General features: G+C 38.3%; 25 protein-coding genes and 1 non-coding gene across 53 annotated transcripts in view; 13 read left to right on the top strand and 13 right to left on the bottom strand.

The window, feature by feature from the left end:
- Nucleotides 1-3,846, top strand: part of klf5l (Kruppel like factor 5 like) — an 11,269-nt gene extending 7,423 nt beyond the window's left edge. The window contains 1 exon segment of the mRNA XM_056731840.1: nt 2,563-3,846. Coding sequence (XP_056587818.1) covers nt 2,563-2,741 — 179 coding nt within the window. The 3' untranslated portion in view covers nt 2,742-3,846.
- Nucleotides 3,847-6,525: 2,679 nt separating this feature from the next.
- klf8 (Kruppel like factor 8) lies at nt 6,526-38,978 on the bottom strand. Its single transcript, XM_056730778.1, has 6 exons — nt 38,840-38,978; nt 23,208-23,312; nt 16,158-16,617; nt 10,687-10,798; nt 9,359-9,501; nt 6,526-9,199 (listed from the first exon to the last, which is right to left on the bottom strand). The coding sequence occupies exons 1-6, from the start codon at nt 38,864-38,866 to the stop codon at nt 9,018-9,020; spliced, it is 1,029 nt and encodes a 342-aa protein (XP_056586756.1). The 5' UTR covers nt 38,867-38,978; the 3' UTR covers nt 6,526-9,017.
- Nucleotides 38,453-44,004, top strand: rbm41 (RNA binding motif protein 41). Of its 3 annotated transcripts, none has more exons than XM_056730777.1 (8): nt 38,453-38,530; nt 41,134-41,164; nt 41,518-41,634; nt 42,143-42,344; nt 42,505-42,709; nt 42,788-43,245; nt 43,399-43,546; nt 43,629-44,004. In XM_056730777.1, the coding sequence occupies exons 2-8, from the start codon at nt 41,157-41,159 to the stop codon at nt 43,814-43,816; spliced, it is 1,326 nt and encodes a 441-aa protein (XP_056586755.1). In that variant the 5' UTR covers nt 38,453-38,530; nt 41,134-41,156; the 3' UTR covers nt 43,817-44,004. The 3 variants fall into 3 exon arrangements, with proteins under 3 accessions (XP_056586755.1, XP_056586754.1, XP_056586753.1); XM_056730776.1 differs by lacking the exon at nt 38,453-38,530 and adding an exon at nt 38,930-39,067; XM_056730775.1 differs by lacking the exon at nt 38,453-38,530 and adding an exon at nt 40,398-40,775.
- Nucleotides 44,005-45,208: 1,204 nt separating this feature from the next.
- cldn2 (claudin 2) lies at nt 45,209-47,666 on the bottom strand. The gene is made up of 2 exons (XM_056731216.1): nt 47,528-47,666; nt 45,209-47,426 (listed from the first exon to the last, which is right to left on the bottom strand). The coding sequence occupies exon 2, from the start codon at nt 47,341-47,343 to the stop codon at nt 46,519-46,521; it is 825 nt and encodes a 274-aa protein (XP_056587194.1). The 5' UTR covers nt 47,344-47,426; nt 47,528-47,666; the 3' UTR covers nt 45,209-46,518.
- An 11,258-nt stretch (nt 47,667-58,924) lies between these two features.
- Nucleotides 58,925-61,739, top strand: ripply1 (ripply transcriptional repressor 1). Its single transcript, XM_056730997.1, has 4 exons — nt 58,925-59,763; nt 60,060-60,138; nt 60,844-60,917; nt 61,126-61,739. Exons 1-4 carry the CDS (start codon nt 59,699-59,701, stop codon nt 61,325-61,327), a joined length of 420 nt encoding a protein of 139 aa, XP_056586975.1. The 5' UTR covers nt 58,925-59,698; the 3' UTR covers nt 61,328-61,739.
- Nucleotides 61,740-63,093: 1,354 nt separating this feature from the next.
- On the top strand, nt 63,094-69,321 carry LOC130407775 (transmembrane gamma-carboxyglutamic acid protein 3). The gene is made up of 4 exons (XM_056730996.1): nt 63,094-63,174; nt 64,066-64,111; nt 65,601-65,761; nt 65,868-69,321. Exons 2-4 carry the CDS (start codon nt 64,102-64,104, stop codon nt 66,417-66,419), a joined length of 723 nt encoding a protein of 240 aa, XP_056586974.1. The 5' UTR covers nt 63,094-63,174; nt 64,066-64,101; the 3' UTR covers nt 66,420-69,321.
- A 490-nt stretch (nt 69,322-69,811) lies between these two features.
- Nucleotides 69,812-75,224, top strand: LOC130407774 (mitochondrial fission factor). Of its 6 annotated transcripts, none has more exons than XM_056730992.1 (8): nt 69,812-69,903; nt 70,491-70,712; nt 71,658-71,767; nt 71,888-71,982; nt 73,376-73,555; nt 73,885-73,950; nt 74,395-74,470; nt 74,604-75,224. In XM_056730992.1, exons 2-8 carry the CDS (start codon nt 70,508-70,510, stop codon nt 74,733-74,735), a joined length of 864 nt encoding a protein of 287 aa, XP_056586970.1. In that variant the 5' UTR covers nt 69,812-69,903; nt 70,491-70,507; the 3' UTR covers nt 74,736-75,224. The 6 variants fall into 6 exon arrangements, with proteins under 6 accessions (XP_056586970.1, XP_056586968.1, XP_056586972.1 ...); XM_056730990.1 differs by lacking the exon at nt 69,812-69,903 and adding an exon at nt 70,104-70,122; XM_056730993.1 differs by lacking the exon at nt 69,812-69,903 and adding an exon at nt 70,133-70,341.
- A 552-nt stretch (nt 75,225-75,776) lies between these two features.
- amot (angiomotin) lies at nt 75,777-100,574 on the bottom strand. Of its 4 annotated transcripts, none has more exons than XM_056730889.1 (13): nt 100,265-100,574; nt 89,743-89,882; nt 89,085-89,148; nt 87,296-88,286; nt 86,116-86,629; nt 85,818-85,962; nt 83,794-83,886; nt 83,502-83,647; nt 81,540-81,689; nt 80,006-80,196; nt 79,261-79,640; nt 78,692-78,943; nt 75,777-77,929 (listed from the first exon to the last, which is right to left on the bottom strand). In XM_056730889.1, the coding sequence occupies exons 3-13, from the start codon at nt 89,146-89,148 to the stop codon at nt 77,802-77,804; spliced, it is 3,054 nt and encodes a 1,017-aa protein (XP_056586867.1). In that variant the 5' UTR covers nt 89,743-89,882; nt 100,265-100,574; the 3' UTR covers nt 75,777-77,801. The 4 variants fall into 4 exon arrangements, with proteins under 4 accessions (XP_056586867.1, XP_056586868.1, XP_056586869.1 ...); XM_056730890.1 differs by lacking the exon at nt 100,265-100,574 and adding an exon at nt 91,202-91,765; XM_056730891.1 differs by lacking the exon at nt 89,085-89,148 and having other exon boundaries at nt 100,265-100,573.
- Nucleotides 100,575-102,724: 2,150 nt separating this feature from the next.
- pgk1 (phosphoglycerate kinase 1) lies at nt 102,725-109,526 on the bottom strand. Its single transcript, XM_056731857.1, has 10 exons — nt 109,368-109,526; nt 107,842-107,892; nt 107,550-107,705; nt 107,066-107,210; nt 105,354-105,457; nt 105,113-105,232; nt 104,220-104,334; nt 103,850-104,029; nt 103,528-103,705; nt 102,725-103,438 (listed from the first exon to the last, which is right to left on the bottom strand). Exons 1-10 carry the CDS (start codon nt 109,430-109,432, stop codon nt 103,299-103,301), a joined length of 1,254 nt encoding a protein of 417 aa, XP_056587835.1. The 5' UTR covers nt 109,433-109,526; the 3' UTR covers nt 102,725-103,298.
- Nucleotides 109,527-110,566: 1,040 nt separating this feature from the next.
- LOC130408118 (cytochrome c oxidase subunit 7B, mitochondrial) lies at nt 110,567-111,652 on the bottom strand. Its single transcript, XM_056731581.1, has 3 exons — nt 111,515-111,652; nt 110,849-110,970; nt 110,567-110,775 (listed from the first exon to the last, which is right to left on the bottom strand). Exons 1-3 carry the CDS (start codon nt 111,549-111,551, stop codon nt 110,701-110,703), a joined length of 234 nt encoding a protein of 77 aa, XP_056587559.1. The 5' UTR covers nt 111,552-111,652; the 3' UTR covers nt 110,567-110,700.
- Nucleotides 111,653-111,973: 321 nt separating this feature from the next.
- Nucleotides 111,974-112,084, top strand: trnal-caa (transfer RNA leucine (anticodon CAA)). The gene is made up of 2 exons: nt 111,974-112,011; nt 112,039-112,084. It is a non-coding gene; the product is annotated as a tRNA-Leu (tRNA).
- Nucleotides 112,085-113,668: 1,584 nt separating this feature from the next.
- On the bottom strand, nt 113,669-115,610 carry pgrmc1 (progesterone receptor membrane component 1). The gene is made up of 3 exons (XM_056731222.1): nt 115,276-115,610; nt 114,594-114,746; nt 113,669-114,426 (listed from the first exon to the last, which is right to left on the bottom strand). Exons 1-3 carry the CDS (start codon nt 115,562-115,564, stop codon nt 114,332-114,334), a joined length of 537 nt encoding a protein of 178 aa, XP_056587200.1. The 5' UTR covers nt 115,565-115,610; the 3' UTR covers nt 113,669-114,331.
- A 784-nt stretch (nt 115,611-116,394) lies between these two features.
- fam114a2 (family with sequence similarity 114 member A2) lies at nt 116,395-121,684 on the top strand. The gene is made up of 14 exons (XM_056732042.1): nt 116,395-116,481; nt 116,774-117,011; nt 117,254-117,353; nt 118,119-118,223; nt 118,309-118,430; nt 119,107-119,241; nt 119,470-119,628; nt 119,735-119,858; nt 119,998-120,083; nt 120,177-120,275; nt 120,368-120,507; nt 120,604-120,676; nt 120,783-120,836; nt 120,948-121,684. The coding sequence occupies exons 2-14, from the start codon at nt 116,793-116,795 to the stop codon at nt 121,047-121,049; spliced, it is 1,518 nt and encodes a 505-aa protein (XP_056588020.1). The 5' UTR covers nt 116,395-116,481; nt 116,774-116,792; the 3' UTR covers nt 121,050-121,684.
- A 119-nt stretch (nt 121,685-121,803) lies between these two features.
- mrps17 (mitochondrial ribosomal protein S17) lies at nt 121,804-122,813 on the bottom strand. The gene is made up of 3 exons (XM_056732043.1): nt 122,697-122,813; nt 122,373-122,496; nt 121,804-122,157 (listed from the first exon to the last, which is right to left on the bottom strand). Exons 2-3 carry the CDS (start codon nt 122,493-122,495, stop codon nt 121,864-121,866), a joined length of 417 nt encoding a protein of 138 aa, XP_056588021.1. The 5' UTR covers nt 122,496; nt 122,697-122,813; the 3' UTR covers nt 121,804-121,863.
- Nucleotides 122,814-142,143: 19,330 nt separating this feature from the next.
- elnb (elastin b) lies at nt 142,144-162,178 on the top strand. 6 transcript variants are annotated; one of them, XM_056731585.1, is made up of 54 exons: nt 142,144-142,260; nt 143,807-143,926; nt 144,202-144,330; nt 144,473-144,499; nt 144,665-144,808; nt 144,934-144,960; nt 145,447-145,542; nt 145,663-145,764; nt 145,882-145,908; nt 146,012-146,233; nt 146,345-146,371; nt 146,614-146,760; nt 146,871-146,933; nt 147,025-147,072; nt 147,160-147,210; nt 147,292-147,324; nt 148,475-148,549; nt 148,722-148,763; nt 148,864-149,106; nt 149,239-149,265; nt 149,384-149,596; nt 149,699-149,728; nt 150,169-150,423; nt 150,500-150,532; nt 150,624-150,803; nt 151,712-151,741; nt 151,836-152,060; nt 152,162-152,194; nt 152,276-152,452; nt 152,558-152,590; nt 152,828-152,905; nt 153,575-153,622; nt 153,722-153,751; nt 153,836-153,925; nt 154,000-154,038; nt 154,113-154,196; nt 154,277-154,321; nt 154,926-154,949; nt 155,887-155,913; nt 156,294-156,359; nt 156,914-156,934; nt 157,531-157,581; nt 157,675-157,821; nt 157,903-158,079; nt 158,243-158,293; nt 158,380-158,427; nt 158,554-158,670; nt 159,050-159,145; nt 159,246-159,293; nt 159,446-159,487; nt 159,605-159,670; nt 159,805-159,861; nt 160,000-160,056; nt 161,092-162,178. In XM_056731585.1, exons 1-54 carry the CDS (start codon nt 142,185-142,187, stop codon nt 161,136-161,138), a joined length of 4,491 nt encoding a protein of 1,496 aa, XP_056587563.1. In that variant the 5' UTR covers nt 142,144-142,184; the 3' UTR covers nt 161,139-162,178. The 6 variants fall into 6 exon arrangements, with proteins under 6 accessions (XP_056587563.1, XP_056587561.1, XP_056587560.1 ...); XM_056731583.1 differs by having other exon boundaries at nt 146,841-146,933; nt 148,864-149,094; XM_056731582.1 differs by having other exon boundaries at nt 146,841-146,933.
- Nucleotides 162,179-162,919: 741 nt separating this feature from the next.
- On the top strand, nt 162,920-174,722 carry limk1b (LIM domain kinase 1b). The gene is made up of 15 exons (XM_056731474.1): nt 162,920-163,189; nt 165,967-166,105; nt 167,131-167,240; nt 167,746-167,922; nt 168,002-168,107; nt 168,186-168,370; nt 169,776-169,965; nt 170,128-170,214; nt 170,290-170,421; nt 170,711-170,770; nt 171,995-172,060; nt 172,139-172,298; nt 172,382-172,437; nt 173,093-173,250; nt 173,517-174,722. Exons 1-15 carry the CDS (start codon nt 163,140-163,142, stop codon nt 173,698-173,700), a joined length of 1,860 nt encoding a protein of 619 aa, XP_056587452.1. The 5' UTR covers nt 162,920-163,139; the 3' UTR covers nt 173,701-174,722.
- Nucleotides 174,723-175,500: 778 nt separating this feature from the next.
- On the top strand, nt 175,501-178,461 carry LOC130408062 (septin-5-like). Its single transcript, XM_056731479.1, has 10 exons — nt 175,501-175,743; nt 175,827-175,965; nt 176,105-176,191; nt 176,301-176,424; nt 176,564-176,698; nt 176,958-177,075; nt 177,165-177,260; nt 177,342-177,438; nt 177,638-177,777; nt 177,877-178,461. The coding sequence occupies exons 1-10, from the start codon at nt 175,510-175,512 to the stop codon at nt 177,886-177,888; spliced, it is 1,182 nt and encodes a 393-aa protein (XP_056587457.1). The 5' UTR covers nt 175,501-175,509; the 3' UTR covers nt 177,889-178,461.
- A 151-nt stretch (nt 178,462-178,612) lies between these two features.
- On the top strand, nt 178,613-184,405 carry septin4a (septin 4a). The gene is made up of 12 exons (XM_056731478.1): nt 178,613-179,005; nt 179,327-179,641; nt 179,732-179,828; nt 180,361-180,447; nt 180,560-180,683; nt 180,760-180,894; nt 181,006-181,123; nt 182,017-182,118; nt 182,198-182,294; nt 182,477-182,639; nt 183,588-183,687; nt 184,100-184,405. Exons 1-12 carry the CDS (start codon nt 178,973-178,975, stop codon nt 184,157-184,159), a joined length of 1,431 nt encoding a protein of 476 aa, XP_056587456.1. The 5' UTR covers nt 178,613-178,972; the 3' UTR covers nt 184,160-184,405.
- Nucleotides 184,406-184,436: 31 nt separating this feature from the next.
- mntb (MAX network transcriptional repressor b) lies at nt 184,437-200,998 on the bottom strand. Of its 2 annotated transcripts, none has more exons than XM_056731475.1 (6): nt 200,401-200,998; nt 196,594-197,209; nt 196,200-196,241; nt 195,728-195,839; nt 187,944-188,142; nt 184,437-187,072 (listed from the first exon to the last, which is right to left on the bottom strand). In XM_056731475.1, exons 1-6 carry the CDS (start codon nt 200,471-200,473, stop codon nt 186,405-186,407), a joined length of 1,710 nt encoding a protein of 569 aa, XP_056587453.1. In that variant the 5' UTR covers nt 200,474-200,998; the 3' UTR covers nt 184,437-186,404. The 2 variants fall into 2 exon arrangements, with proteins under 2 accessions (XP_056587453.1, XP_056587454.1); XM_056731476.1 differs by having other exon boundaries at nt 187,950-188,142; nt 200,401-200,994.
- Nucleotides 200,999-204,098: 3,100 nt separating this feature from the next.
- Nucleotides 204,099-218,138, bottom strand: pafah1b1b (platelet-activating factor acetylhydrolase 1b, regulatory subunit 1b). Its single transcript, XM_056731391.1, has 11 exons — nt 217,923-218,138; nt 213,485-213,733; nt 210,457-210,541; nt 210,163-210,237; nt 209,849-210,055; nt 209,167-209,335; nt 208,485-208,587; nt 207,968-208,196; nt 207,020-207,121; nt 206,265-206,421; nt 204,099-206,078 (listed from the first exon to the last, which is right to left on the bottom strand). Exons 2-11 carry the CDS (start codon nt 213,514-213,516, stop codon nt 206,005-206,007), a joined length of 1,233 nt encoding a protein of 410 aa, XP_056587369.1. The 5' UTR covers nt 213,517-213,733; nt 217,923-218,138; the 3' UTR covers nt 204,099-206,004.
- Nucleotides 218,139-219,057: 919 nt separating this feature from the next.
- LOC130407396 (clustered mitochondria protein homolog) lies at nt 219,058-233,921 on the bottom strand. Of its 2 annotated transcripts, XM_056730192.1 has the most exons (27): nt 233,338-233,921; nt 233,012-233,196; nt 231,549-231,720; nt 230,768-230,911; nt 230,511-230,638; nt 230,258-230,412; nt 230,050-230,175; nt 229,712-229,859; nt 229,539-229,631; nt 228,763-229,157; nt 228,564-228,682; nt 228,383-228,485; nt 226,941-227,212; nt 225,655-225,755; nt 225,407-225,559; nt 225,236-225,298; nt 224,892-225,145; nt 224,737-224,821; nt 224,445-224,601; nt 222,995-223,134; nt 222,821-222,901; nt 222,543-222,668; nt 222,334-222,455; nt 222,155-222,248; nt 220,988-221,122; nt 220,817-220,890; nt 219,058-219,889 (listed from the first exon to the last, which is right to left on the bottom strand). In XM_056730192.1, exons 1-27 carry the CDS (start codon nt 233,780-233,782, stop codon nt 219,742-219,744), a joined length of 4,218 nt encoding a protein of 1,405 aa, XP_056586170.1. In that variant the 5' UTR covers nt 233,783-233,921; the 3' UTR covers nt 219,058-219,741. The 2 variants fall into 2 exon arrangements, with proteins under 2 accessions (XP_056586170.1, XP_056586169.1); XM_056730191.1 differs by having other exon boundaries at nt 224,892-225,130; nt 228,383-228,682.
- Nucleotides 233,922-236,079: 2,158 nt separating this feature from the next.
- On the bottom strand, nt 236,080-239,196 carry ccdc92bb (coiled-coil domain containing 92Bb). 6 transcript variants are annotated; one of them, XM_056731542.1, is made up of 6 exons: nt 238,938-239,196; nt 237,789-238,035; nt 237,221-237,268; nt 236,800-237,146; nt 236,645-236,733; nt 236,080-236,545 (listed from the first exon to the last, which is right to left on the bottom strand). In XM_056731542.1, exons 2-6 carry the CDS (start codon nt 237,955-237,957, stop codon nt 236,413-236,415), a joined length of 786 nt encoding a protein of 261 aa, XP_056587520.1. In that variant the 5' UTR covers nt 237,958-238,035; nt 238,938-239,196; the 3' UTR covers nt 236,080-236,412. The 6 variants fall into 6 exon arrangements, with proteins under 6 accessions (XP_056587520.1, XP_056587521.1, XP_056587516.1 ...); XM_056731543.1 differs by having other exon boundaries at nt 236,806-237,146; XM_056731538.1 differs by having other exon boundaries at nt 236,080-236,733.
- Nucleotides 239,197-242,637: 3,441 nt separating this feature from the next.
- aifm5 (apoptosis inducing factor mitochondria associated 5) lies at nt 242,638-249,622 on the top strand. Its single transcript, XM_056731746.1, has 19 exons — nt 242,638-242,656; nt 243,353-243,428; nt 243,527-243,636; nt 244,518-244,627; nt 244,759-244,803; nt 244,916-244,997; nt 246,365-246,477; nt 246,586-246,672; nt 246,753-246,844; nt 247,283-247,413; nt 247,520-247,635; nt 247,732-247,803; nt 247,940-248,003; nt 248,417-248,493; nt 248,571-248,688; nt 248,869-248,967; nt 249,059-249,134; nt 249,213-249,317; nt 249,583-249,622. Exons 1-19 carry the CDS (start codon nt 242,638-242,640, stop codon nt 249,620-249,622), a joined length of 1,632 nt encoding a protein of 543 aa, XP_056587724.1.
- A 1,619-nt stretch (nt 249,623-251,241) lies between these two features.
- Nucleotides 251,242-253,802, bottom strand: liat1 (ligand of ATE1). Of its 5 annotated transcripts, XM_056731521.1 has the most exons (4): nt 253,344-253,802; nt 253,200-253,251; nt 252,873-253,102; nt 251,242-252,342 (listed from the first exon to the last, which is right to left on the bottom strand). In XM_056731521.1, the coding sequence occupies exons 3-4, from the start codon at nt 253,051-253,053 to the stop codon at nt 251,951-251,953; spliced, it is 573 nt and encodes a 190-aa protein (XP_056587499.1). In that variant the 5' UTR covers nt 253,054-253,102; nt 253,200-253,251; nt 253,344-253,802; the 3' UTR covers nt 251,242-251,950. The 5 variants fall into 5 exon arrangements, with proteins under 5 accessions (XP_056587499.1, XP_056587496.1, XP_056587498.1 ...); XM_056731518.1 differs by having other exon boundaries at nt 253,200-253,802; XM_056731520.1 differs by having other exon boundaries at nt 253,209-253,802.
- An 8,354-nt stretch (nt 253,803-262,156) lies between these two features.
- On the top strand, nt 262,157-263,268 carry trarg1b (trafficking regulator of GLUT4 (SLC2A4) 1b). The gene is made up of 3 exons (XM_056731443.1): nt 262,157-262,748; nt 262,916-263,039; nt 263,189-263,268. Exons 1-3 carry the CDS (start codon nt 262,404-262,406, stop codon nt 263,194-263,196), a joined length of 477 nt encoding a protein of 158 aa, XP_056587421.1. The 5' UTR covers nt 262,157-262,403; the 3' UTR covers nt 263,197-263,268.
- Nucleotides 263,269-272,279: 9,011 nt separating this feature from the next.
- On the bottom strand, nt 272,280-283,936 carry cpdb (carboxypeptidase D, b). 2 transcript variants are annotated; one of them, XM_056730934.1, is made up of 21 exons: nt 283,036-283,936; nt 282,035-282,282; nt 281,809-281,951; nt 281,562-281,728; nt 281,141-281,478; nt 280,720-280,911; nt 280,462-280,647; nt 280,300-280,379; nt 280,041-280,131; nt 278,126-278,271; nt 276,114-276,283; nt 275,749-276,024; nt 274,574-274,769; nt 274,362-274,500; nt 274,151-274,282; nt 273,974-274,069; nt 273,824-273,888; nt 273,593-273,724; nt 273,313-273,498; nt 272,733-272,829; nt 272,280-272,641 (listed from the first exon to the last, which is right to left on the bottom strand). In XM_056730934.1, the coding sequence occupies exons 1-21, from the start codon at nt 283,623-283,625 to the stop codon at nt 272,430-272,432; spliced, it is 3,882 nt and encodes a 1,293-aa protein (XP_056586912.1). In that variant the 5' UTR covers nt 283,626-283,936; the 3' UTR covers nt 272,280-272,429. The 2 variants fall into 2 exon arrangements, with proteins under 2 accessions (XP_056586912.1, XP_056586913.1); XM_056730935.1 differs by having other exon boundaries at nt 273,824-273,885.
- Nucleotides 283,937-285,275: the final 1,339 nt, after the last annotated feature.

The raw sequence follows: 285,275 nt of genomic DNA, 5'->3' as shown, positions 1-285,275 counted from the left end.
TAATATGTGTGTGTGTAAGAGAGCAGTAAAAAGTTTTAGCGATAACAGATTAGCCATTGCACAACCGCCAGCTAACCAAATAATATCTCTCAGTTGTTTGAGCTTGTTGGCCCTTAAACACGGATTCCACGAGCTCAATTGTTTGATGGGGAGCTTTACCTCATTCAAGACACTTTTGTCGGCTTGCTAGAAGAGCATTTGTTTGTCTCCCTTCAATTCCGTTTTCATGTATTGAAAAGGCTGGAGTGTAGGAGCCGGTGTAGAGTTAAATCAAATATTGCTTTCAGCACCTACCCAACAACCACTCTGCTGCTGAATTTCTGCTCTTGTCGGTTACTTCCTGTCGAAGCGCTCATCACCTCAAGCAACACAAGAGCTGCACTGTTTTACTGCGGTAAAGTTGGGATGATCTGATCTGAAAAGCATCCATTATTATTGTTTGATGTTACATATTAAAATTCCTTTTGTGGAAAGAACCGCAGGATAATTTGTGGATTAAGTTGAATTGTTAGAGTAATAGTTGCTGTGAGTAATTCGATTTACAAACCTTACAAACCCTCTTCTTAAGAAAACATCAGTTGAGATCAACCACTTTAGTGGAGAACATATACTTCACTATATTAAATAATACATTTTCAATATAATGGATGCTTATATTTTTCAACAAATGATATTCTGCAATTCCCTACGTATTATTCAATATATTGTTATACATTTACATTTTGAATACGGGTCAAACTAGCAGTGTAGTTTATCAAAAAAAGAATGCAGGAAAATATTCTCATTGACATCAAATAAATTCAAGGCAACTTTTTTAAAGCAACATTTTGTACCATTTCAACCTTAAGATAATGTCCCAAAAAATAATTGTATTGGTAGAGCTACTCGTGACCGGACAAATTTACTGCCGCTGCTATCTGAGCAGCCTCCCAGCGGCTACATCCACACTCTGTAAATTCTGTGTTCGGGTCGGTACGCAAAGCTCCGCCCATCCCCTGCCTGCGGACGAGTGCGATATGGTTTTTAAATGATGTTTCTGTATTCACTGGATCCATCAGCTTATCCATCAGAATTCATGTGTATTGCTCTGCCCACGGGGAAGCTTATACAGCGACATTATTTACGACACTGGTAACAGACAATTGCGCTTATCAACCACATGGGGAACCTGTGAGCAAACGTTCCATAGTGCTGCTTTAAATATAAAAGAATCCAAAATACAGTTTTTGCTGTTCAAATAATATTAGTAACAGGTTGCATTTGTTACGGAAATAAATGCATTAACATGACCCATAGAAAAATTCTGCATTTATAATTCATAATGTTTCACGATTAATCACATCCAGACTAATTAGTTTGTGTTTACATAAAATATGTCTTCGTTCCGTGCATATTAATTTTGTATTTATAACAACATACACATACCTGTACATGCATATATTTAAGAAAAGTATCAAATAGAAACATTCATTTATAATTTAAATTAGTGGTGAATATAAATAAATACATGTAGATATTTCCTAAATATGTATACATACATGTATGCGTTTATAATTAAAAAATGAACATGCACAGTAAACAGACATTTATTCTGTTTATTCTGTATGCGATTTATCACAGCTTATCGTTTGACAGCCCTAGTTAATGCAAATGATATTATTCATGTTAGTTGACTGTGCATTAACTAATGCTAACAGTTACAACACTGATTGCAAAAACGCTGAAATTGACGTGAAGTAAGATTAATAACAGACGTAAACGTATTGTTTAGTGTATTACTAATGTTAATGAATGCAGTCTTACTGTAAAGTGTTACAATAGTATTATAAATATAAATTCTCACTATTCATTCTCCATCTGAAGGTGATGTTAAAGTTAATTCAGTTAACGTTCATTCAGGGCGCCTGTTTAAAATATAGCCTGTTAGCTACCAATCCAATTTGAAATAGCGAGTTAACCAAAGGAAAGTTAGAGACTTAAGTTCACACGTTTAAATCTATTACACACCCCTCACTTTCTCTCTTTTCTTATCATGCACACACATAAATCATGACATGGTTTGATTTGATTCTGTGGTTGTATTTTCAAACATTTGTTTGACTGTGTCCCGCGACCCGGTCCCATTATTCTAACACTGAGCTATTGAGGGTTCAGCGCTGTGGCAAACCTCACAATGTGTGATCTTATCATGTTGTGTTAAGCACTATGTAAATGACTTCCGTGTTTACACATGGGAGTTGTATTACTATCTAAACCACAAGCACATACTCGTCTAATTCCTTCATAACTGCCATTTAGAAATGCTCTGACACACACACACACAGTCTTGCAAGTTCAAGCTGGACTTTGTGTGCGTCTGACATTTGCGGACGATGAAAGATTACTGTGGATTAAAATAAGTGCTGGTAGTTTTTGTGGCTGGCTCCTTCAACAACAGAGATCTCATTCATTAACGTCAAGTCTTATTCTTTCATGTGGTCATTTTGAAGATGAGCTGCAGGTGAAATATAGAAAGGTTTCATCTTGTATCATCTGAAACGAAATGTGTTTTTGTTTTTGTAGGTGAGAAGCCGTACCGATGCAGCTGGGAGGGATGCGACTGGCGTTTCGCCCGATCAGATGAACTGACGCGGCATTACCGAAAACACACGGGAGCGAAGCCATTCAAATGCATCGCGTGCAGTCGCTGCTTCTCTCGCTCGGACCATCTGGCGCTGCACATGAAGCGCCACCAAAACTAATGGACTTTTGTACTTTTAAGCATTTTATCGATTGATATTTTACCCGAAGATCAAATATACAATATGCTAGTACAAGCTCTGCCAATTACACTCCAGGATTCATCACAAATGTTCTTCAGGAGGACTGGACATCACGAGACCGTCACAGAAAGAGCGTAAATAGGATGTATAGTACTGTACATATGTTTTGTATGTGTGTGTATGTAGATGAATGTGAAAACATGTTATGAATTCATGAATACTTGACCTCCACCATGTTTTTCTAAATTTCAAAGCGCATTCCTTTTGGTCCTTGTCTTCCAAATAACTTGAAACGTACGATGAATCTAAGATAACATTTCATTCATTTGGAGAGCGCGATCTCCATTATGTAGTAAAAAATAGTCTCATAGTTAGTATGGAATTCCCCCACCCCATTGAAAATCTCAAATTGTTTGCTTTTGGGTTATACCATACAAAACTGAGTAACCTGGTGTTTGCTTTTCTCACAGTTGTGTATCCATGGATACAGTTCTTTATGGGATTGTGTAAAAGTATGGCTCAGATCAGTTGACTGTTTGATAGATTTGCAAGAAAAAATGGATGATGGATAAACCAGAGGCTTAATTTGAGTATGTGTGCCAAAGGAATACAAGCTGTTGCTTCACTTCTAATTGACATTAAGACCATGAAAATAATGTAAACAAAGAATGCAACATTGTCATATCAACCTTTAAAAAAACAATGACTTTTCTATAGTACAAGACTTTGAAACCTCACAATTGTCCCTCGCCTTTCTAAAGAACAATCGTATTCGCTGTGGACAGTTGCATTGATGTCATGTGGGGCTGTTAGCCGGTTTGTAAATACTGTTTTAAAAGTTCTCAAGTTCCCTTTATCATTGTATGTCAGTGATGAAGGCAACTCTTGGATAATGTATATACATGTAAATACATTTCTCTTGCTGATTTTTACTTTTTATTATGAACAAATGGGATTTTGTCAGGTTGGTTTTGAATGTGGGTGAATAAAGTCTGTAGATCTGTCATAATACGTGATGATCGGTTTAACGTTTTGTATTTTCTTGTTTGAAGACAGAATTTTGAGAATAAAAAGAACAATCACATTGCGTGCTGTTGAGTGTTTTATTGCGTGGTTATGTTGTCGTACTGTATTTGACAATCTTGTGGTCCAAGAAATTAAGTATAGGAATGACGTTCCTTTATTGGAATCTGATTTTAATATATTGAACATGCCTTTGTTAATAAGTAAAATATGTGATGGTGAGATTTGTGTTACCAAACAATTACGTGGACCGGTTTATACTTCTGCATCATATAATCAGAGACAATATAGTTTTCAATAACTTGGTAGACTGGAGTAGCCTATTAAAAATAGATTTATTGCTTTTAGACATCTTAGAGTTAATTATTGCTTTAACCTTGGCTTAACAAACCCTCTCAGGGATTGTAAAACGTATCAGGAGGCGGAAAAAAACTTTTTGTAATGTTTTATTATTGTTTATATATGACGCCTGTGAGTAATGTTAAACTTTCTACAGTTCACTTTCGGAACCACGCCTGTCTTATTAAGGCATTAACGTGTGATTTTGTTAAAACAGTGAGTCAACTGGTAAATGATCTGAAAAATAGCTGCAAGTTGCAAAGGCATAAAAGTGGGTGGGGATCAGCGATTAGCTTAGATGGAAACAAATAATTACACTGTCTGACAAGATAATTTACTGAATGAAATCCAGCACACAATAAGATGATTACTTGTGGGCCAACACCCTTGTTTTCACTACGGTACAGTATGTGTTCTGTAATGTGAGAAAAGAATAGAATAGAATAAAAGAAACACGGTGACAGTTCAGAAGAAAAAGAAAAAAAATGTTTTTGGAGAATACAATGATGTTATAAAAGCCTTTCTCATGCTTGTGGTGTAAGTGCAGCAATGAGAATCCGGTTATAACCTGTCCCAGTTTACTCAACAGAAATAACTGTGACTCGCAGAGATTGATAGTTTTCTTATTTCATACATCAACACCATTTGATGTTAACAAACAATCCTTGCAACAAATATCAAAGCAAACAGAATTAAAATGTCAACGATAGGCTTAGTAAATGGAATGGTATCTAAAATATGATTGTGATGTAGGCGATTAAATAATAATATTAAAATGATTCCAAAATAACTTCTATTTTAAGATTATTTATGACTGAACATCACACAAAAGCAAGAGGAAACTCCTTGTGTTTGTCAGTATGTCTCTGGGTGAATGTTAATGATTATCACATTGAGAAGTGAGGGCCATAAAGTTTCAGCCAATGTGGTAGCATAACTCCAGGAACAAACAAACAGTATCTCTCCAAATGAGCTAAAGTCCTGAGTGGGTATAATGGATAATAGGTTATTGATCTGTAACAGTTAAAGAGCGATGACAGTGACAGGCAACTCTTTGTTTGACAAAATTAGAAAATATTTCAAAGCCACATACTTGATATTACTGGAATGATCTAACTTTAAAAGATGACATTTTACAGCAGTATGAAATATAATATAATATGATTGGATAGGAAAACACCACAAGCTGTTACAAACATGCGCCACTAGAGGGCACCATTGCACCTCGGGCCCATAACAGAAGCCAGGGTTGCCAGATCCGCGATGTTGTGCAATTCAACAGTGACCTCGGGTTATTTTATTCTGCGGGTTAAATGTGGAAAGAATTGTATTAACCACCTCTCATTCTTTAGATAAGATATGGAATGATTTACAAAAGCAGAGATTGCATATTATTACTACTATAGTAGTCATTTCAAATTTCAAAAGTTTTTAGAGTTATTTCCAATAAAATTGAAATTTTAAAGGGATAGTTCACCCAAAAATGAAAATTCTGTCATCATTTTTTCTCCATCAGATTGTTCCAATTGTGTATTAATTTCTTTGTTTTGCTAAAGACAAAGGAATATATTTTGAAGAATGTAAGTAGCTAAGCAGCTAAAAAGTTACTGACTTTCTTCAAAATATCTTCCTAATTTACACTAGTTTGGACCAATCTGTTGGTGAACTATCCATTTAACAGTGATAGTAAAGTGTGTTTTAGGTATCCTAGATTGCAAATTAAATGAAATTAATATTGCTTCTGGGGAGTGACATTTTGAGTTTTGGTGTTTTGGCATGTGTACTGCAGTTTGGGCATGTGTACTGCAGCTGGATACTGACCTGGCAACCCTGACAACAGAGTGGGTAAGCACATTTAACACAGCTCAAGTACGAAAGAAACTGAATATTAAAATGATTAATGATCTAATTTTAATTTAATATCACAAACAATATAATGCATAATACAAATTTATATCTAGGTAGTATTTTGAGCATAACGTTTTAAAAACAATTCATGTCACATGTTGATGAACTCATGTATATAACTGTCCCTTTAAAGGTACACGAGGGGGGGCATAGGAGTAGCTTGGCCTTTAGTTAGCTCTGGTTTTTTTATGGTAAAAGTGCAGTAACCTTTTTTTAATCAATCCCAAAATAGCAACGGTAGTGCTATTTGAATTAATGCTCAATTGGTGTCGAATAAATAATGTTGGAATAATGTTCAATAAGTCATTTTAAACATGGATTAAATGATTGGGGGTATTCATTTGTATTGCCATAGTTTTACAACAAATATTATGGTAAAGCTGGTGTTATTGTGAAAATAGAAAATTTGCGGTTACTATAATCTTACCACAAAAAACTATTAAATCAAGTTAAAGTATGGGGATAGGTTCTAAAACAACGCACAATATTTAAACATTTTGCACCAAAAACATTTTATTCTATAAAAGGAGTGGGCAATCACAACTGTACAGGGGAAACTGACTTTTAACACCATTTCTCACAGTATCAAAAAGCTTGCGTTTTCCTCGCTGATCTTTACACATTTGTTCTGTACAAATACAAAAGAAATAACATTAATTACTTGTCTTGTTATAATGATAACTGCATTGCACTGAGTAATATAGTACTGGCCCATAAGTTACTGCATTCAATATAAAATACCTATGATTCTGAAAGTTTAAAGAAGAATTCCATAATAACCACACTTGCACACATACAATCACACAAAACCCAAAGCCTTTCATGAGCAAAGATCACACTTTTTTTTAAATCAACGATGTAAGCAAACATGCTCAGGTAGACGCGTATGTCTCTCAAATATCGGTTGTGGGCACTTGAATACGGGTAAGAGGTTGAGTTTACGTTATTGGTTACAGTAATCTTGAAGTGATACCAATTGAAGAGATTTCTGAGATTGAATGATGCATTTCTCCCCAAGTGTATGTGAGACACGATATCAAACATCATGAATTTCATGTGGATTATCAGTGCTTATAGGCCACGTCTGTCAGGGCACCAACGCTTTGACATGCTCACCGACTTCACAAAATAAAAGCGACTCTCCATGCAACACACTGGGGGGTGTACAACACATCGGGTACTTATTTTAAGGGTTGAAAGAAAAACACATTTCAAAAAGAGGAGTATTTCACATTATCTAGTCAGTGTTAAAAATAGAAATCCACCCGTTACATTATTCAGAACTTTGTAGATTATATACATTATGTACATTAATTCTTTAATTATTCATTAATTGTCTGTATGTCTATGAACAGTTAAAAAAAGAAAGGATCGCAATCAAATGCATATACTCTTCTAGAAAGATGTGCTTAGTAACATTTTAGAGTTGAAGCGAGAGAATGATAGAAAATCTGAAGATTAAATTGCTCTCTGGACAAAAGAGCGTGCAGTTTTTGCACACATGCACTTAATTCTCAAAGGCTGGACTCCAACAAGCGTTGCTTCTCCAAAAAAGCTTAATGCGCACTGGTTTTCAGCTGGGAGTGTTTGCAATCATGACCATGGCTATGAGCGCTTGCTTAAGGGGAGGTATAATGCATCCCTTCGCCTCACAGATCAGTCTGTACATCAACATCCTCGACAACATTTGGGGTGGGGTGTTTTTGCATACTCAAGTGAATCCAGGGCAGAAGATAATGTTAAGACATGTTTCTTCACTGTGATCTAGGTGCAAATAAGGGTTTTCAGGGCGCCTCATAAAACCATGGGGGATCCCAGTATCGAACCCAGAGGAACCTCGAAAACCTGTTGTGCAAATCAGATCTGCACATTTACTTCAATTAAGGCTCTGATGGGCTAGAAGTAACGACATGCGGCTACGACACACCTCCTCCATTAGAACTCTGATTATGTCCTTTTTAGAAGTAGGCAAGTGTGCTTGTACACACACACACACGCACACGTTCGTACACATACACACCAGTTTAGTAAGCTCCCCGTTTCCCTGCGAGTTGTTTCTTAAATAAAAAACTAAATGCTCACAGCCTCATTAAACTATATCTGAAGGTTAGATCTTAGAAGAAGAGAAGGAACGTCTTCCGACGGGTGTTAATCCTGTTGCCATTATGGACGAACACAAATACTGCTTTTGCACTGAGTTTTGGGGGAAGATGCTCAGACAACAGATACTATCAAGAAATAAAATGTACAAAAATTCACAGTCGCATCAGCCCTCTGCCTCTACATCTTGTCTCGGTTAGGGTAGATATAAGAAAAGACAGAACACACCAAAGCTGATTTGTTAAAAACAATAATAGTAAAATGCTAAAACAGGCCATCTTCGGCTGTCTTCACAAAACGCTCTACACCAACTTCCATCCTCACACAAACACTCTAAAATGCATGTAGAGCTCGTGTATACCAATTTAGGTCAAAATGGTCAAATTTTAGATAAAAGAATCTGATAAAACGTAAGAACTCAACAAGGCAGCTTGCGATGCATCTTTAACCTACACGTCGTGATAAAACTATGCAACGATAGAAAAGCTTTATCATCGTATTCAATCTCCTATTTTTTTGCTCCAACCATATTCCTTTTAAGAAACCATAAGAGGTTCCTTCCCCAGTCATCACATTTTGCTGTGAACAGTACTGCTTGCAGTTTGCCTTTTATAAAGTTCCTTCAAGTAACTGCTAATGAGCAGGAATTAAGATGGTGGCGGAGGTCAACAGTGGACGGGTGGGTTTGTGGCTTCTGGAAGCATGGCAGAAAACTGTGGCCATGATCTGACCGGGAGGAGTGACCGATATGATTGTGCCACCCCATGTGGTGTTTGTAGACAGGCGGCGGGCATTAACAGCGCCCGGGACCCCTGGATGGGCATGCATTTCTCCTGAGGAGCAGGCGTAGAGGTGAGGGCTGGGGAGGGTGGTCGGGAGCGAGTTTCACATCATGACGTGACGCCGTCGGTGAAGCGCCAGGTGGTCGGAGCGGGAAAAGCTTCGGTCGCAGTCAGTGCAGCGGAAGGGTTTGATGCCGGTGTGCTTGCGGAAGTGCCGCGTAAGCTCGTCCGAACGGGCGAAGCGCCATGTGCAGCCTTCCCAGGTACACTGGTATGGCTTTTCACCTGTAGAAGGATCGTAACATCAGTTATTGTGACACAGAACATAGAAACTAGTTAAATGACTATTATGACTAATAATAACGTCATCACGTATTCACTCCCATGTGGTTTAAAACCTGTATATGACAACGGAAGTCAATGGGATTCAACCAAAAGGTATACCTGTGTGTATCCGACGATGGGCTTTCAGATGCGAGCTCTTGGTGTAGACTTTGTTGCAGCCGTCGTAATCGCACATGTGCACGCGCCTTCTTTTCATGTCTGGAGAGTCCGGGTCAGCTTGGAGGTCCACATCTGTATTTGCACTGGGAACAAGATGAGACACGTTGATGTTTAAAGGTGTGGTAACCAGTTCTGTCACATCAAAATCCGCATGACAATCGAAAGATTAAAGAAGCACTCAGACATGTGGAGGCAGGTGCATTGATTCGGAACCGTCTCCATGAATAAAGCAGATTAATCCATCCAATGTTTCGGGATTATAGTGATCAAATCAAGTAGGTGACGCAATATGGACATCATTGAAACACTCTTTTCTTAAAGGAGAAACATGTCTTTTCTTCGCCACTAGTGGCTACGAACAAATTTTGTAGGAGAAAATTGTTTGCTAAAACTCACACCTTCTAACATTGTTTGGACAAACAGGTGTACCGGCCTAAAAATCATTATTTGCTACATCAGACTAGTCAAGATCAAACAGATGAAAACAACTATAGCAACTAAAACATTTGGTTCACAAAATCTCATATTTTAACAATTGGATATTTGTTGTTCTCTAAATCTGTAGAACAAAATCTGGACAAAACTTTGTAACCAGTTGCAATACTTTAAAATAACCACCAGGGAGCGCTAAAGAGAAATCCTGAATGCGTGTCTAAATTTCATACAGCTGGACAGCTTCCAGTCCAATGCGATCTTACCCCCTCCCCCTGTGATGTGTTTTTCTGCCCTTGTCTCTCTCCCTTCCTTTCCTTCCTGTGTGTCTCTCTCTCTTAGCCTCTTCCTCTCCCTCCCCGGCTGAAAACCAGTTCACTCCCTTTCCCCTCTTTCTTCTAACTCATTTCCATCTAATTCTTTCTCTCCCTGCAATCATTTGACCACATGTCTAAGCAATTATACACACCAGCAAAAGACCCCCTTGTTCTCCATCCTGCCCTTTTTCTCCGCCACTTCAGTCTCTACTTTGCATTTTACTCTTGCTTTCAAAACGTTTATAAGGTGTGACGGCATCACAAATTATGTAACATTGTTTACACCCAGTTTGGAGAGAACCCTGCCCAGCAACACTCACCCCCATCAGAAGAGGACGCAAGCTTATAATCAACGCAAAGAAGAGCCATGGGCCTCCAGTGTGTTGGGGTTACATAAGAGTAAAGAGTGGTGCAGTGGTATCAATAGACCAGGATGGTATTCATTAGGAATATAAACAAGACAAATACTTGTATTTGCCAATATATTTATTAACAGATTTACAGAGACCCTACTCTTACCTGTTTTCCATCCCTTGCGCGCCAAGAGAGGCAGAGCCGGATTCTGTGCCACTCTCTGCATCACTGTCAGTCTGATACTCGACTGGAGAGGTTGAACCTGGCTTTATACGCACTGAAAATACACAGATGGAAGTTAAAAAATAAGTTAAGTTTATGAAAAACGCCTAGGCAAGGCAAGGCAAGTTTATTTATATAGCACATTTCATACACAAGCTGGACGTACTTTTATGGCCTACATAAAAGTATACAAGTCCAAATGTCTGTGATCACTGGGAAAATTGAACTAAATTTCTATGAAAAAATAAGATTTATTCATTTAAGACTGGTTTCCAATTTAATGACCTGGTGTGAACCCCACAAATTGTGCAAAACTTCATGATTCATGTTTTAGCAGAATGATTTGAGAATGTACTGAAAATCTTCTTATATCTTCATATCTTAGACATTTGCCAGGCAAATTTCCCCAAATTTCTAGTGTGGCGTCACAATTGTGGACCTAACTCTATACACTGTATACGTCAGTTAACATTCTGAGATTGTTTCAAATGCGTCCAGAGCTCTGGCCCCATACAAGCGGTTTGCTGACTCCCTGCTTAACTTTAATTCAAAGAACATTACATCCAGAAACAAGTATACATTAGACTATTTTAAATGAGAAATCGTCTTTTTCTTTTTTATAATAGAAAGAAAAAAGCTACATGATAAAATTAGTGATATACTGCAAGTTAAACTTCAGCTTGATATTGACATAGGGTGTGGCTGGTAGGAAATTGATGATTTCTCTGTTGATGTGACCTTTAAACCCCCACAGAGGAGATGAATGGGACAACCTCCATAGTATACAAAGATTATCTTGTAAATGAAAGGGGGAAGGGTGGTTCATTCATTAATTGTCTCCTCCCCCCAACCCCAATATCCCTACAAGAAACCCATCTAGAGAAATTCTCTGGTGTTTGGGACAGTATTGTTTAAAATGGGACTGTTCAACTGGCCTCAACCTCTGAACCACCCAAATACTGAGTCCAAAAGAAACGGATCCATTTCACAATCTCTTTGAAGACGTTCTCCACCCAAATAAAATAATTCACTGATTCTTGTGTTCTGTCTGTGGCTTTTGACTAGGTCGAGGAACAAATACTTTTAAACCCGAAAGAGAGCCAAACAGATCACATCCCTGAGGTTGGGTGTTAGATATTGTGAGCATACATCTTTAATCTTTGGGTGGAGTTTTCCCATTTAAACATTAATTTTTTGTTCTTACTGTCCTAGACATGCACGGTGTCTGTCAGGAAGGTTGAAAGCGGAGAGATTAAAAGGGAAACCTGGGGCGGACCAAACCGTTATTCTCTACAGGGATGGGTGTGGAACATACATTTGGAAAATGCTCATAAAAAAATCATGACACATCTCTGAAACAAATTTTAACAGGTTCCTTTAACCCAACATTGGGTCAAAAAGGGATGAACCCAACGGTTGTGTTATAAATGAACCAATAATGGTGTTGGTTCAACACAAAATGTTGGTTTGTTTTAACCCATTGTTGGGTCAAATATAAAACATGTCTGGGTTCATTTAACACATTTGTTGGGCTTTTCCCATTTTGATCCAACACTGGGTTAAAATTCCCTCAGCATTGTGTATAGCCAAACCATGGTAACCACAAATGAACCATAATTTTGCTACAGTAACCATAGCTCAACCAGGATATTTGCAGTAAAATTGTGGTTATACAAATTATAATCCATCCACCATAAAATAATGGTTAATACATTGTTCCTTTAATAAAAACAATTTCTTAACGGCTATAATGATATGTTGCATAGATATTCCTCAAGTCTCTCCATCAGTGCACATCTGTGTTATCCCCCCCCCCCCTCATTTGATCAATTACTACGTAAAAAGCAACAGGATCCTTTAGAAATAGCAGCACAGGTCTTTTCGACCAAACTGCACTATTTTTGGGTCATTTATACAGCTACATGTAAAAGTTTAATATTTAAGAATGTTAAAAGAGTGAGGGGTGTGTTGAAATCTTAAACCCTGAAACCCTGAGCTGTACGAGAGTAAATCCTAAAAGTATGAGTAGTAGAAACTATGGCATTTGTGGGACATTCTGCCTGCCACAGTAAAGTATTGTATCCTTCCTAAAAATGACATCCGATTAGCCGATTAAGTCATCATCTGACCTTGACTTGTTTCTGAAACCTTTTACCTAGGGTGTAAATGTTAGGCAGGGCACCGTACTTACTGCGGTAAACAATTTCCCACAAATACGATAGTTTCAGATGTAATTAGTGGCTTTGCTCCCACAAAAACAGCTTTGATCAAAAACCAAAGCTTGGCTTTGAAAGGCCTACACGAGTGAGCCTATTTAATAAAAACTCTCTCTGATAAAGCGATGTAAGATTTGCTTTATTATCTTTTTTAATTAAAAGTTTTTAGGGTAGTTTCAGCCTCGCCCTCCGATCGTCTTTTGTCTTGAGCGTGTCCGCATATGTGTGGGAAAATGTGTCCATACACTGATAACCAAACAGCGCTGGTACAGAACGGTAGGAGGGCGAGACCAAGGGTGTGACCGTCGAAGGGAAACGAACGACAGAAATAAAGGTCAGATGATCAGCAGTTCCATATGAAGAGATTTAAATAAAAGACACAATGTGTCATATTTGTATTCTTGCTGAACAATGCCGCTCTTCATTTGTGACTACAGGAACAGTTGTAGTTGTGCTCTGTGCGGGTCGCTCGACTAAACAGGGACGACAATGGAAAGAATGTGACAATTCGGATATCAAAAGATTTCAACTTCATGTCATTTCAAACCTGAATGACTCAAATTGTCAATGGGCCCTATTTTCACAATCTAAGTGCAGGGCGCAGGTGCACTCAGGGCTCCGAATCCACTTTTGCTAGTTTAACGACAGGAAAACGGTCGGCGCGCCCGGGCGCATGGTCTAAACGGGTTGTCCCGATTCTCTTTATGAGTAAAGGGTGTTTTTTGGGCGTACATTGTGGTAAACCAATCATCTCTCATTCCCTTTAAGAGCCAGTTGCACTCGCGAAAAGACGGATTCGTTATTTTCACGGCAGAATTTGCAAGAGCAAAGACTGGACGCTTCTCCAGAGAGGAAACGCATCTGCTTGTGCGTGAGGTTAAAAAGCGCAAGCAGACCTTCAACAGTACCGGTATTTTTATCTTTATGTACACAGTAATAATCTTTAACATTGTAATCCATATTTTTTTTATATGTGGCATGTTTGTGTGCTCATGCCCTTCCTTCTGTGTAATAAGTAAACTGAAAGTTGCATGTGGACCCGCTCAGACGTGCAATTTTGTACTAATGCGCTCTTTAAAAATTATACATATAATTGCGTCATTGACTTTAGACCAGGTTTGAGTTGGTCTATGGCGCAGTCTATTTTCAGTTCCTCAAAAATAGCGACGCACCAACAATGTGCCTGATAACAAATCTTTTATAGACAAGCACGACCGCGGCGTGCAAATGCATTTGCTATTTAAACAACGCAGCACGGGACGGGAAAATTTGAACTGCATCGGGCTGAAACTAGCAAAAACACTTGCGCTGCGCCTTGCACCTCATTGCGCTGAGTGTAAGATTTTGAGTGTGTTTGAAGACACATCTTATTGCATTAGCAGCTTATCTATGCTTATATTACATACCTAATGATGAGATGGCTTCAAATTTAAACACATGCACAACAACATGTCAGCGAAAACAAGTTATTACCCGCTCACATTTATTACAAACATTTGCTCTCTGACATTGATTGTCATTGAGGCATCTCCAGCCACACCTGTACAGGGGCATATATGGCACATTACAAAGAGTTTAACTCAAAACTAGAACAGGTTCAGTGGTGGACAGTAAGACTTTTTTTTCAAGTAGCCATACTTTGTTAGAGTACTTTTATTTTGTAAAACTTGGTATTTCACCACATTGTAAAGCACAGTATCAAACTTTTCATTCCACTACGTTTCATAAAAATACGTCGTTCCTCGTGCTTTAAAATTTGATGTCAGATTCTTTTCTTGAACCTGTAGTATCGTTGAAAAAAAAAATACACTACCGTCGCTTGATTCAACGGCTCACTTACTCAATGATGCGGAGCAAGTCATTAGTAAACAAATCACTGATGTGTTCATATCTGACTCGACATGGTCCTAAAGATCCTTGTGTGTGCATGTGACTGATGGCGTGAGTTAATAACGCAAAATGTCATTTTTGAATCATAGAATGATTATTCTAAACAACAGTCATTGTTAGTTATCTATGCTGTATATATCTTGCTGTAAAAGTGTTTAGGTTCACTACATGAAGTGCTTGAAAGTGGACATTCCTGTATTCGTGTATCACCATCTGTACAGGTAGACTAAAACTTTCAAAAAGGTTCAAATAATGCAAGTGAATGTGTTTCCCCCACTGTACTGTCAATAAATGTTAACACATTTGGCAAAAGGGAGATTTAATTGTTAGATAAAATACACTTTATATATGACGTATAGGTTTGTGTGGATTTATATTGTTATATGTTGTATGTTTATGTTCTTCTTCACCACACAGTTTGTTTTTTCTTTATATCGTCAATACTATTTTGTTATTTTCACTTGTCGCACACTTGCATTAAGAGAAACTTAGACTGACAGTTCACCCAAAAGTAAAATTCTGTCATCGTTTACACCCCCTCTTGTTGTTTCCAACCTGAATGACTACAAGAACAAGAAATGAAGATAATTTGAAGATTGCTGTTAACCGGAATGCCGGAGCGGTTCGGTGACCAGTTTCCTTTAATATATCTTCTTTTTTGTTCCGTTGAAGTCATACAGGTTTGAAATAACAAGAGGGCGAATAAATGATGACAGAATTTTCAGTTTTGGGTGAACTTTCCCCTTTAAATTTACATTTTTGTGTATTGAAGTTGAATGTTTGGATAGCGTGACATGTTTTGTTAATAAAAAAGGCTTATTAATCTTTCTCAGTGGCAACATAAGAATTCATAATAATGTCAGACCTAACCTAAGTGTCCCAGCTTAAAATGACTTACTAAAAGTGCAAATCAAATCAAATCTTTTTACTTTTAATACTTAAGTACACACAAATCAAGTACTGTCCAAACTTTTAACCTTAAAAGGGAATACTTTTACTTCTTCTAGAGCACTTTACTACTAGGTTATCTGTACTTTTACTAAAGGATTTGTCTACTTCGTCCACCACTGACTGGTTCGCGACTCCTTACCCAACTACTAATATATTAACGTGAAGCTGTTATGTAGATTTATGTGGTTGTGAAGCACAGAGCTCAACCCAGAAGCTTCAGCTGGACGGTCAGACGACACGTGGCAGCAACTCGACACCGGCCCCGCTGTACTAAATTAAAGAACAGCACGAGAAAGCGAGACAGACAGACCAGTAGTGCTGCAATCGTGCATGTGCAACAGGACACGGGCGTCTCACCTGATCCCTCTGACCGCCCGTCGCTCCCTATGAGAGGCACGGTGATGGCTGCGGTGGCCACTCCGTCCGTCGGTAAAGTCGTGTAGACCACCGGTAAGGACTGGACGACAACTGGGATGGTCTGCAGCTGTCCCACTTTACTGGGCATGTTCACGGAGGGTATGGTGTGGATGACGTGCAAGATCTGCTGACCCCCGACACCTTGCGTGGAGGCCAGGATGGAGCCCTGCGTCAGCACCGTGGGGAGGGTAGCGCTGGTGATGGTTTGGCCCAGCAGGGTTGTGGGGGTCGAGGTTGTCGTGGCGACAGGAAGGGAGGGGCGGGGCTTGTTGAGAGACAGGTCCACAGGTTCCGTCTGGTCGTCATTTGCGAGTTGAGTGCTGATGGCGAACAGCGGAGGTGGCGAAGATTTGATTTTGAGATCTGTGGGCTCAGGACAATCGTCTAAGGGCTCCTCTTTCTGCAGAAGATGGAAAAACAGAGGACAAGTGAGAAGAAAATGAGGGTAGGGATGAGCGAGCGAACGAGGCGAGGAGAAGATTAGGAGAGGGAGGGAGAGAAGGTGATCCGCAGATGATTATGCAGCTCTGCTGTGCAGCAGCTTCACAAACACAGAAACAATGGCTGGCCAGATTGGGCCTCCGAGCTGCAGAGAAGAAGGCCTGAACCTGGCACCCTTCCAACCCAGCCAAGCCCAGAAACACGCTTTTATAAACACGCATGCACAAATCAGACTCCTAATCTGTCTTTGCAATTGTGTTTGCGTACAAGCTATTCCCCTCAGCAGCAAGACTGATAAATCAAATGGGTTTATATGCTTTATTACATGAAACCCATCATCAAAATATGGCTAATTGTAACCATCATTGATACCATAACCCATCGGTTATCGCATTTTTTTTAACCAGCGTTTATTTTTGGCCAAATTGCTCCTGTGCCTGGCAAAACCATCAGCGACTAGGGATTATAGATGTCTCTGTTCTGTTGAACACAAAAGAAGATATTTTGAAGAATGGAGGAAAGCAAACAGTTCAGGGGCATTTTCGACTTCAAATCTGTGGTCAATGGTGGCTGAGAACTGTTTGGTTACAGATTTGGAGTAATGATGACCAAATTTTTATTTTAGGGTGAACTGTCCCTTTAACCGACTAAATCGATCTGATTCTGAATCTAAACTAAGTATAATGCTATTGATGCTGTAAAGGTTACCTTAGTTAACTGAAGATATCACCACACCAATGAGTGACGGTTCACTGGACGTTTTCCAGTTCTCTTGTATTTTCGCGAACGTTTCGAAGAATGTCAGGTGCATATGATAAATTGTTTGCCATAAAACTAGCACGCTAACTATGCGCTTACATAGTAAATAGAGTCAGTTTCATTTCATTTGGACTTTGGATATAAGGATTAAAGGATAGTTTACCCAGAAACGAAACGTTGTTCAGCTGAACACCGAGAAAGATGTTCTGAAGAATGTTAGCAACTGACAGTTCTGGGGCACCATTGTCTAGCATAGTAGGGAAAATGTTGAACACCAAAGAAGATTTTTTGAAGAATGGAGGAAAGCAAACAGTTCTGGGGCACTATGGACTTCAAGTCTGTAGTCAATGGTGGCCGAGAACTATTCAGTTATAAGCATTCTTCCAAATATCTTTCTCCGTGTTGATCAAAACAAAGAAATTTATACAGATTTGGAGAAACTCGAGTATGAGTAAATGATGACAGAATTGACAATAAAGGGTGAGTAAAGGATGACAGACCACACCAATGAGTGACGGTTCACTGGAAGTTTTCCAGCTCTCTTATATTTTCGCGAAAGTTTCTAAGAATGTCAGGTGCATCTGATCAATTGTTTGCCATAAAACTAGCATGCTAACTATGCGATAACATAGTAAATAGAGTCAGTTTTTATTTTTTAATTTGGACTTTAGATATAAGCATTAAAGGGATATTTTACCCAGAAACGAAACGTTGTCCATCTGAACACAGAAAGATATTTTGAAGAATGCTAGCAACTGACAGTTCTGGGGCACCATTGTCTAGCATAGTAGGGAAAATGTCGAACACCAAAGAAGATATTTTGAAGAATTTAAGAAAGCAAACCGACCAGGAGCACCTTTGACTACCATTACATCTTTCCTACTATGGTAGTCAATGATGCCCCAGTACTGTCAGTTGCTTATATTCTTCCAAATATCCTTCTTTGTGGTTGACCATACAAAGAAATGTATGCAGGTTTGGAACAACTCGGGGGTGAGAACATCATGACAGAATTGTTATTTTTGGGTGAACTGTCACTTCAATATTAATTAGTAACGTTTGCTAAAGCAAGCATAACAAGAAGAAGTGATTTTTGTTTATCTACTTTATGACAGTTAGCATAAACGGCCTAGTTGTGTTTTATGTGGAAGCTCATTAGTTAAACAACACTAATAAAAAAGTCAAAAAAAGGTAGAGACAGAGGTTATATAGCAGAGTTGTGTAACTGGAGGTGTGTTAGGAAGAAAAGAGCGACCGAGTGGACTAGGGTGGGAGCCAAAGAGAGAAAAAGGGGAGAGTGGGTGGGCAAGGCCTCCGGTTGCCATGGAAACTGGGAGGTATATCAGCTGACTCATTTTACCCTCTCTCACTTCATCCCGCCCACCTATCTCTTTCTCTCTCGTTCTCTTTACAGTTCTCCACCCTGCCACCTCACTCTGTCTGCATCCCCACCCTACATCCACTCCAACTATGAGTTGTTTTCCGATCGCTCTTACCAAAAGATGCCACGCAAAGATGTGGCACTACAGTCTAGAGGACGACATCAATAAGTGACCCAATTATCACTAGCGTGCTGTGTGGGCTGTTAATTGAGTGTGTTCAATATCTATTAGCGGTGGTAGGAAACGCTCTCGGCATGCGGTGGCGAGTGAATGTTGTGATAAGGACGAGGCTCGTGGCTGTCGTTGTGACAACCAGTTCTATAGATTTTGTGTTGAGGCTGCGTGATCCTTCACGACTACTTTCACATCGACTACTTGTTAATGATCAACATCAAATGTCAAAGATTGGCGATGTTTATAACAATTAAAGCTCATTATTAGCTCAAGCTAATTGTTCCTTTTGTCTACAACAACCCTAGAAAATGAACACCCAATCAGAACATTTCTGACGTTTAAGATGTTGGATGTTTTGAGATTTTACTGTGGGTTTGGCTACCAATTGTTGCGCAACAGATGTAGAAGCCAAAATGTCTTGACTGATGCTTGTTGTGGCTAGTCAGGACAAAAACTCAGATTGACAGAGAAAGAGATTCAAGATCTCAGGAGACAGGAGGAAAAGCTCATGGTAAGGGACAGTAGGGGAGAGAGACAGAGAGAAAGAGAGAGAGAGCTGGGGTAACATTGCAACGGGATATATAGCAACGGTTAGGAAAAATAAAAACAACTGGTGTAACAGTATCTCTACAATAACCTTTACAATGGATATAATCAGGGAAAATCACCATTAGTTATATTCAAAATGAGGTTCCAAGATCACGTTTCATTACAACCCACAAGGGTTAAAAAGAAAAATATACCTCATTTTATTAGAAAGACAAACAACAGAGGCTAATACAAAATATTTCTTCTCTGTTTACAGTCTCGGTTTTGCATAGCGACAGAATTAGTCCATTTGTTTAAATGTTTATAAAAGAGCAGGAAAACAAAACTGACAAAAAAGATCAAGGTTCAAATAATGACAATAATGCAGAATGCTAAGCTAACGCTATGTTTCTTTGGAAGCATAAAAACGCTGTACTCCCAACTAAGTGACGGTACCAAAATTTCAGAATTGGGTACGAAAGCAAAACATGCTGACAAACACTATTGAACAAACACTAAAAGGGATAAATATTATCAAATTAAAACAATTTAATGTGGTTATTAAGTAGTTTAAGTAAACGTTTTTAAAGTCAAGTCAGTAAATAAGAAACCAAAGAACAATGAAACGCATTAATAAAGCAAATAAAAACCTTTCTGCTTCTTCTACATTAAACTTTTCCTGTACATTATCACATTTTTCTTAAAGGTGCTGTGTGTACTTTTTGGGCGGATCTATTGACAGAAATGCAATCATAATATACATTAACAAATATGTTTTCAGAGGTGTATAGGGACCTAACATGATGAAGGTTATGTTTTATTACCTTAGAAAGACCTATTTCTATCTACATACTACGCAGGTCCCCTTATGTGGAATTCGTTATCGTTATGAAACCATAAACGGACAAACTGCTCTTCAGAGCGTGTTTCGTAAATACGCTAACTCCTTCAGCAAAAAAGCGAAAATGTGACAACATCTTAGTTTTGTGTCAACCACCGTAGTATTTCGAAAGGGAGGGGGAAGTGAGCCGTTGGTTGCAATTTAAGAACTCACCACTAGATGCCGCTAAATTTCATACACTGTACCTTTAAAAGGTCGACACCAGATTCGGTTACTAAATTAGTTACGATTTTGTCCATTAACTTCTGTCATCCTTACCACCAAATATTCCTCACTGATCTTGTCTACCTGCTCAATCGAATCATGTTGTAAACATAAAAAAAAATTGCAATATAACACCGAGAAACTGAGACCAGGCACTTCTCTTATTCATTGGTTTTGTTTCTCTACAGTCCAACATTAAACTGTCATCATTCTAAAACACTTCTTCAATCATTTATCTCACACTAAGCTTTCTGGATTCATGCTTGAGACAGAAAAAAGCACAGATCCGCCCTTCGCGTAGTTTGTGAATGTCAGGTTTGTTTTTGTCCTGCTGCAGGTCTGGGCTATGTTGTGGCAGTTGTTTAGTCAGAACTGTTGTTTGCGAGACTGAAGGGTGTGGCGTGACGCAACTGATACAGATGATAAAATATAGGAGTGGAGGAAACAGCAGAAACTCAGGGTGATTTTAACATCTTGTGATTGCAGCCATGCCCATCGCTCAAAAGGGAGTGTCACGTAACCGCTCCTATAAACAAATTGCCAACCTGGAGCCTCCATAACTGGGTAAAGGGGCACATACTGTATTTTGCAGCCATGTGTTATTAAATGCGTGTCCACATTAAACTTCATACAAATGAGCTGTTCCATAAGGGGGTGTATCAAATTTTCTCAATAAACAAATGCCCTTGTGTTTCAGCGCAGTTACGGAATACTTGGCAACAGACAGCGACCCCCTAACTTCCTTTTCACAACCGCCCGGCGTATCAGATTGCGCAGGTGAAATCAACCAAACGGCAGATCCTAACGGCCACTTCGGTACTTTTTCCAAAAATGAAAGCGGAAAAGACAAAACAGTCGATCTTCCTAGATGTTCACCCCATGGAACAGATTCTCCCGATCAATGGCAAAGCTCTTCTACAATAAATAGCGATTGTGTGCGAGTTTTTATGAAGGGCTGGCTGGACGAAAGCACATTAGACACAGAGAAGGATGTGTGTGAGTAGAGGATGTAAGGGTGTGGAGCCCATCTTTGTGCACGGATGCTGCTTTTAGATCCAAAGTGGGTGCTGTTGTGGTTTATGTACAGTGTTTGTGAGTCTGTGTGTGTATAAATGTGTATGTGCCCTGCAGGTATGTGGTGAGGAGTCTTTTCTGAGAGAGTGGGATTGTTGCGAGGGGGTGGGGGATAGTGTGTCGGTGTGTGTACGAGTGTGTGTTTAGGCAGAGGGGTGTGGGGAGGCTACATCACAGCCGTTCCAACTCCCGCCAGAGCCTCGTTGCCATGACTACAGCAGAACGGAAGCCTCCCTCGATATATCCTATTAGGCCTTGGCGCGACTTGGAATGAAAGATAGAAGGACAGAAACGGAAATGTACAAAAGAGTGGAACACACGGTAGCAGGGTACAAACATTTTGTTTTTGGGAAGAACTTTAGTTTGTAAGATGACAAGATAGTTTGTGTTAGTTACTGACAGTTGTGGAAATGCCCAATGAACCACATCTTTAATCTTGATATCATCTAAATCTGTCCTTAACATTTCCACTTGTTTTATCCTGCAAAACTCTCTCATCTTCTGTCCAAATTTTTATACCCAGGGGAAAACAAACATACAACCGTGTACATGAACTTACACATAAATAAACAACGTTACAAGGTAAGCCATCTCCAAAACATGGACCTTTTCTAGTTCACAAAGAATGTCACTGGACAAGTCATGGACCCTCCATTGAGCTTTTAATTATTAAAATGATATTTAGACCAAATATTACAAATATTATGATCCTAATGATTTTCTCTGAATCAGCTTTGAACGGATATGCAGCATGAAAACTGCAAATCAAATAAATGTGTATTGAATTTATAAGTCAGATATAGACAGATTTTTATTAGTCCACTGAAAAGCTGTCTGTGATTGGTCAGCTCCAATTAAAAAAAATGAACATTGAACTGATTCATGTTTATAAGGATAATAAATTAACCAAATGTCATAAAATAAACAGAACACTGCGGTTGATCATCTTTTTTTGTCATCCAGATGCCATAGCTGCGGATATTAGCCAACCACACTTATGGTAACAGTCAAAGGCATGGCAAAAGTGTGCTTCATGATGCCATTGAAAAAAATTTGGCTGTATGGTTCTATAAAGAACCTTTAACATCTTAAAAAAAATCCACAAAGGTTCTTTCTTATAAAAGACTAAAAAAGTATCAATCCATTGATTTAATGGTTCTTTGAAGAACCAAAAATAGTTGTTCCAGAAGAACTTTTGTGGCACTTTTTTAAGTGCGTCTGGGACTAGCCGTTTTTGAAACATTGAATCTTAACCACTAAATTGTATCAGGTCAACCATTGCAAATCTTATTTGTAGAAAACAGGTTAAGGTTAGCTTAAACATTAAGGAAACCCCCCAGACTTATCTAGCAAGAGTCGATCCAACTTACCCCGAGTCTAAAGCAACTGTGAGGACCATTGACTTCATTCCCATGACACTGTCACAGTCTTCACAGCCTCCTCTCCACAAATCTCCATCCCATACTACCAAGTTCAACACAACCCCCTCCCAAACACACATAATACACAGTACAAAAGCCCACTCACCACCGTACACGCCACCTCCTCGGGCTCTGGCTTGATCTGTATGGATGGCATCTCTTCAGCGGGCTCAGAGGTGGCTGCGGTGGATTTCTTCGGACTTGTCTGACACTGCAAAGAAGAAGAGAACGCATATGAAGAACGCATCACATCAAGGTGTAGTCTTACAGATGGCGAGAAGAGATAGCAGAACGTCAACCTCCCAACAATTCCCTTGAACGAAGCGACAAAGTATTCAAAAAAACAAAAGTTAGTATACGGCAAGAGTGATGAGTGTGGGGGGAGTTAATGAACCTCAGAAGACTGATGTGATAAGATGGTCAAACTTTCTAAAGCTCGCGTTAGTTGGGGGAGGATGAGGCGATGATATCAGGGAACAAAAGAGCAATAATGATTAGCCATAGAGTGAAAATCTTTGGGATTTGGGAAAAACCAAATGGAGAATTTAGGACAAGTGAAGATAAGAGGAAGAAAGATATCAGACAGTTTTAAACTTACAAAAGATGGTTTCTATTTAAAGAATAAAATGTACAAAGAGCAAGTAAGCCAGAAGAAGGGAGGAGTATTCAGCAATCCTGCGTCAGCTAGGCAGAGTCACACCCAGTTCTTTACAATCGAGTAAAGAGAGAGAGAGAGAGAGATAGGTCCTGTCTCACACAGTAGACCGGCGTATTAGCGAAGAGAGAGAGGTTGAAATGTGGCAATGCTTAGGCATGGGGGTGGGAGGCGGAGATCATGTGACCCAGCTGCAGTAGATTCCACTAAGAGGTGTGGCCCCTATAAGCTGGGGTGTGGCCGCACTCAACGTGCCCCTCCCCCAGTCTGGCACAGACACACCGCAAACATATGCATAATGAAACAAACACATTTTGACAGGAAATAAATGTGTGTTAGTGGCCGGATGACCTTTAATTAATAGAAACTGATGATAAGAATGATAGTGTGATACCCTGACCCTTGATGATGAACAGTAGCAGACAAATTCTGTCATCATTTGTACGCCCTCTTATCATTTCAAAACTGTAAAACTTTCTTATCTAGAACAAAAAAGAAGATATTTTGAAAAATGTTGGTAACAGAACACCCCCAGTACTCATTGACTTCTATTGCAAAGACATAAAACCAATGCAAGAGAATGAGTGCCACCATTGTTCGGATACCACCATTTTTCCTTTTTTTAGTTCATGTTTGCTTTATTAGTGAGCTTTTGTTTTTTCAATGGATTTTGGTATATTTGAATAAAACCAATATTCCCGGATATGCTTTAGTTTGCCTTCTTGGCGAATTGTTTCTTCAAGGTTTAATGTTTTCTCAATGTCTACAAATACCACATATTTTGATGATCCAATTTCACTTGAGGGGGCATTAAAAGCTAATCTTGCAAATATAAACACAATTTTGGCCACTAGTGTAAATGAGACAAACAATTCAAATCTCTTTTAGCATCTAAAGCTAAATGAAAAATTTATATCAAAATTGATTCTAGGATACATAAAGGTTCACTTTTGGTAATATCTTCTATGCATAAACCTATGTAAACAAAAAAGTACAAGAAATATTTCTTTACGTTTTCACTGAAGGATTGAGACTGACATCTCAAGAGTCACAATGGCATGCAATGTTTGTCAAAAACATGCAGGAAATAAACATCTATATAATCCTTCATTCACTCTTTAAAAAAGGTGCTACGAAAGGTTCTAATGTGCAATAGAAGAACCTTTTGGAACTATAAAGAACCTTTAACATCTGAAGAACCTTTCTTATTCAAAAAAGGTTCTTTAGATTATAAAAAGTAAGAAGGAGATGGTGCTAAAGAACCTTTGAATGAATTGTTCTTTGTGGAACCAAAAATGGTTCTTCAATGGCATCGCTATGAAGAACCTTTTAAGCACCATTATTTATTTATTATTTCACCTGTAACAAAATATCTATAGCTGTTAAATTTGTATCAATGCATTTATCGTCTTCAGCAGAACTTTCATTTTGCAGATCTGTGACTTCTTCAATCTTAAACAACTGAAGTACAATTTGTCCATCGGCACATCTTTCCCAGAGATGATGATGATGTATATCGGTAAGGAAGCATTATCAGAGCTTGCATGTGTGTGCAAAAGCTCCCTTGGGAGTTTGTGAAGTGGGTAGTTCCAGGAATAAAAGAGGGTGGGGTGGGTGTGACCCCAAGCCCCTCTATGCCCCAGCAGGAAGTTATGAAGAGGAGGGGGTTCTCATTACTGAGAGAAGGAATTTCAGGGATTAGAGAGAGTAAAGTCGAACGTATAGATGAGAGCAAAGAGAGTAGAAAAAAGAAAGGAAAAGAGGTGAAGAAGAGAGGGAATGAATGGGGGTGGGGGCTGAGAGAACCATCACTATCTGGGTCATGACGTTCTCTCTCACTCAGTTGCTCTCAAGCCCCCGTGGCAACGAGTCCCCGCCCCAGTGCAGCGTGGGTAGAGTGGCCGTCTGGGACTGCATAGCACACCACACACGCCCTTCTGTCCAACCCTCCTCCCCAAAGAGATTCATACTCACTGGTACTAATGTTTAGGGAGTATTGGCGCCAATGGGGAACTTTAACAATCTATCAATCTTGACGAACAATCCTAGTCTTTTGAAAGAGGTGCAGAAAGTTCCTATACACCATATACATGAAAAGTTTGGGGTCACGTATTGCAATTATTCATCTTTATGTCATATCAAACCTCTTTGGCTTTCTTCTGCAGAACTCAAAATAATATATTTTGAAGAACGTTGGTAACCAAACAACATTGGCCCCCATTGACTTCCATCTTATTGACATAACACTGCAGAGGCATTTCTCAAAATAACTTCTTTTGTGTTTCACAGGAGAAAGAGTCATATACAGGTTTTCAACAACATGAGGATGAACATGAGGATACAAATTAGGAGTACAATACCTTGAACAACAAACTTTTGCTTTGAGGAATTGGAAAGCAAAACTAATTCTCTTAACATCATTTTTATTCACAAACTGGCTTTTAAATGCACATTTATGCAAAAACAACATCAAATTGGTCTTACCGGCAAAGCAAAGGTAAGAAAGGCATTAACACATCATTTAATTTGCCAACAAGGAAAAACCCAACCATACCACCATGACACACTATCTCTTGTGTACATCCAGAAAACTATCAGGGGCTTCCCAGTCATTTTAGATCATTCTCAGTTCTCCAAACTTGACCCTCAACTAGGACACGTCAAATTGGACCTCAGGTTAAAAAACTCCCTCTTTGAAGCCGAGACTGTTTGGTGGTTTTATGGGAGAACACCATAAGGCTTACGGGAACCAGAATGGGATAAACTTATAATACACGAGGCCCTAATGGGGAAATTTAAAGGACGTCGGTTCTTAAAGGGTAAAAGCATGTTCAAAGACGCACGTTGCACAATCGTGTAACCCGAGATTGGACGTTGGCTCATGCTCCATACCACAGCTAGGCTGGACTGGACCCCCCTTGGAGGACTGTTTGAGAGGGTGCAGAAGGGATACATATGGTAGCTGGGGGCTGGGGTGGTGCGGGTCAATTTCTGAGCAGTGTGGGACAGTTTACCTAGCAGCAGGGCCTCTCCACCTCCCCTGCTGTTGTGTCGCTAGTTTGTCTGACCGGTGTAAGTACACAAGTTAAACCTTTGCTCGAATTCCGAAGTGCGATAACTGCCCCGCTCTCAAACCTGCTTTCTGTAGGTGATGGAGGTGGAAGGGAAGTGTTCGCCAATAAGAATGTAGGAAAGTTTAATTGACAGGATGCTTGACTTATGATATGATGTGTTGTTGAAATGAAAGTGGAAATTCAGCACAACAAACAGTTGCACTCATTTCAAAGAAGGCAAAACTTTCCACTCCCGACATTGCAACCAAAGGTTATATCACAGTTCCTTCTAATGTTATGAAGATGCTCATCCAACCCGACCTTGCGCAATGAAGATCCAAAAAGAAAACCCTCAATCATGACATTATCTTATCTATCGAACTCCTGCTTCAGACATAAAATGAGAGGTAGTGGGTTGTTTTTGTCTAGCCAACGCTTGGCACATAAATGAGCAGTCAGACGTCGGCCTGCAGTTGAGCACGCTGCTCCATGAGCCAAGAGAGGAAAAACATCATGTGAGATCAGCTATCTCTTCCAGAGTAAACATGACAGAAGAAAACTGCATTCGCAAGCTCTGCTACACAACAACCTAATGTGTGATTCTGTCTCCTAGAATCCTGGAATATTAAACATTTACTGCTCAGCGTGAATGATGAGCTGGTAACCCAACGTTGTATCCGTTCAGGAGGTAACGTTGGAACAAAATGTTGTGTGACATAAATGACGTTTTTTGAGATCTGCCCACACTCATCCTCCCTCTACATTGTAAACAAACCGGTGTCCGTTCACTTTTGAGATCGGTCATTTATGCGACAGGAGGTACGATGAGGACACTTTTGGTGGAAGCTGCAGAAAATATAGAATAATTGTATGAATGACGTTCAGTTTATTAAAAAATACGATCGATTCGCCACCCAAGACAATAATAATTGTCATCAGGAGCTGCGTGATTGTTTTGGTTATATTGAAAATCCTCACATTTCTAAAAGATTTCGTCATCTTATTAACATTTAAAGATGTTAAGTGCATCAATCATATACTATAACATTATACATTTATACTAACATTATAAGTGGTTAAGTGACCATTTACAAAACATGAAATTAAATAGGCCCAATGATTTATGACAATTATTTAGTCACTAAAGCACACAGAAATGCATAATGCATTATTAATCAGCATTATAAATTCATCTAAATTAATCGTTCAGCAAAGTTCATTATTGTGACAGCCCTAAATCCAAAATGACAAACAGAGATGGCGATACAGAGCCTAAAGTCATGGATTATAGCTTTAAACGCCCTTTATTCATCGCTGTGTTCCATTAAATGCAATTTTCAAGCTTATTCCAATATACTGGGAATATACTGAAAATATTAATGTAATATTTAAAAATATAGAATAATAAATATATTTCCATAATAGAACCAAGTGCTTATATTTTTCTATTTATGAAAAGCGGTAATTCCTTGGGTATTTTTCAATATATTGTAATAATATATGAATAATGTACTATTATGCACAATTTAAAATATATATAAAATAATTGAATATATTGACAGTTAATATATATGGAATATATTTTCTGTGCATAAGTGATTCTGAAGTGGTCATCTTTAACATCTGATTACCGCATATTTTTCATAGCCCTACTTGCTTTGTTGTGATCGTTGAATGCAATACGTTGTGGCATTGGGGTTAACTGGCTGACAAGTAAACTATGCTATTGCTTTTCTCACAGCCGCTCGGCTTACTCCATGCATTTCCAAATAAGGCACTCAAGGACCATCTAGAAAAACAAAGGAGATGTTCCTTTAGTCTTTACAGAGGCTGCCTTCGCAACACTTGGGGGGAAACGGCTCTCTTTTGTCATGAAAACAAGGTCCCGGTTGTGTGAGTACGGACGGATTTGTGTGTATGTGGACATGTTTGCCACTGCTGTTTAAATATGTCAGAACAGTGTAATTTTAATGCAGTCTGTTGGGGCCTGGGGCACATCTTGTTCTGTGTACCAGCCAGTGCTGTCACTGCGTCCCTCCATGTAATCAACTCATCGGTCCAAGAGCTAACGAGAAAGAGGGAGAGAGAGAGAATACATGTGTGAGGTCACAGCTGTGTAGGGTGTGTGAGAGGGCTGAAGATTTGGTAACACGCCGAGGAGAAGCTATAGTGCGTCTTTTGCACTCTACAATCCCATACAACATCAAAAATGTCCCCAAATAAAAACTGCAATCCAGTCAGAGACGATAGCCTCCTGGGTAACTTCTCCGGCATGCGGCACAGTTGTGCTTCAGCAACCATATTTGAATCCCGTGGTCCTGATCCCACCCCCTTCTCTCTTCCACATGGCTTCCAGTCCTGTCTCCAAATGTATCATCTAAATAAAAGTCAAAAAATGCAATGCAGTCAGAGCCGATGGGCAAGTGGTCCAAGATGCAGCGCAGTTGCACTTCGGGCGACCCAAGCTCGAATCCCATCTCATGGTCCCTTCTCGTTCCCACCCCCCTTCTATCTCCCACTTCACTTCCTGTTCTCTCTCCCACTGTACTATCTACATATAAAAAGGCAAGAAATGCCGTGGGTTGAATCAAATGGCGTCAAGATGACAATTCCTCCAAAATCCAACCCAAATCCTCAAACTGTAAATCACAATAATAAGCTTACTGTTGCATCCTGAGGTAATGTCCAATAAAGTTTTCAATGTTTATGTACTACCTCGGATAACTGATTTCATTTTTTCGTAACAAAACAAATGTATTGCAGCTTTAAGTACCATGCTAAAAACATAATCACATTCCATCTGCTGGTCACGATTACAAACACAGGAAGTCTTCAGGTTCACCACAAGATCTCGCTAAGTCGACATCAGCACACAAGCAGCGTCAGTGCAGGCTGGCCTTGAGTGAAGTCACTTCTGTCTAGAACTCCACCCTTCCGCTTCTGCGAGATGTGTGTCTGAAAGTGACACTGCTCTGTCTCACACATGTCACGCTGGAACAAAAGGACTGTGTGCGACATGCAGGGCAGCCAGCTCTGCATCAGCGGAGTCTGCGGGAGATGAAATGAGAAGCAAGCAGTCTGAGAAAAACTCTCAGAGTAAAGAGAAACTAAGGGGGTTTTCACATTACGATAGAACCAATACAGGAACCACTTGAAAAGGTCAAGGCCAAGTGAGGGACCAGCGGGTCACAGAGTTAAATAAGAGATATTCGGTGAGAGACGAAAGGTCTGAAATTATATAAGTTGAAACGATTCATTTCTGATGATGAACTTTTTATGCATTTTGGCTGTTTTTTACACAACGTCAACGTTTTGGGAAACTGGAATCTGTAAGGGTATTGTGTGTTTTGGTCATGCCTTTTATTGTGAAGTTGTTTTAGTAGTCCTGGTTTCTGTAGTCTTTCGTGTTTCCCTGCCCTGATTGTGTCCAGGTGTGACTTGTTATCTCTGTGTATATATACCCCTGTGTTTGCTATAGTCGTTGTCGTTTATTGAATGTATTTAGTTGTGTTTTGTTGTGTTCATGGTTCTCGTTTATGGATTTATTAAATTACTTTGATGCTGCACATAGAATGAATTTAGATGCTAGAGATGCACCCATACTAAATTTCTCCACCAATACTGATTACCAGTTTTACGATAAACCGTGATAAAAACGTCCAACGGTTAGTAATATCTGGTCATATTTTAATTATCATTAAACCGTACCAACACATCGTTACTAATGGTAAATACTGTCCAGCATTAGGCAAAGTAAGCAACAGTGAGAGTCGCATTGTGATTTATTGATACATATCCATCCTCATCTGTTCCCGTTTATTTGTGATCACAGGGCTTTTGGTCCAAAAATTTGCATATTGGAGTAAATATAAGTGTATAGTGAAACAGGTTTACTTCATATTTCTTTAGACAGACTGATGATTTTAAAGCTCCATTCAACGTTGTTTGTTTCTTTGGCGAACGCTCCTATGACTGCAGTTGTCTCCTGGGTCCTAAAGTACATCCCATAACTCACGACACATGCAGAGAGAAGATTTTCGGATTTGTGTTGCGTTTAAATATATATCTGATTTACTTAAGGTTGTGATCAACGAGAACGAAAGAAATCTTTAGCTAATGGCCCCATTGTGCCAGGATTAATTTGATGTGTATAACAACACACATATAACAAAAGTGCTTTTTACCAGTAAAATCAATAAAAAAAACTTGGTATCGGTACTTTTTGGACATTTCCAGCACACAACACACTTTGGTAATACAGATAATCAATATTTTTTTTTTCACTATAAACGTGATGTTAATTTTTCCTACCGTTACATCTCTACTGGGTTGTTATATTATTTTGCATTAACTAAATTTCTTAACTTTCTGAATGTTATTTGTTCGTATAACGATTAGCTTTAACGATGAACTTTTTGAATGTTATTTATTTGTATAATTGTTAGCCTGTTATTATCAAACATCAAATTGGTGAAGTTTCTAAACATTTTATATACCCAAATTCATTGCATTTTCCATTTCCTTTTGATTTACGGAAAATATTGGCCCTGATCATCCGATATTGTGAAAAAAAAATCGCATTAATCAACCAATACCGATTATTGGCCGATATATTGCTGCGTCACAAGTTTTGGCAATAATAAATTTAATTTTTACTCTCAATAACTTAAATCTACATTAAGAGGTTTACACAACCAAGTTTTTACCCTAAATACCGATAACTTTTTATGCGTTTTGGCTGTTTTTTATTCAACGTTTTGGATCATGTAATTTATTGTGAAGTTGTTTGTGTAGTCCTGGTTTTTGGACTTTTGAGGCTGTGTGCTTTGAAAAACAAGTCCTTGTTTTCAAGTCTCCGACCTAAGACGGTTGTAGCCCCCGAATTGGGACACAGCTTATACATACACGCCTGTGTTTGCCATTGTGCTGGTCTGGTATTTTATCTATATAAGTTGTGTTTTGTTCTGTTCGTGGTTCTCGTTTGTGTGTTTTGCCTTTTATGGATTTATTAAAATACTTTGATGCTGCACATGGATCCACCCTCTCTGATTCTTTGAATCATCAACTCATTACAGAATAACAAACCTACAATGTGGATCTAGCAGCTTATATGTCGCATCTACGCCAAGGCCACAGCACCATTAAGGACTATATAAGGGACTTTGTGAAACTGAAGACATTTTTTATTTTGAACTGTCTTGGTTAATGCCACACTGGTCTCTGGAGCAGTATATAAACTTTGCTTTGAGGTTGAGTGGCTCCGCATTCCCTTTGGGAGTCATCGAGGAGAAACACACCACCATGGCAGCTAAAGTAGAGTCTGCCACGTCTCTTGCCCATGTAAAACCTCAGATCTCCACTGGAGATTTTTTTGGCCAGTCCAGAGCCCGCTCGCAAGATGGCCACCAGCCCAGAGCCTCCAGTTATTGTGGGCGCCACACCGGTGGTTCCTTGTCCGGTGGTCCTGGAGGTGTCTGTTCCCGAGGTCCTGTCCCTGGAGTCAGCTCTGCCGGTTGTTGTTGGAGCCTTGTGGTGTGTCTGGGCTGTGTATTGCTCTCCTGATCCAGAGGCTGCTGACAAGATGAAAGACCTGGACTCTACCGTGCCAAGTGCCTCAGTTAATATGGCAGCTCTGACTTCTCCTGCCACACCCATGCTTCCAGCACTGCCTGCCACGCCCAGGCCTCCAGCACTGCCTACCATGCCCAGGCTTCCAGCACTGCCTGCAACGCCCAGGCTTCCTTTGCACCATGACCCTATCCTCTCTGATTCTTGGAATCATCAACTCATTACAAAAACACAACATTTGCGCAAGTATCGCCAAAACAATAATGGCGTCCTACAGGAGTGTTGATTTGTGCTACACAAGTTCATTAACAGAATAGAGGTAGATTTACTGCACCACTACAACCAGCGAAGACATTTTACTTACATTTGCCAGAACCTAAACACACTTATACACCTACAAATGCTATTAAAAAGCAATCTCGGGTTAAACCTGGATAACCTGCATAGTCATCAAAGTACGTTAATGGAAGTCGTGCCACCCGTCGGCCATGTTTGCCATTCATTTACGTCATAGCAAGTTAACAGTACTATCTCTTTGAATGGTGGAAAGCAGATATTTCTAAAATCACAATTACATAGCATATTTCCAATCAAAGAATAAACCTGTACCATAACTTTGGTTTACTAAGTTTTAATTGCGTTATAAATCACCTTTTTTGAGGTCGCTTCAGCTACTGTGCATGAAAATAGGCTGGCAAGTGCCTCACATAAGCCCCGCCTCAGAGAATCGTCTTTATCGATTGATGATTGGATCGTTCTACTGCAAGGCGGGGCTTTCTTCGCTAGAGCGGCCATATTGAACATTGCATTCCACTCCATTCAGTAGCTGTGACTGAATTCACTCATTCACAAGCGAATGCTAAATAGTCCACAATATGAGGAAGAAGTGAATGAAAATGAGTGAACAATTTCGAACACTGACGTGATATATCCTGTGTCTGACAGTTCTGTCACGGAAATTCGTCATAAGAATTAGATTACACCTGTGTGGCATAATGGATTGTTTTGTGAAATGGTGAAGTTCATTGTATAATTATTTGTCACGTTTATTATATTAGTTTTTAATAAAGAGAACCAAACAAATGTTTGCCACGTTTAGTTACAATTACATTTCATTACGTTAATTACTTAATATATTTGAAATAAAACACTCCTTTAATCTGTTTATTATCAAATAGTAGAAAATAACTGTCAACAAGAACAAGCACAATTGTATAAATGTACACTTGTGGAATTAACGGTCACTCTCCTCCAGCTGATTCTAATCAGACGCATTGTATCATGGGGAATATAAGTGAGCGAGTGTACATCTCAAAATCAAAATGCATTGTAGGTAGTGAACAAATGTAGGAAATAAGTTGTTTACTCCCGATATATTTATATTTCAATATATTTTTGATATATTTAAGAGATAGGGGGGTCGAATTCACGCACAGCTATTGTAATGGCAGTGGCGCATCTTCTTTTTTATCCTTCAAGGACATGTCCTTCAAAGTGTTTAAAAAGTGACATCGCCACTACTGGCCTGGTATGTGTATTACAGCGCTTTATACTCTTTATCGCATAACAAAAAATGTTTTAATCGTTAAAAAACGCGAACGACAAACTTTTCCGTGTTTTCAGGACGCTACTAATGAATGACATGGAACTACAGAGAAATGTCAAATGTAATTATATACATATAATCCACAACCCCAATATCCACCAACGTGTGTCTTACTTCAAAAAGCAAAGCACACACTCTGGAATTTCTCTATATGGTTGGCATAGTCGCCACAGCAGTGAACTTGCTGTTATCTCACCACACCCTTCTGACGCAAACTCTGCTGCCACTTCCCATAGCCCTCCCCACCCTAAAACACACACACGCGCACACACACTAAAGTACTAACAGGCTCATTCCTTCACCTCCATTTACTCAACAAGATGTCCTGCATATAAAATGTAACAAAGCGTCTTCATATGACTTGCAGACTTGCTATTGTGATGCAAACCTCAACGTTCCACCTCATGTCAAGCCATTCACTTGTCCAGGAGGCAGATTAGCATCCAAGACAGGAAGGATGAAGTTTTTTCTCTCGTAAAGGCAGCTCATCTTTGCTGCAGAGCTGCATAGAGATTACAAAAAAAACTAGAAAGTGAGCCAATGATGTCAACTATGGAAGCGCAGGGGCAGGCTTCTATTCCCAAAGCAAATACCTGAGCGGATAGCCTAAGCCTACACTTCCATATCCCGGGAAGAATGTGTTCGCTTGCGCACATTAGACGCCTCGCTCCTCACAATTAAGCTACAGTATAAGGCTAATGCAAATGTCCGCCATGCAGTTTTCCAAATCACGTAATTTCACATGCTGTTTCCAACATCAATAGTCACACATTCAGACACACCCTCCCCACCCTGAGCACCCCACCCCCTTCAACTCCTCTCCCTCTTTTTCATTGCAGACAGTTTGGCAGAACTGCAGGGGTTGCTATGGGGACGGGATTCTTTCCCTGGTTAATGATTGTGGCGCAATGGTAGGGGGTCATTCTGTCACATCGCCTCTAATCTGGGGAGACACGGACAATATCCTTGAAGCCCTGTGCCACAAACAAACACGCTCGATCCAGAACACTGATCCCATCAAAAACTCAAATCTCACTCCAACTCAACAAGGGGAATGGACTTTAGTTCCTTTAGGTCTGGGAGCTAAAGCACATAACGCTGCGAGTCACCTTTAACCCCTCTCTTCCAAGTCTCATTTTTAGATAGTACACTGGTGCCTCACATCCTCCTCTCTCTGGACACCGCGTTCCCATAGGCAGCTCCCGCTAAGTTAATTAAAAAAAATTTCATCTGCAACTTTTATCCATATTAACATCCTAACTCTTTCAAACGTTGTTTGGTTTACGGACAGTAAACTTCGATTTGATTGTATTCAATTATACGTTCCCGGTGTACCGCTAGGGACTCATCGGATCACATTCTTCAACATAAAAAAATCTATTAAAAGATCATTTTTAGCTCCACCCAAATGACTTTCATTCATTTCATCGGACATCAACAAGCCACCAATAGACACTTTGTCAATTTCTGATGGACCAAATTGATTTGCTAATCCACTGAAGTCATGTTATTGTTAAATGACAGAAATGTCACATGAATACACATAATATGGGTTGCACATGCCATGACTGTAACCATGAGGGTAACCCTGCTAAATTAACACATATATATATATATATACAAACCCAATAGCATTATGAACCATTGGCCATTTCCATTAAAACCATTACAAAATTCCTGTTAATAGGGTGTTTTGGGCATTATTTCAATGGGATTAATCTGCCAGATAACACCCCTCCAGAAGAATCCATTACATACCAGTAGACACCATTATAGTTTCTATTAAAATCAATAGAATTCCCATTATAAACATTAAATCCATTACATAGATTGTTTTGGGCAGGGTTCTGTTGTTGTTTTTTAATCAGGGAGATTTTTACTCCATACAGAGGTTTTTGGAAAGAATAGGATACTGCGACTTCAGCCAATGGGCTAAAAATGATGGATATTTGTATAAAATAAACGCTTATTCAAGACACTACTGAGAAAGTACGATGACAGGAAACAGAACGGAATGAAGGGGCAGATGGTAATACTGGATTCGAGGGTGCTAAAATGGACATTTTTGGATCGTGAACTTTGTCTGGGTTATTACTTTTATTGAGCTGTTATTTCAACAAATGTCATACAAGACTGATTCATTTCTGATTTCCCTTCTTCTTTTTACACTGAAATAAAGCCCTGCCTGCATGGCTTCGCTCGAAAACAAGCAAAATGCTAATGCTAACACAGATAAACATATGCTAGTTAGTGAAATGTTTACATTTATTGTTTTCACCCTTTGAATAATGTTTTGGGGCATTTTGTCAGTGGCAGAAATATTTGCAAGGCTATAGAAAAAAATGCAGATTTACACTGACTGTCATTATATTCACAATGGCCTTTAATAGCAAACCAATTCACAACAGACCCGCAGGTGTAACGACCAAAGACTTTAAGAATATGCAACATTCTGCCACCTGACTGACTGTGAGTCTTATGTCATTGTATGAATAAGTGAATCATAAAGACAAACTGTTACACCTCCATCCCACTGTATTCAGAATATGACAAACATGTCAGATGTCAATGTCCATTTAACTTCATGAGGATAGCAGTCTTCAGGATGCAGCAGAGACAATAGGCTTGTGGGGGTAATGGTCAACAAAGCATGTGATGTTCAGGAATTACACCATATTGTTGACTTAACTGACTGTCAAAGGAGGAAGTCCCCTACTTCATACGATACAATCACATACAATCACATACAAACCATACAATGGTTTGTATGGCTCTTTAACAGCTAAGCTTCATGACAGGTTGAGGGTGTGGCGAAGACACTCGAGTGCAGCCCGACAACGCGAAGGGCGATTTAAAATTGGGAGTGAAAGAGAGAGAAGAACTGTTAGGCATGAAGGCTGCCGCCTTGCAAAAACACAACCTCAGTCACACCCAGGGCCGACTGCACCCTCCTCCTAAAAATAACTGTGCTCTCGGACACCCTGACTGTCTCAACACCTAAAAACAGATGCACTCCACATCACCCCCTGGCTAGCTCCATCGGGCTGCCAAAGGATACCTAGATTTACAAAGTGCACCCGTGGCGATGTCATCGTGACAAAACCCAAAATCTGAGCCATGGAGAGGGTGGCTGCAATGTTTAACCAGTTTGACCAAAGTTTGTCCACAGCTGTCAATGATTACCAGCTGTCTGGCACACCCAGGGCAGAGCACTCGGTGTGGTTCTCCAATGATAATGTCTCGCTCATCTTCCCGACTCCACCAATATCAACCCCGGCAAAAGACAATCCTCCGGAGAATGGAAACCACAAAAAATTCAACAGACATATCCATAGCCAAAAGGTGCTGTACTCTGAACAAGTACACTAATGGATCAGCTACATTAACTGCTCAATGGAGTCTTGAATAGGGTAAGCCTTAAAGGGATAGTTCCCCCAAAAATTATAATGATTTCATTATTTATTCATCCATTGCATGCCTTTAGTTTTTCTGCAAAATAAGACGTTGAAGAATGTTGGTGCCTCGACAACATTGGGGCTCCATTTACTTCCATTGTATGGACACTGATACATTTCTCAAAATATCTTCTTTTGAGTTTCACCCAAGAAAGTCATGAACAGGTTTAGAATGACACGAGGGTGACGAAATATGACAAAATTTCATTTTGGGGTGAACTGCCCCTTTAAAGATGCAATAACTAAGCAATGCTTCTCTGCAGTCGGCAACTGACATATCGACCCGGTCAGTACAACAGTCAATATTTGGTCGTTTTGAGACGTTTCCATAGCTTAGTTGGTGGATCAGCGCAAAGGTCATGGGTTCGAACCCCAGTGAACACTGATAAATGTATACCTTGAATGCACTGTAGGTCGCACGAACGTAATACAAATATAATCGCAAGACAACAATTTAGCAGCAGTGATTCGACCCAGTATCACTTCCAAAATCTCCCAACAACCCTTTCAATAAATGTGGCACATTTTCTATTTTAAATGTAATTCATCTTGCACTTGCTATTAGTAAATTACATCAAGACATCGAGCATCCCAAAGCCTGCTCTCAAGATATTTGCCTTCTCTGCAACATACATGAATCAAACGCAGTTGCAAAAGGCAAACCACAAAAAACAAAGTCCTACTAAAATGGCATCATGGGACGTCAGTTTATTATGGCCTAAAAAAGCCATGGTTCTGAGTGTCACCGGCTATGGGCTTAAATCAGGAAATGCAATGCAATGCAATTTCACCCGCTGACATTAACCTCTTCAAGAGCCAAGAAATGATGTAACAGCACTGGAGAGAAAAGCACAACGATGACAAACGAGAGTGCAACAACATAACAGTTCACAGCATACTTCAATTTCCTCATGGCATGCAAATGCGAGGCTGCTGTCACTTTAAGAACGCAGCTAAGATGGTGTCTCGAGCGAGCTGCATTCGGCGCGCTTCCTTCCTGCCGTTGCCGCTTTAAAAACAGCATTGCAGATACGAGACGAGTCCGAATGACACAGATGTGATATATTCCGACTTTGCTCATAAGCTGCATACGTATGTACAATGCACCAGCTTTATGGTTAGGCGGCTTTCGGATAAGCGTGGGCTCAGAGACGCATGCACAGGAGGCTGTAGTGCAGAAGGGAAGTGAGAAGCGCGCTAATCGTTCAGCAGCTCTTGCGTTGTATGCTCATTTAAGGTTAACGGCGAGCAAACCGAAACCGGCTAACTGGACATTAATGAGGAATTGACGTCTTGCAGAATGGAAACCGGACAGCGACAGTCGTACCAAGTCGTGTCGTTAAAAATGCACATGCCGGTTAGGTTAGAAGCGAACAGATAGCGAACGAAAAACGGACTTACTTTTTTGTTCCGAGTCTCCGTGTGCATCTCGGTAGCTAAGCGGCAGTAAAGGGGTGGAGGGGGGTCGGTCGGGCGGGGTGATATTTGAATAACAGTGATCTCGATGTCAGTTTTTCCACCTCAGTTGGAGAGGAGAAAGGTGCGCTCGTTGCCTCTGTGGTTCACAGAAATCATATCCCCGGCATCGAGAAATAAACCCTGTTTCCGTCGCACCGGCCGTCTTTCAGTGTGAGTGTGTGTGTTTGTTGCCGTGTTTCAGGGTTGGGCTCGAGCTGCGAGTCTCTCCTCCGCCTCTCCCTGCTGCTGACCCCACCCTGCGTCCCCACCCCTTCACTGTGTCAATCAGAGCTGCTGTGTGTGTTTGTGTGCGTGTGTGTGTAGCCAGAAACGCAACAGCGGCGCCCAACTCGCGATAGTAGTATTTCAGTATCATCGTGATGATCATAATGCGCGGGTTACATTTAGTTGTGAACATGTCACCTCACATAATGACGTCAGGCTGCACCGGATGGTCTGAGCTGTGACCCCCATTGTGGTCGTTTGAATAAATACTTGATGTTGTATTACACTAGTAAAAGTTACATTTTTTGGAAATAGTTCTTACAAATATTGTTAAACATGTTATAAATGACTTTTCTGTGGAGATTAAGTCGATGTGTGCTTTATGATAATATCAACATGTTTCTGTGAGGTTTAGTTGAAGGGAAGAGAAAATAAACCATAAGTATGAAAACCATTTTGTCTACAAGATGACATCAGTGATGTGGGTCATATTAAAAACGTGTTTACTTACCTACACACAATATAAAAATCTTCCTTTTGGGGAGTAAAACACTAGAAATTAACATAAAGGAAATGTGTTTGAAGAGTTGATTGTTGTTGTGCTTGTATTGGGCGTCAATGTTTATGATTATTAACAATAATTAGAGATGTCTGCATTAATTGCTTAAACGTTTAGTGGCACAGCATCGTGATGCCTGAGTTTCAACTACATTTCCCAGCATTCCTTCGACATATAGCGTTACTTTCTGTTATAACGGGAAACATGAAGCGGTCAGTGACAACAAGTGGCACTAAAAGTTATAAGACACTTTTTGAAGAGTCTCTTTGTGAAGCCTGCATTTTATGCTACGGTCAATTCACCTCAGATTTGGGATATTTCCCACAACAAGCAAGGAAGTAACGTCTGGATTTAAAGACATTTAACTATTAGGCTAATGTTACTAATTATGAGTAACATTCAAACGTTATGAGTATTGTTAACTATTTCTAAACTATCCAGAAATGATTTCCTAGTTTAAGTGGGAAATATTGGCAAAACTGTGAGCGATTGTAGTGATTACATTGTATAAATGTAGTTTTAATCCTGTTTTTTTCCTTAGTTCTTTTCAATCTGATTTATTTAGTTGTTTTAAAACTTTTAACATAGCTTTTTATATCGGGAATTCTTGTTGCTTACGAAGTTTATATAATCATCGTCCGTCATCGGGGTAAATATTATTATAACGTTCAGTCCTCTTGGTTGAACTACACTTCCCACAATTCTATTAACCATTATTACTTCCTGTTGAAACAGGAAGTTTTGGTACAGCGTGGAAACAGAAAGCGATACGCAGCAAAGACACTAGTTTTAAGGGCAGTATAGGGTTTTACGTGTCATGTTATGGTTAGCCAACCTTGTTTTATTTGAAAGGAATAACACATACTTACGGATTGTGGATTAAAAGTTGGGTCAAATATAGTGGGCACTCTCCCTCCTTCTATAAGAGTTTGCGTGCGAAGCCTATGTTAAACTGTGACAGGTTCGCAGGAACCTTCGAAAAGAGAAACTGCAGCTACTGGTTTCTTAAATTGGGATTTTTGGAAGCTATGCAGAGATAAAGGTTCAATCATACAGCCAGAGCAGTTTGATGGTTTCCCCAACATCTAGTTACACGTAATAATAAAAGGATTTTCTTCTTCTGGCGTTTACATTTTTTTGTATGACTGGGCTGGTCATGCATATAGGCGATCATATGTTAACGTGATCATGGATGTGACGTCATTACCTTGATGATTTTCCGTGATTTTGTCTCCATATTAACATTAGTGTGGAAATTTGAATTATAAAAGTTAAATTGTTTATTTATTTTTAAAAAATGATTGGTTTTGATAGTGTGTTTTTTAGATTTAGTTAAATTAAATTGATCATTCGATTCAACAGTACATTTTCGCAAAGACGCTCAATTTGTCTGTCGAACTAAACTACATTTCCCATAATTGTTTAAACTTTTGCATACTTCCGGTTTCAACAGGATGTCTGGATAAAGTGGGAAACATGAAGCGGTAAGGGACCGATTTGTAGTGGTATCATGTGTATAATGTTATCATTTATTTGTTTTGGACTTTATGCGTTGATATATTTCGTTTACTTAGTTTGAATATGGATTTATTTATTTTAACGTGATTAAGCCGAGATGTATTTTTATAGAGCTGAATGTGTTACATTAGTCTCTTCGTCAAAAATATTTGAAATATTTTGTTATTCTTGTAAAATGGTTCTTTGCAGTTTAAACAAACGATTTGTTGAATGATGTTCATGGATGCGTTGTTTGCTTGGTGCAGTGACTCTTTTTGGGTTGAAATATCGCCCTGACGTGTTTTATTATATTCCCTTTGGTGTATTGTGATTTGTGTAGGGTTAATCGTCGTGTCTGTGAGGATGAGCCCACACCTGAAGAACAGGAAACAGAGGGCCAGAGACAACTACGCAATCTTCTACTAAAGCAGCTGGACACAGATGTAGATTTTGATCGGCAAGTTCCTGATAAAGAATCTAAAAAAATGCATTTTACCACCTCTTATCTTATCTCTATTTATTATTGACAACATTTCTCCCAAATTCCAATCATCTGCAGAAAATTGCAAGAGGACAAACTGGTCAAAATGAAACTAGGAAATGCATCGCTTGCAGATCTACTTGAAAAAGCATATTCATGTTTAAACAACATAACACTGGTTTTATTTGTGTTTATAAAAACAGCTCAACAATTAATATATGGTGGAATAAGCCTAATGTTTTTCACAACTTTCATGCGTCTTTGCATTCTTTCAGTCTTTAACATTGGTGTTGGGTGACTTTATGTCATCCCTGAGGTTTGATTTCGTTGGAATCCACGCAAAATACATGCTGCAATTTGTTATATACACTTACATTACAATTTATAATTCTGCATTTACACAAGGAAACTACAATGATTTAATATAGCTACAGAAACACTTATGGGCATATATAATATGCTGTTATTTATATGTATGTTGTAGGTGTGTGGCTAAGAAGAAATGCTTTGCTCCAGCGGCAGTATACAAGCCCTTTGGGCAGCAGGCAGCTGGTGTGAGGAGTCTGTCACAGTTCCAAACCCTGCAGGAGGGGGACCAGGAGCTGGCCGCTCTGAGAGATCTGGGCCTTACTGATGCTGAAATAGTGCTGTGGAGATCCAGAGACCTGCCAGAGAGCTTGTGGAAGGTCTGAATTACACACAACGTTTAGCGTAATCAACTGTTGAACTTGTTTTTTTATAATGGATTTTAGTAAAAACTTACCTCACATTATGGAGGATAGTAAGACATTTACAGCAGTGACGTCTTGTCAGGTTTACTAAACGTAATGTTTACCGTTATTTCAGGATAGAGGGGTTTGTGCGGCACCGGAGGCGAGGAATCAGCGTCTGCAGGCCATCCGGGATAAAATGGCAGCACACGCAGAGCTGCTATCCCAACCTCAGCGTTTCTCGAGTAGCCGGCCGCTGTCCCGCAGAGAGATGGAGATAGAGAACGCTATCTTCCATGGCAGTGACAGTTCCAGCTTCCTCACTGCCCTTTACCATCAAGGTTAAGAGAATTTTACTTACCACAATTACCTGCAAGCATTGTTGTTCATGTTAAAATCTTTTCCATTTTAATTCCCAGAGGAAGAATCACAGGTCACCCAGCAGGTGGCGACATCTACAAATGCAATGGACGTTTTCTGCAAAGACTTTCTTAACGATTATAACAAAAACTCAGAGAGACCAAAACCGTGCACAGAACAAACAGATCAGCCGTGCCCTGACAATGAACACTCACAAGCTCATACAGTCAGTGATTCAAGCCCATGCAAAGATGAACACAAATGCTCAGAATCGGGACCCGTGTTGGACACCGATAACCAGCCACAGTCACCAAGCATGACAGTTAAAAAAATGACTGTCAGCCAGTCCATTGGGACGTTAAATTCTACTTTTGTACAAGGGCATCATGGGCCGGTTACCATTAGTGGAAGAATAGAAGACATTTCAGAGGAAGAGATCAAGAACAACCGGGAAACGGAAGAGGGTATACGGAATATTCCACGTTTCAAGAACTACCAGAAGGGGGCGCCGTCCAATGTATGGGCTGATAATTAAAGCTTAACTGCTTTTGAAATGTTTATAAAAGAGATATACCAAATTTCGTTAAAGCTAAGTTAAAGAAATTTTGGCCGCTCAATTTATTTTGGCGCAAATACACAATTCATTTCCATTTTACATTTGTGCATGTAGGTGCTGTGTGTGAAGAACATGAGTCCACGGGCATCTTTGGCTCAGCTGGTTTCTCTCTTCTCAAGGTTTCAGAAAGATGACACACGGCCTATTCTATACCGCCTACTGACTGGCCGACTCAAGGGACAAGCGTTCGTTACATTCTCTGGTAAGAGAAACTGGTTGTAAGAAATGTTCTATTGTTGCAGAATAGCATGTTGTGTAATTGCTTCTATTTTGTTTTTTTGCAGATGCAGAAAGTGCCCAAGCAGCTATTGAGCTGTTAAATGGATACAGGATGCTAGATAAACCACTGATCATCGAGTTTGGAAGGAAGAAAAGTGGAAAGGCCGATGCAAAGATTGATGGATCTTCTGTAGATGCCAATAACACTTTGGGACCAAAGGAAATACAATCTTTAAATGAGGAAACCATATGAAATACTTATAAAACTATTTATTTGTAAATAATAGCATTGTGAATGCATGTTTGCATAAAAGAAACCATTCAAAAGACAGTTGTAATTCTTCTCTGGACCACAAGGGGACACCCATTCCCCATTATTCTATATATTTGTAGGCTCATTACAAAGACCCCTGAAATAAAAAAATAGTTTTAAAGCTTTAACTCTGTGTCTTCCAGTTTTGGGGTCTTGTAAATAGCAGCAAAATAGGGCATGTGACTTGTCCAGCACTGTGCTATGGACACAAATGCTACTTTAAATTGTGTGGCTGGTTTGAAGGTTATTTTAGTTTACTAAAGTTAAAACTTTGAAAACGTCTCTGTTCATTAAAATCAAATTCAAATTCTGACCTAAAAAAATTAAATGTTGCCTCAAAAATAAATTGATATGGCCTATGTTGAAAGCCCTAAAATTATAATAATCTAATAAATTATAAAATGATTAAAGGATATACCAAAATTGCTTCAACATTACCTAAAAATTAACACAAAATCTAAAGATCTAAAAATAAAAGATCAATTAAAATATTAATAAAACTAAGATCAAAGCTCTGGCTTGTTGAATAGAAATGTGCTATTTTTGTAATATGTGGACAGTAAAACACAATAAAAATCAGAGAAGTGCACTACAACACCCACCACACAACAGAGGCAAATTGACATTGACAAATGGCATTTATTTTCTTTAAAAAACGTAAGAAAGTCATTATTAACTGCAGTAGGACATTAGATCTGTGTATAAGCTTATGCATTGCTAAAATAAACAGAAATTCATGCTGTCAGTCAGTGAACCTAAGGACAGGTACATATTGATGCAGAAACTATTACATTACACTGCCCTATACCATCCCATAAAGTTACTCATTAAAATCGAGATAAAATCATTAAAGTCGAGTTTTACCTGTCCCATTACTGTTACTCATTTCTTTAAATGATAAGATCAGTGTTAAACCATGAGTTAAGCATTTACACACACTTAAATAGTATTTTATAATCTTAATGGTGACTATTTGGACAGAGCTGTCTTTATTATATGGGTATATATGAATAATGTTGGGTATGGTTTGAATTTTAAAGATCCTGATTCTGCTTATCGATTCCCAGTTTCAATTCCAGTTGAAGTAAAACATTTGATATTAACCTGTATGGTCAACTAGCCTGCTTATTGATTGCAAAAATTATACATTTCTGAGCACCGTTTTGTACATAGCAAGCATGTTTTGTCTGATTTATTACAATTCGTATTACCATAGTTTAGGCTATCATTGTTGTTCCTATGAAACTTTGGTAAATTTGTAGTTCATGTGCTTTATGGCATATGCTATAGACCTATAATTAAACTATTCTTACTGTAGTGAAAATAGCCAGGTTATTTTTCAAAAGGGTTTTTATTGAGATATCAGAAGTTCACAAGTTAACACATCCACATTTCTGAAATGCACACTAGGTATTGATAAGAGGAATTGAAATTTCATTTTTAAGTATCCTATTCAATTCCGATCCAATATCAAATCTAACCTTTTAATTCCCAAGTCTATATATAAATGAAACTAATGCTGCTGGTGTGCTTGTTTCAAGGTATAACATCACAACAGTTGTCATTAAAAATGTATAAAATAGTTCAGCATTGCATTGCATATCTCAGAACAATTCTAAGCCAGTTCACCCAAAATTAAATGTATCATTTGTTCGTTCTGACGTGCAAAACGATGTCGGTGTTTTGTGTCCATACAATGGAAGTCAATGGGGTTCTGTGTTGTCTGGTTACCAACTTTCAAATATCTTCTTTTATTCTTTAGAAAAAAGAAAGTCATACAGGTTTGAACTGACACTAAGGTGCATAAATGGTGAAAGAATTTTGGGTGAAATATCCATTTACGTGCCTTTATGACATTTCACCTTCACTATTGCAATTTTATCCTATTTGATTTAATTCTAAAATTAGATTCCAATGTTTACTTGTTATATTCTATTGCAAGAGTGCTTTCACAATCCAAACGGTATGTGCTTTTGAGCAAGGAACATTACATGTGCTTTTGTGCTTGTTCCCCTCTGACGTACCCCAACCAAAATTGTCTCTGATAGGTACAGAGCGTTCTTTGTGGCTAATATGAAGACAGTAATATTAAAAGCATTTTGCAATAATAATACAAGTATTCCAAAGACTTCACATGAGGAAAGATTATGCGTATGCCTCACACTGACAAACAGCCCAAACGTTAATTTACAAAATTTTCTAAATTGTAACAATATCTGACAAAATAAACATTTGCACGATACGATGATGATAAAAACAATGTTTCTCTATACGTGTGAATACAAGAGTTCAAGTGCACTTTTAGCTCACTGTTCAAGATCAGCCGGCTGAAAGGTCGTTGTGAAATATTAGCTCTGCGTGTTTGCAAAGAGGACCAAATAGGCCAAACATATCTATCTGGGTCATCATTGTTTTGAATTTTGAACCTCCAAAAATGACTAACTTTTAGTCCGTTTGGAGAAAGACATATTTTTGTGTGCCCCATCTCAGTTAAAATGGAGGCATTTGCTCTTTCAGCTGTGTTCAGTATTCTGCTTGTGCCAAATCCATCTTACTTGTTTGACGAGTCTTTATTGGTTCAAGTTATAATCACTTGAAATGGTACAAACCAAAAGCACAGATTTGCAGTATCACACAAATCCTCACACGTAACCCGTGGCGTCGTACCCAGCCGCTGCGTTATGCTGAGTCGATTTTCTGGAATCCAGGGCTGGCACAGTTGAATGGGTACTGGTGCTGTTGTGACTGTTCAATGTCTGGTTCTTGTTGGCAGGTCCAGAGTTCGCCGCTTTTTGTAGAGTGACTGGATGGAAGGGCATGGAATGGGGTGTCCCCGCTGGCATGCGCCACATCCCCGTGTGGTCAGGGTAGGGGTAAGGGTGCCTGGTGCCGCCGCTACGATCCGAGTCGTCGCAAAAAGACGCACTCAACAGTCCTCCACCTAACATGGACATGAGAGACGATGCCATTCCTACATACAGACAATCGCCGATTTCAAACTTGAGACTGGCTGGCAAGGTGCTGTAGAAGTTCTGCACCACCTCATGGGTCTTCCAAGATACAGGAATCAAAGACATCAGCCCTGCCAGGAGAAACAGGGAGCCACCCACCCCGGCCACTTTGGATTTTGCTGAAGAACCGTTCATACATGTAGTGCACTGCATGCCCATGGTGGACACTACACAAGCTAGAACTGAAAATATTGAGGAGATGACCATCATAGCTCGGGCTGCCTGTAGATCGATGGTGAGCCCCAGGATCGTGTTGTACGTCTCACACTGAAAGGCGCCAGTGCTCTGGTACACACATTCCATCCAAAGACCTTTCATGTTGACCACCGCTGTCACGATGTTGGGACCGATGAAGGCTGAAGTCGCCCAGTAAGGTAGAAGAGTGGCCACCAGGGTCCCGAGCATGCCAAAGATGCCCAAAAAGAACCCCATCAACTCCAGACCTGCTAACGCCATGTCAGCCGCTAAATCAACGTGTTCTCCAAAGTGGTTTCAAAGTCAACAAAAAGTCAAACAAAATGTAGCGTCTCTGTTGTTTACTGTAAAAGATAACAGCTTGATTTTAGCTCATGACATGCATCAGAAACACACAGGTCTCAATTTCAATAATTGATTTTAAAGGTCTGGAAAATGTACTTACACTAGATATGTTGAGGAAATCAGATGTTAAGTAGTTGGTAATTCACTGTGATTCATGTGTGTTCCTTTAGTTCCTCCCAAATTTGTGATCTGCCATTTCTTCTGCTCTTTAGATATTGAGGAGCCCCGGTCCATGTACACACAGATGCCTTTGGAAAATGTAAGTTAAAGATTTACCCGTAACTCAGCTCAAAACTGACCTCTTCTGTATCCATCCCAAAAGCAAGGCCATTGTGGAAAAGGCCAACATTTATCACAAAGTGGGTTTTTAAGAAGAGTAACTGATGAAACTTGAGATTTTTTGTTTCATTTTTGTTACTGTAAAGACGTTACATCATGAGGCGTTATGTTTTTATTACCTTAGTATGATCTATTTCTATCTACATGCACCGCTGGTCCCCTTACAAGGAATTTACCATGTTGTTTCTACAGAAGTCCTTAACAGACAAACTGCTCTACAGAGCGCGTTTCGGAAATATTTTATCTCCTTCAGCAAAAAGTCAAAAATGTGACAACATCTTAGTTCTGTGAGAGCCACCTTAGTGCTTCAGAGGGAGGGGTTAGCGATGGACTGAACTATTGGTTGTAATCAGAAACCTCACCGCTCAATTTTATACACCAGACTTAAGATGTTTATTAAACAAATTGTCTTTAAGTCACTTGAATTTAAAGGAGGATTGAACTGAGCTATAAAAGATGTTGAAATTGGTTGAACAAGATTTTTTAGACTAAACTGTTATTGATCCCTGTCCAGGAAAACGCCCCTTTAAGTTATACAAATACAACAGGATTTTGTAATTTAAATTCAAGTGACTTGTAAATACTAAAAGTTTTTAATTGAAATTATTTTTTACAGTGTACACAAATTAATAAGACGTATATCCTCAAATAGATTTAAACACTTTTGTAAATGTAAGTCACACTTAAGAACTGAAGAACCACTTCAAGTGCTATATAGCACCATTTATGACTTTCTTCCGAAAAACACAAAAGAAGATATTTTGAAGAATGTGGTTAGCTGGCACCAATTCACTTGCTTTTGTTTCTGTCCATGCAATAGAAGGGAATAGGGGCCAGTGCTGTTCAGTTACCACCTACATTATGTTCTTTTGTGTTCTGCAGAAGAAAGAAAGTCATAAAGGTTTGAAATGACAAGAGGGTGAGTATTTTTTGAGTGATCAGTCACTTTAAATGTAATTGGATAAGACACAAAATATTCAAGATTTTCACTTTGAGTCATTGAACACATGGTGTTTCTTTGGATGAATGAAGTCAGTTCCTATCAAGTACACAGAGCTCTTGGCACATGAAACAAAATATGTTCCACAATTTTTTTGCATAGTAAAATCATGCCTTGATTTTGGAACAATATATTACATTACATACAAAAATATGTAAAATTATAAAAACTTATTTGGGATATCTTTTCATGTTATAAATGCCTTTTGGTTTAATGATTGTTACAATTGAAATTGAAAATTGTGAAATCAGTTTTATTTCGTAAACAATCTAAAAGAAATAACAAAGAAACAGTCAACCTAAACTCACCTGGTTATTTAGTTATATCTTCAGAACGACAAACCCTGCAAGTTCACCTTCACCTTGATGCTGTCTAATCTTTCTTTATAGAAAAGTGCGTGTGTGTTTTAACTGGATTCGGCTGAACGCTCAGTTTAAATCACATGTCACTTCTCACGGTAATAAGATTATACTAATAATCCAGCCTCTTACTGAATGTGTTGTACCGAAAGGGTCAACAAAGAATAAACTAAAACGGTACATACAAGACAGTTTAAATTTACTTATTCCACAAAATGTGTTTTTCCCCACATCATTTTGGCCTACTTTTATCAAATAAAATGTGATCATTAGGGCTGTCACTATTAGCATGGCCGAAATACTTCTCATTAATGATTATTAAATTATCACAATAGGTTTTTATGAACAAATAATACTATCATTTTCTTTTTTTTGCAGTCGATAATCATGTTTTTTAATATTATGGTTATTGTGACACCCAGAGTGGTCATTATATAAGACACATATATTCAACTGACATTATCATGACTAACTATACTGATCTGATATTATCTTCTTAGAGTCAGACTGATAAATGGTGAAAAATATTACTTGTGGTAGTTTTAAATCCGAAACAATGGAATTATTTTTTGTGGCTTAGGTGACCAAATACTTTTTGGGTTGGGTTTAGTTTAAGCTTTCACGGATCTTGTTCAAGACTGAAACTTCAGGTTCCTAATCCACTATTTTTATACTATTGAATGTTTATTGTAATGATGAAATACAGTTGTAACGTTCATCTGGTCGCAGTAAGGTCTTTCGGTTAGGGGTGAGATGTGTAAAGGTGCGGCAGTGGGAACATTGCTCTTGTATGTGGACCCAGTGAATGAGAGCAGAGGAGGTGAGAGGAGTGTGTCTACAGAAGTGTGAGGACTGGTGCCATTATCACACAACCTCAAATGAGCTCAGAGGTGTTGAGATGCACACAATGAAGTAAAGTCTGAGCCCGAATGTTTATTCCCGAATCAACGCCGGTCAACTTTGACCTGTATGACCCGGACGCAGTGGTAAACACTCTGATATATTAAGTTATGAGTGCTGATAAATGAAATTTTATGAATCACAGCTATAATAAAATATCTGTCAAGTATATCAGAAAATGGTGTCTTGAAAATGTTTCTTGAGCCTTTATCGTATTGTATTGTACTGTAAAACTGTTACTAGCAAATATCAAGAAATATCATGCACTTCATATACTGAGGCATCGGTTATACAGTCCTATCAGGCATGTGTCATTACCCTGGCTTGTTGTTCTCACCTCGTCTCTCCAGACCTCGCTTTTGTGGAGGTGTGTGTGGATGACACCCTCCCTCACGCCTCCACGGACACACTTCTCCCACCATCTCTGCTCCTCTGTTCTCTCCACACGTGAACCAGGTTCCCACAACGGCACTTGCACACTCCGTCTCCGAACTAGACATGCAACGACCCCACTGCGACCTTTGATGATAAGCACTTATAGTTTCCCACTATTATTATTGCTCATACTTCTTATTATACAAGTTCCAAATGCACAACATTTGGAGAAGAGGTGAAAATTTGTTGAAAATGCTTCATAACTACAGGACCCATTCAACAAATTGTTTATTCAATAAAACGAACATACAACAAAACTCATCAAATCGTTTATTTAATACAATTATTATACAGTAAAACGATACAACAAATTAATATCAACATAAATTAGATAAAATATAATAATTATATTATTAGACGCGAGCCAAACACAAACCGGAAGTTAACTGGGGTCAAGCGTGCGCGCGTCAGATGAACCGGTCTATACAACTACAATTATAATACATTTGCAACTTTTTAAAATTGAAATATTTTTAAGATAATGCAAACTTCTTCAGGAAATGTAAATGTCTGGTTTTACTCTGTAACCAAAACAACAATTTGGCAGAAACTAACTGACCCAAATACGAATGAGATATTCGAGTGGGAGGTGATGGTGTGTCCAGAGTCACACATCTATTAGATGACCCTGTAACACAAAGGTCTGTTGCTAGGCACTAAAGAATCATCATTCATTCTTTGCTTATCTATGCATTTCTGACCACTTGGTCGTGGTACCACGAAGCACTGAAAAGACAAAATTCATGTATCTAAATTCTCAATTTGACCTCAAATTCTTGGCACAATTTAACACTTTTTTTTTAACAAAAGCTGCTGGAATTCGGGTCAAACAGTCAAAACAGTTCTGAGAAAACTGCACTCATGTTCAGCGATTGCCTGCACAGTCTTCAGTAAAACTCTTTTGCATGTATCATTTAATGCTTATGCGTGAGGTCATCGTCCAGGTCAAAGATTGAGTATGTAGGTGCTGATGTGGGAATAGTGTTTCTGCCTGTAGGTCTTGACCTGGGCATGTGTGTCCGAGCAGAAAGTGAGGAGAATAGTGATGGTCTGCAGTGTGAGGCCTGGTGTCATCTCAACACCTCCTCAGATAAGAGACGAAGTGTGAGGAGCACATTAGTGAACAGGGTCACTAGACGGTCGTAGCTTAATGCAATTCTGCTCGATTAACCTTTTACACTGTGATAGAAAACATAAATATGAATGCAATTATAACATCACACTTAAGATGTAAATAATTTACCGGAAGAACAAAACTCGAGGTTTACTTTGCCTGCTTAGTGCTCGCCTTGCTTCACCATATGTTGTGTTTCAGATGAGCAGAGGTGTGGTTAATTCAATCTCTATGTAGTAAATACACAGACAATTTCAAACATGGCAGTCAAAGATATCTAATGGTGAGAAGTCATAAATCAAACTAGGATTACATCTACTCACCCTGTATTTAAACCTGTATACATTTCTTTGTTCCAATGAACACAGAGAAAGATATTTAGAAGAATGTTAGCAATTTTAGTACTGGGACATCATCCACTACCATAGTAGGTAAAAAAAATCAGTTGAACACATCATTTTGAAGAATTTAGGAAAAACAAAGAGTTCTAGGGCACCTTTTACTACCATTTAATTATTCCTACTATGTTAGTCAATGATGTCCCGGACCATGAAAATTACAAACATTCTTGCAAATATCTTTCTCTGTGTTCATCTGCGCAAAGTCATTTATACAGGTATGAAATAACAAAAGCGTGATTCAATGATGATAGAATTTTCATTTTTGAGTGAACTGTTCCGTTAAATCACTGATAAAAAAAGATGTTTCAGATCTATGCATTGTTGCACAAACAGAGAACCAACAACAGTGACATATTGGATAAAATACTTTTAAAAATACATGGGTCATTTCTTTAGAATACTGAAAATGTATTTTTTTCTGATCCTTTGATTATTGAAATAAATAATTGTTTTTATATCTCCATCATTAATTTGGATGTATAGACATACAAACAATAACATAAAGCACTTATTTTTTTGACCAATATTCCTGCCCGAAGAATTGATAGATGGGATTTTTAGAATCTCACATTAGTTCCAAAGGAGTTGAAATATAGTGACAACTTTGAGCCTCTTTTCTTTTGAATCTTTTCACTTTGAATCCATTTTAACCGCTGAAATTAGGCCTATATCACTGTAAAAAGTACAGCTTTGATCCATTTTTTTTTAATTCTGTTAACTACAAACAATTTTTCTCCAAGATTTGAAATCAAAATTTATTATGCATTTATTTGCAGACAATGAAAACTGGAGAAACAGGTCAAAATAACAGAAACAAATCTCTGTATTTTTTCAGACCTCAAATTCTGCCACGGAAACAATTTCATTTTTTCTTTTAAGCAACACAACAGTAATATTTGTACATGTATTTAAAGACTTTTAATTTGATATCCATTTTTATCACAATCATACTGTCAGTCTTTCGCATTCGTATTGGATGACTTTGTCACTCCAGAGGTTTGATTTTGTCGAAATTGAACAGACACAGGACTGGATTGGACACAATATATCCAGAGATGTTAATTAATTTAAAAATTTGAAATGGTCTCTTCATTTTGGCTATATTATGGACCGTTTCATCGGACGCGCGCTCTGACCCCAGTTAACTTCCGGTTTGTGTTTGGCTAGTGTCTAATAATATAATTATTTAATTTATGTTAATATTAATTTATATGATAATTTTACGGTATGGTAATTGTATTAAGTAAGAGAATTGTTGAATTTTCTTTTTAATCACTAAACAATTGTTGAATGGGTCCTGAAGTTTTGACGCATTTAAACAAACCCTATAGTACATTGACATCTAGCGGTTGAGCATGGTATCGCAGTCTTAATTCAAAATGTTGGAGAGACAAGTTTAGCCAAGAAACGGTTCATTACATTTTACATTACATTTAGTCATTGAGCAGACGCTGTTATCCAAAGCGACTTACACATGGGGTAAACAATGGAGGCAATTGGGACATCGTAAGGACATTAGATAAACACCGTGCAGTGTGCTGTGTTTTACCTTTTCTGTTTTTCCTGTTTGCCCCTGTAAAGCTGCTTTGGAACAATGCACATTGTGAAAAGCGCCATATAAATAAACTTGCATTTAACTTGAATTGAATATTGAAAATAAACACATTTATTTTTAATGTTATCTGAAATAATGTACAGGCACTGAATGTGTTGGTGAATGTGTACTGAAAGTTAAGCTGGAGGTCACAAAAGTGCGCATCTGCAGGAAAAAATTTTTTATGTTAAGCTGTAACCTTCCATTAACACATTATAGGCATTATATACTTTATTATAGAGTATACTCAACACATGGTATGCTTGCAAGTCTTGCAAATAATTAACTCTAGATACATTCAGATACATGATTAACAAATTGAAAGAAGAATGTACAATAACAAGATGTATTGCACATTGCGGGGTCAGGCTATATCTGTGTTTAGGTGCTGGTACGGGAACAGGGATGCAGGTCGTGGTGCGTGTCTAGTGTAACTGGGTGCCAGCAAACAGAGTTGAGGAAGGTGATAGAAGTGTGTCCGTGCAGGTGTGAGGGCTGGTGTCTCCATACACACCTCCTCAAATGAGATGAGGTGTGATGCTTATGTGAGAAATACTGTGTCACTGAAACGAGCACACTGACCATGAACATAGGTCATCCTCATAATGGAAGAATTTTCCTATGTGGATACCAAAGTCTGTCTGGATAAGATAATATTTTATCATCTTCAGACTAGTTTCTGCATAAAATATGCTGTATCCTTTGGCCCACTGTGACTTATGAGACACAAGAGAATCAAGGATTCAGAGGAAACTTTTATTGCTCAGAGGTTGCTCTTTCATAGCTTAGAGTTTTCTGGATGCTTCATTTAAATATCAACTTCAGTCTCGGATATTTCTCATAAAATTGCAGAAATAACAACAGAAACAATAGAGACAATTGAGTAGAATACAATGAGAATATGGAGCTGCAAAAAGAATGTAGATTGTAGAGGTAAAATATTCTGGAAGATTTGACATTAAGTTTGTGACATTGTCAAGTTCTCTTTTAAAATTATATTACATTACAAATATGAAATAGATCTTATCTGTGATTTGTCTTGTCTATGTGTGGTTCTGACTCTTCAAGTCATCATTGTCTACATATTTTGCTATTTTCAAATGCCTGAGATTCTTTAAAACTAAAGATAACAAAACACAAACACTTTTTAACTGATTTGAAAGAAGAAAAATCAATCGTTTGGATCCCGATACAAGCTTTAGGTAATCTTTCTAGCCTCATTCCTGTGAATGAAGGACCAGACATTTTAAGCAACATGACCTGCATCTGTAATTCTTACTTAATTTAAATATTACTTATTACTTATGGTGTGCATAAGATTTAAAGGGATCTTAGTAAGGTTTCAAACAAAAGGAGTGCCCCCTGCTGGATGTTTTTATATTGCTTCACATGTGCACTAAGTAAGACTAAATGATGTATGTACATCTGGGTGGATCAGATTTCAATAAGAATATAGATGCTGATGTGGGAATACAGATGTCGGTTCTGGGACATGGAAAGAGGAGAAGAGAGGGGGGGGGAGAAATGGATCCGTGGAGGTGTTAGGACTGGTGCCTCCAGGCACACCTCCTCAAATGAGCCGTGGAGTGATGCTTATGTAGACGTGAGAATGACTGGCTCACAGGAATAGAACAGAACTGGACACTCTGACCCTGAGCTGAGGTCATAATGTAAAAATTGTCATTTTAACCCAACTTAATAGAAACCAAATAAAGAGAAAATAAAGCATTCAAGAAAAATGATTATCAGACATTATGTTGCCTTTCACGTGTGAAAGTCGATCAGACATTATGTTGCCTTACACGTTACACAAAAGTATCATTCATTAACATTAGTAAATGCATTACCAACATAAACTAACAATAAGCAAAATAGTTCTTGCAGCATTGACTTTTGAAATCAATAAATACAATTATTCATTGTAATTGATTATAATAATTTGTGTGTTAACCAATGCTAACAGACTTTTGATGTAAAACATGTATTTGCTAATTTAACATTAAGTAGGCTTTAGAACAGCTGTTGAAGAAGTTCAGTGTTGATTCATGTAGTTAACTCATGCAAGTGTTACTGACATTTCCACTCAAATCTTGTTAGAAGTGTGAAAGGACAGAAAAGGGGACAGTCTCTGTCTTCTTTTTTTGGCAACATGTATGTAGGTACTATTTGTGTTTTATTCTAACTTTAATTCTATATTAAACATTTACACTTCAGCTCCAGGAGACACACACCAGCAGGTTAGGAAATAAGTAATTTGCCAGGGGTAAATCACAGGGCTATAAAGGCAATTATGCCTGTGATAAACAGTTAAGCTATAAATGCAACTATAGACATTTTCACGAAAATGCATCTTTATGCAATCAGGGGCACTGTGGAAGGCCGTCCACTCACAAAAATAAAGTTTTTACATATTTAACGTAGGAAATTTACAAACAAATCTTCATGTGACAAACTTTATAATGTGTGTCAATTAGTTCTCAATTTTTTTTATAATTATCTTTAAAATAAATGTGCTCAAATTCATATTTTCTTGTTTCTTTTACTATATTAATAAAATAAATTAAAATATATACATACATAAAAAGGCAGGTTATGTCTTTTCAATAAAAAAATGAGGTTAAAAACAAAACATGATCAACAAAACCCTAATCTGATTAAAAAGTATACAGTTGTATGTTTCTTCGTTGTTTCTTTCTCTTTTAACAGCAGTGTGCTTCTTTCAACAGTTAATCCAGAGCAAGAGTTGGTGAATCTAAAAAAAGTTATGGAATTTCCTCTTAAATTCTTCACTGCATTCAAAACATTCAATGATTAAGTCAATCTTGGCTTGAGGGAAGGGTTATGGGCTGGTCACCTCATTGTTAAAATATTTCAAAAACATATAACTTCATCATCATTCAAAACCAGTGGGACAAACTTTGTTGCTTAAATGTAAATTATGTCCACAGTCAATTTTGGTCGTCAGCTAACATTTTGTGACATAGGCCTACTTACGTTTTAATATGCCATTTAAATGTGTAGCATTTTATTCTGCATTAGAAGAAAAACATCACATAATGATTGCAAATTTCGAGATTTGATAGATATGGAGTACTCAGACTAATCATGATAGTGTTGTTTTAAATTAAAGATTTGTGTTGACTAGCTTTAAAGAAAAACACATTTGTCAGACATGGGGAACAGAGGGCTGGTGATTACTGACATTCCTGACCATGGGGGAGAAGATTTTTTAAGAGCTCTTAGTGGCAGGGGGTTTCCATGACTCTGAGATCAGCAAATGTTAAAACAGACTGGGACTAGACAGACCCCCATGAGCCAGAAGACTCCCAAATGAACAGAATAAACAACATACCTCTTATTGCCTATCTATCTATCTATCTATCTATCTATCTATCTATCATCTATCTATCCATCTATCTATCTATCTATCTATCTATCTATCTATCTATCTATCTATCTATCTGACAGACAATCTATCTATCTATCTATCTATCTATCTATCTATCTGACAATCTATCTATCTGACAGACAATCTATCTATCTATCTGTCTATCTATCTATCTATCTATCTATCTATCTATCTATCTATCTATCTATCTATCTATCTCTGTCTAGCTGTCTATCTACCTGTTTTATATCTGTCGGTATGTCTGTCTGTCTGTCTGTCTGTTTTATATCTATCTATCTATCTATCTATCTATCTATCTATCTATCTATCTATCTATCTATCTATCTATCTATCTATCTATCTATCTATCTATCTATCTATCTATCTATCTATCTCTGTCTGTCTGTCTGTCTGTCTGTCTGTCTGTCTATCTATCTGTTTTATATCTGTCGGTATGTCTGTCTGTCTGTCTGTCTGTTTTATATCTATCTATTTATCTATCTATCTATCTATCTATCTATCTATCTATCTATCTATCTATCTATATATCTCTCTGTCTATCTATCTATCTATCTATCTATCTATCTATCTATCTATCTATCTATCTATCTATCTATCTATCTATCTATCTATCTATCTCTGTCTGTCTGTCTATCTATCTGTTTTATATCTGTCGGTATGTCTGTCTGTCTGTCTGTCTGTTTTATATCTATCTATCTATCTATCTATCTATCTATCTATCTATCTATCTATCTATCTATCTATCTATCTATCTATCTATCTATCTAATCTATCTATCTCTGTCTGTCTGTCTATCTATCTGTTTTATATCTGTCTGTCTATCTATCTATCTATCTATCTATCTATCTATCTATCTATCTATCTATCTATCTATCTATCTATCTAATCTATCTATCTCTGTCTGTCTATCTATCTGTTTTATATCTATCTATCTATCTATCTATCTATCTATCTATCTATCTATCTATCTATCTATCTATCTATCTATCTATCTATCTATCTATCTATCTATCTATCTATCTATCTATCTATCTATCTATCTATCTAATCTATCTATCTCTGTCTGTCTATCTATCTGTTTTATATCTGTCTGTCTATCTATCTGTTTTATATCTGTTTTGCTCTACATCTCCTCCGTAATTAGATTAGTAACGTAAACACTTCAGTTTCATTGACGTTATTTGATGATCTCATTACATTATCTCTAATGTTGAAGTAGTAGCACGTCGCTATCTCGCGCTTTCCATTTGTGCCTTTTGCCTAAACGCGGGTCAGTTTGCTGGACCTGCAGGAGGTCCGCGTGACGCCTTCTCGCAAATTTGCTTCTCCAAATGGAGCAATGGAGTCCATCAAGCCCCCATTAGGACCTCATTAAATCCGTTTAGTGAGATTTTTTGCACCTTTCTTAACGGGCTGAGGTGCGAACGCGTGCTTTAGCACAAACAGTGCCCGAGGCGCTCTGACTGACCGGAGATCGGTGATAATTATGGGGATCTGGTGATTCTGGTATATGTGTGAGTTAATATCTGTGTTCAGATCGGTGGATGATGTCGGTTGGAAATGATAGACAGTAGAAATGGAGATGATATCAAGTTGACGCAGTCTAATGGGTTTTTATTTTATCTGTGTCCTTTTGCACAGTATTACATTGTAAAGTAAAAAAGTAACCGGAAGTTAAACCTAATCTGTGAAAAAAAATACAACCATGCAAAACACAAGAAAATCTGACAGGCTTGTTTTAATGGAAAAAGTCATTTTTTCTGGTAGCCTATGTGCGGGTTTCTTTTGGTGGTATTATCTTGAACATGGGAACCAATACAACATCATTATATCATTTTGAATAACACCCAAAACATGTACAAAAAATAATTTTGTAATGGTTTTATTGAAAAAGCTAATGCTTCATAATGGTATTTTAATGGAAACTAATATAATTTATGCGATAGTTTCTATTAGACACTGTCCTTTTAAATAAATGATTACAGTGTATTATGACATATCCTTACTGCAACCATCAAAAACATCAATCAAAGGTTTAATAGTTATAATGGCTCATAATGGGAATTGCGGCAATTGTTTTAATAGAAATGTCGATGGTCTCTATACATATCAATAGCCTAAATAGAATTGTTGGTTTTAATGACATTTAAATGCAACATTTAAAATCTGTATTTTTTGTTATTTTTAGCATAGAAATCCAATGTTAATTTTCAAACTGCTGTCAATGTTTAATCGTTTCCAGTCTTAATTTCACGTAGCCTCAAAACCTAATAGTTAACTAACTATATTATATATGGTCCCTCTCCTGTGTCTCCCCCCCGTCGTCTTTCTCGCAGATGGTGTGCAAGTTTGCCCCTCCGTGTTGTTGCAATAACCTCGGGGTACCAGATTTCTCACCCTCACGCTGCGGCGCACTGTTTACACAACTGGAGAAGCCTTCACACCAAAATGTCTATAGCACCCTCTATCCCGATCATTTGGCAAACAGCACCACAGCCTCCCCAAACCCCCTCCTAAAAAAGGCTGAAGTCATTTGGCATTGGCACCAGAGTTCTATCTCCGCCCCTGCGGCTCCAGCTTAATATAAACCCGGAGAGCGACTCCGCTTCATTCATTCACTTCCCTGCGGAGGACAGCGACTCATCTTCCACCAACAGGACCATCGCTCGAAGATCTTCCAAACCAGGACTATTTGGGACTATCAGCCCACGAAAACAGACATGAATTCTGTGTGTTTTGCCGCTCCTCTTTCTAACACACTGAAGATGCAGCATCCAAACAGCAGGTGAGCATTACCTACTCCATCTTTACTATTTGTATATAATTTTATCAATGAGCTTTGGTAAATTACAAGTTAAAAGCACACATGTAGCCCACAATAAAATGTAACATGCACCTGAATGAGCAAATTAAAATAAACTGGTTTATACGATCTCATTTGTGTGATCGTAAATTGATGTAGGATATAACATTTTTGTGTGGAAATAGTCTCTTTGACAACGATATTCTTACATTTATTCGCAAGTTTTTTACGTGATCGTTTGATTGACACTGACCATGTTGCTCGTGTCTGTTTCACAGCCCAGCTTCCCTGTGGAGACCGTGGCTCGTGACCAGAAAGGATTCACGAACTGAATGCCGGAGAATGAAGCTGGCCTGTGTAAGTTTTTTTCCCACCTTTGCGGTTTTAAATGGAATCTCATCGTTATTGTAATGTTATTGAAGTAAAAAAACACACAGTCCCACAATAAACTGGACTTCTGGTGTAATTGATCAGTCCACAGCTAATAACAGCACCTGTTAAAGAAAGCAGACGTGCAATTTACACTATTTAAATTTTAATCTCAACAATATTATGTGGTGACTCATAGAGATCATTAAAGCCAGCAGCAGGTAACTTGAAAGCGTCAGACAGGCATGTGGTGAGCATTAGGCCCGCTACGCCCGAGCAGAAGGTGTGACCGTCAAGCTGTTTCGTTGACACCGAGCCACGCATTGACGCAAAGTGAGGTTGAGAGCAACTGCAGCACCAGAGACACTGTGCCATATGGCACCACTGTCCGAGTGTGAAGGCTGAGCCTGTGCCCAGAGACGAGGTGTAGGGAAAAACAGCTCCCAGAGAGCAAGTGCGCGCTTGCCAAGATTTAAGTAGACACCTCTAGGTTTGGGGAGGCAGTTGAAATCAGTTTCCCACAAACACTTTAGCCTGACACTCTCCTTGTCACAGCTTTCGCATCCTGGCCTGGGTGTTATGCACCCACGAAGCTGGCAGGGATATCACCTCATAAACAGCGGACAGGAAGCGTTGTTTGACGGTTTGCGTTTTGTACATGTGGTCTGACACGTCTTTTCTCACTCTTTACAGCCTTACGCCAGGCCAGAAGTACACGGCAACACAGCAACAGATGGCAAAACGCAGTCTTTCCAGCACCCTGTCAGGTCAGTACTTTTATTTTGGTTGTGCAATGGTTTTGTTTTGCAATGTGATTTAATCCAAACCATTAAAGACAAGTTATTTTAAAATAAGGCTTATTTTAATGGTGAAAACCTCATTTGTACCCAAGCGATTGTGTGTTTTATGATTTTAAAATTGCTTGTTTATGTTACATGAAACATTATAATAACAGTGTTTTTTTTTGTGTTTTAGGCTTTATTGGCCCAGATCAAAGTCTTTTGACTACCTCTTCAGCGATGGCGAAGCTCTGCTCAGAAATTTCCCCGTTCAGGCCACCATCAACTTTTATGACGAGTCAGACAGCGAGGATGAGGAAGACAGCTGTGAGGACGACGAAGACAGCGACAATGAAGAGTGTCTTAAACTTAAAGGACACTTCACCAGCTACAACTGAGTCTTCAAATCTATCCTTGTTTGTAACTCTACGGTTCTGTGATTTAAAGGATGCTGAGAAGTTCACAAACTCAATACAGTCACTGGATAAGACCACCTTATTACATGCTCCATCAGAGAAGTCAATGCATTAATAATTCAGTGTTTGGACATCTTATTTTCTCTCAGAACAGAACAGAAAAGATAAGTCTTGCATATAAGTAATTCTTGTTGGAACAGCAAAGTGCATTCCCACATTGGGAAGTGATGTTTCAGATATATCTCAGGGTTCTTGCCTTTTCTTTTTTGTACATAAAAGTCTATTTGTATTCTATTATTCACATGCTTAACTTATAACGTTTGTGTATAAATGTATTTATGCCAGATTTTCTACTTTTGTACTTTTGGGTTAAAATTAAATCTATTTAAATGAGTGCAAAGCTTGTTTTTAGTTGTTTTTTGGGCTCAGATAAATTTCTTTTTTTAACTGATTCATGTTTCTTTGATGTTGTCAGACCATATCTTTTGGCCTGAAGGGGGTCTGCAGTTTGTCCAGGTTTCAAAGAAAAAAGGTTTGATAAAGGACAGTGACAATGTCCTCTTAGGAGAGTCTGAAGATTTGGAAAGTCACAATCAACAAGTAGCCAATTGGTCGGTTTTGTTAGCTTAATGAATAACCAATTAAAAAAGTTTATATATTCCAAAACAAAATTTAAAAACACTTTATATGCTCTGTTCTCTATCTTTTACTCTGTTTATGTGTGGAAACATAGCTTTTTATAATTTCTCATTTGTAGACTCGAAATGTTCAATGTTTAAAATTTATAAATATAAATGAAAATTCACAGTTCGCTATAGAAAAAAACTTTAAAAAGGTACAGGCCAGGTTTCGCAGACAAAGATTATCTTAAACCGGGACTATGCCTTTAGGATGTTTAAGTCGCTTTTCTTAAAATACCTTAGATAAAATATTACAAGTGTGCATCTTCAGATAAAACAATGGAAATAATTTTATGATATCAGTGCCATTCATTTTCGGTTAAAACAGCTCAAACTTTTATTTTTGTCTGGGATGAAGTCTTGTGCTGCCTTCACGTGCTCTCGGAGATTCGAAAAGACCGACTTCAACCCGGAAATAATTTACTCTTTTATTGTAAGCAGATAATTCTTATATTTTACTCTCATAGTAATAAACATTAATATTTTAATTTTACTCAATCCAGACTTTACTTGAAGTGGGAATTACCGAGCACGTGAGGACAGCCATACATTTGAGCAAATATTTTAATTTGAGAAGATGAATATGTAATAAAATTTGATATTTGTTTTATTTATTTATTTTAATTGCAACGGTCGGACATGTTCACTAATAAATAATCTTAATAAATAAATAAACAATGTTTTAAAGATCCCAGCGAGGAAAGCGTGAAAATGAGCGTTCAGACTTATGGGTAATGTTGTCTTTTAACACAAGGCGTGGCATCACGAGGGACCCCTGACTCTATTTTTATATCATAGTCTTTCTCTTATAAAATGTCATTTGATGTTTTTGCGCCACGTCCATGCCGATAAGAATAAAACATTATAGACTAGGAATACATGGGCAAATGCTTCTTAAAATAACCTCGGAGAGCTGTGGACGTGTGCACACACAAACTACAGTACCCAGTTTATTTTCCCTCATTCCCCAAAGAAACTGATTTTGCGTGTACGTAATCGTCACTGGATTTCATTGGACGATTGGGGGAAATCCGTGGCTCCCATTGGTCCATCCACTTGTCAATAAAAAATACATTTGTGACTCATGTGGGTGCTCCCTTGTTGGAAACAGGGATGGAAATGGACTAGCAAATTACAACAGCCTGGAAGGTAGGCTTTGCTATTTATTTGTATCTTCCCCGAGTGAGAAACATACACGTTGTTTTGTTTTAGTTCTACGACAACTATAAATATCAAGCGCGTGTTACACGAGCATCGTCGCGTTTTCCAAATGTGCAATTTTAATAACACAAGAAAGCCCTCTGAGGACTACAGTCAGCTGCTCAGAATGAGAGTATCTGATTAATATTTGATGTACTTTTAAGGAAGCTAGCGGGCTTTAGAAACTGTAATTACAGTACATTATTTTTTCATTATTTCTCCTCACACTTTTTTCAAAGCCAGCGTAAATCCAGTCACACTTAAAAGTCTACAGGATTTATCTTCGCTTAATGTTTTCCATTTGTTTCTCTAAGTCACGGTTCCATCGTGTGTTTTTAAAAATATGTAGTTTTATTGTTAATAAACGTAGAGGTATTGTGGTTTTATATTCTGTCCTGTTCGTTTTAAACGACACTAACTAGTGAATTAAATCAATTGGTTAAGAAGGGCGCTCAAGTGATATAAATTTAGCTCGTGCATGTCTCTATCTACCCGCTCCGTTACTATGGGAACCTCCTCCCCCGCCCCTCCTCCATCCCTATCAGCGGATCTTTTACGTGCAGTAGCTTACATAGAAATGTAACGCTAGATATCAGCTAACAGATGGCAACATTCAATCTTCTGTGGTTTGAGGGTGAGGAAAAAAGCCTGTTACTCTCATAAAAGTGTTTGAACTAATGTTTAAGCCACTGAAGTTATTTTGTTGGACCGTTTTAATTTGTTGTTTTGTTAAACCACAGTTCAATTTATTATACAAAGTTACCACAAACATTTAGAGACATGAACATTAGACATGATATATGCTTAAGAAAAGACAATTGTGTTTTCTCATCTTTCCAGGTCAAAATACCTCAGATTAAGTTCTCTTGTGGTAGCATGGCTGGAGGTAAGGACCATATCATCCATACTGTATACTATCTCTCATTTACTTCTATTGTCCTGGAACAGCTCTCCTCAAAAAGTATAGGGGATATTATCATTTATTAACATATGGTTTAGGGTCATTAAGATATGAATCTTAAAGTCTTTAAAGGGGTCATATAGCGCAAACACGTGTTTTTCTGTGTCTTTAATGTGTTATAAGATGCCCATGCATGTATTAGACATGTATAATTGCAAAAATGAATGTGTCAAAGTAAAAGAAGCACTCCATCTAAAAGCGAATGCTCACCCAGACCTGCCTGAAACGCCTCGTGTAACCAAATATTTGTGGTATGAGTTGAATAATACCGCCCAAATGTATACGCAAGTAAGGTGGGTGTACCTGTCAGTACAATTGCTTTGGAACCTGATGTTCCAAATATGGTAAGAGGCGTTACATTTCCGTCACACGCTTGGAGTATTCGACCAATCACTACTCACTGGTTAACTGGCCAATCACAGCACGCCTCGCTTTTCAGAGCGATGAGCTTTATTAAATATCTGCACGTTTCAGAGAAGCGGGGCAAAGAGGAGATACAAACATGCATGGTATGTGGAAAATACAGCGTTTTTGAACCTTAAAACGTGTATACACATTACATCGAAAACAAACAATAATATTTGTTTCAGCTGTGTCATTTCACCCCTTTAAAGATTTCTGACTGAAATAAAAATACCCTTGTTAAATGTCATAAACCTTGATGTGATAGATGATGTGTCACTGCTTTTTGGGTTCCTGCAGACCCTGAGGCCTTCAACTGTGCTGCACTTATTTTAACTTTGAAAGACCCTTATGAAATTAGAATATATTAATCCAATAGAATATTAATATGTTTTTATGTGAATGATGAATGGATGGAGAATTATTCTCAGAATAATGATGAAAAATATATAATTGGGCAATTCCAGTCTTATGGATGTGACATCCATATATGAGGAATCTGGACCATTATGGATGTGACAGTTTATTTACTTTACACCGTGTCTACACCGAACACGACAGGCGAGACGCAACATGGACTACATTTTTTATTATAATGGGTTCAAATTTTTTTATCGTTTCGCATCGCACATCCAGTGTGGAAACGGTGTTATGGTGGAAAACTAGGCTTTACACAAAAAAACTTTAGGAGAGACTTCACATGGGTATTTAAACCAGCAAATATTGACATCTGACCTATCACAGTATGATGCAAACCTTTGGTAAAAACTAGATTTTTTCATTTTAAGGTTATCATTTACATGGAATTGCCCATTGTTAAAAGGCATGGCATGTATCTTGATTGTAGAGTTTTCATTTTAAAATACTCTGACAAGTTGGCAACAGTATACTACACAAACACTAACAGAAACAAACACAGAGAATCTCTTCAAGAACTTGTTCAGATTGTATGTGGTTTGCTGTGATAACACCTTTTTCTTCAGTAAATCCCAAAGATGTCTTTCTATCTCAGCGTTCCTGGGTGGAAAGGATGCAAACTCTCTCCTCAAACGTTTTCCACGTGCAAACGGCTTCTTGGAGGAGTTTCGGCAGGGCAACATTGAAAGGGAGTGTGTTCAGGAGAGCTGCAGCTTTGAGGAGGCCAATGAAGTGTTTGAAAACAAGGAGCGAACGGTAATTTTTTGCAATACTTGTTAGTCTCAGCCACGGACGGCACAACCTTAGCCAATTTAAAGTTTTTATGATTTCAATCTTGGCTAAACTTGACCTTCTTTCTAAGATGGAGTTCTGGAAGAAACGCAGCATCTACACAGTGAACAGCAGCGCTGATTCACGCTCAGATCGTCCGGACACTGTATACATGGTGGTGCCACTCCTCGGCGTGGCTCTTCTCATCATCATCGGGCTCTTCCTTATCTGGCGCTGTCAGCTGCAGAAAGCCACGCGGCGGCGTCCAGCTTACACCCAGAATCGCTATTTGGCTAACCGCAACACCAGGAGCCTTCCACGCATCCTGGTGCATCGCGACCCACCCTCGCATTCAGAGAACTCTCATGCCAACGAGAGGCCCAGTGTGGTGGTCAGCGGTGTTGAGAGGGGTGGAGCTTCTGTCTCAAATCAGGATGCCCATCATCACAGTAACCGCACCCAGAACAATCGCTCCCTGTACGTTCAAGATTCATCTTTGTCTGTTGCATCCCACTTATCTGGGGCCACCCCACCACCCTCCTATGAAGAAGTTACCGGCCACTTAGAGAGCAGCAGCGATGAGACTACCGCCCCCTACAGCGATCCGCCGCCTAAATATGAGGAGATTGTTTTAGAAAAGTGAGTGAAAAGTGACACAACGGTCTGTCTCGCCACTAAACGTTAGGGAACATTTGATGTGATGCACTAGTTCCCGAGCACTTATCCTAATGTGGGTCTCACTCAGAAGGGAGTGTGCGAGTTTTGACCTCCCGAGTTATAAGCGGTTGCCTTGTGTTGTCGGTCAACACGTGGACTGCACTGGTAACATGGTTGTGTTTTATAAATTTGAATCCTAGAGTTGCTGTATGCAAGGTGTCTTCTAGACTCCTGCCTTCACGTTTCTTCGCACAACAAATATCTTCATTCCGCGCACCTTTTTACTTCGCTTGAGCTTTCACGCCACAATGCATGACTAAGCTGCTACCCTTAAGAAAGACGCTGTATAAAAGTAAGCGCGAAATAGATCCATCCCTCAATGGGAGATGCCAAGTTCCTGGGCGGAATCATAATCGCATTGTCGGGTATCAAGCTTCAGAGTCTGCTAGCCAAAAAAAAAGAGCATTTGTGTGGGGAAAAACAGGCTGATGTGCCAAATCGAATTGGTATGTCATAGGAATGACCAGACAGTCTGTGACTACACGATGTAAGAAAAACATAAATTGGATGATCATCAGATTACAATCAATGTGTGAAGTCAATTGTTTAAGGCCGAGTTGATTTCCATCATTTTCAAGAAACGTAAACGCTGTGAATTCTTATACCAGCAGTATGTCTAAAAACATGGCAACAGAAAAGTCCTTAGAATTAGTAATAAACTATCACATGATGTAGATTGTAAGTACAACAAGCTAAATCGCATATATGTGAAATCACCTGTTTTGTCAAAGATGCACTCTTACACGTATGCACACAATCTGCTTGTTTATAGACGCAAACACAGAAATTTAAACAGAATGTAACACGATTCTATGTTTTTTACCTCTGAATACAAAAACTCAGTATTTAGGCCTTAGATACATGTACAAATAGTCAATCGAATAGTCTGCTTAGCAGTTCCAAGCTGCCTACGGTTATTGAGAGATTTTACCTCAAATACTGTGCTCACACAATCACTCTCTCCCAAAACACAAATGCACAAACACCCTTCCCAATCGTGGATAATACAACATTCCGGGCATTTGAATTCCCGTTTTCTTCTCCCCTCGACTGTTTACAATGTCTTTTCTCTTTGTTTTTTACTAACTGCTTAAGAAAATGTGTGAATCTGTATAGTTTTGTGTAGTTTTAGACATCACCGGGTGCTATACTGTACTATAATGCTGCTTGTTTTCACTTTGTGTTAACCCCCACTGTCTCTCTGCGTGTGATGTTTAGCTTGTGCTCAAACTTGTCAACCAAACTGCCTGTTTGTAACGTGCGGCTATATCGAGTATCTCCAGCTCAGGTTAAAACCAACGAACTGCTGACGTTGCAGTAAACGTGTAAATAATCTCTCACACTGCCAACCTTTGAGTGACCGGGATGTGTCGAAAGAGAGCGGTATTGTCACTAAACAATATGGCTGTATTACATGCAAGACTGATATTGTAAATGTGTTGGGCGAAGCACTAAAACTGACAGAGCCTTAATGTAATTGTGCTGTATTACAAAATGCTAATTGTACAAAAAAGTAACCAAACACTATCATCCAAACAATCAGAATGGATTGAATATAAAAACAAGCACAGTAGGGTCGGATGACCTTGCGTATACTCAAAGATCTTGGATGATGGGAAAATGTAGCTGTGTAGACAAACTGCTGACTTGGATTGTGTCTCTGCTCATGTCCCAATGATCAATCCCACAATGCCCTGACGGGCTGTCTTTTGCATTGATGGAGCATCCAGCTTGGAGATTGCATTGACAGAGGCTGGTATAAACTGCGGATCAGGTTCAGGGTTGGTTGTTGTTAAAGATTTAAAGCAGAGACAACTCAGACCAACAGATCTTCAGCGGATGATGAGTGTTGAGAGGTGGGCTGGACCAGAGGCCTGAGTGTGACTGTGTCTAATGTTTAATGTCACACTATTTCAGAGTTAGCAAGACCTGGATGTAGGTGGTTTATCTATATTCAAGACATAAAAATTGAAAGAAAATTGTACGTGTTGGAGAATATGTGTGTGTATATGTGATGTGTTCACATGCCTGTTGCCAGCACCTATGAAGAATGTGCCACAGAAGCCACATGCTTTATGGTTTATATGCTAAATGTGTTATATACAATACCAAAACCATTGTTCTTCTTCAAAGCCAAACTGCATGATTTTACATTATATGCATTTTTACATTGTTTTTCATTTCAATATATTTTTCACTGTGGCTCTGTTTATGTCAAATCTCTATTACTGCTTAGACCACCTTTTATCAACATAAGCAGTTCTGTTATTGTAATTCATAATAACACAATTGTACTTTTGTATATGCGCTGTATCAAATGTCCCTCGTCATAGGCATCATGGCAATCCTCTACCAAATTGATATGATATACTCCAATATTCATTTAGTTTGAATAAATAATACATATAATTAGATCTGTGACACGCACCAGTCAATAGTAAACTGACGCATGGTATTTCATCATATTATTTTTTCACGTTCTGTTAAATAATTGCTCATGTAAAGATTGAATACAGAACACGGCTAACTTTCAATCATGTTTAGTGCATTTTGTCAAACACCTGTTAAAGCATTAGTGAAATATATGCTTTTATAGTTTATATTTATAAAGATCGTTGACTTTAAAAACATTAAAATCGTTTTTGGAGTCTTCCATCACAAATCTGTCTTTCTACATAATCGTATGGATCCTAACCATGATCCTAACAGAGCTTCCAATGAGTCAGACATTATTTTTTGCTTTTATGCTTATTCTGACGTTTTATGTAATCTACAATAACCATCATCTCTGGATAAATGCATTAAATACAGTGTTGTGATTGTTTATATTTTGCTCAGAAATATGAATTTATCTTGACTTGGCCAAAAAATCCCTATTATTGATAATTTAAGAGGTTAAACAATCTTTTAATTTGATTCAATTCAAGCATATATTACTTCTAAACTGTTTTTCATCCCATTCCCATGTTTACGCTTTTAATTTAACATTTCAAGTGCCAATTTCCTTTTGTGAGAGCGCTGATGTTAGTGGAAGGCTAATAAAAAATACATTCCAGTAAACATGTGTCCTGTTTGTTTGAATTAACAATATTAATCTTATTAATTACTTGAATTTTGCGAACATGTTTGTCTAACAAAAGGTTAGTTCCGCCTCTAACTCACGCCATTGGCTGGGATTTGCATAGAGCCTCCTCTAATTGGTTTAAGGATATTCTATGTTTCCTGTCAGGTTCTTTTTAACATTAGCTATTAAAAAGATAAGTGCTATTTTTAGTACATTTGACTCATGTTCAAATAAATAAATAATCCTCGCGACCCCTTTCAAATAAAATGCAGGCCCCGCCCACCTCGCGTCTTTTCTCCGGTGTCATATGACGTCCCTTACGTCAGTCGACGTAAGCTGACAGGAGGTGAGTTGAGCAGTTTTGTTGAAGCTCAAGTTTGATAAGTGTTTTGTGACCGCGGACAGCAATTGTAACGGACTTTTAAACAATAGGATTATATAACAATAGAGCTTTATAAATACGCGTAGAAGATTCAAAACTGAACTGTTGAAACACAGTCGTGCGTTTTATAACCATGTGTTATGCGTGAGTTGATAAATGTAGCCGATGAACGTTTATCAACAGGTTCTGTTTGTTCTCGTTTATGTACAGCTTTATAGAAACGTGTAATGTGTTTCACAACTAACGTTATAAAGCGACTTTAGATCAGAACTGGATGATCTTGAGTCGATCTTGTCTTGTGTACACAAACTGGTCACTCACTCTCTTTTATAGCAAGCAAGTTATAAACATAATACGTGTTACTTTATAGTCCATTTATCTCGTCAAATTACAACAATTAATGTACGGTAAATGTGTATATCCATTTCTTCGTTGTGTTGCTTTGCTTACGTAAAACTGTGTTAAACGGTGATGTCCAATCTTTAACTTTAGCAAAAAGACCTATAAAACTTTATATTTACCAGTAAAACGTCATATTTATTCCTCCTCAGGTAGTGCAGGGAAAGTTATGGCATCTCCGGGGTATTTTGGTGACGGTCCGGCGTTGCGTGAACGCGACCCGTACTTCACCGGGGTCATCAGCCAGAAGATGCGCGTGCCCGAGAGGCTGCGGTTCGGACCGGCGGTTCACAGGCACGAGTCTGCAGACCAGACATCTGAAAGTGTGTCTGCATCATACAGCATGCACATACCGGACAGACTGGCCTTAACAGGTGAATATTAATTCTTTCATCGGCAACCACATAAACAACCGTTATGTGGCCTAAACTTAACTTCCGGTAGACTCCGCAAAGAACCAGCCTATGCGGAGTAGTTTTAATTCAGTTGAATACAATTCGTATACAATCCAATACTCAAGGAATGCGAGCATAAATTAAATATAAAATACAAGATGTTAAAACCAAACACATAGACCAGAAGTAAAATACATTTTCATGATCATTTACTCACCCCTATGTCATCTAAGATGTTTATGTGTTTGTGTCTTTAGTTGAAAAGAAATGAAGGTTTTTGATGAAAACATTCCAGGATTTTTCTCCATATAGTGGACTTCAGTGGACTCCAAACGGTTGAAGGTCAGAATTACAGTTTCAGTGCAGCTTCAAAAGGCTTTAAAAGATACCAGATGATGAATAAGGGAAGCGATCAGTCATTTTCTAAAAGAATAAAAAATGATATGCTTTATAAACACAAATGCTCACCTTGCTCTGTTCTGCGATGCAGTTCATGACTTCACGTAATGGGTAAATACGTTGAAAACTTGCACATTCAACTTGTAAACACTGACTCGGTACTTCGTGACCTTTTAAACGTAATAACGTATTACGTGAAGTCATAAACGCGCATCGCAGAACAGTGCAAGGCGAGCATTTGTGTTTATAAAGCATATACATTTTTGTATTTTTTAGAAAATGACCGATCGTTTCGTTAGATTAGACCGTATTCAGCGTCTGGTGTCATGTTAAGCCCTTTAAAGCTGCCCTGAAACTGCACTTCAACCGTTTGAAGTCCACTATATGGAGAAAAAAAAATGTAATGTTCAACTAATTAAATGAATACATAACATCTTGGATGACATGGGGGGTGAGTAAATGATCATGAATGTTTATTTTGAAAGTGAACTACTCCTTTAAATGCCCTGATGATCTTTTCCACAGATGTTCCTGATCTGAGTCCACGGCCGCTCTTCTCTAAACACACCTCATCCATGTGGGACCTGCAGCATGGCTCATGGGACAGAGAGTCGTACCTGAGAGAGCCTGTTCAGGTAGTGAAACGTGAACTGAAGTACATGTGTCAAGCAATGTGTTGTCAGTTGCTTGCCATTCTTTGATATTTTATGTAGTTGATTATGTAGGCTGAACGGTTTATTACATCTTTGGGACAGAGTCCACTCCGTAGGTCTTATAGTGACCAGGCCTTCGGTCGGACCCCGCCTGGAACCCCCACAAACCCTAAACAGGCACTTCTCTCACCGTCTCCGTAAGTCCAACATCTACTGTCTATTTAAAGTGTTGAGATGTATACAATGATTCCAACATCTTCATTTTGTGTATCTGGGTGATTTTCCCCATGCCACAGTACAAGATACTTCAAAAATGTACCGGTGCCAAGTTATAGTGTTGGAACACATTTAGCAAATATATTATCTTGTGTACTATCAAAGTTGCTTTTTCACAAGCTTCTGAATGCATTAATGTAAATTTGGGTGACTATGATTTAAGATTTTTTCATTTACAATATGAATACAGAATATAATTCCTTTTGTTGTCATAGTACAACTAATTTTTCAAGCTCTCTTTTGTGCACATTGTAATAGTAATACACATAACACATTTAGGCACATATACACATTGTAAATATATAGACATATTCACATAAACAAATGTATACAATCCTAGACACTATACATAAATAAAAGTACTACACAAATTCGATATTTTGTCCGGAGTATAAAGGAATGACAGATCAGCTGCTTTCTTCTATGTATAGATACATGTGTTTGATGCACTTGCATGGTCTATAATCTTAAACTGTCGCTGTTATATTTGACCTCTGGCTCCATGCTAAATGCTAAGCCTCCACTAGGTGGCAGAAGAGGAAAATTTGTGGTCTCGAAACCAACATCAATTGAGATTTTATTTGGAAGCACCAGAGTATTGACATAATCACAAGGTTGTTACAAAATCTCAAGAAGCATGTTGCTTGTAGTCAAAGTCTCTGACACAATCATATAGAGCAGAGCTTCTCAAAGATCAAACGGGTCATATATATATTTCTTCTTGGTAGTAAAATATACACAATAGTCTCTTGATAGAAATCAAAGATTTATAGTTTGTAAGGATTTCAGGTGAATTATGTGCAACCTCACATAAAAAAGTACTGTAGTATACTGCAGGCACATTTCTTTATAATACTTAAATATTTCTGAACATTATTATAGTATAGTAAGTATACTACAGTTCGATTTACTATGATACTGTCACTACATAATAATATAAAGTACTTTGATACTATATACTATAGTGTACTACATAATTTTTTTATTTTCTTAATTTGCTAAACCTATTTTGGTAAGAGCAAGATAATAATTATATTGTTATATTGTATTTGTAATTTCTAACACTCCATACAATTGACAAATTACATGAATGTGTGCTACAGGAGCTACACATTTCGATAGCAAAAATGCAATGGATATTTGACCATTTTACTGTAGCCTAAAACAAGCCCCCCTGCAATACCACATTAACCCACCAGGGGTAATGCTTTACACAGCACTAATATAGAGATTGCATTGTACTTTGGTTTGGATTTTTTAAATAACAGTGATGGTGCTATATGTTCGTACCTTCCTTCGATCTGTCCATAATAGCCGCCGTGTTGGACGTCCACCTGCTGTAGACTCAGACCCGTCCCCACCAAACCCCCAGGGAATCCCGTCCATCCCACCCAACCTGCTCTCCCCACAGAGCGTCCTGCAGGCCGCCAAGGAGCTGGGCCAGCAGGCTTCTCAGAAAATCCTCCAGACTGTTACCAGTAAATACTCCTCCAGGTGACCCAGAAGATCCTCAGCACCCCTCCCTCCCCGTCCTCTTCCTGCTGCTGCGGGCTGTAGATATTTAACCAGCTTGAGCTGAAACCCACCCTATCCCTATGTGTGTCACTCGAATTAACCTGAAATTATGCTTTAAAACCTTATGGGGCTTTTAAAGGTGACTCTCTTGGCTGAAAATTCTGTTTAGCCGGTGAATTGTTTTAAACAGAGTTGTCATGCTTATTTGGGCTTTTAGTCCTCGCTTCTTACTAACTTTGAGTGGATTTGTAAAAGAAACCACGTTCAATGCCGCCCACTGGGGCTTCTGGTGTCTCTTGTGTTTTAAGGTTCGGTTACTCAGAAAACCGCCCCTCACAGACTGTGGAGGTTCAACCTGACCAGAGCAGGACAAGGTGAACGTGGCTCATGTGTGCTGTTTGATATTCAGTAACACGTTTAGCAGAACACTTCTGTTCAGAGCCCTGAGAGTGAAGCAGTAGTTGTGTTTTATAGTAAAGGGCACATGAATGGTTGTCGTGCCCTTTAAAGCAGGTAAACCAGTGATGTTAGGTTAGGACATTAAAGGGATAGTTCACCCCCAAATAAAAATTTGATTATTTATTCAATCTCATGTCAGTCAAAACCTCTATATGACCCTTTCTTCGGTAGTACGCAAAAGAAGATATTTTGAGATATGTCTTCGTGGTTTTTGTCCATATAATGGAAGTCAGCGGGGGAGAGTTTGTTCGTTTATTACATTCTTCAAAATATCTTCTTAAGTGTTCATACAGGTTTAAAATGAGACAGGAGTGTGAATAAATGATAAACGTCATGCTAATATTGGTCTTTCTTTACAGTGCATCACAGGAGTACTGGCTCAGCCCAGAGGACGACACAGGAACTGCTGTTGAATTTATGGTGCTCCGCAGACAGGTCAGTGCTTTTAGAATATCATCCCGCTGAGGTCCGCCTCCAAATGAAAATCCACTCAACAGTTACTTTGCATCATTTTAAACCTGTAGGACTTTTGATTTCTTAGCTTGTTGGTCTGATTTGGTTGGTTCAGGTGGTGAAGATGAGCAGACGGATAGCATGTCTAGACAGACAAAATGCAGAGCGCAGACAGACGGAACTGGTGCTTTTCTCTCTGTTGGCGTCTGCCTGCCTGATCAACGGCTGGCTGTGGATGCGTAGATGACAGCTCACACTGCAGACGTCCTCCATAACAATAAAAACACAGCTCGTATTTTATACAGCAGCGCTTTTTCTGTCCTGGAAAGTAGGAAGCGGGAGATATTTGTGTCTTTGCTGTGAGCTGACCCAGTTATAGTACATGGAGGCCTAGAAACCCCTCATGTAGAGCACTGTGAAATTCACTTAAAGAGGCTGAAAATTTTTGTATTGTCATATAATCACAGTTGTGATGTGAAGCACTGATGGAAATGTGGTGTAAAAGTGGCATATCAGGCATGTTCGGTATTGAATTCTCTGGCCATTTTCATCGATCTTTGTAGTAGCGGGTGATCATGTGCCAAGTGTGTTAAATTGCTGCAAATGTTGGATTTTCAGTATGTGTTTTTAAGAGTCGCAAGTTACGTTAGAAATATCATGTTTAATTGTCTGCACCTAATAAGGTGTTAACCTGATGTGTGATGTATATTTAAAATAAAACTTGTAATAAATTGTTGTTGTTTGTTTCATTTCTGTGAAATATTAAGATTAAAAGGCGTCACATCACATTGGGTTTTACTTCTACAGTGTGATGGATTTTAGAAGTGCAGTGATTGAAAGCGGCATTATCAAAGCTAGACCAAACAAATGCCAGATTAGCTGTGTGGCTGTTGTTTAACATTATTTTCAGCCTAGGTGACAGGCTAAACAAGTTACGTATAATGAAACGTATCAATGACAAATATTGTCATGGAAGAATACAAAGACAACCCTTGTATTTTGTGGAATACATGACAATAATAATAGCAGGAATGTCTGGGTTAGTTTTGACTTGATGTTGACTTTAAAATCTCTGGATGGTGAAGTCAGAACATGGTACACTGATACATGATTACATTTATGCATTTGGCAGATGCTTTTATCCAAAGCGACTAACATTGCATTATACTATACATTTGTTTCGGAGTATGTGCACTCCTTGGTATCGAACCCATGACCTTGCCGTTGCTATAGATGCTGAGATATAGGAAAGCTCACTGATATTCAATGGCAAAACGTGAGGAAACACTGCAATTGGATCAGTTTATTATAAAATTAAATTAACCAAGAAAAAGTTTTTTGTTTTGACTATAAACCAAAGGAAAATGTCAAGCCTTATACAAAATGTGCAGGAGATACACCGGAAGAACTGATTAACAGGAATACAAATTGAATTAAAAATGAATCATGATTGTACAGTAATAACATTGTCAAGCAGCAACTAGAGTGACATTTTGTAATAAAACACATACTAGTGAAATGAACGAAACTATTCCTCGTGAGGAAAATAATACGTAAAGACTGATGACAGAAGGGCAGACGCTATAAAAAAACTGTAACAAAAACACATTCTCATAATCCGTCCCGAGATGGACTATAACACATTCTTCTATGGAAATTCAGACTTTAGGTATCAAATATAGCAGGACTAAACTTGAGGGTTAGGTGGAACAAACTGATAAAGGAGATCTCATGACATTGTGTGAAGGAAACTTTGATATAATATGGACTATGGTACAATATTTGCATGTATTTTGATAATTTTCATTCAATAAGCTACATTAAAATAAAACTTTGAATGTTTATCAGTGTTTTGTTCCACCTCAGACTCAATGAGTGCTTTGGTCCATTGTCTTAAGTTTGTGCCCAAATTATACGAGTGATCTTCAAACTTGCCACGTTTTTAGCGTCTAAATGAAGTGGTCCTACAAACACAGTTGTTGAGTGTTACGACAATGGGTTGTCTTACAATGCCCGAAATGTTTCAGATTGTATGTAACAAAGACGGAAGGCAAATAAAGATGACTTTCTTTTCCTGTCTCAGACTGAGATCAAAGATTGATTGTTTACAAAATGTCAAGTACCATGCCAAGGCAAACAGTGTGCTGAATCAGTTGTGCTGAACAAATATTGAGTGACTTACAAATGAATAAGTTTTGGTCCATTTATCGTGAAAAATCATGGAACAATGTTGAAATGCCTATTTGTGAACAATACAATTACATACTTATGCATATGTTTTGTTTCTGAAACATTATGAAACTTTAAACAGGTAATTTCAGTGAATAGCTGCAATACATTTTGTGTCCTACAGAGGGCAGTACAACTTTTTTTTCAAGGGCAAATTCACAAACACAATCTGCTGAATGTTCCAACATCTGTCAGGGAGCCTTGTAGAAACATTACTGATGTGCAAACACTTAAAGCGTTATCTTCCAAATGAAAACGCACATAATTACGGTACGAGTGCTTTCAGGGATTCACATCTGTGTAATCATTACAACCTAATGATAGCTTTCAGATAACTTTGGTCAAAAGGCTAAACGTATGACACTGGACATAAAGCTATTCTGTCTTCTTCAACTGTGGTTCCTAAAAGTGACCATTGCAAATGAACAAGAGTGTTAAATCTTGGACCACATGATGAACATTGTACCACTCATGAAAGGCACATAGTGGCGGCTGTAGATCAGCTGGAATGATGGACAACGACAAACCCAATGCCAGTTGGGTTATTCACACTTTCACATACGATTAAAAGAGCTTTTGGACCAGAGGTGAATGCGTGTTGGTCCAGCGCTCTTCAACAGTGCACAGTGAACCATACAAGCCCGTCCTGTACAGTCAATACAAAACTAAAACAACATTCAGTTCTTCTCTCCTGCGCTGTGTTTACAGTATCCTGATGCAGTATGTACCAACTGTTCCCATACTGCTAAATACTCAAGTGCCACGTTTGAAATATTTGTACATATACACAACAAAATAACATAACCCCCCAAAATAACTAAGAAACAAAACACGAAGTAGTGCAATAAAAAAATTCAGATACATTTGGTCCAACGGTCTGGAGAGGAAATGATAACCAGACAATACTGTACAAAAAAAACGTATTGTAAATAACGTGTACTTTTGCTCGCAGATCTGTACAAAGTCTTTTGAAAAATACCAAGATGATGCGTTTCCTGTTAGTTTTCGTTTTTCGTTTCCAAACGTGTAACGGAGAGAAACGTACAGAATCCTTCAGCTGTTTCAAGAATGTTTATGAATGAGATCAGATGAGAATTTCGACCATCTCATTGTCCACATCCTGTTGAGAGAGGTTTTGCTGCGGGAGGGGTGAGGGGAGGTTCTGTACCGGAGCTCTCCTCTCCAACGTACTGCTGTGGAACACTGGCACATCTGTAGAGACAGACATTTACATTTATGCATTTGGCAAACGCTCCTATCCGGCTAGCAGTGAAAATCGTTCTACATAATGTAAAGACAATTCTGTTGATATATGTCATAGATTAAAATGAATGTCAAGGAATTTGGCTTTTCTTTGCAAAATAATAAACTACAGCGTCAATAAAAACTTTAATTTAAGTATTTGCAATAGTGCTGTAAAATCGTGATTTATCGATTCTTAAAGAAATATTTGTGTTTATATAACATATGTGCATGTGTTGTGCACTACATTTGTATCAATAAATATACATCAATGCACACACATATAAAAAACAAACATTAGGTGTAAATGAATACAAATATACACATTTATTGAATTTACATTATGTAAAAATAAATATATGTCACTCGCAATTCTTAAATATAAACATGTGTTTTTTATCTACATATAAATATACACACCACACATACTATATAGAAACCAAAACATTTATTTTGAAATAGATTAATTACGATTAATCGATTTAACAGCAGTCATTTAAAATAATTGATTTCAGTATTATAAATAAAAATTTGAATAGTGTATCATATAATCTATAGTTTACAACAGTGAACACACATTACATATGTTTTTTCTCACATTTTTGTATCTATGACCTCTTTGATGCTCTTAACTAGCCTGGATTTTTCTCAGACAGAGCGACAAATAAAGATGTTGTTTATGTGTTTATGTTAGGGTTATGAAAACCCAGTGTGTGTGGATTAAAGTGTTACCTGCGATGCGGTCGGGTATATAGACGGGGCTCGGGCTGCTGAATCGGCTGGGTCCGGATACGCTCTGGAGGGCGGGCGTGCTCGGCTTGCTGGTCTCCTGACCCTTGTCTGTCTGAGTGCAGCTGTCCCTGCTGCCGGTCTTTGAGTGTGTGGTGGCCGGCAAGGGGGTGGACGGAAACACTGGAGATGGAGATGAGGAGATGGACTCTGTCCTCAGAGAGTCTCCTCTGAACTCTGGACCCAGCAGAACACCTGAATGTTCATAGAGGAGAAAAAATGAAGAATAAATGCCAACAAAAACAATTTGTCTACAAACCTAACATCATCATCATTTATTCACCCTCATGTCATTTCAAACCTGTCTGGCATTCCTTCTTCTGCGGAACATAAAAGAGGATATTTTGAAGAAAGTTGCTAACCAAACAACATTGACCCTCGTTCATACCATTCAATGGAAGTTTCTCAAAATATCTTTTTTTATATACAGGATTTAAACAACACAAGAGTAAATAAATGATTTTGGGTTAACTATCCTTTTATTTATTCATCATCACACATGACCCACTCACCCAGGCTGCCCTTCCAGCTGCGGTCCTCCCTGCGTTCCTCTGTGATCGGGCTGCTCCCGCTGAGACCCAGAGAGTGTGACAGCAGACTGGAGCTGCCCGAGCTGCCGGTTCCCATTGCGATGGACATCAAAGACTTGGAGGGTCTCATGGCTGGGCCATCTAACTTGCTGGCGGGTTCTTTGCGTGAACGCTGGTGCAGGACTTTTATCATGGCGTCCTTCTCTATAATCTGAGCGTGCAGGTTCTTAATCCTGCTCTCCATGTCCAGACAGCGGCGGTTGGCCATGAGGATCTCCTCCTCTTCTTTCTGTATACGGGCTTCCACCGATGTGTCGTAGCTGCTGCTGGGGGAGTGGCTGATGATGCTGGAGAAGGTGTCTCTAGATAGACATCAGACAATAAACACAAACATTATACTTGAAAATTTTGCATTTTGAATCTCAATTTCAGTTTTAGTTTGTGCATATTGTGCATAAACACTTTTTATTTATTTTATCATATGACGACTTTAATCACTACTTTTAGTTTCAGTTTTATTTATGGTTTCATTCTTGATTTGAAGTTTCAGTATTAGCATGCTTTTTGATTTTCTTTTGTATTCTATTCGTTTATTTTTCTGTAGCAATTTAGTTTCCTTCATTTAGTTGTATTTTATAATGTATTTGTGATATTCTTTGATGACACATTAGTGACCCCCTGCAATACTACAGTTTAAGCTTTAATGAACAGCAGTGAGGTGGAGTACCTCTGTGTGGCCACAGAAGCCGCAGCATCTAGTGCGAATTGTCTCATGACGCTCTCCTCCAAATATTTCTGCTCCCATTTGGTCATGTCGGCCTCCAGGGCCAAAATCCTCTCTTCCTTTTCTCTCAGATGTTCCATCAAAGATGCTGTGCTGAACTCAGGACCAACAGTGTTCTGAGAACCACCCTGCCTCTGTGAGAGAGAGAGAGAGAGAGAGAGAGAGAGATTATGAGTTCACACCCAAACCTGACCTTATGAATGGTTTCATTGGCAACAACATAAACAGAAGTTATGTGGTCCAAACTTAACTTCCGGTAGACATCAGAAAAGCAATGTTTAATAGCATTAAATATTTAATTATTAGTTATATCATGATCAAACACAGATCAGAAGTTAACTTCGGCCAGGTGTATGTGTCCAATGAAACCGTCTATACTAGAAATGAAGACACATGTTCATGAAAACCCAGAAAACATGTTTGTATAACATGTATAAATATTTGTATTAGTGCTGGGAAACGATTAATCGTGATTAATAGCATACAGAATAAAAGTTTGTGTTTATTACTTTATTAATTTTGTATTTATAAACTCATACATGCATACAGTATATGTAAGAAAATATTAAAAAGAATAAACGCTTATACAAAATTTCAAATATTGGTCAATATAAATAAATACGTCTAAATATTTTCTTAATATATATACATGTATCTGTATACTGTCTACATCAACATTTATTATTTAAACTCTTTCCTGTAGTTCAGAGGCAAGAGCATTGCGTTAACAATAAGTTGTGTGTTCGATCCCAGGGTATGCACATACCTATGTATAAATGTATAGGATAATGCAATGTTAGCCGCTTTGGATAAAAGCGTCTGCCAAATGCGTAAATGTAATGTAAATGTAAACAAAGACTTTTATTCTGCATGCGATTATTCATTTGACAGCCCTAATTTGTTTACATTTAACTCAATACCAAAAATTCATTATAAACATCTTATTAAATATTTGATTTGAATCCAATAATCGTGCACTGTATTTTTATATTTCTTAGAGTAATGTGTTGTTAGCATAGCAGCAAACTCTTCGGTAACCTTTTATCGACTTGCAGTGTTTTCAAGTTACACGTTTTGCCGCATGTCACAATACTCTACTAACTGAACTACAAGAATGCTTCATAAGCTACAAAAAGTTAACTTTATATAGACTAGAAAACTATGCAAAACTGTGAGTAGCTTCAATGTAATAACATTCGGACAACAATAGCTTGACCACAAGTCTAAATGATTTCCATCTCATGTGATGGTTTCTTTCAGGTGGCATAAACAAAACACAGAGGAAACACGTGCAGTATTTGTGGCCCCTAATGAAGAAAAGTAAAAGTCCAATACATCACTTCATGTGCATTGTTGTGACTGAATCCTGTTTACAAATGTCAGCTGGTGTGTCTGAATCTCTCAAACTTAAAAGTGTGGTCAAATGTACTTGCGTGTAAATCAGATATGTACGTGTATCTGCACATGTTGCTTTTACCTGTTGCATGCGAAGAGATTCCAGCTCTCTCTCCAGTCGGGTGCGCAGGCGATGCTCCAGCTGCTCTCGCTTCTCACAGGCCGCCTGAAGCTGCGCTAGGGCCTGCTGCATCCGCTCCACCTTCTCCACATATACCTGCTTCTTCTTCAGCTACACACACACAAAATACAGGTCAGACACCGGTGCTCCCCCCACACAATGCCCCGTTGTATCCTCCCCCACACTCTTCCCTCCTCTACATTTCAGAAAACCACCGACGGCCATAATTGAATGCGAAATGAATGCCCCAATTTAGCTCGGGGGGACACAGAGAGCGCTGAAATATTTGGCTCGTGTTTGGAAGGGTGGGTGGAGAGGCCAAGAATTCAACCATCTTCAAGTCCTTTCATGGCAGGCAACTCAAGGGGCTTTGTTAGGGGAACAAGCGGGTGTTTGTGACAGGACAGAACAAAAGCGAAACAGCCCGGTGCATTTTGGGACGGCAGGGTACGGGTCCCGTTCTGCATGGGCCAAAAGGCCATCTGGGAGCGGGCCAGAAGAGATCGACCAAAGACTCCAACTGTCGCAAAGCTCAAGAGTTCAGAACAGTCAACACTGTTTTGGTTTGAAGGTTTTTTTCTTGCTTTCTTCTCCTATTGAAGCTTTTTTTGGCCTGAATAAAGGCCGTGTGGTTTTTAAAGAAGGTTGTGCTCAACGGTTTACTGGTGCCTAAAGATCTTAACTACGCCGATGAGGAGTCGTTGGGAACGACTTCAAAAAACTTCTGAAGGTTGAGATTAAACATTGTGATGTAGTACAACAGAGACCCTTGTGACTCAATGAAATGTCCATGAATCATTGTTTTTACACTGATTCATGTACACACAACCTTTCATTTCAACGATAAGAACAGTATTTACAGACGTTCATTTTAAACCAGTTGTTTTTCATGAAGCAGTCTTTTCTATTGTATTGAATATTAAAGGGTCAGTTTACCCAAAAAATTTAATTCTGTCAAGTTGCTCTGAATCTGTATGAATTTCTTAGTTCTGATGAACACAGAGAAAGATATTTAAACAATGCTTGTAAACAAAAAGTTTTTGGCGTCAGTTGACTACCATAGTAGGAAAAATTGCTTTATTAATGTATTTGTTTGGTCGAACACAGTGAAAGATATTTGGACCAATGCTTGTAACCAAACAGTTCTTGGCCGCCATTGACAACCCTAGTTGGAGAAATGACAATGGTTGTGCCCCAAACTTTCTTACAATATCTTTCTCAGTGTTCATCAGAACAAACACACTTATACAGATTTGGAACAACTCGAGGGTGAGTAAATGAAGACAGAATTTAAATTTTTGAGTGAACTGTTCCTTTAAGTGTGTAGTGTGTCTGTGTGTATATGGAATAGATCAATCCCTCTCTGAAAACTCTCCAGCAAAATGGTGCCAAACAGGCAAAGAGCCCTGCATCAATATGATTCAGCATCTCCTCAGCCAGGAGACAAAAATAAAAAAACTAAAGATTGCCTTATCATTAACAGTATTTTAACGCTTTGATAGATATATTGTTCATATCTAAATGTGAAAATAAAAGATTATTAAATAGAGAGAATCCTTTACATCACTGATTGCTAAAACTTTAAATTAAGACATTTGTTGACAATAAAGTTATTTTTAATGTTAGTTAATGTGAATAATGTGAATAGTTGTTATACTATTATATATTATATATACTAATGTTAACAGTTGCAACATTTAATTGTAAAAAGTATTACAACATGAACATGAATTAGGATGAATAAATGCTGTAGAACTAATGCTGAAACTACTGGTAATAAATACAACCTTATTTTAAGTGTATCAACTTAGTGGTGTTGATGTAGTGTTCACAGAACAAAAAAATCACAATTACAAGATGATAGAAAAAGTGGAGTGAATTATTCACAATCAGGTAATGGTAACAAACGATGAAGATCTTTACCTCTTCCTCAAACTTGACCACTTTGGCCTGCGCGTTATTTAAAGCCTGATCACGGATCTCGATGTGCCTGCGCTGGTCCTCATTTGTGGAGCGAAGCGAATTAAACTCGATCTCCAACTTCTCCTTTTCTCTCTGGGTCTCCTTGTCTAATATGTGACATGAAAAGAAGTTATTTTTGTCCCTCGCCCAATGTTCGTTCATACATACAGTACAAATCAATAGTATTTCGAAACAACATTTCATTGGCTTCGGGGAGGTTGTAGATTTCCTCCAGATGTAGAGGTCCACTCACTCTGAGCCAGAAGCTGTGAGATGGTTTTACGATTGTCCTCGGTGCCCTCGCACTCTTTAGCGGCTAACTGCTTGTTGGCTGTCTCCATTCGATCTGTTAAAAGAAAGAAAATACAATAATACTTTCCCCTCTTTTATGGTAGAAAGTCTGACACTGCTTTGTAAAGTTTATCCATGTGTGGAAAGATTAGAAACTTGGATACCAAAACCACAGTGTGTCAAACAGCTTTTGTATGTAGATGAACGCTTTCATGCAACTATTAATACTGCATTTTATTAGCAAACATGGTTATTATTCTTTGACCATTATTTGATCCAAATAAAAAGTGTTACGCTACTCTGACTCAGAATAAATATTTACTTCATACATACAATAAACGCAGCAAACAGCTATAATTATTTTCACAGATGCTTCGTGCAGAAATCTCAGCCTCTCCAGGAACAATACGGCTCATATTCCAAGCCTCTTCTCACAAATAAAATGCCTTTTGGGACCGGTTGCTCGGCAAGTTGGAAAACAAAAATCGAACAAACATTTTGCAAAAGCCCAATTCCCAGCGAGTGTTCTTGACATAATTCACAACGTGCTGTCAAGTCAAAAACTGACCCAGATAAAGGGCCATTATATAGCAGCGGGTTGCTGTTTTTTTTAAATGGCAAACCATTCATCAAGGAAGTGGGCCAAACGTTAAAACAATATTTCCCTCTGCGTTAAGTCAACCAGACTGTGAGATGAGCATTCCAGAATCAAATGCCTTCCCTGTTTGCACCTTTGTAGCTCTTAAAGGAATTGTTACCAGAACATGAAAATTCTCAAATAATGTAATCACCATCATGGCATCCCAAATGTGCACGACTTCCTTTTTCATTTCACACAAACAAATCGATTTATATTAAAATGCCATCATGTAACCTTCTTATATGGAACTCAAATTCTAGCACATCTCACGACTACTTGTCATACACGCGTCTCATCACAAAACACGCAACAACCAATGAGATTTGAAGTGATGGATGCGCCGCCACATCTTTTTGTTTTTAATAAATAAACCAAAAATAATTTTTAACCAGCTGGAGTCATTCAACTTTCATGATGGATGTTTGGGCTCTTGGACATTTCACAATTTTGAGTGCCGAAAACATAAATATGACTGCGTCATGAATATATTTTCAGCTGATAAACGACGTCATTTACATCTGGGATGGAATGAAGATGATAACATTATGAGAGAGTTTAACTTTTCTTTTTAACAGCGTTTTGTGGGTGGTTGCTAAGGTCCTCCGAGTGCTGTTCTGGTCCCAGTCAAATGCAAGCTCGTAAGATTTCATTGCCTGTTTTGTCACCCACCAGCCAAAAATAGTAAATTTAACCCCTAAGAACAGTGACAGCACACATCCCCACTTTTGGGTCCATTTCACAAGTGACACGAGAGCGAAAGTCATGCTCATTTTGCAAATACCATTAAATACTGATTATAAATAAGCAGAAACTACTTTATCAATAGATTTTGTCTTTTGTGCTACATAGAGTATGAAAGAAATAAAAGGGCAGGAGAGAGAAAAAACTGCTGTAAAACTCTGGAAGCTCCCTGTGGATCTGAAGTCCGGGCACGCTGCCATAGATCAGGATTTCTCCGTTCTCTGCTGGACTTAAAAACACAGAGGCATGATCGTAGAGGTGGCCACCCTCAAGCAAAGCGAGTCTGCTGACAGCGGTGGAGAAATGAGACCGAGATCGTTGATTTGGTTTGAACTCAAAGAGATGCTGCACAGGCCCGTAACACATCACACAAAAGAAAGCAAACTGAATCAAAATTCAAAAGCTCTTGAAATGAATGCTGGAACTGGTGGGACCTCCTTGATGTCTTCGTTTATGTAGTATGACTTTTTCATTCAAAAGTTTAAAAAGATTTTGAGGCTATATTGTTCATAGACAATAGCACTCGGAACCCTTCGCATAATCAACCATAAACACATATAGGATAATATTATGTACTTCCGATTCTCTCTTAATATCGTTCTTACCTCTCAGGTCTCTGTTGAAGTCGTGCAACCTGCGCACCTCCAACTCCAATTTATTTCTCATTGTCTTCTCCAAAGCCTCTCTCTTAGAGGACGATTTAGCCAAGTTCTCATAAGCTTCGGACACCATCTGAATCTCAGTCTCCAGCTGTGGAACACAAAAATGCCATTAGGGTTGATGCATTGTTGAAATATGAGGATGTCTTGACATTTAAAAATCAAAAAGGTCTCCACAGAAGCAAAGAGACTTGTTCTGGTATTAAGCACGAATACTAGGCTATTTAAAATGAAAGTTCCATGCCTTCTGCAGTTTTGACACCTTCTCCCCACACACTTCCAGCTCCTGCTTGAGCAATCGGTTCTCTTCGGACAGCATCTCCACCATCTGCTGGGCCCGGGCTAACATGGCGTAGGGATCACCCTGCATGGAGTGTGGGTGCTGGTAGTGTTGTCCTTGATTCTGTTGCAGCTGTTGGGGATGACCTTGCTGGTGGTACTGATGCTGGTGCATGTGGAGCCCCCTAGGAGCCGACCCGTAATGATCATGAGGAAATCCGTGGCTCCGCTGATGGGGTGGGTGTCCCAGGCCGTATGGATCGCCTTGGTGCGAGCCGGGGCCATGTGGGCTTCGTGCACCCATGGGATAGGGTGGTTCACCTTGAGGGCCCATGGATGGAGGAGGGTGGGAAGAAGCCAAGATGCTGCTGAGAGCCAAAGACTGTGCGCGGGATAGAGATCCTCCTGATGTGACAGAAGATGAGGGGCTGTGGTGATGGACAGACCTTTGGGAGTGACTCGAACTCTCCTTACTTGACCTAATAAGGACAGATGAATAAAACATGATAATTCAACCTAAAAGTTATGAGGAATTGTAATTCAACTATCAATTTTCTATATAGATTAGAGTCAAGGGGAATGCTGGAGCCTTAGACTTTCAAGGGATGAAGGACACCCTGGATAGGGTTGGCCGGGACCTTGGAAGAGTGTCAGACTTGTGGATCAATAATCCCACAGTCCAACTCCACAGAGAATTCTCAGTGACCAACAGGTGCATCACCTGCATCACCACAAATTTGCATAATCAACGACTTTTTGCAGATTCAAAAATTTTTAGGAAACCGTGACTCGCCCAACTATGTGAGGCATTCCAACCGTTCATAAAAAATATTTTTAAGGTTCAACATTCCTGGTTCTCCACAACATAATAAAGAAACTGTCGTGTTGTGACATGTCGTAGATGATTACTAGAATCCAATATGCATTCTTTTACTATATGCCACACACCGGCAGGATAAACCAAACAGGCAAAACTGGATTGTCCCATAACGCCTGACAACATGTCTCAGCACCGTAGGGAAGGGCTGTTTGAGACTCATTACTTGAATGTTTTCAACATTTGAAGAGTCAGGGAATTATTTCACCTGCATCACGATGTATCATTCCAGTTCCCACACAAATCCAGAAACTTATGGTTAACTCACCGGAAAGAGCCGTACTCGGGCGGTGGCTGGTAACGAACATGAGGAATTTCGGTCCTGGCTGGTTGGTTGGTCCCACGGTGGTCCGTGTAGAAGTGTCCGGGCTCCTGGTGTGGAGGCTGATGGTGCTGTTGGTGATGTTGTTGTTTGGGTGGAGAGGGCATTGCTTTGAACGGGTAGTCTGGGGGTGGTCCCCTATGTTGGGGTCCAGAGGGTTTATAGTAGTCTCCTGGCAGACCAGGTGGGGGCAGTTGGGGGGAAAGAGGAGAACTGGTAACAGGCGCATGAGCCTTGACCCCACTGGTGGCCAATGAAAGCTGCATCAGTCTTTCGCTAAGAGAACGCACGTGGCCTTGCTTTAAATCTTTTAGTCCATCGTCCTGGTGCACTTTACTCCCGCTCACCCTCTGCACCGTGGCCCTGCCCTCCGGGGGTCGCACCTTAGGGTTGCTTACACCAGTCACGTAAAATGCAGCACCGACTGATTGGGGTAGCTGTGGCTGAGGCTGCTGAGGCTGGTGGCCACGGAAATACTGCGACTGCACCTTGGCCTCCTCGTAGGTAGGTAGGTCCTCAGGATTCGGTCCTTGTCCACAGCTCCCACCACCTGACCCTGCCCCCACACTGCCGCCACCTCCCGCGTTACGTGCATTTAGCTTTTCCATGCCACTGTCGGCCTGCAGCTCCTGGCCCTGAGGCTCTTGCCTGGCAATGTGGGAGACCATTGAGTGCTCGTCCCCTGGACTGCCAGGGCCTGGGTAACCACTTACTGGACCTTGTTGCTGTTGGTGCTGCTGCTGTTGTTGTTGCATGGCAAGGTAATTGCGTCCATCGCCATACCGCATTTGCTCTTGTATGAGGCGCTGTAAAACAGTGTGGCTGCTTCCGCTGCTAGCCGACGTGTCCTCGGACACCGAGGCTGCTGCCCTCATTTCCAGCTCTTTTGACCTGCCCACCTCATGGAAGGAGGAGCTTCGGGTGCGGTCCACACTCCCTGCACAAAACACCAAAGAGCGATGAATGGTAAGTTCAAACATTAGCTATTACTACAGGCTGCACCGCCACGAAACGCCAGGATGGGGTCAAGAATTAAGCGTAAAAAGCTGAACATTAAATGAAGATGAATGAAATGACAAGTCTTTTGAATGAGCTTAGAAAAATGCCTGGAATCTCACACAGCAACCGTCCCACACTCTTCGCACGTTGACACCTGGGCAGCCATCACTTTTAAACCGAAATAAGCAACTTTCACAATAAACCTTTATGGTCATATTTAATTGCATTTAGTAAATTGGCACTTTAATAAAGTCAAATTGCACTGTACTGCAAACAAATTGGAAGAGCCCGGAGGTCAAGGTGCCGAGATCCACCCGTGATGCAGATCGTACCCTACATATACCACTGTATCATTGTTCAACAGCTTCATTTCTTTAACATGCATTATGGTTGAGTCGTATGATTATCCAAAGCTTTAAACTTGCCCCATCTCCCTAACGTAGGCTTGAGCTGTAGACACTTACAAATCACACAGAATAATATCAAACAACATTAAGCTATTAAAGCATACAAAGCCATTAGGTGGAAACCATTCCAATACTGCCAATCTGAGGCATAATGTTTAGTACTTCTACATCACTACAAAAATTTAAGGGTTACGGTCACATACATGCTATATTTAGATATCCTCTACATGTTGTTTTATTGGGAATGGTTGCCACTAATTGCCTTGAACAGAGTTTTTAGTTTAGTGGTTATTGCACCGTCTAAAAAGTAATGAAGGGGAACTTATTACGTTTACTATTGTTTTCTGATATTCTCCGCATTCTCAACGAAGATGAGGCTTTTTTCCGAAACATCTGTAGTGAATAAATAAATGATAAAACAAATGAAAAGAAAGTCAGGAACAGGAGCAGTGATGTACAGCTTTCAACTCAGAGAGCCAAAGTCAAGGAGAAGAAATGAAGAAACATAAAAAATGCATTCATTAACAATTGCCCACACATCAACCCTCCTTCCCCCCCAACTCCTCAATACAGTAACTTCCACTTCCGGTCATTCTTCACTATTTAGCCAATGAAATAGGTGGCAACAAACAAAACAGGATAAGAATGTGAAACGCAGGTCAAAAAAGAACTTGTGGTAGATATGTGGTAAGGCATGTATGGGGAAACAAATGCATGGATCCTTGCCAAATACATAAAAAAAATCCCAAAGAGGATATTTGTCAGCAACTTTGTGATGTTAGCGTACAAATCATACTGTGACCGTCATATGATGTGGAATGGACCAAACCTTGTAACTAGACGCAAGTTCTTTAGATAGGCCATTACTCAACTAACCATAACTTCCATTTATCCCACTGATGTTCATCCCACCCAGCTAGCCTTCTAGTGTTACAGTGTAATCTTTAGTCTCCATAACTCTACTCTATAGTCGTTTAGGTCACCTACCTGTGTGGTGGCTTTAGCTGCTGTGGTGCGTAACTATTGGCTCATGGTTTTCACATTCACCAGGATCACTGCTCTGACGAAGCTCTTCAAGTCGATCCAAAACACACAGCCGGCCCGTGAGGTCCCAAACACCAGGCAATCTAGAACAGGAAGGCACTCTGGTGTGTTAGAACAATGGGGGTGGGGTCCAAATACAACCAGAGGGGTTTGTTTAGGTTAAAGAGAGTTTTATGTGATAGATAGGGGATGTAATGCACATTAGTTTCCTGATTGAGACGACCAAAAATGAAATGCCCCTGGTTTTTATAGGCCCCTATAGCCATTTGGGTTGCTGCAGCTGTGTGTGGGTAGGTGGGTAGAATTATGCCGTTAAAAAAAAGTGCTGATTTCAGATCAGCTGGTATGAATGGAAAGGGACAGAGGTATAACTCAAAAAGTGTTTGAGAGAAAGGGTAGCATAAGTAAGATAATGGCATTATATTTTGGGGAATCAAAAATTCTGTCATCATTTACTCATCCTCAAGTTGTTTCAAATCCGTATACATTTAGCTGTTCTGGTGAACACAAAGAAATATATTTGAAAGAATGCTTGTTACCAAACACTCCTTGGGCACTATTGACTACCATGGTAGAAACAAAATTACTCTAGTAGTCAATGGTGACCTCGGAACGGTTTGATTAGTTACATTCTTCAAAATATGTGTTTCATCTTTTCTTTATTTTTCCCTTTAACTCTGTATGACCACTATACATTTTACATTGTTTCAAATTACTTCAAAAAGTTTAGGCAAAGTGCCCACATGCATTTCCTCAAGTTATATTGCAGTCATTTGATTTTGGAGTTAAGACTTTGTTCCCAGGTTTTGTGAAACTCACTCAGGACTGTTTTGAAAAAAGTTTAACACACTTCTGTAACAGCTTGACAATTTCTAACACATGAAACAATCTGAATCGCACAATAAACCAGGCTCCTCTTCAACAGCCCTCCAACCTCTGCAAACACAAATAGGCAACAGATGCCTCCTCCACTCTCGCCCGCTGACGCCTGAACTTGAAGTTCCTTGACTGTTTCAGATAAACAGTTTATTCCACAGCCAGAGTGTCCAGAAGTGAATTCCGGGAATCTGACATGCCTAAAAGTCCACAGATAGGTCTCTCAAAACCATTTGCAAAGGCTCTGATCTCGGAGTCTTGCCATGGTTGTGTCAATGACACTATGTGTTTACAGTTAAAGTACCGACGACCGAGGTATGTAGTATGTCAAGCGTGCTGTTAATCATTATAAAACCGGGAGACATTACTATATCCTTCTGGCCTCAGAACAGCCCACATTGGTGACAGTTTCTATTGTGTCCAAATTGAGGACAATTTTAGCAATTACTTAAAATAAAAGTGTTGATCGCCTCTTTAAAAAGGAATCAAGAAAATTAAAGGAAAGGTACTGAAAAATTCAACTCACAGGTTTGGCTTGCAGTCCAACTACCAGCACAGGTCCTCAGTGTATTAAAACTTCAATGAACACTGCTATGCTTTGACCGGTTCTCTGAGCCGAACTTCTTTGTTCACACGCTCAACGACAATGCTTCAGCATGCACGCTACTCTGAACAACCTAATGCATTCCATCAGGTGTGGCCGTGAGGATAGGTGATCCTGGATCAGAGCCAGTTATCAACACACCTTCAAACCTGCCTCCTGCTGTTAGCTCTCAAACTTACATTAAAATGAGTACAGATAATTATCTGAGATTGGGTGTGCAATACATATTTGAAATCTGACTAACAATACAGTTGGAAAAATTGAGGCAAAACGGAAAAAAATAAACGATGGTTTATGCAATTTAACTAAATATCTAGCTTTCCCGAGACCTTAAATGTGAGGGACTTCACGGATCACCGGTGTTGGAAACATTTATTTCGAAAGGGTCAGAACTTTGATTTCTGTGCAATAGCATCTCAAGGACTAGGATTTTTTCCAGAAAGGTGCTTTTTTCCCAACAACTTAAAGGAATAGTTCAAACAATTATAAAAATTCTTTGATAATTGACTCCCCTTTACATCTTCATGCCATGATGTACCTGACTTCCTTTCTTCAGCCGGCAACTTTGATTCTCATTGACTCTGAATAGTCATGATATGTGTGGTTTGTCACGATCCAGTCAGGAGAATGCAAGACCCAATGAGGTCAGAAGTTATCGACGTGGAGCCGGCATGCTGCCAATATTTGATGTTGTTCTCATATCTATGCATGTTCATTTTAATGCAACCTATTTTGGCTAATTAGACCCCAATATGGATTTCATAGTATATTAGAAGACATTTTTTAACACCCTTAAATCTGGATTACTTACCGGAATAAACGTTTGTGTTTACACAATATATGTGACCCTAATGTGTCTGATTTGTCAATTTTTCGATATTGCTGAAAAATGTAGGTTTCTGTTGATGTACGAGTTGTTAGGATAGGACAATAGCGGAGAGATAACAGTGTACAACTCAGGGTGCTAAAAAATAAAAAAAAAGTAACGTTTTTATATATTTAGGGAAGCAAATGTAAAAAATATATTCGTGGAACATGCTCTTTCTTTAATATCCAATGATTTTTGGCATAAAAGAAAAATTGATAATTTTGACCATACAATGTATTTTTGACTTTTGCTACTTTAGACTGGTTTTGTGATCCAGTGTCACATATGTCTGTGCACTTCGCGTATTTATTAACACGTACACATACACACATGTATATATTAAAGAAAAATATAAAAATGAATAAATGTTTATATTTGATGTTTTAATATAACATTTAAATTGCATATAAATATATAGCCTAAATGCAAATATTTCCTAAATATATAAATTAATGTATACGTGTGTGTTTATAAATACAAAATATGCACGGTGGACACAGACATATACTATGTTAACACAAACTTTTATTCCGAATTCGATTATTCCCAATTAATCGTTGAACAGCCCTTATAAATTAATTGTGTTTTTGAAGCTTCAAAAATGGGACACGATTCAATAGCATTACAAAGTTATTTAGAGCTAGGATATCATCATTTACAAAGGAAGTCATATACACTAGGGCTGGGTATTGATTCTGATGTTCTGATTCGATTCTGATTGACAAGCCATCGATACGATTCTCGATTCGAGTCAATCTTTATAGATTTTATTCAAATCCTGTAGATACTTCTAAAAAAGAATCAGTACATATCAGATTACAAAAAAAAATGAAATGAAGAGCCAGAAATCTGTATATCAAACTTTAAACACACTCAAGTATTTTGAAACAGAACAGTCGCATACCTTGATCAAAAAGGATCAGGTTATTTAACGTTCAAAATACAGTAGAACAAAGAAATTTCACAAACTTAGCTGTAAAGAGAGGCTGCAATCATATGAACCACTGCCTTGTATGTGACGGTGATGTTAAATTCGACAACACAGGTATCAGCCATGTTAATTAAGCATTGAATGAACAATATGCCCCCTGAGCGCCTTTTGTAACATCCACCTGCTGTAAAAGGAAAAGTGACATCTACTGGATAGACATAGCAATAACATTGACATTAATGAATGTTCAGTGCTTGCGGAAATATGAACAGAAAAAAAACGATACACTGCTTTTGAGAATCGGTATCGAGTCGACTGCATTAAACGATTTTTCGGGACACAAATTGCCCAGCCCTAATATACACCCAGGAAAGCATGAGGGTGATTAAATTACTGGGTAAATTTGGGTGAACTATTCCTTTAACAGCAGGTACACAGCAGTACAAACCATTGCTTTGATGATAGACGATTTGACATATGATTCAAATCTATGAAAGATATGTGTACAGCAGCACACTGACATCTTGTCTACATAGGACCACCTGATCATCAGGCAAATAACTTGAGCAAAGGTCTCACCTGCTGAGAGCAGTTGAGTAATGTAGAAACAGGTGGCAGAACGCAAGTTCTCAGATAAGCAGTAAAACACCTGGCTTGCCGTAAACCACCCACCAGTTATTCCTTCCTCATATTCATCTTAACTGCTGCCAGCATCCTCTTCAGAAGTAGATAAAAGCAAAGCCAAGATAAACATGGGTACTGGGCACTGGCATATAAAAAATAATCCAAGAGTCATACAGACAAAAGTCAACAATGCCAGAAAAAAAGAACCATGCCATGTTTGTACACATGTAGAACATATCCACTCTGGTGCGCTGGACTGTCCCCCATTCACATTCATTATGATTTAGGATTCTTGACAGTTAGTTATTTGGTTATGCAACAAGAATAAACCGTGACCGGACATTATTAGGTTCCTGCATTACAAAGTTTGCAAACTTGAGATTTTACATTACAGGGTTAGTTGTACTACACCAGACCAGATGATTTAAAATGGATGGGTGGATCTCTTTAACTCTAACCTGCATTCAGAGATGATCCGGATCGTTCTGAATGGACCCTGACGTTGTCTAAATATTTACGTTTCATGCGCAAGTTTCCCAGGGCCCCCACGCAGCCAGTGTTTACTCTGGTAATACATCAGGAATGCGGCTCGGGGTACGAGTCTGGCGCTGGCACTCAGTCAAACAGATTCTGACAGGAAAGCCATGTTTTTTCTCTCATAACTGTGAGATGCTCCAGGTTGATGGTACAGTGTTGACAGATGTGCAGGTTCATTGCTGACCTATGGTTATGATCAAAGGATACGCATTTTTGGTACACTGATTGAACGTCTCCTCAAGTTTGGATAGCGATCAATAATAAAGTTCTAAATATTAAAATAAATTGTGGATGCCTCAAGATCATAAAATGTTCAATCCCTGTATTCGACCTGAACGTCCAACATAAACAACAAGCTTAACAAAACGCTACGAGCTCAAGCAATAACCATAAATAAGTTGTTTACATTAAGACATAAGACAATTGATATGAGGCGGTGTGGTTATGGAACATAACATTTGTTAATGTTGCTGCTGAAACCAATATATGAATAACATTCCTTGGCCTTTACATTAGGACGCTTGCTAAACGATTTCCCAAAATACTTAGGTTTACAGAATGACTAATAACCTCACATCTCATCTTTCGCAACTTCTGATGCACTCACAAGGTTTCCAGTCTTTTAGTCATACGACAAGAAACTGACAAAATTGTGTTAATCACAAGACCGATTTTATGTGGCCCTACAGTAAAGGAGAACAATATGCACTGGTTCTTGTGGTTATTCCTAACTTGCTCAATAACAAATGCCATACGCATATATTACCGTAAGCCTATTCAAATGCGTGTAACTCAATAACTTCAACCTCTGTTCCACTTTTCAGAAAATACTGCCACAAGTCGGGCAGGATTTTCCATTGCGTTTTCTTGCCTTTCTTCCCAACCTCCAGTGCGCGAAACGCTGAATAGCGCCGCTGGCAACAACGGTAAAACGTCCAATGTTGACGAGTGGTAGAGCTGCATTCCACAAGGGCTAGAGTTTCACCACCACAACCTCATGACTTCAAAACATAAAAGCGGGAAAGATCAGGAGGGTGACCTCAGAAAACTTCTACTAAGGTAGCCCGAGCAACTTTGTGATAGCTAAAAACGCTACCCCCACTTTTCACAGGCACTGTTTACATAACAAGAGAACATTAGTGGAGGGTTTCCAAGAGCTTAATGAACTCCAGAGAGCTTGTCCATGTTAAGGGCTCTTTTATGCTTTAAAGGAACATGATAACACTGACAATATTGTTATGGGCAGGCAGAAGCTAATAGAGAAGAAAGTATGTGTGTAGTGTGTGTGTGTGTGTGTGATGGTGTTTGTGAGAGTGTGTGTGTGTGTGCGTGTGTGTGCGTATGTGTGTGTGAGAGATGAGAGATGATAAAGCAATACAGAGAATTCAAATAATTGTTTTTATTTAGTTTTTATTTACAATAACAGCTGCTTGACTGAATTTGATATGAAATGATTTCGGATTCGCTAAATGTCAATTCACTTGAAGTAACTTGAATGGCCAATTCCATGCTTATGTCAACCATACCATGAACAAAAAAGTATTTTTACCGTACAGGTAGCATTGATGTAAACAATTGGTGCATTAAATGCCCGTCTTAAAGCATTTTTAAAGCATAATTTTCAAAAGTCAGGTAAGAGAATTGTGACATCATTAAGGGAACCGTCACATTCATAACGGTCCAAATTCCTCATAAATGGGCACATTAAAATAAAAATATAGTAACTATCAGAAATCCTCTATACCCTTAATATAAAACTTGACACTGTGAATGAGAAATGTATTTTAGTATAATAACGGGGTAGTTTTAGTGCCCGCTTTGTGTACAAAGGATAAAAAAAAATTATGCCAGTTTTGATTTGCAGTAGGCTTGATGTGACGTTGGTTTAATTGATGTATAAAACAGCAATAAAGTAATTTAGGAAAACACTTGCTTGTAACCTACTGTACTGAACAAAGGCATGCCCAACACCATTAGATTAACCATCTTAAATAATAATCACAATTAACCCTAAGACTTCATGTCAAAACCGTGCAGACCTACACCAAACTACTCTCACATGAAGTTTTTCTTACATGAAATTAATCTTAAACACAAGCGGATAAGACAGTGACAAAGGAACAGTCGGAGAACAAAGACACATGCAGACAGAGAGATTAGGGCAGAGGGGGGATTGAGAAACACATGGCAGGAACCGAGCAGGAAACGCAACATTCCATTCTGAAAAGGTCTGGCGCTTCGACCATGGAGAAAGCATAAAGCTCAGCCTCCCCCTGTGTCCATGACTCCCAGCTCGGAGATATTCCCATACTGCGGTACTGGAAAAGAACTAGGCCAAGAAACTCTGACACATCTGCTCCTTCTCTCTACCTCCGTTTCCATGTTCGTCGCAATATGTCTTCGGCGCATTAATCCACCTCCTCCCTCGATTGTGCTGCGTTCTTGGAACTCACCCGTGATTCATTTCAAGGGATTGCGTTCTTTTAAACATGTGAGGGGCCTGATGCGAAGTCAGCTCTGAGAAAAACCAGAAGACAGCACTTGAAGCTGTAACTTTTCGGCTCAGATGTGGATTTAAGTTTTGGTTATATTTTAGGGTGAACTACGCAAATTTGTTGAACATGTTTGTAGTACGCAACACAATGTCTTATTTGAAGTTAATTTTGTGGAAGATTTCATAAAAGACTAACATAAGATAACTTCTTACAACTTTCTACAAGACTTAACTAGAATTTGACTTTTTACGTTTTGAAAAAATGCACATTTTGTTCAATTACAAAAGAGAAAAGATGCAGAAGAGGTCTTGCAAACCTGTATGCCATTATGGCAAAAAAGTAATCCAACATGAGTCACCAAATAACTCACTCTATTTCTTCTTTTCCTTCATTCTCCAACTGCAACAAGCTCTTTATAATGTGGTTTCCCCCCACAAGTCCCTGATACAGGCCCAAGTATTTTGAAACACAGCGCTGCTCCCCTCGACTCCCTCTTAACCCCCCACCCACCCACCCACTTCTCCATCCAAACCCTTAATGAAAAGCATGTGGTGGAGGGAAGAGATCCCTGCTTCATCTTTCCCACTGAAGCTCTGCACCAGTTTCTTTGGTCTACAGAAGAAAGATAAATTCAAGCACCACCACCCCCCCCCTGTAGACATTCCCATTTTGTTAGAGATTACAGCTATAAAGTCAAATTTATGACCTAAGTGACAATGAACTAAGTTATGGTCATGTACGACAGATGTGAGGGTTAGGAGCGGCAAGATCTTGGTCAAATGCAGAGAGTGTTTAATATATTACATATTACAATCTTTGTACCATGATTTTGTTAATAAACATTAGGTGCAAGACTATTACTAGGAAGTAAATACGAGTTGTTGTCAGCTTGTTGTTATGCAGTTGATTGTGCATTTTGTGCTACTAGGCCGTTCTTTGCCGGTCCATGTTAAAAGACTCATTGACACATAAGATATAGGGTTTTATACTTGGGTTTTATCATCTGCTCGAAGAAAACAGAAGTAGATGTAAATAGACCAAATACCACAATATCCCACAACCTTTGCTTTGCTAACAGGAACACAATTTTGATCAAGGTAACCTGTTAAGCACAAAGCTTGACCTCAAAAACCTGACCTTCCATTCACCATTCACTTTGAGTTAGGTCAAAACAGAAAGCCAAGAGACAGTTGCATATCTTACTAGACCATCTAAACCCAATTCCCTTGGTGGTGGTTTCCCACTCATTTTGAGTGACACATCCTGCTTGAGCATTTAACGGCCTGAAGATGAGTGCATAGCGAGACGCTAAACCTCACCCATGGTGTGTGAAATATGGTGACACATTCCACCACAGTGTGTCTTTTCCACTACAGCGTGTATGAGTTCACTGCCCTGAGGTAAACAGGTACATCAAACAGCATGCTTCCATTGAAAGCTTTGGGTTACGACAAGACAGGAGATTTAGGTAATGACAGAGACTTTGATAATTGATGAATGATTTTACATCCAACATAGGGTTCAATTTGAAGCAGTTGCTGACTAGGATTACTGCTTTAATCTAATTTTAATCCATAATTTACTCACCCTCACGCCTTCGTGGGTATAGAAGACTTTCTTCAGCCGAGATAGTTAGACCCGGCTGGCTCCACTCATCTCAACGTCGTATCTCATTGGTTCTCTCGTGTCTCATAACCAATGAATGGTCGTATGCATTACCAATGCGTATCCATGCTGCCATTGCCGTTTTTTGGAGTTGGCACTATAAAATGCCATTACAAAGATAAGAATAGCCACAATATTTTTGTGTGAGTCTGATGAAACACCTAGGATGGCACGAGGGTGGGTGAATTATGAATTCAAATTTATTTGGGGTGAATCGTTCCTTGAAAGCTGCGATTTGTAACTTTTTGCTAAGAAAATAAACAGAAGTCAGTTGTTGAGCAATTCCATTTAAAAATCTGCGTCTCCTTATCACGATTTGTAAAGGTATGCGTATAATAATGATTTGTTGGATAAGATTTCGCAGGAAATGTCAGTTGGTCGTCATTTGACTTCAATCCAAGTAAAGATAAGCACATAAAGTAACCTGCAATTTAGGTTTCAAACAAACACGGTGATATGGAGGTTAAAAGGTATGGACTGTAGCTGATTGTTGGAAGGTTAAACACTGACCCAACTAATAAAAATATTACAATCGTTACCAACTTTTTTAGTTTTTAATTTCGTTTAATAGCTCCGTGTGATTTTGATAAACTGACATGACAGATTCCCTTTGCCTGTGGCACAATCTGAATGTTAAACTTCAGTAACCAGTGCAGACTTTTGAGTCCTAAAAGCTCACTGGAAAAAGGCAGTTGGGTGATTTGGAGGCTGAGTCAGCAAGCAGAACTTTGGCCCCTTTCGAGAAAGAGGAGGGAGGCTGGGGGCAGAGGAAGTGAGAGATGGAAAGAGATGGAGCGAGGAGGGAAAAGCGAAAGAGAGCTGACATTCCTGCAACGTGAGTCAATGTCGCTAGGCATTTTGCTGGCAGTCATTTGCTACCTTTACAACTAAAAACCCTGGCTCATCCATGATTCCTGTTGAGTTGACAGGAAGGGAGAGGAGTGCATCCGAATGCCTTAAGTCCATTAATAATGTCGTGTGTTCGTTCTGTACGTTTCTCAGAAAGGCGTCCACTGCTACCCCAGTAACCCTTTTTTTGGAAATCTGAACAAACGACATTGAGAAAGGGGCGCACACCAGAGCACTTCAATGAAACGCACTCAATGAAAGCATTATGAGGCGGGACCTGTGCTTCTGCTAGCAACCGTTAAGTGGTAAAGGGCAATTAGTTTCACCTAATAAAGACGGGTCTGAAACCCTGAGCGTTCCTCATAACTTAGACTCCAGCTTTGATTTCCAAAACACATGACTGCATTCCTGCCCTATGTAATGGGCATATCTGCTCCCCATCGCCCTGGGCAACATTCCTCAGAGGAGTGGGGTGACATCCGTCAGCAGGGCCTCTACTGATCCCCTGTGCACTTTAATTCATTACTTAGGTCAAAGTGAAAACTTACAGATGGAAAAAAGTGTATGATTGACAGTTATCATGATGCATCACAAACATTTAGGAACAAAACTATTTAAACAAGGAGGCATGCATGGAATTAAATAAGTCTTAAATTACGTGAACAAATGGGTATGCATCTTGAATATGCAAAGAAAATATGTATTTTATTAGGAATTCATGTAATATAAATAGCAAAAGATGTAAGTTGTGCCATAAGGAGCAGGTTGGTAGCAAATATGTCAAGTATTACAGTGCATCTAAACAAAAAATGACTAGCATGGATGCTAGCATGCAAACCTTGCATTTCTTAAAGCTAGCTGATAAATTAAATATCAACATATAATAAAAGTCCTGTTTCCAAATGATACAATTTCTCGCATACTTGCACATGTTTCCTCACAATTGAGATGAGACTTTTGCAACTCATATAAAACATAATGTAACACATTGTAAAACACGTGTAAAAGTTATTTACCTTCATAAAACTTAGAGAAGATCCGCTTTATTTCGCCCCGCCGCCGGTTTAACGGTTAAAGTTTTAACGTCCGTTAAAAGTAGACTGACGTTGTTCCCAAGGGGTCTCGCGCACTTCACAAATGTTTAAAAGCGTCAACGCGAGGGGACTTTCCGACATTGTTTGCACTTTTCTTCACACAAAACGAGTTTCCCTGCTCCATGACATATTGAAGAGTCGGCGAAATGTGTTTTCCACTAGAAATGTGCCGTGAGGGGAAGGACCGCCTTCTTCTCCATACCAACCGTAACGTCGACGCTGCCGCGAGAGACCCACTGAGAGAAAAAGCACAACCCCCCTTCGCTTAGAAAGTTTAAGGGAATCCAGAGGGGTTTTGTGAAGAGAGGAGAGCCCTCCTCCGGAGAGTTTGTCAATTGTCTCTGCCCTTCTTCTGGCTTTAAAAAAGAAACCTCGGCCAAGCAGGAAAATGACAAAAAGCTTTTGTGCGTGTTTGGATCAAGAGCCTGTCAGAGTCTTAAGAAGTGTATAACCCGCAGAATCATCCTAGCAAAATGATTTTAAATAAGTATTTATTTAATACAGAAAGTGCCAAGTCTGGTTTTGTAATATCAACATGTGATTATAAAACATTAATAAACTTTATATTTGGATATGCACTGAATAGTTGTCCCATGTGAGACCCATAAGTGCATTTTAAAATGACTTGTGCACCTGTGACACAAAAAGAGTCGCTCGCCTTGAAGACTACTATGAGAACAGCTGCACAACAAAAGCACGTTGCGTTTGTAAAAGCTTAATGATAGTGGAATGACATCAACTATGTGCATGAAAGATGCCTTTTCATTAAACAAACAATACCACGCCCGACATGCCTGTATCCTTTCTAATGTTCTAAGATGAATAGAAAGTGGAGCTCTGCTTTTGTTTGATGAGGTAACGGTAGACTGATCGTTCAATAGAAATATTTGTCCTGGGATGTAGAATAAACGCATTTTGCTACTGGGACCAAACCTATAGCTTTACAATCCAGAGTTGGGTGTAACTTGTTAGTAAGTAATAAGTTGCTTTAAATGAATTACTTTCCCCTTGAAAAAGTAAAGTAAGGGATTACACACATTTTCCTGTTATTTAATTACAGGTATTTCTGATGTAATTAAACTGAATGCCTTGTGTAGCCTAATATTTGTGTGTGTGCAATAGTGGAACTGACTTCTAAATTCAAAGTCTAACTTTTAAATCTGTGCTTTAATGTATAATTCCCACATTTGTGATACTTTATGTATAGTTTTATAGTATTTTAATGAATTAAAAGAAGCGTCTATTCTTCATCAAGGTTGATAGATATAGAAAGTACTTAGTAATTAAATACTTTTTGCAGAGACTCATTTGTAATTGAATTACACTATTGAAAATGTAATTAGTAACTAGTAATTCATTACTTTTTTAGAGTAACTTGCCCAACACTGCTTCAATCCCACTCTTTATGTACACATTCTGAGGTGTGGGTTTAAATAATAACTCTTAAATGCATAAGGAGAAAAACAGATTCAGTGACCTTAAAAATACTTTATACAGAGCGGTTTAAAATGTGCATTTAAAATGATTTATTAATGAACTTTTTGTTGCTTTGTTTTTCTACGTTTTAAAACGTGAATTGAATAAACCGTTTTAAATGTATCTATTTATTTATAGTATTAAATAATGTATCTATTTTTAAGTAAGTTTGATTTGTTGAATTAAACTCCGTTTTTAAAACAAATTAAATAAACCATTTTAAATAGGTTAAAAAATATGAATTAACAATGAAGAGTTTGGTTCCAGAATGAGATAAACTGTTCAAAAATCATGTTTTTGTTGAACATTCGAATTAATATCAAACTGCAGTTGGTTTGTTATGATTCAAGCCATAATAACTCAAAAAATACAACTAACACATGACTACATAGGCTGCTTTTTTCTATTAACTATAATTGAGCGCCCCCGTGTGATGATTTTCTTTTTAAATGGTCATAATCTACAAAAACGACACGAATAAACTTGATTTAATAATATACATTTACACACACCCCAAGTCAAATTAAAATAAAAATCTGTAGCATGTGTGATTTTAAATCATTTACTTTATTGTAGAACTCTAATGCAATATGTATGCTTCTTTTTAAATAATTTATAAAGCACTTGGAATGTTGGAAATGTGCTATATAAATAAACTTGCCTTGGCTTGCATATGACAGTGAGGTTATAGACAAATGTTAGATTTTTTTAAGTAAAATGGTTTTACTATAGTAACCATAGTTCATTTATAGTAAAATAATAGTAACCACAATTTAATATTTGTAGTAAAACTATGGTAATCAATCTATCCATCCACCCAAAACCTTGTTACTATAATAATACAATGGCAAATTTTCCTAAGGGATTAAGACTAACAGATACTTTAACAATAAATCAACACAAACAATGACTCAAATTATTTTTATTATTTTTGTTCTTATTCCGCAACAGACCACTTGGGGCTAACATAAGCCTGTCATAATAATTCCAGTGAGGAACATCTATCTCATAAGCCGCAGGTCTAGAATGACAAGTGCATTATGGGGAAGAAAGTGCCTACAGCTCTACATATACTCAACATCTGTGGGGGGACAACAAGTGTTAAATATAAACTCTACAATTACAACACTCAAAGGTTACACCGAATACACATTCAAACTGTGATGGGATGACACATTAACACTTAAGCAGGAAAATTATCCATCTCTCAAAAAAAACAACAACAGGACATCTCTTCTCTCTTAAAAACATAACAGATAGAAACATCTGACAAGGAAAGATGTAACCTCTGTTAGGCAATTTAATAGAAGAAAAGCAAGTATGAATGTGACTGTATGTGTACAAGTCAGGATCCCTAGCACAGCATACTGTCCTCAGAGAGAATAGGTGCCATCATTTGCATCCCAAACAGGTCACAGCACTGAACAAAGGCTGAATGAGCATAGATGACAGCTTTTTGGGAAGAAGAGGCTCGGTCTGCTTATACGTTGCTGAGGGCATCGACACCAGGCAACACTTTTCCCTCCAGCAGCTCCAGACTGGCTCCGCCTCCTGTGCTTACGTGACTAACCTTGTCCTCTGTGTCCCACTTAGCACAGCATGTCGCCGTGTCTCCCCCACCTAAAAGAAACAGAGACATGATTTATAAATTGAGCTGAGTGGAAATGTCCTTTTGGAGCCTGAGATCTTGTGATGCATGAAATTCTCACCAATGATGGTGATGCAGCCATTTTTGGTCGCTTTAACAACTTCGTCCATCAAGTTTTTGGTTCCACGAGAGAAGTTGTCCCACTCGAACACACCGACAGGTCCGTTCCACACAATCTGCTTGGCTCTGGCTACAGCCTCTGCGTAGAGCTTAGAGCTCTCAGGACCACAATCCAAACCCTTGACAGAAAGGTGACCAGAAAGAAAACATTGTCTTTTAAGAACATCCGTTTTGCAGTTTTCACATAACTACTAAAGGCAGAATTAGTCTAAATGAATTGCTCTTTTAGAGCTAACGTTAGCGTCTAAATGTGAATGTCTTACCATCCAGCCAGCTGGAATACCATCTGCAACTTTGGAAGTCCCTGTCGCCGCCTTCTCATCAAACTTGTCCGCAGTGACGAAGTCGACAGGGAGTGCGATCTTCACTCCGTTCTTCTCGGCCTTAGCCATTAGGTCTTTCACAATTTTGGCACCCTCTTCATCATACAGGGAAGTGCCAATCTGAGCACAAGAGAATATTTGGAATGACAAGATACAAGGTATTACAATACAGCCTTTTGATACACTTGAGTAGAATTGGATGGCCCAGCAATAAAAGGGGAACAACACGCCCCCTTGTGGATGATACTGAGTTTTTATACGGAGCATTTAATACTCTGGAATTGCGTTTTTGTATCCTAAATCCACTCACCTCCATGTTGTTAAGAACCTTGAGGAAGGTAAATGCCATTCCTCCACCAATGATCATCTCGTCCACCTTATCCAACATGTTATTAATCAGTTGAATCTTATCTTTGACCTTAGCCCTGTAAACATCAAAATATTGATAAAACAAAGTAAAGGCGCTAAAATGTCAATATTAAATCACGTTACGTTCTAATACAAAAATTCAAAAGTATTAATCTTCTTTCCACAACAAAGGAATACAACGTTAATGAAAAGGTTTCATTAAAAGATAAAACCTTAAGACTTTATTGACATTTAGGAATGGCTTATCAGTGAACTTTGTTTTTGGGACGAACCACAGATGTTAATGCTGGGGTGCTCATTGCAACCGACGAAAGTTATAACATGTGGAAGTTGAGCAACAGCGCAAAATGTGCAACAGCACAAATCCTTTACACTGGAGACGTTGTGCCAATATCCTTTCAAAGTACTTTAAATGTTAAATGTAGTACTGTTTCAAGCAGGTAGGTAAAGGGACACGGTCAGAGGCTAATCCATTTAAAGTGTGTAGCATCATATTAGATCCCACACAGGTGTGTGGAAAGTCTCTTTGGAAAGTTTTAACCTAAACATGGCAGGAAGTCATGAAAAACATGGAATCTATAAAATGCGTTCAAATATGAAAGGTTAGGCCACGGGATTATACTCTGAGCACTGGTGAAAAAGGGCACCGTCACACATCTACTCATTGCATAACAGGATAAACAACTATTCCTGGACTGTCATTAATGCTCTCTGCAGGGTTTTCAAACGAGAGGACAAAAGCCTCATGATCCAACAAAAATTTAGCAGTGCATTAGCTGCCCAGTGTCTTGTAAAATTTAGGTCTTTTTCATCACCAAACCAAAAAAGTCTTACCCTCCGAGAATGGCCAGGAAAGGCTTTTGTGGTTTCTCAAGGGCCATGGCAAAATAGTCCAGCTCCTTCTTCATCAGAAAACCTGCCGCCTTTTGAGGGAGGTTCACTCCAACCATAGAGCTGCAGCAAGCGAGATACAAAAACAATTAACTTGCAAACCAAAGCAAAGAAAAGGAAACAGACAATAATTTGTATATTTTTTTATTTATTCTAGTTTCACAGTTTTGTGGAAAAGCACTACCTGTGTCCTCTGTGTGCAGTACCAAAGGCATCATTGACATAAACGTCACCCAGCTTGGACAGGGAGGCACGGAAAGAATCAATTTCCCCTTGAGTTGCTTTGGTCTAAAAAGCATCAAAATTGTTAATCAGGTTATATGACGTCACATGCAGAATTAAACAGTTTTAACTGAAAAAAAAAACAAGATACGAATAGTTGATCTTATGGAATTTGCTTATGAAAATTATGTCCAAGCTATGGAACCCTTGTCAAGTTATATGGCAATGTGGCATATTATATTATATTGAGCCTCTAAATAAATAAAATTGAAGAATTGATTAAAAAAATCCTTGAGCTGGCTGCAAATAAGGGTCAGAAGCGCCATCACACACATATTGCTTTTTTATTTCAACATAAATCTACCAAATAAATGTATCAATTAAAGACTTTTTTGTGCATATGGCGCAAATAGGTGTTTTTGTGTGTCTTTGGTGTGTTGAACCGTGCATTAGATGCATGCAAAACTAAAGTGTCTGAAACAAAAGATTTATTCTATCTAAAAGCGAATGCTCACCCAGACCTGCCTGAAACGCTTTGTGTAACCACACCCCCACAAACGTACGTCAGTTCGTGGCATGATTTGACTAAGACTGTCCAAATATATACCCAAGCAAGGTGTGTGTAGCTGTCAGTACAATTGCTTTGGAACCTGATTTTCCAAATATGCTAAGTTATAGTTCAATCACATGCTTGCAGTGTTCGACCAATCCCTACCCACTGGTTAACCGGCCAATCATAGCACACCTCGCTTTTCAGAGCGATGAACTCTGGATAAAAAGTCCAACCGTTTCAAAGAGGCGGGGCAAAGAGAAGATAGAAACATGCACGGTATGTACCCAGCATTGTTTTTTATCTTAAATTGTGTATACACATTGCATTACAGAAATTATATTTGTTTTAGCAGTGTCATATGACCTCTTTTATATCTCACAGCAGAGGAAAGAGCCACTGTACCAACTTTAGAAAAGTCTCTCCGCATATAATCGTGATCATGTTACTGCTGTGAATACGCACTCAAAGTTCATGACTTTTGAACTAAAGTGAATTACATGTTGCGTAGGTGCCAATAAAATGCCAGGCACCACGGTATGAATATATGACAGTTTCCCCTATTCTGTCCCCACCCCTTCCTCTCTTCTCTCCTTCCTAGCATGCATTCCAGTCAGGGACCAAAGACCAGAAAAGCCACATGGCCAGATATGACCTTCCTACAAATGCCAATAGGTCAACTGTATACAGTATCTCTGCACGCATACACAGCCACCTCTAGTCTTTGAGAGCTGCAGACGTCTTTATGTATACAAGCGGTCACACAGTCATTGCACCATTTTGACATAAAGCTTAAAAACGGCTTTTAAATTATAAATTTAGTGGCCGGTTTCATGACAAGGTTTACGGCTTGTTCCAGACTAAAATGAATGTTTGTTTTAAAAGAACTTGCCCTGACATCTTAAAATACACCAGCGCCATTGGTTTGTCTCAAGATGCACACCAGTATGTTTTTCCATCACCTTTTTTATAAAAGTGACTTTAATATCCTAATTTAACGAAGGCATAGTCCTAGCTTAAGCAAAGCCTTGTTTGTGAAACTGTGCCAAAAAGTTATCCCAAGTATACTACTGGGCTGTCAATCCTGTATAAGATGCAGTGTAGCTGTTGCCACGACGACTGACCTTGTTACCCGATGCATCTTTGCCTTTTCCCTCCTCAGCCAGATGAAACCGCAAGTTCTCCAGCAGAATGACAGAACCAGCAGCTGGGTCTGCGCAAGCTTTCTCCACATCTGGACCCACACAGTCCTTCAGGAACTGAACATCTCTTTAAAAACAAAAGAAAACCAACATCATTTGACCTGTACGGCAAAGCACTGCGTTAATATGGGCTAACAAAAAGTATATCACTGCAGAGCGCATTACTAATAAATGTCACTTTGAGAATGCATTATATTTCTAGTGTTTATGTAGAAAATCGCTGCAACGTCATTACAGTTGTCAAACAGATGTGGAGCGATTACAGTATATGCTGAAGGTTAAGGTTATAAATAACCAAGATTTTATTCCTTGTGTGAATGCGTGTAGGTTAAGAATCTCATATTGCACACTGAAATTATACACAGCATTCTTCAGTTATAATGATAATCATTCATAGAGCTCTTACTTTCCCAGCAGGTTCTTGAGTTCTACAACCACGGGCTCCAGAGAGTACTTGTTAGGCATAGGGACTCCATCAGGCCGACCCAAGTGGCTCATCAGGATCACTGCTTTGGCCCCATTGTCTAAACAGTGCTGGATGGATGGGACTGCGGCCTTAATTCTAATCATATAAAAAATATATAATTAATTTAATATATTATTAATGTCCAAACTATTAAACTCATTTCTAAATCTAATTTTCTAAATATTCACATCTTAAGAGTCTTGATATGCAATAAATACGTTTTTAATCTCACCTCTGGTTATTTGTGATTGTCTTGTCCTTCATAGGGACATTGAAGTCAACCCTTCGGGAGAGAGAGACAGAATAAAATAAGTTTCATCTCATCATAAAATTCACCAAAACGGGTCAAAACTATAGGAATAATTAAAATAGAAGCAACCTGCCTCGAAAATGTAGATGAGATTGTTGGGTCAAAACGGATTACACCAAATGAAATACTTTTTACATGGTCGAATTTAAGCCAAGCAGCTATTTATCACTATTATTTTTTAAACCATGGATTTAGATGTTACGGAAAAGCAAACATCAGTGAATTAATGAAAAGCTTGCAACTATTACACAAATTTTGTAGCATTGCACACTTATGAGTCAACAACTAAATAACCAAGTATCATTCTGTAGGTGCACACACACTACTGCACGTCCACACTGTCTCCATGACTACTATGGATTACATTACACTAAAGCCCCCATCCAGCAGTTGAATGAATTCATGGGAGCGAATAATCAATGACGTAGACAGTATTGTGCTGTTTTTTTTTCTAATATTATTACTGATATCAACACAACTGATATAGCAGTGGGTGACGAAATCAGCCAACATAAGCAACTCACAGTGCATAAATTGCTTATATACCACGTGCCACCCATTACAATAGAGCAAACTTTTTGTCTTGTAAATATTCGTGACAAACTTAACATGCCTACCGAGCTGTCAACCAAAAAGTTACAAAAGTTAACTTTGATTAAAGTACAGTCAGACGGTGGGCGTGGCTGCTTTCAGTGAAAGGATTGCGCATTGGTTGTCAGCGTGTGGACCTTTTACCAAAGACCGTTTACAGGCAGCCCTTTTGCTTTTGGACAGTGTGTTGAATACCAATGGTTATTTATGCTAAGAACATCTGCGATGTCGAGTATGTTTATGAGACAAACAATCTATATTTATGTGTAAATAATGACATTTAATTGGATGTACGGGCGCCGTACCAACGAGTTAGAACAAGCCACCAAACGAATGTCACTGTGCCTACTGTAAGCCTAAACTTTACAAGTTAGTACGTATAAAACAACCATAGAAGGCTAAACCATTAGGGATCATCAGGGAATAGCAGAGGGTAAAAAGGCATTTAAGAATCTGAGATGTGAAAACGCACAAATAAATGACCATTTGACATCTGTAGGTATGGGGTCATTCACGAAGACATTTTACAGCATCTATCGATATAATTGTCATTTTATAATATATAGTAGAAAAAAAACATAGCTTAGCAAAACATGCGGGTGCTCTTGGTATGTCTGCCATCCTGCACGTATCATATATATTTAAAACGTGACGCGTGACAGATTCACTTCCGGTTATCATTGATCGAACTAAAAACACTGAAACGTTCATTCACATAGTTTTGAAATAGTTTTCGATGGCAATAAATTAAGATCGGTACCCCAATATCTACACCAAGCACTTGTTTTTGAAGGACATGTTATAATAACGGTGTCGCACGCTTCATACAAATTTTAACGGTGACAATTCACTCTCACCTCATGATCACGCGCTTTCCTTTCACATTCACCTTGTCCAGAGTGAGTTTGTTTGATAGAGACATTCTGACAGATTGTAGATTTGCAGTTAAGGTCTTCTGTGGTACAGTGCTTGGAAAGTTCCCGAATGAGAATGACCTTAGCTTGATGCTGATGTACACGGGTGGGCGGGTATTGTAGAGATACGCGATTTAACAAGTCCAGCGCTCATTGGATATACTGATTGTCAATCAATATCAGAGGGAATAAGATGCGTTCATACCTCACACCAGCTTGCTGTAATTTTCCTTCCCAGTACCCACATTCTGTTCTGCATAGATATTATCATTATTCAGCTCGAGCTCGGCAAAGCCTGTATACTTAAAGTTCAATACATTGAGTAAATGATTTAAATATAACACATGTATGAAGAGTTTGGTTTCAAAATGATATAACAGTTTATAAAATATCTAAAACCAGGTTTTTATTATGTCATCATAATAACCAACTACAGTTTGATTATTAATTTGAATGCACAGTAAAGAGACCAGATTTTTTTTCTCATTTTGGAACCAAACTATTCATACATATATATTAGGGCTATGTTAATCGCATCCAGAATAAAAGTTTGTGTTTACGTAATATATATCTGTGAACAGGGCATATTAATTTTGCATTTATAAACACAAAACATACACATACTTGTCAACATTTAAATGTATTCATTTATATTTACTAATAATTGAAATTCTAAGTGAACGTTTACTAATCATTATATTTTATATTTTTCTAAAATAAATGCATTAACTTGTATGTTTTCATAAATACAAAATTGATTAGCACAGCATACTGACATAAATTACGTAACCACAAACTTTTATTCTGGATGTGATTAATCACTATTAATCGTTTGACAGCCCTCACATGATATATATATATAAATGAATAAAAAGGTAAATACAGTTTAACAGTAAAATGTCCTAGATTGCAACCAGTTTATCTGGCCTGAAAATGTAATTCTCTAGTCTAGAAGATGCTTTTATTATCTCTCTACAGTCTGTAAAAAATCCATCTGCTGGTAGAATAAAGCAACTTTGATTTGTATAAAATGAGTCTTTAAAACAGTTACAAATCAAACGATCAAAGCGGCAACAACTTTCTGCTTTCGGGTATCTGATCTAATCTAAACACACTGTCAATGTGAAGTAACCAAAGACTACTTATTAAGATTTAAACTTCATTTATTACATTTTTACAGACATGCCAACACAGCAACAAGACTGGATCAGGTGAAAATGGTCTCCATTTGTAAAATGGAAAAGTTCAGAATGTTATTTCAGCCTTTCCCGACAAATTACTCCCTCCATTCCTTGGGCTGCACCTTTCCTATAGGTGACCGGTTCCATGTGATGCCTGTTGAAGTGATCACCTGCAAGAACATTGCACATAAATGTGTGATAAAAAAATAATGAGTTATAGAATGTTTGTTTGCAGTCACTTACGTATGCCCAAACACCTGTGCAAAATGTAACTCCAGCAATCATCAATGCGGATCCATACTTTGCGTGAAACGCAGTGGACAGATCAGACTTCTGTCGCACAGCGAGCTGACGCGCACTTTGACCTATTACAAAGAAGTGTATTTATGTTTACTACTCAATTAAAGCACTGTTCAACACATCACTTGTTAAACAAAAGAAAAATATCAGACACACTGAATCTAAAACCACTATGACCTTCCTGTATCCATAAATAAGAATACAACAATCTTCAAGCTTTCAGACAAATCGCTCTCCTAGACGTAATGAAACATGTTGTAATAGACAAATTGTTACTACGAGTGTAACAGCATGCATCACAATTACCACTGATGACGTTATTAGCTTTGGGGGTGACACTGGGCTGATAAATTTAATATCGTACATGACACTCAATTTGAGTTATAAACAGTTTTAAAGGTTGTAAACTTATTAAATTGGAGTTCATATTACATTAAATAAATTTGCAATCACGTACACACAAGCTACGAACAGATGTGTCTGCCTTATGCTAGCTGTCTGTAGCATTCAATTAACAGGCGGCCGGATTAAAAAACGGTATAGAAAACAAACGCATATCACAGAAACTCATTGTAAACAGTCATGCCTCTACTAAGAATGTTATCTTACCACTGAGGTTAAGGGCAGCCTTGGCGAAACGATACATGGCAATGTCTGGTCAAGTCGACTGCACTTGCTAATACGTTACCCTTGAACTGAATGCCAGAAACAAAATGGCGTATAGCACACCGGAAATGCACGAGCGAGACCAGTGCGCATGCACTGTAGCCTAAAAAGGCGATAATATTAGTAAAAACCAAATATTATAAAACTAGGATTAAGTTTAGATTGTTATCGTAATTCGTTTGAAAGGATATTGTTTATTATTTACGTTTTATTAAATTATAGTAATATTTGAAAATAGTTTTATGACATGGAGACACTGTGGCACCTTTTTCAAAACAACCCTTTCAGGAACTTAGATGTCACATCTTAACATCAATATAAACGTTTTATTTTCAACAAATTTTCCTGATAGATCCTGATAGATGCTATAAATACAGCTATTGCAGTTGTAGTACTCGACATGTCAGGATGGCCGAGTGGTCTAAGGCGCCAGACTCAAGGTTGTTCCCTTCCGTAACAAACGGGTATTCTGGTCTCCGAATGGAGGCGTGGGTTCAAATCCCACTTCTGACATAACCTTTTTCTCAAACAAAGCAATATTTTTGAAAATATTGATCTCAATATTATTTACTAATTGATTTACAAGCGAACCTTTAAAAAATCCAGAAACTTTACAAAGGCGGTTCCTGTGTGCATGACTTTCAGAAGGGCAGGACTTTAGTTTTATAGCACTGTACTGCATTAATCCATAGACGTCACCACCCTGACACCTCAGGATGCCTACCTATGCCTTCAAATCATACACTCATTAAAAAAACAAAAAACGGATACTGTCAACTGACGAAAACGTCATAAAAATGTTCTTCTCCTAAAAGCAATAAACGCCAGAAAAAACCCGCACCGAGGTTGTTCTTACTCATGCACGAAAGGGTTGACAACTTTTTATCCAAAAATAGGGGATGTGTTAATATTTCACTTGTATTATTTGTAATCGCATGTACAATTGTGCTCAAAAGTTTACATACCCCTTGCAGAATCTGGAAAAAGCTGAAACTGAAAGTTATTTCACTAAAGAAATGTTAACATAAAGTTCACATTAAAGAATAATATCAGAATTTCTCAAAATAGCCCAGGGCAAAAGTTTACATACCCCTGATTCTGAATACTGTATGATGTTACCTAAACAATCAATGACAGTTTTTATGTTTTGTCATAATTGTTTAAGGGTTTCTTGTTTGTTTTGAGTCATTAGACTGTCAAATGATCTTAAGAAGAATTATTCAGGTCCTCCACAATCTTTGCTTTTTCAATATTTCTGGATATTTGACTCATGTCCAGCAGTAACTGTTTGATGTTGAGATTTATCTTTTTGCATTCAGGACAATGAAGAGACTCATAGATAACTATTACAATAGATAGAAACATTCAGTGCTGCCCACAAAGTCAACACCATTCATTTTAAGTCAGGTGAGTGTAAACCTCTGAAAATGGTTTTGGAGTAAAAAATATATATAATTTCCTGAAAAACATTTATGTATTTTTAAATCGTCTGAAGGACATTAGTAAATAAATAAATAAGATGTATAAATGAAACAATATTAAAATTTACACCAAAAACATTTTCAGATGTTTTACACCCACCTGACTTGAAATGAATCATATTGACTTTGTGGGCAGCACTGAATGTTTCTATCTATTGTAATAGTTATGTAGGAGTCTCTTGATCGTCCTTAATGTAAAAAGATGAATCTCAACATCATACAGTTACTGCTGGACATGAGTCAAATATCCAGAAATATTGAAAAAGCAAAGATTGTGGAGGACCTGAATAATTCTTCTTAAGATCATTTGACAGTCTAATGACTCAAAACAAACAAGAAACCCTTAAACAATTATGACTAAACATAAAAACTGTCATTGATTGTTTAGGTAACATCATACAGTATTTAAATCAGGGGTATGTAAACTTTTGCCTTGGGCTATTTTGAGAAATTCTGTTATTATTCTTTAGTGTGAACTTTATGTTTTCTTTAGTGAAATAACTTGCGCAGGGCAAAACATTGTAAAAAAAGAAAATTGTATCAATCAATATTTTTAGCATTTAAAAACACCAATTTAAACTTTCAACCAAAGTAAATCTTTAAAACTCAAAGGGAATAATTGTAATAAATCATATTCTTTAATAGTGAAACATGAACAGAAAAGTATTCAAATTACAAATACTTCTATTGGTGAGTCAAAAAGAAACAATCTCATGGAAGGTCTATTTAATCTCAAACTTTCCTGAGGGGATGTTAAGACTAGAATGTGATGATTTAATGACCGATTCCCTTCTGGAAGCTTTTAGTATATTGTACGATACTGTAAATTGGTCCATCAAGCAAATTCTCCTTCCCATCATTTCACCTAATATGCATTTAAAACTCAAAACGATACATTTCGCAGCATATGTTGATGTAAATTTTTTGGTTGAAACTTTCTTGCGATACAAAGAAGTGTGAGCGAAATTATGTCCATATTAACAGCAAGCTCAGAAGTTTATCAAAGTATATTCTTGAAGCACATATCTACCCAAGAATATCTACAGATGACGTTTGTAACAACTGTTAAGTCACAGTTGCTTTAGGTATATAGGCTACAACAGCTTTAAGAAAACAGTGATACAAAATTCTGTTTACAAACACAAGACATACTAAAAAAGATGGTGATGCATATGCAATGTCATGGTGGCTCAGACAAAACATCAGCAAGTGTGACTGCAAAAAAATCTAGGACACATGGAAAGATCAAGGTTTGGATCCGTCCCCTGTTCTGCATGTTCTAATCCTTCTTTTTGTCCTTGACTTCTTCATCATCTGTGTACTCCGTTGGTTCTTCTCCAGGTTTAAGAAGCTTGCCAACATAATCATATTTCTCTGCAGAAAAAAAACGGATTTGATGGTTAGGTGTTTACAATATTGCCACCGAACATGATGTTGAACACAAAATGTGCTATTTACAAAGTGTATCCGCATGAATTTGTATACAAGTAACAACTGTACAACCAGCGAAAGCTGGGGGAAGGAAGTGTCCTTCAACTCACGCGTGAACTGGGTCTCCCACTCGCTCAGGCTTTCCTGCTGCATGGCACTGAGATCCGAAAGATCATCGTTAGTGTCTTTCAAGGCCTCCTCCAAACAGAATGTGGCTAAACCTCTGGAGGCATCTTTGCCTGCAAAGACCCCATAAGGGCCCTCTAAAAGTGAACAAAGTGGGTGTTAGCAGGTTCATTTTCTATTTCTGACCTCCTTTGACTCAAACATTGAAATTGAAATCTGTGGATGAATTAATGTGCATGGTTCAGTGATCTCCTGTCAATCTTCGACCTTTATCCGAGTTTAGTTAATGATTCACTGATGACAATCAGATTGGTATTGCCAAAGTGTGCACAAAAGGCACATGTGAAAATAGATGATGTGAATAACTTGTTTTAAGCAAAAATCTCAACAGACATATAAAGTTGAATGCTAGATTAGAGGTAACAACGAAGAGTAGTTCAAAAGGTGCAATTTAAATGGAAACTCATACAAGGGGCGTGGCTGAAATGAAAAAGAGAAAATAAAGCTTTAATAGCATCGAATGACTAATACATTTATACGTGGGAAATGCGTGCAAATCCCATCAAAAGCAATACAAATCCTAATTCACAAGTGTTTCCTGTCAATAAAAAAACAACTTGAGATAACTGTAAGACCAGCGAGTTCGCGTAACATGTCGTGTGTTACCTGGACCGTAGAACTTCTTTCCTCTCGTAACATCAAACACTTTTCCGTTGACAGCCATCAGGATTCTCGGGTTTTTTGTCCCGTCATACTCCATCAGTTCTGCTAAAGTGAAATCTCGCTTCTTTAGTTTAGGTAACTGCTCTTCGACGGGGCCATAGTCTGGGGGCCTGTCTCCGCGAACGATCTTGTACAACAGGAACAAGCAGAGACATAACAAGCTTATATTCAGAGGCGAGGTGAATATCTCTTGAAGGATTCCAGAACTTTGCTCGAGCTCTTCTTCAGCCATTTCGTTTCTGAATACGAATACTATGTGAGATCATCGAGACTCACCAAAAACAACTGTGCACCAATCACAGCAGCCAAAAACACTCACTAGTGTGACGCCAGCCAATGAGATTTGAGATGGATTTCTGGGGCGTGTAGTTTCTACCTATGGTTGTGGCTTCTGAGAGCATTGCGTGACTGCATTGTAATTATGAAGACGGGAAAAGGAAAAAAAAATATATAAAATATATTTCTTTTTACTTCTCATGAAAAATAATGGTTCAACTATATTTCTTTACCACCGCGGTCTAAACTTAAGTTGTCTATGAGTGAATTATGTTTACTGAACAACTAATAGTAATAAGCGAAAAACTCCTACATGCCTATTTAAATACATGCTAGGTTACGTTAAAAAAGTGAATGTAACTGAATAATTTGTTGACTGTATAGTGAATGTATCTGTATAATTTTTTGACTATGCATAAGCATGTTTATTTTTTGTTGTTGAGAATTGATTCATGTGGTTGTTTATTTCACTTAATCCACAAACAGTGCACACATGTCGTACACGGTTTTAGACCAACAAGAAATAACTGAGCAAAAACAATAAAACGCAAAAAATATATTTGATTAATATAAAAGAGTAATCAAATAAAAAAACGTATTACACATCTTTTGAAGAAGAATAAATGCGTTTCTACTAATCCGTATTTTTTAAGGATTTGAAGAACATCAAACAATTCAGTGAAATGTCAGAAAAAGTAACACGACTGAACTTCATTAGGTTGTAATTGTGACCTCCAAACAGCAGGTGGAGGCAAAAGATATTGAGCGGATGGTTATATTCCTATGGTTTAAGTCCAAGAGAGCGTGCGTCTGGAAAACAAAACACAGCAGTGACGTGGCCACAGGACAGAAAACAGAGACAGAGGACATTAGGTTGGATTCGTATTTCCTATATTTGTTTCTGATTGAATTTTTATCATATGATGACATAACTGTCTGCTCACTTAAAGCTGTGTTAATTGTCTGATGAAAAGTAAGCTTAGCATTATAACAGTATTTGTACAGTATGTGGCTATGACGAGGTGTGACAGATAGACAGATGTGAAGTGGTAATTTAGCGATGTTATACTAACACATATGTGTTCGTATATGAGTTTCTCTTGCGTACATTTTGAAAGCTGCTATTGGTAAACGATTGGGTATTGGTTTTGTTCATATATTTCAGGACAGTGTAATGAATTAAGATGTCCGACAACGAAAGCTCAGCAAGTGACCAAACGGAGAAATCAGTGGATCAAGAATCCTCATCACCTGATCGAGATGAGCCCCCCTCCGATAGTCAGATTGACAGGTCTACTGATGTAGCTCCAGTCCGTAAGACAAGGAGGAGACCTGAACATAAACCTCCACCAGAGGACCAAAAGACCCCAGAGACACCACCACAAGCAGAAACTGCTTCAAACGTAAGCTTTTATCACAGTCTTATTAATATTTGGATGACAATACCAATTCTTCTTAAAGGGATAGTTGACACAAACATACAAATTCTGTCATCATTCAGATTGACAAACATCCAAAAGCTGCATGAGTGTATATGGCCTGTACAGATGTCGATCATTTACAAAAAAAACAACAACAACAACAGGATTTCCTCTTTGTATAAGAGATGTTTTTATATCTGTGTCATTGTTTTTCTTTAAAACAGCCCTCTACAGAGTCGACTGATTCTAAGGGAGGCTGGGGTTACTGGGGGAACTGGGGTAAATCTCTCATCTCCACTGCTACTGCCACTGTAGCCACAGTAGGTAAGTTACTACCAAAGAACTTCTACACAAACGTTTGAGAATGTTTATTTAATTTGAGCAAATATCAAAACAGAGGCTAAATGTGATGTCAAGATTTGGAGAATTGACATCTTCGCTGTTTATTCACATATTTTATTAAAGATGCATTAAATCCTTTTGTATGAATGTCGAGTTGTGGCCGACGTGTAGGCACTAAAGCTCAGATTTGAGAAGAATTGAAGGAGGCTTGGGGAAAAAAATAAACACCACACGTGCGCAAAGCTTATTGAGTCGTGGCCCATGTGAATGTCAACAATATATTACGAGAGCGGATGAATAAATATTTCAACTGATAAAACTGTATTTGCGTTTCCTGAAAGCTTTTTGCTTTTCTATTCTTTTTCGTTTATATTTGAATAAACCCACATTCCCAGACATGCTGTAGTTTCCCTTTTTGGCAATTAATTTTGTCTAATAAATACCCTTGAATAGAGTGTTTTATCCATTTTGTACCAAACAATCATATTTTGATGGTTTAATCTCACCTGAAGGGACAGTAAAAGCACATGTTCTACAGATACAGTATAACCTCTGGACATCACTTTTGGCCACAGCTGTACAAATCCTACCCTTGTCACAATTCTCGAGCTAAAGCCCTGCATTAACAGCGTGGACATCTGTTTATTATTAAAGGAGTGTTTTTTAATTAAATCATTCCAATATTCTCTCTAGCAACAGTTCGGTTTATGTGTCATAGTGACTGATGCTGCTCTTTTATTGGCTAAGGCCAAGGGTTGTCACAGGTCATTGAGAAGGCAGAGACATCTCTTGGAATCCCTAGCCCTGAGGAGCTTTCTGCTCAGGTGGAGGAGGAAGAGGAAAAAAGTGACGGTAATTCATTTGACCCCTGGAGCCATGCTAACTGAAGTCTTTATTGACGACCCAAAATAATTTACATTTCTTCTTGTGGGTACAGCCTATATTGAGGCAGATAAAGAGGAAGGGTCGCAGTCTTCTGGAATGGGCGGGGCTATGGGAATAATCTCCTCCAGTAGCATGGGAATGCTGTCTTCCTTAACCAGTGTTGTTCAGAGTACGGTAAGGACAAACACATTTATGTTAGATGACGATAAAGCTAAATACACAAACAGCCGCAGAAAAAATGAATCAGCATTTTTAGATGTATTGTGCCCATTCCAGTTCAATGTCTGTTGAATTGCATCAAAATCAAACGTCAGGAGTGACATAAAGCAATGTGAAATACTGACAGCATTACAAGGTTATCACATTATTTATTATAACTTTTCCTAAATACATACAATACAAATATTACTGTTGTATTCCTTAAAAGTGAATATAATCTTGTTTTCTTTGCTGTATTGAGGTCAGAGAATATACAGAGCTTTCCATTTTTCGGACCCGTTTCTCCAGTTTATATTTTCTGCTAATACATGCAAATGTAAACAATATTTGTATTTGAAATTTGAGAGAAATATTTTTTATAGTTCATAGAATGAAATAGAAACGATAATTGTACCTAAACTCATACCTATAAATAGTAAATTCAGATAAACAGAAAATAGTTTAAACTGAAAATAATTTTGAAATGATCACTTAATTTGTTTTGCAACTGTATATTGTAACCTAAAGTATTTTATAAGTTATAGTTTATTGTCATATTTATATTTGTATAGCATAGGTTAACATATTTTTGTATTTAATGTGAATGTCTGAGTTTTAACATTTATCTTTCCTCCACGTTTTTGTTTTCCAGGGTAAAACAGTTATAAGTGGTGGTCTGGATGCATTGGAGTTTATTGGGAAGAAGACGATGGATGTGATAGCAGAGGGAGACCCCGGCTTTAAGAAAACAAAAGGGCTGATGAACAGAAACTCAACACTGTCACAGGTACAACACTTAATATAGAAATCTGTTTTAATGAGATGTATTACAAGAATATTCACCCATATCTACAATTTGCTGTCCGTCATTTTCATAAAAAGTAAACTCTTGTTCTATAAAAATACCATAAATCTAATTTTTCACATTTATACATTTACAATTGAAGTCTATGGGAATGCATTAATCTATTGCATTGTACAGAGGCTGTTAACAAAGCTAAACTTATTTTTCAAGGTCTTAAGAGAGGCAAAGGAACAAGAAGAGCAGCAGACAGCCGATAACTTCACATCGGAAACACAGAAGAAGGCTCATTATGGGATGTTGTTTGATGAGTTTCAGGGGCTGTCCCATCTAGAGGCTTTAGAGATTCTCTCTAGGGAGAGTGATACCAAGGTAAGAATTTACAAATCTAACACAATGAAGACAATGGGAGCATGAAACAATCACATGTAGTTCAGTGTAGTGTGAGACTTAAATCTAATCTTGTGCATGTCTGCAGGTGAAATCTGTCCTGACCACTTTGTCAGGTGAGGAGTTGGTTAAACTGAGGGAAGAGTTAGAGGAGATTAAGGAGCCGTTTTCCCTTACAGAGTTTGACGATGAGGTGGAGGACGATACAAGAGGTAAAGAAGTGCAATGAACACAAATCTGTAGTTAAAAACCAGCAAACCACATGATCGTTAAAAACATGTTAAATACAAAACAAAATATTAAATCAATGGGAAAAAAGGAAATCTCTATCTCTGAAACCTTACATCTCAGGTGATGATGGAGAAGAGTTCATAAAGGAACTGACAGATGTTCTTGAAAGCTTGCTCATATCCACGTCAGCAGAAAAGCTTTGCAAGGTATCACTTATATAGCATACCTGTTGAATGATAAAGTTCAGATCTTTTATTTTAGCATTATTAAATTACATATACTTCATTTTAATTACTCAGGCCAGAAAGAACGCCTTCAGCCGCATCACACACATGAAGTCACAGCAGGAAGATGAGGAGAAAGAACAGGAAACACCAGCGGTAAAATGCAACGTTGAGGTCCGTAAATTATCCTATAGAGACAGTATATGCATTATATGAATAATGTTTATTTGCTTGCGTTTTGATCATTAGAGATATTCTTTTTATAGGAGGCACATTTGTCTGCCATTACAAGCTTGGCCGAGTTCACCGCAAGATCCATAGAGCAATTTCACAAAACAGCTGAAATACTACTTCATTGTAACACGGATGAAGCCACAGATGCAGAACAAGCCAAAATCCTATCGCAGTGAGTTATCTTGATGCAATTTATTACAAGCAATGGTTACTACATGCCTCATTGGGATTCAGTTAAATTAATACAATGATGTGTTTTTACTTTTAGAGTCACTGTGATTATGTGTAAGGAGATATCAGTCCTTTGCAAAAAGTTCACATCAGGCTTGACTGCCATTGGGGTGAGATAGAGGAATTCAAAGCCTATATCAACATTGTTAAAATTGTATGTATAATACTGATGCCAGTGCAGTTATGACACCAACTGTGCATGTGAATGTTTTTCAGGCAAAGGAGAAGGGAGAAGTTCTCAATCCACTTATAACCAGCGTTTTTCTAGAGGTGTGTGTTTATTTTTATGTCTATGACAATCACCATTCAACCCTAAGATTAAGGACTTTACACCTGGCTCTTAAGCATCATGAGACATTATCTTTTGTTTTTTATTCCAAGGCTTCAAACAGCGCATCATATATCCAGGATGCGTTCCAGCTTCTAATGCCGGTGCTTGAAGTGTCTCATATTCAAAGGACAGTGGAGTCTGCACAGGCTTAAGCACTAAAAGAAGTCCTGTGCCAACACAGTGTTTTTAAAACCAACATGCAACATCATATGATGATGATATCAGTTATCCGCTCAGGTAGACTTGGTAACCACATGATATACTTTATGGACTTTCCAGCTGAACTGTAAATAAGGTATTGTTGGCTCTTCTTTTGTATTTTAGTATATTTTTGAATAGTGTGAGGATTCTCCCTATTGCTGACAATGTACAAAATAATACTGTCATTTAAATGCATTTCATCATGATTAGATGTATAATGAAATTATAATTTAAAAGTCTTAAATATATATATTGTTCCCAGATATTGGTTTATGCAAGTCATATCAGTGTTAATGTCAATTATCTTTTAAATAAACTATTGTTAATTGTCTTAAGAGTGTTTTGGACATTTATGAATACAGTTTACATACTACCCTATGCACAACTTTAAAAATATGTTTAGCTGTGACAGTGTGTACTAAAAGTATAGCCTTCATTGCCACTAGATGGCAATGTCACACTGTCTTCATGTATTCTGCAGTCCGTTTTTGTTTCCTCATTTAGTTTTTTTGTTTAGTGCATTATCGTAAGATAACCATTAAGATCCAGATTCTATTCAAATGCATTAAATAAAACGATCTGATTATTTTGCTCTTGTTATGTAGGCATGCATAACACCGGAAAAAAGGCTCAAAAAGTTTACAGTCTGTGGTTGTTATTGGAAGTACTTTTTTGGTTATTCTGATCAATTAAACAGAACCAGTAGACAGTACAACACCTTTATATGTGAAAATCAATACATTTACATACATAATTTAGACAATATTATGAGGATGGGGGAGATGCAGAGGCGGTAATATTCAGCTGTTCCAGTTTCTTTGTTAAGGAGACGTCCGTGTCTTCTGTGCTTTCTGTAAGAGGCTCTAAAAACTGACATCCAGCTACCCTCTTCCCAGTGAGGGGGTCGACCAACTGCCCAACTTTATACACTATCTCTGAGAGTTCATGCTTGACGTGTTTGGATCTTCTCTCTGGCAGAGCCTTCAACAAAACAACATCCCCAACAGAGCACTGTTCTAGAGCATCATGGGCGAAGTAGGTCTTCCTCTTGTTGTAAAACTGAAACACGAGCATGTGAAAACAGATTAGTTGAATCCGCAAACATTCATAACTGTTTTGCAAAGAAGTCAAGCATTACAAATAGGTTGACATGATAACATATCACATGCATGCATACATACGTTTACGTCACAAGGCTCATTTTAAGTGTCATCTCAGAACTATTTTATTGAATACAATATGCAATATTTTGAAGTCGACACATCACTTCTTACCTTGAGCAGGTATGGATCAAGCACAAGTCTGGTAACTCGCACCTTTGTTGTCTTCTTCATTTTGGTCCCGATCACCCGACCAATGACCCATTTCGCATGGACCGATGCTTGCTTAACGGACATGCTGTTTAGATTCGCAGTGTCATAAATATTAATGTTAAACGAAGTCAGAACTCGGTCACAAAATCCAAAGCTGTTACCTAAGCTAACTAACGTTAGTTTGTGGACAGCTCTGCGCAGTGAGACCACGTTGCGTAGTATGCAAAGGACATTAACACTTAAATTAATCTGGATGTAAGTGTAAAATGTAAATAATATGCTTACCCGGTATTCTTTTAAGGCAAACGTTGATGTAAAGGTCAAAAACTCATGAAAACATATCACACGCGTCTGAATGTCAAGGCTGGTGGCGCATATTGATGACGTAATACGGAAGGTCAATAGAGGTTAACGGTGCCAAAAACGAAATTGTAGTTACTAATATGTCTGCTTCGAGAATTGATAATTGTTAATAATGTTTCTTCAATGACTTTTTTGTATGTTAACTTGTTAATATCCTATTAATAAAAACGGTGAAACATATTGAAAATATGGGATTCTGTTATTTAAAACTCAAAACAATCCAAAAAAGATATATTGAAAATGATAGTATATGTTATAACAATTAAATACAAGTTAAAACAAATAAGAAGATAATTTGAAAAATGTTGCTGTCGTTCTATGTCCAATCCATACATTTGAATGTTGTTCGGTTATCAACGTGCTTTGAAACATATTATATTGTTTTCTTCAGAAGAGAGTAAGTCATACAGGTTTGGAATGACATGAGGGTGAAAAAATGAAAGAATTTTCATTCTTGGGTGAACTGTCTCTTTAACACGCCATGACATTCATAAAACAATATCAAATTCTTATTTTTCCAGCTATTCCCCACCCCCTTTATTTTTACAGAGATGTTTGTGTGCACTCCAATGCACAACATGAGTTGTGTCTGACCAATGTAAATGCATTTGAGCGTAGTATTCGCCTTTGAGTAAGTCACTTTTAGTAAAGTTAGAAACCGACATAAAAGTTACCACTTGAGAACTCCCTCTATAAAATTTGCCCTGCACAGAGCAAAGTTTATTGCAGAAAAGCTCTTGCAATTTAGAGGTCCAACTCCCATTTGAACTATTTGGCTAGCTGTTCCAAATGGCAAGGCGTCAAGACTTGGGGAACAGGCATTTGTAAAATAAGAAAGATATGTCTAAAATAGGGGAACAGATCATGGCATTCTCTAATACGTGTTCAACAGAAGAAATAGAAATCGGTTTGTCCCTGGGTGGGAACTGGATGAGGGCCAGAGCAGTCGAATCTGGTATTAATCAGAACCACACAGAAAACATGGCCTGTTTCTATGTGATTCCCATTTAAGGCAGTGCAATGGGATATTTAGTCGAGGGCTAACACACCATCACTTTGCAACGCTCTTGCACATTTAGGAACATGTAATATATCAGTCAATACGCTGAATGACCGGCTCGTTCCATTTCAGACCTTATAGATTTAAATGAATGTAGTATACAGACGTACAAACTTATTTATTTAACGTCTAGCAGCACACAGTACTCTACATCTGTAAGCGGTCACTGTGTCGGCCCGAAACACAGATTTCAAAAAACCTTGAAGCGTTTTGTGAATCAAGTTCACTCTGTCATCCGTGACTTTTAACATCTCTGCTTCTGCTCAAAGGAATAGTTAACCTAAAAACGAAACCTTTACCTCACCATCATGTTTTGTTCCAAACATTTTCTTTCAGTGGAACAGGAGAAACAGTTCTTTCCATATAATGGAAGTAATGAGAACTATATAATATATTCTACGTCCATATAATGAGGTCTGTTGCTATTTAGCTTCTAAAATGACAAAAACAGCACCATAAACTTGCAACATTTTCCAGGTTTTCTGAAGACAGATAGCAGCTTTGTGAGAGGAACGGTTGACGTATCTGTTCATAGAAAATCTTCCATTTCTATTGCTATTAAACTCATTTTAGATCTCAAATAGCAGTTCAAGATGTCTCACAGCATGTTATAAGACATTCTGTTTTGTTTATTTGTTATTGGCAACATACCTTGGCAAGCAGTATTTCAATTTACCAAAATAAAGGGAAATACATATTACAAAAACATCGCCACCCTTTCGCTTTTGTGGTAAAGAAAAGAAGAAGACAGTCATATTACTTTGATAATAAAGGTTGAAATTAATAATTCCTGGTAAACTATTCCATTAATGATTTTCTATGCTTTAATCTCACTTTAATCTTGACTGGAGAACAGCAGATAAGAAGTCAGTAACAGGGCAGAAGGAAGGGAGAGGTCAGCTTGCAGGAAACAGCCTGAACCTCTAACATACAACGCTAGTGTTAAAGAGGCAATGACTCATGTAGTTGAGTTTATTTTCACTGGAGATTGAAAGGTGCCTGATGAATATTTTCCCCAAAGAAAACTGAATTCACGCAGAGTTGAGTGATTAATGAGATCGCTGTCTCATTTCCACCATATTCCTGTTTTGAGCTCTGTTTGTAATGTTATTGTATGAGCTTGGCGTCAGAGGACTTACACGAAACATTACAAATCGAATAAATAAAAGCTCTTAGAATTTTTTTCTTATAAAGCTGTAAATAATATCCAGTATGATGCATTGCCGTTAGTTTTTATAATATTTAAACAAAGTTTATTTGCTCACTCTCATGGTGTGGATATGACCTCCTTTTTTTTAGCCGCAGACACAATCAGCTATAGACCACTTTAAAAGATGTTAACACTGGTCTAGCACTTCCGGTTTCGTTCGGGTAGACCAGCGTCTATTTTAAATAATATTATGGTTCGTCCTAGATTTGTCATGCCATTGCATAAGGCTTCCGAAAGCATCAGTGTTAGGGGAAGGTACTTTGAGATTGTAGTTAGATAAGCCACAAGCTACTCATACATAAAAGTAGTTTAATTTAGCTACCCATCTGAAAAAGTAGTTAGCTACACTACAATTTATTATAAAAAGTAGCTAGCTTCTTTGAAACTACTTTTGTTTTTACAATCTCACATAAAAAATAGAGGAACATAGTATTTATTATAGCAAACTGTATTGTTAATGTCCTACATACAGTACCATTTTTTTACTTTACCACAGTAAATATTAAATCATACTACAGGATTTATAAAGTGAATACATTTACTATAGCTATAGATAATACAGAATACTCTAGTATATGTTAATATTGTGTGATAATTATCATAATATTCTACTGCTGTAATATACTAGCCTACAATTTACTATAGTTAAGACTAAAGTATACAATAGTATTTTTATGTGATGTGAAACACCTGAATATGTGTCACTGACTAATATTTTAAATAAATACAGACGTTTAAAATGATGAAAAACAATATTATTATGATTTATTGTTTTCATTTCATAAGATTCATATTTAATACTTAATAGGATGGGTGTGTCGAACTTAAAATATTCACCCATTCATGTACGTCCTTTATGATCTCCTCTCAGAGAAGCATAAAAAGGCACAACACATAGTTACTGCAGATGACAATAATGAACCGTTTCAAGTTGTTATACAGTAATAAGACGACGTTACACAGCGCTGCTCTGAAGGCAGAATGGAATGTAGCTACTTTCTTAAAAAAGTAATTAACTACTGGAAAAGCTACACTGTTGTAAAAGTCGTTGAGCTACCGAAAAATGTAGTTAAGTAAGTAGCTTTGCTACTTGTAGTTAGCTACTCCCCAACACTGGAAAGTAATCCTTACTCCAAGAAAGAGGTTAATGAACGTCTTCTAAAGTGCATTCTAAAGGAAACAATACATTTGTGAGAGAAATCAAGTCATAATTTAAGTTTATTTAGAGATCTATACATCACATTTTTATGTAAAAAGAAGAGTAAAAGGCTGGCTGTCATTGGTTACAACGGGACTATTTACAAAATGCATTCTGTTGAGTGGTTTGTCTGTTTAGGGCTACTGTTTAAACAACATGGTGAATTCCATGGAAGGGGACCTTCAGTGTATGTAGATAGAAATAACTCATTCTAAGGTAACATAGCATAACGCTTCATTATGTCAGGTCTTTATACACCTCTGAAGACATAGTTATGTATATTTTACTGCATTTCTGTCAAAAGATCCTCCAAAAAATGACACATTGGACTTTTAAGTAATAAGTAAATGTATGTAAAGCCAGGTTCACACTTTACGATTTTTGGCTGTCCCAGACAAAAGATGACCATCGTGAAACAATCGTGCAGATTTTTGTGGTCCTGGCTCCTAAAAGTTGGTCCTACAGTGAAAGAGATTGAAAGACGTCCGTTGTCATGGTCTTGAGATCACAGTCAGCCTGCAATATTTTCTATCAATGACATTTATTTAGCATGATCCTACGACCTACAGTATGCCTAGAGGTTACGCAGTGACCCCACCTCTAAAAGAGTTTCTTATTAGTGAATTCCACATGATCAATAGGGTCCTTCAGGGATCGGTGCTTGGACCACTCCCTTTCTCCAACTACATGACATCCTTTGGACCCATCATACAGGCACAAAGCTTCTCCTATCCCTGTTATACTGACGACACCCAGCTTAAATCACCAAGAAGATACCACTTTAGCAGCTCGCGTCACAGCCTGCCTAGAAGACATGTCAGCTTGGGTGAAAGAGCATCTCCTCCAGCTGAACCCGGCCAAGACAGAACTACTTGTATTTACGGCACACAGTAGGGTGCCACACGATCTCACCATCCAACTTGGCAATAACACAATCACTCCTTCCAAAACAGCCAGGAACCTCTGAGTCATTTTTGATGACCAGCTGTCCTTCAATGATCACATTGCAAAGACAACGTGGTCATGCCAATTTGCCTTATTTAACATTAGAAAGGTTTGAGCCTATCTCGCTGAGCATGTGGCACAACTTCTTATCCAGGCCCCTGTAATCTCAAAGTCGGATTACTGCAATGCTCTCCTTGCTGGTCTTCCTGCAAAGGGTATCAAATCACTCAGAATGCAGCAGCACGCCTCGTCTTCCAAGAGCCCAAAATGCCACTTTTGTCAAATTGTTGCAGCCAAAGTTGATAATTTCTTAACTTTTGTTTCTCTGATGGAGCATTGTGAACTCATTTTTTATTATGTCAGATAGGATTTTTTCTGCAGTGTTTTAATTCAACCCTGATAAAAAACACCTCAACCAGCTTATCAAAAATTACAGGCATGTTTAGTAGAGAGTGGTATGAAGGTAATGCTGTGTCAGTAGGGAGGGGGTGGAGTGAGCCGTTGGCTGCAATTCCCAATCTCACCACTAGATACTGTTTAAATCTCCACATTGCTCCTTTAATGTAACATACACTCTAACATGCTTGTGCTACGTTGTCTGCACCTTGTTGACCATGTGCTGCCAGTCTTCTACTTTCTTGGATAAAAAGATCACGTGAGCAAAAAACAGTGTCTCAGTAATGACATGTTGTAATGTTATACTTTTCAACTCATAATACTGCAGCAGATAAACAAGTTATTGGACCGTTTGAATAATTTGTCTTGAATTGTTTAGAGTTTCTCTGTTTACCCAAAGTTGCCCCACATTTCTTCATCCCCTACGAATGAATTTTTAATTACTTTCCACATTGCTTCAATGATGTGACTTCACATTTTGATGATAAAAGGCTTTTTCGTTTTACGGCAGATGCTACAGTGTAATGCTGATGGTACGTGTTTGTTGCGAGCTGATGTCATTGTCCTATGAGAACAAACATGAGATCACTATGGAAATATCACAAGCAGAGGACCATTACTCATTTATTAATTACTTCAATAATATTTTGCCCACCTGAATCACCGCGCAGGTCACGGCCCATAAACGTCTCACTCCTGTCACGCCCACAACAACAACACCTGCTGTTTTTACGCAAGCCGCGCATACATCCGAGGAATGAGCGCTGCAGCTGGAAGCATAAATAATACATAGTTTGACTATATATATATAAAAAAGAAAACTCCGCCAAAAACAAAGCTCATAGTCTTGGTATCCTTAAAGGGGGGAAATGGGCCAGCAATGGAGCAGAACACTGAAAATACACACACACACATGCAACACAAACAACCAGTAAGCCGTATTGTGAGGACATTTCCCATGAGTGCCTCTCTTCTCTGACTCGTCATCTGTGTGGCAGCAGACGCTCGCTGCCGTCCAACTCTTGTAATGCTGTTTACATAAACACAAAGTTTCAATTCTGCCGTTCACAGTGCCTTTAGCAAACAAACCCTGTGAAGCTGTAAGCATGGCGGAGCGACAGAAAGACAAAGTTGTGTGTGCGGTCACGAGCAACAGTAAATCATCCACACGAGCGCACGAGTGCCAGCACCAACATGGTATTCTTCTAGTTTATCCCGTGTAAATGAAAAACATGTATGTTGGAGTTATATTTATTTGAAACTCCGTTGGCAATGATTTCATTCCTCCCCGGTGAATTGCCAGTTTTGACCTTGTCTTGAATTTTTGGATCGAAGCACTACCTCTAAACATTACATCATGGACTGCTTTAAGAAAAAAAATCATGTTCTTTCTGTAACTTGGCCATGTCATTATCATGCGATCTGATGTCATTGCCAGTGTAGATGACATCGCTTGATAAATTCCCTTTTTTAATGCCAAGGAGATCAAGCACGGTACCTTTGTTAGTACTGTAGTTTAGAAATCGTAAGAAACCTAATCTGTTTTTGTAGCAGTTAGTTGAGAACTACTATTATTATGGACATTTAAAGGTTTTCATTTCTTTGTCATCCAGTTTTTAATGATGTGATAACAAACGTCCAGGCTGCGACTGCTGACTTTAATTGAAATTATTGAATTTCCTGCATATACGTCCCGTGGGGAATTTAGACATGACCCCCGGTGCTTTTTGTGATATGCACAATTTGCAATGGTGTGAGTAGAGATGAATGAATGAGACAGACGTTTGGATAAGGTGTATTAAATGAAACCAGAGCTGGGTTGCTTGACAAGAATATACAGGGGACATCAGCCTGAACGTTAATTTTACTTGCACTGTCATCCATTACAGAGACACACAGCTGGTAACATTCACATTCAGTGTATGATTTGGTTCCTGCCGTATTTCTAATGGATGCTTAAGGTATGTGTCCGATACCGCTCCCTATCTCCTTTGTAGTGCACTATACTGCATGTCCACCATTTTGGATTTGAGTCAGCTGAAGGATAGTGACCTCGCAAATGTATGTTCAAGGGTGTCATAATTTAGCGTTGTGGGCAATAACTGTGATATTAAACATCGCAATTAATGGTATTAAGTTAATTCTACATATACGGTTATATCGTAAAGTACCGATTTAAAACTTTGTCTTAAGAGTCGCAACATTTAAAAACTCTCTCTTCAAATCCCTGCATTGGTATTTGAGAGTGTTTCATTGTCCAAGCAAAAGATAAAGCACAAGAGAAAAAAACAAGAAATGTCGCAATAAATTTATCGCCAACTGGTTCGGCCATGGTAACCGTGTAGCAAAAATAGAATACCGTGACGGGTCATACGCGATTCCTCCTGATGTGCTTATTTTCAACTTTTTAAATGAACAGATTATTAAAAAATAAAATAAAAGTTTAAACAAAATATGACAAACTCAATGTTTGGAACTAAACCAGAACGATTTCAATCACAATCTTAAATACGTAATTATGTGAATACACAATGTGTAAAATGCTTCATGTGTGAAATGATAAAAAAGTATTTCTGGACCAGTTCTGTTTTCATTCAGCCAAATGCTTTGTGAAGTCATGTTAAATATTATTATTAAATATAATTAACAAACATATAATAATACATTTTTGTAAATAATTCCTTTTTTACTTTTGATGCCAGTTAGTACAATAAACTTGACAAATGTGACCAACAGTGAAAAAAAACCCTTCACACCATTACAATCCATACAATGTAATCCATATAAGCCACACATTATGTGTGCGTCATGTTTATGACGAATGATCTGCGACTGTACTGTCTGACGCACTCATTTTTATTCACATCTTTCCAATCAAATGGACTCACATATCATTGCCTATGTAGGGAACAATGAAGGAGTAAATGAGTGAGCCGTTTTGGACACAGTTGACTCCGTGTGACCTCATGTCACCATGACAATCCTGCTGAAACACCGTGTGAAATGAATTAGAAAACTAGAACTAGAGAACTGTGTGACTCCTGTGATTTCCTTTTGGCACACATTTTTTTATTCTCAGTAGAAAACTACAATATATCCATGTGTTGATTTTATTGTGCTGGGGGCCATGAATTACCCTCTGTAAAACATGCTTGAGTTTGGTGTTTAAACAGTTTCAGTTCGTTTCTTTCAGCTGTAAACATGCCGTGGAACGTTTTTCAAAGTTTATAGATAGAGATTGCACAAAAATATGTCCTGTCATTTGTTTCCACAGATGGTATGGTATGTTTTTCCTTGAATAAGAGAGAGGGGGATCTCTCTTGGGGGCCCATGTTTCTTCTCGTTCCACTTCTGGTGACCTCCTTAACAGATGTAGGTCATTATGACTTTGGTGATAACTGAACAATCGAACAATGACTTCTTCCATGTGTGCTGAAGGGAGTCACCCCAGTTCTTGTGTTTTCACTCTGCTTGTTAAATTGGATTGAATTACATTGTGATTATTGTTACTTCATCTACTCAGCAAGAAAAGTTTGGAGGATAAGTTTCTTTTGTTCTGTTCTATTGTTGGGACGCTTAACTAGGTTAACAAAGAGATGACTTAATCAAATTCGCAGATTCTTGTCTTCGTTAAACATCTTATAATGTCTGCATTCTTCTCTCTTACTGCTTTTATTAAGTGTGTGACAGATACTAACTAGATCCACCCCCACAGCTTAACTGGTATAGAAATGTTTTTTACGGTGTATTGTCGCTGTCGATCTAAATTGACTGAAGTGTATTCTAAGTTTATTTGTGATAGTCTTTGTAATAAAAACACTTAAATCACAAACACACACACAGCCTGTTTCTTTCTCCTGCTCACTGATGTCATTGATTTTTTGCTGTCTATATTCCAGACCTGACCACAAATGCTCCACCAACCATAATGCATCACTAAATCCTGTCCAGCACTTCTATAGTTTTCCTAATCTGTCAAATTATGTTTGGGGATAATAATGTTTTGTCTTTTCAAAATCATGTCGTGTTGAAGGAAAACAAAGCATGAAGAAAGTCACTCTGGTATCACAGAGACATGAAGGGACCCCATAACATAACATTATATAACAAATTATCACACCAAATTTAATTTATTTTAAACATAAGCACAAGCATTTATCAAGCAAAATAATTTCAAACGATGTAGCAGTAGATATGCTGTTCATGTTTACGTGTAACAAAATGTGTGTGCATATTTCTGTGATAAATGTATGTGAAGTATGCTCATAGTTAATGTGAAAAACTACACATGTGGATCGTCTGATAGGACATCGGTGTGAACTTAATATATTAGAAAATATATCATCATGTGCGTGTGCTCACATATGTAAGTCTTCATTTTGACTTCTTCTCAACTTGTGTGTTTTTCATGTATGTTGTATTTATGCCATTTTGCTCTTGTTGCTCTGTTTCAGTATGGCTCTGCATTTTGTGGGCTTGACCCTGTAATCGCTGCTTGCAGCTTTATTTTATATTTCTAGTTATGCCATTTTGCTCTTGTGGCTCTGTGCTTGCAGCTATATTTTATAATTGAAAGTCCTCTCTGATTCAATTGGCACCTCTGATGCCTTAAAACTCTGCCTATGTAGACTGCAAACTAGGTTTTGGAGTAGAGCCATAGATTATACGTACACAATCAGGCCTGCAGTGATAGAGAGCCGGTATGTGCAGCACTATCGCACTTGTAGCGCTGACAGACTGACCGCCGTGTCACAAGTAAAACAACATTCCCGTTCAAATTCCACTCACGCTTTCAGTTTCAGGCATTGAAATCATCTTAATCCAACCAGGCTATAGATAAGGTATCCGAGGCTCACTTCTATCTTCCGTGAGCCTGGGAATGAAATGAACAGGCTGGAGTAAATTAATATCAGTGGGACAAGCTGCATATTTATGAGACATGTTGAGTAATTTGAACTGTGGTGACTATTAGACTGCACATATATAATAATTAAACACGGCACAGCTGCAGCCGATCTAACACAATCTATCTGTCTCAAAGTTATCGTTATTAAATGCTCAGTGTTAACGATTGCTTCATCCTCCGAATCTCTCTGCTGTTTATGGAGTTAACAGAATTAACGCTTGGGCCTGTTGCTCAAAGCAAAATTTCCTCCAACATTTTCTGGCCATCAGAATATGACTCAGTTGTCAACACGCAGTATTGCTTCGCATCGTCAAGCTTATGTAAAATGGATTGTATTAAGCAAGGATTTAACTCATTACTGCAGTTATGCTTCAGAGATTACTGACACCTCAAATCAGTTTTTTCTAAGGTGTGTGCTATTAGTTTTCAAACCAAACACGATTTTTGCTTGCTGGGTCATAACGTACTCAATATTTTTTAGTTTTATTCGTAATTCTGAGTGTATTTCAAGTTTATAGCAGTGGTCCTTAAGCTTCTTTGGTCCCCCCTTTAAATCAATAATATACCCGACACCCACCCCTCCACAAATAAATAATATATCATCAGTTATATATAAATTTTGGTATTAAAGGCGCAGTATGTACGATTTTGGCATTAAAATATTCAACAAACCTCTGGCACAATGTTATATATTTTGTTCACCTGTGTTCTTACACTACCCCAGATGTTTCCAAGAGTGTTTAAATCCATTGAAATTTGCTATTTGAAGCATCGGAATCACTTTATCACCTTATCCCTCTGTGCTCTGTTTGGGCTGCAAAAGTCCTAATCCGAGCACCCTTTTATTGTGCTTTCAAGATAGACACGAAAAAAAGTTAATACTTGTCCATCTGGTATCTGGAGCAGACTTTGAACTCGAGCTTATGCATGCAGAACATGTGCTGTACCTGTGAGTTGGATAGTGATGCGTTTTTATCTAGTGAGTGACGCACTTCAACTGACATTCAGAGTTTCTTGCAATTAACACAATATTAAACTTTGTAGTAAGCATATGTACGAGAATAATTTGGTTTTGTCTCAATGTATCTGAATGTATTTTTTGTGCTAACCTCACCTGGTGGTGGCACGCAACACCTCGAGAATGAATGTGTTCTGGTCTTTGTAGTTTTGATAAAGCGTTGAATAGGCTTGATTCCCAGTGAGCACATACTGATAAAAAAATATAGATAGAATGAATGAACTGCAAGTTGCTTTGTATTAAAACGTTATACATTTATCAATCTCTGCCCCTCATTCATTGCAACTGGCTTTGTGCCCCAATAAAGTGACCAGACACAACAGTCAGGGTTATTAAGAAACTTTTTTTTGTCTACATATTTCTGTTTTCTTGCAGTCAATTGCCAACTGTAAAGATCTAACAGTCTGGGGTTTCGAGACCAAACAGCATTCCTCAGTCTCTGTGTTGTTCTTTTAATAAAAAAGTGAGTTTACGATGAAAATAATGTTTTAACAAGCTGCAAACAACACCAGTGATCAAAAGACCTACTCTTACTTAAACAGTTTGGGTTGCAAACACAATCCCTTTATCCTCGATGTAAAGCAACACAACCGAGACGTATGTTTACGACAACAGCTCATAAAGGTTTTTCTATTCATAGGTACAGTATAAGTTTTTGGCTTGCTCGCCAGCCCAGACGATCTAAATTCAATATTTATATCTCTCTTCTGTGATTATGAGTGTTGATTCTATGTATGGTTACAGCACACAGGTTTGTTTCCCTAAAGCAAGCCTTTTTCTCTCGCCAGAGCGTTACACACCGCCCCATTCCTCGATTCTGTTTCAGTCTGATTAAATTCTCCGGCATTGTTTGTTTAGTGATTCACGCCGTAAGCTCTTTTGCTGTGCATGTGTGATGTGCTCACAACTATGGCATGAAACATATTCGCATTCTGTTATAACGTGGTGATACCGCATGATTTATGCGATGACATGCTAGGAGGCTTAACTCTTTATCTTTTTTATTGTCAGACATGGGGTTTGCCAAAAAGATGATGTAATTTAGGTGCCTGGATTATTGTATGACTGCGTAAAGCCAAGAATGAGTACTTTCTGACTATACATGTGCTGATCGCACACATCTGTGTAGTAACATGTGTGCATTTTGTGCCTGAAGATCACTTTACTTCTGCAAAAAAAATATGTTTGTGCTTTTCTTTGCAATTGATTGAGTTTACTAGTTTGGTAATGTCTATCGAGTGCTGCAGAGATGATGTATTTCTCTAGTCCAACTCTGAGGTTCGCGCCGCACTGGATCCCTTGAGCGCATTTTTCATTTTGGGAAAATTCAAAAAATAAGCTCTGTGAATAACAAGGTTTAAGATATTTACACGTTTTGTCAATCAAGATCATCTTTAGAAATCAACTGTTACTTTTGAAGCTGGAATACAATCGCCAGAAGTGAAAAGCCAACATGAGGTAGACTACACAACAGTCGCTTGATATCAACATCACCACCAACAAGCCCCTGGACTGAAAATTGATGCAGATATTTACTTTAAAAAATGATGGTAACAATATTACACAAAAAAAGTACTTTAAATTAGATTTTTAATGCAATATTTCATGAATAATCCAAGTAAAGTTACGTTAATTATTTTAGCACATCTCAAATGATGAAATGCTTTTTTTACTTAAATTTAACATTAATTATTGTTTACAACTTATATGATGTATAAAAAAGCTGAGAGTTGTCGCAGTACTGGCATTAGCCCTATTATTGTTCACTGAATGAGGAAACACACATCATGAGCTCTCCCATGACCTAAGCACAAGCAACGCTCTTCTGAACAATGATAACCACCAAACTCAAAAAATACAAAAAGAATCTCTTCTAAATATTAATGGGGTCGTATAGCGTGAACACGTGTTTTTCTGTGTCTTTGGTGTGTTATAAGTTGCCCATGCATGTATTAGACAAGCAAAATTGCAGAAATGAAAGAGTCGGAGGAAAAAATTGATTCTATCTAACGCCTCGTGTAACTACACCCCCACAAATCTATGTCAGTTATACGCAAAGTAAGGTGTGTGTACCTGTCAGTACAATTGCTTTGGAACCTGATTTTCAAATATGGTAAGAGGTGTTACATTTCCGTCACACGCTTGCAGAATTCGACCAATCACTACGCACTGGTTACCTGGCCAATCAGAGCACACCTCGCTTTTCAGAGCGATGAGCTTTGTTAAAAATTGGCACGTTTCAGAGAGGCGAAGCAAAGAGGAGATACAAACATGAGGTAAATACAGCATTTTGAACCTTAAATCGTGTATACACATTACATGATATCTAAAACGAACCATAATATTCATTTTAGCTGTGTCATTTGACCCCTTTAAAGACAACAGAACAATAATCACTATAAAGTCATTCATTTTATTGTAAAGCACATAAATAGCACTTTTTTCACTGGGAACCCTAAATTCACTTCTTAGTTAGGGAAGTTAACTGAAAGAATTAATGCAGTCCCGTCACAAAATAATAAAAAAACAGATCCTTTATACAAGTTTAAGCGGGTTGAACATGATAGTTAAATTCACTCAATAATTTGAGTTTTTGAGTAATTCTGAGATTTTTTTCTTTCCTTTTAAATACATTATTGGCACAATTGTATCAAGTAAGTTTACACAATTATTTTCATGAAATCTATTACAACACAGAATTTTTTTACAGCGTTGCAACTTTTTCAAACTTCAGTCGTTGGCAGCATGTAAGAAACTGCCTTTTTTAAGGCACAATAAAGTTTTAAAAAATCACTTATAACTGCATGGTGTGTTGTGAAAATATTAACATGAACATTTACACGTGAAAATATTCAGAGGTTTTGTTAACCATAGATCTTATTTCAGGCAATTAACCCAATACTCATTCAACAAATCCTTTTGGGCAATGGAACCGGAAGTGCTAAAATGTTTACTCATTTTCGGGATTTGCATAAAAAAATATGTCAATCCTGCCATACTTCATTGTCACAGGTATTTTGTCATTTTAAAGGGATTCACCCAAAAAGCATAACTATCGATTTCCCCCTTATGTAAAGCCTGTATTCCTGTAGGCCTAAATAGAATTTGTGTTTTTTTATTATTTTGTCTGCATGGCCAAAATAATTTAATAAATCATATCATTTTGATATTCCCCAAGTAACCAGTGCGCAAAGAGAGCACGGAGAAACCTAACAACTTAATCATACATAATTGTTTGAATTCAACTTATTAGTACATTGCCTGCTTGTTTTATTATGGAACAGCAGCATTTGCTTATCTGACTGGCCCTATTCATTGCCATGAATCATTCTTAAACATTTTGCTTAGGGGCAAGACAATGTTGTTGTAAAAGGATAATCCTTCAATTAGGAATGATTATGTTATTAGACTTCAAAACAGACTTTAACTTTATAGATGTGATTCATTGTATCTGTGGTCAAGGGTTATTTCCTATTAAATGACTTTTGCCAAGTGCTTAGTAGCAGGGCCACAGGAATACAGCTTGTACAAATACTTCATAAGAAAATACTGACATTCTGTGAAATGTTTATATGGGTAAAGTATAAATTATGCAATATAGAGAATATTGTTAGCTGTATGATTAAAATGACTAATGAATCGTTATCCTATAAAACTACTCGTACTATTTGAATTTACCATAGCTTTCTTTCTTTTCTGCTATTGTCCCAGACACACAAAAATGCTAATAATTTAAGCTTACTTTAATAAAAGAGGTTTGTGTTGCATTATCCGACATATGGAAGAGAATATGACATTACAATGATGTCAAGACAGAAAATTCCATCATTTCACTACGTAAACGCTTCCAGCTGGATCATTTTGATGTGACATTGACGACAGGACGCATGTCCGTGCTCTTCGGGTCAGCTGTGCTGTCAAATACAAGTGATTGGAAAATGACTGCAGAATGAGGATACGCTTGAAGTTTGAACCGCTGAAACTCACAGCTCACTAAAGTTAAACCACATTGTTGCATAAAATACATCTATACAAATCTGATGTGATCCGATGACCACACACACATTTACATTTGAAGTTCTGCATCTGGGCAATTTCATGCAAATGTCTCGTGCGTAGACTGAGATTTTCTGATGCCTGAACTCCATAATCAGGGGTTTAGTTAAATATAAACTGATTCAATATTGGAAATAAATACGTTTTCTCAGAATTTGTATTTCAAGTTTTAACTGAAAATGTCACATCCATAACGCTGGAATGTGGATTCATAAAAAAAGAACCAAACAAATTGGAATGAGGAACCACACGTCTTTATGTGCCCATGTTTATTTATGTCATTTTGTAACGTTTTGGTATATAATATTAGCATATTGTTCATATTAATACTTAAACTGGTTAACCTGTCTTTTAGGCAATCCATGAGAAACCACAATAATAGCCACCAGAAGAAAGTTTGGTTTCCCACAATCCTCTTGGTCTGACTACCAGACTTTGATTAATGCGCCTCTCACGCTGCACTCTTTCAAATCGTTTTTTCAATGTCAATGTTATTCTTACGCTATTGTTTTTAAACCCCTCAAACACAGCCGGTCTAGCACATTGACTCATGGGAAGAGGTCTTGACATGAGCACATCATGCGACATAACTCAAGTGATGTTATAAGCACTTTAACATTGTTTTTCAAGCTATGTCACAACAATTCCTGTGCCATTGTTGTAAAAAACGATGCTCTTTAACAATGACCCTTATTCAGCTAAGTGTTTTTGACTTCCACGTTAGAGATCTTTACAGATGTGTTCTTTTCTAGAGACTCTTTGATACAATACATGCCAGTAATATATTATCCACTATATAAACACTATATGTATAAACTATATATAACAGCTGCTTCTTTTATTTCTGAAGTATGATTCCTCTTTTCAAGTCCATTTGACATCTTTTGTTTGACTTGCAATTTGGTCGGTCCTGCGAGTTGTGTTTCTTTATACATGCATTGCTGTGAAGTCAAAAATGGAACAGACTCTACCTCATAAAAATCACAATGTGTGTTTGCTCAGTCTATATCAATCAAACAAACAGCGTACAGTCGGGTTCTCACACTATTCCTGTCACTGGGTAAAATCCTGGACGGTTTAATGTTAGTCTGCACTGACGTGATTGCTGTTGTAACCAGTGACGAAATGATCACAAACTTTGACATTGATGTGTTTTTCGCTGAAAAAACACATTGAGTAGCATCTTTATCATGTACAGGTGATATTTTTAATGATGTTAAAGGGACAGTTCACCCGAAAATCCTCATCCTCAGGTTGTTCCGAACCTGCATGACTTTCTTTCTTTAGCAAAACACAGAAGAAGATATTTTGATATGTTGGTACCCATTGAGTTGCATTGGTCTTGAGCCTTACAATAGAAGTGAAAGTGTACTGCCGATGTTTGGTTACCAACATTCTTCAAAATATCTTCTTTTGTATTCTGTCATGCAGGTCATGAAGGTTTGGAATGACCCGAGGCTCGATGAAAGTAAATGAAAGAAATGTCATTTTTGGGTAAGCCATCTCTTCAACGCTGTTGTGAGAGGTCTTTCTGTCTCTATTGTAGCACAAAAAAGATGCTCTTTGGAACATTCTCAAATCATGCTGGGATAACAATGATTATGAAATTGTGCAACTTGTGCAGTCCATGCCATCCTGAATGCATGATGTCATTAATAACAATGTTTTGGTTATCTTCCCACAACCACCCAGCTGTGCATGGGATGTTTAGCTTTTTTTAAATATTCAGGGCCACCATCGTTTTGCAGGCCACCCGGGGCCTGAAACACAACATCGGTACTCTGAGTCAGAATCAATCATGAAACAGACCCGAGAGAGATACGGACTGAGAAACATCAGCACCGGTGCCAACTTATCTAATGTGCCCCTGGAACACTATTCTGAGACCCTTCGTCTCCTCGAGCCGAGGCAGTTTTCCCCATGCGCGCTACAGAGCGAGACACTGGAAAGTTGAATCGTGTAGAGTGCCGGCCCTTATTTAGACAGCAGACGTTAGGTAAACCCAAGGTAGACATTAGGTAAACTGAAAACGGGCACTTTTCAGTCAGCAGCTGCGATACGCCTCTCTGCACTGGCACAGAGAGCGGATGGGCACGCCGCTGCGAGATTGTGTGCAGAACTGTTTTATGTGGACGAGGAGGTGGGTGAGATTACAACGTACATTCATAGGCAGAGTGTAAGGCTGAAAGCACAGGCAGTGGAAATAATTGTATGATTCTTTGCAGACAACGTTCTATTTTCAGTTCTAAGTGCCTCTTTTTAAAACAAATCAGACGGCGAGTCTGCACGTATTCTTGTAATGTCAAGGTTTATCGATAGACAAAGCTTTTCTGATTTCCCCAGGGTCTCTTGTGCCGTTCTTTGAACTTCTTAGAGACATTTATCTCTTCCTTTTTTCTCTGGTTCTTTTTATTCCACGCGTTTCATCACATAGCTATGTTCTTCCATCAAATGCAAAACCGTTTTAACCATGTTTCTACAAAGCAGTAAAACACGCTTTTTATCCAATTACGGGATTGTAATGCAAAGCAAATACTCTTTTTCACCGTATTTCCAACCTCCTCTTGCGAAACTTTTGGCTAAATCAGGCCACAACCATCTGAATTAAACATGTAACTGGGTCAACAGATAGCAGGCTTATCGTTTTTACCCAGACTTGTTTTTAAACGGTCTGGTTATTGGATATCAACGTGATTGTGCAAATATGGGGAAACCTTTCGAGAGTCATGCATCCCGTCCTAAATTATCCAAACCCTTACCCTGTTGAAAAAACACCATATGCTGGTAAGGTAGTTTCGGAACCATGGTAGCTGGTTTGTGTTGGTTAAAGCTGGTCACTTGTTGGTTAAAGCTGGTCACTTGTTGGTTAAAGCTGGTGATGGGCTGGTCTTCTGCTAGCTTAAAATGGTCCTGACCTGGATAAGGATTATTTTAAACCAGCACAAGACCAGCTAAGGACCATCTTAATCCAGTACATGACCATTTTAAACCAGCACAAACCAGCTACCATGCTTCAAAACCAGCACATGGTGTTTTTTTCAACTGGGCCATACAAGATTAAACAAAGGTTTAAACCTTAAATATGTTCGTGCTGTGGACATGAATGCTTGCAGGTGTACTTGGAATATTTAATTTGACATTCTTCTCGAAAAGTTAAAATATTACATTCCTTCTTACCAAGTATTTTAAACACCGCCCTTTCTAATCTTCAGCACACACATACATTTTCAACACACGCTGATGTACACAGTTTTGCATTCGATTCAAGAAAGCGTCTATCAGTAGAAGAATGACCTAATGTTCTTCCTTGCCAATAGCCTGAAACCCAACTAGTGTAACACAGACTTTCTGGCAAAACTCCTGCAGACCAAACAAGGAGTGCTAGACAATCTAAAACTCAGCAATGGGTGGGGGTCCATGAAACCGTTCCAGGAAACCCCCTTGGATTCTATGCAAAGTTTTAATGCAAACTGTCAGAATATATGTATATACAAGTATATAACAGGCAGTTGCAAGAGATTATTATAACCACCCATGTGTGTAAGTGACCCGTCATGTGGGTGAGTTGTGTTGGGGAGGATGCACTCGCGTGACAGCTTTTTCAGTGAGCGAGGAAACGCTTAAGCTGACAAATGACTTTAAATCGGTTAATTAGTGTACTTTGTGACAAATGACTCCATATCTTCTGGGCGTCATTCGGCCTAGAAGACAGGTTTTGAAGTTCGTTGCGATTTATTAGTCCCTCTTCAGTAGAGAAATACACATCATTACAAAGTCTATTTATGTATTGGACCTGGTTGAAAGCCTCCATTATCTCACAGGGCACATTGAGCTGTAAGGACGTGTTATTATTCCGAAAGTCCATTCTTCAGGTTTTCTTAGGTAACACCCAAGCTGAAACTCGCGATATGGTTTGGGCTTCAATTTTTTTGAAATCTGTGTTGTCAATCTCAATAATGTGTTACAATACACACCCATTCCATGTTTCTCCATCACTCACATGATTTCATGTGTTCCTCAAGGACTCGTAACTGGAGCCGGGCCAAAAGTATTTAAACCTCTGAGGTGAGATTCTCTTTCTCCATGAATGAGTGAATGATGGTTCTGCTCCCTAAATGTTACATACACCTCATAGGCAGAACAGAATATATAGCATAAAAATCGTATCTGGTGTGATTTGTTTCTGCTTTTGATTGTAGAAACAGTCCTGTTGGAATCCAAAAGAATATCTGGCAGACGACGCTTCTCTTGGCTAGGTAGAATGTTGAGTTTTCAACTTTTTTTTCCCATTCCCCTCTCTCTTTCTCCTTCCCTGAGTATCTTTCTCTGTTTTGTGGCCAATGCTTTGGCTCGTGTTGGCAGAAGTGACCCAAATAAACGCACCAGTTGTTTGGAGGGGGGTTAGGGGTGGGACTTGAAAAAACATAATGTACAAGCCTCGAGTGTGTCGGTTTCCCTAATTACGTAGTGTTTCTTCTTTTTTTTAATACCTCCTACTGACCCCCCCTCCACCAACCCACCCACACCATATCCTCCTTGTTCAAGACACGGGTGTGCAATGAATTGCTTTTGGGGGATAAAACCCTTGGTTTAGGAGTGGAGAGGGTTATTACAGAGCAGGATGGTTTGGAGAAAGGTACCTCTGCTCCTGCACGGATTTCTACTGCTGGTGGTGTGTAGACCCTCCCTTCAAGGAGGTAAGGTGTCTCCAGAATTCTCGTTTGGGGTTTTCTATCTTATTGCATTACAAGTGTACTGCAGCCATGGCAACAACAGCATCCCTCATTCACACTTTTGACAGTCCATGACTGTCAGTCAGATTGTGTTGTGTTGACTGTGTTCTTCATGCATTAGCCATGTTTCTAATATCGAAAGTGTAGTAATCATGTTTTTGGTGCATTGACTACCTTGTGGATAACTGTGGTTTATTATAAGAACCAAGGTGAAACAATAGTTACTGTAGCACATCCATGGTTCATTTGCAGTTACCATGGTTTGACTATATTAACCATGGTTACTTTCATAAAGAATAAGGAAGTTATGTTAAAAGTGTCAAGAGATTGCTGATGTATTGTTGCAGGATAGGTTTATTGTATGTTCAAATGCAATGTCTGAGATCCAGTTCCTGCAGGGTTTTCAACACACAACTAGTGTTGTGGAGAAGAAGCAACATTTCTGGCTTAAAATGGGGGAAAGTTACAAACAGAACATTAGGTATCAAGATTGGAATTCAAATGTTTTGGCTTTAGTGATTTGACTCTGTGTCTTATCATAGTCACAGTACTTACATCTACATCAAATTATCTATAACATATAAAAACACAATACGTTTGCATTTGGTGATGAAAAGCATATAATGGAATTTTGTGTATGACTTTATAGCATATCGTTATTAATAGGAGTGCATTAAAACAAATGATTCATAGTCAATGCAAATATAATTGTTAAAGCGTGTGTTTATATATATTACACAGTTTCCAACTTGACATGTTTTAGGAAAATTTAGGATCTCAAACAAAGTTCTTGTCCAAATCATTACATCATACACTAACAACCTTATTGCTTCTCCCAATGGGTTTGTGGAAGAGAACAGTTATGTTTTCTATTTCAAAGCTCTTGGACAAGGTTAAAGGATGTTGCTCCCCATATGATTCACATCTATTCTCTGTTCGCCAATCCCTTCAAATCTTAACCAGTCCTGTGATTCAGGCAAGAGAACACGCAAACACAGTGTTTTTTTGGGACTGCATTCAGTGCTGTTCAGGGCTTCAGATGAAAGACTAGATGTGAAGATTTGTTATAAGCCCCTGGGTATGTGGCATCAGTACTGAGTGAGAAAAGAAAATGGTCTTCATAAGCTGGTAATGTGTTACAGGAGTGAGGTCCTAGTATGCATTGTCAGACAACTATTTAATAAAAACAATGGGATTGCAGCACAAAACAAAATTAAAGTCATGTTCACAGTATTTCTTCAGATTTGATCCTTTGCATGTGTGCATGTTTTTCAAAAAATGACACGTAAAACGTTATCTTGCTTCACAAAACACCTATTGTATTCTCTTTATAATCTTCATAGTTTAGCATACTCTGCTGCTTATTTATTAATGCTTTTCTTATTAGTTTGGACAAGGTCAAACACACATATCATCACAACTAAATGCTTCCATATGTTCCCCTCTGGCATCATGTCTTGCACTGAACTCATTAATATAAGGATCTATTGATGTGCTCTTTTTCTCCTAGGAATCTACATACCAGCTGGTGGAGGGGCCGGAACTGGAGTTGGAACGGGATTAGGTGTAGGAACTGGTCCTGGTGGAGCTCTCGGAACAGGGCTGGGAACTGGAATCAGACCCGGAGCTGGTGGGTATTTAGAGTTTTCTTAGATGTACTAGTACTTTTAGAGGCATTAAATACCCTGAAATTGTATGCCAGTGCTTTACTAATCTTGTCTATGATGCTTTAAAAAGTCTAAAAGTTTAAAAAGCAGGAGTTGATGGAATTACAGGTTTCAAACCATATGTAATATCCTGCAAAGCTAGTTGTTAACTATTATCTTTCCTTAAAATGAAAGTAAGCATTATGCTTTCTTTGCGGGTATTGAACCTTGTTCAATGTTAACTCTTATTTTGTGATAGGTTATGGAGGTGGTGTAGGTCCTGGTGGACTGGGTGTTGGAGGTCTTGTCCCAGGGGGTGTTGGTCCTGGTGGTTATGGTACTGGTCCTGGTGTAGGTGGAGGGTTTGGTACAGGAGGACTTGGTGCTGGTGAGTGAACTTTCTTTCTTTTTGATTGCAAATTAAAACTGATTCCAGTATTTAAACATTGATTGAATAAATTACATTAAGATAAGATAAAAGGACAAAAAATAAGTACTTCTATTCTAACATATGTGACCTTCTTCCACAGGGCAATTTGTCAAGCCACCCAAAACAGGTGTGTGGTAACAGCATGCTACATTTCTAGATTAAAGTTATTACTAAAGACTGTCTAAAATAACATATTGGCAAATACAGATTATGGTACTGTTATGGTATTTATTGGCAATTGCCAACAGAAAAAGCCATCGCCTTGACATCAGTTAGTTTTACCATGTTACAGGAGGATATGGAGGTCAAGCTGGACCTGGACTAGGTGCTGGTCTTGGAACTGGAGGAGTTGGTCCTGGTGGGATTGGTCAAGGAGGAATAGGACCAGGAGGCATTGGACCTGGTGCTGGATTTGGAACTACAGGCCTTGGAGCAGGTAATTTGTCTTATTTACATGGTTAAATAAGATCAGTGGAAACCATGGTCATAAACATGTTTCTTAATCCACAAGACAATTCAAAGCATTTTCGAAAAACAAATGTTTCATTTATTTTTGTGTAGGTGTTGGTGGCAAGCCTCCTAAACTAGGTGAGCTGAAAACAAAAAGAGTTATAAAAGTATTACCATATATTTGCAATTTGTAAAGTGACCAACAAACCTGATCTAAAAGGAATTTGTAACCTTTACAAACTGGCTACTTTGTATGACATTTACATTACATTTATGCATTTGGCAGACGCTTTTATCCAAAGCGACTTACATTGCATTATCCTAAATATTTAACATGGGTATGTGCAATACCCTCTGATTGAACCCACAACCTTGGTTTTTTAACACAATGCTCTTACCACTGAGCTACAGGAAAGCTGTATGAATTTGTTTAATGTGACTCATACAAAAACATACGATTAACAGAAAAAAGCAATACTGAAGACTCTCCCCTAAGCCAAAAGAAAATCATACTTATAACTAGTTACAAATTCCTGTGAGATTGTGTTGGAGTAACTGCATGCATTAAGCAGATGACATGTTCGCTGTAATCAAAGTTAACAACAGTCTCTGTTTCATGAATAGGATATGGAGGTCAAGGTATTCCCATCACTTCTGGTACTGGAGGTCTTGGTGGCCAGGGACTCAGACCTGGGGGTACTGGCATTGGAGGCTTACCCTGTGGGTTTAATTTGGAAGACTTCTAAAATAATTACTATGAGTATTTAGCAGTATATTTATTATACTTCTGTATATGATGTAAAACTACAAAAAGTCATTCATAAGTTTTTTCCTTGCTAGGGTATGGTGGTGCAGGTCTAGGCACTGGTTTGGGTGCTGGTGTGGGAACGCAGCTTGGAGGGCTTAGCCCTGGCGGAACAAGTCTTGGAGGAGCAGGAACAGGTCAGAATTAACTTAAATAATAAAAATCTGTCTTGCGGTTGCAATAAAGTTGTCTTCAATACATAAGTCTTCAATACATAAGTTTTTGTTTAATTCATTTTTTTTTCCTGCTTATAGGTGCGGGTGGAAAGCCCTACAAAATAGGTAAGTAATCAGCTGAAATGTTTTAACCTTGGAGATTAAAAATTAAGTTAACATTTTGGAAGTTTTAGTATGTTTTAATTAAACTATTTTGTTGTCTATTGAGGTTATGGCCCAGGAGGGGTTGGACCTGGTGGCATTGGACCAGGTGGCATTGGACCTGGCGGCATTGGACCTGGCGGCATTGGACCTGGTGGTGTTGGACCAGGTGGTTTTGGACCAGGTGGTTATGGACCTGGTGGCATTGTACCAGGTGGCGTTGGACCTGGTGGCATTGTACCAGGTGGTGTTGGACCTGGTGGCATTGGACCTGGTGGCGTCGGAACTGGTAAAGCCTGCTATTTTTGCATATAGTAAATTTCCCTACCTGTCTTTTCCTTTTAGTATTTCTTTGCTTACCTGTGTTAATATTGATGTAAATTATTTTACTTTGTCACAGGAGCAGGAAGAAAACCTGGAAAACCTGGTAGGACTTACAAGTCGACACACTAATCAACATCTCCATTAGTCAGAAATGTAGTCAGTTTCATAATAATGTTACCATTCAAAATGTCATAACAAAGTTAGAATAACAATGCACAATATCTTCTGCAGAAGACAAGATCTTTGAGAAGCACCATTTTAGAGAAACTTGATAACCTGGAAAAAGCATAATATTGGCATGCATAGGTTGTCAAACTGTATTTATCCTCAATGGTCAAAATGTAGGTTATGGTGGGATTGGGGGATTTGGAGGCCCAGCATTTGGTGGGACTGGATTTGGCACAGGTGGTGTAGGAGTTGGTCCAGGGGGGGCTGGAATTGGACCTGGTGGCACTGGAACTGGGCTAGGAGCAGGTGTTGGACCTGGTGGAGGTGGGTTTGGAATGGCATAATTCAATATTCTGAAATATTACTATCAATAGTATATAAGTTTCATCCTTTATTGACCCTAGCACCATTTCTCCCTCAAACTGGATTACCAGGAGCTGGAACTGGGGCAGGTACTGGGATCAAAGTTGGAAAACCTGGGAAAGTACCAGTGCCAGGTAACTAGTGTGGAAACATTGTTTGAACAGCTTTAACAAATATTTGATGCGAGTTTTAATTCTGTATTCTCTCTTGCCATTACTTAACAAGGCATTGGAATTCCTGGTCTCTACCAAGGGGGTATTGTTCCTGGACAAGGTGGGTGAATATTTCACTGTGCCTGCATGTTTCTATGTGTTCAACGATCATGTATAAAGATTAACATCATTTTTGTTTTTTTATAAGGTTTTGGTGGTAGAGGCGTACTGCCAGGTGTAGCAACTGGATCTCAAACTGGTGAGCTTACTTTAACAACTGGTCAAGTTACATATTTATTCAGCATTAAAAATGATCTCTTTATCATTTTTTATTTTACAGGTCAGCTTGGTCAAGATGCACTTGGAGCCACCGGTAATTGAAAAAAAAAACAGTTATTTAAAGGGATAATTTTTTTCTAGTTTTACACAAACGAAATATAAATCATAGGGGTCCACATAATGTGTCTGTGAAGTTTTAGCTCAAAAAACATAACACATCTTTTAATATACCATGCGCTGCATGCCCACTTTTGCATGTGAGGAGAAAGGCGCTGTTTTGGTGTGTGTCTCATTAAGTGCAAGGGAGCTGCTAGTCTCTGCCCCCTTTTCAGCAGAAAACACAGCCAGAGCTGTGAGCCTGTGTTTCCAGCGACAAAACAATAAAGTATGGTCACATAAAGCTAACAAGAAAGAAGGTTTCGTCTTTGAACACCAAACACACTGTTTTCGACATGCACACCGGTTTCCCCCGGGGGCATTCGCGAAGCCCCTCTGATCCCTGTTGGTCCGGTCACAACCACATCGGGAGAGAGAACCGCATACACACAGTTTTCTGAAGTGAAGAAAAGTCAAATTAACGTTACACAGCACAATCCGGTCGCATGTTAACAAGCCACACACATTACTTTCTAATAGTGAACGGACAAACGTGTCACAGCGACATATTATCTACTTTTAAGTTGCCACAAGTCCCTTGTGTCTTACTTTAAAAATACTGGTACTTACAATGTCTTTATTTGCAACTTTGCCTCATTCCGTGTGGATGATTTCCGTTGAAAACTAAATAAATCCATTGCTCTCTTGTCTCCCGTGAGGCTGGGAACATTCTTCTGTGTTGGTGTGTGCAGCCAACAACAGAACAGTTCATAAGTTTTGCTACTTTTGCATGGTGTTGGAACTTCACACATGCGAAAACAATAATGGCGGCGATGCAATGGGTGGACACGTTCAGAACAATCGGCGGAAATTTTATAATAAGAATGCCTGCTTACGTCATTAGGAGAGCGATTTCTGGAGCGCTCGTTTTCTCACAGGCTTGCAGATATAGGCTCTCATAAAAAAAGTTAATGATTTGTCTTTTTTTACGTTTTCTGAGTTGGCAGATGCAGATGTTGTAAGAGACTCGATTTTAGCATTTAAATATGGAAAAGTCAGTTTTTAATGAAATCACCCCTTTAAAAAGAAGTATGAAAACTCAGAATATTAAAATATCAAAATAAGCTGATTCATCTTTTGTCATGAAGGAGGCCGTGGTGGGTTTGGTCAGCAATTACCAGGCATATTCCAGGGATATCCACTCATCTCTCCAAAGTCTGGAGGTATCAATGGACATAAATACATTTACCCCCTATAGTTTAAAATTATATTTAAATTGTTCAATCAAATTACAGACTATACTCATTTTACATTATATCTGGTACAGTTATTAAGCTAGCTTAACCACATTTTTTTCATAATGTATGTTATTTTCCTATTTCTACCTCATTCAAGGTAAAAGTGCTGCAAATTATCAGGCTAAAGCTGCCAAGTATGGTAAGTCATGTCAAATTTTAAGACTGTTTGAGTACAATAATAACAGTATATTTTAAAGAACAATTTTTAGACAATGATATATTGTTACTTTGCTTTTAAGGTGCTGGTGTTGTGCCTGGACTAGGAGTTGGTCTTGGAATAGGTGGCGTACCTGGTGCAGGTGGGGTGCCTGGATTAGGCGGTGTACCGGGAGTTGGAACTGTACCAGGAGTAGGAGGTGTACCTGGAGCAGGCGGTGTACCCGGAGTAGGAGGTGTACCTGGAGTAGGAGGTGTACCTGGAGTGGGCGGTGTTCCTGGTGTAGGCACTGGAGTTTACCCTGGAGCTGGTGGTACCTATCCTGGTGATTAATTATTGATTAGCACAAACTACAAACTTTGAAACCAAATATTTCTATATTATTGAAAATCAAATAAGCGCTTTGTGGAAAAACCTTGCTAAATGTGTCTAAAATCAGATGAATCTCTTTCACCAGGAGCTGCCGCAAAAGCTAGGAAATATGGTAGGAAAACCTCAAGATTCAGGTTATATACAATAACACCGTTGCATCTGAACAATCCCAGCTAATATAAGAACAGAAGAACATCTTATTTTCAAATTTTGGAATGCTTGTTTTTCAGCTTCAGGGATAGGGACTGGTGGACTTCCTATTTCTGGTTTGGGAGTAGGTGGTGTTGGAGCTGGAGGACTTCCTGGCTCTGGTTTGGGAGTGGGTGGTCATGGTGCTGGAGGACTTCCTGGTTCTGGTTTGGGAGTGGGTGGTCATGGTGGACCCCTCGGTTCTGGTTTAGGAACTGGTGGTCTTGGAGCCGGACCTGGAGTCAGTCCTGATGGTACTTAGCTTGACACTTGAAATACAAATATCAGATTTGTTTTTAGTGAAAGTTAATGAATATTGACAACATAGTAATAGCTACAATTGTTTTGTGTTTCAGCATATGCTGCAGCCAAAGCAAGGAAATACGGTAAAAAACACCATACGTACCGCATTTTCAATTAGCTAGACTGAAGTACTAAAAGAAACATGAACAACCTGTTTAAAACCTTGTTTTGGCATGTGTTGAAACCTTAGTAAAGAGTTTTCTTCACATTAGTAATTTTAACCATACCAAACGCAACGCAATCCCGCTACACCACGAAAGGTATCTTTTTATGTTAATCAGATATTTTGTCCTCACCAGACATGGCAGGGAAATGCAACATGACTATTTCTATTTTTAGAAATGGTTTTGGAGTGAGAAGGGGAACAGAGCTCTGTTTTGTGATGATTGTTGTGTCAAACCTCTTTTCACATTCAGTGTGGACAGACATATTGCTTATCACAGGGACCTTATCAGGTTGCATTTGGCTTTATTATTTTTTGTCAACCCCTGTACATACATTGAGATTTTATTATTATTTGTAGCTCAGCTTGGAAGACCTTGGGGGGCTTTAGGTACTGGAGTCCTACCTGGTGGTGGACTTGGAACTGGTGCACTACCTGGTGGAGGACTTGGGACTGGTGCACTACCTGGTGGAGGACTTGGGACTGGTGCACTACCTGGTGGAGGACTTGGAACTGGTTCACTACCTGGTGGAGGACTTGGGACTGGTCTACTACCTGGTGGTGGACTTAGAACTGGTGCATTACCTGGTGGAGGACTTCCTGGCGCTGGAACAGGTATCAAATGATGCAATCATTTTGTAGTGTATCATTTCAATTCTTTTGGGGTTTTAAATACTCTGATGCTCTACAGGCTACGGAGCAGATGCAAAAGCCCGTAAATATGGTAGGGGCAACAGTTTGCCTTTTATTTAACCCTTCAATAAACAGTACAGCCCTGTCAAGGAATTACACAATTCAATGACTCTTATTTTTAGCTCTACTCAGAGGTGCTGGTGGTGGTGTAGGCCCGGGAACTGGATTTGCTCCAAGTGTTGGTGGATTACCAGGTGCTGGTTTGGGACCAGGTGGGACAGGTGCTGGACTTGGACAAGGAGCAATTCCAGGTGTTGGCTATGGACCAGGAGTTGTTCCTGGAGGTGGATTTGGACCTGGAGGTAAAGCATAATGATCTCTAAATTAAAATGCAACTCAATAGGGTGCTGGCCTGGACAGTGATTATCTTAAATTAGGACTAGGTCCATTTAAGTAGTTTTTACAAAAATGCCTTACCACAAAACATTGAATGTGTGCATTTTGAGTCAACACAATGGCACTGGTGTATTTTAAGATGTCTGCAATTTGTTTTCAGTTTAAACAGCTATAACACTTATTTTTTTCTAGGACTTGTCTTGATCCCTTTTGGGAAAACCACCTCAATATGCTCAAAATGCAATAGTTGTATCAGGACAATCTCATGTGTCTCAGAAGTCTCATGTGTTCCTCCAGTATTAGCCTACATTAAGTGCCGGTACAACTGTGCTGTCAATGTGCTGTCTGTAGCTGTCAAATTACCTTCAGGACCATTAATGCTTTTTTAAGCAGGTGAAAGACATTGGTCAAAATTTCGAGACCCATGTTCGAATCCAACTCGTTGTGATGGGAAGAATAGCTAGTGTAGTTGATGAGGGTAGAACGTGGTACATGAGTTATTGTTAGTTCCCACAGAGACACAGGTAGAGTGGTAAGGCTAATAAGAAAGCAGCCTAAGAGGCTTCTAAAACTGTGCGGAAAACGCGAGCCACACTGCTTACTCATGCGTGTGGCATTCTGAAAAATTGAAATAATTTCATCTCGCTGTGGCGCCTACGCGCCTTGAAAAACGGGAGCGTCGCATGGCATGCGCATTTAAAATTGAATGCATCCGTTATTTAAAATAACGAATTTGCACGCACAAAAGACGTAAAATGTCAATCACCCCTTAAGAAGTCTTAGCAGCAAGATTTAAAGTGTCACAATTAATAAAAAATAAACTACTTTAAGCAATGCAGTATCATTGCATTAATGTCAACTTTTTTAATTCCAGGATATGCTGGGGTCAAAGCTCGCAAATATGGTAGGGAAAAGTTAATTATTCTACGATTCGTTTTTGTAACCATGTTGAAAAATACAATAAATTCTGTTCAACCCAAACATTTTGATCCAAAAAGGAGTTCCTGGGGGTGCTGGTGGAACAGGAGGAGCACTTGGTGGTGGAGCAGTGGCAGGCGTTGGTGGTTATGGACCAGGAGGGGTACCTGTTGGTGGTTATGGACCAGGAGGGGTACCTGTTGGTGGTTATGGACCAGGAGGGGTACCTGTTGGTGGTTATGGACCAGGAGGGGTACCTGTTGGTGGTTATGGACCAGCTGGAGGATACAGACCTGGCTCTGGAGGCATGCTGACAACCACGCCTTTATATATTCAATTTAAGCATTGTGTGTTGTTTTGTCGTGCTGAAGTACATTTATTTTTCTGTATCACTCTATGAATGCAGCATATCCAGGTGGACCCAAGGCCTTAAAATATGGTAGGATATTATAAATCATTATACATTACTTCAGCACAATTCAATTTTAAACAGTTTATCAACAGTTAAATCAATGTGTAGGTCCAGGTGGGGGTGGAACAGCTCCAGGAGTTGGAACAGGTGGAGGGTTAGCTGGTGGTTATGGAACCGGTACTGCAGGAGTTCCTGGAGGTGGATTTGGTGTTGGAGCAGGATTGCCTGGAGGTGGTGCTGCTGGAACAGGAGGGCTTGTGCCTGGCTATGGAACGGGCATTGGAGGTAATTTAAAGATGTTGTAGTTTACACATGCATAGGAGGAAATGTTCTTTTCATGTTTTACTAATCTTTAATTTCAATACGTTTCTTACATATATTGTTCTAAAGGATATGGACCTGGATCAAAAGCAGCTAAATATGGCATGTGAAAACACACTACAGTACATACAGTACATTTACAAACAGCCTAAATTTAGTTTAGGATTTGTTAGATGCATTTGTTACATTTATATTTTAAACTGCATCATTGTAAAGGTATATTAAACATATATTTTACAGGTTTAATGATAGTCATTGCCAAATGATATTTACAAATAATACATTTTGACTCTGTCTACTATAAAACATTTAGTTTTTACCTCATATATATTTTGACAGGTTTACCTGGTTCTGGTGGAGTGTTAGGAGCAGGAGGCGTGCCAGGAGCTGGAACAGGAGTGGCAGCAGGCCCAGGAGGTTTGTTAACAGAAAAAATGAATGTGATGTCATTTTTTACTCAACCTCATGATATTCCAAGTGTATTTGACTTCCTTTTTTTAAACTGACCACACTCAGAGTTACAATATTAGCTCTTTGTAACTTTCTCACGCATGGGAAGACTGATTTGGAAGTTCCACACATGAAGTAGACCAGGGTTCCTCAAATCCTACCGTGGAGGGCCGGAGCACTGCAGAGTTTATCTCCAACCCTGATCAAACTTGCATACCTGTGATTTTCTAGTGATACTGAACAACTTGAACAGCTTACTCAGGTGTGTTTGATCAGGGCTGGAGCTAAACTCTGCAGTACTCCGGCCCTCCAGGGTAAGATTTGAGGAACCCTGATGTAGACACATTAAGTTCATGCAAGAATGGAGGAAGAGAAGGAAGAGCCAGGATATTATGTATTATAACTCCAGTTGAGTTTTACTGAATAAAGAAAGTCATGAACACCCGGGATGGCATGAGTGTGAGTAAATTACAAGATCATTTTCATTTACAGTGAAGACTTCAAAGCAAGTTAACATTCATGTGTTTTAAGATAATATTCCCCAAATTTTAAATTTAAACATTTTAGAGACCAAACTCGAGTTGTAACTTCAATACTAACTTATGAAAAGCTTATTAAACAACGTCTTTAATTCAGTTCTGCCTGGAGGGATCGGGACCGGTATTGGATATGGGGGTTATGGAGTTAAAGATTTAACATTCTTATAAGATACCATACGCACACAGTCATGCACTTATAACTAAACTACTTGAACCTGCTGTATTCTTATTGTTTAATCTTAAGGTTATGGAGGTGTAAAACCACCTAAATATGGTAAACAATTTACTGTTGATAATTCAAAGAGTATTAAGTACTTGTAGACATGTAGATTTAATCTCATGTATCTGCATCAAACAGGACAACCTGTTGGTGGGACTGGAGGTGTCTTAGGTGGTTTAGTACCTGGTACTGGTGTAGCTGGTTCCACAGGAGTAATAGTTGGACCTGGTGGGTGGTTACTTGAGAAACATGACTAAAGAGATTTGAATTGCATGAACAACTAATGGCTATTTCTATATCAGGTATAGGAGGTATAGCTGGTACCAAGGCATACAAATATGGTGAGTGTTCGTTTTATTTCCAATGAGGCATCTCTCGAATGGTTTTACAAATCTGTTTCTCTGTTTAAATCCAGAGGTGCCAGGTAGTGCGCTTGGAGGAACAGCTATTCCAGGTAGTACAGCCTCTTCTGATGGCTCTAAACCTGGACTTGATGGAGGTATTGCAGTTCATTTTTGAAATCGTCCTTGATAACCTGACCGTAATAGCTTTATAACTTTGAGTTTTACCTGGCCCTAGTGATTGGCAGCCCTGATGGAACCCGTGTCGTTGGAGAAGGTCAAGGTGAGTTACTTCTTCTTTTGAGCAAGGTTTATTTCTTATAGAGTACACTGTAAAACTTTGCTGTAATTTCGCAGGTTTGCCAGTAACTTAATGTAGATTTAATGTATAGTTTTATTTTAAGCATAAACGTACCTAGTTTATATAGTTTCTTTCATAAAACAAGACTAAATATCTTGGGTCATTTTTCTTGTTATGTAAATGTATCGTCATTTAAGAAGTTTTAAATATTTTTGCAGAAAAAAGGACCAAAATGCTTAGGGAGAATGTAATTTTTTGCAGTGTTGCTGTGTAAATGCAAGTCTCTTCTTGCTCATTTTGAATCTCAAAGGTCAAAGTGTTTTCATTTTCAAGTAATTGAAAACAGCTGGGAATATATTAAGTAGTAATTCAATCTTCAGTAAGTTAGTGGTAAAGCTGCTGCAAAAACTACAGCAAAGTTTTACAGTTTATCAATTCAATATTTAACAGATATAAGCATTTACATTAGAAGAAACTTTTTGAGTAAAGTAATATATTACATAGGTTACTTCCTATTTTATATTTTATATTTTCATTTAGCCAACTGCTACTGCATTAAAATGGCAATATTTTGTTTAATCTGCAGGTGGCACTAAAGCTCCAAAGACTGGTAAGAAAATGTGATTTTTCTTTGGTGCATTCTTCACATGTGGTTAAAAATTGAGAAACTTTTATGGGTAAATTATGGGTGGAAAATACTAAAATGTATGGCTTTACAATTCTTATCTAGAATTACCCTTTGAAAAATATACTGGTAACACTTTACAATAAGGTGCTATTAGTTGACTTTACTCAATGCATTAGCTAACATTAGATAACGATGAAATATTTAGTTTTTCAGCATTTATTACTCCTTGTTAATGTTGCTTCATGTCAATACAGTTATTCATGTTAGTTCACGGTGCATTAACTAGTGTTAACAGTGACAACGTTTGATTTTAATAATGGAGTAGTAAATGCTGAAATAACCATGAACCAACAATAATAAATGCTGTATTAGTATTGTTCATTGTTAGTTCATTTTAGATCATGCTACTAACTGTTAATAAATAGCACCTTATTGTAAAGTGTTAACAATATACTAAGCTTTATAGAAAAATTGTAGTACAAATGTCCAGGCAATGCAAATTACTATGTAAATTATTTTGTGGACATTATTTGAAGGTGAGGGTTTACCCACCCAAAAAAAACCTGTCATTATTTACTCGCCCTCATGTCATTTCAAACCTGTATGACTCTTTCTTCCGCAGAACACAAAAGAAGATATTTCGAAGAATGTTCTTAACTGGCACCCATTCATTACATTGGTTTTGTGAATGGGTGTCAGTGCTTTCCAGTTACCAACTTTTTTCAAAATATCTTCTGTTGTTTTCTGCAGAAGAAAGAAGGTCATACAGGTTTGAAATGACAAGAGTAAATGATGACAGAATTTTCTTTTTTGGGTGTACGTCTGAAGGATAAAATAAAAGTCACTTTGACATTTTAAGAAAAAAGGTGCTTTCACCTTTCAGCTGCTAGTTTTATTTTTAATCATTTTAACTTCACAGAATCTGGAGGATCAATAGAAGGATCAGGTGGGTCTATTGGAGGTGGTCCGGGTGAGATACGCATTTAAATAAAAACCTTCACCCCTCCTGTTCCTCTCTGGTGGAATGAGCTGTCGACCTCCACCCGATCTGCTGAGACCACACCTGAAGACGAACCTCTTCTGCAAACACTTGACTGATCCATAAACAAACCCCCTATTATATCTCTTAAAAATATCTTCTGCTCAAGCTTGTGTACTAATCTTGCTTGTACTTGGCATTGTACACTGTGATGTTCCTTAGTGTCCCCCAAATAAATAAACTTAAATTAGCGTCAGATTATTTCACTCCCTAAAGTAAACTGGATGGATCTGTGCAGGATGCTATCTAATAGTTTTGTACATTTTCTCTTTTATTTGTCTTTGAAGGTATTGCGGATGGACTAGATGGGGTTACTGGGACAGGAATACCCATTATAGCTGGAGGAAAACCAGGTACACGTTTTGTTTTGTGTTTAGTCAATCTATTTACTCCACATCTGTGACTTTGTGATTTTACTTTTGATGAAATGAAACAATGCTTCACACAAGCGTAAACATAGGCATATATAGTAGTGGAAATGCAGAGATTACTAGAAGAAAATGTAAATTCTCTAGTTTGATGAGGGAAAAGACTGGATTACTTTGTACCTTAATATCACAGATTTATTTTCTATACCACTAAACAGATAAAACAAGAGATTAACAGGTTCTGCATTAGCGCACATCAAATTACACTTTCATTGTTTACTGACAATTTACATCTTAGACCTAACAGTTTAAGTCTATGGTGTTTCTCCAAATGTGCACATATAAAATGTATTAATATAAAACTTTTCACTACAGTTAGTATGCACCTAAACATATTTGTCTATAACAACATCAGCAATGTCTGAGTAACCAATTTGTAAAAAGAAAAGAAGATAAGATTGCTTTTAAGTGTTGAAAAGAGTCATATTTTGTGAACCTAATCACGAAATGATTAACCAAATGTTTTATTTACGTTTTAGATGTGACTGGATCTGCAACAGGTTTGTATTAATCTTTATTTATTCACTACTATTGCTGGTGAGTCAATGAGTCAAAATTAAAAACAATCTTGCAGGTGGAACAGAAGTAGGCTACCTAAACAGAGAGTAAGATTTGGTCTTATAACCCCCAAAAAATCAATAAAACCCACATTTTATAATTATTTATCTTAAAGATTTGGAGCAGGAGATGTTCAGCCCGGTGTTAAGTTATTTTAATAATTTGACAGACCAGTCTTCACTGTGTCACAGACAGATGAAAATGTTTCACCAGTGACCTCTAGCGGCGCATGAGTCTCAATGCATTCGGATATACAGTAGCCTCAAGGAGAGTTTAGCTTGCGCATTTGGGTATTTTGGGTATTTTTAAATATTTTGCATTCCTAATATTTCTCTTTAGTAACACAATTTTGACATAATATTCAACTCTGATATTAAACGTATTGCCTTTCCTGTTATGTGGTAAAGGGAATTGGGATAGTATATGCTGACACATCAATTAATAGAAAGATTTTGGTTTATGTCCAGGCTCATAATCAGTTTGACCGCTCCAATGTTAATGCCAAGCACTTCAAGTAAATCATTTTGTTTCTGCTTAGGAGTTGGTGACGGTGGGACGCTACCAGGAGCCAAACCACTAAAACCCCCAGGTATGTATACAATAGTATACATACATACACAAGAGAACATATAGATTCCCTGTGTCCTGCATGGTCATGCTTTTTTATTTATTCTTACTGTAGTTATTGGAGGTGGCGCAATTGCTGGACGTGGAGACACTCCAGGCACTATTGACGGAGGACTTGGAGGTGTAGGCACAGGTCCAGGAGGAGTCGGTGTAGTCCCAGGAGGAGTCGGTGTAGTTCAAGGGGGAGTTAAACCTCCTAAAGGTTATATATCATAAACATTTGGACTTCCTCACTTTACATCACTTAATATTGAGCCTTTTAAAGAAAATATTATGTTACCAGGAGGTGCCGGACTTGTACCAGGAGGTGCCGGCTTTTTACCAGGAGGTGCCGGCCTTGTACCAGGAGGTGCCGGTCTTGTACCAGGAGGTGCCGGCTTTGTACCAGGAGGTGCCGGTCTTGTACCAGGAGGTGCCGGCCTTGTACCAGGAGGAGTTGGATTGCAGAAACCAGGCAAAAGTAATTACTACATTAATCAACACATTATTGCATTTAGCTTAATAATTTTAAACAAAACGAAGTTTAAGTGTTTTTGGAGTTTTAAAAATATTTGATGCACTTCTTAAATCCAATCAAATGTTAGGAAATGTCCTGTGTATAAGGAAGTGTAAATTTGCTCTAGGTTATGGCGGAGTTGGAGGTTTAGGACCTGGGGGAATCCTGCCAGGAACTGGTAAATTAGTTTTCTTGTTATTTTATGCATTAGGAAAGATAACATGGTCTCGTTGTGCTGACACAGTGTCCTCTAATGTTTTTCAGGCATCAGGTTTCCAAGTGGGGCTGCAGTGGGCATCAAACCAGGAAAAAGTACCAGAAATGTTCATTTACATTTACCATTAGTCACATGGTTTAAAAAAAAAAAAAAAAAGACGAACATCTCAAGCATTTAATCACAGAAGAGATATGTATTATTTGATCTTGCTTTGGCGGCAGCTTACGGTGCAGGAGGTACCCTTGGGGGTTATGGAGGGCCAGGTGGATATGGAACAGGACCTGGTGGTTATGGTACTGGCCTAGGGGGTCAGGGTGGACTTGGAGGACCTGGGATTGGTGAGATCTTTTAAGTGTTGCTTTGGTGTATTTCTTTTGTTTTCTTTTGCTATTTTAAGTAGTTTCCGCCATATGAATGGAACATGACAAAAACAGAAAATCTGAAATTGTTACTGTGGACAGTTTATAAAAGCACAGCACCTATAGCATTTACATTTTGTCATATCCAGGTGCAGACGCTGGAAAACCTGGAAAATCAGATTCCTGTTTTATAGCATAGAAAACATCATTATTAGGAATTATAATGTCACATGACATTATATTTTCCATGAATAAACCTACTAATTTAACTTGAATGCTGGTAGGCAGATACAAAAATGTGTTAAAAACAGTAACATTTCAGCTTTTACAGTGTATTGTGTTACTGTCTTTATTGTAGGGTATGGAGGTTTGGGTGGAGCTGGAACATCTGGTGGTCTTGGCGGAGTAGGCGGGATCCCAGGTGGAGGTGCTGGAAGTCCATTAGGAACTGGAGGTACATTATTTAAGCATATAAACATTGTTTTTTATCAATTATATTTAGCATAATCATATTGTATATTATATACAACACAAATTACATGGGTTGTTTTCAGGTCTGAGGTACCCTGGTGTGGCAGGAGCAGGGAAACCCAGTAAAACAGGTACATTAATTCATGCATTTACATGTTTACAGTATAATACATTACAGTGTTATATCATCTCTGTTTTACCCCCTGAATTGAGTATTTAATGAAACCAGATGAATGGATTATATTAGTTTACCCATGATTTTCTTCCTCCCTCCTCAATAAAGGCTTTGGCACAGGTGCCTATGGTGGTCAAGGCTATCAGCCAGGTCAGTCATTACATCGCGTTTAGTTTTCTTTCAAGTTTCTCTTGAATGTTTGCATGAAGTGGTTTGAAGGATCCAGCCTCTGCATATACAGTCACACTAGATCTTTTCATCTTACAGGCGGTGCAGTGCCAGGATATGGTACTGGTTTAGGTCCTGGTGGTGCTTATCAACAACCATATCCAGGTAATATAGACCTGAAATGGTCAATAATTTAAAGTCAGTTTACTAAAGTGATGTTTGGTTGTATGTGTATAAATGTCAGTAAAGTTGTTTGCAGGTGTGACGTGTGTTTTAAGTATTTTAATTGTGTGATGTAGGCTATGGTGGTGCTGGTACTGGTGCAGGTGCAAGTGCCCCACTTACACCTCAGCAATGTAAGACACTAACACAGTACACCAGTGAAGTGAATATACAGCATACGCCTATCCGTTATTCACAATCCACAATGTTTCTTGTGGTTTTGTGTGCCTGTGTGTTTACTGCTTTAAATGTGTGTGTTTTTATTTTTTTAGCGAAAGCAGCCAAATATGCAGCACTTCAAGGCTTTCTGGGTGGGGGAGGCTACAGAGGTAAGTGAGCAAATTTACACTGTTTTCAACTCATACTGGGGTCAAAAAGGGAAAACCCTAACGGTTGGTTAACTTTTTTTTTATTGTGACCCAACAGTGGTTTGAAGGTTCAGGTAAAGCCTCCCAACATAGGTTAACTTATAAACCAAAAGTTGGGTTGGTCCTCTTTGAAAACATCCTGGCTTTTTCAAGTCCATGCTGCAAAACGTACACTCTAAAAATAATTCTGTGGTCTTAGTAAATATCACAGAAATAAACAGCTATATTAACTTAATAAAATCATTTAAAATCTATATTTTTAGTGGGACATATTTAAAAAATGATTAAAAGTCTAACAGTTAATCCCTCTAAAATGTACATTCAGTATATTATTTAAGTTTATTTAATGAAAAAAGTATTTATTTAACAAATTATATTTTTATATATACTTCATATGAATATGAATTCTAATAGATATTTGAGTGACTCAGATTTACCTAAATTTTTTGTTTAAATACATTTACTATTCAAACAGTATATTTGATTCACAGCTATAAATATACTCCAGTGTAAATCGTTTCAGGTAAAATCGAGTGAATGTCGAAACGTTGATTTTAGCTTCTTGCATCTTTAAGTTGCATAGACCGAATCTATGACATAACATTTTAATATATAACCTCTTGTTTACTGACTCTCAAAGTGTGCTGTACTTTGAGATCCACAGTATGTGTTGTTAAAGAAATAGTAACTACTAAAACAAAAAAAATCATAAAATATTTTTCATGTTTTGCTCAAGAAAACCATTGCATTACTTTAATGAAGGTTTTAATGAAGGATGCATGTCCTCTTTAGGACTTCAAGTCATGTATAAAAATACGTTTTATTAACAAAAATAGTGTTCTGCTGAAGAAAGGAAGTCATATACATCTTGGTTCGGACAGATGTGAATATTTTGGGGGAAATTATTTACGTTTAAGCTGCAGAGTGCATGCTGACTGAGAACTTGTTATCTTGTTCTTGGTGGTCCTGATGACCTGTCTGTGTCTTTTCCTGCAGGAGGCGCAGGATGTCAAGGCAAATACTGCGGAAGGAGGAGGAAGTGAGATACGAAATGACCTCATACTAAACAAGTGGTGCTACTGCCTACTCTCAAATGCACTTTTTACAGTTAAAACAGCGCCTCATGTAATGACGGTGTATGACAGAGAATTTCAACATCAATGATATTAACCGTATGATTATGTGTGAACTGAACAAGTGTCATGTAAACCTCTTTGCACTGCAGAAGATCTCACTGTGCATTTCTTTTCAGATGTAATGTTTAATCAGCTTTCGTTTTAAAAGAGCTTTAGATTTTTTTATATTATTTTCAACCCCACAGTTTAAAGTTACATTCAAGCAGACCTTAGAGGCCTAAAAGTTTCTCGCTCACACTTACTGTAAGTAGCTGAATATCCAGACATGTGATTTCTGGGGAAGTGTCGCTGCTATTTCAGGATGATCTGTGACCGTGGATGAAGCGGTGTCATAGGCTACGTGTTCGGTCCACATATAAAAACACATGTAATTCTGTCTCATGCTGTTGTAAAGCAGTCTGTTTGCAGAAGTCAAGCATTAATACACCAATCTTTCTTTTCCCAAGAGTTACAGTCATTGAAAGATTCACTTAAAGAATAGTTATTTAGAAAGTTTAGAGCGAAATGTTAAATGTGCAATTGTTTAAGTTCGCAGTACCTGAGGCTTATAAGCTGTCTTCAAAGATACCTCAGGAACTTGAAGCGGTTTCTTTTCTAGTTTATCTGACCCCATAACACCTTTTTTTTGTGTGTTTGTTTGTTAATGGTAACGCTTCTTAAATTAAGGATATCTATGCATTTAACCTAACTAGTTCTGGGGTTTGTAAGCGATGCGTGTCGTGGATGGTGTATCTGTTTGTATAAGTGCAACTATTCAAATGTGACCTGAACGTTTGAGAATAGAAATTCATACATCTTGCAGTTTTTTGTGTTATTGTCGATTTTCAATAAGGTGCACTTTTTAAATCAAATTTTGTGAAATTCCATCAACTTCACCTTTTTTATGACTTGGTTTTGTTTGTGCCTTTTATCCATTAAACATTTCTCAAATAAATTGTGGAAAAACAGATTGTGTTTCTGATTTCGCCTATTAACAGTGACTGCATAATGCAAAAAAAATGGATTAATGCAAGGAATGATTCTGAGATGCATTAAAATCAAACACGCCTTTACCAAAACTTTGTTTATAAGTAGAAGTTTAAGCTGTTGCTTTTAAACTTAAGCATCATCTCAGATGTTTCCTCCGAGATTCCTAAATAAAAATAGACACAAATTGGACAATTGTTGGCACACAATAAGGCCCTGAAGATGTTAAATTCATGTGAATTTGGTCTGGGAAGAATTTGACCTGATATTTTTAGTTCATATTGAATCATAACATTGGTGGTCTCTCGACAGATCTGAGTTCACTTCAGTATCTCGGATCCTATTTTCAAAAAAGTCTGAGATGGAGCTCCCGTTGCTGTCATAATATATTAAAGATCTCATTTGTGTTCCTCAATTGTAATTTTCTTTGGGTGCATATGTGTATAAAGCATCTACACACCAGATGGCATGGCAATAATAACCAAAATTCACTTCAGATTTGGTTCCACTCCACTCGCTCGAATCTGGTAAACAGATCCAAAGCGAAATACTTTCTCTCAAAATTCTTCTGCGTGAATACACTTGCACTAAACCTCCCCCCGATGAATGGACTGGGATGCACGTCTGGTCATGTGGTCCGTGAGGGTTCTCAGCAGGTGACACTGGTTGGGTAACACTATCCTCTGACAGTATGCATTCATTCTGCGAGCAAAGCAGTCTTCACAAGGTGGACTTAAGTTAAGAGGGGTGGGAGGGATCTAAACTCTTCAGACTCTTGGCAGGAAGCAGTGCAGCTCTGTGCTGCATATGCAAAAATGAAAGAAAAACTAGGACTAATGAACATTACTCTGGTTGAACATTTATTCCTGAACTTTCTCCACCCATTGTAGTGTCTGTTCTCCACCAGTGGAGCAGGACCAGTAGAGGAGTACAACTGCTGCTATGCATAAGTCTTGTCAGGACGTGTATTGCAAAAGAGAGGGGAAAGCAAGGTAATAAAGTGTGCTTGTTTTGTTCAAAATTGACTTTTTTTGGGCTGTCATTTTTGTTTGAAATTGAGCACGTTGGTTTTAATGGAGACGTGCATCTTATTTGCGCGTATTTTTGGTAAAAACAAAAAGAGGAACTTGTTTGTCAATTTTCAGATGATCTTAAGATAACTTTCTTAGGGGTTGTGGAAGACATAGTTTGTAACTTTGTCGTATATGTAGATCAATTACAGATACACGGTTTTCTGATCTTGTTTAAGACCTCTCGAGGCATCATAAGGTTTGTTAGTGTTAGTTCAGACCTGTTTGTTTGTTTCGCACAGTTGTTTTCGCTCCCACTTCTCTATTCAGAATCCATTTTGCGTTGATGTTGCTGGCAGATATTTGACTTAAATAGACGTTTGGACGGGTTTATTACAATCACACAAACTGTTTACAAAACATTACAAACTATGATGATAATGCCTACACTGTAAAAAAACGTAGAATTTCAACGTTTCATTTCAACAGCTGGGGCACCGGAAGGGCACCGGAAAGAAAACGCATAAAATGTTTTTAAAATGAATGAATGGATGGATTTAACCCAGATTGTAAATATGCAGTCTATTTCTGTCATTTGACCTTTTTATTGTTTGTTAAAAAATACATGAAAATTCCTTAAAATAACAGAAAAATGACACTTGATTTTCATTGTACTCGTTTTTTCATGTTAGTAGAGGAAATACACACAAATACAGTCACAAAGAAAGTCTATTAAACATCTAACCACAGAACTGTCAAAAGCATCGAAAGCCTACGAAATACGTCAAAATGTCTATACATGTAAAGTCAACTAACGTAAATTGGTTTTGTCTTTGTAGTAACATTTATTCTGCATAAGTATCTAAGTAAGCTTTTAAATTTGAATGTACAAACATTTAATAGTAACATTTCACTACACACTTGACCCGTGTTTGATCGCAATACATATGTGTTATAGTGTAAGAGGGCTGTTTATTTGTCCAGGGAAGGATGGAAGAGCAGATCAGTACCAGCTGTGAAACACATGGCAGTCATCCTGTTCAGATGTGCCAGGAGAGGAAACGCCTCTTCACTCGCTTGTTTTCATTCGGTCTTGCTCAATCTTACTCTAAGTTCAGAGCTGATTTGATAAACAACATACTTGATCTTTTTTGTCATCCAAAGTGCAAATGCCATGAGGCCTATTAAAAAGGTTTATTACAAAAAAATGTTCAGGCTGTTCCTCGATGTTGAAACAACAGGAGAAAAATGTTCTTTGTGATGAAAAAGGTTATTTAGACTATTTACAGTATTGCCTTCAAGAACCTTTCACTTGAGGAAGGTTCTTTTGATGGTTCATCCTGCTTTGAACCCCTTATTTGCACCTATCTGCTTTGTAAAGGGATACTTCACACTAAATTAAAATTCTGCCATCATTTACTCTCCTTCAACCAGACAGATTTTACCCCCTGTTGACTACCATAGTAGGAAAAATACAATGTCAAAAGTTCCCCAGAACTGATTGCTGTCCTGATGATGAATAATGATACATGATAAAGTATTTTTTCCTACTATGGCAGTCATCTGTTTGGTTATAAGCATTCTTCCAAATATCTTTCTCATTGTTCATCAGAACAAAGACATTTATACAGATTTGTATCAACTCGAAGGTGAGTAAATGATAACAGAATTTTCATTTTGAGCACCACTGTTTCTGGGTCTAGCTATCAGATCTGGGTCTATCAGATGCCATGTATATACAAACAACAAAAAACACTCATGGTTTGCTGTCAAACTCTCAAAATAGAAATTAAACGAGATCTATAGTGGTTTGTGTTCATCATGACAACATAAAGGTTTCGCATAGCCCAAATGTGAAAAGTGCTCGTAAACGTCTGACCGTGTGTAAATATAGTACCCTCACTTGAAATGAGTGGAAATGGGTATATATTTTATGATCTAGGATTTACTGATTAGATACGATACCTGTCTTTGGTGTGTAATAAGTTGCCCATGCATGTATAAGACATGTTCAAAAATTCAAGTGTCGGAACAAAAGATGTATTCTATCTTAAAGCGAATGCTCACCCAGTCCTGCCTGAACACCTCGTGTAACCACACCCCCACAAATCTACGTCAGTTTGTGGTATGAGTTGACTAAGACCTCCCAAATGTAAACACAAGTAAGGTGGGTGTACCTGTCAGTACAATTGCTTTGGAACCTGATGTTCCAAATATTGTAAGACGCGTTACATTTCCGTCACACGCTTGCCGTATTCGACCAATCACTACGCACTGGTTAACTGGCCAATCATTGCACACCTATATTTTATAGCGATGAGCTTTGTGAAAATCTGCACGTTTCAGAGGGGCGGTGTATAGAGGAGATACAAACATGCCTGATATGTGGAAAATACAGCGTTTTAAAAATTAAATCAGGTATACACATTGCTTTACATCAAAAACAAACCATAATAATGGTTTTACTCGCGTCATATCACCCCTTTAAATTATATTTTTTTACAGATATAATCAAATAGACTGTACCCGTTGTTTTATTAACTTATTCTTATTTGCTGATGAGTTGCAAAACAGTTGAAATTGCTTAACTAGTATTTAATTGTTTTATGAATGATAAAACATGTTGATTTATTGATCACATCGTTTTTCGCGAAATTTGAGTCATGAGGTTTAATCTATGCTTAAAATGAATTACATCAAAAAAGTAAATAATAAAAATGTTATGTATTTAAATCATTGTCTGTTTCTTTCTCTGTTAGGTGTTGTGAGTGTAACTCTGTTGTTTCACAATGGTACTATGAAAGAGATGGAAAGTTCTTCTGTAAGAAACATTACTGTTTACGATTTGGAGAACAGTGTCATGGCTGCTCAGAGTTAATCACTAATGGTCTTATTATGGTAAGTACACAACCCTTGCTAATCGTCTTTATGTAAATACACACAACTGTCAAATGGTTTTAAAAACACAGAAAGCTTTGGATTAGGTGTGAGGAGGAGCGCTCAGCTCGGTGATTCTGAATCCCATTTATACATCGACATTACAGTAGCATTTCCTATATAGCACAAAAGAAACATATTTACATTTATCTTTGTTCTCCCACATACCCAAGCATGATGTGTTTTATTCAGGGCAAAGTTTTACTTCAGGGCAAGTTGTATATTTTGCATCTGTTATACATATGTTACAAGGATATGCGCATTGACTTGATCTTTGAGACTGGCTCTGTCAAAAATTATTTTGAATATTTTGTATGTATAGTTCACATTACATAAAACCATGGCTTATGGTTGCATTTTTCGCAGTTTTCCAATATTTACCAAAATAGAAAAAAAGGCAATGAAAATAAATTATGATATAATTTTTATGTGACCGCTTTGTTCAGGTTTAAACAGCACATTGGATTTTTAATTTTTTACCCAAATTAAGTGAATATAAATACAATTTTGCTACTTGTTTTAAAAACATTTTGCAAAAAGAAAGAATAAACTGTAGTTGCTGAGTCTTGTTTATTTATTATCTAAAACAATATAAACATTTGTCATTCCAGCTTTTAGTGAGTCATTGACTGGAAGACTCAGTAAATTCATTCGTCTTTCTCTTCTAGACTACGCAAACAAACAAAATTCCATGCACTGATGTCTGTTAACAGACAGTAATCGTGTCTGTCTTATCATGGCTATATTAGAATTTAGAGTTTCAAATCCTTTGTGTTTTTGTCATGGTTTCCCTCTTTGACCTGAGGGCCGATCGCCCCTCCCACTCCTAATCTCACTTCCTCTCATTGTGCTGCTTCAGTTCTGATCTAATCCGTCCTGTCCCCACCTCAATACCTCACCTTAATTCTCTGCTTCTCCGTTGAATTCATGATAACCTATAATGAAAAATAGTAGACTGACGTCGCCTCTTCCTTCCCTCCTTGCAGGTGGCCGGGAAGCAGATATACCATCCTGAGTGTTTCCGCTGTGAAATCTGCAAAACGTTTATTGGAGATGGCGATTCTTTCACTTTAGTGGATTCCAACACTTTGTACTGGTTGGTTTCAAAAGCTAAAACTATAATTTTATTATTAGTATGAATGTATACATCATATTATTGTGGCGCATTTAATAACAAAAAAAATATTAATAATAGCAAAAATAGTAGTAGTAATACATATATGATAACTATTATTATGCTCAAACAATACATTTGAACGATCTAATTTTTATTATTATTAATTTATATATTCTATTATTTGGGTACATTTAATAACAATAAAAAAATCATAATTATAATAATACAAATATTATTAATATTATTATGCTTAAACGATACATTTGAACATTCTTATTAATATATATGATGTTGATGTGGTGCATTTAATAACAATAAAATAGTATTTATTATATAACACCCACACATTAGTATTATTATAATGCTTAAACAGTCAATTTGAACAAACCATTTTATTTTGAGCAATTTTAAACAGAAATTAAATTAATACATATTTTCTGAATTGTGTTTTTTATCTTACTTTTACATGACTTCCTCCTTATAGTGGAAAATGTTATTACCAAAAGGCAACAACGCAGGATTCAGGATCAAAAGGTTCATGCCTTCCTCATACCGTGTCGTCTATGTCCTTTCCTCCCTCTGCTGAAACCAGACGAGGTTTCATTTTCACAGTGGAACAGAATCCTGTCAATGCCACAGGCCCTGTGATCCGTGTTTCTCAGTAAGTAACCACATAAAACTTAATCACACATTAACAAATACATTTACATTTAATTCATCCCAATTCCTTCATAAAACAGGTTGGACGTGCACAGCACGACCCCTGAGGTGAAGCCTTTGATCCATGCAGGAGACAGGATTCTTGAAATCAATGGAATCTCTGTTCAAAACATTCCACCAGATGAGGTATCCTTCCTTAGATAATAATACACATGTTCTTGATCACTCTTACACATGTGACATGTTGTGCTTTAAATGTCTCAGTTAGATCTGGTGATTCATGACACAGAGCACTGGCTGCAAATCACGACTGAACATGACCCTAAAGACCTCACGAAACACCAGAACTTATCAGGCCTGCTGGGGGAAGACCTGGACCAGCCAGGAACATTAGGAGTCTTTGCTCTTCCCAGCAGTAGACTAGCAGGCATTCGATCCAGACATATTCTGTAAGCATTGAGCTGATTATATTACATTTTAACACTTTAATACAATTTACTGGATAAAATCCTTAAAGTTCATCCTTTCATTCAAAATCTGACTCTTACTTCAGTGGAACACAAAGAAAGATATTCAGGGGTGCGCTTCCCGAACAATGACATAACTCTGGTTAACCATAATATGATGCATCGTTTGAGAAACTTACCGCGACTGTTTCCCGAAAACATAGTAACTTTGTCGCACATCTATTGTTTGAACCATGTTCGTTCAACAACATAGTTGATGATGTCACTTGGGTGGGGGAGTAATACCATCTTCAAATTTTCTAATATATTGTCATATTATTGCTGTAAATAACATACACTGCATCTGAAAACTATTTTTATTTTCATATTTTTGCTCTCTGTTGTTTTATTTCACAATATTTAACTCATTCATAAGTTTCCTCCTATGTAACTCTGCCCAGGGATTTCCCAGGGTCCTAGAGCCCACAATCATGCGCATGCGCACTTTAAAACACGCTTCTATTTTCTTGACAAACTAAAAGATGTCAAATTGAATTTGTATATATTTAAAAGTATGGATATGGAATGCACTGCATGTTGCTTGCTGACATTGATCAAAAGCCATACATTTACATCACATTTACATTTTATCCAAAGCGACTTACAAGTAGGAGAGCATATAAACATTTTGTCAACTCTAGACCTGTAGTTCAAACCACCCAACTTTGCGATGCTGCTTGCGAGTGATCTCAAATAAACAACTGTGTTTTTGGGAAACACTTCAATCGTTGAATTATACTGGAACGACAGAACTTGCGACCATAGTTGGCTAACGATGCTTTTGGGAAACGTACCCCTGAGAAATGTACCACTGAGAAATGTCTCTGTGATTTCGTGTTCATACAATGGAAGTCAATGTTTTGTTCAGAGGTGTATAAAGACCTTACATGAAGCGTTATGTTTTTATTATCTTGGAATGAGTTATTTCTATCTACATAGTACACCGCGGATGGAATTCGCCATGTTGTTTCTACAGTAGCCCTAAACAGAGAAACTGCTCTAAAGAGCATGTTTCGTAAATATACTGTATTATCTCCTTCAGCAAAGAAGCCAAAACGCGACGACATCTTAGTGCTGTGTCAGCCGGCGTAGTGCTTCGAAAGGGAGGGTTGGAGTGAGCCGTTGGTTGCGATTCGCAACCTCACCACTAGATACCGCTAAAAACTCCCAATTGCTTCTATAAAGAAATAGAATTGCAATGCATGACACATGTATCATGTATCTACATAAACATTATGCCTATGGTGATAAATCGGTTTGGCTATTATTAAACTAAGCTACTCGATGTCAGAAATAGCTGTCTTGTTGTCTCTAAGCAAACACAATTTCTCTTTATCTCCCTCTGCAGGCGCAGCTGCAGTATTGACAAAGCTCCATGCTCACAACGACACACCACACTTCTGTCCCATAGAAGAGACATTAATCGATCCGAGTCTCTGCGTTTTGACGGTAGTGATAAAACACAGCGCATTTTCCGGCCTTCTGACCTTGTATACGGTGAAGTCCTGGGGAAAGGCAGTTTTGGACAAGCCATCAAGGTGAAGCAGAGACAGAGATAATAAAATATATTGTTGTTGCTAGTGGACATTGATATTCAGAACAGAGATTGAGTTGTGCATGTGCTGTAACTCCAGCTAGCGTAATATCGCATCACACTCTTACACCAGATATAATAATAACCACATGTTTGGATTTGTCAGGTGACACATGTGGTAACAGGTGAGGTGATGGTGATAAAGGAACTTCTTCAGTTTGATGAAGAGACTCAGAAGACATTTTTAAAAGAGGTTTGTGTCTTGTGCATGCTTGGAGATTATCAGACTGCTCAGGATGATCTCTAATTTAAAGATGTTTGGCTGTAGGTCAAAGTGATGAGATGCCTCGAACATCCAAACGTCTTGAAGTTTATCGGCATTCTTTACAAAGACAAGCGGCTCAACCTGATCTCTGAGTATGTGCAAGGAGGAACTTTGAGAGACACCATCCAGAAAATGGTTTGAATGTGTTTTTTTCCCATAAATCCCCATATTTGAACATCAAATGTATATGGAGGACCCAATCTACAGTCATTAAAAATATATAAATGCAATAATTCAAGAATAGATTAAGGTGTAAATGACTTGATTAAACAAATATACATAATTTTAAGAATAAATTTTGTCCTGCATGTATTTTTGCATTACCCTAAATATTTTCTGTATTCATGTTTATTAGTTCACTGTATTAGTTTTTATTTGTACATACATGTATAACTATATAAACAAAAAAAATCTCTTAAATTAGGACAAGGATCATCCCTGGAAACTGAGAGTGAGCTATGCCAAAGACATTTCTACTGGAATGGTGAGTAAACAAAAGTGATATTTACTTTGCAGAATTATAATACGATTCAACATCGAAAGGTACAAGCAGTGATAACCTGTACTGTTTTACAGTCTCTAAACTATGCAAGAAAAGCTTATTGCACAGACCTTTACATCTTCTTCTTTGTAGCTGTTGCCTCATTCCTTCAGACTTGTTTTGACAGAGATAAGAATCTGAAGCAGTCATACAGTAGCAGTGAATTTTAGAGATAATTCTTGTCATACAAGTAAGGGTGTAACTTTGGTTTGAGAAGTTGGCCGACACAAAATGGGGGGAAATATATTGGTTTGAATCCTATTACAAATTCAACATACTATCCCTATGTTTTGCTCTGTTTTTGAGTGATTAAACCATGAAACCTAAAGGTGTTTTTATTTCATGGCTTGTAAACCGGAATCTGCGTTCAGAATGATACGATCCAGATGACTTTCTAAAATGCTAAATGAGGTCTAACGTACCTAAACAACGACCAGGGAAGTCCACGTTTATGTTAACCCATGACATAAACACTAACTGCTTTTAAAATAACGAGTCGTTATTAAACAGAAAAAGTAATAAATCACACGTTACGTGTTTCTTCCCCATAAAAGTCCATTATAAGGGAACAGCTTAACACCTACCGAAACAACGACAACGTAAAAACAAATTTCTATTAAATTCAAATCAAAACCACGGGATTGAAAACAATCGTTCAGTGATCTCGGTCCTAGTACATTTCCGTGGTGATAAAAAAATAATTACAAACAAATTTGAAAGTGAGGGGGGCATAACCAGGATTTTGAAAAGTGGGGGGGACATGTCCTGCATACAAGCATGATTTAAAAAAAGAATATGATCAGCTCCTACCTGTTTTGTGTCTGGCATAATAAATAAAGTTTTGCACTTCATGAACTTTTCAGTGAAAGTCATAAATGTTTAGAAAAAGTAGAAATGTACTGTATAATTGTCTTTATTTAGCACTTTTTAAAGTTCTTATTTGCTTACTAAACTACAAATTAAAATAAAATCAACAAGTGTCAGATGAGGAACATTTAAAAGGACAGTCTGAAAATACATCTTGTAAACTGACAATACTCTAGAAACACAATTTATAACATATGTGAAATAAACTATATTTCTTTGTTACACAACATCAGTTTGAGTTTTTCTATTATGTAATGTTGTCAAACTCATTTCTCTTTCATTTCAAAATGTTCATCACAGGCCTACCTGCATTCAATGAATGTCATACACCGGGATCTAAACTCACACAACTGCTTTGTCAGAGAGGTTAGAAAACATACATTTTTATAAATGCAGATGGCCTATACTGCTGGATTTGTGTGACATTGTTAGTTTTCCTGACAGAACCAGTCAGTAGTAGTTGCAGACTTCGGTTTGGCTCAGCTTGTGAAGGAGGAAAAGAACGCTTCGCCCGGACAAGTGTCCAAAATGAACAAGCTTGGACGTAAAAAGCGGTATACTGTAGTGGGGAACCCGTACTGGATGGCACCAGAAATGATCAACGGTGAGATTTCTGGATGAACTTTTTAGTGGACTGTTGAGATTGCTGTGTTCTCCTGTATTTACACATTATTTTCTCACCTGCAGGAAAAGACTATGATGAACATGTTGATATTTTCTCATTTGGGATTCTGCTTTGTGAGGTAAATATAAATAAATGAGTTACAAGAGGTTGTGCTATATTGTGAATATAGCCTATTCTCGACTAAAAGGTCTGCCTACAATCCATTAAAGTGACACTTCACCCAAAAATGAAAATGATGTCATGATTTACTGTCCCTCTTTTCATTTTAAACCTGTATTTCTTTCTTCCGCAGAACATAAAAGAAGATATTTTGAGGAAAGTTGGTAACTAAACAGCACTGGCCCCCATTCACTTCTATTGTATGGACACAAAACCAATGCAAGTGAATGAAGGCCAGTTAACAACATTCTTCCAAATATCTGCTTTCGTGTTCTGCAGAAGATTCAAAGGTTTAAAATGACAAGAGGGTGAGTAAATCATGACTATCATTTTAAGTACGTAAACAATATAGCACAATCTCGACTCAAGTGTTACCATATGTTTCAATAATTTAGGACACAATTGTCATTTTTTGTATTACAAAATTATAAAGACCATCCTCACAATAGAATATATAGACCCTTTGTAATCAGTATGTTGCAATGCAACAAAAATGATCTGTACAGTAGTACAGTTGATGCATATTAAGATTGGCAAAGGTTATCCGATTAATAATGATATCCATATATCCTTTTGAAAACTAACAGAACATGCAAATTTGTTTCTCATGGCAGATTATCGGCAGGGTTTATGCCGATCCAGATTACCTTCCGCGCACGCAGGATTTTGGATTAAATGTAAAGGAATTTCTGGAGCGCTACGTGTCTAAAGATTGCCCACCGGCGTTCTTTCCCATTGCAGTTCTGTGTTGTGCCTTGGAAGCGGAAAAAAGGTGCTTGTCATTTTAACCATATACACAAATCTCATTATATCACGCGGTTTCCCATACGAAGCAAAGTATAATGCAATAACCTAAATAATACATTTCCATCTGAACCAAGTGCTTATATTTTTTCAGTATAGCATTTCCATGTGTAGTATTTGATTCATTGTGATGTTTTATTCTATATATTTAAAAATACACACTAAATGACTAAATAAATTGACTGGTAAAATAAAGAAAACAATATTTTCGTCTTTCCCTTGATTTTTTCATAGGCCTACGTTTGATAAATTGGAGAAGTGGTTGGACAACATGTTCATGCACTTGGAGATGAGATTCCCTCTTGTGTCAGAACTGGAAGAGATTTGTCAGTCATTTTGGGAAGAGCACAGCCAGTCAAAACAAACGTATGGGACTCCATCCAAACAACTGGTGAACTCTGTGTTTGGCAGGAGCTGAAGTCCGGCGTGCTGACTATAAAGCAAACAAAAGAACACGGGAATCATGATGTTATGATGTGATGAAGTTAGAAATCTCAGAATCTTCCTGATAATGAGCCCCAGAAGGATTCTTACAGTAGTCCACACCTTAAATTCATTCAATTGTATTAAATCAGCTACTTTTTAATTTTATACAGTATAGTATTTTGAACAGTATTTGAGTCAACATATTTTATTTATTCTGAAAGTTAGCCAGTGCTATCTTTTATTAAAACAAGTTTATATTTATGGTTTTACATACAACATTTGATGTATTGCTTATTATTTTAAGACCACTGTATATTGTTCAAGTTGTTACGAATCTGCTGCAGTAATGTTGCGCTGTTTGGATACAGAGGTGCTATTATTGTTCAATGTTATATTGTATTAACAGCAGTGTTGGGTAAGTTACTGTGAAAAAGTAATTAATTACTAGTTACTCATTACATATTCAATGTGTATATGTGTATATGTGTATACACAGTGTAATTAGATTAATGTCCAAATCACTCTGTCCAAAAAGTATTTAGTTACTCATTACTAATTACTTTCTATATCATACATCAACCTTAGTTAAGTGATTCAAGGATTGACATGAAACGGCTTATTTAATTCATTCAAATAAATAATATTATTAACTGACCAAAGTATTACAAATGTGAGCACAGATTTTAAAGTAAGACTTTGAATTTTAGTTTAAGTACATCAAAAGTTACTGTAATTAAATTACAGAAAACATATGAGTAATCCCTTACTTTACTTTTTCAAGGGAAAAGTAATTAAATTACAGTAACTAATTACTTAGTAACTAGTTACACCCAACACTGATTAACAGAACCCTAGTTTTAATATAAACATGCATTAAATTTCATATAGGATATCTTAATACATTTCTCGGTGATCTATTACATCTAGTTGTTTCATTTGTAAAATGTAGTTTTAATATACTGTGAATTGTGCTCAAAGCAATTAATCTGAAGGAATAAATGCATTGATGCTGCACGTGCGAGTGGGTTGCCATGGTTTCATCTGAACTATATTTGAAAAAATGGAAAGTAACGGAACATCGCAACGGTTTTAGTTCATTAACCGAAGCCAAGTTTCTTCGTTTAATTGTTTATTTGTATACATTTAATAACACTTTTATACATTTTCAACTGTATTTTGGACATCTTGCACAGCTTTTTAACCGTCGGTTTATACAAAACGAGCAAATATTGTTCAATTTTCTCAACGATTGCAAGTCAATGGACCGCCGCAGTGAGTAACGCTCGACTATATTATATATATATATATATATATATATAAGTTTTCACAACAGCGTGATGGATTTGATAGATGAATTAAGATTTTAGTAAATGATGTATGAACGTTAATAAATGAACATTCCCTCCTAAATAAAGTTTGAACTGTATAAACCACTTCCTCTAGATTCACAGACCGTGGAGTTTGATCAAGGTAACAAGTGTCCATCTTAATGTTTGTCAAAATAATAACATTCTTTAATCTTACAGTGATTTGATTTAGAAACAACTATTATTGTGTTCTCTACTGTAGTGTTAAATGTTTCACCTTTCAAAATGACTTTTAATTTATTAAATCTCTTTCCAATGCTTCGTCATCTTTGCTGTCTTAATATCATTAAACATCCGCCTCAGAGGGAGAGGTGGGTGAAATTCTTCATCTTCTCAAATAAAATCTCACAAATTTAATCTTTATGTCAACTCCAAGTCCAGTTTTACATTTTGACAGTTTCATGATGGATTTGTTTTGTTGTCAGTGTTCTGGAATGGCAGTTTTTCAGTCAGAAAACTATGCTATGGCCGGTGCTATGGCCGGTTCTCCTGCCGGTTCCTCCAGCAGCACCGCTGAAGCACACGAAGGAGAAGAAACTGTTGATTTCTCACAGGACCCCTTCTTCTTCTGCCCATTGGCTGTAATGAAGACTGATGACATTGTTGATAAATCGTCTTTTAAACCCAAGAGCCCAAAGACTCAACTGGACCCATTTGCCGTTTTGGAGGTAACGAAACATATTATGGAAAAATTCAATGACAAGATGAAACAAAAATGTCTTTTATACCCATTGTTTGTTGTACTTTCCAGGACCAAGAGAGGGAATATTCCAGCATCAACAACACACGGTCAAACCAAGAGAAGGAATATGTCGGCGTTGACACACTTCTAAACCAAGTCCATCGTAATTCATTGAAAAGTGGATTTGAGTTCAATCTTATGGTTGTTGGTAAGAAGAGAAAAATGGTTAATAACAAGTGATCTTTTATGAAGAAAAAAAAGAAATCTGGTGTTACAGCAGCTATATTTTGTTATAATGTTTGGTTTTGTCTTTCTGAATTCTACTCAAGTTTGATGGTTTTGTTTAGGTGAATCTGGTCTCGGCAAATCCACACTTGTTAACAGCCTTTTCCTCACAAACCTCTACATGGACAGGCACGTGTATGACGTCTCAGGTGCTCAACATCAATTATTCTGTGCCAAAATGAAATGAATCAGCACTACATTCCAATATTCATGTTTTCTAAAGAGATCTGTTGTGAAATGTATGTTTTTATCTAACAGAGAAGATAACACAGACGGTATCAATAACAAAGACTGCTGTTGAAATTGTGGAAAACGAAGTAAAGCTGAAGCTCAATATTGTCGACACCCCTGGTTTCGGAGACGCCCTAAATAACAGTAAAAGGTATTTTGCAATTCAAAGGATGTTTCTCCAAATCGACAGATTACACTTTTTTAACATTGATCATTTCATAGTCAGAAGTGTGTTTAGAAAGGTCTTGTCAAACATACAGAGATGTTTTTACACATGGTGTTGTGTGCAGCTGGCAGGCTGCGGTGGATTATGTAGATCAGCAGCTGGAGAAGTACCGTAGAGATGAATTCGGGCTAAACCGCAAGAACATGAGGGACAACAGAGTGCACTGCTGTCTGTACTTCATCTCACCTCATGGACATGGGTAAAACTGGAAGCTCTTCTATAGTTATCATTTGAAGAATTTGTCATATTATTTCATGGGACATCTCTTAAAAACGTTCACATTTCTGATCCGCCCTCTAGTGGACAGAGTGGAAATACACTGAAAGCAAGGTGTCCTCCATTCTATTGATTTGGATTGATTTAAGGAGACAGTACATTGACCCTTAAGATCTTGGATTTTTGTCAGAAATAGCATAGTGACTATGGGAGAATATCACCTTTTCCTTGTGCTGTCTCAGACTTAGGCCAATTGATGTGAGCTTTATGATGGCCCTGCATGAGAAGGTCAACATCGTGCCTGTGCTGGCCAAAGCAGACAGTTTGACCCCAACAGAGATCCAAGACATTAAAACTCAAGTAAGTATGCACTTAAAAGATAAAAATCACACCAATCAACATTTCTTCGGAGTTATTACTGTCTCCACTTATAACATTTGTGTCCATAGGTAAGAACTGAAATTAACAAATACAACATCCACGTCTTCCAGTCCCCAGAATCTAATCTGGATAGTAATGATGTTCTCGGGATGCAGGACCTAAAGGTTTAATAATCCGCCTTTTGTTTTGTTAGCCTTGCATACTTTTTTTATTGTTGTGATCATTTTATCATGTTTCTCTTATAGGAAATGATCCCCTTTGCTGTCATTGGCAGTAATACAGTAGTAGAGAGCAACGGCAGGAGAGTGCGAGCCCGTGTCTACCCATGGGGTGTTGTTGAAGGTACATACTCATGTAATAACGTTGTTATAGATGTTTTATGGACGTATGTTTATTTTTTAATGCTTTTGCACATTTTGGAGCTTGATGGCTCCTGAGGAGTATTTTTTCTGTTCGTTCAACATTCAGCCGTTTGCATGTTGTACATTATATTTAAATGATTATTAACCCCTCTTTAAACATTCATTTTCTTCTCTAACAGTCGAGAATCCATCTCACAGCGATTTTGTGCATCTGAGGAACATGCTGATCCGCACACACATGCAGCACCTGAAAGATGTGACGCACCAGAAGCTGTATGAGAACTATCGTATAAATTACCTGTGCAACAACCCTCATCTGGTAAAAACACACTGTGACACATGCAGTGTATTTCATGCTTTAGTACTGAGAGAATTCTGTGAGACTGTTAAAAATAACTTTATTATGTTTTACCAAAAGGTGAACGAGTGATGGTGTAACAGAGAAGGACAACAGGGGACTTGCTTATTAAAAAAGAAAAAAATGAATGATAACACAATAAATAGGCTTACTATAAATGAACTAAACATAAAATTACAATTTAGGGCAGAAGGTCTGAAAACAATTCTTACATTGGGTGATTGTTTTCAGGGGGGGCAGGTTTTTTATGACCCCACTTTGTTAATGGTTTGAGGTACATACTTTGCTTTAGGGTGTGTCAACAACATGTTGAATAATACAATTGTTGTATGTTTGTACATTTTGAATGAATTGTACATGCAGTGAGCAGGACATGATTAATAAATAATACAACATAACAATATATAAAACAAGTTACATGTTAAAATATACGAAATAGCCCACTTAAAAACAAAATAAAACACCTTAGTAAAATAATACAAAGTTCACACCTTACAAGACATTTCTGAAACAAGTTGAACTCCAAGCAGGTGACAAATCCAATCCGAGCAACTTTTTCTTTTGTAGAATTTTCTTTGTTATTTCTAAATTCTTTCTATTTAATGTCATTAATGGAGAAATAAATAAGATATTAAGGAAATCTCATCTATTGGTTTTCTTTCTTTTGGGTTGACATTGCGTTAAGAAAAATCCAGATATCTAGGCCTACACTGTGTTTATAAAAAAACTCTCCAGTTCTGATGCATGTCACAGCTCTCAGTTATTCCATTGAGCCGTTGCCAGATTCCTTTATAATCCAGTGCACCATTGGCCCCGGTCACTGTATGTAGTAGCCCGGTGTGTATGGTGTGCTGGACCACTGTTTTCAACCATACACTGAAGATTTCAAGTTATCAAGCTGGCTGTACCAGTCTGGGATGTTTCTGTTCTAACTGGATTGACAATCTGGAGGAAAGAGGAAAAGCAATTTGGATAGCGATTGGATGGTAACTCGATCGTCTGGGAATGGAGCATTTGTCATCGACCACCAATCGATTTGTGAATGCGATGTACAGACAGCGTGGTAAGGGAATGATTGAAAACAAATGCAGGAACATAAATAAGCAACGTGTTTTTTAAAGAAAACAAATGTTAATTCTCTCTCTTTTTCTTCAACATGTACACACATGCACATGGACCAGGTCATGAGGTATGGACCTATAACTACTTATTTATTCAATTTTGACTGACAACTGACAGTAATTTACAATGTTAAGTAAGAATGTGTGTCTGTAGTCACAACCCCCACTTCTCCAACATCTTACTGGAGATGAGAGTATTAGTGTGAGGTATTAATCCGTCTGGACTAACTAAATGTGACAGGCTGGACACAGAGTCACGTTGTTTGCATTAGAGTGTGTGCTACTTTACTTTCTAAGCTTTGCCGTAGAAATGTTAGAGAATGTTTAAACAATATTCAGAGACAAATCATGTTGGAGGAGAGAGAAAGTAAAAGTCATTCTTTGTGCAGATATCCAGTTTAGCCATTAATGACTGTGAGGATACCGAACTGGCCTACACCATGAAAGACCTTCCCCCCAGAGCCGGTCACACCTTCCCTGGATGCGAGATGACCGCGATGAACAGAGAGCCAGATAACAGCACCCGCCCTCAGACCCCAGGAACGCCCACTTTCACACGCCCCGTGAGCAGAAGTGTCCCGGCCTCAGAGATAGAGATACCCCGCCGCGGCCAGCTCAGCTCCATGAGTTCCCTGGAGTCTCCTCTCAGCCCCTTTCGTCCAAAAAGTCCCTGGAGTAGATTTGACCCGTATGATTCTGCCGAGGTAAAGCGGAAAGAAGCCCACAAATTACACATTGAAAGTAAGTTTTCAAGTAGAGAATGTTTTAGCATCTGATACTTTTTTCCATGTTAGGATCAAGATAAGGAGTATGTTGGGTTTGCGACGCTGCCTAACCAAGTGCATAGAAAATCGGTGAAAAAGGGATTCGCCTTTACTCTTATGGTGGCAGGTAATGTTATCACATCCAGCAAACCATGGAACATTCCACATGACACATTTTTAATATGAAGTTGCATCATCTGGGTCTTCTGAAAGGCCTTGGAAAGACCCAAAATACATTTTCTAATTGACTTTTATGTATATTTTACAATATTGGAGCTATGCAGGGAGAGTGTGTGTCACCTTTATTATTTCTGGGAGTTTAAATAAAAAATTCTCAGTGTCCTAATCCTTTAATATTTTATGTATTCGCTGATTCTATGTTAACAAATTCAGTCCCACTTTTCATCTTTAACTAAAAAACTTGTAAAAGTTTATATGATAATAATATAAATAGATATCGGTTAAAAAAATAGTTCCCTGAGATTGACTAAAATACATTTTGAATAGTAAAATGTGTGTGTTATTAGATTTAGTTTTGTAAACAGAAAAAAAACAAGCACCCATTGGATTAAATGGCCTGTTTTTTTTTATAAAAACTAAATAGCAAAAGAAACTTATATTTAAGGTTTTATTAACTTTCTCTATTTGTATTTCTTCAGGCGAGTCGGGTTTGGGGAAATCGACACTTGTCAACAGTCTCTTCCTCACAGACCTTTACAAAGACAGAAAGATGCTGAATGCTGAGGGTATTTATCCCATTCATTCATTCATTCATCCCATTCATTTAATGTGTACATGCAAACCCTGGGAATCAAACCCGTGATCTCAATCAATGATGAAATGGTACTTTATACACAGAGCGGATCATGCAGACAATAGAGATCACCAAACACTCATTGTCTATTGAGGAGAAAGGAGTCAAGCTGAGACTCACCATCGTAGACACGCCGGGCTTCGGTGACGCTGTCGACAACACGGAGAGGTGCGACTGTGTACAGTTACCATTGTCAAAAACAAGCAAATTCTCTCATAGTTAAGTTTACGTTTTATTTTTATAGCTGGAAGCCGGTTGCGGACTACATCGATGAACAGTATGAACAGTACTTTCGTGATGAAAGTGGACTCAACCGGAAGAACATTCAGGATAACCGCGTGCACTGCTGCCTCTACTTCATCTCACCTTTTGGTCATGGGTGAGATTGTGTTGGCTGTGCTCTAAATATCTGATAATGATCAATGGTCAACCACTGCGGAATTTAATTAAAGTGATTTGTGACAAGATTTGTTGTCTACTCATTTCTCAGTCTAAGGCCGATGGATGTGGAGTTCATGAAGGCTCTACATGAGAAGGTCAACATAGTGCCTGTGTTGGCCAAAGCGGACAGCCTGACTCCTGTGGAAGTCCAAAAAATGAAACTGAAGGTGTGTGTGTGCGCGCATACAGTATATACACACTGTAAACCCGTATAAGTTGGGAAAACAAAAAAGGTAGTCAATCAGTTACATAAAACGGTTTAAGTTATGATTTTCCCAAGTTTAAGTAAGCAGAACTATCAAGTTTTGAGTTTGTTGTACTCATGTATAATATCTCTTCATTTTGAACATTTATTAAGGTAACTCCTTTTTTTTTTTAAATGACAACCTAAACAATTCAGCTACATCAACAATTAAGAAACGGCCTTCACAGAGAGTGTTGCAACACACACGACTGCTATTGCACCTCCCACAACCTAAGCATAAGCAACACTCTTCTGAACGATGGTCACCCCAAGTCAAATATACAACTAACTCTTAAATATCAAGAGAAATTAACATTTTACATTACATAACAAGGCTTTATCCTTAAAATCGCATATAATAACACCTCATTTCAAAACGTTCTCTCCTTATGCAGTTGCACGCAAAGCATGCTGGGAACTGAAAATCATTCTCAAATTTTTTGTTGAATTAACTTGTTGAAGTTTGAATGAAGTTAAGTCAAAAGGATGAATTAGTTACAGGAAATCAACTATTTAAATTAGTAAATTTTTCCACATAAAATTTAAGGCTATAATACACTACAAGACTTTTGCTCAGATTTTGCCCAGATTTTCAATCTGGATTTGTTGCAGAAAGTCTGTGCCGGTCTGCAGATTTGATCAGTTAGTGTGCTTCTATCTGAAACTTTATAAAGTGTTAATGTCTAGTTAATAAAAATATTCCAGCCATAAATTGACACTGCTTTATCCATTTCATTACTTTGAACATTTGTGTTTATAGTGCAGCATGGGTCAGTGTTTGTATTTAACCCAGAGTTAACCGCTCTCCTCTATTAGATTTGCGAGGATATCGAGAGGTTTGGCATCAGCGTATATCAGTTCCCCGAGTGTGATTCAGATGAAGATGAGGAGTTAAAGCTTCCGCACCAAGAACTAAAGGTGTTTAAAAATGTTTCAGTGATCCCGTATTTGTCATATCATATAATCTAAGTTTTAATGTGGTTCTGTTTTGTTTCAGGACAGTATTCCATTCACAGTGATCGGGAGTAACATTCTGGTTGAGAGCCAAGGGAGGCGTTTCAGGGGTCGCCAGTATCCCTGGGGTGTGGTGGAAGGTGCACGAGAGTCCTCAGTCAAATCTTAAATCTCAATATCAGACTATTGTAATTCTTCATGTGTTCCCAGTCTAAGAACAAACACAAACATCATCACACTACATATTTAACCACTTGCATCCCGATGGTGATATAAAGGCTCTTGTAAATCATGGATGCATTGTTTCTGTATGCTCTTTTAGTGGAGAACCCAACCCATTCTGACTTCTTGAAGCTGAGGAACATGTTGGTGCGCACACACATGCAGGACCTGAAGGACGTGACACGGGAAACGCATTACGAGAATTACCGCGCTCAGTCTATCCAGAACATGACCCGCATGGTGATGAGGGAAAGGAAACGCAGGTCAGAAGAATGCACAGATAGCCCTTTTCCACCAAGGCAGTTTCGGTGCTGGTTTGGAGCAAGAGCCTAGTTTCAATCCAAAGGACCAGCTCCGAACAAGAAAAAGTGGTTCTTATCTAGCACCGAAACGTTGCTGGGCAAGGAGTAGGAACTGCTTGCGTCAGTTGCTGGGGGCAGGGTTACCGTTTTTGAAATTCAATTCACGATGGACGCGAAACAAAAGCAACACTAGCAACACCATTGTTGATGGTTTTTTAGGTTTGGCGCTAACGTTGCTGGAAAAGATGACAGGTAGTAAGTGATGTATGACCTCACTCCCTTGTGGCTCTCTAACCCGTGGAAAAGCAAACCGGTTCTTAGCATGTTCACAAGTGGAAACAGCTCTGAACCAGCACCCGGTTCATTCTGGTGGAAAAGGGGTGATAGAAACAGGTTTCGGAAAAGATTTTCTTGCTCTGTGTTTATCGTAAAACAATAATGTAATAATGTAAAACAAGATTCTGATAGAATCAATGACGCTTAAGTGACATTAGATATCTGATGTACAGTATAGTTTCAACATGTCACGGTGTGAAAACAGTCTTAGACTCGCTCAAGATTTACATTTACATTTTAGGCATTTGGCAGACGCTTTTATCCAAAGCGACTTACGTTGCATTAACCTATACATTTTACATAGGCATTTGCAATCCCCTGGGATCAAACCCACAACCTTGCATTGTTAACGCAATGCTCTTACCACTGAGCTACAGGACAGCATAGATAAACTGGACTAAATGAGTCTGATTTCTCTAGATGTTCAGTGTGAAAAGACTTTGTGTATCCAGATGTGAACTCGTATAGTCAGATTGATAGTGTTATATAAATACTACAGTGCCTTGCTTATGTCTCGATCTTAATTGATCTCTGATTGCTTCTCTCTGTATTTTGATGATGTCACCCATTCAGTCTTTGTGATCAGCTGAGAGACAGCACTTCGGATCTGCCTATACCTGTGGTACCATTGGACAGTGAAACTGAACGTCTTATTTGGGAAAAAGATGCAGAGGTGATGACCCAGCATTTCTTTCTTTTTATATAAGACATATTTCTCACAAGTTTTGTTTTACTGCACAAGCATTTCACCCATCTTTTGAAAATAGATATTAAAACAGATGTTGTGTGGTATTACCAGTTGTTTATGCAGTATGCCATGTGGTAGTGTATACGGCACATTTTTATGACTTTATTTTGTTTGGTAGGTCAATAAGATATTCTGTGCAAACAGAAAATTGCACAAACCAATTACTGGAGTAGTACCATGTTAGTATTTTACTGTTACTATGTAACAATTTTTTACATGTCATGCTCAAACAAAGCATTTTTTAATCTTTTGAGTTGAACGTTTCTGTCTGGGCTTTTTTATTGCTAAAAGAATTAGCCTATGCTTTTAATATAATAAGTTATATTTGTCTTTGCAGTTGCGGCAAATGCAGGAGGTTCTGCAGAAGATTCAGGAACAGATGCACCATGGACATTAAAACAGCATTGCAGCTCTATGACAACATACTTTTATAATACTTTTTTAAATTGAAACATAGTTTTGATTGAGTTTAGTTTGAGAGGCGTCAGGTTTAATGTGTGTAACAAAAGTGAGTGTGTGTGCGTGTGTTTTTGAACTACAGTCCTTCATAATCGGAAAAGAATGTGTGATTGTGCGGCACATTGTTTAGGTCAAATGTGAAATAATTGTATTTTTAAAAGGTGTTGTAAATACAATGTGTTATTGTGTTACAAATGATAAAAGACCAGAACAACTGACTTGTAAATGTCATTAGATTTATTATGAATCGTCATTATGTTTTTGTAGTAATCTAGCAATATTTTATAAGTTTTATTACTATTATTTCAGTTAAACATGGTGGACAATTCGATCCTAATGCAGCCCAAAATGTACAGGCGATATATAACTTAAACTTTCTCCATAGGGAAAATGCACAGTTTTCATATATTTATATGTAATATCAATGTAGAATGAGGTCTAACGGTCCCGCCCACATCATACAGTATGATACATGGTCCCAGAAATAAAATGAAAGGAGGGATTAACATTTAAACCAACCAAACAAAAAAATGCGATCTACATGCAAAACCAGGCATCAGTATAATCCTAAAATACATACACGCATATGTGAATGCGTGCATATACCTCACATATACACATACATTCATTCACATATATATATAAAAAAATAGAGGAAAATCACTCATTTCACAAAAGTGTGGCTATTTTTGTTGGTATTTTAAGTGAGTCTGTGAAGCACAGTATCTTTTCACCTTCACATCCCCAAAAGAAGAAGAGGGAGAACAAATAAAAAGAAAATGGGTGAAAATGCCAAGTTTGGGGGTTTTGTAGCATGGTGATGATGAGCAGAAATCACAGTGTTCAGTTTGAAAGTGACCGTATATAAAGCAACAATTCAGAAACTTAGCCAAAGCCTCAGCAGTAAACCATCGGATTTTGACAGGAAAGAGTTAGAGAGAAAAGTTTGTGCAGGTTAAACCAAGCCAACGATTTTATCAAGCAAAGGTGTTAACAGGGCATCTCTGACTGCTAGAGACAAATGGCCTTTAATCCTGGAAACGGAGTCAATGCAATAGTTTATAACCTCTTAAAGCCAAATGCCATACACGAGCCACCTACAACACAACAGCGCATCAAAATAAAAAAACGACAAATGGAGATGACTGTGCAATGCAATGAACACAGTGCGGACACGTGTGCGCGCATTAGATGCTGTGCGCGTAGCTGCTTTCTTCCAAGACTTCATTTGACGGTTTTTGCAGCGTGCTACGATTCTGATAATGCCCGACATCATTTATCATTATCTGAAGTAATAGCGCATTAGGTAGTTTCATGTTAGACATTTTGAGCACTTAGAGCTTATGTGCCTGAACGTAGTCATACATGTCTATTGAAACAGAGAACTTGTGTTTTGATTAGTTCGTTGCAGTTCTTCATCGACATTTTAAGACTTTGTGACTCACTTTAGACTTCACGCGGCGATGCGCAGACCGAATGGCGTTTAACATTACAGTATCGCGATAGGTAGTCCAGAGGTATATTTTCGAATTTCTCTCGCGATACTTTGATATCAATTCGACCACTCGACCGTATTAGCTTATATAAACACAGCAATGTCGTTTCATCGCGTAGGCAGCAGGTGGCGCCATTGGACTTGATTTGGGGCTTTAGGCACTTGCATATCCTCACAGGACACTTCCCAGTGACCTGATCTGTTTTTCAAGACAGTTGTAAAAGTCCTTGTTAAAAATGTACCCGGTTACGTTTTCTTTGCATGCTTTCAATACTTTTGGGCCTGTTTGAGCACTCTAGGTTTTGATTAACATTGAGTTTTGTGGATTTTTGGTGAATGGATGTAAAACACAAGGTCATGGCAGACTTGTATATCAGAGCAAACAGAAAAAGGATAGCATGAAATATAGAGGGAAGGAGAAGAGGATTGATTTGTTTTTAGCACTCCCATCTCACGTGAATAAAAACTGACACTCACTGTCTTATAATTTAGTTAAGCAAGTGCATTACACGTATACCATTCCATGGCACGCAAGGCCCTCATCCGGTCCTGATGAAACCCCGCCGATAGTGAATCAACAGTAGTGAAACTGGGATCTAGTCACTCATCATCCAGCTTGCGTGTTTCATCTTCCGTCTCTGGTGACAGAGAGCTCCTTTCATTCGGCCCCAAAGTCATTCTGCTTCTTTCAGGCCAGCTTTAGCGTGCTGACGGGAAAGGGGGGTACAGTTACCATAGTCACTGGGTTGAGAACCGCTTGGCCGACCAGCCCGGCGTGATGATGGGCGACCACCGCTGTGGGCTTCCCCACCATGGCCCCCTGTTGGGCCCCGACCGGTGTGCCGTTGACCTGGGCATGAGTTTGAGGGTGGTGTGCCAGTGTGTGCGTGATGTGCCCCACCATTGTTGGCTGCGTGACGGCCACTGACTGTGGGTAAATGGCAGTGGGGAGGTGGGTTACTGGGTGCACGGTGATGTGTCCGATAGGCTGGCCGCCATTAGAGGGCACAATGTGCGCCAAGTGTTTAGGCCCAGCTGGAATGACGTGGTTCACGGCTTGGATGACAGAAGCGTGGGATACAGACGCATGAGTGATGACTGTCGGCTGAGTAGGGGTGAGCATGTGGGGTGGGGGTGCAGGAGCGATGGCCTGAGGCATGACCACGGCGGGCTGAGGCTGCGTGGATGGAGCAGCGGGTTGGGGGGTGGGTTTGTGTTGGATGGAGATGTGCGTAGAGAGGATGGCGGACAGAGGCATAGTGGCACGGGGCTCGGGTGGCAATGGCGCAGGGGGTTTGGGTGGCGGAGACAAGAGGACGTCTTCCTCTATGTCTTGGTCAAAGTTGTCTTCACCTTCTGTAAAGAGTGAAAGTGGTACAGGTTAGAAGATTTTTAAATGCATGGGTCTCTTATTGTCACATACTCACTAAAGATATAAAATGTAGGATTGAATAAAAAAATGAGCGGTTAAACGAATAAATTGGCATAGCAAATTTTCATTGATGTTGAAATAAAAGTGTAGTATGACAATTATTTATATGTCAAAAGTTCTTCCCCAGTCCAAAGCATTCATATAGTCCAACTGCAACAATGCCTTTTTGATGTTCAGACGAGTGGCGAGTCAGGATGAGGCCATAAGGAGGAAGAATACCATCTTATGATATCATACCAGAACATATGAGTCTGTGAAGCTGCCAAACTACAACACGGTTTGTGTGTTACTGAAGAATGAGGCTTGTCCAACACTATTGGACCTGAAAGGTGTTGTTACCCAAACTGCATGCAAAGAATGCATTTACATACATAAAGTCTGAGTTAATGAGATACAGGAGCAAAACATGAGCCTGTTTAAATACTTTAGAAATGTAACTGATGCTTCCAATGGCAAAATTTTTGATGCTAGCATGTTTTAACATGATGCTAGCCCTTTTAAAATAAGGCAAACATGATTTAGCATGGTGCCAACATGAATCAGCATGTTTTACCATGATTAAACATGATATTAACATGTTTTAGCATGATGCTAGCATGATTTAACACGTTTAAACATGATGCTAGCATATTGGTAGCCGTTGTTAGGGTGAATAAGGTGGTTCCTAGTTGCTAGGTGATTTTTATATTGCTAGGGTGCTTCATCTGGTTGCTAGGCCCTGTTTACTCTGTGTTCTTGTACACCCTGAAAAACTAAAATGGGCTGATTTCTGCATGAATGTGTGTGTGTTTGTACCTGTACCTGATGCCGTTGATGTAGAGGCCTGGTCATCTTCTGGCTGGACTGTCTGTCTGAGGATCCTGTCGATCTCCATGATGTCCATACACTGACTCAACTCGTTCTTCAGCTCAGCAAGTCTCTGCTGGGTGGCGATCTTCTCTCGCGCCAAACGCTCCATATCGTGCTCATACTCCTTTTCTTTTCGTTTTAACGTCTGCAAGAAATGCTAAATTACACTCCGCTCAAACACACCCGCAGGAGTATTGTCTCTGTAATTATTACATTATCATTTCTCATCACATGAATGCTCATCTGCCCACAATCACACAATTTTGGTTTCCTCAAACAATAAACTTTTTAAAGTGATACTACACCCAAAACTTCTGTCATCATTTACTCACACTCAGATTGTTGCGAGCCTGTATGAATTCTTAGTTCTGCTGAACACACAGATAGATCTCAGGAAGATCTCACTGAGATCTGAAATTTTTCTAAATTTCTTCCTGTGTTCAGGGTAAACAAGAAATGTATACTGGTTTTGAATAATCTAAAGGTGAGTCAATGAAAGAATTTTCATTTTTGGGTGAAGTATCCCTTTCAATGTGACCCCTTTCTTAAATATATAATCCAATTTTATCAGTAGTTTAATGTATTGTTTTGATGAAATAATGATTGCATTTTGAGATTATAAACTGATTGTAAAACTTACACTTTAGTTTCAAACCTGTTTGTGTGACTTTTGAAGAAATACAGTCTAAGATAAATAGAAACATCACCTCACTATTCTGCTCTTCAGGAATCAACATCACTTTTAAAAATGTGTTTTCACTCCTAGATAGCTCTTCGGCTTTGACTACATTTTGATATTATATTTACATTACATGTGTGCATTTGGCAGACGCTTTTACCCAAAGCAACTTACATTGCATTAACCTATACGTTCACACTTAGGTATATGCAATCCCCTGGGATCGAACCTACAACGTTGCATTGTTAACGTAATGCTCTTACCACTGAGCTTCAGGAAAGCCTATATTCAACAGCAAAATATTCATTGTGGATTTTAAGTCTAAGGGCAGAAAATTCCTGTCGTCTAAATGCCAGTCCCGTTTATGGAGAACACATGCTTAGTACTGTAGGAAACTTCCAAATGTGTGCAAATAAGCATCTAAAACGAAACTATAAAGAATTGAAAAACACCTAAATAAATAAATGAGACGACAGAGAAAAAGAAAGCAACAGTGTGTGGAGTCACGATGGAAAGACAGGGGTGTGCCAGTGACACAGGCAAATGGCTTGCTGACCCACTTTTTGCATTAGTCAGCTGACTGTGAAACATCGAACCAGGCTAACGGGAACAAACCGTTGAGGCGATTAAACCACTAAAACAGGACCAGGTATGTCTGTCCGAGGTTAAAGGAGGAGTGGAAGAAATGCAGACGTGCAAAACCTGATAGCAGAAGGGCTTTGTGACAGCATGTTCGACATATGTGATCTTGCGTAAAAGTTGTAGCTTTTTTATAGCACAAAGCAGTTTACACTCCCGCCCCAGCCCTGCACACGTGGTGACTCTGACACAAATCAGATGGCTTCGTCCTCCACCTCTCCCTTACCCAATACATGCCAAAGCAAATGTGTAACAGCACGGGTACTTTGGCTACCAAGAAACAGGAGGCCGGTAGTCCACCCTCACGGGACAGCGGTGTACAGTAAGAGAAATCAAAAGCAGTCAGACAATGAGCGTGTATGCAGATGATAAAAGTTGGTTATCATGATTGTCTGGGGTTATATAACTCTGTGATACTGTATCAAGAGAAAAATGAGAAAGAGAGAGAAAGAGAGAGGGAGTCTGCCCTTCTGAAGCCTGATCTAGGATTAGTCAGATTGGGCAGCCTGGCATTAAACCCCCTGCACACAGCAGGTCAACATTGCACAAACACTCGGGCAAGCCAACACATGGCATTTCCTTCATGGACAATGCATATTATGCTGTTTTATGCACATATATACAAACTTTCAAAACATACAAATATGTACATATACAAAATATAAAAATTTAAAAACTAGTTTAATTGATTAAACTAGGTTTTATGAAGAATGTGTGTCTGAATTGTGTTTGTGCAAGGCTCGCTGCCTTATTGCTAAAGTATTCTGAGTGGTTGTTAGCGTGTTGCCAAGGTGTTCTAAATGCTTCTCAGGATGATTCCAGGGTGTTCTGGTTGGTTCTCAGGGCATTGCTAGGGTTTTCTGAGTGGTGGCAGGCTGATGCTAGGCTCTACTGGGTGTTATCATGGCATTGCTAGAGTGTTCTAGGTGGTCGCAGGGTGTTTTCAGTGGGTGTCGTGATGTTGCTAGGGGGTTCTGGGTGTTCACAGCATGTTGCTAGGGGGTTCTGGGTGGTCACAGAATGTTGGTAGGGTGTTCTGGGGGTTGTCAGCATGTTGCTAGGGGTTGTCAAGATGTTGCTATGGTCTTCTGGGGGTTGCCAGATGTTATTAGGGTGCTGTCAAGATATTGTTAGGGTGTTGAGGGGGTTGTCAAGATGTTGTTAGGATGTTCTGGGGGTTGTCAAGATGTTGTTAGGGTGTTCAGGGGGTTGTCAAGATGTTGTTAGGGTGTTGTCAAGATATTTTTAGGGTGTTCAGGGGGTTGTCAAGATGTTGTTAGGGTGTTGTCAAGATATTGTTAGGGTGTTCAGGGGGTTGTCAAGATGTTGTTAGGGTGTTGTCAAGATATTTTTAGGGTGTTCAGGGGGTTGTCAAGATGTTGTTAGGGTGTTGTCAAGATATTGTTAGGGTGTTCAGGGGGTTGTCAAGATGTTGTTAGGGTGTTGTCAAGATATTGTTCGGGTGTTCAGGGGGTTGTCAAGATGTTGTTAGGGTGTTCTGGGGGTTGTCAAGATGATGTTAGGGTGTTCAGGGGGTTGTCAAGATGTTGTTAGGGTGTTGTCAAGATATTGTTCGGGTGTTCAGGGGGTTGTCAAGATGTTGTTAGGGTGTTCTGGGGGTTGTCAAGATGTTGTTAGGGTGTTCAGGGGGTTGTCAAGATGTTGTTAGGGTGTTGTCAAGATATTTTTAGGGTGTTCAGGGGGTTGTCAAGATGTTGTTAGGGTGTTGTCAAGATATTGTTAGGGTGTTCAGGGGGTTGTCAAGATGTTGTTAGGGTGTTGTCAAGATATTGTTCGGGTGTTCAGGGGGTTGTCAAGATGTTGTTAGGGTGTTCTGGGGTTGTCAAGATGATGTTAGGGTGTTCAGGGGGTTGTCAAGATGTTGTTAGGGTGTTGTCAAGATATTGTTAGGGTGTTCTGGGGGTTGTCAAGATGTTGTTAGGGTGTTCAGGGGGTTGTCAAGATGTTGTTAGGGTGTTGTCAAGATATTTTTAGGGTGTTCAGGGGGTTGTCAAGATGTTGTTAGGGTGTTGTCAAGATATTGTTAGGGTGTTCAGGGTGTTGTCAAGATGTTGTTAGAATGTTGTCAAGATGTTGTTAGGGTGTTCAGGGGTTTATCAAGATGTTGTTAGGGTGTTCTGGGGGTTGTCAGCATGTTGGTAGGGTGTTTTGTGTGTATGTACACCAAGGCTGCATGCCTGAAATGTCTTGGCCAGTCATCTGTGTCTGTGATTAAGTATCTTGCTTTAAGTATTTTTTCGCGCACACTCTGGAGACACCACATTAAAGGGACTGTGATACTTTAGTTGCTACACTATTGTTTAATGAACCAAAATGTGATTATGGTGCCATGACAACCTTAACATGGATAAAACCCAGACTCAAATCCCAATCTAAACTAACCTCACTGCAATAAAAAAGTAATTTATCTCTTTTAAAAGAGTGCACATAAAACCGGTACTGAATGACCCCAGGTCAGTTTTGATGAATTCCATCTTTTGTGTGTTAAGCAACTGAATAGACATCCCTGCAGACTAGATATACACATCCCACAGGATATCACCACGGCAACAGCTGGAACCCGCCATGGTCTCCTTGGCAACAGTGCAGGGAAGTAGCAGCGTGGTGATGAGAAGGTGTAATAGCAAAGCAAGGGCTACTGTTACTGGCTCGCACCGACCTCTAGCGTTTCACAGTCCAATGGTTTTCACACTTCCTCCCACCCATCTTTTCACACACCGTCTTCCTGTGTGATTTAAACACTGCTCACCTGCTCCCTCACATGGCACTTAATGCATTAAAATGTGTAGTTTTGAAGTTTATATTTGTAGTTATGCATTGTATAGCAAACCTTAAGTAAGACGAAGGTAAAAAACAATGCTTTTTAAATCGATATATAAGCCAGACCAATATAGAGAACCGCTATATGAGCCATCACTTGCCCCATTCAAAGCATTATTACGCCAAAATCTATAGACGCTCTTGTCAATTTATGCATATTTTCTTTTATTTAGCGATAGACTGATGAATTCACCAATTTGAAACGGAGTATACAAGTAACAGTGTTCAGTATTCCATCAATTCCAGAATTGTCCTCCTAAGTTTTCAACATACAGTCCTGTTGTCAAGAGTGATGTCAATTGATGTCTTCGCTTTTCATTCAAATATACTATTAGAGATGTATTAAAACTGTGAGTTGATGTAGCATAGTTATACTTGGAGAATAAATTGAAGCTAATCTTTGAGAAGAATATAATGAGGCTTGGCAACAAATGCGCAAACTTTATAAAGACGTAACCCTGGAAAATGACTACAAAAAACTACCAAACAAGGAAATAAACAAATATTAATAACAGATACATTGCAGCTAATGTTTGCTTTATCATGCAAGCTTTGTTTTTCTAAGCATGTTTGAATAAACCCATATTCCTCGATAGGCCGTATTTTGCTTTTATGGCAAAACATTTTGGCTAATAAATATCTCAAAGATTTTGGTCCGGTTTTAGACAAGGCTTAGATTAAACCAGGACTATGCCTTGTTAATTTGTATATTTAAGTCGCTTTTAATAAAATGTCTTCGATAAAATACTACTAGTGTGCAACTTGAGACAAAACACTGGCGATGGCATATTTAAAGATATTACAGGGCAATTTACTTTCAGTTAAGACATCTCAAACTTTCATATTAGTCTAGGACTTGTCTTAAGCCTTGTCTGTGAAAACCAGGCCTTAGTGTTTCCTGCATCTTGTACCAATGTTGTGAATATTTTTTGTATAATGTAAGTGTTAATTTGATTTCAGTCATTTTGTGCAATAAATTGTGGTAAGTATATACTGGCATTATATATATATAATGTATACATGGCTTTACATCGCCATCTGATATTAAAACCCATATCTATCAGCCCCTAAATCAAGATACAGCAAAACATCTGCGTTATAAATGTTTTCACATCAACGCTGATGGGGGCAGTCCAACATTGCAGCAGTGAATTGATGACAGCATACAGTCCTATGTTACATTACTCTGTTACTAGCGGACTTAAAAATAAGACAAAGACAGAAGGTTTTTGGCTAAATCTAATCAAAATCCACAAAGCAAGATTCAGTCTGCAGACAAACGCAGCACATGGGGAGGGACTCCCTGCTGTTTACTGACCACTGGCTCTATTCAATGCGGTATCCATGGTTACCACACCTTACAAGGCCATGGCCCAGGAAAAAACCCACATTTATGTGAACGATGATGTGTCACCTACTTTACGCAAGCATGCATGCATGACTTCAATCAAATGGTATTTTAAGGTGTTTCCTGCGCTATTGTTTTATTAAAACAGGCTTCAGAAGGAATGACTTACAACCTAGCATACACACACTGAGAGAGAGAGAGAGGGAGAGAGAGAATAGGATGATCAGTGCTGAGAAGCTGACGTCACTAAGCTCGCGCTCGCCATGTGCTCACGGCTCACGTGGATGCGAGAGCATGCGGAGAGCGGAAGAGGGCGGGGCTGGAGAGGAATCTTAAAGTGGCAGTAGCGTGCAAGGAGGCGGCCCACATTCCCCCACTTGTGTTTGTCAGGTCATTCTAATCATCACCGACATGGGTTTTACAGCTTTTGAGAGGTATTTAGAACTCAAAGACTTGCAAAAGGTGACATAAACAGGTCATTTAATCATTTCCGAATATAAATTTGTATAAAATACAGCTGAGACATTCATATGCATGTTTATTAAAAAGGGAAGATGCAGCGATGACCAGAAAATAGTAAATTCAGATAAATAAATAAAAGAAATATGTTCACCAGTAATTTAACAGTTTGTGTCCTTAGGCGTTTATTCTACTGAAAGACTTAACATAAGACATTGAAGGTAGGAAAAACTGATGGAACAAAGAAATGGAAAAAGACAGGCAGAACTCTGAGGGGAAAAAAACAAGAAAACAGGTTAAGAAAAAAGATTTAATGACTCGGTGAGCCGGTACAGAGAAAGATCGAGCTGAGGATGTTTTGGCAGATGTATATGACACACTTCTGCCAGAAAAAAAAGAGCAGAAAATAAGAAAGCGTGTTTGAGTGGAAAAGAAAAATGTCAGTATGCGTGAGAAATATAACAACAGATCCTCATCTCTGATCTATTTCTAAACAGTTTTCAAGAGCTTTACACGCAAATGATTTCTTGTTGCCCACAATTTGCATTTACATTAAGCTATACTCTTCTGCTAGAGCTAGAATTCAATTTGTGACTTCCAACTTCCAATAATATCAAACAGCATGTTTGACCTGCAATCGTGATGTGTTGATCACTCTCAAACATTAACTTCTACAACCGTAGACATAACACATTTCACACCAGGTTTTCACACTTTCGTGTGACTTTCATGCCAAATAAATGCCGGTATCTGCACTGAAACTGACCTCTGTATTTGAGCCGGGTAAGATGTGACTGATGTCAATCTGATACTTTGTTTTACTCATGGTCTCAAGCCCCAAAATATCAATACACAGAAGCAAATCTATAACAGACTCGTGCTTGAAATCGTATTGTCGTGCCTTCCGGAACCTCAAATGTCCAATGTTGCTGTTTTTCAGGAAATGGAAATAACGCTGTACTTTTTAATGATTAAATACTATGTTCTCAAGCACTTCTGAATCCTTTTAATAGGTTATATATTTTCAAAACCCAGAGACGACCATAAATGATTTATGGCAAAAAAATTAAATGACAAAACATGGAGATACAAGGTTTCAGATGGACACCAGCAACATAATAACTTTGTATATGGAGCAGAAAGTAATCTACAGAAACACTTTTTGTCTCCTGCATGTTATTATGGACATTTCAAACAATAAGACTGTTGGACTTCACATTGCATGCATTCAACAAGGTTACCATTATTACACAAAATCTATAGATTAAAGACCATTTTTCTATATTTTGAGTCTTTTGCTGATTCTGTGTAAAACACTGGACTTTAACCTGTAGAAATTCACCTGCTGGATGAAATGCACTTGGTTCATCTCTAATACTTATCACTTTAATGTACATAAAAATCTATGTAACACAATAGATCTTTCAGATCAGCCCTAACCCTAACCCATCAGGCAGTACCATAAACACAACTGAAAACTGTTTATGTTTCTTTGATTTAGGGGTAAAAATAGATTTAGAAATGGTCTTGCCAGGTTTTGAAAGATAAACCCTCTTGACAGCCAATGTTGGATTCACACAGCATTCCTGTAGCTCAGCGGTTAGAGCATTGCGCTAGCAACGCTAAGGTCATAGGATCGATCCCAGGTATTGCACATACTCAGAAACAAATGTATAGCATAACGCAATGTACGTCACTTTGGTTAAAAGCGTCTGCCAAATGCATCAATGTAAACCTCATTTATAGCAGACACGTTTGATTTACCTGTATGTAGCGGAGAGCGCTCCTCAGCACACTCAGATTTGAGGTTTTCTTTTCGTCTACATTAGGAACGTTCCTCTTGAGGGTATCGAAACATTCTTTAAGATGAGCTCGTCTGCGGTCAACAGAGAGAAAAACGTATCATTACAGGCAACTTTGCCCAGGAGCTCAACAGATCATGCAGGTTTTAACAGATGTTTGGGTAAACCATTACAGTGATGGGAATAACAGCAGACTTTTTTGTAACATGATATTTGTTGCTGCTGTTACACATTGAGCTTAAGGTTTTAAGCCAAGAAAAAGCACCATAATTGCAAAAAGAAACTGAATCTGTGACACTCCTGCAACCTTTTTGCTACTAACCCAGAGACAATCATCCCTTACACTGAACCAGGTTTACAATCTGAGATTTAAATAACCGGTCACTGTTCCTTTAAAAGAATAATTGTGAAAATGTAAACGAAAGTCGACGCACCTGTTCTTTTCCAGCTTGTTGTGAACTTCTCGTGTCCCAGCCCTACAAGAAACATTGATGTTTTAAGACCGCATGGAAACTTTTACGATCGATCTATTAATTGCACATTATCTTCACCTGTGTGTCTAAAAATGAAAGGAACAGTTCATCTAAAAACGATGACAAAAGGTCAAGAATAAATGCTGACACGGTTTCGTACTCTGTGCACTTTTCCTTTAAATGATGTTTGCTTATTATCTCCAAGATTGAAAAATTCAATTCTGCACTTCGCAACAATACACCTCATGTTATACTTCGTCCGTGGTCACCTCACGGGTCACCCAGCAACCCAATTTTGCAATTGTATAATAAAACAGCTAACCCAGTTTCTACACGTTATTCAATTCAGACTCACCCTCCTGGTCTCCTCTTCCCATCATCCATAGCGGCTCCGTTAGGCCTGGCCACCTGGTTTGTCTGCAGCTGACCCAGTGTTGGCTGAGGTTGGGGTAGAGCCGGCTGTGGCAGGAGGGCGAGTTGCTGCGGTGGATGTTGAGCAGTGATGATGGGGGCTGGATACGGTTGAAGCAGCGCCGGCGTCTGTTTTGGACTGTTGTTGGACTGAGGCAAACTGCTGACTTCCGCTTTTATGTGCGCAATTAAGTGACGATGTTGCTGCTGGTGCAAAGGTGAGCTAGTGTCTTTACAACTGGGGCTGAGGAGAGGGGCTGCTGGTGGAGACAGGGCCGCGGCTAAAGGCGTGACCACCGGAAGGGGGGTGGCGGTCTGAAGGGGAGGTGCCGCGGGGTTGGCAGGGACCAACGGGATGGGGATGACAGTAATGGGAACGGGTGGTGGGAGGGGAGGGGGCGGGATCACCGGAGGGTGGTGCTGGTGATGGCGGTGGGCCTCGAGCCGCGAGTCTTCCACCCATGTCACGTGGTTGACTTGGACAGGTTGGATGACGGGGGCTGAGAGCTTCTGCTCGGCCTCTCGGGACAGCAGGGCCTTCTCTCGGCGCTCCTCTTGCTCTGCAGGTCACAAATAACGAAAACAGGTTAGGATGAACGTCCTGCATATAAAAGGCGAAACTTGGATGGAGGATAAACTTGCACATGAGATTTCCAATTATGTTTATTATATTATACTCACATTATATCCTACTATACATTTGCACTACAGTTCTTGTTTTTCCTCTGCATAGCTAGGGATCCAATTCACTGGTTAGTAATGAAACAAATTAACGCTTCTCTCTGATGTCTAGGCTCGGACTAGGCGTTCTCATGGTCTAAATTAATAATGAGATGCAGACGCTCTCCACGGCACGCTGTGTAGACACAGAGAATTCTGAAATCCAATACTTTAAAACTCGTAATACACACATGACAGGGCTTAAAAGCCTCAGACGGTAACAAAGAGTCCACTTTTAACAGTCCAATAGAACTAATTCACAACTCCATGTTTGAGCTAACTGTCTCTTTAAGAGAGAAGCCCCGGTAAGAGATTTGCCTGGTCTCCAGCTTTAGAGAAGTGACGTAACGCAGCAGTCTGCACGAGCTCACCGCCATCCTTGGGTGTGAGGCTGGGCCGCAGCGTCTGCAGCCTGAACGGTTCGAACCTCGCCATTGGATGATTCCAGTGATTGACAGATAGATCTTTTGTTAAGCCCATTGGATACATAATCAGCTACGATGCAGAACGACGTTTTGATTTTAATGCGAGGGGGAGGAATTTGGGCCACGGTCCAACACTGTTATTTGCACCGCAGTGATACTCGTGAACCTGTGAACGCGGCACAGACAAAAGGGTGACCTGATGCAAATGCATTTCTAGTACATACAGGAATTCACCTTGAAATATCGAAACGAAAAGATCCAGAATAGATGAATGAACGCTTCATGCGTGTTTTAATTGTTATATAACACTGCCCGTGAAATACAGTCACTGAAACGCAGTCCGTTTCTCTCTTGACATCTAAACACATACTAAATACAAGCGAATGCAATGTGAGCAGGAAATGGAATCAAAAACACTCCTCGAATACACTCTTGAACCCTTTAAATGAACCGTGTCATTGTGCAAACATCATAGAGCCGGGCTTATAAGCTCTGAACAGCTCTGTGACAGAATAACTCTATGGGTGCACTTCATTGCTCTCCAGAAATAAGCACGCAAAGCTCTCGAGACATCAGACAACAGATGGGATACGATGATGGTGGTCCACAGGACATTTTTAGCTAGACTGTGAAGATTAAAACGTGTGTTTCTGCCACGGTTATCAACACGTGGAAATGTTAAACTAGAACAAGGAAACTAACATGCAGCAGGTTTAATGACATAAAACCCACACATTCCATTATACAGGCTATAATGCATTCCAGAAAACAGAAAAGTGACAGTCCAAAATAACCAAACTAGACTAGAGAGGCTTATATTACTTTTAAAAGGCTTTAAACAATAATAATGGTCTGCTCTTCACAAAAACAACAACTTCTTAACAAGACAGATACTCAATTATACAAGCAATATAGATGATTTAATCATTCATGTCATTCCAAATCGATATGACATACTTTCTTCTGTAGAACACAAAAGAAGATTTTTTGTGGAAGGTTGAAACAACTTTGGCCCCCATAGACTTCCATTGTTTAGACACAGACATTTACCGAAATATCTTTCGTGTCCACAATGAAATACACAGGTTCCTATTCATGAAGGTGAATAAACGATGACAAAATTTTAACTTGAAGACAATTAAATATACATCGACAACGTAAAGCCTTTGTATAAATTTGGACATTTGAACAATAGCATCTGTACACAATGCCAAGAACGAGAATGCCTTTTCCAGTCTAGCTGAAATAGACTGAACTCAAGCATAAATCCACAAAGCTAACACAGCAAAGTAAAGAAATGTGATCCTCCTGAATAAGGAACTGCTGAAAAATATTTGTTTTAATGTGTTAACAGATAATGTGATCTGATAAAACGGAGTAATAAATATGAAAGGTCGTGTTCATTTAATTCGACAAAAAGACCAAAAACAATTCCGTAAATAGACTCCGAGTAGATGTAAGTGGGCATTTTTGGGGGCTTTGCAAAAGGTCAAAGATTCTGCAAATGGGTGCAAGTTTGCAAATTTATAAAGAAAGACCTTGTGGAGTTATTCAAACCTTGCCAACAAATGCAAATGCGTTTATCTTTCTACAAGCAAATTCAGTTTGCAGACAGTGAACCACCGGCTCGATATACCCCGCATGCATGAAAAATGTACATTATATAACTTCTGCAATGTGGGAGGGTGGCGATGCCCTATTTTCTCCCAAGTTGTGACCTGCGCTATTCGGGTGGGCTGTCTTCTTCAATGAGAAAAGAGGGTGGGGGTCTGGCGCGCACGTGGTCGAAGGAGGCGGTCTTTCAGCACGCGGTATTTGCTGTGGGTGTGGCTTAACTGACACGTCGCCTCGAGAATGAAACAAAAAGCCCTCGCGCAGTTTAAAGCGTGAAATACACACCCCGTCACAGTAAAACCTTAACATATGACTTTTGCGCGAGTATAAACCGACACGCGGTTCGAGAACACGCGAAAGACTTTGAGGAAGTGTAAAGGGAAAAGAAGGCTGGCCCTAAAAGTCATGAGACAACCACTCGGCAATGTCATTATGTAAAAAAAAAACCTTTGGTCTGTTGCCACCGCCCAAGGGATATAACGAAATACGACGCTCGCTTCCTTCCACGCACGCTGTATAATAATGAAAGCCGTTGAGCAATATAAGGCTGTTGTCGTTTGATACGTTCAAAAGAGCCTACACAAATAAGTTACACAAACGTGACTGGAAAAAACGACGCGCCATGTACAAGTTTCTGTCGGGGATAATGTACCCACCCACCGCAGCGCTATTGAGTGAGTATAGTAGCGCACTAAATATAGCAAGGATTTAACCCGGAAACCGAGTGAGCGAAATGTACCCTAGTCACGAAGACTGCACCCTACCAAGAGTCGAAATCCATATAAATGACCCACGAGACAAAAAGCACTTATAATAAATCGTTTATTTGCAAAGCAAATACTGAGAGAATACGTATGCGGTTATTTCGTGTGCATGAAATAGCCGGCATAAAAGCGCAACACTCAAAGGGAATTTTCACAGATCTAATCTCTTCTGGAGACCTATGCAACCATCCTCAGTTCCCCCCGCAGGTTCATTCCCCCCCGCCTTACCACGTGTAATCTGTTGTTGCTGGGCTTGCCACTCCAAATACCTGGCCGCTTCCAACAGAGTATCGATACTCATCTTAAACACCGCCACAGCGCGCTCCTGGTCAAAATATATGCAAACCCCGGAACGGATATGTGTGGTTGACTATTCACAGTAAGATCCACTGGCTTCCAAAGACAGTCATGAGACATCCAGAGCGCTCCCGAAATACATCAGAAACACATTACTTCACTGGCAACAAGATGGCGATTGGAGTAACAGAAAACACAACAAGTCTAAAGACATACCGTGCAAGGTCCGCCCTCGTGAGCGCTACTCCTCCCTAATACTACCAGCGATTAAAAAGTAGGGCAGAGCACGCTGTACCGCAGCCCGGCGGGATCGGGAGTCTGTGTGTTGAGATTCTCTCACAAACGGGATCGAAGTGTACTGTGTTTATACATTTTGTCAATCTTTCACTATGTTTTTTAACGCAATGTAGACGCTGCGTTTCGTGTTTCCGTTCGCTTGCTATAAGAAAACGGAATCGGAATCCACGTTCCGGGTTTTCGCGGCGACCCTAGCCCGCAGTGCATCGGCACATGATTAAAACATGTCAACGCGAGGGAACCAATGGGCGTTGAGAACAACAAGGCATGGTGTCCGTCCACATGGGCAGCCGCTAAAGGCTGAGCGCGGCTCATTTGCATGTAAAGCGCGTGAGCCTGCCTCGCTGTCTCGGAACCTGCCAATCATTCTGAACAAGTATTACAGTAGCCACGCCCATATCGCGTTTCTCAAGAGGGAACGTTCAGCGTAACCTAATTGTAGAAAATAGGCGCAAGGTACGCTGGAAAGAAGGCACGTTTTTTCATATTTTCATTCCGTGCGGGTTAGTGGTGCACCACGAGTTTTGTCTGGGTTGGTTTTATGTCGTTTCATAGTTATCAAAAGCTCGTGTGAAATCGAGGGCGCGGTGAAGCGACGTGGTCATGTGTGACGTGAACGTCACTCAGCGTCGCTCGTTTTACAGGCCTGCTCGGTTATTCAGGATGGACGAAAAATTTGATTTTAAACCCAGAGATTTATACTAAATTACGTTTACATATATTATATTACATATACACCAACATTATTATTAAACCATATTATGAATCCAATAGTAATCCATAGTAGTATCATTATGTACAATATTAATACGTCAGAGTTTATGAGTTTATGCAGAGTTTCAGCATTTTAATGAACCTTTCATCATTTTCGAGAATGAAAGAGAAGCTTGTCCTTGTGGCGCTACAGCAGCGTTGTGGCCATGCTGACTTTCTCTATGAATGAGCACTTGCATGGCAACAGACTGTGATTGGCTGATTTGAAGGGATACCCTGGATGACTATCAAACAGTCGGAGCGTTTCCGCCAATCAGCGCTGTGCTTTTGGGTGCGTAAGACATGCATTGTACACACACGTACAAATACACACGTGTGCACAGGGAACACGAAGCGTCTGGTTATAAGCACATGTTACAAACAGCAAGTTCCCTCACACAGTTTAGAAAATAAACACGATAACAAGGCTACATATGTAGCATAGTCTGCTAACAGACTGCACACAGTGCGGAGCCCCTCCCCATCAGTTATCAGGGTTCATTGCAGCAGGGACATTAAGACATAAAAAATGTCTTATCAATTTCTATCCTTTAAACGTTTTCAGCATCATATGTATTTACCTCGGTATTTATAGGCAAGTTTTGTGAGAACATTAAGACCTACACCAACATATATTATATATACTTCTATATACAGTTATTGTGAATATCTATATTATGGGTCAATGACGTATAACGACCACTCATCACACCACTAGCATTTTTAAACATATTTATTAGTTTAAGCATATGTGATATTAAGAAAAAAAATCTGTTAACATTCAAATAAAAAATTATAAAACAAAAGTTTGAAAAGCATTGCTTACCAAAACTCAAGGAAATACTTTGTTTCTAAACACTTTAAATACAGAGAACTTGTAAAAAACATGATAAGGAAATGAATACATTTTAGGATAAATCACAGCAGCACCACATGACATTTTTAAGGCTATATGGCCAATTCATCTAGACGAAAAACACTTGCATTTATGTGTACACCAAATTATTAATGATTGAATGATTATTTTAAAAGTGGCCTGTCCAAAATACTTTATGTGTTATATGGATGGAATTATGCAAAATAAATGAATACAATTTAATACCTTTATTATTTTTAATGTAAGAACTCCCTCTTGTGGTGAGATAGCTGAACATGTCTAAGAGAGCTCAAACCATTACACATGAAACCCTCCAGCAAGCTAAGCACAAATTAATCACAAAATTAAAATGATTTATGCATTAAACCTTTATGCATTCATCAGAAATAGCTAAAATCTTTGGAAATCTTTTTTTATTTTTTGGAACAGAAACACTGCATATTTGCTATAGCATTTTCTTATGTAAGAAAGTAGAGAACATCAAAAAATGAAATGTGAGCCGGGCCCACATTTACTTCACTTTATTTTTTACTTTACATTATGTCCAAGTGTTCTTGATATATTAAAATATGTGTTCACTTTTCTAATGTTTGGCTAGGAAAAACACCAGCAATCATTGTCTACCAAATCTTCCATTCTCTTATTTCTATTTCATCCTATATAATGTGAAAAGTGTCTGACACTCCCATACCGGTGAAATATTAGATTAGCTTTGTTTGCCCTTTCTGACACAAACAATGAAAGAACATTAGCTGCGAAATAGGTTTAGTTTACAAATTGAACCTCAGGCTGTATGTTGTCCCACAAAGCACCCTGTGTACTATATGCCTTTCTCTGCCAATAGCCATCTAATTTCCCATCTTCTCTCTTGAGAGAATCACTGTTTCACCTTATCTTACTTCTTCACAGGGACTGTTGCCAGGATACAGCAATATGAGGCAGAAGCTGGTGTCTAAATATCTGATGTAGTGGGCTGAAATACATTGAAAAGTAGTCTGTTCCAAATATTCAAAGACAAAAGGTTAAGGAAGTGTACGAAAGCTTCTCTTACCTCTCTAAAAGAGCACAGCATGTTTTTTGTTACTAGTTTAAATCTAAATTATATGACCACCAAATAGACAAAATCATAGTTTAATCTTAAATTTGTATTCAACATCATATTTTGTTTTTGGCTGTTGTTTTATTACAGTGAGACAGAATGGATATACAGATATCCAAAAAGAGAAATGACCTCTAAAGAAAAACAAAAAAGAAGGCTGTACTGAAGATGAGACATTAGTGTGACCATGTTGCATCATGCAGGGTTTCCATGGAAACCATAGTTTTGGTACAGTGTATGAAGTTCTTCAGGCATGGACTCCTCAGATGTCCAAGGTCAAAACACTGTGAATGTCACGTTATACTAGAAAAGTCTACCAAAACATCAATCATGATGACAAAATCTGCCTATTTTTTAGCCTTTGATTTTAGGTTTTAGATCATTTGAATGATGCCTGGAACATATTTCTATGTGAGCCCAGAAAATGCTCACTCAATATTAAATATGGGCGCAAAAATATTATCTGGGTAATTTTATGGTTTGTAATAACTCATGATTTATTTATAGATACAGTACATATGTGCACACTTATTTGGTAGAAATGTTGCACTTATTCAGTAAACATTTTGTCCGTGACCACAGAAAGAAACACCACTGCGCTGCTTTATATTTACAGATATTTTATTATTTTTTAATTATGTTGCAAACAATGACATCAAGATATACTGATGGACAAATATTTATTTACGTGAGCGCACGAGCGCGTGTCAACAGTGAGACCACAAAAAGCAGAATGAAGTCCTCGATATTGGGGATTCTCAGTACATTAACAAGGCAGAGAAAGCGGACAGCTGGAGTCAGAGCCCACTGTATGCACACAGACCTCCGCGCGCACATCCACATGTTCTACATACATAGCTTTGGGATGGCAGTGGTTGGGCGCACACGACTCTACTGTTAAAAACAGTACGCTGCGGACCAGCAAGCACAGCAAACTACTCATCACAGATGTAGTCTTATAAGTTGCTAATAGTTGCCATAGTATGGCAGCCAGAAGAGAACATCATCATCACACCGCTCCATGAATCGCAACAGGAGGCAACCTTCCTATAAAAGTGTTCAGGGCAAACGCATACATACCCTCTTCTTTAATGGTTAACACAGAGCAGCCAACAGTTATTGCACGTTGACCAACCGCGGAAGTGGCGTCTTTAAACACAAATTCCCCAAGGTCCAGAATAGCGAGCCTCACCGACTGCGTGTTTGTTCCTCCGATGCAGAAAACCTCCCTGATTCAAGAGAGACTGACTAGATTCAGCACAAAGTCACGGAGCAGTGCCACAGAGTACGTCAAGAAGCCTTTACATACCAAGTCTCCAAAACGCTTCACAAACGTGAGAGGGAGCAGACGGTGCAGACAAGCAACAGAATGACGACGTTGAATAATAAGAGGTTACGAAACCTTTTAAGAAGCGAACTCCCCTCTAAGATTGCCGTTGTCAGAAAGTAGGTGGTTCTAGTGAAAACAAGTGGTTTGCGGCTGTCTGTGGTTTAAGAGTTGATGTTTGGTGATGTGCTTTGACCCTAGTCATATTTAATATACAGTCCTGAAACCGTCAACTATACCGAAGTGATTTTTCAGAACCAAGAGTGAAATGGCACTCAACTTGCCCTGTCTGTCAGTAAATACGTTTTGTCAAGGCCCTCCATGAGCACGGTGTGACAATGGAGGGCTTCAGACTATATTTTCTGTACAAAAATAAAAACAAAACAAAGAAGCAATATATAAACCCTGTGTGAAACTATCTCCAGGGACAAGTGCACTTTACTGATCGGTGTTACTGTGTTTTCTCTTTTCTTACTCGGGTGTTTTCGGTCCTCGTCGAGTGGGATGCTATGTTAGAAATGTATTTAAAATAAATTGACCAAATGTGGCGGTCTGAGCAGCAGAAGGTTTAAATAAAACTACTTTTATAGTGTAAAATGACAAGAGCAAAAGTGGAAGACCAATGAAGGAGAAATGAACAAACTCATTAAATTAACTTGTATTCTGAACTCTAATATGAACGGTGATCCGAAATGTTCTAGCAAGGGGAAAACCTAAGCCCCCCAGTATCTTTTATCTATCTTGTGTAAAGCAGACTGCGACAAATAAAACAAACCCGACAGATCATTTCGAGTGCCCTGTATTCTGAACTTCCCCAAACTGCATCATTCTGCCTTCCGTCCAGAAACACTTAACGTTCGAGCACCACCTGTGCTCCACACCCCTATGATACTTTGAGATGATGAGAAGCAAAAGATTTACAGTATACAAGTTTTGGATTCACCATGCAAGAATACTTGTTTTACTTTTTACTTATTTCATTTTTTCTCCTTGTGAGTGTCTCGTGTAACATTTAATAAGCTCAAACTACATCCAGAGTAATTTACATAAAAGGACAATAGTTATTAGAAGAGAGCTGGATGAGGTGGTAACCATAGTAATGACTGCATCCTGAAGAGCAGGTGTGGGAGTGGCCAAAGTGGTGGTGTAGGGGAAAGGGAAGGAGGGGCGGTTCCTAGGCGATCAGCGACATTCCCACACTTTGACCGTTTGATCTACACTTCCTGTCACCACGTAAGGAGAAGTCTTGTGGAAATCTGTGGACGGAAGTTGAAGATTCTTAAAGCAAAGTAATAAATCAACAAATAACACACATCTACTTGCTGGTCAGTGAGTCACTATTGGATTTCAACCTGAGATCATTATCAGAGAGGTTGAGTCATACAGACAATTTCCCATCAAAGCACCAAGAATTTCCAGGCACAAATAATGCCTCGGCTTACCCAGAGAGGTAACAAAGTGTTCATGGGCACTCAAGGTCTTCATGCAACGCTTGTTCTTATAGTCCCAGATACGTAGTGTCTTATCATCAGCGCAGCTCACTACGAACTTTCCACCCGGATGGAAGAGCACTCCACGCACCCAGTTATCATGACCAACCTGAGAAGGACAAAGAACAGTGTATGAATGAGAAGTGGTAAATAATGTTGGTTTTAAACGGCCCAATTTCTCTAGTCAAGCAGATTGCGGTGTCTATGGGATTAACTGCAATGATAAAAGCTTCCACTAGGTGGACTGTAACAAATGTAAGAAGTCAAAGAGGATCCTATTCTCCACCCAATGTCCTTTTCTATTAGAGTGGTCTGCAGACCATCATTTTACCTTTTCCTTTAATAAAAACATGCTGTATTTTTGCTTGGGTGTAGTCTGGCAGGTTGTACTCTAAATTTTGTATCTGTCTTTCTTTGGTTTTGTGGCAATGCTAAGGGTTCTGATACATACACAATGGCCCGGTTTCACGGCTTTCAAGGTTTAAGGGTAGTCCCAGAATAAAATGAATGCGTGACCTGTCTTAACTCAATATAACTTCCCTAAAAATATATCAGTGCCATTTGTTTGTCTCAAGATGCACACCAGTAATGTATTCTTCTATAGCATTTTTATAAAAGTGACATAAACATCTCCATTCAACTAAGGTATAGTCCTGGCTTAAGCTAAGCCTTGTTTGTAAAACTGGGCCAATGGATATAATACTCACCAGTGTCATAAGGCACATGCCAGTACTTATATCCCACATCTTGATGGTCTTGTCTCTAGATCCGGACAACAGGAATGGGCCAGGCTTTCCACTCTTCTTGTTCTACAGAGAGAGAAATAATGTGTTAAGCATGCACGTTCATGAGATTATTTCTGTGTCAAATGATCACAGAAGTACTGGGATTCAAACAGAGTGTTGTCTGAAAATGCTTCACATCTTAACTGGACAAGTGTGAAACAAAACTAACAATTGCAGTTTGTACAATCAATCCGAGTGTGCGCTTATATCTGTCACTACGGTAAAAGCACGTCATGAGAAAGTGAAAAAATTAACCGCACAAGGTAAGTGAGTCATATGTATGTGTTATGTTGGCAATCGGCACGAATAAGCATTATGTAAACACACAAATTTATAGGGGTGGTTTCCTAGACAGGGATCATCTTAAATTTGGACTGGATCTTAGTTTAATCAGGAAATTTAAGATGTTTTACCAAACATGCCATACTAAAAACATTACTTGTGTGCATTTTGAGACAACACAAAAGCAATGTTGTATTTTAAGATATGGCATTGCGAGTTGTTTTCGGTTTGCACAACTCTAGCATTTATTTTAGTCAAGGACTAGTCTAATCCCTGTCCGGGAAACCGTCCCATAGTGAATCAACATTTATGCAGGAATAAAGCGATGATATATTGTGTGCTCGTGCTTTAGTGCACCACTAGTGCACTGCTCCAGGAGGTCATGTTTTCAGAAATAATCGTAAAGCTGTTTCTGTCTTTTAACTAAATACACTTCGAAGATATGAAGTATGCAATCCTACTCTATAGGTTACTCAAGATTAATATGGGATTGGTAGAAACTATGTGTGTTACCTCCGCTTTAAGCATAGTCTGAAAACCAGAAAAATGACTCCTAATAAATATGTTTCATATCTCTCTGTCTCTTACCTCAGAGCCGGTGGCCTCAGATATGGTGGGGTGAGCGCTCTCAGGTGCCCAGGAGATGCACTCAACCACGTGCTCGTGCTCCCGCAGCTCTGCCTTGCACTCCTTGGTGGCCACCACCCACACACGTACCGTCTGGTCATTGGAGCAGCTAGCCAACAGCGTGCCATCTTGATTGGGTCGAACCATACGCACCCACTCCCTGTGACCCGTGAACGTCTTCACACAGTAGCTAAACAAAGACAATGAGTATACATTTATATTCTTAGAGAATACTGCTCAGGAAAAGTTACATTAATGTAATTTTATTACAATATTTTTTTTTCTCTAATTATTTGTGTCTGGTTTTATTAAAAAAAATCACGTAACCTATAGGTAACCACACCTTGAGGTTTGAAATCAAAATACTAGACATTGTGGGCTAGACACGTGACTCATTAAAATCCAGTTGTGTTCACAAAATTTACCCCACAATCAATCCACTATATTGACTCCAACAATGAGCTTCAGTATTACTCACCCCGTGGCCACCTCCCACATTTTCATAGTCTTATCCCTAGAGGCAGACACTATGTGATCACCGTTGGGCATGATGGCAACTGACGACACATTGTGATCGTGTCCTGAGAACATAAAGGACATTTCTGAGGAAAATAGTAGCACTAGAAGTCAAATGCTAAAAGAATATTTTTCACTGATAAAACTAAGCATATAACAGATTATGTTAAAGACATTAAATTCATAAATTCAGGCAAGCATGACACAAAGATTACGTTTAAAATGTTATTATCAAAAAATAAATAAATAAAACTACTTCAACTACCAAGTATCCACCCAGAACCCCTTAATACAACCACGACAAATCCTAACTTCAAACAAATTTAAATTTGCATTTAAGTGACCACAGACAGGTTCGGTTTTGGCATATGATTAAAGTGGGTCTTTATTATTTGATTGTGAGATTAAAGCGGTCATCTCTTTTAATCCTGACCCAAACAAACCTTTAGCCTGTGCTTCGTCCAGACCGACAGGTATTGACGTTCAGAAAGAGAGGCAGGATTCTAACTCACTAATAGGGATCTCAATAAGCTTAAAGCATGTGTTGGAGGTGGCTGTGGTACACGATGGGTCAAAGGTCAGTCAAGACACCTGTGCAGCAAAACAGTTGGTATTATGTTGTAACAAACTTTGGTCAAGTTTACCATGCATGGTTCTGACACATTCAAAGCTCTGGAAGTCCCAGAGTTTGATGGTCATATCCGCAGAGCAGGAAGCCAGCACCTTTCCAGCCTGATCAAAAGAGATGTCCTGCACCGAGTCTGTGTGACCCTTCAGTGTACGCTCAAAGTCTCCAGCCTCGTAATCCCAAACCTGCATGATGACACCACAGGACAGACTTGATTAATCGTACAGGAAGTGTTAGAATGTATTTAGCGTCAGAAACACAGTAACCCAAAAAATGCAGCAAAACAGACACAGGTAAAAATTCTTCCATAAAATTCATGGCACCCAGATCATAAAGTGACATATGACGCTTATATCTGTAGCATGGAATTATTTTGTGAGACACACAAATTGATTCATTTTGATATTATTATTTGTCCTTTCAGTTTTTTGAGAGCCATACTGCTAATAAAGAAAAGCATATGACAGATGCAGCCAGAGGGATGTAGCTGTACTGCCTGGAGTCCAGAGAACAGAAGAACTGCTCGCTGTGCTGTTGCCCTGGGAAACCAGAGCATCACGATCTCTCCATGGAGACGTGTCAGTGACTCAGCAAAATAAGCAGATGCATTTGAAACTGAAATTGGGCCAAACAAGGTCCTACATGCTTGATCCATAAGGCTACAGATTACCGTTTTAACAAACAGACACACAACACACCTTTATGGTGGCATCTTCTGAAGCAGAGACCATGAGACTAAATACAGGGTGAAAGATGACTCGTGTGACAGGGCTTCTGTGACCGCTGAGGGCGTACTTCTCAGGAGGGCGTGGTATCCACTCTTTGGGGTCTCTTTTCTGCACCAGGGGGCCTCCTAAAGTGATTTCTTCCTTTGCTTCGTTTAGCTTTGACTCCAACTCCATTACCTAACAGCATACAGGAAACACTTTGGTTAGTAATTGAAAACACCAATTTAAAGTCCAATATATTCAAGAAAAGGCCATTTTTTAAAGAACAAACTAAAAATACTAACCTTCTTTTGTAGTCTAATGACTGAGGTCCATTTCTTTTCCAAAAGGCCAGCGTACTTCTTATCCAGCTCCTCATTCTGAAAACACAAAATTACAAGCAAGAATATGAAAGCTGCTTACAAATACATCTTATGTCATTAAACTTCAGAAAATAATGTATTCAAGCCAAAATTAAGGCCAAAATGAGCCAAACGCAAATGATAGATAGTTTATATATATATATATACAGCAATTATAATAATACATTGACCCTAGCTTTTCTTTTCCAAAAGCTTAGTGTAAAATTATCCGATTACCATATCAAGCTCTGCTTCCTTCTTAAAAACAGAATATGCCTCTTCATAGCCATTAGAGCGTAGATAATCAGCTATAGCTCGATTTCTGAAAGATAAAGAGATGACGTAATAAAACAGACATACATAATCATGCTCTTAAACTCTAATAAATACTTCCAGACTTCCTCTGTTGAAACTACTAACATGGTGGGACCACCAAAATCACTTTAGATGTAATGCATGTACAGTAAGTGATCAAAAGACTGGACTTATCACATTAGCAGTGAGGCAGAGGAAAAAAAAATCCATATTTAGTAGGTCTGAACTGCGGATCCAAGCAAATCCTGAGAGACATCAAGACTCATCGGCCATTAACATACTGAAAAATGTGGGAGTGACAAAAAGAATCCCTAAATTATTGTACAGAATACAGTTACTCCTCCTGTCAGAGCTCTGGCATATTGGTGCTGTAAATCCAACTCTATTCACAATTGCCTAAAGAACCACAACTTCATTTTTTTAAGGAAACTGACGGTTTCAGTGGCAACAACTTTAACAAACTTTATGTGGCCCCCCCTCAACTTCCGGTAGACCTCCACAAAGAATTAATAACTGTTGTGTAGTTTTAATTTAATTTAATACAATAACATTTATCTAAAAAAATATTTTAGATTTAATTTAGATTTTTTATTTTATTGTATATTATGACCAAACAAAGACAGGAAGTTAACTTCAGCGTGTGCGTCATTTAAGAACGTCTATAGAGGGTATGCATTGACGACACTTTCCCACGTGAACACGCCGGGACACACCCCCTTGAGTGCAGAACATGTTCTCATGGTAAACACGCAGCAAAATGTCTGCTTCTAACAGGTGAGACAAAGTAACCTGGACTAAAACTTGCAATTGTTTGCAGAAATTAATAGCGGTTGGAATCGACGTTGATTCTAAGGACTTACAAAGGAACCAGATGCCCTTAGACACTGATTTGTTGCACAGAATTGTGTTTCCTGATATTGTTAGCAGCCATTTTGCAACTCAAGGGAGCATGTTTTGGCGTGACCATGTGGGAAAGTGACGTCACTTGTAAACCCTCTTTAGACAGAGACCCAGTGTTCTCTGTCCTTTCAGCAGACCGTTACATATGAGAGACCCTTGAAAGAAGAGCTAATAGAGGAAACTGTGATGTGGGTACAAATATCCCATGTGGACAGAAAGGGATTACAACCATTAAAATCTAGTGCCAGCAGAATGTACATAATGTGACTTTACATACCGAAAACATACATAATGTACGTAAGCAACTTACAGAAAGTTATTATTGTGCATTTTATATATAAGCTTTGGTGATCCAAAAGGCTTTATGCCAAATGTCACCTGCAGAAACCGAAAGATTTGTCTCATCGCATCCGGGTCAAGTCTTTTGTGTGATTCGTTAGTTATAATTCTGATGTCTATCTCATAGCCAGATTGCTATACATTAAAGTTCTTGACTGGTCTTCTAACTGATATTTGAAGAATACAATATAAAATATTTAAAGCAGATGTAATTAAACCCGTTTTCCTGTTTAGCCCTTTGATATGAAGTTACAAAGAATTAAAGAAACTATTTAGTATTAAAGTATTTAAGAAAATAATTTCTTATAATAACCATATAAGAACATTCAAGCTCTTAATGAAGGTGGAGACTGGAAAAAAACATGAGGGAAATAAACAAAACACAGTCCACCGTGGTTGCTATGGACACCTGCCACCGAGGATGGAAAACGTCTCAAATGACAGAGCAGGAAATGTCAAATTTCAAGGAATTTTTCAACATTTGTGTCTCTATCCAATAAAACTAAATCCTCACAGCAAACTATAGACATAAAACAAAATTTAGTTCATTAATGATTTATTTAAAATAAAGATCAAGTTTTTGAGAGATCTCATTATATTTGTAAGGACACTTTCAATTTTTTCCACACCCAGCCACACAAAGACTTGGCTCTCTGTGCTTCATTATGCAAGAGTCCTGCACCTCTTTAAATGATGGTGAATATTTCATAAGCCTGTCAATGGACTAATTTTAGGTAATGATGTCAGAACTCTTGCGACTAGTTTTAGTAACAGTGACTTTTCTGAAGGAAACAGACAGAAAGGAACATGGCCAAAGAACTACTACGTTATTTTCTTCAAGAGATCAAACAAACAAAACATTAGACCAGTGTTTACTCTAAGCTGGGATAGGTTTAAATATTTTAACAATGTACACAGTCATTTGGGTCTTCTGTTTAGATTGACACATCGCCGTATTAAGTATTGCTACATTAGTTTAACTAATAGCTTACATTTTGGGCGAGACCACCTGTTCATCCAAAAAGGGAAGAGAGACAGTAGAAAAAATATATTGTATAACGTTTTTGTTTTGTTGAACACAAAATGAAATATTTTGAAGAATTTAAGACAACATTTCTTGGGCACCTTTGACTACCATTCTTTTCCTACTATGGTAGTCGATGAAGACCCAGAAAACTAAGTTTCTAACATTTATCTTTATACATTTCTTTGTATTTAACAGATCAAATAAATTTATACAGGTTTGGAACAATTTTAGGTTGAGTAATTCTTCACAGAATTTTCATTTTTGGGTGATCTGTCCCTTTAAAATGTTTAAAATGCTGTTTTGGTTAGGGTTAGACACTTACAGTGCAAAACATTCATAGCTAAAACTTTCCATTCAAAGCATTTTACTATTCTAGACTATCCTGTTTTAATCTTAACACAGTCAAATTCACAGGTTCTGGTATACCCCAGATTACCCAGTGACCTCTTGTGCTAGGTGAAGCATGCACAAATGCACAAGGATGGCCACGCAATCACCAAGCCATCCTCCACTCAGTCATGACGCTATGAAATATTAAAGCTAAATAACTGTCATCGGCAGCTGCCTGAGGCGCTGCCATCCACGCTTTTTACTGAACTGATATAAAGCATTGCTTTTATGTGACTGTGGTCTAGACCTGCGTGTTCTGAGCGCTTGTTTGTGTGTATGAGTTGGTGGACTTACAGTTCATCTCGTTGCCTCTGTGACAGCACCATTTTGGCAGGAGGGTGGGGGTGCTGTCTCTGCCCCAAGTAGGGAGCTGGTGAACAGTCCCGAGCAGCTCCTCAGCAGGACGGACTGTGAGATGAGACAAACAATCTCACAATCGCATGCAAACTGCCGTTGCTTAAAGCACCTTCAGCTTGTGACACACCAAGACAGAGCAAAACAGGCGACCCACTGGAACGCTCAACAGTGTGATTCAATTGCCATCTAGAGGGATAGAGAAAAAGAAGAGGTTATTCAGGAAAGAAACATAAGAAGAGGTCATACAGGTGAAGTGGTAAAAACTGTGACCATTGACCTGAATAACTTAAAAATGGACTCCGTCACTTAGCCATACAATAAACCCTTACTAACACAATGAAAAAGTGAGCAATTGTTCATCCACTAGCATTCTCACTCACTCTTCAATTTACATTCAGTTGCTAATCAGATGATTTGTGAGGTCTCCATCTGACTCATGCACGATCACAAGAAAGTCCTGCTTCCCTTGAGAAAACATCCACAATAACATACAACACTCGATAAGAGCCACACTGGAAGTGATGGAGGTGACAGTGGTGTAAATCTCCACAAATAATCCTGACGGTGGTGCAATACTATCGTGAGGGGACTGAGACTTTGTAATCCATTGATGGCCTGAAAATATCCACTCTAATCTGTGTAGTAAAAACTAAAATAGCTTGACGCAGTTAAAAATATATCATCTGGAGGGACAGACAAAAAAATTACATTTAAAGGCGGGGTCTCCGATTTCTCATAACCGTTGTTGATGTTCAAATCACAAAAACAGACAGACACCTACCCCCATCTTTCGCCAGCGCTCCGCTCAACTAATGTCCATCCTGTGCATTGTGCACCGTACTGCTGATTGGCTACAAGGTTGATTTTGTACTTGGCCCGACTTTGTTTAAACAGGCATAATTCGGAAATCTGACATCCCGCATTTAAGATTTATTTTTTAAACGATGCATAAACACATAAGTTTCCATAACACTTTCATTTCAGTGTTGAAAACCTTTTGCTGTCATTATTCAAATGTGAAGTCGGCCTGTGACACCAGAAATTTCCCATGACTCTTCTAACTGTGACAGGTGTGTATGAGGTCATGCTAAAATGTAATAACCGAGTAATGCGAATGTGGAATGTCCCTTCAAAAAATCTACTTTTTTTACAATTGCATCCTGAATATTTGTCCATTCTTGTATTCAGACAAAAAAGGTTAATGTGACCCTGGACAACAAAACCAGTCTTATGGTTAAATTTTTGGCAATTGTGATTTTTGCATAATCTGAAAGCTGAATAAATAAGATTTCTATTGATGTATGAGTTGTAAGAATATGACAATATCTGGAAACTCAGCAATCTGACAGTGGTTAATCAGGGGCACTGTGGCAGGCCATCCATAAATATATTTAAAAGCTGAAGCAAAAAAGCAAAAAGCTGAATAATCATTAAAACATACCGATTAGTCATTGAAATAATTGGTGATTAGTTGATTAATCGGTCTAATAATCGTTAGATTAATCGACTATCAAAATAATCGTTTGTTGCAGCCCTAACATGGAAGATGATCTTTACTTAATATCTTAATGATATATATCCGGGTTAAAATAACACTGCATGCATTTATGCTGTGGCGTCAAACGCACACCCACTCTGATGTGAACAGCCTCACGTGGATACGAATGGCAGAAGGCCAAGTGCTAGAGTCCGACCTAAGGTGAAATATGAGTTCTGTCAGGCCATTTCTCATATGTACGTGTTTCTGAATACTACATAAAAAGAAAAAGCCAAGCTAAAATGCCAAAAAGGCATGGATCGTTTCCTTTTGCATTTCTGAATCCTGACAGTTGAAGAGTTAGCTTGGTACGCAAGCTATGCTAAAGTTTGCGTTTTGTAATTTAACAAATAAAACACAGTAATCTGTTATTAGTAAATTATGTACTTAATAATGGCAGTGTGGCAGATCAAATTAAATTGATTTCAAGTTGAAGATTGACACTATCGTGTCGTGCCACAGAGTGCTGACTTTAAATGTCTTTTAAGCTAAATTAGCTATCCTACTTCTTGCTATCCGTAGTATTAGCACTAATGTTGAACTGAAACTGACAGGTAATTATTTATAAAGAAGTGACGTTTCAGTAAAAAATCACCATTTAAATATCAAGCCATGAATATTATATATTTGACTATACACTTTTGTACAGCAAAAGTGAGCTCAAGTAAAGTGGGCATCTTCACCTTAATCGTTACAATAACATGTGTTACTCCTTTATTAAAATCAAGTATGGAATCAAATATATATTTATTTATCACATTTAATTAAACACCTGACATATTATCAGTGAGCTTTACTTTAAAAAAATTCTTATTATTGGTTGACATTTGAAAAAGTTATTAAACTTGTTGACACTACAGCACTGAAGTTTGCTTATGTTTTCAACCTAGTTTTGTAATGCATTTCACCACCGTGATATTACTGTCTACCGTAATCAAATCGTTATCAATAATTGCGACATAAAAATGTAACACAGCATAAGCCTAGTGGCATGACATAACCTTTCCGCAACCATAAACTTTTATGGCTAATCCCATTAGCCGAACTGGACTGTTAACTTTGCTAGACAAGAAAAGACACATTCACTGAAATGGTTGTCTAGAGATCCGAAGTGCAGAAAAACCTTGTATATTTTAGCTGTATGCTAATGACCAGCTCCAGACAATCATAAGCATACTTCTTTACAACGCGAGCTGCACACATCTTTATACAACGTGGGCTGCGCAGACAAGTGTCATTATACAGTTATTAAGTCAGGCAGGTCCGCACAAAGAGAGCATCCTCTTTATACTTTATATTTATTTCTGCGCAGCTCGTGTGGTATAAAGAAAACACATGTCTGTGCAAGCTCATGTTGTATAAAGAAGACACGTGTCTGCGCAGCTCTCGTGGTATAAAGAAGATCATGACGATGATGTGTTAACTGACAGAAGTTTTGATTTATATATTTGAGTGTGCCGAGGATATTTTCATAGACTTGACACGTTACGTCATGGCAAGTGACGTCATTAAGTAAGGCCGTAAAAGAATCAGTGATCCGGTTCGAGGAAACAAACTGGACAAATGATCCGGTTCGTAGAAAAGAACTTGCTGATAAAAAGTGGTCAGTTTTCTTTCATCTCTCACATACAAACACACAACTCAGAAATATGCATGTTTAAATACTACGCAGACCTCATCTATCATCACAAGAACCCAACCCCATGTACCACATCAAAGAAAAATGTGCATAATACACATTCTGATATTTTTGAACTGCAAAGTAATTGAAGCTCATCTGTTTATACCGAACACTGTCAATATGTCAGATGGCCAGTGCCAAAAGTAAAAGTGGAATACAGATTGTGTTTCTTGAGAATTGAATTTCGAGGATGACGTCACATCAAATTACGTCAAACTGACGACAAGTTAGGCCAAGTGACCTAAAATGATTTAGGGCGCAATAAGATCATTAGCTGCATCAAGCCAACACCTACAAGCTGAAGCAGTGATGACTGCTGAATTATAGCAAAATCAAGGCGTGTGTATTTATAAAACTAACGTTAACAAACACACATAAATGTCATAATTGTCATCTAAACATGTATTAATACCTGCTCAATGCCTGATAAACTCTACAAGAACGTTAGTATATATGATTAGTGTTTATCATATATGATCATCCCAATACCATTACATTTTAATCACTGTCAAAACATGAGAGGCAGACAGTATGTCAGCGACGAGAACTTGTTTGTAAAATGTAATTATAACATCCTTCAATATTGATAAATCACAACAACTTGCCATATAAGTACTTGCTGACTGAATAAATAACATAATAATGTTATAACTTATCTATCCACCGGCATCGAGATGATGAATCTCCGGCCTGACTTCATCACAGGCACACCCAATTCTAAAGATTACTGGCCACATTCATTCAGATGTTACTTTAAAGGCTTTTTAGTGCAAATGCGTTTTAAACACACAGAAATACAACTGACACCATCTGTTATTACTTATTTAGAGAGTTTATAGCGGATGCTAACATGAACTAGCTAACGTTAGAACGGGTCAAACCATTCAAGGCCGGCTGTCAAATTTCCATACACGGTGAAATGTTAACACCTTTATTGAGAATTAAATGTGAATATCGTTTCTTATCTCGCATTTTACGTGTATTATGACACTGAAAGGCGTTACTTTATATCACTCTGAGACATTCCCACCCTTATTTTGCTCTAACGGCCTGTCCGCCATTTTGAGTCGGTGACTCCAATTTCGCAGCCACATACACACTTTAACCGACTCACTTTCACTGTACTGCACACAGCAACGAACACAAATCGTTCTTACCTTCTTACACGAGGCGTTTCGCTTCTGTCAAGTCACACAAGCAGGTACAAAACTTTAAACGAACGATGTAAGTCTCTGCTGAAAGTCACTTCCGATTTTCCGGCTCAGTCAGCGCTGTTTCTCCTCCTTGATTTCTGTACCGCATAACCGTCTACCAGATGCGGACACGCGCACGGTACTGACGGGGACGCGCCCGCCTTGAGCGGTGGCATACATCATAACCTTCAGATGACACTGCGGACCGAGTCGCGTTTTACATCGAATTTAATTGGTAATTTATAGGCTATTTCAGGCTATTTGTGATTATAAAAATGAAGTAAATCTTTCAAATATCAATAATTAATTATTTGAAAAATGCAAAAATGAACCATATGCAATTTATTGTAAAATCACAATAACGAAAATGCGGTGTTTTCACTAAAGTAACCATAGTTTAAACTTGGTATTTGTAAAACCATTGTTTTTATTGTAATAAATCAAAGAAAAACTAAGGGACAAAGAAAAACAGAACTAGATTATTAGTAGGCTAATATAAAACCATAAACGACACATTTTAATATGTTCATATGTGGGTTTATTATATTACCATATGGCATTAAAACAACTAGAACTGTTTTGTAAAATAACAAAGTACCAAGAAACACAATACTACCTATTTCTTATCATTTATTATTATTATTGTTGATGTTATTTAGACAATGATTATAATGAACAATTTTTACATATAATAAATGGAATCCATACAACAATATTAATATACAATATGCGAGTATATAAAAACATGTTAGTAAATAGGCTATGATTAATAATAATTAGACTATGAAACATATAAAAGGAGTTTTTTGTTTTAAATGTAAATAGCATGTTGAATAGTCAACATCATAAATAAACAATCTACATGCAGAAAATGAGAAAAAATGAAGATCTTATGTGGATGACTGAATGTCTGAAGTAATGAATCTGCCTCTCTTATGTGTGCAAATGCTCATAGACCGCCAGGCATGCAGAATGAATTTACATAACCACACATAATTGCATTTCTTCTTAAGCTGTAAATGAGATAAATGACTAAGAAGAATTAATGAAAGTAAACTTTCTCTGATTTTGATGCAAATAAATTAGAAAGAGACCACTGTGAGATTCAACTGTGTTTAGCTTTATTTCTGTTGGCAGAAAGCATTTAGTCACAATGCAATAATAACAAGTCAACAAGTCAGTGAAGTATGAAATGCATGCATTAGCCCTCTTAACAAGTATATCTGTGGCCCTTGTACATATAGGAGCAGTTTCCAAGACAGAGTTTGTTCTTAGTCATAGACTAACTTAAATGTTATGGGTGTCTTGATAGAAAACAACTTGCACTGACATTTCTTAAAATATATCAGTGCAATTGTTTTGTCTCAAGATGCACACGTTTTTTGAAAAGTTAGTATTTTAAAACGATTTAAATATCCTAATTTAACTAAGGCCTAGTCCTGGTTTAAGATAATCCCTGCCTGGGAAACCGGCCCACAGAATGCATTCAAAACAGACAAATATGAATTAAGACATAAACCTCAGAGAGTCAGGTATATAAATGTGCAAATCCTTTTCTAGGTAGCTCATGCTTTTTAAAGGCTGTGCTGTACTATCTTCAACATCTAGAGTTTCAAAGTCATCAAAAACTTTATGGACATCCGGCATGTAAAGTACAGTTTGCTTATGCCTTTTCTATTTTTATTGTATAACAATATATCTTAACCTTAGAAAAGTACTAATTATTCGGAGATACATTCGGATATTGTTCACATTCGTGAATACAGTCTTAAATTACTAAGCTTTAGTCCTCTTGAGTCATATCCTGCAATGTGTCAAGGTGCTCAGACGAGTCGTGCAGATCCTCCATTGACTGAGCATCATTTTGTAGGAGTTTATGCAGCTGTGTTGTTTTCTGAGTGTCGGTCCTGAGTTTCTCAAGGTCGCTGTTACTAGAGGGACATAAAATGGATGAAAGTTAAAAAACTGATGTAAGGAGAGTCTGAGAAAGGCAGAGAGAGACCATAGACAACAACATGATGGATAACAACAATGTTTATGGTACCCCAGTGTTACTTCAACTTTGGCCCTGTGTACTCTGTGGGAAATGAACTCCCTTAAACATGCTTTTCACACTTTTACTAGTTACATTTTTCTACAAAAAAAAATTACATTATAGGATATCTCGACAAATACATTTAGAGATAAGCATTTTGGTTTGCTAATGTACATTCTACCACACCTCAAACTACACAGCTGTGGTCAAAAGTGATGTCCGTCTTTAAAAAATGAATGTCTTTGCTTTTGTTATTCAAATATAAGATGTTATTCTCAAATGTTAATTCAAAATTATGTATACCGATATATCAATAACTGATCATTTTTTTGTCAATATACCCTATGCTTTATATCCGGCAAGCTTTTTGTTTTTCTATGCATTGTTTGTACATTCAAATAAAACCCCAAATATGTTGTAGTTTGCTGTTTTGCCAAATATTTTGTCCAATAAATATGTTAAATGTTTTGTCCATTACTAAGTACTATACTGCTTATATTATGATGGTTTAAATTAATCCGACAAGAAATTATGTATTGTAAAAATATGCCGATATCCCAAACCTTTAATACATAATTTTTACTATTCTGTTTATTTGCAGTGAAGACTGGAGATAAGACTGGAGATGCAGAATCAAGTTTAGAGACTTTATTTTGTCTCTTAAAAAAACTTTATTAGGTGAGTGAGAGACATTCAAATCCATCCCTGGGACATAGAGACGGTAACACTTCCATTGCATTCAAAACCCTATTTTCTCTACGAGATATTTAAGTTCACTTGAGATCTTAAATAGATATATATATATATAAAGCTTATTTCTTACCTGAGAGGAATAAGGACAATGCCAGTGATAAGATTTAGTTGCTCCACTATCCAGGCCCGACTTGGAGCGTTTAGCTATATGAGGAGACAACAGAGTCGCAGATAGCATCATTCATCACTGTAATATAATAAGTGTACATCCACTGAGACACAGACTGGATGCAGTACTAACATTAAGTGGAGCAATATTAGGGTCTGAGCCAGTTCTGTAGAGCCAGTTCATAGTTTTCTGCAGAATCACAGCCTGATGTGTGAGATGTTTCAGGTATTCTGAACTTTCCCGTGTCTTCTCGTGAGTCTCTCCTACCTATTGAAGCGAATATACGTTAATGGGTATCGAAATGCATCAGAATTTGAACAATATAATCATGCTAATCCAATATAAATCATGTCCCATAAACAAACCTGTATTTGGACAATTCCAGCATTATGGATATGACATAAAAACGCTCAGAGAATGCATTTGTTACTAATACAATGAACCACCTGTTTATATTTGACTAAAGCTTTGTTATGCATGTGACAAAAAAGAACACTGTTTTTGGAAATTGACAAACTTTGTAGGATTTATGGGAATTGAAATGCAAAAACCTGAAGCAATTATATCCAAAAAAGAGGAGAAGGGATGACTCTTAATAGAACATAAAATAGTTACTGTATTACAATTTTCATGTGTCTATTAATGAGGAATATGTATCAACATGGATGTGACAATCCTGAAAATGCCACTTACCTGACTAGAGAAAATCATGCACTCAAATGAAAAGAAAGGATTAAAAAAAGACCTCACATGGTTATTTGAACCACCAAATGCTGATATCTGTGCTATAAGTGTAGTAAAAACCTTTGGTAAAACCCAGTGGCGTAACTGTGTTTTGAAAAGTGGTGGGCACAGAGATAACAAAAACATTAAATTACAAATTAATAAATATCAACTGGTAATAACTCGTTGGGAATATTTATAATATATAGTGGGCCGTTGGCCACTCTGCTTTTCGACTCCAGGCCTCACAGTATGTGGTTCCCAAACTTTCATTTCGATAAGGTCACATGGGGCCTTGCATTACACTTAAAAACAGTTTATTCCTATGACTTATAACATCATCTCTTCGCTGGATTTCGTGTTTTTGTGCTTGGACACTGGATGCACAAGCAAACATAGAGAGTACAGACGATGCATGCATTTTTATACTGGCCGCGTTTCTGGAGTCGCGGCTCTCTGTCTTCCGCATGTATAACTCACGAGACATGTCCCACCCGCTAATTACGCCTATATTAAAACCTTATTTTTGTTTAATGGTAAGGTTGACATTCTTACAGAATTGTCCGTTTACAGTACCTGTTTCTTGTATATGTCGTAGCGTTCCTTTTCATGCCTCAACGCGGCACGGAAATCTCCTTTGCTCTCATTCACCTTTGCTAATAAGTGGCGACTGTGGAGGGGAGAATAGAAACACGTTCATTCATATAATGTTCAGGTTTTGTGTATGTGTTCACATGCATTTGTGTGTGTTCAACCTTTGTGCCAGTTTAAGAGGCGATGATCCTTGGTATTTGGAGGTCAGGAGAAAAGCGTTCTCCAGGAACTTGAGAGCAAGATCACAGGCCATCATACTGTGCAGTATAAGGCCTATCTTGCTCTGTATTGTGGATGAAACAAAACAACTTATCTATTATTACAATACATTTTTAACGTCACTGTGTATTACCTTTAATTTAAAACTCACGTCTAATAAAGCCATCTCAGGATGGTCCTCTCCACACACCAGGAGCATCAAGTAGCGAGCTCGGTACAGCAGTCGCAAAGCAGTCGCTGTCTGCCCAACAGCAAAACAATACAGCCCAAGGCTACTCTACAACAACAGAAAACACATCCAAAATAATTAAAAACAAATGTTTTTCTATACTTTGCATGTATACATCATGGGATTCAAACTCATTACATTGCTATTGTCTTATTCTACAAGCTATGCAACGAACTAGAAACTAAGTTAATATTACTCACATATTCCTGTATAGTGTTTGGATGCTCGATCCCCTGAACTCTCTCACTGATCAGTACCGCCCTCTGCTGGTGACTGAGGGACTAACAGCACATATGCAAAATATTACAAATCATAGGGATCCAGATATAAGTCTGTGTGTATGTAATGTAATGTAATGCAGTAGTAGATAATACCTCAGCGTAGTCTCCGAGGATGTAGTGAATCCGGCCCAGCAGCCGCAGACACACACAGACATCCTGATGCAGAGCTCCATACACATTAGTGAAGAGATCCAGAGCCTGACTTATTAACTCACAGCCATCCTTCAGACAACCTTGTGATACAAGTGTGTATATTGAAAGCCTCGAATGCATTCTAATTATTTACTGAGAATATAGCGTTTCTCATTTGCATTTTAGTGTATTCAAATATACCATCATAATCTTTTACTACAACAAAACTATTACACTGTGGATACTGTATTTGAACAAATGTGAATGCAAATTAGATTTGCCAGCTCCAGAGATGTTTAACTTGTGTTAACTCAATGACAAAATAACCTTCTACACATGCTTTAGTAATATTTTGAAAGGGATGTAATGAATATTTTTGAGTCAGAAATAGCTTTTGTTTGTTGAATAACATTTCAACACATGTAAATGCATTTTTTCGTGTTTTTGCCTTCCTTACTCAAAAAAATGTCAGGTGGTACAACCATATTTTTGTACATTTTTATCAATGCACTAAATGACTTTTGCTTCTAACATTTAAGAACATCCAAATTGTCTGACAAAAGTTTTTCATTTATCTCAGCATCTTTATTTGGAGTAATAATTTGAAAATTTGTTTACACTAAGGTTTTGAAAAATAACATAATGCCAAACAATGATTGAATTGTAATATTAATAACACCATTTTGAATAATTCTCTTAATCTGCTGTGTTTTACAGACAGTTGCCATTTCATAAATCTAAGATACCAAAACATAAATTCATGTTTATTATCAATATTATTCATTTATTATTGTAAATACTAAGTAGGTTTTATAGAATATAGTGACATCGTAGTCTGTTTTCGGAAGTCGTGCATCTCAGCGGCCATGTTTGCAACATCTCTGGGCAGCTATTTAGGTCATAGTAAGTCCACAGTCCTATCTACTTGAACGGGGGAAGGCAGATATTTCTAAAATCGCAGGCAAAAATCACAATTAAACAGCATATTTCAGAACAATAATGAAACATGACATGAACTAAACTGTATCGTTACTTCGGTTTGCTAAGCTTAAACTGTGCAAAGAAATCCCCCTTTTCGATCTCGCACGCGCTAGCAATCGCCTCACGAGAGCCTCGTCCCAGATAATCGTCAGTCTTTATTGATTGATGATTGGCTCGCTTTACTGGAAGGCGGGACTTCTTTTGCTAGAGCGGCATTATAAGCGTTGCATTTCTCGCCATTCATTGTAACGGCAGCGCCGCATTTAGTTAATTTGAATATTTTTAATGACATGTCATAATACTGACCCAACTGCACAGTTGCTAGTACTGATATTTTTAATATACAAGTAACACGGTTAGAGAAATTATCTTGGATAGAAAACAGTTGAAAGTTGTTTACTATTATACATTTATGACTAAGGATCCTCACCTTGCTGTACCTTTGACTGACCACAACTCAGAAGATGAAGGGCATCACTGGCCCTTGGTGTGATGTGCTTCACTACAGGGAAAATATTCAGGATGTCCTCCTCAGTGAACGCTGCTCTGTTCACAGTATTCTCGAAGTTATACTCTCTTAAAAGAATCTGAAATAAGAGAAACCAGAAACACACATTCTGTAAAACATTCTTAACCGTGATCCTTAAAAAGTGAGAAAAAACACAGCCATACTCCCAAAATCAGACTGGTTGATGGTCAATGATGAATGCAACCAGACTTACCTCAATGCCCGTTTTGATGGCAATCTCTCTGAGCAACGTGGTTCTCTGTAAACTGCATTTCTCCACGGCTTCCTTCACACTTCCACTACCGGACGGAGACGTCACAACGTAAGATCACAGCACAACAGTTTGTCTTCACAGATCACCACACTCACCATGGCATGACATAATGGTAGTACTCCTGAGATTCAGCTCCGATGGCTTTCCAGAGGTCACACGGAGTGAGGTTGGACCAGGCCGTGATGGTTTCGCCCATTTTAGAGCGCATCCGCCTCTTCCTGCATCTGGAGGCCCACCTGTCATTCAGATGGATGACCCCGGCGTCGGCGAATGAGCTCAGGAAGCAGTTGAGGAAATGGCTGACGGATGAAGAGAGCGTAGAGGGTTCCACTGCCTGAGGTAAAGTAAGCTGATAAATTTTGGATAGAAGAGTTTCCAAAATAAAAAAGATAATCATATCTTGCAGATCATATCAATGTACACAGGCAAACATTCTTACCAGAAGATACGTCTTAAAGAGATGTTTCGCACATCTGGTGATCAGCTCACACAATGCGATTTTCTGCAAAAGGTTGAAAAATAAGACTTTTTGTCTGGTTTCATTAGAAGGCCGGATTTGAATCTTATTTTTGGCCACGCCCTTGTGATTAAGCAGTAAATACACACTCACATAGACATGATCAAGTCTTTCTTTCTGAGGTATCTTCTCAATATACTCAAGCAAAGTACCCAGGTAGCGAATATTGATGCCGTGCTGATGCAGCGCCTCTGTCAACGTCATGCCATCCATAGGCATTGCTCTGTGGTCAAGGCAACTCTTAGCCTGAACAAAAGACACAAAATCAGCTATGTCTGTGTTCAGACAAAGAAAAGTGGCAGTATCCATCTATTTTATCTTTGTAATTGATACAAACTTACGAAAGCTGGGACTTGATTGGATAACAGGAATTCTGCAGCATCCTTTAGTTGCCGTTTCTGTTTCTGAATATCTTCTGCACTTTCCTTTGGAAAGCGTACACCTGTTCAAAATATAACAAATATTAAGGTTGTCACACAATGTTTAAGTCTACGTTAGTCTTATTAAAGCGATAGTTCACCCAAAAATCAAAACGTTTGTCATCATTTCTTCAACCTCTTGTCATTAACCTGTAGTACTTTCTTTCTTCTGCAGAACACAAAAGAAGATATTTTGAAGAATGTTGGTAACCGAACAGCAATGGCACCCATCGACTTTCATTGGTTTTGTGTCTATACAATAGAAGTGCATGGGTGCCTCCGCTGTTCGGTTACCAATATTCTTCAAAATATCTTCTTCTGTGTTCTGCAGAAGAAAGAAAGTCACACCGGTTTGGGGGTAAAGAAAATGATGACAGTATTTTTGGGTGGACTATCCCTTGAGGCAAGCGTTATGTATGAACAACACATGGATGAGAGAATTCCAAATTATATTAAAGGGGTAATTTGGCACAAACACGCGTTTTTCTGTGTCTATGGTGTGTTATAAGTTGCCCATGCATGTATAAGACACGTAAAATGGCAAAAATAAAATTTTCGGAACATAAGATGCATTATATCTTAAAGCGAATGCTCACCCTGACTTGCCTGAAACACATCTTGTAACCCCACCCCCACAAATCTACGTCAGTTCGTGGCCTGAATTGACTAAGTAAGGTAAGTAAGGTGGGTGTACCTGTCAGTACAATTGCTTTGGAACCTGATATTCCAAATATGGTAAGAGGCGTTACATTTCCGTCACACGCTTGCAATATTCGACCAATCACTACGCACTGGTTAACTGGCCAATCATAGCACACCTCTCTTTTCAGAGCGATGAGCTTTGTTAAAAATCTGCACGTTTCAGAGACGGGGCAAAGAGAGGAGATACAAACATGCATGATATGTGGAAAATACATTATTTTAGAACATTATATCATGTATACACACTGCATTACATCTAAAACAAACACTAAGATTGTTTTAGCCGTGTCATATGACCCCTTCAAGTCTTCGACTAAAGCGCTTGTGTACCCCTCTTTCCCATTCAATCATGTTCTGTCTCTCTTCACTGTACAGACTGGCAAAAACTATACGAAGGCCTCAACTGAATAGTATGAAAACCAAAATAGATAGTAATATTCATATTTAATTCACAGAAGCAGTAAGGTGAAACCGAATAAAATGGATAATTATGGTAACAAACCCACCTGAACAGAACACATTTGGGTTGAAATGAATATCAAAAGTGTTCATGAGAGAGGAGAAGATATGCTTGATTGAACGCTCCTGTTGGATGTTGTGGACAGACACAGGCTGGTGTGTATGGTGTTCTGCATCAGGGTCTGAGCGAGTGACAGCTGTTATGGGATGCTGAGGGGTTGCAGTTGAATTGCTCTTTATTGGAGATGTGCCAAGAGATTTGTTGATCTCTTTTGTATGCTCTGGACTTAGGGAGACAGTCTCTATGAATATCTGGTATCTGAAATGACAAAAAGAAATTTTGGACCTTCTGCACTACAAGCTTTACTCATATATATCTAAACGGTCTGATCACTACATCAGGAAATCCTGTCTGGGACATATTTCAACACAAAAATTAAAATATGCAGTATTTTTTTTAACTTGGAGAATTTATGTAATCTATGAATCACCACTTAGAATAATTAGATGTAATTGTTCACATTACAATGACAAGAAAGTAAGAATACACCAACACTAAGATAGCAAAACCAGTCATAACTTTCATTGCATCTTTGGGATGAAATACGATGTTCTCAGCAGGTTTAACGAGATTCTCTGTTAAAAAAAAAACTAAATATTTAACTAATTTGACTAAAGTTACAATCAAATTGGCTTAACAATTCATTTAAAATGACTATTTTACATTTTTAAACATTTTACATTACAACAAAATATACTTTACATTACATAAAAATTAGTTAAAGGGACAGTTTACAAAACAAATGAAAATTCTGTCATCATTTACTCACACTCAGGTCTGTTTAAATATCTTTGTTCTAATGAACACAGAGAAAGATATTTGGAAGAATGCTTGTTACCAAACAGTTCTTGGCCACCATTGACTACCATAGTAGGAAAAATGACAATGGTAGTCAAAGTGCACCAGAAGTTTGCTTTCCTACATTCTTCAACAGAAAGAATAAGTGTATAAAGACTACTATGGTAATCAATGGTGGCCAAGAACTGCTTGGTTACAAGCGTTCTTCCAAATATCTTTATAAATCTTTATACAGATTTGGATCAACTTGAGGGTGAATAATTGAAGACAGATTGTTTTTGGGGGGGTGAACTGTTCCTTTAGGGGTGGTTTCACAGACAGGGTTTAAGACTAGTCCCTGAATAACTTAAATGTTAGAGGTGTCTTGATCGAAAACAACTTAAACGGACATATCTTAGAATATATCAGTGCGATTGTTTTGTCTTGAGATGCACACCTGTAATGCTTTTTGTAAGGTATGTTTTTTAATACAACATAAATATCCTGATTTAACTAGGCCCAAGTCCTGGTTTGAGTTAATCCCTGTCCGGGAAACCGCCCCTTAGTTTAAAATTTTTACAAAGTAATATAATATTGTGTATAATGCAGCACTTCATTATTCATAAGACAGTTAAATGAATAAATGTCCACCTGTGCTCTGCAAAGGCCTCAATAAGCTCCTGTCTCAGGCAAACCAGGTGATGAGGATGTCGCTTTGGGAAGCCTAACTGTTGACACACAGGATTTAAATCCTCTTCTTCCACAGGAAGAAAATTCAGGTCAGGCGGGAAAGTAAAAAGAAGATCGAGGAGGTAGCGACGACCATCATTACCCACAATGCCCTTGTGCTCCACCGAGGAACACAACTCTACCGCCGTATCATCTTTGTTTAGCACGAGTTGACGTTGTACTCTCAGTTTCTTACTGGGCTTGTCAAGCAGCTCCAGATACCTACAAAAATCTCATTATACATTCTATCTTTACATATTTTTAATTTCCACAAGGTCAGGTAGCCTAAAAATCTGTTTTACCTGTTATCAGAAACCACAGTCTTGCCAAAGTCGACTGAGCCATAGACCACACTTTGTTCTCTGTCACGCTCCAGAATCCCTGGCACGATAGTTGTGGCGGTGACACGGTAGCCACGGTAATCCACGACCACTGTGCCGAGAAGGTACAGGCCTTCTTGATCCACTGCCCAGTAAGCCCTCACGCCGTTCAGGTCGTGCACAGGGGCGGCATGAGCGGCAGCCTCTCCTCCAAGATCTCTGTATCGGTCGTGTTCGTCAGAGGCGAAGCTGAAGAAAATGTTGCTCCAGATGAATATCTGCTGCCGCTGTTCTTCACTGGGGTCGATGGGCATCACGTTCCCGTCGATCACTCCCATGGCCCCCCGAGTTGCTGTGCTCACAAAATCACTGTTAGCCTGAAAAAGTCCGATGAAATATAGCCTTTTAATTTTATAAATAAAGCCTCAGAATCAATAAGAGTTTTTAGGTAGCTTTTGGTGCTTTAAAGGGATAGTTCACCCAAAAATACAAATTCTGTCCTCTTTTATTCACCCTCATGTCGTTCAAAACCTGTATAGGACTCTTTCTACTGTGGAACACAAAAGAAGTTATTTTGAGAAATGTCTCAGTGGTTTTGTGTCCATACAATGGAAGTCAATAGGGGGCAATGCTGTCTAGTTACCACTATTCTTGAAAATATCTTCTTTTGTAAGTCAAACAGGGTTGAAATGATGTGAAACCATACAGCCTACTTACAAAGAAGTGTTGACAACTAACAACATTATAAGTAAAGACACCTTAAACACAGCTCGATCCCTCATCAGACGATCGGTCAGGTTCTTTCTAGGAAGTTCTCTTGTGCTCTGGAGTTCTTCATTCCAGTCCCGAGCCTGCGTTAAACACACACAAATCCATCAAGGTCTACTTATTTAAATCACATGAGTCGGGACTTATTCCAAACAAAGTGAACCTGTCCGGGCAGATGTTCTTCATAACCCATGCGGAAGAAGCTGGCGTCTTCTGCTCGAACACAGTCCAAAGTGTGATCAAGGGCTGGAGCGGTCCAGCTGAACACTTGGAATGGTGTGGCAATCCTTTTAAAGGGGTGTGTGCTCTCTCTAAAACAAAAAACCTTGAGTAATTTTTTGTGTAAAAGATAATTGGCTAGCGTAGTGTTTGACCTTGAGCAAAGTGTTTTATTACAAATACATTTTTGAAAATGAGCAAACTTGACATTAATTTGATTGAGATTGATACCCTAAGTACAATTTCTCTACACTCTTATATCCCTTTAGGGATTTCACTCACCTCTTTTTTAGCAAGGCACTGAAATTCCTCTTAAAAACGGGACTGATCTGAACCAGGAGATCCAGTAGAGCATGACTAAGAATGCTGGGATTGGCCGGTTTTGGATTAAAGCTGTAAGCTGTAGACCTGTGATAAAGAGATTTACGAATACATTTCAAAGTATCTGAAACAGTTATTTTATTTATTTAAAAGGACAGTTGTAACTCACTGATTTACAAAGAACCCTCGAGTCGATGCAGTTACACTAAAGTGTCTGTCTTCCATGGTCACCACACTGAGATACATTAGGTCTCCGTGCATCTTTCGGTTTCCAGGAGGGGGATTCCAGCTACTCATGGTCAGGACCTTCAGGCACTCTGTGAACTGATGAAAAGAAAAATACAATGCTTTGTTCGCCAATATTCATCATATTAGTGAATGCATGAAATTTTTGTTCACACTTTTTGCAATTACCGTCATACCTTTCCAGAGTTAGCCTGAGGTTGCAGGGGCATCAGCAAACGTTTCTTACAGCCTGGAAGAATGTGCTCCGGAGGGTAGCAACCTGCATACTTCAGTCCATCGCTTTTTCGCTTAGGCATGGTGCCCTCTAAGAGATAAAGTCTATTAACAATAATATCTACCAATCTGGTTAAAAAGAGATTCTTTTACATTTGTCATGTGATGGAGTTTTTAGTACTCGTGAATTATAAGGTGCATCTTCTGTTTGCCAATTTACCTTCCATCCGATCCTCAATGAAATAGCTGAGAAAAGATGGTGAGCTCCCTTCCACTCCATTGTAGCCGTCGGTGATGTCCAGACTCTTGAGAAGCTCTCTGACGTGACGGAGATGGACACGCACTTCTCGAACGGTGTATGGCTCTTTTTATGTAAAGAAAAGTGGGTGGATTTATCATCAGAAATAAGAATTTTGAAAGCGATATACAGCCGTAGACCATTTCAAATTTTTATTTATTCAGCATTTCTAGGTGTATTGTGTCCATTGAGCAAAATCAAACCTCTGGAGTGACATAAAGTCATCCAACAGCAATGTGAAAGACTGACAGCATGACAAGACAAATGAAAACTGTGATAAAAATCCAGGTTGTAAAATAAAAAATAGTAGAACTTTACCTGAATACATATTGCTAAAAATGAATATAAACTTGTTATCTTTGCAATATTTGAGGTCTGAAAAATACACAGCATCTTTTCTGTTATTTTGACCTGTTACTCCAGTTTTCATTGACTGCAAATGAATGCAAATTGAAAGAATATCTTTATTTGAAATTTGGGAGGAACTTTTTTAGTAGTTCACAGAATGAAAAAAAAACATTAATTTGACCTTAACACAATAATAAATTCAGAAAAAACGAAAATAATTTGGAAATGCTCTCTTCATTTTTTTCCGTGGCTGTATACTGATATTAACTGAGATGTTTGATACTGTTATATTGTAAAGCCTAAGCCTAAATACCTTTATAGAAATGAATATGTGATTTAGTCTGGCTCATCTTACCCTCTACGACCTTCAGAAGCGAGCCCTCTTGAAGGCGTGGTATGGAACTAAGGTGGGTAAAGTTGTCAAGTGTGACTCCATTGAGCTGAAGGGAGAAGCAGGTGCGTCGACAGGTTTCTTCTCGATCCATCAACACCTGCCTGATTTCCTGCACCATCGCTAAAGGCGACACCTTGATCCATACAGATGACCAGATTTAATAGATTGGAAATGTGCTGTATTGACATATATTTTACTTGTTACTATAATTAATGCCAATACAGTTATTCATGTTCAAGTTCAAAGTGCATGAACTCATGTTTAAAGGTACATTTGTTTAAAAAAATGTATTTATAAATTAATAGTGATAGTTCGCCCAAAAATGAAAATTCTTTCATCATTTATTCACCTTCTTGTCATTTCAAACCTTAATGACTTAATGACTTTCTTCGTAAGTAAGAACACAAAAGAAGATAGTTTAAAACAAATTTGGATGTTTTGTCAAAACATCATCTGTGTTCTGTAAACGGAAGAACGTCAACATCTTCGATACAGTCCGTCAACATTCTCCAAAAATATGCAAAAGATTTACTCGTGCAATTTTACTGTATCAACCTGTCATGGTTCTCCCATTTCTGTTCAGGGTTTTCCAGCCTTGGGTTAGAACCATGATAGTATCATGTGTTTTGTGTGAGAAGGACATGTCAAGGCTTTGATATTGGCTGTCATGCGCCTTCTCGTGTCTCGTCTATGGCCCCGCCCCTCCCGTTCCTCGTCAGCTTTCCCTGAGTGCTTAATCCCCAGCACCTGTTACTTGTTAATTATCCTTTGTCTGTCTCCCTTTAAAACATCCTCGTGTTCATTGTCCTGTGCTCGTTCATTATGGATATACCTGTATGTTCTCACTTGGCTGTGTGATATATTAGATTTGCTGTTCCTGAATGTGTATCCTTAGACCTTGTTCCTGTTTCATTGTCAAGTAAGTGTTTGTTTAGTGTTTGTATCCAGTGTTTATTTTCTAGTCTAGTGAGTCAGTGTCCTTGTTTCTGTATTTAATATTATCCAGTCTTGGCTTCCCCATTGTGGGTTTTGTTTTGTCTGTTTTGTAGTGTTCTGTGTTACATTAAATACCCGTGTTAACCCCTCAACCATCTGTCTGCCTGCGTTTGGGTTCTCTCCTTGTCTAACCGTGACACAACCAGCTTTATGAGGAACCACCCTAAGATGCTTTTTAAACCATATTTCATCATTATTTGGTTCAAGTCATAGATTAAAGAAATATATAATAGACATAATATTTTATTTTCTCCAAAGCTGTTTAAAACATTTAAGTATGTGACATCTCAGGCATTTTGTTTGTTTTTTAAAATCACGAGAAACATTTCAATTCAAACTAAACTTTAACTTTGTGCGTGCATATATAAAGAACACATTAACAAATGAATGTTTAATTTCAGGTTATGTAAAAATAAGCAGCAGTTCACCTGGAAGTCAGTGGTTTCTGTTCCAGGCGCCTGGATCTTGACTGTGAACCCTTCATCTTCAGATGGGTCCATGTCAGGAATAGCAGGACGCTCTTGTATCTTGCGATCACCCTCGACCTGATCTGTCATATCACCTGCATTCGTGTCTAGTACATAACCGTCGAGCATGTTGTCAAAGCTGGGTCCTTGTATTTTGAAAAAGAGAAGATTCCCAATTAGAAGCTTCTTGGATGAACCCAAAAATGTTAAACTCACAAATTTGTTTGACCACAAACACTGATGTACACTTATGCCACTAAAGGAAAGCACAAATAGCCAACAGATACCTGTAAAGTTCGGAGTGTCTAGAAACAGCTTATCAACCACGAACAGGGTAAAGCGCTCGGTCTGATCCGTCCTCTGTTCCACCTGGGAGACAGCAAGCGATGTTGAGTCCCAATGCATCCGCTCTACTGCTTTCTTTTTCCGTATCAGATCCATTCGACTTTCTTCTGTCTCCCTTATCTGATGGTCTGTCAAGATTAGATCAGGTGGTGCAGGGTCTTCCGTTAGAGATATTTTCTCCTCCATACAGTCAAAATGAGGGGATTTATTCTTTAGAAGATCTTCACTGGTGGCACTAGCATGCACTCTTTTTATAACTCCCATCTCAAACGTCTCCACGTTTCGCTCTGGATCTGGTGTTTCTGTAAGATCTGGCTCTATAGATTGTTCTCTTGTGCTGCGAGATGGCCATTTTGTGCTCGCCTTGGACCTACAGGACCTTCCCATGGACCACGTGCAGTTTCCGTTATCGCGTTTAGATTTGTTTGTGCTGCACTGTTTGGATATTTCTGTCGTTCTTTGCTGAATTCATTTGGTTTATTTTCCACCAGTAGATCCGCGGTCTTATCCAACGTCTCATCCTGTTCTTCATATCTGTGAGTATAGTCATGTTCGGTCTGTGAGGGGTACGGTCTAGATATGGCATGGTTTACGTCTTCACGTGTTCCTCGGCTGAAGAAAGTTGCCTCCGTTCCCTCTCCATAAGTACATATTCGGTTTGGATGCAAAGAGGCATGCGGTTGATCTAAAGGTATCAAGTAGAGCGAAGACAGCAGTGGCCATTCATCCTCCCGGGACCGTAATTGATTTGTGCCTGACTCTGTGAACTCCTGATGAACGACATTTGTGCTTGGCTGGCTGACCACCCCTCTCTCTATTCCATTCTGGTTGCTTCTGACACCTGGTGCTTCTCTCCTCGTTCCCAACAGAAGCTCGAGGGCTGAACTGAGTCTTCTGCACCCAGAGCTAGGCCAATGTTACTGCTTAGCACAATGTCAGGGAAGAGAAGGTGATCCTGGTTCAAAACCGGAGATGCCAGCCGATCAACTGAGGTCTTTGCAGGAGACAGGCTTTCTAGGTCACTATTCTCTCTGGAAAGGAGTGGAGATTGCTCCTCGTTCTGGTCGCCACGTGCACTACCGTGAATAAAATCGGACACCTTGCGGCAGCAATAAAGTACGTTTCCCATCTTGCCACCATTTGATTCCAGTTAAAGAGGAGATGCCACTAACTTTTTTAGGCTGGCAATAAATTGACCTTGACAGCTATACTTGAGCGGTGGACAAGTCTGACAAACAGCTGGTATACACAAGTAAGTCTAGTACCAAGCCTGTGCGTCTGTGCAATAACAGAAACATGCCGTAATCTATAGATATAAAAAAAAACAATTGATTTTTAAATCCCAAAATTATGAATCATCTACACTTTTACAGAACTAAATAAGTAGCGTATAAGACCCTCTTTTCATTGCAATGCATAGAGTCAATAATGAAATAGAAAAATATAGTTACAAATAATGCATAATAGTATTCAAAACATGCAAGCGTAGCCTCACGGTTATATTCATAAATCAGCATCTGGTCCATAACAACGTATCAGAATTGCTTTGTAGGATCACAGGAAAGCAAAGCAGCTTTTTCCGAGCACAGACCTCATACTCTCCAACAAAAACGCAATACGATTCTATTGCATCCTCTCCTCTGCCCATCACACTGCCTCAGTCTCCCACCACATGCGTTCGTACCCGGGGGAGGAGTCTCAAAACAGCCGTGTTATACTCGCTATGCTGGGGATCCCGATTCGTTGCATTGAAGAGAAGAGCAGCAGTACATGACTTAACTTCAAAATCCATTCATTCGTGCAAATCACATGAACCCATTGATGAATGCAAATACATTCAGCAGTTTTCAGTATGCACAGCGTCGAAGATCTCAGCATGTCAACTTCATTTCGCATACGGGAGAAAAGCTTTGCATCAGATGCTTCTGGCTCTTCTCTACGGCAGGACGCTGCTGCAGTTCCGGCGGAATGCAAACACACTGAGAGCTCGCGCAGGCTGGAAAGTGGGACGACGAGATCATTACAAAAATACTTTTAAAGTCAACAAAGCTTTATCGTTGTTTCAAGCGTAGGTTTATCTGTTACTATTTGTATTTGTTTTCCCCCTGCAGGGTTTTTGCTGTTAGACGCTAGCTCACCTTTAGACGATGCGCATGCGCACACGCGAGAACCTGTCAGCTTTGAAAAATGACCTTCCTGCCTACAACACAGTGTGATATTGCTTTATTGTTTGTTTTTATTTATTTGGTAATGCATTAGTGTTTTGTTCATATTTATATGTTTTTATTTAGAGTTATGAATGTAGGCTATTGTTTTTTAATACGTAGTGTTTTTTGTTTGTTTAAAAGAGCCACTTAATATAGGCTAATATCAAGGGATTTTTTATATTTAATTTTTTTTGTCTTTAGCCAACATACGGGCTATGCAATTAGCATGTGCTTTTATCATGGTTACACATCAATATCAGTAACTAATATGAATTTAATAAAAAATAATTTGTGATATAATCTTGTAATGCATTTTAAGAAAATGTTAGTAATATAATTAAAACTTTCACAACAAGAAATATTAGAACCTTCTATAGAATGCAAAAATATAAGAGAAAACGAGAACAAAACACTTCACAAAATAATACGAGGAAAATGTATTTAATGAGAGTAATATTTCATATGCCTCTGCTAAATACAATATTCTAAGTACATGTTTCTTTTCTTAAAATAGAGACAGAGAGAACAAAAACACAACCCTATGATGTTTGAATGGTTCTGCATTTAACAACGCAGCAGTTTGAAAAGGTACACCAGAACTTTTCAAGTTTCACGCCTTTTCTTTAAAGTCGCTTTAACAATTTAGAAAGTGTCAGCATTTGCAAAATAAGACAATAAGCATATTGATTTGTTTATATTTCAGGACGAGCGATCTATGTAATATTGTCACAAAGCTTCTAACGAGATTTCAGAATTGACTCATGAAACCCGCATATATGCACTAAAATGTCCAAAATCTATCTCGTTACTCTATAATTCTGTAGTCTCGGGTCCAATATCCTTCCTCATTGGTCGGTCCTTGAATCGACTTATTCGAGTCTCCGAAAGGCCACTTTCCCTCCAGTGTCCTCCGAGTGACCTGTGCAAGGGGAGGAAGCTATGTCTGAAAGGATAAAGGAAGAGGGCGGGGTCAGGCATAGGGCGAGGGTCCTCTGGCCCAAGCACCCTTTCACGGGGCACACATTCTCTCACTCTCTCTGACCTCCGCATCCTTCCTGAAGCGCGGCTTTGATGGGTGCTTTCCGCTGTTACTGGAGATCCACACGGAGAGGTTGAGGTCCAATCTGATTCCTGCAAATAGGTAACAGAAAGGTTTGATATAAGAAAAGTGTATGAGAAGACCCTCTTCTAGTGCACTTGTACCTGCATGGTTCCTCCTTCTTCCTCTTCTTCTTCTTCCTCATCATCTTCTGCCTGGTGATAGAGACGAAAGTGTGCAGAATGCAGCTGGAAGGAGAGTTGTGCGGCAACGTCTGTCTGCTTCCGGAGGTCACGACTCAGAGCCGTAATCTTATGACTGCGCCGTTTTAGCTCCTCGAGAAATCGTCGCTCTTCATCTCTGAGACGAACCTGCAGCGCGCTCGCTGCCGCCCCCTTTCTACGCAGCTTTGCCCGCAGCTCCACCAGTGATGTCTCCTGCTCGGCCAGATGTTGCTCTGTCTCCAATAATCGTGCCTGGAGCAACGCTTCCTCTATTTCAACATCTGTAATTAAAGTGAGTGAGTAGGTGTGTGTGTGTGTTTTGTCATCCAGTATATGGGGGAGTGAAAAAACTAACCTTCTCTGCTTCTTACTGGTGGTCTTTGACTTAGATCACAACTGAGGTCTGCATAGAAGTGACAGTTAGCATTAGATTACATTACAAAGGATTACATTACTTACATTGCTTTATCCTATACATTTTACATAGGTATTTGCCATCCCCTGGGATCGAACCCTCAACCTTGCGTCGTTAACGCAATGCTCTTACCACTGTGCTACAGGAAAGCTCTCAGGAAACCAAACATAGAAAATAATTTGCTTTTCATTAAAGGTCCAGTATATAAAATTTAGCAGCATCTAGTGGTGAGGCACTACAGAGACTGACACAGGACTGATATGGCTTCTTTGCCGAAGGTGATTACGTATTTACAAAATGCGCTTTGTAGAACAGTTTGTCCATTTATGGCTACAATAGAAACCACATTTCAAATAAGGGGACCCGCGGTGTGTGTCGATACTTATAGCTCATTCTAAGGTAATAAAAACAACTTCATGAAGTAAGGTCTTTCTACACTTCTGAAGACATAGTTATGTATATTATTTTGCATTTGTGTCAATAGATCTTCCAAAATGATACACCGGACCTTTAACATGACTCTTGTAATATGAAAGAAGTGAAAGACCATTGCAACGTTTCTTCAGATTTCGTATCTCCAGGCGAAGGCCATTCAGGAGGATCCGATGTTCCTGCTGCAAGATTTCTGTATTGCGCTCAACGCTCTCCACCTGTTGGGCAAGTGTAGATCTATCCATGGAAAGCTTCAAGAGGGTTGAGGTTTACAGCACCTGTTTCAAGAAAATTTTTGGACATCAATCCTAAATTAATTGAATCTGAAATTAAGAGGAAAAACCTAAAATGTAAGAATTCAATTGCATTAAATAAGAAAACAAAGAAAGATCAACCTTGTCCTTATTTTCAACAGAAGCCTAGCCCATCAAACTAAATTTTGTGAAAGTGTGCTTGTTCTGTCTTTCCTGAAATATGATTTCACTTTGCTATATAAAGAAATGATCTTCATACACTTGAGTGTTACCAACTACTTTTTGCAGCCACTGTTTGTTAAACATATATAAAATGTATATCTGCAAAGAAATAATTATATAAAATCTATTTTAAAACCGCCACAAAACAGTCTGGATCTTAAAACGGAAGGTTTTCGTCATTATTTGACTCCTTCGTTTCAACTTCATTATCAAAAGCTGAAAAAGTGAGCATTATGTCATTGATACAGCCGGGACATTCTGACCCAGGAACTGCGTACTGCCGTCTGTAAACATCGCAATCTATCGTCTTTAACGCGACTAAATTATTGAAATTGCGTTTTTTCCCCACAAAAACCTCACGACAATGTCAACTATAAGTATGACTATACCATTTAAACTCATTTAGCACACTGACACCCACCCGAATTCAACCTTCATCTATCTTTGGAGTGTATCAACAAACGACCATCAACTTAATACACGAGGCACATTGACCCAATAACAACAGAAACTTACTAGAAAAACGTCATATTTTAAAGGTTACTTTGTACGTTGTTTAACGTCTGTTGGCAACGTTATTTGCAAAGACTTTTACTTTAACACCTCCGTCATTCCTTTTCGTTCGTCTTGAAATCACTGCACTGTTTTAAGATTTTACCGGGCACTGGTTTTCAAGGTCAATAACGGTAATATGACACACAACATGCCCATGTCACAACATGCCTCATAACGCACAGTCTACTACTTACGATTTGACTGAACAGATGAGCGATGCAGGACTGCGATGTGAAGCATCTAAACTAGTGCGTCAGGGACAGGAAAGGGTTAATCATCTGCCATGTCGTCCAAAATCTCATTCATTTAACCAATGAAGTGGACTCAAGTGACTCTAGTCCTTATGTTTTAATCTGTTTTTAGATCCGGCTTGATGTGCTCAAGGTCATCTAAAAACTGGTACAAAATCAGATCTGGATAGTTGTATTTGGATCGAGGGGACTACGCCTATTGTGTGACGCACATAACCTCGCAAAGAAACTGTATTAGATTTTCCGTACTTTCTGATTTCACATTCAGTCGTTTTGCTTTCAGCACCCTGGATAGCGACACACTGCTCTCTTGTGGTAGTCAGTGTTGTTGTAGCCCACCAACCAAATCATCTTAAGTCTAAACTAGCTTAATATTAGACAGCTCTGCTGACTTCTTTGTTGATGGTGTACGTGATCAATCCTTGTTTATGTTATTTACAAAAACACGAATGCAGATGTTAGTGTTCTCAGTGTGAACCTGCGTCTGTACATGAAACTGCTAACTAACTGCCTTTAGAAGATGGATTTATATTGGCCATTTTTAAGCATGGGAGACTTTGTTAAGTGTAGTTTTATATTTATAATATTTTGTTTACAAAAATGTAAGATTGTTGATAGGGACACAGTATTTTATTTTACTTTTATTAAGACCACATACAGAACAACATCATTAATGAAAAACAACATACACAATATAGAAGAATGACATTATGAAAGACAGAAATCATTTAATATTTTTAAAGACTTTTTTGTTTGTTGTGCCCTTCATAGACAAAATATATGAATGAAACACATATAGAATAATTAAATAAAGAAATACAAATAAATAAATTGACAGTAGATCTATCTCACACAAGTATTTACATTCTTGAATAGAAAATGGCAAGAATGATAAATCATTTAGCAATGTACTGAAGAACCAGACAGGGCTTATGTAAAGAGGGCATTAAATAACAAAATTTATTAGCATGTCCCTAAAAGTATGTTTTTTTTTTTTTGCAAAATTACTATGTTTTGTGCAACTACATTTTTATTCAGTTTATAGACTTTGCAGACGATCTTGCTCTCCTTTCAACAAATCACTCCAATATGCAATTGAAAACCCAAGAGTTGCCTTAAGATGGACACCACCTGACTTGAGAAAACTTGAGAGACCCAACAACACCTGGCGTAGAACTGTGGTACAGGAGCTTCAAAAGATTAACCTATCGTGGGGAGAAGCACTACATGCTACCAAGGACCGCGATGGAGAGAGCTCATTGAAGCCTTATGTCCCATAGGGGAAGAAGTGGAGTAACTTCTTTTTGATTCAGTTTATAACTGATTAACAATTTTAACAGCAGCTAGATATTTTTTAGTCAGTGGTGGTGACTGACGTGCCCTAAAGTTCTGGCCCCATTGAGAACCAATGCATGACACACTTTTTATGCATCTTCCACATTTTTATACTACTGCAGGGACATAAGTTCTCGAAAGTGTCTTTAACATCTTAAACATATGAATCGTCATTTTTGTAATTGAATGCATGACTATGACAAACTTATTTCTTTATTATATATGTTCCCATCATATTTAAAAAATAAATTACATAAAGCAAGCTTCATGAGATGAATATACATACGGTGCAACTTTTTATGCTTCTGAGCACATAGACATGTTTCACTTCATCCTGTTGTCTCAGTCTCTTAATGTCCTGGCAGAATGCCTTTATTCTTTAATGCAGTAAACACTGGCTGATGTCCAATGTTACAACAACTTCCCTTGGTACTGATCAATCAAGTCATGACATTTGGATACTTCTTTGGACTCTGCAGTTGTTTTGGCATATTTTCCTATTTAGGTAATAGTTTGTCAATTGTTTCTTTTAAGAGTCAGCATGTTATATTCAGGTCTTTGACATTTTCTGTCGGTTGTTTTTTCTTCCTTCACCATTCTTTTTCTCAGTACTCTGTCCATGTCAATGGTTTCTGCTCCCTCGTCAGAACCATTTGTGGCAAGGTTTGGTGTTTTAATGAAAGAAAGTCAAAAGGACTTTTCTTCCCAACGGTGACCAATGATGTCTTGCGAAAAATAAACATATAAGTTTTAACATTTTGCTAAAAAGTCAAAGTGCCAAATTATTTCACATTTCATTTTATTTAATTGCACTAACTATTACAAAAGTGCTTTCTATTTCTCAGAAATAGACTAAAGATTTTAAAGATCAAAACTTAAGACTTAGTACCAGATCAGTTGATATTTCAGTAATTGCTATAAGTATACAGAATTTTCAGTTTAATCGTACAGATTACCAAGTTAAGTACAAAACGTAATATAAATACATTTTATATAAAATATAAAATGTATTTAGTAATTTATTGAACCATCTGTTTATATTTTACTAAACCCCTGATGATAGAATCGAGACGTCAGAAAAATATCAGTCTAAGCGCAAGTTTTCTATTTTAAAAGAGATGTGTCATGGAGGAGACAAAAAGGATGCACAACATACGTTGTAGGATTTCTGTTATTTAATATGTACAAATCAGAAGCAATAGTACCCAGGTATGACTTTTCAAAGACCACAAAAGAGTTATTATATTTTATTTTTTTCATGTGCCCATTTATGAGAAATATGGACCATTAGGTATGACAATCTGATATGGATGTGATATCTCAGGGATATTCATCACATGGATATTCAAATTTCAAACCACCAAATATTGACATATGACTTATGAGTATACATTATGGATTTATCTTAAGGTAGACATTTGCAGGGAAAATATCTTTTCACTTTGAATTGACATTATACCTTCAAAAAGAGAACTTCAAAAATCAGTGATTCGCCACATTATAATATAAATTATTCACAATTTGTTTTAGTTTGATAATTGACTGTTAAATAATTAATAAAACAAGATTTTTGGGGACCCGAAAAATATACTTCTATGGCATTTCTGTGAATAACCTTTTGCAGCACATTTATTTTTTGAAATGGCAATATGACAAAAGTACAATACAGTACAATACAGTTTAAAGATGCCACTGTATATGTTAATGTTGTGCTTCTCTATATTAAGCCTACTGCTATAAGTTGCACTCTGTGAAAATGACAAAGAATTCCTGACTTGGTTTAGTACAATAAATAGTATTATAGTTTAGCACATAATACATAGTCTTTAGTTGTTCGTAGTAAATCTAAACTTTGAAGGGTTATTGTAGTCAATTATATCCTGAGAAGAGCATTTGAACTTGGCTGTTTGTGGTTCACTGAGAGAGAGAGAGAGAGAGAGAGAGAGCACGTCAATTCATTGTCGTGTGTTGCTTGCTCAGCCGTTCTCTCTTCTGTTGTCATGCCACAACAAATGATATGGCTCTCCTACAACTGAAAGCCATCATCGCAAGTTATCCAGCCCCACTTGTTAACAGCTGTTGGATACACCGTTTTCTTTTTCACTAAATGAGTAATCAACTTCATGAGCATCCTGACAATAAGATGTCTACTATAAATCTCTGAAGTGATGGACTTTACGGAACCCTTTTCCTTCATGAGCACCGTCCCAGAGTTTACTCTTATGACAGCAGTCCCTTGAAAAGAATTTTGTTTCAGAGTTTTTAAAAGATTCCTCAGGAAATTAACTCTCTTGCGGATCAATTTGTGATGTCTCAGAAGGAAGCGGGTAAGCACATTTTTGGTGTTAAAAGGCTTTTAAAAGTATTGATCTGTTTTCCAACTCTTTCGTAAAAATGTGTATCGATTTAAAGTCGTTCTGACACGTGACTTATTGAGGAACGTCTATTTTTGTAATGATGCAATTGTCAACCAATTGGTCACGCGCAATTTGCGTCGCTATAGCAGGTTGCTGCAGCATTGCACACTGCCATCCTGTGTTAATATAGACTTTTGCATATTTGTAAATGCGTAATTTTTTACTTACTGTTAACTAGATATGAGATTTGCTAACAGAAGCCACATGTACAGCAAAACATACAAGGCTTTAGGTTTCTAAAAATGGGGTTTATAGGCCTAAACTAGATGACATTTCCCAGTGTCATGGAAAATATTAAATTAAGAAATAATAATAAAGTCATGCAAAGGTCAGTGAATTGTGTTTGCTCTGCTATTAAATATTAAATTGGCTAGAAATTGCTTTTTGTAAGTGCAATCTCAATAAAATGAGTTTTGAAAATCCTTATCTGATCATTACTGACATGAACCACTAGATCTGACATCATCAAATGAATGATTTTGTTGACTTTTAAGACATTTTGTCAATATTCTTTTCTCCATAAAATCGGTAAACAAGGCATAATTGTATGGATGCTGTTGATTTTTAATATGCATATTTCATGAATGTTGGCTTTTATTGTCACAGATTTAAAGGCTGATATAGAGGAAGAGGAGGAGGTGACAGATGTAGTATGTACGGAGTCACACCTCAAAGATGGAGAGTAAGTTACTCCTTTGTCTCAGACCTCTAAAAATATATATAAGGCATTTTTTAAATGAATAAAGTTGCTGACGAACAAAGTCTAATTTTCTGATCTAGAATGATGGAGGTGGAGGTTGGTCGCCACAACGTTTTGCTGGTACGCTGTGATGGGGTTTACAGTGCCATCAGCAACCAGTGCACACACTATGGTGCTCCACTGAGCAAAGGTAACACGTGATGAATTGACAACAATGAGTTAATCTCATAATTATATCATGAAGTGCCCAAATAATAAATTGTATACTATATATATAAAACAGGATACATAAAAATCACTACAAATCACATTAATTTACATTAAATGAGGTGTCATGCATTTTGACTTCTTTACATTGTTAAACGTGCTGTCTCATTCTTAACATCAACTTGTCAAAAAACGAGTTTGGTGTATTACGTAGTAATTCTGTGCTCGATACACTCCCCCAGCGATCGTACAGGTTTAGGAAAGTTCTTTTCGAACATATAAAACTTTTCTTATTCCCTTATTGGACAATTTTCCCGGAAAATTACTCGGCACGGCCACAGGAGAGCAGCAGAAGGAGCATGCGCAGACGCCACTTTCACTTGTGTGCAGGAGTGAGAGAGAGCATACGTACGCGAAGTTAAGGTGTTTGTTTGTTCACTGCATTTGAGTGATGAACGTTATATAAAATGTGGCTATAACTCTGGATTTGGAGATAGTTTAAAACTGATATTTGGAGCTGTCACAGCGCTAAAAGATGCCGGACATGAACCGAGTGCGATGAGTGAAACTGATGTCTGTGTTTTGTTGACAATGGGTGCGCACGTGTTTTGGTTCAGCCTACCCCTCCCCCCCGCACGCGGCGTATGTTTTCGGAAACAATCGTAAAGCTGATTCTATCTTTTATAAATATGATCAAACTAAATACTCTTCGAAGATACAAAGTATGCAATACTACTCTATAGGTTCTTAAGATTAATATGAGATTGAAAGAAACCCTGTGTGTTACGTCGGCTTTAAAGATACATAACATGAAAGATCTTGTGGTTTGAAACATTACAGTGGAAACATGTGATTCTTCTTCAGGTGTCCTGTCAGGTCACAGGGTTCGCTGTCCATGGCATGGTTCCTGCTTCAATGTGAAGACTGGAGATCTGGAGGAATATCCCGGAATTGACTGTTTGCCCTGCCACAAGGCACTTTGCCCTGAATTCACGCACGCACACACACACACACACACACACACACAAAACCACAAATATTTGATAGTTAAATAGTTGATATTTCTACACAAGTTAACATACTTTATCTGACTCTTTCTTGACAGGTTAAAGTTGAAAACAGCAAGGTCTATGTGTCTGTTAAGAAAAAGGTAATCATTTGGATGCTTTAGTTAGTTACAACATAATAATAGTTTCGATGAAAAAAATATGAATTAATACAAATAAACTTTTGAAGGGTGGTGTACTGTTTATATATGTCAGATTCAGGGTCAACCTAAGAGATTAAAGTGGATGCAAGCAAGAGATCAAGAGGTGTTTCACACCGTGTTGCTGTTAGGAGGAGGTGAGAGAGAACCTTTGGTCCAAATTTGTTATATACTGTAGCTTTGTGGTTTACATTCCCTTTATTTTGGCTTCTTATATGCATAAACCAGAGATGTACCGATATATCGGCCAAAAATCGGTTAAAACAGCTTATGATCAGGGCCGATATAAAAGAGGACCGGAAAATGCTATGAATTTGTGCTCTGTATAGAAAATGTTAAGAAACATCACCGGTTTGATGTTCAATAAGAAATGCTCATTATACAACATTCAGAAAGTGAAGAAATATTCATTTAATCTTCAGAATCAGTATCGGCATCAGCAGATATCACTCTGAAAAATCAGCAGTTTTGGTGGAGAAATTTATATCAGTGCATCTCCAGGGCTGGGAAGGTTGCTTTTAAAATGTATTTCACTGCAGATAACAAAATGCATGCTTTAAAAAGTAATGTGTAACTTATTTAGTTATAAAACACAAGTTCTGTACTTTTATCGAAATACTTTAGAATACTTTGGAATACTGATAAGGTACGTAACACAAAGGGATCACCAAACAGGACTTGGTTTTTCACTGCATTTTAAACACATTAGTTTTTTATCCCTTAAAGCAAAAAAGCACACAATCAAAAGAAATGGAAAATGTTGATGCTCAAAAAGGCAACACAATGCATTAAGAGCTGGGCTGTGTAAATATTTTTGAATTGGAGGGATTATTTTGTTTGCTGGGAAACATGGGGTTATACATGCTTAATGAACAAAATAAAAAATAAAAAATCTTTATACACTTTTAAACCTGCAGTTGCAAGTTATGAAATCAGAATTGCATGAAAAAGTCACAATTGCGAGATCTCACAATTCTGACATTTGTATAGTAAGTTTATTTCTTGCAATTCTGACTTTATAACAATTCACATTTTTTCTCTCAAGCTCGCAATTCTGAGTTATAAACTCGCAACTGTGAGAAAAAGTCAGAACTGTGAGATAAAAGAACTCTGAGATAAAAAGTCGCAATTACCTAAACAAATTACTTAAACAAGGGACTCGCAAAACATGAAAACAGTAGTTGATCATTCAGGTAATCACAGACATTAAAGATTCATGGATATGTTAATAATTTTACATTATTTGCAGTTTTAGTTAATATAAAGTTTAAATGAAATAAATGCCATTGAAATTCCAGGTAATCCCTTTGGTAATCTAAAATACTTTTTGGATGTAACTGTAATTTGATTACCACTACTTAAAAAGTAACTGTATTGAAATACAGTTACTCAAAATCAGAATTTTTAATACACAACTAAGTTACATGTATTTGGTTACTCCCCAGCCCTGTGCATCTATAGTAGAAAGTGTTAAAGTTTGTGGATGCTGTTTTGTTGAGCGCAGGGGCAGCTTCTTTGAGCTGTGCTGAGACGCTTCGGCAAGAAAACTACAGGGGCCGAATTATTATGGTGTCTCGAGATGACCTCCTTCCATATGACAAAACCAGACTTAGCAAGGTGAGACTAAAGATTTGTGTTCAGCATACAAGAATAGAGTAAGACATAGTACCAGCACTGGTTTTACACCCACACAGACATTCAAAATTGAATTTAATCCTGATGTAGGTGATGAATGCTGAGAGCGACAGTCTCTTAATGAGAAGAATGGAGTTTTTTCATGAGTATGATATTGAGGTCTGGCTGAGAAAAGAGGTAAGAACTGAATCTTATGTTATATTATCTTTCATATCACCTGAGTCATATTCGAAGCATGTGTTACCCTTTCTCTTTAGGCTTTGTCAATAGACACAAACAAGAAAACAGTGACATTTGATGACGGCTTAATCCAAAGCTATGACCAAATCCTTATTGCCACAGGTTGCAGGTAAGCATGTAATGATATATAATTAATATATTCCTTATTAACATATTTTTAATAGTGATATGTTATTCATTTAATATTGTTGGATGATAATGTGTTATTTTAAGGCAGTCTTTGGTAATCTGTAAAAAAGGGAAACTTTTTGGCAGCTGGGGTGCCAGAAATATACCGTAAAATGATATATTAATGATTATTGTTTTTTCATGTTTTCTTGTATATTTGCAATCTTTTCTGTATTTTTTTTTAACATTTTTAAAAATCTGTAAAAAAATCTGTAAAATTGTACTATGAAACCGTAAACCTCTGTAAAATTATGTTATGTTATTTAATCATTTTATAGAATACTTTAAAGTATTTGTTGAAATACATAATTATAAAAACAAATAATAGTTTATTTACTTTTAATCATGCCTTACAGACATCTTTATTTTTCATCTTCAGAGCGAAATGCTTAGACTGCCCTGGTGCAGACCAGGGGAATGTGCTGATGTTGGAGACACCAGATGATGCCAGACGCATCCACTATGCCTGTATGGGCTCCAGGACGGTCATCGTGGGCACTTCCTTCATTGGTACTTTCATACACCCATTCTTATTTCACATTATGCCTCATTTTATCCTCCGTCTTCAAATATTCATTCATTCATACTTCCAATCCATTGTGTGTGACATTTGAAGGCATGGAAGTGGCTTCTTACGTGATAGATATGGCCAGTAGTATCACGATCATTGCAAGCAGTGAGCTGCCCTATCAGAAGACCCTGGGCCCGGAGATAGGAAAAGTCACCATGATGGTAAATATTAAAGGATGAGGGCAACATAAATACAAAAGACCACCATCTATATCTACTTTGTTATATAAACACAATCATTTTTCTGGTTTGCTTGAGATGCTGGCGGAGAGAGGGGTGGTGTTCCACATGAATGACGCCATTGTGGAGGTTCAAGGCGAGGACAGGAGGGTGTGGAGTTATTTTTCCTAAGCAATGCTGCATTTTATTTCGAAGTTAAATAACTGACTTGAATTGAATTTCAAATGAACCAAAATGGTGATTTTAATTCATTCAGATAATTAGTAGAACTCCACATTTTTTACAGGTTAAGGGTGTGAAACTGAAGAGTGGCATCATTATTGAAGCTGATGTGTTGATAGTTGGAATTGGTATGTAGAGCTGGTAAAAAATATGCATTTAAAATACACTTTCTGTCATAATTTTTTCACATTAAATGTTTTTCAAAACCTGTAAATGAATTTTTGTCCTGTGGAACACAAAAGAAAATATTTTGAGAAATGTCTCAGTTGTTGTGTCCATACAATGGAAGTCAATGGGGGTCAATGTCCTTTGGTTTCCAACGTTCTTCAAAACATCTTCTTTTGTTTTCCGCAAAGGAAAGAAAGTCATACAGGTTTTAAATGACATGTGGATGTGTAGACAGTATGATGAAAGGTTTCAGTTTTGGGTAAACAATCCCGTTTTAAGTCTAACGCTTTCAAACCATGTCCAATACATTTCACCTTTTCCTTCAAATATAGGTTTTCTTGTGTTCTCATCTCCCCATTTATCTTTATTCAAGGTGTAAATCCCAATTCGGGGTTTCTAAAAGGGAGTCCCATAAACATGGACTCCAAGAACTATGTCATTGTGGATAAGGTAAGATCTGATGACTTCCCTCTCGAAAATACTCGATTTAGTCTTCAAAACTCCTGAATCAGGCACCTGTCTTACAGTACATGAGGACCAATATAAAAGACGTCTACTGTGCAGGAGATCTGACCTCATTTCCTCTCAAAATGGCTGAAGGACAGAGGGTGACCATTGGCCATTGGCAGATAGCACAGGCACATGGTACTCGAGACTTTTGTTGTAGACATAATACACAAGTTTTCTTTGCGACTAACATATTTCCAAGTAGGGGACGTAAAATGGACTACGATTCCTCACTCTAAATGTAAAATTATTTTAAAGAAAGATTAAATGTTGTATAACTTGGCAGGTACTAGTAAAATATAATATTCGCTTTATTAGGAAGGAACGCAGCCTTCAACATGTTGCACAGGGAGGTGGAGCTACACACTGTGCCATTCTATTGGACCGTCCTGCTGGGGAGGACTATTCGATACGCTGGTGCGCTCTCACAGTTTCACAAGATTGTATAAAGTCTGTATTTATATGTGTACATGTTGACTGCAGATGTATACACGCTGTTTATGTGCAGGTTATGGAGAGGGATACACTGAGATGGTGCTGAAAGGCCAATTTGAGAACATGAAGTTTTTGGCATTTTACCTCAAGTGAGAAGCTCTTATGTGTAAAACTTTCCATTGTCTGACTTGATGAATGACATATTGATGATGAACTGTTAACATCAGGCATGATGAAGTCGTGGCTGCAGCAGGATTGAATGTTGAACCTGCTGTCTCAGTGGTGGCGGAGAGGTTGGCCGAGGGACGAGTGATTACAAAAGCTGAGGCAATGTGAGTGAACCAAAAGACGACTCTGTTATTTTTCATTCTACCTCGTTCAAAACCTGTATATGACAAGATAGATATTTGGAAAAATGTCTCTGTGGTTTTGTGCCCACGCTATGGATGTCAATTTTGTATGAGGCGCCATGTTAAATATGAATTCAATTCTTAAACAAATCGAAATGAAAGGTCATATACAAACATATGTTTACATAGCAATATAGCAATAGTGTAGTATGTTGTACCGAACAATTGAGATTTTTTTCTTTTCTAGGTCAGATGACCTTAGTTGGTTGAAGCTCCAGCCTCTGTGACAACAGTGTGAACTCTATTCTGTCCATAGACCATCCCATCCAATTGTGCTTTTACACAAAAGACTCAAATACTCAAATGTGTGTTTTTAAACCATTGATACATCGGTGTGTCACAGTACTGTATGTATCATCAAAAGCTTTGTGCACAGAAGTCACAGAGTTTGCCATTTTTATATTCATATATTTATATTCAGAGAACAGACTGCAACTCTCATACAACTGAAGAAGGGGAAGAAGGAGCAGAAAGTTTATCGTATTCTTCTATGACTGTAGTTCTTGTGTAAACCCTATTACATGAGCACCAAATGAATATGAACTTTACACACACACTTATAAGGAATAAGCATTTAAAAGATGAGGTTTTTGGTAACAAGTATCAAGTTTATATTCACACGATGTTTAAAAATGAGCTATTACCTAGTTAAAGGAGCAGTTCACTTCAAAAATGTGTCCCCCCTGACTTTCCATAGTAGGAATAAAAATTACTATGGAAAGTCAATAGGGGCAAATTTTGAAGTGAACTACTCCTTTAAGGGATAGTTCACCCTCAAAAAAGTTATTTGATCATTTACGCATGTCAAACCTGTTCGAGTTTCTATGACTTTAAGACTGAATAAATGAGGACAGAATTTTTATTTTTGGGTGAACTGTCCCTTTAATAAATTATTCAGTACATCTCTCTGTATGCTTGATATTTGTAGGTGGGGTTGTTGTTCATGAAGTTGTGAAACGGAGCATTTGTGTAAAACCAGACAATCACTGACCATACATTAAATCAAAGCGCTTAGAAGGATTAGATGAACACTGAGCAATGGGTGCTGAATGTGACGGGGGTCACAAAAGTGAGCCTATATAATAGAGTGGGACAATGTCACAAAAGGCCATATTACAAAAGAAACGCTGAATTTGTCTCCTGTTTCATCTCTTGTTCTCGTTTTTTTTGCCGCAACACAGTTTTCAATCCCGAATCCTCATAACTCACTTCTGCTGCACTTATCAGCAAGAATTTGTACAAGAAATATGGGTCATATACGACAGTCCAAATTGGGAGGTGAAATGTGGGCCACGAAACAGAGTTTGAACCTAAAAGAAGCACAATTCATTCTACGCATTCTATGCCAAAGATATGGAAAACATTAGATGTCATGCAAAATTCATATACATTTTCATTGTGTACAAGATATTGCAATTGCTGAAACTAGTTCTTTATGAGGGCAATCTAAACACAACAGGTCAAGGAAATACTTTGATTTCAAAAGCAGTGGGAATTCTGTATTAAGTTTATATAATAAAGTATCTTCAGCTTGACATCTTCTACAGCCATTCACTTAAAAATAATGTAGTGGACTGCCTGTATTATTTATTATAATATTTTAGTATTTTGTCAAATATACAGTAATCAAATGAACAGTAATCCACAAAATGTTAAAATGACCATTGGTGCCGGTTGCATAAACTGCTTAGTTTTACATGGTAGTCTTCTATTTTTTTCTTCAAGACTGGTCATAACTTGTTTAAGTCAGTTACATAAAAAGGTAGATTGGTTTAATTGAAATCAGAAAAGTAAAATGGATTTGCTAGTCAGTGTGAAAAGCTGTTAAAACGCGGTCATAATTTAGCGGCTATGTTTATGCAACTGGCCCTGGTCAGGAGGGGTCTTATATACGGAATATTTGACATTTTGAAAGAAAAACATTAAAGAAGGATATGGACTAATGCACAATATCACATTTAATGTGATGAGTCTGATGTTTGTTTTTGCTTGTCAGAAAGAATGTTGTTATGCAGATTTAATGTCATGCAAAATGCTAATAGATGAACTCCAGTTTACTCACACATAAAATACAGGAAGTTAAAACAGGATGAAACCATTGAACTCTTATGTGCTTACATTTAATTCATCACTTTTTTATATACAGCACAGGCCTGAACTGTTTACATGTACACAAGAGTTGTGTTTATATAGTCATGGGATTATTATAAATTGCTCAACATGTGTATCATCTGCACTGGAAGGTTAAGTAAATGTAACTTGCTTGCTCATATTATTCGGGTGTCTTTCTCACAAACATCTGTAGCCTTGTGTATGTTTAAATAGTCTGGATAGTTCTTGATATTAATAACAACAATGACAATGAACAACATATCTATTAAATTGAAATACCTTCTAAAACAAACAGTAGTCCTGCGTGAAATCTATAATCAATTCAAATTAGACAAAGAGAATTGATTTTGAAAAGTTCAAGACATGACCAGCATCTGGCTTTATTATTATATAACCTCTGTGAAGTTATTAATATCATGTTTGATGTGTAATCACTCTTTACATTAGGTTTGGAATGTGACAAAACCCTCCAAGCTTCCTCCTGGCTTATTTGAGGTGATTCGTTTTGAGGAATTTGAGCCCATACATAAACCAGTCTGATTTTTTTGTAGAAAAGCCTGTTTTGATGCTGAATATCGCTTACGGCGGTTGGCTTTATACATCTCCAGCCGTTGGGCCTCTGCAACAGGATCCTCGAGAACACCTTCCCACCTCAAACTATCCTGTTCCTGATAGGTCAGGTCTGATTTGTCCTCCTCTGTTAAAACTAGGGTGACCTCTGATAAAACTTTGGGATTTTTAGATTTGCAGCTCTTCCGTTCTTTGGCTTTGGTGTGACCTTTGCTTTGAGCATCACTCATCTCTCCATAGGTCCACTGTTCCGTCTGAAGTTTCTCTAGAGTTTCAGATAGGTAGATGGGTTCAATCTCAAAGCACAAAGAAACTATTGAAAGTATTATATATCGAAATGACACATTGTTTCAAAAATCTGTTTTGAAAAATATTTGTCAGCAGGTGCTAAGTAAAAACTGTTTACATGTGAAATAGGCCTATGTCAGCTCCAAAAAAATGTAAAATTACAATGTAGACAAACCACTGACTAAAACTTTCTATTGAAAGTGAACTTCAATTAGCAAAAGTTCAATTGCCTATTGCAATGATTTGTGTTTCAGTAATTAAAAGTATTGTTTTAAATACATGTATTTGCCTTCTTCAGTAAAATCCCTAAACATTCTTGAAACAACATCAAATAAAAATTGGATTAAAAAACTTCTGTTCATAGCATGCTCTTAAATATATGTGCAGTTTAATTCCTTTATGCATACATTTTGATTCATTTCAGCATTTCATGTCTTATTTTTTAATCATCAAAGGCAGCAATGTTAAAAAAATCTGTTGACTGTTAATGCACATGAACCAATTCACCTGAATGCTCGACTCCACTCGATTTCTTTTTCTCTTTACTTGAGTCTTTCCTCTTCTTTTTGCTCTCTTTCACTATGGCACCAGTCAAAGGTGGCACATGAAAACCCCTTTTAGCTGAAATATCTTCCATGTTTGTGGTTTGAGAAGAGCCTTTAAATCGTCGGTCTCTAAACGTGGCCATATAAGTGTTTATTCCTGTCTGACGCGCTCCACGTGCTGCTGTAGACTAACTTAAATACACAGGCATTACATTTACATTACACACGAGCGCATTCAAACCACACATCGGTTGTTTGCACAAAATAATCTACACAAAACGCTGTTTACCTAACTTACATCCGCATCTGTTTACTTAGCGAAGACAATTGCTGTTGTTCTCCTTTCATTAAATAACAAAAAGTTCGGTATTATAATGTTTAGACAGGAAACGAATCTAGAAGTACTCTCTCTTTACGTAGTGGGTAAACTCACAGCGTTCAATCAGACTGAAAGGTCTTTCATTGCTTGTTAGAGCGTGATGACGCGTCTCCATGGAAACTCCAAACTCCTCCCAGATTTTTACTTCCTATCTTTCTCTGTGACACGAGCCGCTGTGTTCAAATCCGCACACTCTCCGTCCTTTTGTCCCAAACTATTGTATGTTTAAAATAGTATTCCAAAAACTCCCGGAGGATCTACTACTTCCGGTAGAAATTCGAAGTAGACGCACACAACGGCTGATATTACCCACAACTCACCGCGAGTAGGCGGAGTTTAGTGAGGCCATTGCATTAATAATTAATATAACTGATGTGTCACTAAATTAACAAATGTAAGTATATAGTTAACATTACATACGAAATGAATGAATAATTAAATACATTAATGAGCTGTAATTTGATGTGTGTGACAGTTATTGGCCACAATGTTGTCAAGGCAACAACGGCCACTTCCGCATCCTGTTAGTTTGTGCAATCTCTTTGGCCATGTACTCAAAAGTACCTACTATTCCAACACATAAACGTACTATAGAGGGTATTCATCGATGTCACTTTCACACGCCTCCTGTGTGGCAAAACACCCAGCAAATTGCCTGAGGAGATTAGGCGGAACAAAGAAACCGGGACTAAATCAAAATTATTTTCTGATATTACAAGCAGCTGGACTCGAAGGCGATCCTTACGACTTCTCTACAACTTACATATGAATCGGGTGTTCCTGGACACTGAAATGTTGCACGGAATTGCGTTTCCTGATATTGTAAACAGTCATTTTGCCACTCAGGAGGGCACACTCCGGCGTGATCACGTGGTAAAGTGAAGACATGAAGACAACTAGGCATAGTATACAAAGTAAATGACTTTACTTTGACCCATTCTGCGAGCTGTCTCTTTAATACCGCATGGGTTATAAACATGTTGTTGCTGATTGGGCTGACATTCTTGACACACCCACCAAACAAGAAAAAATGTATCTCAAACCCTGTTGCACACCGGTTCCAGGAAACGTGTCATTCAACCCGAAACCGTAGCAAAACGTTATGCACCGGTTTGAGCTAGAACATGCCCCAGGTCCTGGCATGGTCACATGGTGTTCACGTGGTAAAGTGATGACATGTCCATACCCAAGCTATGTACGGACGGTTTAATTTGCAATCAACATAAACATGTCGCCTTAACTTAACTTCCGGTATTTTATTTTATTATAATTAATATAAACTAAAATATTAATATTAATGAAATATTAATACAAAAGTAATTGTTACTTAAAGGTGCAACATGTAAAAATCGATCAAACGATCAAAACAACAACAACAACAATGACAATGCTTTAGCTTGATCACGCTGTGAAGGAGCGTGGGATGATGGGATCTGTTGGCTTCAACTCCACCGCAGATGGCCATCAATTAGACTGGAACGAGAAATAATGTTAGCACATGAGGTTTATAATTGTTGCAAATAATTGTGGTCCATATTAAGTGACTGCTCGAAACAAGTAAGTGGCTTTCTAGACACTACACTACTTCTGCATTTGTCCCCAACACTGTTGTCATGCGGTTTCTACAGCAGTAAAGGCGGTAACAAAGGGGAACGTGGAAATGACGCCATCGAAAGGCGATTGCCCACCCTTGTGTCACTAGCTGTGTCCCAATTCGGGGGCTGCAACCTTCTAAGGTCGTGGAGTTAAAAACGAGGACTTGTACTTCTAAGCACGCAGCCTCAAAAGTCCAAAAATCTAATTGAAATGAGACGGCCTAGCCTCACAGACGATTTCCTAATTGTGTCACCTTCTGCTCATTCTGCGTGGTGACAGCAGCAGGACACAGCAGAGACATTTCTGACCTTTTTTAAACTGGCTACAGAGCCAGAAAATTATATTTTATTTTAGAGAATATGACACTTTATGTAGATGTAAACAGCCCAACAGTATATTAAATTAACCAACCGTAGAAATTTAAACACAATAATGCATCATGGCTGTCAAACTTACTTCCTGGAGGGCCGCAGCTCTGCACAGTTTAGCTCCCCCAGCTCTTAACCACACCTGCTTGGAAGTTTCCAGTAATCCTGAAGATGTTGATTAGGTGAATCAGGTGTGTTTGTTAGGGTTGGAGCAAAACTGTGCACACGGAAATAAGGTCGCAATTTGGGGCTGCAGTTGAAGCAGGAAAGCCTTACCAGCCTTCAGTCGCGCTGTTGTTGTGATGCAATCGGTCTTAAAATGCAGCCTTCAAAGGATGAAGCCTCCGAATTGGGACACAGCAACTGTTTGGAATGGCGATTTTCTCACGATTTACAAGTAGATGGAAACATTTGAGATATTGTAAGTTCTCAGCTGAACAAAATAAATAACACTACACTAGTGGTTTTGGGATATTTTACTGCAAATTTGCTACAAACTGCACCTTTAATGTCAGATTGTCGCAGCAATATGGCTATAACAACTTGTAAGCCTGAAATATATATTTAGTAATAAACATTTTCGTGCAGATTCTATCCTAACGTGATACGACCTCAGATATCTTCTTTTGGCTCAGACACTGACCCTATACTTAGAACAAGGCCATCAGTTAGAGTGCAGAACATGGTGCCGAGCAGCCAAACTTAGCAACAGTAAGAAAGGTTACAGAGGTGAACCATGAGGAGAAATGCCAGCCAGAAATTCTATTGACAATTCAACACATGCCGCGAAGACATTTTCACAACAAATATTTTGATGCTTTGTGTAACAAGCACACTGCATGGTAACATCTGTATATCACCGTTTTATAACCTGTAAATATGTGCAGTGACGTTGCAGAAAATCGAGAGAAAATGATGCGATGAAATGAATTTAAAGAAACGAACCTTAAATAATTCATTTTTATATGTGTTAAATAAAAGGAATCCAACTGACGTTTATCCAATAGTCATCGTTAGACTCACTTCAGATAAGAGTGCGATTAGATTTTGGGGTTGTTTAAGTATTCATTTTCACACCGATCCTTTATGAACTTCATTTGCATACAACCAAACATATTTGGAAACGTAATAAGAACTTTAAGCAGTGTTCGGAAAACTTTCACACGTACAGATGATTGGCTGACAGCGGATCGTTCCTGCGCACTAGACCTTCTAATTGGCTGTCGGGATATTGGCCCGCCCCCTTGCATGTAAATCTTGTTCTACGATTGGTCACATTCGAAGTCATTCTTAACCTACGGAAGACAGTCGTCATAGCGAACCGTTGACGTCGCAGGTCCAGTGGCCAGCTGTTACAAATCGCGTCACTCCCTTTGCCAGCTGATCGCAGACGCCGGTAAACGTGAGAAGGAGTCGCTTCAACAGTCGGGTGAGCGTTTTATTGATCAACTTTTTCGTTTTTTGGTGTCGTCGTTTGTCTTATCGGTAGCCTGACTCCGTCGGTATTGCGTTAAAACATATTTATTAGCTCCAGGGAAAGGCGAGGCAGATCACCTACTCTACTCTCCACGAAGCCAGCGCATGACTTAGGCGGGGCGGAAAAAAACACGAGCTTTACGAAAACGAAGACTTTATACTCTCGCTAAAATTAAACATGCATGTTATTTTTAATGACGACATTTTATCGAATGTGTTTGATACCCGTTGTTGGTCATTACATAAGTTTCATACCATTACACCGGCCAAACTTACAGGCTATAAAAGCCTTTACTCGAGACGTTGAGATCAATCTCTAGATTTAAAGTGCTTGTCTGCTTTTTACTTTTCAAAAAAAGTCTAAAGCAACCAAAAGGAACGACACGTCCAGCAAATCTGAGACGGATCACGTCAGTCCATTTTATTGCGGCATAGATGCCAACGTGTCTGCTAAACTGTGTTTCCTGCTTTGGTTGGGTAAGAACATCCTTATGTAATTCATTCAGCCCTTGTGAGGAAATCTCAGTCGCATTTAATCGCCATGTGACGTTACAATCCGTTCGCCGACCATTGGACGAGCCAATCAAATGTTCCAGAATCAGGGATCGACGTGCAAACATAAATGACAAAAGATGACTTTGTAATGTCAACACCCTAACCTTTAAACGACAGTAAGTGTGCATGATTCATCTAACCTTGAAACTAGCTTAAAATATAAATATTCATTGTTGCAGATAAATAACTTGTAATTGGGAATGGTAATAAAAAGTTGTAACACTATGTAGACTATATATTAATTATACAGGTATGAAATGCTTTCTATAGGATTTATAGGCAGTGCATTAGATGTCAACAAAAATCATTGGTCTGTGGGCTTAAATATGCCTTTCTTTACATGCATATCGTGAAAAAAAACAGTAACACTATAGATGGCAAGAAATACCTTTTCCTATTTCTACATTCCAACAATACAATTGATAAATTAGGGGAGCATGTTAATCTGAATACTTAACAATTGTTACCATCAGCCTCATGTATTTATACAAAGTGGGAAGAAGATTCTTGCTAAAAAAAGTTACCCAGCATCTCTTTTTAGAGATGATTAAAATGGTGGGGAATGTGTGCATCATACTTCCTCAGTAATAGTCATGATGCTAGCGAACATGAGACACTTGCTATATTATATCTGTGTGAACTTCAAATTCAAACACCATGAAGCCATCATAGATGAAGATACGCAGTATATTTCTGTATTGATGTCGTGCAACATTAAAAATGTTCACCCTTTGCCCTCCCTACAGAATATACGACAAGTCTGTACTCGGCAACGTTTGATTCAGCCCCAGGCTTTACAGTGCTGTGCAATGCTTTATTTCCCCCCTCAGACGTCAGAGACCAATGGAGACATCTTCCCACCCTGCTCCTCCGTACCAGCACACTGATTCAGTTCTTGTTTGCTCATAGACATCACTTTGTCAGTTCATATAAGAAGTGGATGACTAGTTATCGTGTTGGCAGGAGACGAGCAATTTAATAGTTTTTTCTACTGTGGACGCTTTGGATACCAAACGTGCCTTGGTACCATAAGACCATCTTTAGTGCTGACAATGTTGGTTAGTGTGTTAGCCATTAGCAATAGCGCGCTGACCTTATGTTTGGCTTTTTCATTCACGCACTGCAGCTTGCGTACACCAAGACTAGATCAATAGATCGACTGGTGACGGACGGGAACGGCCCGAACGGGACAATTCGGTTCGATTCTGTGACCGTGCGACTACATGATAAAGCAATCTTTTATAATTCATTATAATTACACTTTTTTTTTTAAGAATTACTTTTAGACGATTCATGTGTTAGTTTCGAAAAATAATTTGGATAAATATAAAAATAAATGCAATAATTTTGATGTAACTTGTAATGACGATGAGTACATACAACAAATGATGGTGTTTTTGACCCAATTTGTGAGTTTATTTTTATATTTGATTAAATAAGCGCAGTGTGAATTTTGTGACCATGAATTTGAAGAATCCAATGCATAACTGTTTGTGAAGTTACGTGCCTTCATTTGTTAAGGTGCCCATGTGGCAACAGAACATTCGAGTCTATAATATACCAGTTTATCGGGTTCTCGATTGTTCGGCGATTCACAGATGACATTATTTCTAAATCCCGCTCTTGACACGATGCACTCAAGGCCTTACCTTGTTCTCCGGCCTCCTCCCATGCCTGCTGATTCATGTGTGCGTGTCTGCGCCGGCTTACCGGATGGGGGAGGGTGGAATGAATGAGGGACGCAGAGTACTGAGAAAGAATGGTAGATGATTGCCAAACGCAGAATGGGGAGGGAGGCATGGCACGAGGTCTGAGCGGCCTGTCATAAACTTAGCATGATTCAGCACAAATGATTTATTCCTATAGACCCAATACGGTTGTAACTGGAGCGCCCTGCAATGTGTAATGAATTCTTTTCTTGAGGATAAAAATGTATTATGTTGATTTAAGAGGGGTGGAACTGGTTTTGCTGCTGAACACTTTAAAACCTTGGGGTTTTCACTTTCCCATTAGGAAACTTCAGGATAAAGTTGTTTAAAGCTACAGTGAGTTGCTTATATCTGCATGACTTTTTAGGAATCTGAGGAATGACAGGCATTCTGATTGAGCCCCATGCACGAAACACGAGTCCACGATTGACGCAAATTGTCACACTCAATTCAGTGTGACCATTTATGTACGTTTATGATCAAGCGGTTGTTTATGTGCTAAACATTTGTAATAGCAATATACCAAACCTTACAAATGGCTCATACTTTCCTCTAGTTGCAGTAGGAATGGGATGAAAAACAACTTCTGTCAGTTTAGTTGTTAAGCGGTTGTATTATTGGAACGTACCATGCATGCAATTCTATTGTTTTTCTCTTCAGGTGGGGAGTGAATGCAGATGATGTGTGGCTTTAAGTGGATATTGGCTGACCCACAGCAGTTCTTCTCTGGCAAACTTTATGACACTGTCCCGACGCTAAAGCTGCCAGCTGAAGAACTGTTGTGGTCAGCTTTGACCGTCTGAGACTGATTTTGACCGTCATCTCGGTCGAAGATGTTTTTCTGACCCGGGACATCGCCTGGATTTTGGTTTTCGTGTTGGAGATTTAAAAGTTTCACCCACAAATGAAAATTCTGTCCTAATTTACACGCCCTCAAGTTGTTCCAAAATCTGTATGAATTTCTTGGTTCTGCTTAACGCAAAAATGTTTTGGAGGAACACTTGTAACCAAACAGTTCTTGGCCACCATTGACTACCATAGGAAAAGGTCAAAGAAATCACAAAAGAAGATATTTTAAAGAATGAAGGAAATCAAACAGTTGTGGGTCACGTTTGACTACCATTGTATTATATATATCATAACATTTTTCTACTTTGGTAGTCAATATGTTAGTTACAAGCATTCTTCCAAATATCTTTCTCTGTGTTCATCAGAACAAAGAAATTAAACAGATTTGAAACAACTCGGGTGAGTAAATGATGACACTATTTTCTTTTTTTTTTGGGTGAACTCTCCCTTTATTATCCCTTTAGTGTAACTTTGATCTTAATTGTCATCGGAAAATTTAAGTAATTCAATACCTTTACAATTGGTTGAGTAATGAACATTTCTAGAGTGGAACAAATTATAAAGTGTTTCATCAGATACGAGTAAAATCGAACCATGAGCACGATGATGTGATTGCGTCCATATTTTTATGTTCAGTGTCAAACTAAAAGGTAAACGAAAATGTTGAAAAGCAGAACACTACATGTGGTATTACCTTTCACAATTACAGAGTATATATAAACATTTGTAACATCTGAAACGGTTATAAGTGTGAAAGCATATTTTTTATGTCAACTTCATGGAAATAAAAATAAAAACCTATAACACCTTGTTTTGGTTTGGCGTACAGCTTACATCAAATGTATTTAGTATGTTATTTTCGGATGAGACATAACAGAGATTCTGCCAGCAAGAGATCATTTCAAGTTATTGTCCGAGTATGTAACATGTTACTTTTAGAGCTGCTCAAACTAAATGGAAAACTGACATGTAAGAGCAAGTATTGTAAATGTCTTTCCTTTGTGAGTCTTGTCTGAAAGGTGTCTTGTCACAATAGCACACACAATGAATCAGTTACATCACATAAAGGTACATCATTTATGCTCTCATAACATTTGAATTGTTTGTGGTTTAGAAAGTAGCATAAGTGATTTATAACATGAAAAGCTGTCATAAACATAATTTGTGATAAACAGCTGTCTGGCTTAAAGTTTATACAGGAAAAAAGCATGCTCTTATTTTTTATAAGAATATGAAACCATTGAATTTAGGTGAAGGTGGTCTTTTGATAGTGGGTAGACGGTTTGTGGTAATTCATGAGAAACATCCGTTGAGATACAATCTCATACACTGAGATCACAAACCATTGTATTTTAAATAATGTTTGATGGTAATTCGTCCTTAGTTTTGTGTTTTCTGGGACTAGAAATTAAGTTTAGGATTTTGAAAAACGTTAAGCCAAATATTTATCAAATGTAAGCTGATTTGTAGCATAGAAGTTTTGTAGCCTATCAAAATGTCAAGCTAACGATGCTTTGTTTAAACCCATAGTTATGAGACAAATAATGGGTACAATTAACCAAGAACATGAGCTTTCTAGAGTGTTTTCAAAACCCGAAATGCTCTTGAATTGTTTTATCATGCTAAAATAAAAAAACGTGTTGGAATGGCCAGATTCACCGAGGGGCTCCAGTTAGAGGACATTTTGTTATAACCCACAGATAAACTATAGACAGAAAATGCTGCTTCATGTACTGAATATATCTATAAAATAGCGTTTAATTTGAAGGCAATTTCATTGGCAAAAGAATGAAAACCTGTGTATTTTGAGTTGGAATGTCACTTTATTTAGATTAGCAGAGCGCAAAACTGCTTAATATCAATTACAAAAAAACTGTCATGTAAAAATATGACCCCTAGGGGGTGCCAAAACATTTAAAAATGGTGCTACATAACTTGCGGCTTAGATCTTGCCACGATACGGTTTAAAGTGCTTCACCTATGATCACGAGCCAAGAACATGTTTTAGTGCTATAGCCTTTTTTAAGAGTGTAGACAATAGGTTGGACAAAACCGTTTAAAACATTTACTATAATGGCAAGAACCTGAATACGTAATTGACACGACAAATAATAAACCATAACCTTTTTTTTAGAAGTTATAAATGTGATGACAAGTTGTTAGTACAAAGTTATAGGCATAACACATAAGGTAGTAAAAACATTCTTCTAAGGTTTGTTTTTCTCTCTTAAGTACATGTATGGGTGTATTAAGAGAGCCACTCTATTTTCTGCGATTATCACCAAAGTAAAACAACACGCGCACAGTCAATTAACGCACGTCCACCAATCAAACGCAGCGTCGGCGCGCACAAACTGATTGATCTACGCAACTTTTGTTGATCGAGCTTATATAAACTCGAGTGTCTTCTCAAATTTCAGATCCATATCAGATGAAATATTGATGAGTGGATGGATGTCCAATAGCTGTTTTATGTACTGTACGAAATCCGCCACTGCGATTAATTGGATTAAATGAATAAAATCTAAAATCTAAGTTTTTTATGATCTGTTCTGCAAGAGATGGCTATAAATACGGATGCTCCTCGAGCGACAGGTGTCCTTGGTGTGAGCGGGGCGCTTGATTCTGATTTCGGAGACACGGAGAAACTTCTTGACCTCTCGACTAAAGAGCTGAAGGGAGAATTGAACCACAAGTCTGATACTTACAGCATTAAGTCTAAGAATGAAAACACAGCGCAAAACGACGATTCAGTATCCCTCTCTCCATCACAGGTCGATTTCAGCCGCACCTCGTCGCCGAAACCCGGCGAGAGCGAGCCGTGGACCTACCTTTGGGTGGCCGTGATATCATGCTTCTGTCCTGCGGTTCCTATAAACGTGTTTGCGATTTATTTTTCGCATATGGTGAGTACTGTCATTTAAGTTAAACTTATGGTTAGAGATAACTTGAGTTTAATAATTATTAGTTGTATGCGTTATACAGAATGCATTCATATTCATCACATTTATTTAGTTTATTAATAAAAACTTTATTAATTGTGCAATTAAAATGTGCACGCGCATCCCTTTAGGCACGCGGCATGATACGGGCAAAAGATTATGAAGGAGGCAGAAAAATTGGACGTCTGTCTTTGATGCTTAGCCTCGTTTCCATTATTGTGGGTTCGGCCATTCTCCTCTATGTGGCGATGACAGGTAACATCTCTCTCTGCACACACACTGATGCCTTGAAACCTTTTAAACTTTTAGTGTCAATATTACCATCAATATTGTGAACAATTTTTTTATATGTAATCTGGTGCTATAAAAATCAGCATGCTTATACATCTCTTTCTCTCTCCCAGAGATATGATAAGCTGTTGTGCAGTCGTGGATATTATACAGAAGCTGAAACCAAAGCATAAATGTCAACATGTTGCCTACTAAAGATGAAAGATAGACTGAATGTCATTCCCAATAAATATCTATCAGCTTCCCTAAAAGTTTGTTTAAGTCTTGGTATTCTTTCGTGTTGTCTTGTCAAATCTTTTTCTCACAAAGCTTTTGCCTTATGCAATAAAAAACTGAAGCAAATCTATCAATCTAACATGACATAACTTGTATTTATTTTGCTTATTTTGTGTTTTTTTATTTTTTAATATCTATAATTTATCAATTTTAAATATATTGAAAACAAATATTATAATAACATATAAGCTCTGTTCATAATTTTTAAATGCCTTTCTTCTGCTCTTTAAAAAAAACACTGGTTGTAAATCAAAATAATTATCTCTTCCTTTTAAATTAAGTCTTGCATTAATTATGAGACTTTATTATCTTTATATTTTTTTTCTTTGTATGATTGTAATAACATTTTGAATAACCCTGCATACAGCCACCAAGGTACTATTTGCTGTAAAATCTATACACCGACCGATGAGAAATTAATGATTGTCTCCAGGATTTAACAAAGTAGGGAGACATCAAACAGTTGCACTGAAGCGGAGAAAGGGCTATGTTCAAGTTTTATTTCAGCACAACAAAAAGCACAAGCATGTTTGAAAAATTTTACTCCGAATTTCTCTTATGCTGATATGCCACCATATTTGTGCAAGTTATGAATTAAACAAAAGAACATGATTTTCTAGTGTTGGAGTGTTGTTTTTTTTACCTCAAGTTGGACTAAAATATTTGGCCATTTCTATACACTTTACTCTTCTGTTTTGATTTTAGGATAAAATAAGATGGCCCTGCGATGGGTTGGCACTCCATCCAGGGTGTATCCTGCCTTGATGCCCGATGACTCCTGAGATAGGCGCAGGCTCCCCGTGACCCGAGGTAGTTCGGATAAGCGGTAGAAAATGGATGGATGGATGGATAAAATAAGATGTGGTCATTTTACTTTGAAAAAAACAACAACAGCTAAATCCTGTTCTGTTGTCAATCTCTTATTCAGGCTTAAAAAACTGTGAGCGCAAAAGAGTTAACGCACAAAAAACAGAGGTCTGCTAACTGATATCCTGACCGTCAAGTGCATTCTTTTCATCTTTACAATTAGTCATTACCAACCTCAAAAGGAAGTGACATGGCTAAACTTGCCATTTGTGCTTTAAAGCCACAAGTGTATTACAATGGTCACACCTTAAAAGAGGAAATCACTTCTTAGTGTTAAGTGTTTATTAATGCTTGAGATCACTTATATCTTTGATACATGATTTCCACCACACAAAGACATTTGTGATGTACTTGTTTTCCAAAACCATGGAATGTCTGTTTTTTTATCATTTTCAAAAATCATGCCAAGCTTCACTAATGGCTGAGCGCAGCTGGGGATTGTAAGAACGGTAAAAGCATTCTAGTGGCAAATGGGTTTGTTGATGCACTATCTGAACCCAATAACACAGTTCAACATACATTTAACCATAATAACAATGAGAATTTAACCCCAGATGGGATTATTTACATACAATTTGACTTTTTGCTTTCTATTCAGATTTGATGATTAAACATAATAAATAATCAGTTTTGCTACCATTATATTAAGTTCATAAAGCTTTACAAATAGCCGTGTGTAGGATTAGTAAAAAAATTCAAATTGTATAACACATAAGATTATCAATATAACAGTGGGCAATCAACCTGAGAAAAATAACAAGTTTTTATCAAAGGTTCTAGTATTGATGAATCAGATGTCAATATTTGATGGTTTAAATACCCAACTCAAGTTTATTTATATAGAGCTTTTAACAATTTGCATTGTTACAAGCTGTACATGAATTGACCATAGCAAACAATTAAAGTTATGCCTGTTAAAACAAAACAGGTGAAAACACAGAAGACAGAAATACCCACATACGAACCCTCCACACACAGACACGCAAGCACAGTGAAGCACACATTTAAGATAAAGAGAGAAACATGGTTCAATATTAAACAGACTTTATATTCCTATATGCAATATTAATTATGTTAAACTTTAAAATTCTTATTCTAAAGCAGCCCCCCCCCCGCCCAGGCAAATCGTGCAAAACAGTATGCAAACGGTTGCGAGGAATCTAGAATAAAAAAACTCTGGAGAAACCAGGCCCAACCAGAGGATTCCAGTTCCCCTCTGTCAAAAGCTGCTGCCTCTGCACAAGCTCGAAAGTGCATGCAAAACAAGGGTAAATCAAATAAATAAACTTACTAATAAGTTAAATTATAGATTTAAGATTATCATTAATAATCTAATAGCATTTGAAATTTTATAGTGAAGACGCGTCTACTCGCTGCGTCCTTTATCTAGCTCCATCATCTCAGTTCTTGTCAGGTCACCACATCCCATTCTCTGCTCTCTGTTTTAAAGTATAACAAATTCTGCTGCTCTGTGTTTCACGGAAACCTGGCTGAATGAAGCCATCCTGGACAGTACGTTACATGCGCCAGAGTGGTCTCTCAAGCCCAGCAAGGCCATTGGATGAGGTGGGAAGGCATTGAATGGTGCAAAATCACTTGGAGTGAGCTGTGGAGTATGGAAGCAAATTTATCATAAGAGCTATAGTATGATCTGCTGCCCTCACCAACAGATCTGCATGTTTGGTGTGGACAGGATCCAGCCTGCCCCATATATTCAGCTTTAAACATTCTTTTGGGTTGAAAGAAGAGCTTGACACTGGGAAGATACAGATGGCGCCACAATCAAGTAAAGTGCTTGGCTGCAGCAATTGAGACCAAGAGAGTGGCAGAAATTGCCATTCCCCGAAACGCCTTGTATAACTCGCTAAAAAGGCAACCCATTTTTCAGGAGGGGCAGAAAACGCTGGTCAAGCCCTTAACCCCAGATTCAGGTCTGCTGAGTATAGCCAGGGATTGGGAAATGCGAGTTGATTTAAACCAAAGACGTACTTTCCCCTTGGAAATTGAAGCGACCAACCTGCGCCCGCACATGGTTCTGTGGTCCAGCTCCAGTAGGACAGTCCTCATAGTTGAGTTGACCGTACTTTAACGAAGCATTTGAAAGAAAGAATCTCTGGTATGCCAATTTGGTGGCGCGTATGGTTGTGACAAGGTTATGACAATGTGTTGTATTGTTTTGCCATACGGGACCGGGGGTACTGAGCTTGCATTAACTGTGGCAGTCGGGCTATAACAGCCTTAGCCAACAGTTTGGCTCGTATGGTTTAGGGGTGTCCCCGACTAAGGATTTACAACTTTGATTCAGCGTTGTCACGTCTTCCCTATGGTCGACTGATATACAAGTCATTAGATGTGTATACGTATGTTTGCATGCACATGGGGGATTTGGGGACGACACCAGGTGGTTAAGATTTCGCCTCAATATTGAATTATTTTTTACAAATGGGAACATAGCACATTAATTAATGAACTACAAATACAGTTACTTTATTTACCGCACGTCAAGGAGGAAAGCAATAAAGCATCTTCCCATTTCACCTTTTTTGCTATATGCAGTGATTGTTGTTATTTTACTTTCCTGTAGCTCAGTGGTAAGAGCATTGCATGAACAACGCAAGGTCGTGGGTTCAATACCAAGGGATTCCACATACTTAGAAACAAATGTATAGGATAATGCAATGTAAGTCGCTTTGGATAAAAGCATTTGCCAAATGCATAAATGTAATTTTTTTTGTAACATGCAGTCCAGCGCAAAGTTCAGTCTAAGTAACGGACTATGTGTATTCAAAGAGAAGGTGTTAATTCATGTTTAAATGCCCAAACAAGTGACAAACGTTTGGAAACGGTGTACAGTACACATTCATTTGTGAGTCATCTGCGGGTGCATGCGGAACGTGTTGCTTCTCTATACCGTTCTCACAGCACAGAAGACACAGAGAGACGTGATCCTGCCCCGGGTTATAGCCAGACCTCGCGCTCATATGTGCGATACCCAATTCTCAAAATGTCCCATTTCTTTACATCATAAATAATATTTTTGGCAGCGCAGTGCGTGCCCGTCTGCTACGCCAGTGCCCATAACCAAAATGGCATGATCTCCATTCCATAACACCTCTGCAAAGATTTGACTGTGAGATTGGTAGTCGAATCAGGCTCCTCCTATCGAAGCATCGAATCTTTGACAAATCGGGGTCACCCCTAGTATGGTTGCATTGATTTATGATAATGTGTTGTAGTGTTATGCCACACACCAGGGGCACTGAGCTCGCATTAAAGGTGTGGGTAGTCGTGGCCTAATGGTTAGAGAATCGGACTTGTGACCAGCCGGTTTGATTACAAAGGCTGCGAGTAACGACTTACGTGCCCTTCAGCTCTAGTGATAGCTGTAAATAACACCCCATATGTGTGCGTGAGTTTACTATTCACTGACTGTGGTTTAGCTGGATGGATATTTTTTTTGCAATTTTAACATATATCAATAACATATATTATGTTATTGATATAATATTCAGCCATCCACACTCCCCTGCATAACTTTTACATAAAAGTTATTTACATAACCGTATAATTTTATATAGAGCACATCTGTACATACAAAATATACTGCCTAGTGTCCTTTTTGACAAATACGCCCTTTTCACAATGACCTAACTTAACTTTTCACAAAGCAGTGTATCATAACATCAGTCTTACAACCAACATGGAGAAGAAGAACTTTTGTTTTGCCGTCGCGCTGGAATTTAACAACAGTGAAGAAAAACCCTGACAGAACAGACATTCAAGTACTTATCCTAGCACCTCTTACTTATTACTTATGTGTCCCAGCACACATGGCAATAAAGTGTCATCCCTTCCCCATTATGTTAACTCAAAAGCATTATTTTTCTCTTTTTTGTAAAACAGAACTCGTGTTTATACTGATATTTTTCTGAAGTCTGGACTTTATCATCAGGGGGTTTGTAAAATATAGGTAATAAATTCAGTATTTCAAGGTTTCATTGCCCAGGTCTCAACACATGTATTTTATATTTAATAACTCTTATTGATCTCAATATAAAGTTATTAGAGTAATTATTGTTTTTATATCTGAACCCAACACCCACAACACTAAGTTCTCGATCTTTGCAGAAAGGGTGTAAGCCGATCCTGCCAAATGAAGTTTTGAAAATCAATAGCACTTATCCATCTCATTTGCTACACACACAGAAAGTCCTGCTGGGTGTGTGTAGTGTACAGTCGCCCATTGAATTATAGTCTAATTTACAGTGGATTACTCAGTTTACATGTCTTTCAACATACCAGCTGTTAGGATTGTGCTTTTACAGAGACAACAATAAAGATATGACATTCATTCTTCATACCAAGTGTTGCACATGTGCATCTACTGAACATATAAGAGTTGGCCTACAGCTTTGAGAGAGAGAGAGAGAGAGAGAGAGAGAGAGAGAGAGAGAGAGAGAGAGAGAGAGAGAGAGAGAGAGAGAGAGAGAGAGAGAGAGAGAGAGAGAGAGAGAGAGAGAGAGAGAGAGAGAGAGAGAGAAAAAGAGCAAGAAACAGACAGACAGAAAGAGAGGTTAGCTTGAGGTAAACCACAGCTGTTAGGCCAATTCCAGGAAACATCTAATGGACTTTCCCCCTCAGAACTCCTTAGAGGTCTCTTATAGGGTGGAAGCTGGTATAATGGTTATATGCCAAAGGGTAGTAAACATGACAGAAGAACAGAGAAAGAGCACGCCCTTCTAAGCATTAATGAAAAAGGTTTTATCTTGAATGCACTCCAGTCGGTTACTTAAGATGTGGTCACATAAATGTGTTAAAGCTATCGGAGGTAAACAATTGATATCAGTAAAAAAATTTATATGAAATGTCAAAGTTGATGCTTCGGATAACTCCATCATAAAAATCATTCATGAAGGCTCGGTTTCACAGACAAGGCTTGAGGCTAGGCCTTGACTAAAATGAATGCGAGACCTGTCTTTACTGAATATAACTTGCCCATGAAGATATTTATGTCATAGTCCTATCTTAAGCTAAACCATGTCTATGAAACCGGGCCTACAGCTGCTACAAAGGGTTATCCATTATTTTTTATTATACAACAATTCTTTCTGCTTCTCGAATCTGATTAGCTGAGAGCCATGCAATTCCACCCCTGGAATGAAATGTTGAACCGCTTCACTGACTGTTTGTATCACTCCGCCACTAAACGAACTCACACTATGCTGTTCTTGCAACTGTGTCACTCGAAAGAAGTTAGACAGCTAGCTAACAAGCAAACAAACACACAAAGAAGTTTACCCTTTCCAGAATGTCTACGTCGTGATGCTTTCAATTTTTTTGGGAAAACTGACATACAATAAACAAGTTATGAACTTACAAACCACACATTAATAATGTCACGTATAAACGCGTGGACTGCCATCTGCAAAGGGCAATACATAGGCTATGCGATAGGGCTTTCTTTCACTATCATATTGTATCGATCACAGTTTAACTTCCAATATGAATGCTTACAGATAGTAAATAAACTTACAGGCATATCTTTCTCCAAAGCAAAGATTGTGGTGAACCGAAACTAATGAGATCGAATGATCACTTCAAGGACAGTGGTGAAACAAGGCGCATGTGGCAGGGCATCCAAGCCATCAACAACTACAGGACATCATCACCTGCCTGTGTCAGTGATGGCTCCCTCACAGATACACGGAACAGCTTTTATGCTCTGTTCAATATGCAGAACAACGTGACACCAAGAAACCCCCCCCCTCCCATCTCCAAGCGACCAGGTGCTGTGCCTTACCTTTCCTGATGTGAGGATAGCTCTACTCAAAGTTAACCCATGGATAGCTGCAGGACCAGAAAGCATTTCTGGCAGGGTGCTCAGAGGATGTACTTGACCGAATGACAGATATTCTTACTGACATCTTTAACATGTCTCTGTGCAGTGCCGTTGTTCCCATCTGTTTGAAGGCCACCACCATCGTCCCAGTGACGAAGAAGTCTGCCGTGTCCTGCACATGACTGTGTATCAACGCACGGCTCAAACCACATCATCGAGTTTGCAAATGACACGACTGCGGTGGGTCTCATCAGTAGAAACGACGAGTCGGCATACAGAGAGAATGTGGAGAGGCTAACGGACTGGTGTAGTGTCGACAACCTTTCTCTGAAAGTGACAGAGCTAAAGAGATGCTTGTTGACTTCAGGAAGACAACGGCTCCTCAGTGGAGATCGTAAAGAGCAACAAATTCCTTGGTGTCCACCCACCTTACCTAGTCCCATTCGCCCCTCTCACGCACTTCTCACCCTTTTGGAAGAAGGTACCGGAGCATTCGTGCCCTCAGCTCCAGACTGTGCAACAGCTTCTTTCCACGAGCCATTCAACTCCTATATAAAAAGACTCTGGACATAACACATATACATTGTAACACCCTGTTTGCACATTTGAACCAATAACTGACTTGAATATATTTGCACCAACACTGCTGCTTGTTCCTCATTGAACGTTTACATGAACAGTAGTTTGATAACATGGACAATGTTTCACTACTTGTTTGCACTCCGATGTTGAATGCTGTGTACTATGATTGTGGGTCACGTTTTTCTTTTGGACTAATAGTTGTACTTGCATAGATTTGCACATGTGCACTTTACGTAGTCTGTGTGTTTATGTCTTATGCATAGCACCTTGGTCCTAGGGGAACGGGGTTTCGTCTCACTGTATATTGTTGAAATGACAAAGTCACTTGAACTTGAATCTCAACACTGCCCATATATGGAATAACAAACGCCAATACTGGAAGATGGCTACTAGGTGGCGACTGGAACACTAGTTCTCCAGCTCCTTTAAAAGTGCTGCGAGGGTCAGGGGTGCCATGTACAAAGACAATTCTATTGGAAACCTTTAGTATTATTTGTGGCGCCATTTAGTACTTTTAAACACAAGCAGCGGACATCTGGGGATTCATCATTTGTGAAAACCAAGAAAGTACAAACTGATGAGAGTTTACGAAGAAAAAAGGGAATGTGATATAGGACCTGCGCAAAAACAAGAATTAATATTGGCAACGCATTTCAAAGGCGTGAACTTCTGAATAGAACAGGTAAGCCATTTCAATAGTTAACAAAACCCGTAGCAGACGTATTGTGTTACTACAGACGGGTGGTTGTTATTTCTCTCCTTGTTATGTTCATTATGATAAATGTAACTTAAGCGCTATTTGCACGCGATTAGTATTATCTGGGGACCTTGTGGGATTTAGAAATGACCTCCCCACATCTATATTACATGAGGAGCACTTGCACGGGATAAGTGCAGCCTGTGATTTTACTCAAATTTACGGACTTATTTCCTGGATATGATGTCAATGCTTTTTGCATAGTTTATGTACATAGTTGTTTGATGTACAATATGACCGTAACGTTAACTGTCAGCATTTGAGACCTGCGATCGCATTCGGAGATCTTCGGTCACTTCCATGCCAAATAACAAAATTGGAGACACCCGGGTAAAACGGCAGTGTATGCAGTGATATGACCCAGCACCCGAAATAATATCAAAACACTTCAACACAGCTGCCACTTGCGCTATTTTGGTCTATTTATGTTCTTATTTGTTTCGTGTTCTATCATCTGCCATGTTATCTGTTACGTTTATTATACGCTTCTGATGTACAGTGAAGATTCTCACGTGATGTACAACAGCAAAAAATGTGACTCATCTGCGCATTTGAGCAGTGCCGAATCACAACTCACGTAAGGAAAATACCACATGCAGTAGCAATAACAAACTGAGATGGCGACAAAGAGGCCGATCTTACAGATAGCCACTTTAAAGACACTCCCATGTTGTTTTTTATTCATCTACAAATGCGTGCCGTTGAACTGCTGTATAAATGCAATATCGCTCTCGTAGTCGTGTATATGGCCTGTTATTGTCTGCGGCCTCGTGCGTCTTGCCGAATTGTGGCAAAAACACTTCTACTCGAGCAATATTGCATGATGTCTTGATGCTGTTCTGCCACCTTCAGTTTTTCCAGATGATAATAAATGTACACAGACTAAGCAAACCAAGTGCCATTTATTTCCAAATGAAACAACAAATATACAAACCGTAGTAGCAACGATTATTGTTACTCCGCTCATTTTACCTTCTGAAAACCATAGGAGTGCAGAAAGACTTATTTTTCATCAGTCTAATCTGTGGCGCACTCAGCGTCTCTCCACAAAGAAAGGATCATCCTCACTCTCGCTGTCCTCCAGAAACTCTTTCCGCAAGGGTGACTTCTCAGAAGCCATGGCCTCCATAAGGAGACTTTCTCGGTCACTGCGACACCAGCGGATGCTGTCACATATGCGGCTGAACTTGGCAGAGCGGATGTGCCAGATGAAGACGGCGCAGAACAAGACGCTCATCAAACAAGCTAAAAAAGAAAGTGTTTCATTCGGCTCCTACAGATCAGTTCACTACGGAATGCACTTGTGAGTAACGATTATTATTGTAAACTTTTTTACCTGATGCAATAACAAACACCCCCTGGCCAAGAGGACGCTTGTCTGCAGTAAAGTCAATCACGATGGGGCTGGTGAGTCTGTCTGAGGACATATTCACCTAAAATCATAGAGATTGGAATTAGATTATGATGCATTGTGTGTATTAGCACCACCTGCTGGACTAAAGTGAGCCTCTGCAGGACTTCATTCAAAGGCTAGTTCATCCAAAAATAAAAATTTGTATGTTTCTAACCTTTGTGACTTTCTTCTAATAAGATATTTTGAAGAATGTTGACAACCAAACAACACACAAAAGAAGATATTTTGAAGAATGTTGGCAACATTGAGACAAAACCAAACATCTCAAAATATCTTATTCTGTGTCCCACAAAGGAAAGAGTCATTTACAGGTTTTAAATGACAATAGTGAATAAATTACATATTTTTGGGAGAACTATCCCTATATATCATATTATGAGGAAATAAAGTTTGATGCTTTAACCTTGTGAGGTTACAAAAAAGCCGTTTAGACGCTCATTAAAGTTAAAAATGTATGATAAAAAAACTTATTAAAAAGAGTAAAAGTTTTTGGCATATACACCTGCTGGAGCTCTTGTTGATATCCGTGAGCCTGAACTTGCAGCTGATGTGTTCCTGGAGCCAGTAAAGTGGTGAAATAACCCTGACTGTCTGTATGAACAGTCAGAGATCCATTCACCACAACAACAGCATCCGACACCGGGCGGCCTTTACCGTCCCTCACAACACCACTTAACCTTCTGTGAACCTTCAGCGAAGAAACGCAATTGAATTGACATTGGATCTCAAATACATGTTTGACAATATTGGTTTCCGAGATGTTTGCCTAAAAATGTGTCCACCTCCAGCAGCATGCGGAAGAGAGGCGTCCTGTTCTCCATCCACAGCGAGAAGAGTTGAGATTCAGGTGGGAACATGCAACAGCCGGTGTACACCGTGATCTCAGGACAAACACCCACATCCAAACTGAAGTCCTGAAAGAGCATCATATGTCTTAAAGATACAGTCCATGCTAAAATGAAAAGTCAGATTAACCGCCACATCAATGCAAACTTGAATTCTCCCTATGATACCTTCATACTGCCTGTGTGAGCGTTGAACTCCGCCCCCTGCATGACACCTCCTGGGATTTCCTCTGCTGGGTTATATTATTCACAACACAACGCGTATATTAAACGACACCAACGACTTTAAATCTTTTGAGGATTTGGATATGAAAGTACCTGAGACTTCTGCACACACCACGTTACCCAAGTGCATGAAAGGATGGCTGTTGGCATACAAGGATGCCAAATATCTCAACGTCTCTTCATTTTGAGCTTTAAAATATAACAGACTGTAAAACACCCTTTATCTACTGCATATACAGTGTAGCATCTAATATTCTGTTGTTTTTTTACCATGTTGATTGGGTCTGTCATAAGGATACGTGGCCAAAAGAAAGCCTCCTTCCAGCACAACAGAGAGAGAGAAACCACCTCCGTTGATCAGATTCATCACTGCACGGGTCTCTGGCTGGGCGGAGATGTTGCCTAAGCACACATAAAGGAGATGAAAGCGGTCAGGATTTGCCCGGTTGCTTATAAACTAGTTAAAAATGACTCGACTGACCATAGATGAAGTCAGCATCCAGATCTGCGGCGTGAGCATTGGTGTAACCCAAGTTGAAGGTGCATTGACCCTCCTGCGCCTGCTCTCGCCCATCAGGGTTCACACATGGGAGAATCAGTATCCTGCTCTTGTCGATCAGCTAGAGAAAAGAAACCAAGATTCACTTTATTATTGAGAGACACAAAATACAATACAAGTTTTTGGTTGCCTGCCTTGGTAATGGTGGGATTTCTGCCATAGTTGAGGCAAAGAACAGAGGCGAATTCAAGCAGCAACTCGGGACCGACTGCCGCGTCACCATGGACACCGGCCACAAAACGGATCTTGGGCTCATCAGGTTGAGCCATCTCCAGATTGCCAGAGATCTCCAGGGCCCAGATGGTCCTAAACTCAACGCTCTGGCCCAAACTGAACAAAAGAATTTAGGGTAATTAAAAAAAAAACTACAACTACAGCTATAAATATCAGATCTCACTGAAAATGTTGACAACCATTTTTTATTTTCTTAAGTAAATAGTACACCTCTCCTAAAGACATGATCTGTGGTATTCTTTATTCAAAAATATTAATGAAGATGCAAAAATTGTTTTATGTTGCATATTTGATTGGTGTGTGAACTGAAGTTCAGATCTGAGAAGTAGGCTTGGCAAAAAAAAAATGACGACATATGGACAAATTTATTTAGACATAGCTCATTATTAAATTACTAGTCACAAGAGAGGATATCCACATATAATAAATAATAATTGATAAAATTGTAATAAAGATTGTTATTTTCTGCAAGCTTTTTTTGTGTGTATTCAAATAAAACCCATATTCCCGGAAAGGATGTTTTAATTTACTAAAATTAAAACCTTACTTTTATTGAAATAAAATTTTACTTAGATGATTGGAAAAACAATCTTAACGAAAAGTTGTAATATTGCATCAGAAATAAACTGAAATAAGTTTATGGCACTTGAATTGTAATAAACAAAAACTAAAATAAAAAAAACAATCTTATATAGAGACATAAAAATAAACAAATAAATACAAAAACAAACCAAAATTGCTAAAATTATCACTTAAATTAGCAATGCAAATTCAAAATATTAATTAAAAACAAAACTATAATAATGATATGGTTTGTCGTTTTGCCAAAGTTTAGTCTTTTGTCTGTTTTGTCCATTTTGTACCACACACCTCATACCCAAGTTGATGGTTTAATCGAAACTTAAGCGAAATCGGAAAAAAAAACATTTGCACAAATGTGCCCTCTGGGCATCACTTTTGTCCCCTACTGTATGTTTCACAAATAGCACTGAACAAGATATTACACACTGAATATTAAACCTGGGTTATTTGATTTTGCAACAAGTCATGATAAAGTATCTTCAGAATGAGTTACCTGTACAGACGTGTGATACGTGGGAAGTTAAACGTAAGCCCTCGGAGGAACTCTGCTTGTTCTCTGTAGTTGCGATATTCAAGGGTCTGAGCCGGTAAAAGGCTGCGAATGAATTCTTCTAACTGAACAGCGGACAAAAGCCTCTCCAACAGTTTCTCAAACTCCTTCTGTTGTTCTTCTGCAAAGGACGGCTGTGACATGTCTCTGGTCAGCTTGAAGTCCACCTGCTCCACTCGAGTCTCCAGCACCCGGACAGACGCTGACATTGTAGTGTACCTGAGAAACAATAGAGGAAAGCTGACTGCTCAGCAATGAATCATCAAACATGTTACAGACAAAAATCTCTTCGCTCTTGTGTGTCTCACCCTGGAGCAGAGGCTATGATATGATAAGAACCAGGAGCGAGGGGTCTCCAGTATTGTCCCGTACTGCTGGTGTGAACCTGGTGTCTGGAGTCTTCCACCATGACTGTGGCATTAGTGATGCCCTCGCCGCTATGAGCATCAGTCACAGTACCCCTCACAAACAAATGGACCTGATATGAGTCACATTGCACAAAGCATGTATATTTTAAAGGGATTTTAGACATTTACACATTTTAGCTATAATTAAACACCCACCTAAAACCTTGAACACCAAGCTTTATTTTTTTGTTGTTGATTTTTTTTTATCAAGAATTTTTTGGGACATGATTAGCGCATAGTGAAAATCTAATATCCTGACAGTCCTAGAACAAGTAGATAGGCAAGTATGCAAAATTATTGTTCTTGGGGTTTTAGAGTTCTAGCCGTAAACAGGCCTTGTAAATCAATTTTGTACAAAATTTAACCTAGATGTTTAAAATAGATTTTTAACCTATTAAATAATCTGAACATTAAATATTGTTAAAAAGCACCAGGCAAATCACCGGACATGGTTTTCAGAGCTATACATTAATCTAGAGAAAGAAATGCTACTTTTGAGGTTTATTTAAATATTTAAAGGTGCAATTCTCCCAAAAATAAAAATTCTGTCATAACTTACTTTCGAGTTGTTCCAAATCTGTATACATTTCTTTGGTTTGATAAACACTGAGAAAGATATTTCAAAGGAGTTCTTGGACTTTGACGACAATAGTAGGAAAAAAAAAATGTTCTGTTGAACACAAAATATGATATTTTAAAGAATGTAGGAAAGCACACAGTTGTGAGGCACTTTTGACTTATTTTTTTTCCTACATTGTTAGTCAATGGGTCAGAGAACTGTTAGGTTACAAGAATTCGTCCAAATATCTTTATGTTCAACCAAACAAAGAAATGTATACAGGTTTGGAATAACTAGAGTGAATAAGTCATGACAGAATTTTATTTTTGGGTGAATTACCCCTTTAACGAAGGAAAATTTCTCAAAAATAGTCCCCTATTCACTAGTTGCACAAGATGGCGCCAGTGAGCTTTTGGGACGCCAGAGTCGGCAGAGTAATTTCTGGTTGTATAATGCTTTGTAGGAAAAGGAGGATTTTAGAGCAGGAAATTTGGGTGTTTTTTTAGATTAAAAAGAAAAAATGAATATACAAGCGATATGACAGATCATCTTTACATCGCTGAGCACTTTGTTAAGCCAAAACAACTCGATAGTTTCATATGACCAGGTACTGACCCAAACAAGTTAATTTACATAATAGGTGTTTATACATTTTAAAGTCAGGTGGGTGTAAACGTTTGGACTGGGTGACCAGTTTTAATTGTTATTTTAATAAAATAACTTATAATTTGTAGCTTCATGAGGGCATTACTAAATGACATCTACGTTTCCCATTCAACAAAATGAGAATGGACATTAAACAGAATGTTCAAAGGTTAACACCCACCTGACCTGTCCTGAACTGACCAGTATTGTGTTGCCTTCTTGAGCATTAGAGAATGCTCATCTCTTTTGTAATAGTTGTGTATGAGTCTGTCAATTATCCTTTGGGGTAAAAGGTGAATCTCAATAGCACACAGACACTGGTGAACAAGGGTCAAATATGTAAGAAGATGCTGAAAAAACGGAAAAAATATTTTTCAGAAGGTCAAATGGACCGTTTACATACTAAACAAGAAACTCTTCAACGGCTATCACAAAACTAAAAACACTTGCATAACTGTTCAGGTAACAGGAATCAGGTGCATGTAAACTTTTGAGTGGACTTATTTTTGTTAAATTCATTATTAGTCTGTGATGTTGACTATACATAAACATCTGTTATGTGAAATAACTTGTTCAGGGCTGTACGTAATAAAAACAACCCTTATTTTCAAACTTCCCATTTTTTTCAGATTCTGAGAGGGGTATGTAAACTTTTGAATAAACTGTATAATGAAAAGGTCTAAATGTGTGAAAGCATGGATGACATTACCTGCTGTATGAACTGAAGAATGGCTCTGTGATTTTGCTCCCAGTATTGTGAGAGCGACTCCGCTGGTGGCAGCTGATCACAACTGAGCCCGATGTTAACAGCTAAAGTGTCTGTGTGGCTGTACGCCCAGGTCAACATATCAGTCCCTACAAGTTAAAACATCGGTACAATTCACAGAAATCTAAATATGCTTGACCAGTGACTTTCATATTACAAAAAAAACCTGTTACGTGATCTCTTTCTATATGTGCTTTTCTCTGTATGCTTGCTTATGTCCTTTTAACGTTAAACCCGAAACTTTCTATGACTGGCAGTTCTTGTGTATACTGCCTTATGTAGATGAATCACTTTTGGATAAAAGCTTCTACCAAATAAATGTAAAATGTACATTTTTAAGTCAACTTAAGAATTCAAAACTCCAGCTTGTGCTGTGTTGGGAAATCAAACGACATCAAAAAAAAGTTGATGAACCACGAAAACTGCTTTTTCTTTGAAATCACATCAGCCACAATATTGAGTGCGTTTACATGCACAAAATAAATGGATATCTATCAAAAATCTGCTTAAATGAAACCTGTCTTCACGGGTTTACATACGTTGTAATAAAACGGCTACGCGGAAAACTGTGTTTACATGGAAGTTTGAGACTTGCCGGGTTTCTCGCATGCAGTGACATCATCATCAATAGTCTGTTTACTAATTAAAAATCCAGTTGGAAAACTGACAGAAGTTGTATTTTTAAATCTCTTATGTCCGCAGTACCTGCATATGCAACAATAGTTCTTCATTTTGACGTTTCTACATCAACTGCATGATTCGAGAGCGGACCTTTGTGCGTTATTTTACTATTACTTCCATTTGGGACTTTTTCTACTGCGCTTTCAGACATGCGCACGAACAAAACTGAGAGAAAACCGGTAAAGGCGTTTAGATCAGGGTATCTGCAGGTTTCTGAGAGTTAGATTGAAGACGTTTTAACTCATTCGGCGCCAGCCTCTTTAAAAAAAGTTGCCAGCCTACGCCAGCGTTTTTGAAAAATTTTCACCCAACTTTAATGGCTCACAGTAAATTTTCTGTAAAGAATATATGGACAAACAATACGTCAAATGAAAGAACAGAGTCTCAGCTTTTAAACAAAAGAAACCGTATTCTTCTCTCTTCATTTGTTCGTTTTTTATCACTCCGTAGACGTGGGTAGGTTTCTTCAAAAATGCATCATTTTGATTTAAGATAATTAACGTTTTTGTCAAAGATTCCGCCCAGATTACACTCCGATACAAAACTGCTAAAACATAAACGTTCTAAGTTCTGGGATTCTGGGATTCTGTACTTTTTCCCAGTGATGTGAAATAGCACCACCTGCTGTACAACAGTACAAACACTGATTGCCGTAATAACTCGTCTTTGGCAGGGAAGCGTTTTCTTTTAAATGACAAGATAACTCGTCAATGGCGGTGAAAGAGTTAAGACCTTTTTAATATCGTGCAGAATGAAATTTAAGACCAATTTCATAGAAACAAATTTGCACTTCCATGGCTAAAGCTGTCCAGTCCACTCACCTAATGGTTCTGCGTGACAAAACGCATGATTTAAAAAAAATAAAAATCTTTACAGTGTCGGTTCGACTGCATTTCTAAGACCTTGGCATGCATATTTAAGACATTCTAACGCTAATTAAGGAATTTAAGACAAAGACATTTTAAGGATCCGCGGTCACCCTGTTACATGCAGTGCGAAATCGGAGTAATGGTTTTTGCTTAAGCCGTTAATGACCTTTCCCCGATAAACTGTTAAAAACACATCTACATGACATCAGCTTATTAAGCATAATCAGCATAAGACTGTGCATGTAAACGAGCTCAGTGGAGAAAATGCTTGAGTATGATCTTGTGTTGACTAAACTGATTAGATTAACCTGTTGCTGATGGACGACGGTGCTTGCTGGCTTTCTTCTCTCTGGTTCTCGATACATCACAATCCTGGGGCTCTTGTAAAGCTTGAGATTGCTGGAAAAATGAAAACATAACAGTTTTGGACAGGAATAGAGAAATACGTTTTTTTTTAATGCTTAAAACAAATTTTCAGCATTACGAGACACTCTGATATTCTGCTCATCATTTACTGTATGAAAGTGAACTATAACAGGGTCAAAACTCAGCATTTGGTACACATACCATGTAAGTGGCTGCCACAGATTTAAACACGTTTTCATCTAAAGAGTCAATGGAATGAGGATACACTACTCCCCTGAACCCTACAGACAAAGACAGCAGTGTTTTAAAAGAAAGTGAATAAAACTGAGAAGACATTTAACAGAAAAATCTACACTTTTGTACCTCCACGTATACTTGCAGACAGCACAAAGAAGTGAGACTTGATCCACTTCATCACCGCTAGAGTTTCTGGTTGAATAACGTTCCTCGGTTTTGGACGATCAGGGAAGTTCATGTTCAGGTCCACACGGTGACCGTTACCATGTCCCATAATACTAAGGTCTCCCGAGACCTTATGTTCATTTTGAGCTGTGAGATCAGAAATAAGGATGTGAAGAGAAAGCAACACCACAACAGCCCATCAGATGCCTCCGCTCTTACCTTTTAGTGCCAGTTCATAACCGTCTGGGTTCATGGAAGGCATTATGTGAATTCTTGTGCTGTTGACCAGACGGGTGACTAAAGCATCCTTGCCGTAATTGCGGCACATGTATTCAATGAGATTCAGGAGAATTTCACAGCCGATAACCTCATTTCCATGCATGTTACCCACAAACATGACCTCAGGTTTACCTGGTTGAAGCAAAGAGAGGTACATTCATATTTTATTGCAAAAAAAAGTTTGCTTTGACCTAATGAAATGTTCTATCAATGGAGCTATACAGGAATACTATAGGAACTTAATGGTGGATATAAATAATGAATTTATTACCATTTTTGTTTTGGTTTGGTTTCCCAGTGCAAATGGTTAAAAATTCTTCATGACACCTTTAAATTAAACCTACTCAACAGTTATTGATACCTTGCTGATTAACGCCAGGATTGGTGGATATCTCAATCCCATAAAGACTCCTGCCCTGCACTGATCTGCCAGCGGAGTACAGGTACGTGATGGACGGATGGACAGCACTGTACAGCTGAAGCAACATCTCAATTTCATCATAACCATGATATCGAAAGTCCAAGGACTGGATGGGAGACTTGGGGATGGAAGGACCAGGAGGGTTGAGAACCGCATTGGTTACGGTGGGATTTGCTGTGAGGACATAGTCTGACATTAGCATCTCCTCAAGAGTAAAGTTCAGCATCGTTCCTTTTCTTTCGATCACGGGCACGTTCTTCACCATAATCGGAAGGTACCTGTGTCATAAAAATCCTTTAAAAAGCTTTATTTTAAATTGACATGGTTAGTGTTGTTATAATATATGTGTGTGTATAATCACCCAGGAGAACTAGCAGTGATGTTGTATATTCCAGGCAACAGCAAGCGGTAATAGTCACCAAAAGTCCAAGTTGTGATGTTGTGATCGATTCCAGAAACAGAGATGGTTGCATCTGGGAGAGCAAGGCCTGATGTGGTTGTAACAAAACCTCTCACACCTATATGAGCCTAAAACAGAATTAAAAAATAATCAAAACTCACAATTTATGGGACTACACAATTCCTTTCATGCTTTCAAGTTATCTCACTTCCTGCAAGTAGAGAAGAAGTGCCTCTCTGTTGTTGGCCCACTCTATGTAAAGTTGAGATGCTGGCGGATACTTGCAGCAACTCAATTCAAAAGTCACTTCAAAACAGTTCCCCTTCAGGTAGTTGTAATCCTGCATTCCACCTGAGCACAGGACACCAAACAGTAGCTCACAAGAATGTCACATTAGGAAATGGTTTCGGTAAAATGTCATACAGTTAGTTTACCTTCCACGTCATACCACTCTGCACCATTGGTGATTCCATCTTTAAAGCTTTGGTTTGGATCATCTGGGCAGTGAGGTTCACCCATCTTCATAACGGGGTGGTTCTTTGCATACATCTGCGCCAGATGGCGAAACAGTGCGTCATCTGCCGTGGGGCTGTAATGTCCTGGGGTTTCATGAGAGCTGGTGTCATCAAAGGGGTAACTGGCCACCACTGAGCCCCCGTGTAAACTACCAGACAGGACGAACCTAAAATAAATTGAATGGAGACATGACCAATGATGTGCTGGCATTTGCATCTGAACCCTTTTTTGAAAATCAAACAAACAACATTAGAAACGTTCATAGAAATTATACAATAGAAATTAAAGAGATACAATGAGAACTGTCAAGTTTTGATGGAAACTATAATAGTCTGTGGCTCTTTCAATACACCAATATTGTCAATAAATGTGATATTAAATGCATGATTATCAATATTGTGGTAATTCTACACATATGATAATATTGTAAATTAAGCACAGTTTTAAAGTTTTGATTTACAATGTTCACAAACAATATATTTTCCTTCCTACGTTTGTCGTAAGCATTACATATAAATAAAAACAAGACGAATCAAATAAAAACAAACCCCAAAAGAAATGAAAGAAAATTCAAATTAACTTTTAATTAACCATTATGTATTTATTTTACAAATAATCCAACAAAAACCGTGATAACGTGCCAGCAGTTTTGGGCCATGATAACCGTGTATTAATCTGATATTGAAACAGTTGTCTCTACTTATATGCGTTTTGTTCTTTTGCTGGGATGTTGTAATAGAAAACCATTAAATCCGACTGAAATAAGAACCAAAAACACACTACAAAATAGGCATTTTAATGGATTTATTAGTGAAGAGGTGATCTTTTTCATGAAATTCATGGGAAATTATATAAATTTTATCAATAACATTTATATTTATTATATATCAAGAACATTTAAAAAAAAAAAGCAACCTACTTTTTCTCAAGAATCCACTTCATCACAGCCGTAACCTCCGGTATATCGTAAACCGTACCGGAGGGCTCAAACTGGTCTGGGAAACTTCTGTTGAGATCATAGTGTTTGGCATTTTGACGAGCTTCACTGCTGCCAGCACAGTCTCCCTCCTCAGCCCTCTCAAACCCGTCCGGATTCATGCTGGGCATTATGTATATATCAGTCCGGTTCACCAGCTCGGTCACACGCGCATCACGATTATACCGAGTCAACAGGTGCTCGATTAAATAAACTAACACCTGCCGTGATAACGATTCGTCCCCGTGTATGTTGCCTACATACTTGAACCTCGGTTTCCCCGGCACATCAATTCTCGGATCCGTTGTCACCCTCATGACCCAGAGCTCCCGTCCTTCCACGGACTGTCCGATACTCGACAGGCTACAAATATGCGCGTATTTCTGGGACAAACTTTGAAGGCGATCGGTCAAATCGACGTAGTTATAGTACGCGGCGTAAGTTTCTTCGTTCACTTCGTTATTCTTTAAACCAAGCGTTTGGTGCGATGCCATTATTAAAATATGCTGCAAAATGAACAACAAAATGCACATTGTTTGTTTGGTCAGTCACGTTGTAGCCTACAAATTATTTTTACATAAATTGTTAGTTGGCTTTTTGTTGGACCATCATCTGGTTTTGTCCGAAGTATAAGACGCTTTGAAAGAGATACTAATAGTTGCCACTTAACATAATCAGTATTCAATTGGTTTGCACGGGGCAGGTTAAACCAAACCACAGGACTGAACCACTGATTTATGCCGTTGGGTAATTCGCAAATAATACGTGTGTTCAGGTGTGCGTTTAATATGGAACGTCAAATGGGTCATATTTCGCCACTAACCAAACGCCTGGTACCTAATCAGAAAACGCCGGGTCACGTCGTTTAAGACAAGACGCGGCAAAGAACGGCGTTTTGTAGCGCATGCTCCGTAAATTAGGGCGTTTTTTGCCGTAAAAACGGCGTTAATGACAGCGGTTTTAACGAATTGCGAAACGGCGTTGATTTCACCATTTGGCCTTCCATAGTACGCGGTAAACGTAGTCGCGCCCTTATGGAAAGCCGTTTGGGTCATATTTCGCCATCAACCAGACGCCTGGTGTTCAGAAGTAATTTTCGGCATCTGTATGTCTTAAACGCCGTAAAAACAGGCGTATTCTGAACACCAGGCGTCTGGTTGATGGCGAAATACGGCTTTCCATACTTCCTTTTAACAAAGACGCCATAAGAAGCGGGGTTTTCTATAACATTAAAATCAGCCCCTCCATTGAAGTAGACAGAAAAATCTGTGTAGTTGAATGTTGATCTGATTGGCACTCCACTTCCTGTTTTTAACGTAATTGCCAATAATGTTTAGACTTTCAATATTTGATATGTTTATTTTTTCCATTGGGCACTTATTTGATCATCATTTTATTTCGTAGTGTATGCACAAATGGCATGGTTTTTAGACTCTGTTGTACATTCATGTTTGTTAAATGCATCGACTTCCTTTGTTCCAGATGTCAGCTTCAGTCGCGTGGACTACGCAATCCAGTTTTTAAAAAACATTTTTTTTATTAATATATTACTACTGTAATATTAATAGTAAAATAATAAAAATGTTATATTAGCTGACACTCATCCACATTTATTTTCTGTTTCAAATGTGATTGCTTAAGGCCCTGTCCCTAATGGCGCACAACAGTCTTTTGGACTTCCCCCGAGTCCACACTTGGTGATGTCAGGAAGTGCAGACCTATACGGCACTAGGCACCAGTCCACAAGGGAACATGGGAGTGGATTTTGGGGCGGACTTGAAAGAGCAAGAGGTGCTTTCTAATCACTCTCGCGGTACTTTGTTGTCATACGCTGATCAGTCTGTGCAGAGCTGCGTGAAGTCGACCACACTGTTGTTATTGCGACAGGAGCTGCTGGTTTTTATAGTTCTGTATTTCATATGTTGACAAGCCACCGAGCGTTATACAATAGATAAATCATTTATATTCATATTTTATTGTATGTTAGTTGTATTAAAAGTAAATTAAAACTACTTAAGTTATTGATTCTTTGTGCAGATCTACCGGAAGTTAAGTTAGGGCCACAAAACGTTAACGTTGTGGTTGCTAAAACCATCAATACTGTATGATTTTTGCACCTTTTACACCTTTCTCAATGGGTTCAAACATTATTATGTTTATAAGATTTTTGTTGGTTTTGTTTG

Source organism: Triplophysa dalaica, chromosome 19 (genome assembly GCF_015846415.1).
Source record: "Triplophysa dalaica isolate WHDGS20190420 chromosome 19, ASM1584641v1, whole genome shotgun sequence".
Classification (NCBI taxonomy): Eukaryota; Metazoa; Chordata; class Actinopteri; order Cypriniformes; family Nemacheilidae; genus Triplophysa; species Triplophysa dalaica.
This window is presented reverse-complemented; position numbering and strand designations above follow the sequence as displayed.

Coding starts and splice junctions, on each gene's coding strand:
- limk1b (XM_056731474.1), top strand. CDS start 163,140: ATGCATAAGTCTTGTCAGGACGTGTATTGCAAAAGAGAGGGGAAAGCA. Junction 163,190..165,966: donor AAAAGAGAGGGGAAAGCAAG/GTAATAAAGTGT, acceptor TTTCTCTGTTAG/GTGTTGTGAGTGTAACTCTG. Junction 169,966..170,127: donor GTTTTGGACAAGCCATCAAG/GTGAAGCAGAGA, acceptor TGGATTTGTCAG/GTGACACATGTGGTAACAGG.
- ripply1 (XM_056730997.1), top strand. CDS start 59,699: ATGAATTCTGTGTGTTTTGCCGCTCCTCTTTCTAACACACTGAAGATG. Junction 60,139..60,843: donor GGAGAATGAAGCTGGCCTGT/GTAAGTTTTTTT, acceptor CACTCTTTACAG/CCTTACGCCAGGCCAGAAGT. Junction 60,918..61,125: donor TCTTTCCAGCACCCTGTCAG/GTCAGTACTTTT, acceptor TTTGTGTTTTAG/GCTTTATTGGCCCAGATCAA.
- klf8 (XM_056730778.1), bottom strand. CDS start 38,866: ATGCACACGGAGACTCGGAACAAAAAA. Junction 23,313..38,839: donor CGGAGACTCGGAACAAAAAA/GTAAGTCCGTTT, acceptor TCTTCTTTGCAG/TGTCAGACAAGTCCGAAGAA. Junction 16,618..23,207: donor AGGAGGTGGCGTGTACGGTG/GTGAGTGGGCTT, acceptor CATCTTCTGCAG/AAAGAGGAGCCCTTAGACGA.
- fam114a2 (XM_056732042.1), top strand. CDS start 116,793: ATGTCCGACAACGAAAGCTCAGCAAGTGACCAAACGGAGAAATCAGTG. Junction 117,012..117,253: donor AAGCAGAAACTGCTTCAAAC/GTAAGCTTTTAT, acceptor TCTTTAAAACAG/CCCTCTACAGAGTCGACTGA. Junction 119,242..119,469: donor GAAACTCAACACTGTCACAG/GTACAACACTTA, acceptor TTATTTTTCAAG/GTCTTAAGAGAGGCAAAGGA.
- amot (XM_056730889.1), bottom strand. CDS start 89,148: ATGTTTCGGAAAAAAGCCTCATCTTCGTTGAGAATGCGGAGAATATCA. Junction 81,690..83,501: donor TGGTCAAGTTTGAGGAAGAG/GTAAAGATCTTC, acceptor GTGTGTGTGTAG/CTGAAGAAGAAGCAGGTATA. Junction 80,197..81,539: donor AATCTCTTCGCATGCAACAG/GTAAAAGCAACA, acceptor TCTCTCTCACAG/AGGCAGGGTGGTTCTCAGAA.
- aifm5 (XM_056731746.1), top strand. Junction 247,636..247,731: donor TAGGAAAAGTCACCATGATG/GTAAATATTAAA, acceptor GGTTTGCTTGAG/ATGCTGGCGGAGAGAGGGGT. Junction 248,004..248,416: donor TGTGTTGATAGTTGGAATTG/GTATGTAGAGCT, acceptor TCTTTATTCAAG/GTGTAAATCCCAATTCGGGG.
- cldn2 (XM_056731216.1), bottom strand. CDS start 47,343: ATGGCGTTAGCAGGTCTGGAGTTGATGGGGTTCTTTTTGGGCATCTTT.
- mrps17 (XM_056732043.1), bottom strand. CDS start 122,495: ATGTCCGTTAAGCAAGCATCGGTCCATGCGAAATGGGTCATTGGTCGG. Junction 122,158..122,372: donor TTGATCCATACCTGCTCAAG/GTAAGAAGTGAT, acceptor CTCGTGTTTCAG/TTTTACAACAAGAGGAAGAC.
- pafah1b1b (XM_056731391.1), bottom strand. CDS start 213,516: ATGGTGCTGTCACAGAGGCAACGAGATGAACT. Junction 210,238..210,456: donor AGGAAGCAGAGCTTGATATG/GTAATCGGATAA, acceptor TTGTGTTTTCAG/AATGAGGAGCTGGATAAGAA. Junction 206,422..207,019: donor GCATGTGCCTTATGACACTG/GTGAGTATTATA, acceptor TGTCCTTCTCAG/GTTGGTCATGATAACTGGGT.
- ccdc92bb (XM_056731538.1), bottom strand. CDS start 237,957: ATGGATAGATCTACACTTGCCCAACAGGTGGAGAGCGTTGAGCGCAAT. Junction 237,147..237,220: donor ACCAGTAAGAAGCAGAGAAG/GTTAGTTTTTTC, acceptor CTTTAATTACAG/ATGTTGAAATAGAGGAAGCG. Junction 236,734..236,799: donor GAGGAACCATGCAGGTACAA/GTGCACTAGAAG, acceptor ACCTATTTGCAG/GAATCAGATTGGACCTCAAC.
- LOC130407775 (XM_056730996.1), top strand. Junction 65,762..65,867: donor TTGAAAACAAGGAGCGAACG/GTAATTTTTTGC, acceptor CTTCTTTCTAAG/ATGGAGTTCTGGAAGAAACG.
- trarg1b (XM_056731443.1), top strand. CDS start 262,404: ATGGCTATAAATACGGATGCTCCTCGAGCGACAGGTGTCCTTGGTGTG. Junction 262,749..262,915: donor CGATTTATTTTTCGCATATG/GTGAGTACTGTC, acceptor GCATCCCTTTAG/GCACGCGGCATGATACGGGC.
- LOC130408118 (XM_056731581.1), bottom strand. CDS start 111,551: ATGTATCGTTTCGCCAAGGCTGCCCTTAACCTCAGTG. Junction 110,971..111,514: donor GGCTGCCCTTAACCTCAGTG/GTAAGATAACAT, acceptor TCTTTGTAATAG/GTCAAAGTGCGCGTCAGCTC. Junction 110,776..110,848: donor GCACAGGTGTTTGGGCATAC/GTAAGTGACTGC, acceptor ATGTTCTTGCAG/GTGATCACTTCAACAGGCAT.
- LOC130408062 (XM_056731479.1), top strand. CDS start 175,510: ATGGCAGTTTTTCAGTCAGAAAACTATGCTATGGCCGGTGCTATGGCC. Junction 175,744..175,826: donor ACCCATTTGCCGTTTTGGAG/GTAACGAAACAT, acceptor TGTACTTTCCAG/GACCAAGAGAGGGAATATTC. Junction 177,439..177,637: donor CCCATGGGGTGTTGTTGAAG/GTACATACTCAT, acceptor CTTCTCTAACAG/TCGAGAATCCATCTCACAGC.
- elnb (XM_056731582.1), top strand. CDS start 142,185: ATGGTTTGGAGAAAGGTACCTCTGCTCCTGCACGGATTTCTACTGCTG. Junction 144,809..144,933: donor AACTACAGGCCTTGGAGCAG/GTAATTTGTCTT, acceptor ATTTTTGTGTAG/GTGTTGGTGGCAAGCCTCCT. Junction 157,582..157,674: donor CAAACCACTAAAACCCCCAG/GTATGTATACAA, acceptor TTCTTACTGTAG/TTATTGGAGGTGGCGCAATT.
- septin4a (XM_056731478.1), top strand. CDS start 178,973: ATGTACACACATGCACATGGACCAGGTCATGAG. Junction 179,006..179,326: donor CACATGGACCAGGTCATGAG/GTATGGACCTAT, acceptor TTCTTTGTGCAG/ATATCCAGTTTAGCCATTAA. Junction 179,642..179,731: donor ACCCGTATGATTCTGCCGAG/GTAAAGCGGAAA, acceptor TTTCCATGTTAG/GATCAAGATAAGGAGTATGT.
- pgrmc1 (XM_056731222.1), bottom strand. CDS start 115,564: ATGGCTGAAGAAGAGCTCGAGCAAAGTTCTGGAATCCTTCAAGAGATA. Junction 114,747..115,275: donor AAAGAAGTTCTACGGTCCAG/GTAACACACGAC, acceptor GTTCACTTTTAG/AGGGCCCTTATGGGGTCTTT. Junction 114,427..114,593: donor GTGGGAGACCCAGTTCACGC/GTGAGTTGAAGG, acceptor TTTTTTCTGCAG/AGAAATATGATTATGTTGGC.
- rbm41 (XM_056730777.1), top strand. Junction 42,345..42,504: donor TGCCAGAGAGCTTGTGGAAG/GTCTGAATTACA, acceptor CCGTTATTTCAG/GATAGAGGGGTTTGTGCGGC. Junction 42,710..42,787: donor CACTGCCCTTTACCATCAAG/GTTAAGAGAATT, acceptor TTTAATTCCCAG/AGGAAGAATCACAGGTCACC.
- liat1 (XM_056731518.1), bottom strand. CDS start 253,053: ATGGCCACGTTTAGAGACCGACGATTTAAAGGCTCTTCTCAAACCACA. Junction 252,343..252,872: donor GAGTGGAGTCGAGCATTCAG/GTGAATTGGTTC, acceptor CTGAAACTCTAG/AGAAACTTCAGACGGAACAG.
- cpdb (XM_056730934.1), bottom strand. CDS start 283,625: ATGTGCATTTTGTTGTTCATTTTGCAGCATATTTTAATAATGGCATCG. Junction 274,770..275,748: donor CGTATCACACGTCTGTACAG/GTAACTCATTCT, acceptor TCTTTTGTTCAG/TTTGGGCCAGAGCGTTGAGT. Junction 274,283..274,361: donor GGATGCTGACTTCATCTATG/GTCAGTCGAGTC, acceptor ATGTGTGCTTAG/GCAACATCTCCGCCCAGCCA.
- pgk1 (XM_056731857.1), bottom strand. CDS start 109,432: ATGTCTCTATCAAACAAACTCACTCTGGACAAGGTGAATGTGAAAGGA. Junction 107,893..109,367: donor GGAAAGCGCGTGATCATGAG/GTGAGAGTGAAT, acceptor TCTCTCCCGAAG/GGTTGACTTCAATGTCCCTA. Junction 105,458..107,065: donor AAGATGCATCGGGTAACAAG/GTCAGTCGTCGT, acceptor GATGCTTTTTAG/ACCAAAGCAACTCAAGGGGA.
- LOC130407396 (XM_056730191.1), bottom strand. CDS start 233,782: ATGGGAAGGTCCTGTAGGTCCAAGGCGAGCACAAAATGGCCATCTCGC. Junction 222,456..222,542: donor CTGAGATGGCTTTATTAGAC/GTGAGTTTTAAA, acceptor TCCACAATACAG/AGCAAGATAGGCCTTATACT. Junction 221,123..222,154: donor ACGACATATACAAGAAACAG/GTACTGTAAACG, acceptor TCGCTTCAATAG/GTAGGAGAGACTCACGAGAA.
- mntb (XM_056731475.1), bottom strand. CDS start 200,473: ATGAGTATCGATACTCTGTTGGAAGCGGCCAGGTATTTGGAGTGGCAA. Junction 197,210..200,400: donor GCAACAACAGATTACACGTG/GTAAGGCGGGGG, acceptor TGTGACCTGCAG/AGCAAGAGGAGCGCCGAGAG. Junction 188,143..195,727: donor GCGCTCTCCGCTACATACAG/GTAAATCAAACG, acceptor CATTTCTTGCAG/ACGTTAAAACGAAAAGAAAA.
- LOC130407774 (XM_056730991.1), top strand. Junction 73,556..73,884: donor ACCAGTAAATACTCCTCCAG/GTGACCCAGAAG, acceptor TTGTGTTTTAAG/GTTCGGTTACTCAGAAAACC. Junction 73,951..74,394: donor CCTGACCAGAGCAGGACAAG/GTGAACGTGGCT, acceptor CTTTCTTTACAG/TGCATCACAGGAGTACTGGC.